Source organism: Corapipo altera, unplaced genomic scaffold (assembly GCF_003945725.1).
Source record: "Corapipo altera isolate COAL_440 unplaced genomic scaffold, ASM394572v1 1, whole genome shotgun sequence".
NCBI lineage: Eukaryota > Metazoa > Chordata > Aves > Passeriformes > Pipridae > Corapipo > Corapipo altera.
The window spans coordinates 21,321,553-21,609,910 of NW_020884873.1; the positions used below are offsets into that span (position 1 = coordinate 21,321,553).

The 288,358-nt window shown below is 36.8% G+C and overlaps 2 protein-coding genes and 1 long non-coding RNA gene across 10 annotated transcripts in view; all 3 read right to left on the reverse strand.

Annotated features, from left to right (window-relative positions):
* Positions 1-10,693: 10,693 nt before the first annotated feature.
* LOC113959642 lies at positions 10,694-148,757 on the reverse strand. 2 transcript variants are annotated; one of them, XR_003531888.1, is made up of 7 exons: positions 148,689-148,757; positions 68,786-68,846; positions 21,349-21,431; positions 14,778-16,764; positions 14,568-14,663; positions 12,380-12,458; positions 10,694-10,798 (listed from the first exon to the last, which is right to left on the reverse strand). It is a non-coding gene; the product is annotated as an uncharacterized LOC113959642 (long non-coding RNA). The 2 variants fall into 2 exon arrangements; XR_003531889.1 differs by having other exon boundaries at positions 14,378-14,663; positions 21,349-21,434.
* A 6,488-nt stretch (positions 148,758-155,245) lies between these two features.
* Positions 155,246-179,218, reverse strand: NEDD1 (neural precursor cell expressed, developmentally down-regulated 1). 3 transcript variants are annotated; one of them, XM_027661339.1, is made up of 15 exons: positions 179,085-179,218; positions 177,945-178,091; positions 175,953-176,047; positions 174,448-174,564; positions 173,151-173,291; positions 168,104-168,333; positions 166,894-167,095; positions 165,784-165,970; positions 162,896-163,027; positions 162,670-162,717; positions 162,036-162,262; positions 161,162-161,306; positions 160,699-160,855; positions 158,317-158,383; positions 155,246-157,623 (listed from the first exon to the last, which is right to left on the reverse strand). In XM_027661339.1, the coding sequence occupies exons 2-15, from the start codon at positions 178,078-178,080 to the stop codon at positions 157,519-157,521; spliced, it is 1,989 nt and encodes a 662-aa protein (XP_027517140.1). In that variant the 5' UTR covers positions 178,081-178,091; positions 179,085-179,218; the 3' UTR covers positions 155,246-157,518. The 3 variants fall into 3 exon arrangements, with proteins under 3 accessions (XP_027517140.1, XP_027517150.1, XP_027517160.1); XM_027661349.1 differs by having other exon boundaries at positions 177,945-178,088; positions 179,085-179,217; XM_027661359.1 differs by lacking the exon at positions 179,085-179,218 and adding an exon at positions 178,917-178,926 and having other exon boundaries at positions 177,945-178,088.
* A 5,350-nt stretch (positions 179,219-184,568) lies between these two features.
* Positions 184,569-288,358, reverse strand: part of CFAP54 (cilia and flagella associated protein 54) — a 107,387-nt gene continuing 3,597 nt past the window's right edge. The window contains exons 2-70 of one of the 5 annotated variants that reach the window (XM_027662890.1): positions 286,536-286,641; positions 282,210-282,356; positions 280,008-280,179; positions 278,037-278,095; positions 276,531-276,674; positions 276,107-276,220; positions 275,909-276,007; positions 275,148-275,376; positions 274,021-274,095; positions 272,621-272,733; positions 272,341-272,509; positions 271,640-271,725; positions 269,839-269,973; positions 268,703-268,850; positions 266,869-266,927; positions 265,770-265,898; positions 264,317-264,464; positions 263,428-263,505; positions 263,223-263,344; positions 261,202-261,375; positions 258,598-258,690; positions 256,080-256,265; positions 254,941-255,083; positions 252,239-252,386; positions 251,094-251,249; positions 249,334-249,456; positions 247,098-247,241; positions 245,503-245,599; positions 242,486-242,575; positions 241,695-241,821; positions 240,797-240,893; positions 239,685-239,800; positions 237,954-238,172; positions 237,409-237,545; positions 235,693-235,758; positions 235,583-235,662; positions 234,681-234,908; positions 234,242-234,465; positions 234,007-234,142; positions 232,227-232,341; positions 231,510-231,662; positions 230,826-231,023; positions 229,909-229,996; positions 229,268-229,474; positions 227,673-227,739; positions 225,793-225,975; positions 223,231-223,317; positions 222,480-222,602; positions 220,934-220,987; positions 219,379-219,595; positions 218,947-219,041; positions 217,196-217,365; positions 210,618-210,720; positions 209,051-209,189; positions 207,971-208,128; positions 207,594-207,779; positions 206,196-206,322; positions 204,765-204,920; positions 203,602-203,710; positions 201,010-201,115; positions 200,173-200,265; positions 199,509-199,647; positions 197,190-197,390; positions 195,767-195,975; positions 192,615-192,797; positions 191,162-191,268; positions 190,170-190,359; positions 188,746-188,823; positions 184,569-186,263 (exon numbers count right to left, since the gene is read on the reverse strand). In XM_027662890.1, coding sequence (XP_027518691.1) covers positions 186,144-186,263; positions 188,746-188,823; positions 190,170-190,359; positions 191,162-191,268; positions 192,615-192,797; positions 195,767-195,975; positions 197,190-197,390; positions 199,509-199,647; positions 200,173-200,265; positions 201,010-201,115; positions 203,602-203,710; positions 204,765-204,920; positions 206,196-206,322; positions 207,594-207,779; positions 207,971-208,128; positions 209,051-209,189; positions 210,618-210,720; positions 217,196-217,365; positions 218,947-219,041; positions 219,379-219,595; positions 220,934-220,987; positions 222,480-222,602; positions 223,231-223,317; positions 225,793-225,975; positions 227,673-227,739; positions 229,268-229,474; positions 229,909-229,996; positions 230,826-231,023; positions 231,510-231,662; positions 232,227-232,341; positions 234,007-234,142; positions 234,242-234,465; positions 234,681-234,908; positions 235,583-235,662; positions 235,693-235,758; positions 237,409-237,545; positions 237,954-238,172; positions 239,685-239,800; positions 240,797-240,893; positions 241,695-241,821; positions 242,486-242,575; positions 245,503-245,599; positions 247,098-247,241; positions 249,334-249,456; positions 251,094-251,249; positions 252,239-252,386; positions 254,941-255,083; positions 256,080-256,265; positions 258,598-258,690; positions 261,202-261,375; positions 263,223-263,344; positions 263,428-263,505; positions 264,317-264,464; positions 265,770-265,898; positions 266,869-266,927; positions 268,703-268,850; positions 269,839-269,973; positions 271,640-271,725; positions 272,341-272,509; positions 272,621-272,733; positions 274,021-274,095; positions 275,148-275,376; positions 275,909-276,007; positions 276,107-276,220; positions 276,531-276,674; positions 278,037-278,095; positions 280,008-280,179; positions 282,210-282,356; positions 286,536-286,641 — 9,277 coding nt within the window. In that variant the 3' untranslated portion in view covers positions 184,569-186,143. Of the gene's footprint in view, positions 186,264-188,745; positions 188,824-190,169; positions 190,360-191,161; positions 191,269-192,614; positions 192,798-195,766; positions 195,976-197,189; positions 197,391-199,505; positions 199,648-200,172; positions 200,266-201,009; positions 201,116-203,601; positions 203,711-204,764; positions 204,921-206,195; positions 206,323-207,593; positions 207,780-207,970; positions 208,129-209,050; positions 209,190-210,617; positions 210,721-217,195; positions 217,366-218,946; positions 219,042-219,378; positions 219,596-220,933; positions 220,988-222,479; positions 222,603-223,230; positions 223,318-225,792; positions 225,976-227,672; positions 227,740-229,267; positions 229,475-229,908; positions 229,997-230,825; positions 231,024-231,509; positions 231,663-232,226; positions 232,342-234,006; positions 234,143-234,241; positions 234,466-234,680; positions 234,909-235,582; positions 235,759-237,408; positions 237,546-237,953; positions 238,173-239,684; positions 239,801-240,796; positions 240,894-241,694; positions 241,822-242,485; positions 242,576-245,502; positions 245,600-247,097; positions 247,242-249,333; positions 249,457-251,093; positions 251,250-252,238; positions 252,387-254,940; positions 255,084-256,079; positions 256,266-258,597; positions 258,691-261,201; positions 261,376-263,222; positions 263,345-263,427; positions 263,506-264,316; positions 264,465-265,769; positions 265,899-266,868; positions 266,928-268,702; positions 268,851-269,838; positions 269,974-271,639; positions 271,726-272,340; positions 272,510-272,620; positions 272,734-274,020; positions 274,096-275,147; positions 275,377-275,908; positions 276,008-276,106; positions 276,221-276,530; positions 276,675-278,036; positions 278,096-280,007; positions 280,180-282,209; positions 282,357-286,535; positions 286,642-288,358 lie in introns of all 5 variants that reach the window. The other 4 variants (XM_027662883.1, XM_027662868.1, XM_027662875.1 and 1 more) reach the window with 4 other exon arrangements.

Genomic DNA, 288,358 nt, shown 5'->3' on the forward strand with positions numbered 1-288,358 from the left:
ATACGCACATTTTTGTCTCCTTGTGACAGACATTGCTTGAGAAAGGAACAACTAGTTTCAACCTCCAGTAAACAGCTGGTATCCTCAGATAAGAAAATCTCTGCACATGGCCGAGCTTCCAATATTGTGAAAAATGATACAGTAGAAAGAAAAAGACAACAGAAGCTCCAAGTGCTTACATGAGACAACATAATTTATAACCAATATTCATAACATAACTTAATTATCGCTTTTTTTTTTTGTATTCTGTCACTAAACCGCAACCACAGCTTCCTTTGGCATCCTTGGGTTTGTTCCTGGGAAAATAAAAGGCATCACAACAGGAAATATCTGACTTTTAGTATGAGAATATCAGAGGAGAATGATTGAAGGATAAACTTATGTAATAATTAAGCTTTGATTTGTGACAGCTCACCCTTCATGACTCAGTCATAAGGTCTGCGTGTTCTGAAAAGTCAGAGCCAAGCTCAATCCCACTAACAATTTAGCAAGTATCTTATGGTAGAACTAGAGTGTCTGATTGTCATTTTAGCATAAATACTGTAAGAATAATTCAAATATGTTTATCTCCTTAGAAATCTTATCACTGTATTTAATGGTTTTATTTAAAGACATGCCTTTTATAAAGCAATGACTCAGATATCAAATTGGGCAAATATCCTAAACAAAGGCAAATAAATAACATAACTTGAATAGAGGTAATTGTTGTTCAAATCATATTCTGGCTGATTCATAGGGATGGCATATAAAAGGCCAAACAACCAGCTTGCAGTGACCACACACACACTGCTTTCAAAATAAATTAATGAGAAAAATATCACTTAGTGATGAAAGAGTAGAAAGATGGGAAATTCTTCATTCTCTCCCATCCCCTTTTGGTATGGGAGAGACAGACACAGGAGATGTAAAGTACTTTCCCTATCTTCTGAAAACGTAAAAGAAAAACTGAAGAACGTTCTACATATACTTAACCTAGACTAGGCCATCACAGTCCTTCCTAAATAAGGGACAGAGTACTATAATCTCCTTATTGGCTCTCTCTTTACTCCAGGATGCTAGTTAAAAAGAAATCACCAAAGAAGCTGTTGTCCCTTCTATGCAGTGCACCATACTCTTGGCAGGCTAGTCAGGAACAAAAAAGCATGCATGGTCCTCCTTCAATTAAGCACTCAGGGCAGACAAAGTGGCCTTCAGCTTCCATAATTAAAGAAGAAAAAGGCAGTTGGCTCACAGGCCATAAACTCTTGCTGAAAGAGCATCTAAGATATGAAAGGAGCAGGAAGAACTAAAGATCCAGATAACAAAGCTTTTAAGTAGAAAGAAAAAGGAACAAAAAAAAGGGGAACAAAGAAAAATCATGCATATAGAGAATTACCAAGAAGGGCATTTTTAAACTCTTTTTTGTTGCTGTTGTTTTTGGTTTTTAACTCCTTGATCCTTTCTATCAAATTCAATTTATTCTGATTTTTAAGCAAGCATAATCACTTCTCAGGGATTGTAAATTATTTTCTGGTTTAAAGCAAAAATTTAAGCTTTTGAATTATTCCCATCAACAATAATAAATTGCACCTCTAATATTTTAAGTCAATGACACCCAGCCATAATTACAAACATATTTTGTTTATACTGTGTCTCATGTCATTCTGTAGGCACTTGTTTATTGTTGTCTATTGAAGCATGATAGATGCCAATTCATACTAGCGGGTTGCAAAACACATTTTCTATACTTTTGAGGAGAAGGTCATTATAGTCAGGGCTTCCTTGTGGAAAGAAAAAAACCCACCAAACCACAATCTCCTTTTTTTTTGGATTACTCATGAAATAAGGTGTTGATTTCACATACTGTAAATCCTCAAAGGACCAGATGTTGTACTGACTGCATGAAAAAACGACAAGAATTCTCTAAACATATTTTAAGGGGCCATGAGGAAATGGAAAGAAGGAGAAAGATATTAAAGTCATATGAATTCATAATTGTCCTTTACCTATGCAGTAAGCAGAGACATTTAAACAGAAGCTGCCTTTACAGACTCCCAACAATGACACACCAGTAGACTTATTTGGTCCAATGCTTCCTCTGGAAAACACCTGAAGCTCACTGATGCTGTCATCCTGCACAAAGATTCAAAAGATTTTATCAGACCAAAAAGCCAGCACAAAGAATTTTATCCTGATCCAACCAGAAGCATCTGCTCACACTGCCTGCCAGTCTGTTCTGCAGACTAGTAAAAATGTACAGATGAAGAGACAGACTTAATTTCAAATGCATTAAATCATAGCCAGACTGCTATTTGGCATAATGAGAAAGACCTTCCCCACTCCTTTTCTGTTTATGTATAAAAATGCATTTGTATTGCCTGTCATTATTTGGTCTGTCTGACCTTGAGTGTTGTGGGTTTTTTGTTTTGTTTTTTTTCCTTTTTAATGTGTATGCTGAATAAAAAAAATACTGCACAGTGTGACACATGCAAAGACTTGGATAGTTCTCTAGTCTGGTAAAACAGTACATCATTGTTGTGCTGTCCATGATGGGGTGAATTGCTGTTTTAGCCTGCTCCTTTTCAATATACATAAAAAGAACTGATTCATTTCTTTCAGTTAGTGACACTTATACATCTTTCTCATAAGCATTTTAACATGTGCTCCCCATAGTATTCCATTCCTTAAAGGTATTATGTGCCTGCTGTGGCACTGCAGCTGGAACTCTGAGCAAAGCTTCTTTCAGAACATTAGCTTTCTGAGAAAGAGAAGCACATCACCTGGGAAGGCCATCTTCTGCCTGATATCTAACACCAGCCAATGCTACAGAAGTCCTTATACTGAGATGAACACAACATATGCACAACAGAGTTGAAACCAAAATGATAATAAATGCCTACAAGGACATTTGGTTAGCATTCCTTGATGTATAATGATATTTACGAACAACCACGGTTCCAGAAACCTCTTGTGCAGGCGAAAAGTTGCACTTCATGAATTAGAAAGATCCCCACAGAGAAGAAGGTGTGTATGCACACACTCGCATACAAGCCATAATCAGGACTCTATACATAGATCTATATTATACAGAGTTATACACACACATACAACCCTAATGTTACAGCTCCTCAGCATACTCACAGTCAACTAAAGTGTCATGCAGCATCAATTTGTGGTGACCTGCCCATGTTTTCAGAGACCTCCTCTTCTGAAACAGAAAAATACTTTAAGAATTCTAAACCAAACCACCCAAAGCAAAAGAAGCAAAGTTGTAGCTAAAGTTTTGTTTACCATGAAACCAAGACAGACAGCTATGAGTAACTCAGTTTACAAGAGAGGTGAAAACAAACAGCAGTTGCCAAAGACATGCAGAACTGATGCAGGGTGAAAAACAAGAATCAGTTCAAGGGAATGCTGTAAATTTCTGTCTGGAGTACTGAGGTCTTCAGAAGTACTGAGGTTTGTTCTTTCACCTTACTCAAGCGTGTGTGTGGTGGTAGATCAGGCAAAGCTGGCTCTGAAAAGAATTTCTAAACTATATTATATTACCTGCAAAATCTGTTGGGCAGAAAGTAGTCTGATTTGCGTTTATAATCCCTGGAGATATGCATTTAAATTCAAGCCAAAGGTTATTCCCTTGGCTTTAAAGTCTTCTGTTGCTATATCTAAAAGGAGAAAGTTTTGACAACTGAAATTTAGATCTTAGAGACAGTGAAAAAATGTCTCTGAATACAACACCACAGGGGTCCTCCTCACAGACTGAAAGATGCCCAAATAACAGTTCTAGACCTGTCCTTTTCTAATATTTTTTTCTGCTTTCTTGCTTTACAAAGAGAAAATCATCACCTTTAACTCATTTTTAGGAAATAAAATGGATCTCCTTATTAATATTGAGAAGAAACAAAACTTACCAGTCCACATAATGAACTACAGTGACAAAAAGAGTCCTGAGGGCACATTTTTTCGCAACTGGATCTTCAATTAGCCAATCTTCATTGAACATCTGGAATTATGTTGTTTTATTATATCCTCTTCTATGACTGATATTAATGATGTTACATCACAGTTTATTTGCTGTTCCTTTTTCCAATGAAAACCAAGGAGAAAACCACTTTTTTCTCTTTTCTTTCTTCCATTGTTTAACAAAAATCAACAGATGCAGGTCTCCTGATCTAGCATTGATTAGCTACTGTTGGCATTCACATCCATGAGCAAAGGAAGCAAGGTTTCTCAATTATTCACTTTTCCTCTGTTAAACAACACAGTTTCCCAACTCCTACAGAAAACAGATGACAAAAGAAAGGTGAAATATTTAGGCTGTTTATTGCAGTTCATTAAGCTTAAGACAGGAAGGGAAAATTTACAATTTCAGGGAGCAGCAAAAGTGTCAAATACTGGATGGAAGGTTATTTTTTGAACTCTATGCAGAATTTCCAGAGTTATAATAAGTATATTACAAGAGTTGAGAATGTTAAAGTATTCTCAAAGTTGACTTTTCTCCAGCTCAGTTTCCTTTCACCTCTGTTTTCTAGCATTCCGCACAAGACATCACCTCCTCCCTTTCCCCTGACAACATTGGTCACTAAGATCAGAATTGTCATCAAATCTGCAATGTTCAGACCCATGTTTGCTCTTCTGATGACAGGAAATCTCACTGTATAGGTTGCAAAAGTGACCAATAAGAGTTAAATGCTATTTGGGAGAATTTTCCACTGGTACCGATTCCATGCGTCCTGGTTCAGTTCTCTCACCATTTCTCAGCAGGGAAGGAAGAGACAGTCATTAAACTCTATTTACATCAATACACTCCTCTGCAGAGATAGATTATGTCAGAGCCCCGAGTGAGGCAGAGAGGCATCCTGCAGCCTTTCCCCCAACTGGTCCTGGGCTTTAGCTACCTGTGCTTAAGGCTAGCTCCAGTAACACCACCGGATTGGCTGCTGGGAAAAGAGCTGCATGAAACCTGCCTCTGCCCTCAGCTCAGGAGCTGTATTTAACCTCCAGCCCTTGGCCTGTTCCCATGCTATGCTTTAGGTATATCTAGGCCTTGCTGATCTTCACCCGCTGGTCCTGGCTTGACCTCATTTCCATCAGCCCGGGTTTTGCAAAGAGGTTCCTGGCCCGAATGAGGAATGCTTCCCATGAGAAGAGGTTACGACAAGCAGAGACGCAGCAGCAGAGGGCAGCACACTCAATGCTGAGGACAAATCTTCAGTCCTCAAAGTGCAGAAAAACACTGAGAGGAACTTTAGAAAGCCCTGCTACGTGATCTCGTTGTCTAGCTTCCACTAGCCAGCACAACTCATGGGCAGAACTACACATAATGTAGTTGAACTCTGTGACAATTTTAATTTATAAACTTCAGTTCTATAATTTCTATTCAGTATGTAGACAAATAATAATTGTAGGTGATTACAAAAGTACTTGCATGGGGGGGGGGGGGGGGGGGGGGTAATGATATGAGAGCTCTGCATGATGAACAGAAGGAAGATAAGGCTGAGATGCAGACCTGAGTGAAGCACAGGATATCAAATAACTTAGCTGCTTATTTCCTTGATTTTTGTTTTTGCATTGGAGGGATACACAGTCTAGCACATTTCACTCATGCTTGATGACATTTTCTGGATGTGTTATTTTATATTTACATTTCAAAAAATATACACAGTTAAAATTAAGATTACATCAATATAATCCACAATTAAGACTCAGGAAATGAAAACCTACTTCTACTAATTGAACTTGGCCAAGCTGTACATCTGATCCTTTAATCATTGCTATTAGTACTGTTTAGCTGTTGACAGTGTACAGAAGGCAATGTATACCTTGCAAAAAGGAAATTTCTTCCATGCAGAGCAAAACAAATGGTAATATAATAAGCATTAGAAATCTACCAGAAAAAAAAACTATTTGTGTAAAGAATCTGAGCTAGTGTTACCCTGAGAACAGTCACTTTTCCATTTCCTGACTTGAGTTTCACAAAAATCTACTTTTATTAGAAAAATTAAACCAAAAGTTATGAGCTCTTCCAAGATACAGACAAGTACCATCACACATGAGATGGCTAATCTCCAACTTCTGGCTCAAACAACATTCAAACCCAGATAGTTCCCCAGTTTTTCTAATTAATTAAGATGGTGATTGCAACCAGAGAGGCAACATCTGCCTCATCATACCTTTATAAAATGAGAGAGTCAAAAGTGTTCTTTCCAAAAGAATTTCAAGGAGAAAAGGAGGAGACTTCTGCTCTTGTTTTAGTTTCAGCTTCTACCGTTTTATTAAAAGAAAGAAATAAGTGTTTTAAAAACACACTATACTATCAATTTCTGAGCCACCAGAATTTTGCTCATTTGTGACTCACTACAGTACAGCCAATCTGGGACTGGACAATGACTTAGTAATAGGCAGCATTGAAAGCCAGCCTATCTACCTATTTATATCACATTTATCATAATGGCATACATTTTCCTTAGAACTATAATTTACTGTGAATGATTCCCACTTCCTATACCACATGGTAAAGAAGCATTAGAGGTTACATTTAATTTTTATTGGTTTTTTTAACCCAATTTTTGAGCTAAACAGGTTAACGCAGTCAATACTATCTGCTCTTTTAGCCTGCTCTCATTAATCACTTTCTGAACTGTTAGTTTTGCAGAAATTTAACTTTGGGGTGGAGAGGTTAAACACACTGTTTCCATAGGTATTGTCAAAAGAGACGTCTGGTGAAAGAGAGAGACCTCAAGCACAAATCCCTAAAGAGGAACAGACTGTGGCATGAATATATGCACCAGAGAAGCCAACATGGGGAAAGAGCTCAGGCACAAAACCTGTGAAAACTTTATGTCTTTCCAAGGCTCCAAAGTAAAATTAACCACAAGAGGAAATCAGTAGAAGCTCATTAGTACCAGTGGAACTGGTACCAGTGGAACTAATGGCTATTATTACTTTACAGGATGTATGAAGAAGAGAAATTGTCTTCTTACACAAGAAATACTGTGTTTATCATGTAGAGAAAAAAGGGAAGTAAATGGTAAAATGGTGGTATTGTAAACAACTTTGTGTTTCTTTTGTAGGTGCTGGAAGAAAATAAATTCTGTCATGCTGGGGACTTTTAACAGCTTTTCATTAAACATCAAGAAAGGATATTGTCGGCCTATTCTCTCTCTCTCTTTCCAATTCCTATTTGCCAAAAAAAAAGGAGAATAAAAAAGCAAAGGCACCACTCATACCCTTAAACTTATGCACTCAAAGAATGGGGATTGCTGCTTGTGTTAGTATACACGACTAAGGAGAATCCATAGCTCAATGAAAATAAAATGTAAAAGAAGTTGTTGCAAAGTATGGAGCTAGAACTATTTTAAAAATATTAGAATCCCATGTTCTGCATAAGAAGATGCATATTTTTTATTATTATTATTTTAGTCCCTTCTCTTTCTTAACAATTTTCTTAATTTTTTTAAAAAGTGCTGTTGCTTCAACACTCATGTGGTAGCATGTGGACCATGCAGATATTTAAGGTTATCACAGAGGCAATGAAACAGTCAAGGTGGGATTTTTCAAGCTGAAGTTTACTATATATCAAGAAATCTCATAGGAAACTAATCAGACTTTCAAATGAAGACCAATATTGCCTGTCAACAAAAATAGACTTGGCAAAATTTATAGATGCACAAAACTGCAGAAAACAGAGGATAGAACTAAACTAGAAAACAACCTTCAAAAAATTATTGTTAATTCCATTTGGTTAAACAGTTTTAAATGGTTCTGTGGAATACTATTTCTCTCCATTTAACAACAAGCATTATTGCTGCTTTAAGTCATTGAAGGAAATTTAGTTAACATATGATCCCAACAGAATACACGCACAGCACTGTTTTGTTCTCAGATAAGAAGAGAATAAATGGAGCAGGCAGGCTACAGAGCAGACACTATGATTCCTTTGAGTTTATTAAACTTCTACAGTGAAGAACAGCTCTAAAGCACACAGCAGAGTAATCTTACCAAGCATCTCTTCTGAGGTGTGCTATTTCTTTGCAAAACTGTGACCATTCTCCTGGAAGCTCCATACCAGGCTGCTCATGTTGCTGATCGCCCATGGCCAGCTCCGGCTCGGGCAGTAGTTCCTCTGTTAAGGTCCATGTGCTGTAAGATGGGGTGTATTTACAAATGTGGTCACTAACACATGGAATGTCTGGACTGTTGCAAGTGAATCAAAATTCAAATACGTGTCATAAGCCCCTGGGAGAGAAACTTTGGGAACTGCTGCTTGGATCATAAAAAATGATAGAAGGGATGAGGGCGCAATGCAGGTGGTGTGTAGTTCCTTGACTACAAAAGGTAAAGACAATGAAGAGGGAAAAAACCCCATGTCTCATTTCCTCAGAAAGTTTGCTTTTTTTTTTCCTTAAAACATGCGTCAAAAAATTAAAATATTTATGTTTGCAGCAATTCTGCCATAATAGGCTTTAAAATATGAGATGAAATGAAGTTTTCTCCTCTCCACTTTCCCCTTCAGGAAGACTTATTTGCCTTACTCATATGGGACTGCCATGGTGCAAACTTTGTCTTCCCTGGGAAGGAACACCAAATGTATCAACAGTGATACAGTTCAAAAGGTGATTTAAAGTATTGAGCAAAAGCACCTCCAAACCACAACCCCTCAAAACCCCACACCATCACTTAGGACATCCTAACACTGGGTTTTTTCATTAGAAAAGAATCCAAAACCTAGCTGTCATAGAGGTCTCCATATCTGTCAACCCCGTCTCCAGGTTGCTGCCTAGAAAAAAAAAAAGGAGGCTGCAGAACCTGTCCCTCGCAGTGCTAGGCACAACCATGCTACAAACAGTCAAGGGCAGCTCTTCAGGTGCCTGGGAACAGTCATAACTTGACTTTAAAGGCTGCTGAGATGACAGCAGCAGCAAAAGAGAAGGAAAGTCCTCCCAAAACTTATCTCGCTGACTTTGGAAGCAAAATTGAAACAATCTTCAGATTGTTTCAAAACTGAGTCACTCAAAACAGAAGGATGGAGTAGGAGTGCAATATGCTAATAGAGCATCCCTTTTATTTGTATGCAGATGCACAGAATTACAGGCATAAAGATGTTGGGAAGTACCTGAAATAATATATTTTCTCTGTATAACATATTATGACTGATCTAATTGTACATTAAATGTTTCTTAATAATGGCAAACATTTGAGGCATTATGATTGGTGAATTGCCAGGAAATCTCATGAACCTAATTGCTTAAAATGTAGAAATTACCTTCAAGTCATCTCATTTGAATGACATTATAAAAAATTATGTTCTATTCATTATTTTATATATGATCTATTATAATAATATGGTTTAGTTTATGTAACAAAAGTATCCAATTAGATCTTTCTTAAATAGATACAAGTTTATCAGTTAACATATCCCGGGTAAACTACTCCAGCTAATGCAGCTATTGCTGCTAATGCCATGTTTTAATTCTTTCCAGTTGCTAGAGAAGTTATTTATACGCACAGCGTGGAAGGTTATACTCATGCTTCTTTGACTGCACATGAAGATAAAGGACATCCAAGTGAAGAGAGAGAGAGTAGAAAATTAACAATTTTAAATCTCAAATCAACCCACATTTTCAATAAAAGAAAAGACAAATAGATGGACATACCATGATAAATAAAATATGTGCTTTGGCAGCTCCTGGATTTAGTAGACAAATTGATTTATATCTTTCAAGTAAGAGACAACAAGGAATACTTAGTTTTTGAAAACTGGCACACTACTTAGAAACCAGAATGTTTTCACTGAATTATGATAATTGTCTATTAACATTCTAATGTACGCTAAAACATTAGAAGCTCTTCCTTGCCTTTCTTCTCCCATTATGACAGAGATAAATTTGTCCAAATTCCCTTCCTTTCAACTCTTTTCTGTCAACACAGCTGAAGTTAAACAAAATCAGTGAGAAAAAGAAGAGGAGGAGAAGCATTTTGTTTTAAAGTGTCATTGCCTATGTTACAAATTCACAAGTATCAAAATAAATGAAGACAACTGACAAATTATAGATGAGATCCACCAGCAATCAATCCTCACTCAAGAAAAATCCTTAGTTCTTTTTGAAAACACTGATCTAAATGCTAAACATATGACTACATTTCCTTCTTAAAAGCACCATATTTTTTTGTCTTATACTAACACTGTGGTCTGATTTCTGAGGAAATTAGGCTTAATGAGATCATGGGGTTTTTTCTAGGTACAGTGATTTTTTTAACTCATTCACCAAATTCAGCCAAATCTGAGAGTGAGATAATTATCTCGTGTCTAAACAGTATTAGAAGCAATTTTTGATTTCAGTAGCTTACTATGGTAAGCACAGAGAGCACACTTTGGAAGACAAACCAACATCTCAAACGCACGTGCCTGCTAAAATCTAACCATAAGCCACATCAAAAAAATCCCACAGAGAAGGGTTTGTCTTCAATTACTTTTATTTCCTCCTTATTCTTTCTTTTAATGAAAAACAGCTCTACTGAATCCGTAACAGTAAATAAAATGGTAAAATAGTAGCTTTCCACCAGAATTTTAAGAACAAAAAGTTACCTGGTTATTCTGGAATCTCCATTCTGGTTTTAGCACATTTTTATCATCACAGTTCATGATGTAAGTATTATTATTTATCAGTTATTCATGATATAAGTATTATTATATACATAAAACTGTGTTTTATATGAATACTTATACATGTATATATATATACACACGCATTTGTACATAAATACATGTAAGTTGAAACTCTTCATCTTTTCCTACGCAAAAGATCTTCTGTTTATGCTGTAATGTAAGAGTTTAGCATTTCTAGAAATAATCAGATTTTTTAAATCATTGTGAAAGAAAGCTAAAATGTAACCAAAAATGCAGCACTTTTTACAAGCAGTCACATGGAAAAGACAAGGGGTAATGCATACAACTTACTCTTGAGGAGATTCTGATTGGGCACAAGAGCAAAATTTTTCATGATGAGAACAATAAACCATTGGAATACCCTTCTCAGGGAAGTGGTGGATTTCCCAGCACTGGACACTGTGACTGGACAGGGTGCTGGGCCATCTTGTCTAGACTGTGCTTTTGGTAAGAAAGTTTGGAGCAGGTGATTCTTGAGATCCCTTCCAACCTGGTATTCTATGACTCAGTGATTAGGAGAAAGTTCTTTACTGAAAAAGTGACTAAGCACTGAAACAAGATCCCCAGTGAAGTCATGGCCCCAAGCATGATGGTGTTCAAGAAGTGTTTGGACAAAACTCTTAGATATATGGTTTAACTTTGAGGTTGCCCCATGTGGAGGCAGGAGTTGGACTCTTATGATCCTTGAGTCCCTTCAAACTCTGAATAGTCTATGATTCTATGATTCACTATCAGGGGTTCTTGGAAAAACAGCAAACAAAAGCACATGCCAAATGGATTTTCCTCGTAAAAATAAACACAACACAGGTTTGATACACACAAAAAGCAGGAACTTGAATAATTCACAACATAAAATACACAAAAAGAAACATAATACACATAAGCCACAGACTCAACTAAGGGGAAAAAAATTAGTCCTATTCCTCATCACACCATCACACTGTGCCTTTAAATTGTCACTCACCAGTTTCAGAAACAAGCGCTTTACTACCAGTTTAAGGACCAGTTACTTTTCTGCATTGCCTTCAGATATAACATAATACTGTTCAGCTCACTCAAGCTATTCATTGGCCACAGGTAGGCAACTCCCTTCTTTGTTCTCTTGACATACTATAATCCTACTCTAATTGCAGTCTATATAAAAGGTGGACTCTCACAGCTATTACATAGGAAAATCTAAGAATATTTTCCACCAATTTGAAGAAAACACAGATGAAAAAATTCTACATGATTTTAAGGACTGAGATTAGCATTATTTTACATATATAAAATATAAATTTCTGTAGAATTAGGCAAACAACGTGACTAACGCTTTGGATTCAGGGTCCATTTACAAGGAAATGTGGTTTGATGCAAATAAAGAATAATAGAGAACATGCTAAAACAGAAGCATTTTCTCAGTGCTTAATCTCTTCTTCAGCTTCCTCCTCCTTATAATTGCACAGTACAACATACTTAAATAATATGAGGTATTATATACTTTTAGTATAAGGAGGTTATAATTTAGCAATACTACTATTCTGTTGAAATTTTATTTTTGCCTAAATAAAAGATCTCTACTTATGAAAACAACACTAAGCAAGCATACTACGTAATTATGAATCATGGGTCGCACATTTTAAACAGATTTACAAGAGTAGCAATGTTGGTTCTCTAAAAAAAAATAAAGCCAGAAAACTATAACATTAATTCTTTTAAAGCAAGATGAATAGACAATATAAGTACATTTACCCTTCCTTGGATAGTCCATCTCTTCATATGGACAAGTCTAAAGCACCTTGATCCCTCTGTCTCTTTTAATCACTTTTTCCTAGACAGAAAAATAGCAGAAGTAATGAACTGCAAAAAAAATTACAGATCTCAAATTAAACAACAGAGACCTATTTAAAATAAAAAAATTATCCATTTATCACTGCAAATATGACACTACTGTGCCAATATGAACCAAATTTCAAACCTTGTGGTCAATGAAGCATATAATAGATTGTCAGAAATACTGTCTGTAATATGAATCCACTGAAAAAAATGCTGAGATAATTCAAAAGTACCAAAATCAGCTGAAGACACCTCTAAAAAGCCTCCACCTTCCTTTCTCAATTCATAAATGGCCTTCTCCTATGTGACAGTTTGATAGAAGTAGTAAAAATAAGCTTCTGATTTCTACATTTGAAAATGTTGTGCATTACTGTACTAAGCTAAATCATTCTCATCTGGAAATTATTTACTCTGTAATAGAAACTAATAGCAAAATAGTAATCTTTCCCTCATACTGAAGCAATCTTCTTGGAAAATTCAGGAGGCTCACTGTTATGAAGCCCATGGTGTACTAACCATGATGTTGTATGAAGTAGAATATTACAACAGAAAATACAAATGAAGAGGCACACTGAAATTGATTTTTTGTGGCTGTAACTCAATCAAAACACAAGTTAAAAAAAAAGACTTTAAAACAAAATCATACTCGTTAAACTCCAGTCAAAAACAGTCATCCCTCAACACAGGTCTGAATTTTGGTCAGCATGAATTCTACTGTTCTGTGTTAAAGCTCATTATGGAAAAGGATGGCTGCATCAAGTTGCAATGATTCTCTTAGCAGCTTGGTTGATTGGGCTAGATTACTTCTGTAGGTCTACTTTCCAGGGCACCTGGACACAAACAGGTTAATGAAGTGTTGTGTCCCCCTCTTAGCTGACATTCTGGCCAAAATGGTTTTGGCTCTTCTGATACTGTTTCCTGGATGGGCTACTATTCTGTTCGTGACCATTCTTTTGTTAGTAAGTGAGGATGCTACACACCTAAAATAATCCAACCTTAAAATTAGAGCAATTATGTCAAGGAGGTAAAGGATAACAAATATCCCTTTATAGATTCCCTAATACCAACAATAATTAAAACCAAAGAGTATTCAGCAAGCTTTGAGTTTTTCCTTATCTTCATAGTTCAGTAAAAAATATCCCAAGGTAATCTGTTGATATACTAAATAAGGAGGAGGGAGGGGGGAAATGTATATTCTAACTATATTTTCCTCCATGAGATAAACAGAATGGAATATAAAAAAAAAAAAAAGAATCCTGTCTGGAATTATTTATAAATAAGCCAAAATTAATAAGGAATTAAAAAGCAGGTGCACTCATTGAAAAAGATCAGAATCATCTAAGAACACACAACTGCGGCTTCTTTCAAAATACTGACAGCCTCCAACACAGAGTTCCTGAATTTGTAAACAATATCTCACCTTTGTTTTGGCCAGTGGAGAAGAGTGGCTGGTGAGGGAAGCATTTGAACACACTGCAAAGAAATTGGACTCGCTGCCTTGGAATGACGGCAACAATTCAGGGTTAAACCAAGCCTGCTTTTTGATGCCAGCACATGGAGGGACGTATTATTTGCAGCTGGAATTCGGGAATGTCTGACTGCTGACAGAAAAAGAGCTGATGGCTGGGTAGAAGAAAGGGGAATAAAATATCTGTGCTTTCATTGTGCAGCTACTAGAAGGCACTCCAACACTTCAGGGGATTTTTTACCTTTTTTTTTAACTTCTTCTCCCTCAGTGCATTTAGCCCCTGTAATCACACAATACACAGAACACTTTGGTCCAAAAAATTTGCCAGATATGTAATCAGGAAAGGAGGAGTCTGGAGTTTTGTTTCCTTACTGATTCCAACTGGCAAAGATTGGAATCTTTTTGCAACATTTACAGTAATTCAGAGGTAGGATTGTATGACTAACCTTGATTTGAAAATCTGAGAGGCAAGCTAGAAATTAGTATCCCAGCACAGCTTTCAGCCCGTATTCAGAGGCAAACACATCCAATAGCTCTCAGCAGTAAGCCCCAGGACTGTAAATATAATGGCAATCTGAAATCTTCGTGAGTTTCCATTTAGTATTCTTACATCGTAAGTAGTAACACGGTATTTACCAGTGATTGATATCCAAGGAACATAATCTGTCTTACAGCAGGTTATTTATTTATACATGAAGAGTCCTGCAGCTGTGCCTAGAGACAGTGGATGCCCTGTGAAACGGAATGGATGCATATAAATGCCCTGTACTTGGTGTCAAGCTGTGACCTTTTATCTAAAATTCCTGAGGTGGTGCATCTTCACTCAATCCTATGGCAATGGCTTACTGATGTTAACAAAAGAGTGTGGTCAGGAACTCCTGTCTCCTCCTCCTAGTTCAGATTCCTTCATGGTTGGGATTCTTGTACATAAAAACAACCGGCAGTATTTTAAATGTATCTTCTCAGTTTGCCATATCTGCAAATAAATCAAGCAGTGAACTCAGGAACATCACACACAAGAGCAGGTTAAAAGTCAACTCTTACTCTTTTGCTTGAGCAAAAGACAAAGGCATATTTGCAATTTAGTGCAATGCTCATTATTTGTACGAAAGGAAAGTGAGGGAAGATAGTACATGGTATCTGTGGACAACAGCATTCAAAATTATCAGCTGCTTATAGGGCAATTGGGTCCATTCTCAATATTAAAAGTTTTTTTATTTAAATTTTATGACTTTCAGATTAAGAGATGATTCCTCAGTAAATTAATAAGCAAATTGCACTAGTGGCAAGGATTCATTATCAGTTTTCCATTTCTTTGATGAAAGCACCTAACATAGAATTCCCACACAACCCTACTCAACATATAAAAGGACAATATTCAAAGTTCAGAAATTTGCAGATCTAAAAGTCAGGCAAGTCTTTTGTTTCTGCATTACAGTTATTCCTGTGAGAATCACAATAATAATTTAAATAAATAAATAAATAGAAGGTTTTGTCTTGAAATACCTGAGACTTCAGAAACGTGCCAGTCTACCTGAACTCACATTAATATATTTGGCATCTGTGAAATTACCATCAAGCTCCTTCAAGGCATGCTGTTGTATGGAGTATCTTTATATGCACATCTTCAGGCAAGGACTTGATCTCTCTGTGATTGATAGAGGCACTTACCACAACGGAATCATAATCAAGACCCAGATCCTCTGGAGAAATAAGAACAAATAATAATGACAGTAATGCTTTAATCTCCTACTAAGCAAGAATCATCTCTGCTTTCTTGAACTGGACATTTTCTCCCCTATCATTTACATAAATAAAATGTTGAGGTTAACTGATATCACTATGACCACACTCTGGTCTTCTGCAGAATACCAGCCAGAACTAAACAACAGTGTGATGAAATAGCATACATATTAACAAGTCTGGGTTTTTTTCATATTTCATTTTTTCAGTTAAAGAACTTATCTGCAGAGCAGAGAGGAAAAGCTTGAAAAAGCAAAGGACAATTTTATCATTCCAAGAAATCAAGTACTCCAGCATTTCAGACCACAGTTGTATGTGCTTCCCGAAAAAGGATGCATCTGTAAATTCCAGGGGGACAAGGGACTATAAAAACCTGAAAAGATTTTTATGTTTGGAGGTATATGAAATATATTGTTTTGGGCCAGTAGGGAATGTCAGATAAAAAGCTAGTGCAAAAAGGCTGGGTAATGGGCTGGATTTAAAATAACAATCCTACCAAACACATGAGATTATTTGTTGCCCCACTCCTCCTCTGAGGTCCATAAAACATCCACATTCCCTGTTAACCCCTGCAAAATGTAGTTAAGACACAATGTTAGATGAAGATAAACTCCAGATCTTTCAAAATAAAAAACATAACAACTAAAATGATAAATACTATATGGCAAGGAATATACTTACGGTAAATAATTCTGTTGATGGAAAGTAATTTGTAATCTTATCTGTTGATTTTGGAAAAACATGTTTATTTAGAGCCTGCAATAAACAACCAAATGTTCTTTCATCAGAAAGTGAAAATCAACCAACTTAGTCAAGAATTATTCTAAGAACACTTAATAGCATCCAGGTTCAGTGACTGATTTTCTATTTTAAGCAGGAAGAGAGGTACAGCACAAACAATCTGGAGGATAAAAGTCTGACAGCAAAATCTCCACACATACCAAAGAAAATAACGTGCGTATGACAGCTACAACAGCAGCAATTTTCAGCTTCTTACTCTACTCATGCAATGCACTTTGCAGTCATCCCTCTTGCATAAATCTGTGCGTTAAAATTTTGTGTTCCAATGGATCGCTGGAATGTTCCATATCTGCAAATGAGCCAGATAATACAGAGTGTGAGAAGTGATTTGTGTTATCACTGACATCAGGAGTTTTGCAGCTGTAGTTATTAACAGATATTTTTTCACCCGCAGCATTGACTAAAATCAATCACTCTGATAACCAGGCATGGCATGAGCTGTCCGCCCTGTCATTTCAGTCTGATTAATCACACATACACAGACCTTTACCTTAAAGAAGCAATTGTTCACATTTAATCACAAAGATACATTCAAGCATACTATCACAGATTACTAAATTTAAGTGCAATTTATGTCTTATAGTTTGGCAAATATGTTTATGATAATATGGCTTTGGCATATAGATGTATTGTTTCATTCATTTTACAAACATTAAAATCTAAGCTAATGTGTTGTACTTTGAATCATTTATCACATCAGATTTGTAGCTTTTGAAGCTTCCATTATACACATATCCTCATCTGCAGATTTATCCTAATAACCCAGGTAGAGATAAGTTATTACGTCTTCTTCAGACTGTGCTTGCTTGATAGTAGACATCATCTTCATCATGGATGAAATGACTTTATTTTACCTAAACATCCTAAATTCTATTAACTGGCCCTTCTTTTGTTTCGGTTTTCCTTTTGACCTCGAAACAAAGCACAGTTCTTCCGTTAGGAGTTGTGCAAGAGTTATTCTTTCTCTTTTGGCTTTTGGGGTGGGTTTTTTGATTTTTGTTTTTCTTTTTCTTTTTAAAAGGAAAGACATCTAAGAGAGTTCTTACACAAACACAATACTCTGCAACTAAAAGCAGATCACTCTGATGAAAGCACACTGCTATGCTAAAAAAATATTGAATTTGAGATCTGTCAAACCAGTAACATATTTGACTCTGTGAGAAACATCCTACATTCCAAACACACTTCTTGATTAGGCCTAAGCACACAAAAATATTCAAGTGTCCTGGGGTCCACCACTCTTCAGCAAATCACATGGGCATATGTTTCAGTTCAGAAGCCAACGACATATAAGAATATGCTGAAAATTGAGCATAAGCCTGAAAGTTGTGCTGATAGAATTGCACAAAACCGCAATTTTTGGCTCCGTTGCTAAAGAGAAGTTGTATGTAGGAGACAGGTTATTATTTGTTATGCATATTAAGTAAGTGACTCCTTAAGCTTTTAGTTGCTTCCAAAGTATTCATTCACAATTGGGTATATTTTCTGAAGGGCCAGACCCATATGCTAAGAATTATTTTTTATTTACTGTTTCTATACTAGATAATACTTATGCTATAAAATACATACTTTTTCAAAGACTGTTGCACCTCGATCTATATATTTATTGCCTGATTAACATTTTTATATTTTACTTTTAAAGAAATGTATTTTTAAATAATTTAAAAAATATTTTATTTAAATATGGGAAAAAACCTATTAGTTAAAAATAGGTTATAAAGTGGATATAAAGTGGACCTTTCTTTCATTTGTAGCCCAGTGTGCAGGAAGCTCCCATCAACAGGTTTCTGCTCTGACTGCTCCCATCTGTGCTCTCAGGAAATGACAGGTTGGATAGGCTGACAAGCAACTAAACTCTTGAAAGAGGGGAGAAAGCATTCTTCTGCCAAAGAATTTTGAAAAGAAAAGCCAAAGTGTTGGAGACATCCAGAGAGTTGTTTATGTTTAAATAAATGGCAGAAACACAGATTCATGATCAGAATGCAAGTAATTACTCAAAACTGCACAGTGCATTTATTTCCTCAGTCCTGAACTGGTATACTGAAAGATATTGCTTTTTCTACCACATCATGTATGTACATTATAAAGCTTCCAGAGGTTCAATAGTCATTCTGTAATGTAATCAACAGGAACCAGTCAGAACGTAACAGGGGTGTAATCACCACTAGAAAATTTAATAAAAGTGCCCCTTAAAATAGACAATGTTGACTTTTCAAAACATTCCTACTCATAATATCCTAGAGTATTTTTCAGAGCAAGAACAACTGTTAATATTATTGTGTCCACCCAGTTTAGCAAAACACTCTTGCCTTTGGTCTTGATTTTGCAATGAACCTTCATCAAATAGAAAACAGGTAACAAAGAACTACACAGCAATCCATACTTTATGGAGAGTGTTTTACAGGGATACGCTACAGTAAGTGATCTTATAATTTTTCTTAGGCTCTGAAAAAATATTAAAGCAAGGATTTTTGTACATATAGTCATATACAAATTGGAAATCTAGAAAAATGCAACAGCAGATCAGAACATTAGTCCATCTCCATAGCTGTTACCATCAAGCAATGCACAAAATACCTGTCATTAATCAATGGGGATAGAATCTCACAAGTCACAGGTTGTGTCCACACAATTGTCTTCGATAGCTATTCATTATCCAGTTCTCTGTTGATTTTCCAGTCTCTTTTTAAATCAGTTTGTACTTCAGACCTTCCAAAAAAAGTAGAGAGATGCATTCTGCAGTTTAAATTCTGTGGTTCAGAGGGAAAAAAAAAAAAAGCTTTCTTTTTTTTTTCCCTTGTCTAAACCTACCAGGTCATAAGTCCCCACTTATCCCCTCTGCAGCAATCATCTTTGTATCCACCTCTACCAGAGCACTTCCCCCATATATACCTCTTCTGTGCTTAAAAGCTCCAGTATGTTCTGTCTGCCCTTTTATAGAAAGTCATCTATGTACACTACACTGTCTTTGTTTTTTTTCTGAAGACTATTTGGTAAAGAACTGGACAAATAAATAGTTCAAAATCCAGAGTAAATTACAACTCTACTTCCTTCTTCAGAAGCTGAAGAACTGTTAACTATGTCCTACTATACCACATTTTATTAATTCAATTTCTTATATCACAGCAGCCTTCTGGAAGAACTCTTTAAAACATTTGGAATTTATCATCTCACCTTCCTGTTTTACTGAATAATGTTTTATTAATAAAAAAGGTTAACAATGACTACTGAAATCATCTATTTGGGGATAAGAAATTTCAGTCTTTTTTGATTTTGCCTTTTAAAAATGCTTTTCATGCTCAGATTTTTCTGTATTTTCTCCAACATTTTTTAATGTTGATACAATATTGCACTGAGCATTTCAAAAGCAATTCCTATCACTGACTTAGAAAGGCATACTAATGCTTTTCATTTCTTTATTCCCATTCCTTACGTCTTCTGCTCTAAGACATTTCAACCTGTAATTAGAAAACTGACCTGCTCTGACTAATGTCAAAAAGAAAACAACACAGAATACAGGACAGGATAGGTTTCCTACTCCTGAAGAGTAAACATGAGTGGCTAATTCTTCTCACCACACACATAAAAAGTAATTTTTGAATGTAGTAATGCATTTTTAGCCCCTTGAAAAGAAGTAGTTGCTTTTACAATACAAATTTAGTTTAAAGACTTGACTATCACAAGATATCACAAAAGCCATGAATTTCACCAATCCTTTTCTCCCCAGATCCTCATGAGTATCCTTCAAGAGAGGAACAAGGTAGTTATCCATTAACTGTGTAGGAAGAATTTCTCTCAACAGACATACTACTTCATTGTCATATACTCTTACAAATGTGCCCAATGTCAAATTTTTACCTTATCTGTAACTGTTATATTTATTTTTAACTCATTTCCTAAATGGAAATACATTTAGGAAACAAGGAAAGCTGAATTTATGAGAACTGAATATGATATATTAATATGGTGTAAGTAATTAATTGAGGAATATTAAATAGAATCTATTGCTACCATCCTACTCCAATCCAATGCAGCTCACAGACAGAACATGCATTTCTTAGAGTGTAAAGTGCTTTTTCCTATTTAGCATATATCAGGAAGTCAACATTGTAGCCATCTTCTAAAAAAAAAATCCTTGGAGTGGGGGGGAGAGGCCTAATTTTTTTTTTTCAAATATACTGATTTTCTCTAGAGTCTGTTAAAGACTTGTCAGAAGAAAAACAATAAAGAAAGATGGTGCTCTGAATTATGTCATCATGCCCTCATGTGCCAAGTCCCCAAGCAGAAAGACATCAGAAAGGAAGGTTCTTACTGATTTAATACAATGACTAGGTGGAGAAAAAAAATAGAACAGAAAAAGATTCTCAGAATCTGTAATCAATACTAATATTAGGGGGGAAAGGGTAAAGGACCACATCCAAATCAGTATTATAAAATAAGGTCACTAAGATACTTTTGGTGTATATTGTATCATTAATTGATGCAAATATACATTAAAAAAATCCTTCTAATAATGTAGTAAAAATTACTCTAAAAACTGCATGGTATGTTCTAACTGCTTTCAACTGTCAAGGAAGGTGTTCATGATGAGATATGTGTGAAAGCATGTATAAACTTTTTATTTTTTCTTTCTTTGTAATATATTTGTAATTATGACATTACCTAAATTCAGCTTCAATAACGTAACCAAAATCAAGGTATTGGCATACAATATATTGCTATATATCAAGAGCTGAGCAGGCCTTTCCTTTTAGTTATATAGCAGTGATATGGTCATAATTGACATTTTTGTCACGTCATTGTGTTAAGTCCCAGTTTGTGCTGCATAAATGCACAGAAATTCAGCTGCATTTCACTGCTCTCTTTACGTTACCTGCCATTTTACTTTCTGCTCTCTTCCTCCCTGTTTCTTCCTTCCAGGCTTTTATCACATGTGAGAATTCAGTGTTTATTCTTCTGCTTGTTGATAGGAGAAAAAAACCAAACTATAGTGTCTGCACACTACATGGTCCTGAACAAAAATCAGCAAAACTGCAATCAACATCCAGATAAGGTCCTCTAATTTCATTCTGAATATAAAGCACAATTTAAATCACAACACTGCTAATGCCGAAGTTAAAAAGAAACAACACACATCCCTCAAAAAAACCCTCAAACCCAAAAAAGCCCAGAACGTTTTATGAAATGACAGAATGAGATATGATTTATGCTGTACGCCTAATTCTAATTTTTCTAGAATAGATTTAAGATAGGACACATCAACTATATTAATATTCAAATCTATCCCTTTAAGTATCACGCAGTCACTAATCAGAGCTGAAGGGGACTGAGCTTTTCTCACAGTATTCATTCTCATTTTAAAATGACTTAATTCTGAGCTATTTTGTATTCAAAACACTTTTCTTTATCTGGCACGTAACACCTACAGTTCAAGTAGTTAAACAAACAGCACCTAATTTGATATTCTACAAAATTAATTTCAATAGAGCAATTGATGAAGAACAAAGGGTTTAGTATTTTATAGGTATTTCTAAAGCTTGTCCCTCCAGAATTAAATCTTCACAGCAGTCACTTCATAAACAAGATTCAGGGTTTTTCGAGGCATTACTTACATATGCGGTAGAATATATTTCACAATACACTCTGTTGTGCTGTGGACATATAAGCATATCTTAAAGGAACTAAACCAAGTTGTTGAAAAGCAAAGATTTCATTAGAGAATTATAGAGCAATTGTGATACACAAAACCAAATGGAGTTCCCATCCCCACAACATTCATACACTAGTTCTATTTAGTGGCAATGTTTGCTTCACAGAGTTATCACCTCTCATCCATCTGAAACTAACAGCTAAGCTTTTGCTTTTATAACAGGTCCATTGAAGCTGTATCTACTGGTTTTTCAAATTACCACCATTTACTGATTTCCTGTATTTCAGTCTTTCTTCTTTTTTTTTTTTTCATTTCTGATAATAAGCTTCAGCTCACCTTGTCACACTTGAATTGCCCAAGATAACCCTTGCTTTCCCAGGACGACATCGGTTACGAACCAGAATTATCAGAATGCAAAGGGAGATTTTTTCCAAGTCCCATTCAAAAATCTGGACTAGTAGGATTTTTGCTTTTGAATGTAGAAATTTAAAGCACCTACAAAGACAGACAGTACTTACTGTAGTAACATGGAAAACCCCAGTATTAATATTCTAGTTATTTCTAGCATTTGAAAAACCATTATTTAGTCTTTTTTGTACACTGGGCCCAGCTTGAAGACACATCTTCCCATCAGCTTCAGACAGCTTTGTACAGAGCTCCCAGGAGTGGTGCAAGGTCCTCCCTCTTTCTCAGCCACAGCAGCACTCTGAAAATGTGGTTGCACATCTGTGGAAGAGAGCTCTTATTCGTCAGCATTTGTGTTAGTCACTCAAGTGACTCAGTAATGCCCTAATGTATTCAAAACAGCATGAGGGCACAGAATAAGAGAAGCCTGGGCTTGGCGCTACCAGAGAACAGAGCCTCTGAGGATGGCCATGACAGCAGTTCAGAACAAACCTTTCCCCACTCCAGCAGTGTCTAAGCAAAATTCTTCTACCCATCCAGTTCAGAAAAAGGAGCATAAACTCACAAACTGAGCTAGGAGACTGAGGGAAGTATGTTTACAGGCAATTTATGCATACAACACTTACACTAAGGTCACTAATAGATCCTTGGAGCAGGTATCAATGCACACAGAAGCAGAAGGGCCAGCTTGTCTCTGAACTACATTTTCAGACACATTAAAATCTAATTGAATATATCAGTCTCACCACTCCATATTTATTTCTGATTCCACTTATACAAAAAGATGAGTCTTTTTGGCAGGAGTTTCTCCCTCTCTGCTTTTCCACATTGTTTATCAAATCACAACAGGCTTCACTACTGCAGAAGGAAATCGGTAGTGAGCTCCTTCCAAATCTGAACAAGACAAACAGACCCTTCTAGAACTTCCTAATTTCTCAGTATGATCTACAGTATTGGCATTTTTATATCAGTCTCTGACATCTTCTCTCTTGAAACCCACACATTTCACCCACTTTCTCTCCCTTTTTGCCACGTGTACTTGGCCGGAGAGCACAGCATTCCGTAAAGCTCTTTACATTGTAGGAGGGCAGCAGCAAGCACAGAACATATGGCAGAAGTTAAATGAAACTTGAATAAATCTTTTGTCTCTGAGCTTTTAGAAGAAGAAAGAATTCAGACGAGAGGAAAACAGCGGTATGAATAAAAGCACTTATTGCTTTTTGAGCACGTCTTCTACCACATTTCCACCTTAGAGTAATCCAGCCATTATACTTCTACTTTTCACTGAAGTTACATAAGCCTCACACTCCTGTTCCCGGATCAAAGATGTGGGCCTGCATGGATACACTGGCTGTACTCACCTTGTCCTATGAATTTGGACACTGGTAACTCTCCCTTCAAAACCCTGCTATCAGCACTATGCAAAGCCTTTCATACAGCAACGGCAATAAATTGGTTTAGGAGCTATAAACCACTTGAAGGAGAAAGAGACTTTCCTAACAGCCCATACTGATACCCATCTTCAGTATATTCCTGTGATTCCACCAACAAAAACAGGCCAAATTTTCCATCAAAACCTTGTTTCTTCCACAGGGAAGTCCTCTCTTTTGTTGAGGAAACCCTGCTTTGTTGAGAAACAGTCTTCAACCTTCAGTTCCTCATGTAAGAAGTGTCTCCCTTTGAGTTCCTTTTCCCATGTTATTTTTTTCCCTTATAGATTGTATATTAAATCGTCAGCTCAGTCACAGAGAAGCAACTTTGTATACAGATGTTAACAGCAAAATCACTCCAATGGCAGTGTCCCTTCCATATGCATACCAGTGCTCATAAAAATTGCTGGAGCTATCTTATATATTTTCCACAAAAACTGGGAAAAGATACACATCATCTAATACAATGATAGAAAAAAAAAAATCCTCCAAAAAACATCTCTTAACCTATTTTATGATTTGACTGCTCTGTTATTGATGCTGCTTTATACTTACCATCAGGGTGGTCAAACCCTGTCTGTGCCACTGGTCTGGTGCCAGGTACCTCTACAAGCCACACACAGAGGCACATAACTGCAACCTCCCCTCAGCTGTGTGCTGCACTGAGTAACAGGGATCAGTGCCCAAACATGGGTTAAGAGGATTGACAAGCATCTGACAGCTGTTAGATTTCTCAAAGTTTAGGTGACAATGCCTCCCACCCACCTTCCTCACCTGTGTGAGACCAGAGCAGAGAAGTGAGGCTGGTTGGTTAGACCACATTGACAAGATAAATGCATGCCCTTGAAAAAGCCCCAATCCTACCGACGTCAAAAACCAATGGATTGGGTCCCCTGTCAGACACAGAGAGCAGACATCTGCTTCACTACAAATGCAAAGAGGAATTCATTAAGTCAAGCATAGTCTTATTCCAAACTAAACACTATTAACATTTGAAGTGCTTAAAATTTTTACTAATGTAAATTCCCTTCAAATTCCCTTGATTTCCTGTGTTAAATAATGATAAATTTCCAAATCATGAATTTTATTATTTCTTGTTCTTTTATTGTTAAATTTTGTTGAGGCTTCTTGATACTTTCCCTGTGCTGCTTCCCCCTCCCCACTCTATGCATTTCTCCCCCCTGCTGTGTGCATCTGCTGTGTCTCTCTCTCACTTGCTCTCTCCCCGCTGTGTACATCAACTATTTCTCCCCACCACTCCTATATGCATGTTTGCAATCTATCTCTCTCCCCCTCCTGCTGAGTGTATTCACTGCCTCTCCCCCTCCCCCAGTACGTGCATCCATCCTGTATCTTCCTCTGCCACTGCAGTGCACACAAGCCTTTTTTCAGCAACTCCTACTGGCATTCATGCACACCTTCCTCTGCCTGCCTTCCCTCATGCCCTCTCCTCTTTTTTCATCCCTCTCTTTGAGCATCCCTTATCCCTGCTCATCTTTATACTTTTCTCCCTTCCATCTCTTTGATATTCTGGTTTCTTCGCTCTCCTTATCTGCATCACCCTTCTCTCGGTCTCCTCTTTGTACCATTTCTCTCCACTTCTCTCTGATCTGTTCTCACAAATTGATTCTACAGGAAAAATGTTCTGCTCTTGCTTGTGTGCAAGCTTGCATTGCAAGCCATTCAGCACTGTGTCAAATCTAATGGTAGTCAGCTTTATTTGCAAAAGAATTCTTGTTTCCTACCATCAGGTACACAGGGTAAAGTCTCCCAAAACACTTTCCTGTCCTTTTTTCCTCATATTACTGCACTACAGGGTTCACTTGCACGTAAAGATTAAGTTAAGATATGCCTGTGCATACCTGCCAGGTTCTTACTGGCAAAAGAAAAGGATCTATTATGACACTGAGCCTAACTGCAGTTAAGGTCATGACAAACTAAACGTGCATTATTTGGTACAAAACAGCTGGACAGAAACAAATTCAGATGCATCATATGATTTTCATTTCTCTTTCCAACTGATGTATAATAGTGCCTTATTTAATGATCAGCTAATTGACTCAACTCTTTTCCTCTTCATCAGCAAATTTCATCAACTTTCTCTTACTTTCAGTGTCCAAGTAAGTCACTTGAGGAAAAACTTAAGACTGATCACAAAACTCATCCTTAAGGAACTCCAGTAGTGACACCTACACAGCTCTGTACTTTCTCACTCAGCACTGTCATTTAGCTAATCACTTATATTACTTACTTATACAGATATATATATTACTTATACAGATCCCCAGTTTTCCAGTTTTGACTATTAATATTCAGATATCCAGTACAGACAGATGATGTCAACCACACCTCCTTGATCTAGAAAGACATTAATTTTAGCAAAGATATCCTTTCCACCTGGCACAATGTACCATTAGAAAACCCCGGTAGCATTTATACCACTTTGCATTATTTTCAAGCCTTTTCTGTAAAATGCCTCCTATTGGCTTGCTAAGGCTTTGTTTAGATTTTTCTTTTTGGAACATACATAATAGACTTGCTATATGCCCAAATAGCCTTATGCCTACTTATTTTATTGGTCTTACAATAACATGCTCTTCAATAACATGTTCTACAATAACTAGTTCTTTTACAAAGTCCAGGATGAAAATTCTGAAGTGTTTGGGGAAAAAAGCAGGTAATTTTCACTTTGGTTCTGCTGACTTCTACTTACATGTCTAGCCTGCTGACTTCTACTTATTTAAATGGAAGCCTAGTCTAGTCACATTTCTTTCATCACTTTTGTTCATCATGGCCACCTCTGCAGTTACCTGGTTTTTTTGTGATTACAGTCCTAGGCAGTTTGCTAACTGTCCTAGACCTCCTCCAGAGCATCTTCTTCTTCCACTCTCTGGGAGCCAGGCACAAGCTCTGAGGAGCACCCAGGCACAAGTAAGGTTACTGGGGCTCCTGAACAGTCTGCCCATTCAATCTCCTGTTGAAGCATTACAGAGTTATTTCACAGGCAAGGTGTTCTTGGTTATGTTACTCCCACATATCTGTAGTATGTCAAACCCAGAAGCACTACCCAAACACTACCAGAGTCTTTAGAGAAGGAGTATATTCATGTTACTGGCACCCACATATATTCCCCCACCTGAGTCTTGCTCAGGTTTTCTAGATCATCAGCTACTTTAAAACAGATTGGAACTACAAAGCTCTCACCTGTCAGTTCTAACCCTGAACTTGGCTAGATAGTTTCTGCTTCGATTTTTGTCAAAGTCTTCTATAATTGTGGTACTTTACCAGACCAATTGGAAGTACTTCCACAGCTCCTGACAAATTACATTGAACTGTATGTGAGTTGGCAAGACAGTAAAATATTCCCTGATATTAAATTCTATTTGCTTTTCTTCCATCACAGAGGGCACGGATAATCTCCTTCTTTTCTTTTAAATGAGGCAGAACTTCATATTCAAATGCATAAACACACCTGCTTAACATTTTGTTGTAAATAAGTAAATTTAGTTTTAAGAATGCATGATCAATGTCATTGTAGCAAGAGAAAATTTTGGCAGTTGCACAGAAAAAAAGGGATGAACAATTCAGTGCTTCATATATGACCTGGGATTGAGAAACAGGCTCAGCTGATGAATACTTCTGTGAACGCGATCAACACAAAAATGAATAACATTGCCACTGACATTTTTATCACACAGTTTGAGTGTTGACACTCCAAAGAAATAATAAGAATGGTCCAAAAGATCAAAGTTCCTGTCTCGGGCTTTCTGCACTTTCAGGGAGATTATGGTACATCAATTCATACCTGGTTCAATATTTGGAAATGTTCTTTTTCTTTCTTTATCCAAAGAACTTTAAGATTCATCTACATGACACTGTGCTAATGAATAGATTCTACAGAGAATGACAAAATAGGCAGGTCCATACCTATAAATAAAAGCTTAAAAGGAAAACTAGGATATTTCTAATGAAAAGCACCTTAAAAAGATGAAAGAAGAGTGAAAAATATTATGTATATTCTTTTCCACATAAAAATACCTGCAATATTTTTGTTGCCTTACTAAAGTTAAAAATTCCATTTGTATTTCAAAGAATAAGTCACCACCATATCCCAACTAGAATAAAAGTAATTTTACATTGGTCATCTAGAAACAGGTCAAACCAGTTTGAATTTCCTGCTTCTTTTGCCAAACAAACGTTCTTCATTTGAGAATAAATTTCCATGCCCTGACGGAATAAGCAGCTCACAGGAGAGTGATCTGACAAAAATGACTGAGGCTCAGGATATGAATGTAAAACTGATTGCTTGACCTGCTCTGTAACACAGCTTGTATCATGCATATGCACCTGAGAAGCTATAATTATTTGCACATCTTCTGCCTGAATGACTGCCATCCTATCTGTAATAACTTTACCAGCTAAACCACCATCTGTTTCACAGGCTTTCTAATGTTTATATCTCCCTTCTCTGTCCTAGAAAAAGAACAAAATTGTTTTCCTGTACTGTATGAGAAGAAGTATACCTTCACTCAGCTGGGAAGCTGAGCTAACATATCTTAACTATCTCTATCAAACGAAGACACAGATTTTAGCATTCAGATGAAACTAAATGAAACCCATCATCTACTTCCCCTAAAGAAACAAGATAGAGCTAGGAACCCGTTACATATTTTTCTTCCTCCTTCCATCCCATCTGGTAAAGTTTCTTAAACAATTATGTAACAGGTGATAATGGATGTACAAAAACCAGAACCCTGACATGTACCAATAGAAACGATACAGCATTTACGAGGACCCCAAGTAGGTCCTAGGTCAATATAAACAGAGGAAATTTGGATGTTCCTAGGTAAGTTATAAGCTTTGGAAACTATAGGATCTTCACAGAATTATTAACTTCCATACTGCTATTCAATTCTTCATTATTAAAAAAAAAATTAAAAAAAAATACAGCAAACCAAACACCCCTCCCAAACCAAATCAAACACCAAACAAAACCAAAACCAAAAAATCTAAAATCCAACAAAGCCACATTGACCAAGCCTTGCCTGCAAAACTCAGTGAAACAGGAAACATGCCCTCACCATCAGGAAAGTCTGTAATCACATTTCTTACATTTTTACTGCACAATTATAAACGCATACAATGCTGGCATCTGCTACAGGTAGCTCAGAGACTTACAGAAGTCTGGCAGGAGGAGGATCTAAGGGAACCTTTGCAAAAGATGTATCAATATGGATTTGCAAGAAGAATTCTGGAACAGTCAGCTCCCAGGACCCTGGATTAAAAAGTCAGAGTAGAGATCATAGCGACTATATATAAAGTCTTTCACACTGGACAAGATTAGGATTAATCAGTTTGTCTCTCTTTATGCCTCTCCTGGGCATAGTCAGAATCTTTTGGGTTTTGTTAATGCTGAAAATAGTGTTACTCAATTAAAATAACAAAAGCTCATTAGAAATAAACGACTTACAAAAGGAGCTTCTGTTATACTTCTGTGTGCTTCTCTGTTATTCAATTTTACTGACACAAAGAAAAATTACTTTTGTTTGTCATAGTTGTTTGTCATAGCCTGCTCCCTTCCCTCTCCATGACAAGCAGTTCAGAGAGCTAGCAGTATGGTGCCATCCATCAGGAAGCACAGAGGCAAAACAATTGTGAAATCATTTTCCCAATGCACATACCCCTCTTTCCCTCCCTCTCACATACAGGCCTCTTTTGTTGGAGAGATTTAGTTTGTTGGGAACTGCACCCATATCCAGGGTGGATAAAATTTTCAAGTAAAGCAACAACTGAGCAATAAGCCTTTCTTATCTGCACCAGAGTTCTACCCTCTTGAAACTGATAAAGAGCCTTCAAGGTATTTAGTTGTCAACCTACTTTAGGCTTGACATTCATTGCTGCAATACTGAACTATGCTGGCAGAAAAGCCAACAGCCCAGGAAAGCCTTCCCTGACCCCAAGCAACACAGGGCAAAATCGCAGAACATCATGGCAATCTCAAGAAGGAGCCCTGGGAGCTCACATGGTCCTTCTCTTGCCCCAATGCATGCTTACCTACACCTGAAGTTGCAAAAGGTACCCGCACTAAAGGGAGGAAATAAGTAGTTCAGAAGAGATTTTGACCAAAATGACTGAGAAAAGAAAATCTACTCAATAAATTAAAAGAAAAATCTAACTGAAAATGAAGAGGGAAATTACTACAGTTCTGAAGTTTCTCGACCTATTGCCATAAGATAACAGGAGTTGTTATGCTACTTAAAAAAAATCACAGAGCATTCTCAGTGGAGAGTCCCCTGGGACTCTGAAACCAAAGCAAGGCTCCCACACTAGTATTCTAGGATCAAAAGCAGGGCTCTGCAACCTTTGAGATGTTAACCTCTCTTTTTATTTTCAACTTCTTTTTTAATTGCAAGACCAGCAGCAGGGATAGTATCTTGTGCATACAGACTTTTATCCTCTCCAAAGAATAGAATTTCCAAACATTCAAGAGGAAGCTGGAAGCTGGCAATGCTTTTCATCTGCCTGGAAAGAATTTACATACAAAGTCAGCATCTTCTTGCTGTTAAAGCAAGCAACAGCTGAAAAACTCAGCTACATGAAGCAACTCTGCTCATCTTCCTTCTAGTCACCTTCAAAAGTCACCTAAGATTTTGAAGAACAGGGCACTGAAAGGAATGTTCAGTGTCTTTTAAAGTGTCCAGGAATGAATGAGCTGCCAGACTCATCAATTTTTAGAAACCAAGGTGACAGAACTATCAAAGACCTAGAGAAGTAACCACTGTGTTTCCTTGCCTGACCCCCTGTGATGATGTGCAGAGGAATGAAGGAGCCACAGGCCTTATTACAGGGAAAGCACACTTTGTTCTTGTAGCTTCCAAAACAAAGTAGAATGATCTTTTCCAATGCCACGGAAGCAATTCTATCACCAGTGTCATTTTTTCTGATGTCTGAGCTGCCTCCTTCAGAAAGATTTCTCTGCCTAAACACAAGTAGCTGGTAAAAAGACAGAATACGGGTAGCTGAGCTTTGATCCACAAATCAAACAGCAATTCTTGTTAAAGGAAAGATGCACAATGAAAATAATAGTGATGGTCTGCATATGCTCATGTTTATTTGCTGTTGGATGCAAGTCCAAATAGGGAGGCAGCTAAGCACACCATCCATCTTGCAATGATAAGAAGCTCACTGCTTGGAAGGAGACGATGTGATGAACAGACACTTTGAAAACCTGACTCTCTGAAATCTGGATACCACATGCCCTGAATGATTATTCCAGCTCGTTTTCACAGTCTCATAGGACAAAGTCTGTCTGAAACCTGCTCTGCCATTCCCACTGCCCTTCCACCCACTCCCTCACGGTAGTCTTGGCCTTCTTTCTCCTCTTTTGTTTCGAGGGTTTTCTCCCCTCCTTCTTTTGTTTCTCAGACATAAAAAGAGGGAAAGAAAGATGATGGTTGACCTGAGGAAAGATCAATCTAGTCACTGAGAGAAAAGAGGCCTGAAGTGGTCATCAGTAGATGACGCAAACAGGATGATCTATAGTGTTAACTGCCCTGACTACCTGTACTGCAACAAAAGAACTGTTTAAAAATAATTATTCCGAAAGAGTGAAATTAAAATATGACATCCAAGCACAAATATGTAGGGAATTATACAAGTACAAGTTATCTGATAGCAAATTCACCAGCTTTACCTATTTAAAAACAATTTGAGCTCCTTAATAAACCTTCTACTTTATATGAAAATTTTAGAAAATGTGGATCAATTCTTATACCAGTCACATCCAGCTACAATACCAAAATAATATAATGATGAATCTATTATCAGAATGGTGGTAAGCTTTTGCTTTAAATGTGTGCTATAGAAAGCCTAATTTAAGCTAGTTTAAATTTGAAACAAGAAACAGGTGGTTGTGGAATTAGTGTTGACACGTTTTGCTTCCTAAGATAGTAAACTAAACATAACAACCAGAAGGAAATTAAAAAAAAAATTTTTTTAATACGAAAAGATTTTATAAAATAGACATGTAATATAAAGACAAGAATAGTTATAGTTACAAGTGCAACATAAAAATCTGATACAGCAAAGAAAATGAAAGCTAAGATTTCAGCTGTCATTTTAATTAAAGTATTTTACCTCTTAACAGACATATCAGTGGCATAAAAGAACTTGAACTGCATTCTGTTCTCAATTGCCTGTCATAACCTGTCAGTTCACAGTGAGATAAAATGAAATGGTATGCATAAATGCTGAAACAATAGACCATTTATTAATCAGTCTGCTTTTTGAACACTTTTCTATTGATGTATTAGGAAATTAATTTTGTTTTACATACAGAAGCATGTATAAAGTCAATAGCAAATACTATAAGAGCAAAAGCATTTAGTGCTTTCATATACGGTATAAACTGCTGCTGCAATTAAGGTAGCAGATCTACAGAGAAACAACAGTAAAACAGTGCCAGGCATTAAAAATACTAGGAAAAAAACTATTACAGATGGCATAAGATCCAAAACATTGAACTCTAATTTTCTCTCTTGTATATACCTCACCATCTTAACCCTATAATGTAAATCACAACTTCCTAAATAATATTACACATATACTATGCCTACTCCTCTTCACCTACACCTAGATTTGTACAGGTACAGCTCTGTCTATATTGACAATTATAGGTCATGTTCATTTGCTAGTGTTTTTTGTATACTTATGTTACTTTGTTTTTGTTCATTAGGAGGTTCATTTTACTTTTTTGAGGAAGTGGCAGAACTTTGAAGAAAGCATTGGAAGCATGAGAGCTGTTATGCAGAGTAAGATGGCATTTCACTGTGCATGTGCCCAGTTGCATCTGTCCCTTACCCCTGTACTGACAGGACAACCACCTACTTCTCCCTTGGGTTTATTTGACTTGCTATAGAAGTTCCCTTCCAGCTACCTGTTGAGACAATCTGTGGAGGTCACACGGTAAAATGGGAGGCAATGAACTGATTTATGTGCTTACTTGCTTAGTTTCTTAAAGATCAGTCACCTTTACAGGATGCTGGGCTATTTTTGGCCTTCCAAACTAGAAGTAAGGCATGACCATAGGCAACATTGAAGCCAAGGATCTCATCGAATTCCGAGTTAGCCAGTAGCCCTCTATAAACCTCTTTCCCAAAATATCAAGACTCCCAGGTCCTGGGTCTGAACTGACCCTGCTGTCAAAACACCCCAGAACACTCCCTTTAACAGCAGTGCTGCAGGGAGTTTCTCCCAGACTGACACACAGCATTTGTGAGGTATCCAGGTAGCAACTTCAATTAAATATCATTTCAGCAGGAAAGACCTCTCAAGTGTAACAAAGAAGATATTACAATACCTAAACTTAATCCTTTTTACCAGATTGCCCTACCTTGCTTTGGGTCCATGACTTAGAGTAAGCATGTAATTTTCTGAGGAAGAAAATGACTGATGACAGCATCTTTACCTTAAGTAAAAGTGAAGGAGACAGTCCACTATCACTTTGTTAAGACAAATAGCAATAATCTTTCCTTAAGAGGAAAGAAACCCCTTTGGTAAGCAGTCCTCTCACTTCAGATGCCCCCAACCCAGTGAGGATCTTTATATCCCTCCCTTCCTTTTGGGATTGAGTTTTCCCTCATGAGCAAACACTTCCTGCCACCACCTTCCTGTCAGATGCTTTTTTGGCTGAGACATGCAGACGGCACCCTCAAAGCTGAGATGCCCCAGGATGCTCTCCTTGTGATTGCCATAGCTCGTTAAAGCAGGCAACAGCAATGCCAGTGCTTAAGGACTGCCTGTGTCCCTGACTTTTTTTTCTTCGGCAGAAGCAAAGACATTTCAAGGGAATAGCCATTAATAGCAGATTCCTTGATTCACCCTGACTGGCTGTTAGGAGCCCTGAAGAATTGATACCAACAGCCATGGAGACAGATCCAGAGACCATCTGTAGTGGTTTGAACCTTGTTTTCCCCCAGAGGCTGAAAAAGTGGTAACCCCCAGGGGTGGAGACCCCTGGAAGTTTTGAAGTTCTGCCCAATGAACGCTCCTGCAGAAATGTAAACATATCACAAGCACTGGAAGAGAAGGGTTGTAGTTTGGTTGGTAGAAGAAGTTGCCATGTTGTGAGACCACGAGGAAAGGGGCCTGGAGCCCCTCGGGGCCTCTGGCCCCCCCCAGCCCCAGCTGGGGGCTACAGAGACAGAGCAGAATCAGCGGCAGTGTCCAGAGACTCTGGATAAGAGCCAGGACAGATAAGAACTGAACCGGAGGAAGCAGCAGAAGAGAGAGAGAGCCCGCAGAAGAACTTCAGAGTTCTGGGGGTAGGAACTGTACCAAACCCCCCAAACTCCTTTAAGACCTCCTAGAAGGAGGAAGATGATGGACTCTTGCTTGAAAGAGCTTTGGAGTGCTACAGCACTTGCAGAGAGGAGCTGAGAAGCTCCAAGGCGTCCTGGGAAGCTGGACCGGGACGGAGAAGGAATGCGGGGGGGTTGACCTTGGCCCCCCTCGCTGCTGCTGCTAAGCTAGCAGCCTTGAGGCAGAGCACAGAGCTCTGCAAAGGGGAATTTGAATCCCCTGAGGAAAGGGACTGCCATGAAGACCCCTGAGCTTCGTGGTATGATGTGGTGATGCGAGCTTGTCCCTGCTACGCAGTCCACGGAAGAGAAAGACCCTCGTTTTAGAGACGACGGGCCGAGAGGCCTGGAGACCCCCTTGTGTGTATTGAACAGAGATCCAGCTACAGCAATCCAGTTACTGCTGCATGCATGAGATGAGGAGAACCTGCTGCCTTAGAAGAAGCTGCTGCCCTGAGAGACTGGAAGGGATCTGTCCTTCTTTCCCTCCTGGACTTTTATTTGGAGGGGAGAAGAGATCTGATCCATTGTAAATACTGTATGTCATGGTAGAGATAGTTGTGATCGTGTGTATAATGTGTTATAGTATTTATTTGTACAGTCATTGTAATATATATTCCCTTTCCCCCATTCTGAGTCTGGTTGTGTTTTGTCTGGAAAAACCCATCTCACATTAGGTTGATTTGTGGGAGGGGGGATGGAGCTAGGGAATTGGATTTTGGGCTATCTCAAACCATGACACCATCACATCCCCAGTCACTGACAGTCAGTGGCCTTTCCAGAAATGTCATTGATCACAACATCTGAGAATCAGGAAAGAAAATGTAGAAATTCCTAACATATAAATAAAGGGAAGACGCTTTCCTTCCCTGCTTTTACACCAGATAAATACTTAAGTGCATAAAATTGAGGTCATGTAGAATACGACACTATTATATCAGACATTTTAAACATTAGTTGATGCATCTTTTAAACAAACAAGTGAAAAACAACAGCAAAATTCATTTGCATATCTTATTTTAAATACAGCTCAGTTTCTGTAGTGTATATACATATGTAACTCAACATAATAAGCATGAAAACAGCAGTATGTTTAAAACTGTATTCACCACATGCCCCTGACTTCATTAGTTATTACTAACATGCTAGTTTATATTGGTTCATACTAGTTCTGTCATGGCAAGCTTCAAAGTTTCAAACATCTGTCTCTAGAGGGGAAAAAGCCCCCCAAAGTAAAAACAAAACTTAAAACATTCAGAAAGAATTTTTCCTTTTATCCTCAAATACTGAAATTACCCTTCAAATTGTACTGCCTCTAGACTTGGATGGTCAATATTGATTCAAAGTTTTATACTGCATCACAGACAAACAAGGGATCTTTCATTCCTTCCCCTGATTTTCCTGCTATTAGATCTAACAGACTACAAAATCCCAGACCTCAAACTCTTCAACATTGCATTCCTGTAGTTTTGCACTGCCTCTTAAGCAAGCCCTTGGTTATACAGCTCTTTTCCTAGTTCCTAACTTCATCAAACAACAGTAAACCTAAATAATTCTATTGACTTCAGAAGTCAATTTGGGGATTCAATGCAATTCTGGATGAGGGTCAGAGAGGGGAGAAGGGCTACAAGGGGACCTGGGAACCACAGTGCTCAATACGGCATACTGCACTAGAAAGCATTCCATGATTAGGAATTATAAAGCTCTGGGGAGCTTTTTTGCACACGTACAAGGTACGTGCTTTAAATAAAAGAAAAGCTGAATGCCAAAATGCCTAGAGGGTCAGACAGGCTCTTTGTGAACTACCAGACAGAACTAAGACACTGGAAGAACAGTCAAGTGCCACTGTGAATGTTGCTGTCAGTTATTAAGCAAAGAAATAACACAACCTGCGCAGCAGAAAAGGCCTTGCTTCAAAATGGATATAGCAGCTCTGAGTATTTACGGGTATCCCTAGACAAACCACCTCTCAGCTTGTTAACGGAGGGTTATATGTCTTGGCAAGTCTCTGGAGACTGTGTTGCACAGACTGAAAACATCTTCATAGCAGTTTCAGCTAATAGGCCTTTCTGGTTCCTAATGGCCCCAAATAGATCTTTTCTGATTCAAACATTTTGCTTTCAGCTATCTGAAGCTTGGCGAGTGACCTATCTCCAAAACATCAGCACAGATTATTTACATGTGCCTAGTTTGGACAAACCGGTCAATACAGGGTTTCTTAAATCAAAATAGGTCTGGCAAGAAATCACATCAAACTACAGAACTTCAATACAAAACTACAGAACAGATAAATGGATGCAGTTATCATCTGAATGGCCCAATTCTCAGTGGCAATTACCAAGGTTGTTTGAGCAGGCTTGGCATCCTTCATACCTCGTTCACAAATGACAAAAGAAGCCAGCATTATTCTAAGAAACATTATTTCACAGTCTCTCTGTAACCAAAAGGATAACCACCATAGTTTAAAAAAATAATTAATCATAATTTAGAAAAAAATAAAGAAAAACCAAAACTGCACCCCAAATCAGCTTATTTATACATAGGTCTCTATGGGAAATGATTGAGGAAAAAAAAATCTGCACTTTAACTAACTTATTCTTTACTTATGGGAGCATAAGTACATCTCTGTTCACAATTAAAAAGTCCCAAGAAATACTTCTCTGCTGGCATTTTGGGTAAAATTTTACCAGAGTCTCCAGTCTGTCTAATTGCTATGATAGCATACACAGCCTGCCTCAAAGCATGGAACATATGGCATCCTCAAAGGATTTGATATCATTTTTTCTTTAGAACGTGCAAGCCAGTTGGTCATTGTTATCCCTCTGTGGAATTACTCAAACAGCTGCTACCTTCCAACTAAGAGGTAAGAAAACCTTTGTCTTTTTTGTTGCTGCTAATTTCACTGACACACTTCTGTCATATAATGAGAGTGGGTAATATGCTTATAATGCATTTTAATGTTGCATATTTGATCCATGGTGTAAACAACACTTTCCTGAAGACTGGCACCTACAAAAGGATGCATTTCATGTTGCTTGCAAAGCAATCTGAATCATAAGACCCAAGTTTAAAATTGCAAGATGCTAGTTTAATATGTAAACCTATATGAATAAAGATACATTGTTGATATTCCCTCCTACAGAATCAAAAATGTGACACTTGAACCCACTTATAATGCATAAAATGTGTTGTCTTCAGAAATATTTTAAACTCTTTATCACCAAATAGATTATTTCTTTTAAGATGGGTCTTTACTTACCAAATAATGATTTGCTAAAATGTATTTTCAGGTTATGATTGGAAAGTAGACATGTCTAGTAATACCTTATTTATTCTACATACAGCAGGGTTACAAATTTCATAGTTTTCTGAGCTCTTATCTTCCACGGTTCACAGATCCCATCTCTCCTTGATCATCAGGGTATCTCCCCAAATTGAACTTTTTTTTTCTTTCTATTCTTTCAAACTGACAAATTTTTCATTCTCTTTCAGAAGACTAATGAAATAATAAGTAAAGTGAGAAACAGAACACACCACCAGAAGATACAATGATAAATGACTAAAAACCCAAATCTCACAAAGTAGAGAAAAAAATGGTAATGAGAAAAGGAGATAATAAAATCATGATTGTGCATCACATGTGAACCATATATGAACATCGCAACCTCACTCATGTGATGGGAGGGAGGAGGGAAAAAAAAAAGTTAAAATCAAAAGAGATGCCAAATTTAAAAATTAAGTCATAGGAATGTTCTTAAAGTAATCATCCTGAATCTAGCAAGACAATTGTCCAAGCTTTGTTTTCCCTACTTTTTCCTTCTTTTGAGTCTTAATTGTAGCTCACTTTCTTCATTACACGTATGACCTTTTCCGGTCATATGGAGGAACACTAATGAAAAAGTGTGGAAGAACATTAATGAAAAACAGTTAACAGTTTAAAGTTTCCAGACTGCATGACAACCGTTATTTTTATAGGCTAAAGACTGCAGCCTTATTACAGTTTACTAATAAATAATTTATACTATTATAGAAGAAGTGCATAAAGTTCCTCCTGATACCTCAAAGGCTCACATTAAATCATATTTTCAAAAATGTTATGAATTCCAACACCCCTATATCAAAGAACAACCTGTTCTGAAAAAAAGAAAATAATTTTACTAGATGTTAAATGCCAACAGTACATCCTTGGCCCTGCAACAGATGCAGCAAGCAGCCAATACATTACTGAAAAACACTAACTACAGTAAATTGTACAAAATTACTCAGTAAGGAAAGAATTCACAAAGCATCCCATCCACAATATACAGCCAGTGAGAATCTTTCCATTAACTTCAAAGACTTTTAGATAGCTGCTAACAGACACAGATCAGCAACAGTGTTGGTTTAATGATTACCTACCACCTCCTGCCCCCTTCCGCTCTCCCATCCCCCTGCCCCGTTTCAGATGTAATGGGAAAGGCAGAGACCATACAAGTTAAACGTATGCTAACCTCAGCAAATATAACTTTCAACTATTTCAGAAGTACTAATAATTCAAAGAATTTATTAGAATTCATAATACTCTGGGATACACCCTTTCATGGTTAGATCCTGTGCAAAATTCACAAACATAAAACACCTTAAAAAAAATAATGAGTGTGATGTGATGCACCATTCTTCCTAGACTTTTATAGTTTCTCCCATTCCTATAATCTTATAGAAAGACATTCATCACAATTTTTATGAAAAATATATTTTTTTTATCAGGGCTCCTTCCCACAAAAAACCCAGAAGCTATTAAGTTTTTCTTTTCCACTTACGAATGTAGAGCATTCTTAAGAACATCAAAATCTTTTCACTGGGATCTAAGTTACCTTGAGAACAGACACACATTATTGGCCAAGACATGAAACAGACATTTTTCAATTATTTCAAATTTCAGAAGTTATAAGAGATAACTGCGTACATACGGATGCACATTTACCTTACACGCATTGTATGGTAAGGATATATTCTTGTCTATAAGCCCGTCATCAGCTTGAAAATAAAATTACTAGTGAGGTGACACTATCATTCTCTTATGGCAGAGCCAAAAAGTTCCAGATAATTATCATCATTTTACAATTTTCACTGATGGAAGTCAAGAGTTTCCATGGTACAGAGGGAGAGATTTTCTTGTCAAATCATTTGTAAGATCTATTTGAAAGAAGCTTTACTACATACTTTTCCAAGCATTATTTGCACTTAAGCCTAGTACTGTAGGGAAACCAAAGACATTTAAACAATAATACTTCAGGCAGTTTGCCTGCTTATTAGGTCGTGTAAGTTTAGTTAACTTTGAAAAATAAGTAACCACAATGCATTTATGCATCTTCTGAAATTAAGAGCTTTATAACAAAATTTATCAATCATTTACTCTAATGCCTTAGTAGGCTATGTGAGCTCTAAACAAAAACCATGTTACACGTAACACATGGTTACACCTCTAAGTCTGTATAAAAAACAAAACAAAGAAATGAGCAGACATGCACAGAGGTGACAGTCCTGTCCCCTAAATGTCCTCCTTCTGCCCTACAAGGACACGTTAGGTTTTGGTCTCCCCTGCCAGAAGCCACGTTTTTCATTTTTCACCTACTTCTAAGCAGAGGAAGGAATCCCTACTCAGAAGTGTGCCTTCTAAGAAATAAAACGAAATCAAACAAGCGTTTTGACAATTCATGAAACAAAAAGTCAAAGCTAAAAAGCCGCAGGCTCCTCCAGTAGTGTCAGCAGGTTGGGATGGGGTGAGAAGAATTTCAAGGCTTCAAAAGACAGTTCAAAAGTCGAATCTCTTGTTCCCCAAGTGAGTGAGTGATGGTCTTTCATTGCTGATGACACTGTAATGGCCCTTTCACACCTTTGTGAACTTTCTTCATTAAGTGCCAGCAACCTGCTAAGCAAATGGATGATCTACTTCAGTGAATCTCAGAGGAGGGGACAAATATTTCTTTCAGCAATGTATGTTTCAGCAGCTTCATCCCCTTCACCATCCTTCTTCAGCTCCCACCTCCCAAACTCATTCCTTCTTCTGTATTGCCATCTCCAAAACTACCCTTGAATGTATGAATAATTTTAAACCACAACATTCAGCAAGCAAGCAAGACAGTAGGATAGGACTGTTAACTACCCATCTAAAGGGCTGTGAGATTGCAGCACAGAACTTCAGCCTGCTCTGATCACATATGGATTGCAGTCGGTACTTCTCTCATGTATGCAAGACATCACCCGTAACTTCCCAGGTTACGCACAGAGAGAAGGAAAAAGCTAACACCTCCCTTTCTTGCATATGGCTCTAGCATATGCTAAACAGACAGCAGAATTGTAGAGTGGCAGACGAGGAAGTAAAAACCTCTGTTTCAATCTATGGAGTGAACAGGATCTATTCCAGCAGTTTAATACCAGCCGTTTGTCAAAATATGGTAGACTGAGTTCCTGTGGTAAAACGAGGTAAAGATTTAAGGAATGATCATCTGGCTGACAGCCTGTAAGTCACACTTAGTGCAGTAACTGGCAGCATTACACAGAGAGGAGTCAGAAGGAACGCTGTTCTCAGTTAAAATAAAAACATAAAATTCTTAAACCTCTATTATTACTCTGCAGTATCAGAAAACAAGGAAGTGTTTCTGATCTGTGTTTCTGAGAAACAAAATGACAAAGTCGAGAGAGAGAGATCTAGGCTAGATCATGTCAATGGTACCTAATATTAAAAGGCAACATACTTCCAATTTTAAATTTTTTTGGCTTAAAAATTTCAACTGTTGGCTTTTTTCCAGAGTTGGAAGAAGTAATCCACTGTTCCCATAGTGAAATGGCAAATGATATTGTACTGATGTTTACTCATGTTACTGAACTCTGGATTTTTACCATGGGGGGTTAAAACCAGTTAAAGACATGCCTAATGAAGTTTAGACTTCTGACAGTTTTTGTTCGCCACAAAGAAAGGGAATGTTTGCAACTAAAGAATTTATTCTCACTTTACAGGCATAACACAGAGTTCTGGTCTCAACCCCCTGTGTGAAGAGATACTGATTTTGTGTTATGAGAAATAAATAATCTGGTTTTATTATAAGCAAACTGAATGTAGTGGAAAAACGGAGGATGGTGGGATATTTTTCTCTTCTTTCATTTAATTCCAAGAGTTTTAGGTGCCTCGTGGAGACTGTAAGGTGAAAGGCCCTGTCTGGGCCCGACGCCAGGAAAACATCGCGATTGGGACAGGGAAGAAAATATATGAAAATGGAAAATATACCCTGGCCACATGGCTGGCCTTTGTGTGCAGACAGACCCCCCTGTTCATGTACAGAGGGGTACGTCATCAATCAGTCAGGAGGGAGGGTGACACCCCCTCCTGAATTCGAAAAAATACCTGTTACCTGTTGAATATTTAACATCTTAAGTGGTCAAGAGGGTAAAAACGGGTGTGTTTTTCAAACTGCATGTGCTTTTCCATGCCATGTGACTTAGGATTGCACCCAGCACTGCAATAAAGGATTTTTTGCTGCAATTTTCCTTGTCCTGCAAGTATTTTTTTGCCGTTTCATAAATTGAAAGCAAGGATTTTTCTTACAGTGTGCTCAAATCACAGCTCTGTGTCTGGTTACCTGCAATCAGAGAAAATCAGGCAGGTAGCAAAGTACTACAAGCACTGTGCCAAACCTAGAGTACCTGATAGACATACTTAGCATCATCCCAGCCCATACTGACATATCACCTGTCTTAAGAATCTGTTGAGGAAGAGTAAGGTTTTTCTACAATGCTGATCAAATAGTCACTGACAGGGATGGTCCATCCTTCGTTGGAGCTCCTCAGATCCCAGAAATGCAGTCAGGATCTCTTCCTGGCTCAATTCTCTCAAATAAACTGATCCAGACTATTAAAATGAGAGAAAGAAATCTACTTCCCCCCCTCCCCCTTTTTTTCCATAGGTTAATTTTCTAACAGTGTAGTGAACTGTAGTGATTCATCAAGCATCAGATTCGAAAAACAGTGCCTAGAAGGACAAAATTCCCAGTAAGAAACCCAGGAGGCATGAAAGCCGTCCCCAGCAGCAGCAAGCCATTAGAACACTCTGGCCCTTTTGTATAATCTCAGCCAATGTCCAAAAGGTCAGCAATTATGTTGTTAGCAGTAAGCAGAGAAGAGAGGAAATGGCAAGGAAGACAACTACTAGAAGGTTTTTATACAGACTTTCACAACAACCAGTGAAGTATTAATTCTGCCCATATTTTGCATAGGCAGGCATAAAAGTGATTTTTATAGCTACAGATTAACAATTAAATTTAAAAGCACTACAGAGACACTTTAGTACAGAGCACTAATTTGACAACTTTAGAAGCAGCAAGTAGGTTCAGACAAGGAGAAAGATTTGAGGTTTTATTACTAACTTGGGTGGGAAGCTAAAAAAAAATTGAAAGCAGTCTGACAGATGCCAGAGAAGCAATTGGACTAAGGTAAACTTGGAAGTCCATAAGAGTTGTACAGAAAGCTAAAAACAATTTTATCCCAATCCACTGCTAGCCTGTTCACCCAGAGGGAAGCAGAAAGTTTTGAAGCCCTGAGTCAGGGAAACCAGGCATCCATCCACAGAGCAACTTAAAAACCAAAAGGCTTAAACAAAATAACTGTACACCTTGCTTCAAAAACCATAAACTGCATATTCCAGGCCTCAGAAATATTATGGTCCTTACATTAGAAGCAGTGCAACTTATGGAAATCACTAGGCTACCTAGCTCAAAGCTTCAAGTAAAATAAATAAATAAATGCCTTAGCTTTTAAAAACAAAGAGAACGATTGCAATGTAAGATCTCACAGAGTTAAGAAACCTGTCTAAGATCAGCTTTCAGGGCTTAAACAACAATTCAGGGAATACACACCACTACAGATCTCTACAGGATACACAGTTTTGTTAGTGGTACCATGTCTTGAAGTGCATTTCCCATATGAATTCTAAAAAATAGCACCAGGTTAGGATTCTGTGTTTACTGCTTCCTAGGGGTCCATAATTTATAAATGAAAATATAGTATTTGTTAAAAATGAAGAACCAGATCCTTCAGCTTGTCTCAGGATCTTAGGCAGAATGACAGTTCCTTCCTTGCATCATTAATTAAAAGGAAACACATCTCCTAAGATGATACTCTGGCTCAGCTATCTAGTAATTTCATCATATTCCAACTGCATTCTCCGTTTCATCAGCACAAAGAGCCTCCAAAGAGTTTGCACAGGGATAACTTGCAGCTGTGTATATAATGTCAATACATGCTATACCAAAAATGGACTAAATCCAGCTTGCTTGTTTTCAGTTACCTCTCATTCTTCTTAGCTTTTGACAGCAAACAGTAGGACAAACTTTGATTTTTGTCTTTGTAGGGCCTTTTTGTTTTCTTTGGTTTTTTTAATAAACTAAACCATCCAGATACAGACATGATATCACAAAATGAACACATTTAAGGGGAATAAAGTATTTTGTAGAATCACCTATCAGCCTAGAATTGCAATTTTAAAATCAAAGTTACGTGATAACCATTTTCTGCAAATATATAAAACTACCTGGAAACCATACTTAATTGAGCAGAAATGTAAAGCAGCTCACTTTACTGTACTCTATTGATGTCATATAATGAAGATTAAAAAACATAAAAAAGTGCATAAAGGGAATACTGGGAACAGTCTGGCAGAAAAGGTGGAGATAACTGATGGGGACAGAGAGAAAAGGAAAATATACTAACTTAATTTTCCCCTTTGACCCAAAATCTATACTAGTATTTATAAAGACAGACACAATTGAGTGTATTTAAACACCTTAAATAATAATATACTAAATAACAAAATAGTAAATAAAACTTATTTGTGATGTCAACATCAGAAACTGAACTGGAACTGTAATAAACTGGAACAGTGATAGATTCAGCCAACACAAAAGTGTGCATATACCTCTTCTTACTGTTTCCATCACTAAACAAATTCATGCCCAGTTTTATGTAGTCACTAGTCCCAGTTGCTGTTAAAAATCCACACATCATCAATCAAGCTCAACTGCTCACACAGAATGTATTATTGGAAGGTCAGTATAACACTGGACAGCCAAGGTAATGTTGATGAGAGAAAGATTATAAAATAAGTTTGACATTTTTATGCTAAATCAATACTGAGTGATGTGTGGATAAAAAATTAATTTATCCCAAAGTGATAAACTACCACTGCTTCAATCATTGCACAGAACAGCCTGGGCAGCTAGCCTCACATTTTCCACAACAAATCTGTGTCCCTCCATAGGCTACACATAACCTATTCTGTGCAGAAAAGAACTTCCCATACACTGCAGTTTGCAAGTGGAATAAATCAATCTCAAATTTAAGCTGATAACTGCTACATAAATTAAGAATGGATTACCATAGCATTCAGACAGTCATTACTAGCTTTCCTTAAAAAAAAAAAAGGCAGTAATCCTACTACAAGACTTTTCAAATACAAACCCACTAAAATCCATAAAAGAAATGTATTACCTCTTTACTAGACAAATTACCAAACAACATAAAAATCTCTCTGTAGGACTACTCGAATACATATTTTACCTAAGCCTTCTCCATGGAAAACTTCAATTGCATCAGTCTTATGTTCACACTTGACTTGCTTTGTGTACCATGGGTCTATACTACCTCTCAGCTGGAAGGTCAACAAACAGTTGAGAAATTATCAAGAGCAGCTTTTTTAATCATCTTCCAGCACAAAGAGTCTAGTGTTTTCAGTCTGATTCAGAATTTTGACAGACTTCCTAAGAGCCCAACTGTGGTTAGGGCTGGTTTCACCTTGTCCTCATACAGACCACAGAAACTTTACTATCAGGTGCTACACCTCAGCTGAGATGCCATAGCTGAGAAATAAGCGCTGGACATTATAACTACATGACACACAGAGTATGTTCAGTCAGGAGATCAGGTCCTTGGTCCATTATGTTCACGTTATTGCTCTGCTCCATATAGGCATATAGTGGATGACCTCCAGGTCAATACAAGGCATGCCAGAGTCCATAATAAAGGCACAGCCAAAGACTGTTCACACTCCTTCTGTGCACTAGATTAGAGAGAAAAAAAAATATTATGTTGAAGAAAATTTTTTTTCATATTGCATACCGATTTTCAAATTATGATCTGTCAAATGTGGTAGTAGTTATCCATGTACAATATGAAATAATGTTTAAAAAAATCCCACAGTGTAGGTAGAGGAATATCACAGAAACTTATAAATTACCTTCTGAGAGAAAAAACATTTATGTTGAACATACATTGTACAGAGAGTAAGGCATGTCAATATCAACTAAAGGAAAGGAAGAACTCTGATGATGACCTGAAAGAACTATAATTCACAGGCTGAAGAAAGTGAGTTACTCAAATACAGTCTTACAGAACATGTCTTAAGACATTCTCCAGGTAAGGTTGCTAAAAGCAAACAAATAAAACAACACAAACAAACAAAAAGCATACTTAAACCAGACAGTTGCTTCAAGTAAAAGCATAAAATCAGGATGATCAAAACATAAGAGCTTCTGTTACTAGACTTCAAATCTTTTCAAAAATATATCTTCTCTAGTCAGCTGAATATAAGAAATATCTGATTGAAGGAAAAAAACACTCTGACTGCCAGACAACCACACTGCCTTGATTCCCATGAATATAACTTGTTCTCCATGATGAGAAAGGGGAATGGCACAGAATTTCTGAAAACCTTCTGATAAAACTGGGATTCATGGGCTTCTCAGGCTGCTTGCTGCATCACAGGGAGATGCAACTTTGGGAGACTGTAATTAAGATCAAGGGCTGATGATCTTTAAGGTCCCTTCCAACCCAGACTATTCTATGATTCTATGACTTTCAGGCACTGAGCAAAGTCAAGGAAGATCATGGTCCTCATGTAGCTCACCATATATTGAGCAAAGCACATGCTCTGGCAAAAGCCTGTGTAAAATTGAAATATTTGTACTTCTCTGACCTAGCATCTTCCAAAAAAAATTGTTTCCTTCAGTCAGTAGAGTTTTAAAACAATTACAAACAATTACAAAGTCACTCAACTATTAAGTGGAAGAGTTAGAAATAATGCTCTGCAGTCTCTGCCATCTGTAGTTGTGGTCTGTTACCACAAAATCCTTCTACTAAAATTTCCACCTGCTGCTTTTTCCAGACTCTCATGATTTCTTAGCTTCCATGAGGACACACAAGACTGGGGAGCTGATCTTGTTGGGTATAAAAAATGGTAAAAAATGGAGAACACTTTGTTTCATTTTACTGGGTTGTTTTTCAGATGGATCAGTCCCTTAATTTGGTCACTGCACTGACCACACCACACTTCTGTCAATAAAGATGAATGGTTGACAGTGGGAAGGGGCATCAGGGAGCAGCAACATCAATCTGATCCTGCCAGAACATTTTACAACAGCAAATCACAGACTTTTCATTAAATTAATTAACCTTGATTTAATTAACAAGTGAATTAAATCAGTTCTCTTTCAGAAATGAAAACCCATGTTGCCAATAAGATCCTAGACTCATGCCAAGCTCACATCCTAAAGTGCTACATCTGCTTTTGAGCAGACACTTTAGGCAAAGGCTAGTAGTATTTAACAAGGTCAGAATCTCTCAGTGTCACGAGGGCTTATAAAATCATACATCTCTGCATCTGAAGCCCTCTGAATTCCTGATGTGAAGAAAAAAAACTCATGTGCTGCATCCTCCTGCTGTACATCCTCCTGTACTGCCTTTTAGGCATAGAACTAAGTGATTACTGCTAGCTCAGGAGAGACCTGCACATGTTCTCTTGTGGAGGGCAAATATGCAGTGACAGAACAAGGAGTAATAGTTTTGAACTGAAAGAGAGCAGGTTTAGATTATATATTAGAAAGAAATTTTTTACTACAAGAGGAGTTAGGCACTGGTACATGTTGCCCAGAAAACTTGTGAATGCCCCATCCCTGGAAGTACTCAAGGCCAGGTTAGATGAGGCTTGGAGCAACCTGGTCTGGTGGAAGGTGTCCCTGCCCACAGCACGGGGGTTGGAACTAGATGGGCTTTAAAGTCCCTTCCAATCCAAACCATTCTATGATTCTATAACATGTCACTGCAGTCCCCAACAGCCTCACATCTGCTTTCCATAGTTATTCAAGAGGTGGAAATATGGTTTTGAAATTTAAGTTGATTATTAATATAATCTTTTCTGAGAACAGAAATAATATGATTACTCAATGTTACACTTAGTAGGTTGCCTCAGGTGAGAGGAAGTGTATATCCATATATCACGTCTGTGGATTCTCTTCACCGTCTTTTACGTTTATCTTTTACATTATGAATCCCTTTTACTTCATAATTCCCTTTTACTTCTTAGCAATGCTTTGCTTGGGGAACATTACAATACATCATTAAGCATCTTTCATGCTTGTGCAAGTGCTCATATCCTTAGTCTTAATTCTTCATTAAGACAACTATCATCTGTTGTTCTGCAGGATGGAGTTTTTAAACCAGAAATAAAAATGCATCAAAATGACCTCATATTTTAAAACTACAAGAATGATGTAACTAAGGTAATCGCTTCTCTAGTATTCTGCATTCAATCCTACACAAAATCAATAGTGAGAAATATCACTAGACAAAATGATACAATGCTGATAGATTATGTGTTGATTTACATGAACGTCAACATATTGGGAAACATTACAAACCATTTAATCTACCACCAGAGTAGAGAACATTTAGGAATGAAAAAAGTACCAACAGTGCTTCATACATACAATTTGGCTTTAGGGACCAGATGTATTATAGCTTCCATATGTCTCAGCCTACTAAATGCCTTTTTAATGGCAAGTTCTTGCAGAGCAAAATCTGCACAGTTGCTTGGGTAGTCTGTCAAAAGGTGAAATTTGCCCTGAACTTTATTTCAACGATGCTTCTCTATGTTCTGGGAGCCCCACAGAGGTCAAAAAAGGGACAGAAGCATCTGAGTGTTATTTCCTAACACAAACCGTAATAAGCCTTTTTGGATATTCCACAAATGTCAAGGGCATTAAACATAGATTATTGTTCTTATGACTCAGTATTTCAGGCCATACTGATTAAGTATGTTGAAACTTCCCCCAGACAGCGGTAGATCATTAGTACTGGAGCACTACCACACTAATTACACATTTGTTTATCAGAACAAAACTGTTGCAAGAAATTGTCCCTCAATCAACAACACTCTGGGTGCTGCAGTTCCTCAGGCCTTTCAAATTCAGAACATTTTTTCTTCTTGTGTACTGGCTCTAAAGGGCCCAAAGACCTCCAGTGAAATGAAACCTAGCAGAGTCCTAAGTTTCACTGTAAACGCAGAAGTTCAGAACAAACAAGGCACAGAATATTCATACATGAAAATTATTTTTTTCCAAGAGGAATAAAGGGCAAAGCAAGTGTTACTTGGGGTAACTCAACATGCCATTTGGTACACACCGCTACTGATATCTCTTCTTTAAGTTCCCTGACATGTATTGTTCATCAAGTCAACATAAAAAAACCCATGTTTTGTAAAATAATTATCATTCCTTCAAGGCCAACGATGCTTCAATGATGTAAAGGTCAAACTTCTATTTTTATAAAAATTATCTGGATGTAAAGGATCTAAACTCTAATTGAAATCTGATAGGATTTAGAGTGGTTCAGCTGTTTGGTGATAACCTATTCAGGTGTTCTCTTTGGCAATGTTTCTTAACTCTAAGTTTTTACAGGTACTTCACTGAATGACAGAATAATTAGGGCTGAAAGGGACCTCTGGAGATCATCTAGTCCAACCCTCCTGCCAAGGCAGGGTCATGTACGGCAGGTTACACAGGAATGTGTCCAGATGGCTTTTGCATGTCTCCAGAGAGGGAGACTCCACAAGCTCCCGGGGCAGCCCGTTCCAGTGCTCTGCCACCCTCAATGTAAAGAAGTTCTTCTTCATCTTGAGGTGGAATTTCTTATGTTTTAGTTTATGGCCATTATTCCTTATCTAGTCTCTGGGCACCATTGAAAAGAGTCTGGCACCATCCTTTGAGATATTTATATGTTTGGATGAGATCCCCTCTCAGTCTTCTCTTCTCTAGATTAAACAGGTTTAGCTCCCTCAGTCTCTCCTCATAAGAAAGAGATGCCAGACCCCTAATCATTTTTGTGGCCTCCAGTGGACCCTCTCCAGTAGCTCCTTGTCTTTCTTTAACTATGGAGACCAGAACTGAACACAGTACTCCAGTTATGGCCTCACTAGGGCCAAGTAGAGGGGGAGGATCACCTCTCTCGACCTGCTGGCCATGCTCTCCCTGATGCACTCCAGAATAACACTGGCCCTCCTGGCTGCAAGGGCACACTGCTGGCTCATGATCAACTTATCATCCATCATCCAGGTCCTTCTCTGCAGAGTTGCTCTCTAGTAGGCCAGACCCCAACCTGTACTGGTACTTGGGGTTATTCCTCCCTAGGTGCAGGACTCTACACTCGCCCTTGTTGAACCTCATTAGGTTTCTCTCTGCCCGATTCTCCAGCCTATCAAGATCCCACTAAATGGCAGCACAACCATCAGGTGTATCAGCCACTCCTCCCAGGTTAGTATCATCAGCAAACTTGCTGAGAGTGCATTCGATCTCTTCGTCCGGATCATTGACAAACAAGTTGAAGAAGACCGGACCCAGTATTGATCCCTGGGGAACACCACTGGCTACAGGCCTCCAACTGAGTTCTACTCCACTGATCACTACCCTCTTGAGTTCTGTCATTCAGCCAGTTCTTGCTCCACCTCATTGTCCATTCATCTAACACACATTTCCTGAGCTTATTTATGAGGATGTTACGGGAGACAGTGTCAAAAGCCTTTCTGAAGCAAGGTAGATACCATCCAGTGCTCTCCTCTCATTGATCCATCCTGCCATGTGATCATAGAAGGCTATCAGATTGGTCAAGCATAATTTCCCCTTGGTGAATCCATGCTGACTACTCCTGAGGAGTAGTCTATACTTAGCCAAGTTTCTAGTGCAAAGGCAATGTGGTCAAAAAAATTACCTCAGATCTGCTGCATGTTATTAAGTGCATGCACAGGGTGTTCACTGTGGTGACTTTAAGCAACTGTAACTTGATTGCATACTTGATACCACAGAGTAATATTTCTACCTGTATAAAAACATGGATTCAAGATGTAAGACCAATTTTAAACATGGAAAAATGTTGAGACAGAAGTTTCATTGAACTGCTTTTCCTACTAGGAAAAAAGATTAAATTAGGATACATGAAGGGGTAGTTCTGTTGTAACTTCTCAAAACAAACAGATCCTTAAACTCATGTGCATGTAATTGCTAATACAGTTAAGTGCATGGACAAATTTCCAAACTTCCAAGGCAAGCTGGAGATTCCTAAAGCGACAGTCTGTAAAGGCAGTTTCAGGTAGGAAACAGATTTTCACTGTAATGCATTGTCATGGCTTATCAAATAGATCAAATACCACTGCAAGTGAAAGAAAACCTTTCTTATTTTTTGAGTGCCAAAGATGGCTTTTCCCTACCTACCACCTGCAACAAAACTCGATCTGAAGTACCTTCGAGAATATTCAGCCTCTAATTGTTATTTTCCAGCTTTCAGAATCCTGAAGTGAGAAATCATATTACTGTCAATGACACTAAGTTTTCAAACAACTACCCTCTAAAAAAACCCTGCATGCATATTTCACACTCAGAAAAATAAATCTCCTTCAAACTCATGAGGAAAACAAAATAGTTCCAGATACAATGTTTAAATTATTCACTAGATTTATAAGATGCCTCACACAGACTTTACCATAGTTGCCAGTTAGTTACCCTGAAATTACAGTTCAATACCCAGACATTCAGTCTAAACAGCATAAGGGACATACATGGAAAGAGAGATCATTTTGAGGGGTTTGGTTGTTGGGGTTTTTTTTCTTGTCGCTGCAACGGAGATATGATCCTCTTCTTATATTGGTTTAAAAAAAAAAAGTTGTTATATACATTTTATTCTGGAGCAAAAGAATAGGAAAAACTCCCATCACATCTGCTTTGCTAGTCGGTGAGGGCCGTTTCTAAACTGAATATTGCAAGTGGAAAGTTTCACGTTAAAGTCTCATTACTCTTAAGTTCTTCTCATATTAACCAAAAACTCCTGTTTCCTGTCATGAGTATGCTTATCAGAAATTAGAAAAAGTACAAATATTATGAACGACAGACTTTGCACCTGGCACACTCTTCTAAAGCATCACATCTGTCTTATTACAGTGTTATTACTTATTACAGTGTTAAACCGCATGTCTTATCACAGTAACTAGTTATTGCCTTTCTCCCCTCTGTCAATCCTTGCACATTAGTTAATTTATTAAAACCTTCACACATACCAGATCTTAAACCTTTAAATATGTCAAAGACCACTCTTCAGCATGTGTTTTGTTTCTCAAGGAAACTAAGAACAGTGAGATAATTTTGCAGTAGCTTGGGCTTGCATCAAGCACTGAAACAGATCAGAGTTGCACTAGCATAATTACAAATCAAACACTCTGTAACAGTATCTTTAAAACTGGATGTAAGGTATTTTCACTTAATACTCTTGAAGTAGTATGACAAGCACAGCACCTCCGTTGATAAGGGCCAAGGCCCTATGCCAATACATGGCGTATGTATTATACTTAATTTTGCTGTCTCTGAAACTAAGTATACAGGTCTGCACCATCTATAGAAAAAAACGCTTATGAAATGAGATATGGCTTCTAGATAAGTAATTAATATTTGCAATCAGCAAAATTTCTTTAGAGTCATGGAAGAAGAATTAAAACAATTAAGAATTAAAACATGCTCAGTAAACAGGCCATATTTCTAGTGGTGTGCATCATCTAAACCATAAGAATATGCCAGGTTTTGTTCTGGAGCAGGCTTTTCTGTTTTACCAAAGAACATGCAAACAACCTCACTCAGAAGTAGGACTCAAACAGGTCAGACTGAATTGAAATATGTCCTCTCATTCAAGAAGTTCTGTGAATTTAAGAGACTGCCAGTACTTAGTTTGAACATTTTGAAAACCTTCTGTGCATTCCCTTCCATCTACTTCAATCTGGATAGGAGACATGAGACTTAGTGACAAGACTTCTCAGCCCTGTCTTTGATTTAAGATGATATATGTGGTGTTATTTTCAGAACTCTAGATTCCTACACACTTCTATATTAAAAACAGGTTATTGTGTTTTAAGTTATAGTGATTAGATTTGCTTGTTTATTCAGAAGGTATGCTCCCTGTGAGTAAATTAACTGGAGTGAAAGAAAATTGTTTTCTTGTTCACTTACCTAGACAACTCTTCAAAATTTTATTGAACGCATAACATTTTGTATTTATATAAATACCATCATTAAATTACTTTACTTTTACAGAAAAGCTTGTACCATTTTGCTTATACAGACTGCAAGTGAACTAGTCTTGCCCTCAGCGTTTACCCTTCAAACTGTTCCGGCCAACTGGAAAAGGAAGTGTGGTGCAGAGAGAAAATACAATACAGAAGATATCCTTTTCATGCACGTAAATTCTGCTTTTTTCTCCCACTTGAAAACAATGTCTCTAAAGATAAATTGTTCAGAGTACACATGCAAAATAGGGAAACTTATCTGAACTTCCTCAATAAACTGATAAAAGGTCTGTTATTAAAGCAGTCAAATAGATTTACACAGTGTAGGAAAACGCTTAAGCAAGAAGGATTAATTACTACTAAAGTGACTCCCAAACCATTAAATTTTATCAAATGCACTTTCTTTGATCAGACAGTTTTTGACAGCTGTCAAAATGTTAAGCTTTAAAAATATCACCAAGCTTAGAACTACCTCCAGAGGATTTTGATTTTCGTATTAACATCCCTGTAAGGTTGGCACTATCAGCTTTGCACCGATAATTTTCTTATTTTCAACAAATTATTAGTGAATAAAGGTCTAAGATATAATGCAATAATGAAAGAAGACTTGAATTAGGGTTTCGGAGTTAACAAAATGATCTGGCAAACATTAAAATGCAATTCATCAGAGTATCACAAGTCTCACACAGTTCCCACAGCTTCTTCCTGCTGAGTAATGACGACTGTCTGAAAGGTAACAAGAGTACGACAGTTTGATAATATTACAGCATGATCACTGTGACAATGCTCATGCGATTGCATTTTGCACAGCTATTCAGTCATTCAGGTGGGGTGCTTAAGTAGACTGCTGACATGTGAAAACAATGCTTCTTTGAACATTTTAGTGAAGCACTTATCCTGCAAATGTCATTGTTGTTTTGATCATGGTATTCATAAAACGGTTAAGGGCTAATGGAAGCTCCAAGTGAACTCTATGCAATCCAAAACAAACAAAAAAAAGTCTCTGAAATATTATCAGCTTTCTACTGCACTATATTATAGTGTTGCAGAACAGCACAATATCCTGTGCCTTACCCAAAGCATCATGCTAAAATAACAAGTTACTCTGACTTCCCTCCAGTTTTATTCAGCACACATTATACTTCTACTAAAATACAGAGCACTACCTCTTTATACAGAATTTTTTAGCAAGAGTCTGTCCCCATTTATGGGAGAAACAATTTTAAATCACCTTCTCAAGAGAGAAATCTAGGAGGAAAATGTTCTATTAAAAATGTTTCTATACAAACTGTTGCATCCAACATGTTCAAGCTTTATTCTGTATAACAGTATTTTTCCTTGATGCACGTACACATTGATAAATCAAGTTTCTCCTAGGTTAAACCCTGTGAGAAACAGATTCATTTGTATTCCCTCATCTTCACAAAATCTATTTGGCCCAAGATGCAGGACCAGTAGTAGCCAGATCTAATAGACCAAAGACCACTCTACAATACAAAGGAAAACTACATACCACTGGAAAAGACAAATATCTGTCAATGGAATTAAGGCCCATTGCTGAACTTACTGAGTGAAACATAAAGACTATTTGAAAATTATATTCTCTGACTATAAACAAAACATAGGATTTTTGAGTTTACTTACAATGAGAAAGAAGTATGAATGCTCACCTAGGACCTAACACTAAAATCAGTAGATCAAGCTGAAAGAGAGGTAATTTTTAGAAAGTCATTGTAAAATGGCTTGGGAAAAAATTCAGAATTGTTCTGCTGAAGACTACTGTCACAGTCATTTACAAGACCTGTGATAGAGTTGCCTTGTGATTCCATGCTGTAGGATCCTAAGCAGGACTCAGTGTCCCCAGCCAAGGTACCACGCAGCCTTCTCATTCCTCCACACCCCACCAGCCCCTCAGGTACAGGCTGGTCAGAGTCCCAGTCCCAGAAGAGTGGGAAGTCTCCAAGTGCTGCCATCCCTGAGCGCTCCTTCCACAACCAGAAGCTCAGTCCTCATCTTGCTTGTTCTGAAGGCTGCAGAACAGCCCACAGGAAGCATTGAAAACAACTAAATAACAACCAGCATTGCTCACATTTAATCCAGCAAGCTGTCAGTGATGGGAATTTCACTGATTAAAAAAACAAACTTGTAACTTTAATTTGGTGAAGTGACCCAAGTAAGTGTTAGAGACCTTTTTGCTTGCTTTGCCTGAAAGTTTTCCACTGAAACCCTGGATGAGGATATTTTTCAGGCAGCTGTAGTGCCTGGGTATATACCTCTACTGTCCTGCAGCTGCTGCCTTGAGAGATGGTGGCAGATTTTGCTGTAAGAGTCCATTGGCCTACTGAAGTTGCATTAGGAGGCTAAAACTTGTGCACAACAAAATCTGGCTCAGTTTCCAATTTCTTTCGAAAGTGCAAAAGAAAGCATTCATCTCAATGAATGTTTGGAATCTGGTTTCTTTTAAAGTACTACACTGACTTTGCAAGATCAACAACCAAACAAATAAGGCAAATGATTACCACATCTCTGATTTAGACAAACTGGAAGCAGTGACTGGATGCTTTCCACAAGAAGACCTCCATGACATGCTAGCTTTCCTCTGGAAAAGTAAGACTTTTCAGTCCTACATTAATAAAGTATTTGTTTTGGGTTATTTTTGAGTTACAACAGACTGCCAACACAAAACTGGTGTTTTGTCAGTGAAGAAATCCATTGCAGTACTGAATAAAAAAACCCACAAAACAAAACAGTACACTTTAGATAGAAATTTAAAAAGAATGAAACTGCCAGTTATGAATTCTTCTTGTAAAACAGAAGAGTGTTTACATCAGTAAAAGAGGGGTGGTGGAGATTAGAATTCAGATTAAGATATGACCAGATGCATGGACGTAACCACGTGAGAAGTAAAAGTAGACCACATAGCAAGAAATAACACAGAAACAAATCATTAAAAGCCAGTTAGCATCCCAAAGAGGAAAGATAGGCAATGCAGGAACAGATTGATAATTATAAACTGTGAAAAGAACATTATGATTACAAGATGATAATGCTGCATAGATGAAAACTGTTAAAAAACAGCAAGTCAACAAAATACAGAGAAAACCAAGATAAGTTAAAAACATCTTCAGTATGTGAAAAATCTTCTGCCTGCAGAAGATTTAGCATTTACTTTCTTCATTTCTAGCTTTACACTTTCTCTGGCTCACAGTATCACATACATAGAATCCTTTGCTCCAGTGAAGAAGACAACCATCACACTTTGTATAACAACCTTTACAGTAGAATTTGGTGTTGATCTTGTACTTAACAACTCTCTTCACTGACAAAAAGGCAGCTATGCAAGCAGCTTCACCATTCAGCCAGGTAAGTCTGACTGCCACGGCTAACTGTGCACTCAGCACAGGCATATTTATCTATTCATGGTATGGCAAATTAAGCAGTTTAAAAAAACCCAAACAAACAAACAAAACCAAAATAATATCTGCATTCCATCCCTCAAAAGTTTAGCTCCCCCAAACAGCAAATTATATCAGACAAGCAAAAACACTAATCTAGAATATGAGGCCAGACAACAGGATAGGAACAGGACTAACACTCTGCCTCAGTGGCAGGTAAGTAAATCATACTAATTTAGCTGAATCATGAAAGCACATTTGAAAATCCTAAGGATTTTCCATGTCAGCTAAAGATCTATCAATGAAACAGTCATAGATAGGAATATAATTAGAAGTTGAGTAGCTTTCTGTAAGAGCTTTGTCAAAATACACCTCTCTGGCATTATCCATTTCTATGTAATACAATGCCACTGGACTAAGCTCTATGTGTATTTTTGATGAGTTTGTCACAAGTTAAGTTAAACTTCAGGCCTTCCCCAGCCTTCCCCATCACCTGCTACATCCTGCAGCAAGCCCAAGGTCACTAACACTCACCTGGAACTCTTGGCAGCTGGCATCTCCAGAAACACTGGACCCTTAAAGGAGCTGAATCGGTACTTCCGGATTTTAACAGTCTTCAAAAACTTAGTGTCCAGTAGGTCACACTTGAAATTTGGCCAACTTCACAGCCTCCACAGGAAGAGGATGAAGTAATTACATTTAAAGTGGCGAATAGACTTTCCCTTAGCTGCTTTCTCCCCTGGCCAGGAGCTGTTAACAACAAAATCTCTTCCAAGTTTTGAAAGCAAGTTTATCCTCAGGCTGCTGAGGATATCAGCATAAAGAGTCACATAAAGAGTCATTGAGGGATCGGGTACTCGACAGCCCCTTGTAACAAGCAGGTGTCGTTTGCTCCTTCTATAGCTTCCTTTACAGCTTTGGGCTATAAGTATTTCCCGAGAACTCGGATAACGCCAGGCACACTGTCTGCAGTGGGTTACAGGTATCCACCTGGGTGACAAACAGGATACGACAAAAATTTGTGTTCTCTTGCATAGTAGCCCATGTAAAATCTCACACAATTCCTATCTGCACAGGCTAGGCAAGCAATGAAAATGAAAGAATCCAGAGTCCTAAAGAGGCTTTTGAGAGACAGTGTATTTCTGGCAAATGAACATCTGAAGAACAGTACAAACATTTTGATACTACTCCAAAATAGCTCAAAGTCTGTCTTGAGAAGTATCAATAACAAAGAGCAAAAGCTTCCAGAACATAAAAGCTGTTGACAAAACTGTCAGTGCTGTACAGCATTTGACAAGAAGTACAAGAGCCAATCTGGAGCTTAGAGGAAAGAAAACAAAATCCACCACCCAACCTGCAGCCACCCAGCGCTCACCCCTTAACCCAGAACCAAGCCTGACCCTCACCACTGCCTTGCCCATGCACAGACAGTAAAAACCAGTAGACACATTACACAGACAAAACTGTCCTCATGACTAGACTTGGATACAAAACCTTAATTAAAAACCTTAATAAAAGATTTTGCATTCACTTTATACTAACATTACTAGATGGGAAAACAAAAGCCTAGTATCCTTTAAAAACAAAGCACATTTTCTTCTTGAATTCGAGACTGAAAGACACATAGAAAGGAACACTATAGAAGAAATAACACACCTCTTTGAAAACCATTTCTGGTTTGAATACACTTTCATTTCAGAAACATAAAGGAAAAGTTCATTTCATCTTTCTGGTCAATGAGAAAAGAGAGAACTGACTAATTGAAACCTTACTTGCGTTACAACTGTTAACAAAAAATTCTTTTTCCCCCTATTGTTAATAAGCAAGGAGTCCCAATTATTTCTTTGTAAGTCATTCTTTTCTTTTCTCTCTTTTTATTAGAAAAGTGAAAAGAAATTGGAGTGGAAAACAGAAATAGGGTAAACAAAAAAGAAAAGGTAGTTTTCTGCTATTATCATAAAATGGTAAAGATTAGTTTGAAGAGAAACTTTGTTGTTAAAGACCATAAGGAAATGAAAAATTGCAACCAATTGTATTATGATATCCACTAATCTCCTAAGATTCATAAATTAATTCAATACATTCATCCTCTCAGTATGAACCTATTCTGTTGCTGCTTCTTAATAACTACTAGAATAAACATAATAAATTTACTTAAAATTTCAGTTACAAATCACACTCTACTATTTCTTCGTTTTACATTTTCACCCTTCTAGAACATTCAAACTATTTCTTAACATTTCTATATACAGTTTTTATAAGGACTTAAAAGTCCTGAATTAAACAGGTATTAAGGGGGGAGGAAACCTTTCACATTCTTCTTTCATAAATTAAAGCTCTCAGTCATTTATGTGGTTTTTTTTTAATCTCCTCCCTTTTTTCTTTCCCCAGGGAGGCCTACAAGAGATAAAGCTTTTATTGCTCTGTATGGAAATGGAATATATTGAAAAGCAGATTGAAAATTATTTCTATGCTATAGGATGTGGTTTATTTTTAGATGGTAATAGAGCTTAGCCCTAGCATTTCATTAACATAGGGTTTTGTCTGCTTTCATTTCTAAAGTTAGATCTTATTTTGGTTTGTCATTAAAATGAAGCACAGTCCTTGCTTCTCTAGCCTAAATAACATACAGATGAGTCACAAAATGAGCTTCTGTTTGACTTGTTAGTCGTAAGAAGCTTTGGGAATCTAACATTAGCCTTTTTTGGAGGTGGAGAGACAGGAGAAGAGGTTGGTTTTGTTTGTCATTCATATGACAGACTACACTCTCAAATAATTTCAATTTTTTGTGTGCCTCCAATATAAAGTTTCAGTATTATAGTTTACAACTTTATCGTGTTCATGGCTCCATATGGAAATCTAATAGAAATAGAGCCTTTCAAAAAACAAAACCTGTGATTTATCAGTGTTCAGCAATGCTGAAGCACAAAGGGACATGAAGATTTTACCCAAACAATAACATTGACTCTATCAAAAAAATAAGAATAATCTTGAACACGAACTAAAATTTCAGCCAAGTTTCTTGTCACAATTCCGAGCAATTGAGAAGAGAGCACCACAGGAAAAACTTGCCACAAACCTTGAAAGATGTATTAACATCCCTAATTTACAGATAAGGAAATTATGCACAGATGTTATACCCAGAGAGGAACATGTACCTAATTGAGAATTAACATTCAGAATTAGCATACTCACCTCTGAATAGATATATTGCAGAGCAGCACTCAACCCACACCTGTATAATTGTATCAAGCGGTAATCTTAGGTAACAGGGTTGTTGCTAGGATTCCTAGGGATCTCTCTCAATCTGCTTCTCACTAATTCAAGCCAATGATTTGACTTTGGATGCTTTCAGAGGGAACTTGCTTGCCCAATTTGAGTGGAGAGGTTTTTAACTCACAGACATGTTTTGAGTGGGCTTTTTTTGCCTACAAAGATTCCTTCTGTCTAGTTGCTTCTGCTGAACCCATATTATGACTCTAGTGCATAAATGTTTGTGTTATTGCAGCTCATGGAAAGATGATGATGGAGGGCAATAGAGATTAAATAGCATTTAATCCAGGCAGATTGTAATTTTCTGGCACTGGCAGCAGTGACATAAACACTGACAAGGCAAAGCGAAACACCTATTACATGATTCAGCTTTTCAAGGCTCTTGGTTCTACCAAAACTTGCAAACCTGGTGCAAGAAGATAGCTAGTGTGCTGGAAGCACACCATTGTTCACAAACAGTAACAGGATCATGTAAGAAAAATTCCTGTTGGAACTATGTGAAGAACTTGCCATGACCCATGTTAACAGAGACGTATAACACATGTCACCTAAGGAGTCCTTCTGCTGTGCCTTTTGCAATTGGACATGTCTATCTCTATTAGCCACCAGCATGCTTGTAAGAAATGTGGATAGAGCCTTTCCCAAATCTTCCTTCACGAAGTCTAGCCATGATGATAACACATGTCCAAGGCTAGCCTGCTAACTCTTAGTAAATCAAGTGAGGAGATCTTTGGTTTATTCTAAAGATATGCCAAAGATACTGCTAGTGTGAATGCAATTATATTGGCTACTAAGTGGCCTGCACCTCTCTGAAGCCATCAGTTCCACAGGAATGTCTGCTCTTCACTAAAGACAAAAAGGTAGTAACACTCTAATATGATACACAAACATGGTGAGAAAGGAAGGGATGCAAACATCAAAATGTGCCACTCAAAGTCGGCAATACCAGTTTACAGAGGAAACCTAGTATTTACCTGCTTTGATATTTTTAGGCAGTGTGTTTGCCCAAACATTACAAGGGACTCTATCTTGACATATAAACATGTACTCCAACATCCAACCACAACTGCTGTTCTCCCTGTCTTTTCTGTATTAATAATACAGCATCTTCCATTCTGTGGAGTGCTGGAGGTCTGGGAAAGGTCCTATGTACACTAAATCCCTGTTTATTACCCTGCTGTCCTATATGCAATTTTCTTTCTACATTAGTAATATCCAGAGACCTCCAAGTTCCATTTTAACAATAATTTATCATGTTTCTAACAATACAGTGAACTTTTCCAGAAGTATCCTGTCAAACATACTGAGGAAACTTCTTAGAAGTCCATATGCATGTGCAAAGGACTTAAAAATTATGATACTCCAATTTATTATTATTTGATTCCAGATTAGTCTTAATCTTTCTTTATGTGAAAGACTTAAAAATGTAGGAAACAAATTTATTAGTCTAGGCTTCCACATTGCTCTGGATTAACAAGAGACTTTCTCAACTCTGCCATTTTTTTCTTTTCTGCTGTAATTTCCTTTATATACCATATTACAGTTCTTTCTTTTTCAGGCTGGATCTTTATGTATTTTTGATTTTAGTGTGCTTTTTATCTGCCATAAGAATGGCTCCAACATTTCTAATCATGCTTTTCTCCTTCTGATCTCTCTGATTTCCTGACTTGACATCCTAACAGTGTTTTGCAAGTGATGTCCTTTTTCCTCCATTAGCTAAGTATGGATAAATTCTATTATTAATCTCCTAATGGTGTACGTAGTAAGTACATAACAGTTGTTTTATCTGTTTAAAATCCAAACTCTATCTGAAAACTACATCAGAAGATGAGAGTAAGGTCAGTAAATAATAACTTTTCCCACTCAGCAGCATATCCTTTCTGCTACCTAGAAACTAATTAGCACAACACAATCACATATTTTCTGTATAATAAACAAGCAAGTTTTATAGGCGAAATAAATTACATCATGAAACATCAGCTACTGCATAATCATATTTTTTATGTAATGAAGTGCTTTAGGATGACCTCTGATCCGCTACTCCTTCTCTGAAGCAGTAAAATCACACTGGTTATAAAAACACCTGAGGCAGTTCAAATTACTAATCTAGGTTGTTGGAGTTTTGGGCTGGTTTTTGTATACACTTGTAAAGTATAACTTTGGTAAATGATCATCTAGAAGAATTTTTTTTCTCAGAAAGATATACAAAAGAATAAAACACAGTTATAAAAATAAACTCATTGGTATTGTCTAGCTACTATGTTAAAAATTCAATGCACAACATGAACTTAATATTTAAGTATTAAATACATATAAAATATTTGTAAAAGGTGCTTTACTTCAGGCAAGTCAACACACTTGGTTTTTTATGCTGACATTTTGCATATGTGTTTTTGAAAACATTATATTTACCAGCAACATGAATTCAGATAGTCCATGAAATATGGTATCCACTTAATCCTAATTAAGTGGTTATCACTGAATGTTGAGACTCTATGCCAAAATGCACTGCAAAAGTTGACAGCAAAGCTCACAGCAAAGTAGCCTGGGAATAAAACCTGATATTCCTCTTCACAGTTCCCTGCTAATAAAGGCATTAACTTAAGAGCACATATAAAGGGAAGTGAGGACCTCCTGCTGCCTCTCTGAAACGGTGTTGGTGGCAAATGGGCAATTTCCATACATGTGGCAATTTACTAGTGTTACAACCCATACCCAAATGCCTGGAGGCACTGAAGTGCCAGTCAGGAGAAAAGGATCAGCATTAACATATAATTACAAAAGAAGCAGAAAAAAAGAAAACTGAAAAAAAAAAAAAAACAAAAACAAAAACAAAAAAAACACCTCTGAATTAATGCTTCAGTGAAAGTTTCTTTGTAGATGTGTTTTTAGAGGCACAATCTGAACTTCCATTTTCTCAGAGGCACAATACTATTCACTCTTTTATGAAATACTAAGCCAAGGCAGTAACCCTTCTTTTCCCTATGACCATTCCTCTGAGTTTGCAAATAGCCAGATTCATCCAGAATTAAGCAAGTTGTGGCAAAAGTAAATAATCTTGTTATGAAAGGAGATGCACATTGTAATAGAAACCAAAAAAGTTTGCAAGACAGTTGGACTCAAATCAATACCATGTAGGGGTTCATGAATAATTAAAAATATCCTGTGCTTGCCTTACTGAGGAAAATACCACAGGAAAGAGAGATCAGTTGTCCCCTCTGTTCATTATTTATCACACTATAATGTCTGGGAACTGTTTACCTTTCTCTTTTTAATGAACATCTTCAGCTGATGTTAATAACACAGCAAATCATCTATCTCACTTAAATACAGACTTGAATTTCAAGAAACACTGTCAAAGTCAAGTTCCTTTTGTTTAGAAGGCTAGATTTTATATATATATGTATGTAGCCAAGTAGCTGTGCTAAAAGCAGCATCTAATATTACTGTAGGTAAGAGGAGGTACACTGTTAAAACTTTCAGAAGATTTTCTAGACTTTTCAGTTTGTTCACTTCATATAATTGGTAACTTGACTATAAATAAGTGGATTTTTTCCATGAAAAACACCTAATCAAGTTCCAAACTGTCCCCCAACTCAGAGAGTAATTGGGGAGGAAAAAAAACCAAACCAAAACTCATCAACCAGAAAAAAATTAAATATAGATTTCAAGTTCATGAAACATTTCTTCTGCTCAGGAGCCAAGCAAACTACAAGCTTGTGACAAAATATTTTTGTCCCTTAAATTTCATACATTAATTTTATTCTGTGGCAGGAAGAAAAAAAGGCACATGCTTAGAGTTAATGAACAAATACATTCTCTTCTAAATTCATTAATTCTAGGCCACATACCTCTTAAACCTACTTTTTCTTTATGGGACATGTTATCTGCAGTTGTGCTGTGCAATAGCCCAAAGCACAGTCCTTGTCACTTCCTGAACGGCTAACACCTTTTACTGGTTAACAACACTCCATCACATTTTCCTAGAACAGATACAACCATATACCCAATGGCTGATGAATGATTCAAAAAGTAAATGTCTTTGCTCTGCACTTTCTTAAGCAAATGTCAGGTGGCTTTCACTGCAGTATGATGCCTACATCATCAGTACACAAATCCAACTGCATGTCACTTCCTACCCCTTCCTAAATACTGAGCCTGTTGGATGAAGCTGTGCTAAACAGAACTGTAACAAGCATGGTCACAGGTACACACCAAACAGCCACCTGTTCACTCAAGTCTTGGTGGATTTTCAAGGGAGACGGATTTTATGTTCAACATACAGAGTATACAGCCCTGTAATGTTCTCCAAAATTTCGCATACATTTTTCATATGCAAGAGGAGTATCTAGTATGTATAGGCTTGCTTCCACCCCCTCTATTTCCTACAGTGCAATTTTTAAGGAATGAGTTCTTATCCATTAAGTATTAGGACACAGAAAAAAACCAAAAATTTTTGCTCTAAGGAATTTGGCAAATGAGCAGTAAATATTTACCAGCTGCTAAGATCAGCTGGCTGTTTTGAATTTAATCTAAGTATAATTAAACAAACAAACAATCAAGATATTGGGATTGGCTTTAACAGTGTGGAATAATACCACCAAACATTTTTCTATTTTAAAGTTATACCAGCATTAATGGCAATCAATGCAAATTCTTTCTTTTACTGCTAGACAAGTAGTAGTTTTTGGTTAACTCACAACACCACAAGAGCTTCATAAATCATTGTGAAATATTTGTAAGTATTGCTATCTGAGAAGCATTTCATTTTTAAAAAGTTCACTCTCATATCATTAAAATGTTTTGCCAAAGCAAGATTCTCTCCAAACAAACCACGGTTTTGTCTAAATGAATATCAATTCTTCATCTAGCAAACATTTCCTAAATGAGAACTGTTGACTTTTGGCTTGCTTGCTTAACATGGACTTTTGCCTAAGGCACTTTCTTTATTTATTTAGGAAAAACTATTAAAGTTTTTCTTATTCCTTTTTTTTTAATTATTTTTTCAAGCATTTGAAATTTCAAGGTCAAATCTCAATATGAAGGTTTTCAAACTGCAAGTCATACATTACTGGAAGGTACAGATGAGGGTTTTGAGCTTTTAACAAAGCACAAGTTCTTTTCAAATTTATATAGGAGTTAAATAGATGCTAGTAAAAGCAAAGCAGCATAAGTGTCTTAATCCTTCCAACCATTAAATTCTAGTAGGATGCCAGGCTTCCTCTAGATATGAACAGCTTGTAGAACAAACAAAAAAACCTCCAATTCTCACCCACTCTAGGTTAGCCTTATAAGAGATATAATCATTATTTTTATGGAAATCTGAGACTATTGAAATAATAAAGATTAAAATATCTTTTCACAGCTGTGGAAGACCTGAACTTTTCTAGCACATTTCTTAAGTAAAACTGGTATATATGTATGCCTAGGATTACAACTATAAAATATTACAGTACAGAACAATAAATGCCACTTAAATTCCACAACAGCTAAATTCCCAGTGCAATAATCCACAACCTCTACAAGCCCACAGCACAGAACTACTAAGGTTTGTCCTCCACAAAGTTCAGGAAAACAGCTTTTTAACGTGGAAAATTCTGAACCAGCATGATTTTCTAGCATTTAGCTTGCACATTGTTTCTTATTTGTTTTCTTAGGACTTTTTTTGGTGACTCGTTGCCTTTACTTACAGATTTCCTGATTAAAAGTAAAAAGACAAAAAAACTCACTAAGTATTTTTAAAATCTTCCTCCCAAAAATATATGCAAATTCATTCTCGCCTTCTAATTCCTGCTGTTATTATTTTTAAGTCAATTAATTCCATATGTAAGATTGGATGAAGGCTAGAAAGGAAAAGAGAAATATGCTCGTCAGTGCCTGTAACCATACTCAGTGGCTTTGTTTTAGTGTTTAATTTTTGTCACTTACTGGGTATTCACTTTGTTAAGTCTTCAAGAAAAAGATAATTCAATGATGAAAGTAAATTAAAAAGCAAGTTTGACAGTGACATAAAGACCCATCTATTCAGTTAAAAAGGTAAATCTAAGATGCCTTCAACCACTCAAATAAAGTATATGGGTTAAGAGACTGATGTGTTGAATGTAAGAGGGGCAGTAAGCAGAAATAAAACAGCACAAAGAACAGACTGCACATGGTCAGAAAAAACATGATACAGATCAAACAGGATCTGTCTTAACAGACAATTAACCAAATATTTATTTTCAGTTTTTAAAGAGCAAAACTGAAAACACTAGAAACATGCAGCTGACTGTGGGGTAGCATAGTGTCCTAATAATTAAGAAGTTGTTAATTCAACGCTCAAGATTAGTCATACTATAAAGTTGACATTTGAAATTTTTCTTGAACACATGAGCTTCTGAGCTCAGCCAAGAAGAAAAGAGATGCACAGATAACTCATCACTGCACATATAACCTCACATTAGTGGTCCCTAACAGAGGATGGGAGATGGAAGAGATTCAGATATTACCTGTTTGAATCCCAACACTAAGAGAGAGAAGAAACAACACAAAAAAAAAATTTGGCTGAGAAAGAGAAAATACAGTGTTGTCTACTGCATATCTTGCTGAGCATTTCCAGCTGTGGTTAGGGGCTGGGGACTATTGCCCCATACTGAATACAGAAAACTACATAGATGCAGCTCTTACAAGCAGTCTGATAGTTAAAAGTGAGCTAATTAGCTCCTGGGTGCAAATGATTTGGGATCCAATACAGCTTTTAATTGCATTTTATCTCCACCCTTAGAGACACTCCAAAACCATCTGTATGTATTCCTGGGCAGCCTGCTCTAGGTAGCCCTGCTTGAGCAGGAGGATTGGACCACATGACCTCCAGGGGTCCTTTCCAACCTCAGCCCATCCATGATTCTGTGATGAAGAAGTCACACTAATGAGAAGGGCCCTGAACATACCTTTCTTCAGAGCTTTAAGCAAAGTCCAGCTGAGTGGCTGAGTCCAAACTCAACTATGCTGCTGAGAAGCGTCTTTGCAAAGTAGAAGGGAGGTTCTAGCCCACCTTTTCCTTGGGAGCTGCTTTTTGGCTGTGGCTGTACCACTGGCTCCCCTCACTGTTTCACTATAGGCTATGATTGTGTCTGCTCTTCCACCACCCTGATTGTCACCCTGGCCCAGATTTGCTGGCTCAAACATGCCCCAACTTACTGTGGGCTTTCTGGGAAATCACTGGTCAGACTCTGCCCCTGACTGCTGTCTCCAGACCTAATCCCAGCCCTGACTCACCGCTCAGGACCCTGTCTCCTTGTTGGCATGATCACCCACCTTGTTACAATGCAGGGTTCCCAACCAACCCCTGCTGGTGGAGTAGTCAGATCTTTCTGCCCCCCAACAGCATAAAGACAAATTCATTCAATCAATAAAAAAAAATGAAGAAAATTCAGTGGTATATTGGCACTAACTGTCAAAAGTCCAGGAATCAAGAGGATAAACAAGCCAGTATTTTTATTTTTTTACGCTAAACCATATCTGCAAATACAGCAGGAATTCCCAGTGCATGGTAATATGTAATAAGCATAATATAAGTTACAATATAATAAAATCTAAACACACAGAAGATAAAAGAACACTAGATTTATCTGGTAATACTACAAGGAATGCAAGATAATAGCAAATGCTATATTTAAATAAATACTATATTTGGAGTCTGAAGGAGTCTAAAATACTCCAAAGACTATAAACACATTATAGCAAGAGTATAAAATTGGCATTTCTTAGCTAGGGATATCAGTAGGCATAGTCAGCCAACATCATAGTAAGTAGCAGGGGAGTAGAAAAAATATCTAGTTAACACATCAGGACAACCTCCTATTTTAACAAAAGGCTCCCTTTGATCCTTAGTGTCTCTGAACAAAAAAAAAAAGCAAGCATTTCTTTCATTAGAGAAAGAAAAAAAAGGGAAGACTTGTTCTGAAGTTCTTCCAGAGTAAACTCCAGTTCTCAGCAAATTTAATTCCTTGGGAAAACATATCAAGTTCACTCTGATGGAACTGGTAGACAGAAAAGGAAAAAGAGATATTTCTACAAGCTTAAAAAAGAAAGTGTTTCTTTTTACCTGCACTATCCTGAGATGTGCTCAAAAGAAGCAACCATGAGGAAAATTATAGTACTATTGAGCTTCAGACAAGCCTTTTTTTTTTAATGCAATGTAAATTAAACTGAAAAGCCAATTAGGAAAAATGGTGAGCTCTTACTTTTATTAGAGATAGCTTTTGTTTCATTTTCTAAGAGCCTGGAAAACTTGTCCATTGGCAAATTTCTAAGGGATAACATGGTTTGTGAGTTTTCTGCCCTCATAACCTGCTGTAGGCATGCACGCTGCTTTATGCCTTCCAGAATCAACACGTAGGAAAGGATTATTCTGGTCCTGTCCCAAATGTTATTTACAACTTTCACATGAACTTGATTTTAGATGTTGTATTTTAAAGGCAGGTGTTTAAAATTGGGTATTTAAACACACGGTTGGGCTTCTGAGCAACAAGATAGGCAAGTTTTAAAGCTGCTTTTAAATGCTCATACAAAGCCAATCTGGAAAGGGAAGGGGTGGGCTCTGTTTAGAAGGAGATCTGACATTTCGGTTGACCAGAAGATGACACACAAAAAGTGACTCCTTCTTGGCCCACACCTGTAACCATGAATTTGCCTGATGACTAGGGCTCTGGGCTGACCCCACTGCCATCCCCTGCTGACCCATAAGTAGCTGTCTTCAAATTCTTCTCATATTAAGAGCATATTTCAGTAAAGGGGGAACGATTATTTTTTGTGGCTTTACATGCCATTTCTGGGTTTTGGCAGAATTTCTCCGAATTCATCAAAACTCCAAACCAAATTTTTCTGAGTCAAGAAAAACAGTGCGAATGAGAACAAAACTACTTCCCCTGTAGCTGTTCCAGGTATTTTTCAGTAGACCTTTAGTAAAAGATCTCCACGACACATTTTCAGTCGCGCATCACCTCCTGACATTTGACTAGACACAGTGTGAGACTCTTTACTGGTGAAGGAAGGACGAATGCATGATGAGGAATGCAGGAACAATTATGATGCCAAGGTACAGAAAACAGGTGCATTTTAAAAAAGACATATAAATATCTTCCAACCTCAAAGATATGTTTGTAATTCACTTTTGAAAACCTGAAGTGTCCTAGAGTTCGTATGCAGTAGACATCTGCAATGCATATGGAAGAGATTCAACACCTTTATTTTTACTAAATAATCAGACTAGTTCTTCCCTTTGTGGGGAAGGCTCCTTTCTAATTCAATTCAAACAGGACTGCATTGGGGAAAACAACACAAGTAGAGCTTCATATGGTCCCACTCACAAGCTAAATACAACCTGCTTAGATCACAAAGTAAGAAGCTACTTACAAGACTTGAGGCTCCAGTGCTTGGGCCATCTCCAGTGGTATCTCAATGAAGAAGCAAAACACTAAAAACAAACAAACAAATATATAAACATCATCAATAGCAGACAGCTAAAATCCACCTCACAGTCTCAGTACTAGTGGGGCTTATGCTAGAAGTAAGAAAGACTGGAAAAGGAAACTCCTGCCACACATGCAGTTTCTCTCACCTCACTTGTAAACAGCCTTGTAGAAAAAGAAACAGCAAACACCCCAGAGAGAGACCAAACAAGAATGCGTAGACGGCCATTTTGAAGTGAAAACAGCTTGATTAGTTTTTGGGGTTTTTGTGGGTGGTTTTGGAGTCCTTTTTGTTTGGTTGGCTGTTTGTTTTTTTTTTGGGGGGGGGGGTTGTTTTGATGTTTGGGAGGTTTTTTTAATCACTAAACATCAGTGTATATGTTGGTCAAAACTACTGATTCAATCTTCTTACGGAATTAAATGGGTATCATTGCATTTCTTGTTCATGGATCCAAATTCATAGATGATTCCGAACTACAAATATCCCAGAGACAAGGAGCCTCCCTAAAAAAAACAAAAACAAACAAACAAAACCAAAACAAAAACCAGGTCTAGTGGCAGTGTGCTACACTGTGGAAACAAAAACATTTGCTTATCTCAGCTTTTCTAAACATGCATGTCCCAGCTGCCACATGCTCTCAAGTCTTCTGATCTGTGTCTGTAAGGGGTATCTTTAATATAACTGAAAAATAAAGATTGCCATTTCCCAGCTAAATGGACTGGAAGACTTTTAAAGTTTCTGGACAGAATAGTGGTAAATTTTAAAAGGTCAAACTATTGTATCCCTTACCAGCCATTTCAATTTGCTGACAAACATGCAAGTAAAACCCATTCCAACACTTGCAATAACATGAATCATTCCCACACAACACCTCTAAGCAATATTACTCCCCAAAATTCATGACAATAGAAAATTTTCAAATGAGAGATAACCTTACATATTCCATAAAATATACATTACATGAAATTCACTCATGTTTAGGTTTGATCACACTGACATTAATGAAGACTAAATATGGCCTTTAGTTTTTAAAATAAAAGTGACTTCCTAAAATGTTACCCATTCAAGAGATTTTTTTTCCTGCACTTCCCTTGGTTAGTCTGCTAAAGAAAAATCACTTCCTCTAGACTTACTGTTTCAATTTACACAGTCATCCCTGATGCCCCAAGGTGATGCTGCTAGATGCTGGAAAAGAAAAACTGCTGAATTAAAAGTTTTGGCAGAGAAAACTTCTCTGACTTTTTGGTAAAATGATACTAAAGAGTACAGAGTTTAATAAAAAGGAATGGCTCTTCTGAAATCTCATTAGAATCTATGTATGATTTATAAATTCAATGTAGAACATGCACTACCTCTAAATAATAGTTAATATGCCTGTATTCAAATTTATTGTTAAATGGTTAATAAAGAAGACTGGCTTTATCTTCAGCTTGGTAAATCTATGATATTTTCCAACTGTCACAATCTAGTAGAAAGCATTTATTCAACTCTAAGCAGTGCTAATAAACAATATCTGCTGCCATTTTCTGACAAGAAGTGATACTAGCTGTTACCTGCATAATGTAAATAGATGCATGCAACTTAGACACACAGGGACAGAAAAGGAAAGGAGTCTACGTTTTTATAATTAATATTGCTGGAGGTTTTAAAATATTTCTTTATTAAATATTTCTTTATTATGTTCCTTGCCTTCTGCTTCACATAGTTAAATATGCCCTCTGGGATAATCTTTCATTTTTAAACACTGACAAAAATCTAAGAATCCTGACAAAAAACATTCAGTTGAAGAACGACTTTTCACTGCCACCTTCTCAGCTCATAGAGCTTCCTGTCTGCAACCTTTTTCCCTTTCCATAATTTCACAAAATCCACTTAACTACAGATTCCTTTATGGGATAATTAGACTTTAAAATCTTAAACCAGATGCATCTTTTATGTTTTATTATTTCACATATATACAGAGAGCAGCAGTGACCTTCAGGGTTGAATCCATGAGGAACGTGCAGCCTCTAAAGTATCTTAAAAGTATACTAGCACTAGTATCTCAGACACACATAACATGCATATGCAGATTGCTACTAAAAGGAAAATCTACCTTTAAGATTGAGTAATGAAAAACTTCAAAGTATTTTGTGTTGTCTGATCTTCTAGCACACAATTTGGCAGTAGAACAACATATTAAAGAATTCCCGTTAGATAAATAGAGCAATAAACCAACAAATTATTTTATATCAAAGCCAGTTCATTATTTTATTACTACTCAGGACTAAAAAGAGAGAAATCTTACATGATCACTTAATACACCTACAGATTTGTATTAGCTTTCCTGGTCCTTGAGCATAACAATACACCTACCTGCAAGAGATTAAAAATTACTGTCAAAACATTTGATATCCCACAGTATCACACAGTGCTTAAATGGGTTTTCCTCCAGAAGTATTTCCTGAGCATATTGCAGTTGCTTGTCATGAACTTTTCCAAAGTTTCCCTCAGAATTTGTCATTACTTTCTCTACCTAAAGTCCCTTAGGTATAAAATAAAATTGCATTTAACTTACATTTTTAAAACCAAAGTTATAGAACACAAGTATCACATTTTTCTTAATCATCAATATTTTTCTATAATTATATGGAAAAATATTCCCAATATTTGTCACCACTTTTAACAAAAAACATGTAAAAACATTAAAATACTGAATATTACTGAATATAAATATGAATATTTATGAAATAAACTAAATATTACCCATGCTGCTGAGGTGTGGTTTGCTAATAATTACTGATTTTTTTAGAGTGTGATCTATAGCAGCATTTTGATTTCCATTTAAAATATAAAAGCATGCATGTTACTGTATTAGAACATAGAAATTAAATAGAGATAACATACGAAAAGCCTCTTGCCTAGAGACTGACCTTTTCAAGCTTATTCCAGTACTTTACTTGCTCCTAGTTATTGTTCAATATTCCTTTCCCAAAAGCACATTAATAATAATAATAAAAGAAGTCTAACAGCTATGATAGCTGATTTAGAGGTTCAAATTCTTTACTGCAGCAATGAGATGGTTTTTAAAAAGGCAAAACGCCAGTCATGAGATTCTACCAGACTATTGGTAAACTACTGACAGCAGCACTACAGCAAATCAATCAACAATGCAAAAAGCTGACAAAGAAAGAAGAAAATAAAGGCTTGAACAACTTTGCAGTTTACACGCTTTTGTTGACAAATTGTGCTGCCTAATGGCATTTTATCTTGTATTACAGGAAAATTCTAGATTTTGGTGCTAGAACAGGTCAACAAAATCCAAATAAACTTCAAATTTCGGACTACATACAAAAAAACAAACTATGAAGAAGGTATAAAGATGACCACGTTCCAAAACAGAAATAACTATTAAAAGGGGCTTTGGAAACAAAAGAACTTTGCTAATATTTTTTTCCATATTTTTTCAGGTTGCTATTTCTAACTAAATTATTTGCATTAAACTCGAAATCTAGCTGGGAGTTAGAATTTTCTCAGTTGACTAATTGACTTTGCCTCACATGCATAAAAACTCACTAGATTAAATTACAAGCAATCAGTGGTATTTTTCATTTGAAACAGTCTTCAGTGAGCCTCATTTATAAACAAACAAGACACAGTATTATTAATTTATTAATGGACTCAGTGTAGTATATAATGGCATCATTAATACCAAAGTCACTTCTGTTCATGTAAATAATCGGAATTCCAGGAGGGGGAAAATTTACATGACAAATGGGAGAAAATGTGGAAACCTTAGAGTGTGTAAAACAATTTTTTAAAATGCCTGCTAAGGCCAGTGGCTGACCAGGTCCTGATGAGAAATGGCTGCATGTAACTGTCAAAAGGAAACAGTGGAATTGGCCTGCCCCTCTGAACTGCCCCTATATCGCACCAGTTTAAATCAACTCTCTAAAACAATAATTAGCTTTAGAAAACATCAGTACTAAGTATGGTTGCTGATTTTTGTCAGGACCCTTGGGACTGTGCTCCATGGGTGAAGGTCATCCTTGGCTCCTCATTTCTTGGGACCCGCCAGCTCTTGCTGCTCCATGATAATTTTAACTGAAACAGACAAGAACATCAAAGCGAAAGACAGATGGTGGAGTACTGAAACAACGGATTTATGTTCACAGAATAAACAGAATTTCCAGCTACATCTGCCTATTCACACATTTAAATACTTTAGCTTAGGATGCAGGGTTTTTTAACTACATTGTTAGATTTTATTCCTTACTTGCAGTACATAATTTTACAAGATTCTACAGAAACTTCACAAACCTTTTGAGCCCACAGTCAACACTGTCTTTAGCGCCTTCATTTTAATTCATGTGCTTTTTTAATATGTATTCACCACTGGCTTTAGGAGAGCACTTGACGGCCCGAGACACACTTCTCTTGGGCAGACATAAACCAAAAACCTAGAGGTTTTTTTAAGACCTTGCAGACTTTTTCTGTGGCAAAAAAGAACAAGTGAAAGAAGCAGAGGTGTGCAAATTAAAAAAATAATTTATAAAAAAAAAAATCTAGTCAACCCAACAGCTTTCTAAGTCATATCTTGTCTCCTGGCTTGACAGGGTCCATGCTACAGGCACCAAGTCACAGACAACCATGAGAGAATGTGCAGGGCAGGGAGAGAGTGAGCAATGTAGGAGCTAAAAGAGGCTGCAATTAGATGGTGAAAGAAAATTTATAAGAGACATGAGAAGGAGGAGAAGCCGAGCACTGAAGGGCTAACAGCACAGGTAAACCAGAGAAGCTGTCCACATTCCAACAACTTGATAAATTAAGCATTTTCAGCTGTTAAAAGTCAATTGACAGCTCAGCCACATCCTCTACCTTTGGTGCATTTAGAAAGGAAAATGATTCCTCTCTGTCTTTCCCAGGCACATTCCCACTTTTACAGTCAATTTCAGACCCCAGAAACTATTAATGTCTCTGTTACAGAACGCACAGCCCCACCAGCCCCACTGACTAAGGTCTGCCCACCCGCCCCCATATTACCCTCACAATTCTACTTCAACTGCCTCAATACCCCTGCCCCATTCAAACATCTACTGGTACTTGTGCCATTGTTGAGGTTGAGGCAGAAGAAACAAAGGCTCATGAGCCCACTTCTCAATTTTTACTAGAAATGCCTCCAAATGCAGCCTTTAAGCTCTTCAAAATAAAATTTCTCATTTTATAGCAAAGATTTCAAACTCCCAGTGATTCTGTACAAAGTAAGGACAAGGTAGAAAAACAGGGATGTGGATAAAGGTAGCAAATGTCTGATGTCACATTTTAGGTTCCTAATTTTTCCAAGAACCGGGAGAATACTGTATGCACTTATCTCCATTACTGAGGGCACACATTAGGTCTTTCCTAATAAGCACAGGTTGCTTTCCTCCATTAAACCAATTCTGCAAACTTTGTAGGAACCCACAGACATCCTCATGTAAGAACCCACAGACCACTATCAGCTTTCCCAGAAGGAAAAAAAAAAAGGAAAATTAAGAAAAATTATTCAAGGCAGCTGGGAATATATTTTTTTTTCACCCTGAAAGAAGGACGGGAGCAGAGAAAGGAGAAATACCACTGTTTATTTTTAAAAAGTCATTCTAAATTGATTTAGCCCAGAAAGTTCAAACCTACTTTCATACACTGGATTACTGTGAGGGTTTGTCTCTCTGATTAGCACTGGGATACTAGAAGAATTGATTAACATTTATTCCTGTATAAATTATAACAGCAATTGATTCTTCTCTACTATCTTCAATTGATCTGAAAGCAGATACAACAGAAACAGTCCAAAGAAGAGGAAAAAGTAGTGTCCCTAAAAAGAAGGGGAAAGTCACTGAACTAAGCTAAAGGTGACTATCGAGGAATCAAGCAATTAATGTTTCCTGTGCATATCCATATATCTTTCATGTTTTGGAAGAAGACAGGTAAGGAAATGCCAAAATGAAGAGCATGAGCTGTACTTGATGAGCCAAAAGAAGGGCTTCCCATAGCAAGAAATAAGATGAATTCACTCCTATGTCACTAAAACTGAAAAGCATCTGGCATACAATATTCTATACATAACTTTTATAGAAATTTTGCAGTTTACAAATTTACCTCTCGATGATAAATATTAAGTCTGAAAATGCTATACATTGAATAAAGGACAAGAAGCACTGAATCACAACCAAAAATATTTTGCTTCTTATTTACTGTAGTGAGAACATGCAGCCTGTCAATACCCCAGCAGCCACTGACAGGAAGGAGCTTGAAATGTATCCAGAATGTGTGACAATGTCTGGGATAGGGAAATGTTTCTTAGTTAATTCCATAAGAACAATCCCTGATGTTGGTGGCCAACAATCCCTGATGTCATTTGGCCCCAAGTCCTCCTTCAAATTTGTTGCTGAATCTGACTTCAAAGTTAAATCACGTCATTAGGGATGAACAATATTCAGTTAAATCTTTGGGCATTTCCACTGATGGATATGCCCTTGATGGGCACTTTTCCTAGTGCTTAATCATTACCATATGTGAAAAATTATTCTCTTCTAATATCTAACCAGATTTGTCTTGTAACTTGTGCTGTTGCTTCTCACTCATTGACTGCACAATCCTAAGAGAGGTCATATCTACAGTCTCCCATTAGATAACTGAAGAGATCACTAAGATCACACACAAACCTTCTTTTCTCCAGATTGAATAACCCAGAGACTTTAGTTCCTCCTCATGTATCATTTCTCCAGCACTCATCTTGGCGACCCCACACTGGACTCTCTACAGACATCTTTCTTGTGCTGGGAGCCCAAAGTTGCACATGGTAATTTAGCTGCAAACTCACAAATGGCAACCAAAGATGTAAAAAGGAAAAAAAAAAAGAAAAAAACCCAAATCAAACCAAAACAAAAAATTACTAATTTCTACCTGTTCTCCACATCCTTCTTATTACGATGCAAAATGTGGCTTATTTTCATGACACAGATGCACTGCTGACTTGTGTCCAGCCTTTCCAACACAATGACCAGGTCTTTTTCTACAGAACTGTGTTCCATACTGCCCTTACACAGCCTATGCTCTTGCACAGAATAACTGCCCAGAACTGTAAAACTACCACAAGCTTACCAATGGCTTTCCCTCTGCCAAAGACCTGAAAGAGAAAGCCATCTGCTTCAGGATAAACTGGCATATGATGGTTAAGAGCTCTGCCACAGAAAGATGGATGGATGCTCTACCCCAGCAGTTGTAGTCTTTTTTTTCTCATGTCTATCTGTCCATAACTAAACAAGCTAAATCCAGAATCTAACCTGAAGTATATCTAATCTGCTCTCTATAATTCTGCAGCGAGTTGTTCCATTTCAATGCAAAATGCCAACAGAAGCAGATTTATCAGCTTTTGTCACTGTCAAATACTCAAAAGGTATTCAGCATTTCAAATTTTAAAACTTTATAAGGACTGAACACAAATTTTTATCTAACATACAGAGTAAGGAAGTGTAAAAGGCCAAAGCAAAATATTTATAATATGTGTATGACACAGAGCAGGGTATCAAGATGGGAATTTGAGGATGCAAAACCCAGCCATACAATTTCTCCCCTGTAAAAATGCAATAGATGTGATAATAAGGCTAAGGATAGGAACTTTACAGGCCTTATTCTCACACCCCTTCGAAGTGCAATACAAAGCAGAAGGTATACATATTCTATATGTATATTCACCAGATTACATTTGTCTCTCTCAAATATCTGATGTATGTAAAAAACTGACCTAACACTTGTTACTTCAGTTCTGATTCAGTGAGGTATTTTATCTAGCAAGCTATTATCATTTCAAAGTCCTCCTAACTTTTTGAGGTTTCGCTATGATCATAATAGACTCTATTTTAAATATTTTCAGATGATACAGCATTGCCCAGATAATACACCAACCCTTTACAATAAACACTAATGAATCCTACTATTTAAGCAGTAGTTTCTTCTTGCACAATACTTAACATCAATTGCATCAGTTTTGTACAGCTTATTATCCTAATAATAATGTCTCACTTTCCCCATGCCAAAAATTAATGAGGTGCCATCATTTTTTGATAATGGATACACTGAACAGTGTAGTTGTACTGTCCTCAAGGATGGCTAAACTACAGACTCTCTGGAAAGGAGTTTAGACCCTGTCAATGTGAATATACTCTTTAGCCAAGCAAATAGTCCAGCCTTATAAATTCTATTGCCAGCTGGCAGATTGAAAACAATTCAGCAAACCCTTTATAGAGAAAAAATACGATCTGTACAAAATGTTAACATGAAAGTTTAGCCATGCTTGTAGCATAACATATAAAATTGACAGCTGAATAGTTAGTTATGACTCCCAAGCTTCCAAAACTTGTAGTTAAAACCCTATATGTATTTTGCTGCTACACTATACTTCTCAATTAATGGCAACTTTTAACTACTCTATATGAAAGAAGCAGTGTTAAGCCCCTCAACAACAAAGCTTTTTGGTATGCACTGAAATTTCTCTTGAATCTGTCTGAAAAGACAGTGTAGAAACATGGGAATCAAGAGAGGAAATGCAACCAAAATATTGTTTGAAATAAAATGAAAATGGTACACAGAATATCTGAAGTTGGAAGGCATGCTGGCAGGTCACCTAGTCCAGTCCCCTGCTCAAAGCAGGGCCTACTACATGTTGACCATGGATCTGTCCAGTTGGGTTTTAAATGTCTCCAAAGATGGAGATGTCATAGGGTTTCTGGGCAGACCAATCTGGAAGTTTTTGACCACTCTCACAGTAGTAAAATTTCTTACATTTAAATTGAATATCCTGTATTTGAATTTGTGCTCATTGCCCCTTGTCCTGTCACTGGGCACCACTGAGAAGAGCCTATCTCAGTCTTTTTTTACCCCTGCCCCAACACATGGGGTAAGGGGAATAAGAGGATCTGGAAATAACACTCACTGGTTGTGAACTGTAACTTAACTATCTGCATTAGACTTACAAAAAGTATGGACAACATCCAGACAAAGGCCCTTCTCCACATACTTGTGTTTAGATACCACTTCTCAACATCCAGGAAAATATATTGTATATGTATGTATAAAAATAATCTATATTATATACACCATAGAATATAAATAGAAAGCTTACGGACTTCCTAGGTAAGAAGAAAGGTGCCATGTGTATGACAGAAATAGGCAGTACTCATTTACAGAATTTCACTCTTTTCAGTAACTAAAAAGGATGTTTCAATAATTAAAAAGATACTCTAAGTAAAACTAACTTTCATATTTTATTGAAAATCTCTTTTGATTCTATTCTAGAAAACATGTCAGCTTCTTTTTGACTCTTATTCTTTGTGTCTATCCAGTAATGTTCATATTTACATTTTCCAGTAAAAACATAAATTATCTTGAGAATATATAATTATTAAAAATTACTATTTTTAACCAATAAAAATACTCCAAATACAGCATTGAACTAAGCATTTTTTCAATGTTTTAGATTTTAGTGAGGTTTTTTGTTTGTTTTTCAGCAGGGTGTTTGTTTGGTTGGAGGGTAAAGGAGAGGGCTGTTTTAGTTTTTAGATAGAAACTCTATTCCTAATGTAATGCTCTTCCTTTATCCTGTCACAGTACCTATATTAATGAAAAAAGCATGGCAAAAGTAGTCCACCACACTTTGTGTTAAGGTTTGATATACTGTACACAATTTCCTGTATTTTAAAATACATTAGGATATTACAGAAAGAAGGGGGTTATATAAAATAAAGGAAAAGACATTTCGGGTTTCCACAAGAGCTCTACACTCCTGATAGATGCAGCTTTCCTTGTGCCATGACATTTGTTCATGAATCTGTAGAGACTGAGGAGCCATGGAACTGTTCTAGTTAATACATATGTCATAACTACATCCAGCTAAGAAAGAGGACTGCACCCATAAATGAAGAGAGAGAGTAGTGTGATAATTCACATTGCATTTAGAACAAAGGGAACCATACTAATACTATCAAATAACACTGCATAGAAACTTAAACTACATTGATTTCTTCAAGAAATTCCTGAAGATTTGCAGGAATGTGGTTAGCAATACAATTAGCTGGCTCTGTTCGATGCAAGATTTTTTTTTTTTCAGTTCAGTTGTTAAAAAAAGTGAAATTCCTTTAACAAAATCCTCCAGAGGTCAGCTTTGCTAAGAAGTGAAACTGTCAGGCTTCTCATCCTTGCTTAGTAATTGCACACTTGATGCAACTGTAAAATGTATCCGTTGCTGCAAGCTGTTCTTTTCAGTGAAGTAAAAGAGAAAATTTTCCAACTATTTGCAACCTACAGATCATTAAAAACAATCCCATACACACAGCCACCAAAGCATCTAGAGTTACACTGTTTTCCTGACTCCTTTCTGCAAGCTTCAATTACTCTTTTTAACTTTCGAGTAAAAAGATGTTCTACGCACAAATTTTAGGTTACATAATAATGCTTTGGAAGAGCCTGCACACATTTCTTTAAAGTTTGCCAAGTCTTTAAAATTTCACTGACACAATTTTAACACCAAAAGTATCAAATATTTCTGTACTCATTACACTTGCCATACATTCATTGCATCCTGTACAGGCTAATGCAGCTTCTAAAAAGAAAAAAAAAAAAAAAAGAAATCTGTGGGGACCACCTAAAGGTATAGGAAATCAATAAAAAGTAACTGTCTGGCTTCAGACAGTTTTCAGATGGGAGAAAATGCAAACCCGTACTTTATAATAAAATATAACTACAAAGCTCTAACACAGAACAAAAAGTCAAAATACCTGTTTCCTCACAGATAAACACTGTGGTTCACAAACTCTGTGGGCCTCAAATATCAGGCAGAGCCATAAGACTTCTTTAAAAGCTGAAACAGGTAAAAAGTGTCCAGCTTCAAAAAGGACTACAAAACATTTTGGACTTGAGCAATGTCGTCAAATCGTAAGGGAAGAATTGGAACAAACTAACTTAGATTCCATTTGCATAAAAATCTTCTAGTCTTCTTGACAAGCCTTTCAGGAAAAAAAGGACAAATAATGAGCAGTTCAGCAGCAGTCTCTGCTCACTGTCACTGCCACTGCTGTATCTCAGCATCATCATCTGTTTTTACACAACAAGTAAGAGACTTCCAGATCCATGTTTTTAAGAAGTGGTCCAAACTCATTTACTTCAACAATCTGAAAGTCTCAAAAGCTGATAAATTTTTTTTGAGAAGTATTCCAGTTTGAAATCTGCTATCTTCTACCAGCCTTTGTTATATCATGCTCCTTGTTTAAAATAAAACTGGATGATGACATTTTACATGCCCAAGGATTTCTCTGCTTTCTTGGCCTCTGCAGGACACACTCTCTCTCTTCTACCCAAAGACCACTGAGTAACCTTCATCCTCTCAGCTGCACATGCCATAGCTTTTCCCTCACCATACTGAGGAGGGTTCAAAATCCCCATCCCCCATTTCCTCCTCCATCTGCTTCATACTAAGTTCATCCAGTCTTCCATCCCATCTGTCATGCCAGAAATCCAGCCCTGTGTGGGCTTATGCACACCTGAATCATCTCCCCACACTGCCAAATCATTCTTTTCTTGCAGACATAGAAACAAATCACTATGTGAGTTAACATTTTAGAACCAAAAAGGGGATGGTGAGGCTTTTAATATGAAAGGTAGCCGTTCATTCAAGGTAGTCACTGACAGGTTTATCTTCTATAGCCACAAAGAAACAATGAAGTTGATGGTGCAACTATTCCTCTGCTCTTCCTGTCATCATCAAAGTGACTCAAATTCCACCCAGAGATGCCTGAAAGAACTCTTAAAATTGCCAGATTGATTAGTGCTTCTAGAGTTACTATACCATAGACTTCCACAGAAATGCCATTCAAAGCAAACGACCATTTCAATCAGCCAAAAAACGAAAAAGACAATCAAATGTCAAAATATTTCTGGCTTACATTGCTGTCAGTTCAAGCTTAAATATAAAATAATGGTAATATGCAAAACTTCCATTCTAACAGTCATCAGTCGTTGTCCAATAATTCTCTACAATTTTAAATCACATGTTTAATAATCATGTGGGAGCATGGGCAGTATCACAGAAAAAGTATCAAATAAATGTGAGTTAAAATTACACAACTGAAAAACCAGCAATAACATCTTATTTAAATTTAAACAGGCAGTTCTGAAAAAGACTGGAGGAGAAAAAGAACTAACTCTTCAATGGGAAAATTAACTAACAAAACATACACATTTAAAGTTTCTTGCTCTCACCTTTATTGTAGTTAGTATATTAAGCAAACTACAACCGCAAAATAAGATTAAATTACGAAAAACTCTGCCTCAAAGAACCGATGACTCAATTATCAGGGTAGCATTTGAGGAAGTTAAATATAAAATATAAAATAGATAAATAAAAGCCTCCACTGCCACCTTCCTTCTTTTCTGAAGAGAATACCATTCTGAAGATATCCATCTGTAAAATATGTGAAACCTATCAAATTGCTGGGGAAAGGAAGAATAAAAAAAATGGAATGCACTGTAAGTTTGTTCTGCTGATTTTTTCTATCTAAGCATCTGCTATTGGCCTCTCCTGGAGATGGGATACAGAATAAACCTCACAGCTATTCTGACCCCCCTAGTACAGACATTCTCATGTCACATCAGGGTGAAAGAGTTTGCTTTCTCTGAGCCAAGTTCCTTGACTAAAAAGAGGAAAGAGAAAGGTAACAGTATACCAAAGAAAATTTGTTTGTAGCTCCTATTCTGTGCAGATCATGGCTTGCACCCAGCTGCCTGTAGAAGCTCCCAGCAAAAGCTGACACCTGCACTACCAGGGCTGTCCTACTGTCTGCTCATACTCCAACTTATGGAAAAAAGGGTGGATGTAGCCACATGGAACCTTGGAACGTAAGTTACCTTGTTGTCCTACAGCAACTTCAGCACCAGCAACACCCAGAGGCCTGACAGAGTTCCATACCATGCTGCCAATCCAAACACAGAGGGTAGGACAGCAACAGGGTAGGACAGCAACCATCCCTGTCTGGTCTAGTTCCCACCTTCTTCCCCAAGACCCCATGTCTCAGTTTAACAAGATTACAACTTTGAAATTAGGCAGATTCAAGCGAAAAGTGTGGAAAAGAACAGCTCTTCATTAACAAAATCTGAATAAACAACAAATGGTGCAATCAAAATTTTCAAAAGAAACAAAACAAAGTCCCAATTCCCCAGGCGGGGGGAGGGAAGGGAAGGGCTGAAGGCAAAAACTGTCCCCGGCAGCTCAAGAGCTGCTCGCAGCCACCTGAGTGGCCGGTGGCTTCGCAGCCAGCAATGAAAGAGTCCTTTTTTCCACAGGCAGTCCCGGGTCAGGCAGCTCTGATAATGCAGCCTCACGCCTCGAGGGCAGAATACCTCGCTCCGAGATGGGTCAGTCGCTCTCTCTCAGTCATCCTCCACGAGGTGTCCGGTGGGGAAAAACTTCCCCTCAGGAAAAAAGAAAAGAAGGCGACCAAAAAAACCAAAAAAAACCCCAAAAAACAAAACAAAACAAACAAACAAAAAACCAACCAAACAAAAAACAAAACCAAACAAACAAAAAAAAAAACCAAAACGAAAAGCAGCTCCCTCTTCTTCCGTCAGTGGAAAACCCAGTCCTCCAGACAAAGGACTCCCGAGGCGTGGTCCCCGCCCGATCATTTTCGGGAACCTCCCCGTTCCCCCCGCTCCCACGTTGCCCAGCGCAAGTGTGCTTTGCCATCCTGTAAATCTATACAGTGACTTAAATAACAAGAAAAGTCCTATTTTTCCTAATTCGTTCTTTGATAATGTTAATATCACCTGTGGTTTTATGGTGAAAAAATAAATATGGTAGACTTTTCCAAGGATTTTACTTTTTAAAAAGTCCCAAGAAAGTCAGGAAAACACATGGGGTTACAAATTTGTATCAGCATTTATTTGGGAGGAAAAAACTCATAATGATGGCTTAATGCTGCCTGTTTAATTGATGAGGCAAATCTATTATGTTAAGTTTTATATAAAAAATCAAGCACTTATTTATAGCAGACATGCACTTCTGTGTATTGCTATATACACATAGCACAAATCTTTCATTTTTAAAACCAGGTAGACCAAAAGATACAAACCAGAAATCCATCATGCACTCAGAACAAAATATTATCTTGGATTTGACAACAGGTGGGAGTAACAGCATACCTGTGTTTGTCTGGCTGTGCATGCACAGCAACACAATACAATACACAGACTAAGGAAAATTCATCCTTGGTTGTAAAAAAAAAAAAAAAAAAAATTATTCATATGACAAGTTAATTTTTATAGAGAAAATAAGATAATTATTTGGGCTTTTTAGAAACATGTGTCTAAGTGGTAAAGTCCATGACAGATTAATGGGCAAAATACAGAAATACAGGCAGGACAGCTGGGAGTTTACAGTAAATGAAGTATATAACACATCTGACAATTTTTCTACTGCACGTAGCACATATATACATATATGCTCATTTACAAAGCCCTAGTGGTTGAATTAAATTAAACCATTTTCTAACTCATAAATTGGACAATTGTAAGAAGCTTGGCTGTCAGGTCTATTTTAAACAAAGATTCATTAAGCAGTAGCCTCCATTTCTTTCTTTGCAAGACAACATGAGATGCAGTTAATGATTTGAAAAAGAATCTGTAGGTTGCAACTAATGATCCATTTGGGTCAAAGTTTCTATTGAACCTGTTTATTTCCACTTACAAGACATTTCCATGTCTTGTACAAAAGACATTTCCGTTTCTTGGTGGATGTCCTTTCAACGAACAGCCCACTGGATCTGCTGAGACTCCATATCATATGAAACTTGCATATCCCAAGAAATATACATATTTTTGAGTGTCCTAATCAAAGACTCAGATAGTAAAATTGTTTTAATTTGATGATATACATGACAGTGCAATCTAGTACTTCACTGCTTGGAAAGCACTTATTTTTCCGAAGTTACTTTCTGTTTTGTATACACATGGGATAATTGTGGGAAACCTGTTAGATACCTAGTGGTTTTGAATATGTTAGCTGCTTCAAGGCAGAATAATACAAAGCTGGCTACCTAATAACCAAGGAAGAGAGTTATGATGAGGAGAAAAGTGTTGATTAAGCTGGCATAAGCAGCCCAACTATTATATGCAGATCCACAACAGAAACACAGTTTCCTACAACTCCAACTAGAGAACAGACATTGAGGTGATCCTGAACTTGCATGGGTGGAGAGGGGAGAGTAAGGAGAGCTGTAACACAGCAAAAGATCAGATGAAGCAGAAGGGTTGCTACTATTTTTACTAAGTAGAATACAGCAGGTAAACATTTTCCCATTCATTTTCAAAGTCATATGTTCATAGACACACCTGCTCTGAGGAAAGGCTTTTGTTTTAAGAAGCCACTAAATTTGCCATATCTAAATGCTATCACATTGTTCATTATGTCTAACATCACATTTTCAACAGACTTCTTTAACTGGAAGCCTGGCTGACAAAGCAGCATTTTATTCTGTCACCTTTTCCAATATTTTTCAAAGCTACTTGATGAAATAACACCAAAATTCCTTAAAAATCAAGTTTTGATACTCCTTCATTCATTGATGTTGCCATCAGATATCACATATGTACACACACAGAGTCTCGATAAATTTCACACCAATTTCAATGTCAACATTTCAGCCCAAAAACCCCACAAACTTTGCTGCAACACTGCTAACCTTTTTACTTTAGTGAAACCAGAAGCAGAAAAAGCAACAATTTTAAAAACAAAAATGAGTCTCGAAGCCACTGGTTAAAAGACAGCATTTGTTTTGATAGGTAGATTTCCTACCAGATTGTTATGAAAAACTTTCTGCAAATAGTTTTGGGGTTTTCTTCAGAGGACATAGCTCTGTTATTTTCCTTTGTTCTCTCTTGCCAAAATATGTCCTTTCAAATTTTCAAAGCCTTCCTCAGCTGATAACTCTTCAACCCAAAACAGCAGCTTGTTCTGCTCTAGAAAAATAGATTGCATGTCCCTGTGAAGCGTAGTTATCAGATCAAATGCATATACGAATCGGTTCCAATCTAAGGAATCTGTTCCGAGTAGGCAGTTTTCTTTCCTGAGGATGAAATAACTGATGCAAAAGAAGCAGTGGCAGTGGTAGAGCCTCTTATTTACTGAATAAACAGTTGAGTTAAAGGATGGCAACTCTGTCAAATCACAATAGGACAGCCTAACTAGAAGGAAAAATTAGATAGAAGTTAAATGTTTACTTTCCATTTTTCTTCATTTTGTTATATGTCAGCTGGAAAAGAAATTCTGGCTGTAACACATGGCCTCATTACCAGTTAGAATTACTATCTTCTTTCCCACATTTTTTCTACATTATCGCCCTTTCAGTTTCTGATAACTACCAAATATACAGTTCTTCTACAAAATAGTCAGGTCAGACCACTCGCAATTTCAATAAATTGAAGGATTATGGCCTGAGCTCCTGACAAAATTGTTGATTGCCCTCCTATTAAGATTCTCATCTGATATAAATGATCCTGAACTTTATATCTCAACTTTCATTGGGTTTGAGCATACTTACAGTCTGCTTCCTCTTATGGGATGCTATTAACAATCATTACAAACAACTTCTCAAAAGGAACATAACATATCCTAATACTCTGGAGCATTGTATCTGCATGTTGCAGGTACCTCTATTCTAAATTATCCTCCCACTCCACTATTACCTCACCTCCCACTCTCTGCAATAAAAACAAGATTTGCTTGATTTATAAAGGAAGTAAACATTTCAGTAGTTTATAATAGCATAAAATGGACTGATTATGGTTCAGTGATACATCTGCACAATTGCTTGATCTATAATTTAACCACATTGTATTATTTCAGCTTTACACTTTAATTGGCTTTGAAAGAAAGGTAGGGAAACTACATTTTTATGCCATTTATGTAAGATGGAGTCCTGATATTTTGTAACACAAAAAACGACATTTGAAATACTGAAAAAAAGTAAGTCTCAGAAGACACCAAATGACTGAAGACTGCCATTATTCAGGCTCAACAGGAATCTCATTCTCTTCTTTAGATTTGTATGAATAAATGAAGATCTCCAAGACTACCATTCACCTTGTATAACTTATTTTATTATACATATAATAAAAAAACCAAAATATTACAAATTTCCCAGACCAGTTTGTTTCCACTATAGCAGAAGGAATTCTACCTGAAAGCCAATGTGGTTTCAGAGCCAACAGGAGTACCACAGACATGGTATTTGTTCTCAGACAACTGCAAGAGAAGTGTAGGGAACAGAACAAAGGTCTCTATGTAATCTTTGTTGACCTCACCAAGGCTTTCGATACTGTGAGCAGGAAAGGTCTATGGCAGATTTTGGAATTCTTAGGTTGTCCCCCCAAGTTCCTTAAAATGATCATCTCACTCCATGAGGATCAGTCAGATATGGCAATGCACTTCCTGAGCCCTTTCTAATAACTAATGGTGTGAAACAAGGCTGCGTTCTTGCACCAACTCTATTCACAATCTTTTTCAGCATGATGCTCCAAAGGGCCACAGCAGACCTCGATGATCAGGACGGTATCTACATTCGATTCCGTACTGATGGAAGTCTATTCAACCTAAGGCGACTGAAGGCCCACACCAAGACCTTAAACCATCTTGTCTGGGAGTTGCTTTATGCTGATGACGCTGCCCTTGTTGCCCACACAGAAGCAGCTCTGCAGCGTTTAACATCCTGCTTTGCAGACGCTGCTGAGCTCTTTGGGCTGGAAGTCAGCTTAAAGAAGACAGAAGTTCTCCATCAACCGGCACCTCAGGAAGTCTTCCATCATCCCCATATCACCACTGGCAAATCAGAGCTCAAATCAGTCCAGCAGTTTAATTACCTAGGTAGCCTCATCTCCTCGGATGGTAAGATTGACGGAGAAATAGACAACAGGTTAGCAAAGGCATATAGTTCCTGAAAGCTTCATAAAAGAGTATGGCGTAACAAACACTTGAAGAAAAGTACAAAGATCAGTGTTTACAGACTCTTAGTGCTGTCTACTCTTTTATACGGATCTGAATCATGGGTCATCTATCGCCACCACCTGCAACTCCTAGAACACTTCCATCAACGCTACCTCAGTCAGATTATGTGACTAATATAGCTGTTCTAGAACAGGTAGCAATCACAAGTATTGAGGCCATGTTGATGAGAACACAGCAGGGCACGTCTCCAGGATGAAGGACCACTGCCTCCCTAAGATCTTGCTTTATGGTGAACTTGCCACCAGCTGCCGCAAGAGAGGAGCCCCGAAGAGAAGATACAAGGACTCCCTGAAACAACATCTCAGCCTTGGCCATATTGATCAACATAACTGGTCTACTCTGGCCTCCAATCGGGAGCTCTGGAGACACACCATCTATAACACTGCTGATGCTTTTGAGAAAGCAAGCAGGATCACTCTCGAGGAGAAAAGACAACGCAGAAAGAATCGTGCCTTGCAGAATATACCACCTAAGGAGTCTTTCTGCTGTGCCTTTTGCAACCGGACATGCCTGTCTTGTATTGGCCTTTTTAGCCACCAGCGCACTTGTAACAAATGTGGGTAGAGCCCTCCCCAAATCTTTGTTCGCAAAGCCCAGCCATGATGATGATTGTTCCCAAGACATCCATGCTCTCACACATTTTTACAAGTTTTCTCACAATTAAAAATAAGAAAATCCAACTAAAACTCAGTCCATTAAAATAGATTTTTCAGCTAGATCAGTCCCTCCTTCTGTTCACAATGAAGCTACACAACAGTGGGTGCATTAACCAAGTAGGGATATGGGCTGTCTGCAGAGAAAAGCAAAAGAGCAGGAGAAAGAAATGAGGAAGGGTGGCAGGGGGAGGAGGAGGGTGTGAGAGAGAGGAGAGAAAAAGGAATAGCACACTGCTGTGCTTTTGGTGGCAGTGCCAGCTTACAGCCATGAGGAGTTCACAGAATCAGTTTCAGGTCAGTGCTTATTTGTGGCCCTGCTTCACACAGCTGTTTAAAGAAAGTTTTGGTGAATAATTATGCTTCCAGTAAAACTATCCTCTGGGACTAGTTGTCCAGGATCTGCTAGTCCTTCCCTAGTAGACTTTGAATCATAGCACGGACCCGTGGAGTTCATCCTGACCAAGTCCTCACTCAAAGCCAGGCCAAATTTTGTGCTGCATCAGGTCACTCAGGGTCATGTTCAGCCAAGTTTTGAATGTCTCTAAAGAATCAAAGAGAGACTGATACTGTGCACCTGTAATTTAAGAGAATACCTGCTGCATGCCAAATGCAGGTTAACCATTTGCACCAATCTTCCGTTTTAATAGTTTTATTTATGCTCACTTATTTAAAGATTCCAGACTCTACTTCATATCACATTGCTAAGAGACAAAAAAATGGAGAAAAATTATGAAATCATCACTTCAGCTCTCAATAATATAAGGATTCAGGGTTTCAGGAGGGAAAAAAAACCACCTGTGAAGAATTGAAGTGCAATCATTTTAAGGGAAACAGAATGTTCTCACAGCCTTTTGCATCACTTCACCTTGGTTAAACAAACAAACAAACAAAGACAGCTCACATTCTGACTATGGAAAATTCTGTAGCTTCACTGGAAAAGCAAGCTACAGGAGAAACAAATTATTATTGCCATGAAACACCACCCACTTCTAAAGCAAGCTAGACAGCTACTTCTCTGAAAAATGACTCGGCTATTTAAGCTGGATGCAGGCACCTCTCACCAGTCTAAATAAATCTTCAGGCAGGGAATTTGAGGAAGCTAATGGGGTAGCTCCAGTGACAGTACAGGAAAGATGAAGAGTAGTGGAACGAGGTTGCCTCTGCCTCATTCACTGCTATTTCCTTCCGGCTCCTGTCTACAAGGGCAAGAAAAAATGGAGCAGTGGTGACAGTGCCAGCACCAGCAGCAAGAAAGAAGAATTTGGCACCTGAGACCAGGAAAGCCTCAGGTGCACCACTGATACTGATTACCTTTCTTCTACTGCAGGCCCTGAGAGACATAAGAAAAAAAGTTTGATTTATTTATAATGCTATGTATACTGAAAACACCTTTGTTGACTTGAGCTCAACATATTTATAGCTTATTAAGTAAATCAGATCATTCTAACAAAGAACAAGCCACTGGGACATATTCCAAGGGAGAAAAATACATAAAAACAGATGCTTACAATCAATTTAGTTTGTTTTCAGAACTATATAGTAACTGCACAGTTATAGCAGTCTCCTTTTATTGATTTATTTCATCTTTAAGAAACATTTCAAGAAGGCTAAAGCATTTCACATACAGTTAATGGGATAAACAGCTATTTCACTTGCTCTTCAAGGCATCCAATACCTAGCCTGTATTGCTAGAGACTAAAAGAGATTCTCATCTGACAGCACTTCAGTGACTTACACAGTAGAGTACAGCAGAGTGTTGTGAGTAAAATTATATTAAAAACTCTTCCAGATACCTCTCCATCCCAAAAGGTATATTTCACTCTCACATCCTAGTCAGAAAAAGGTAGAAAACACAAAATAGTTTGAGATTGACTTGGGTGAAAAACTGAGAAAAACTGATGGAGACTCTACACTACTCACACATGTAAACCTGCATTATTTCCAAACTGAATACCTAAGACTACTTTGTTAAGATGCATTTTATCATTATTTTCAGGAGGCTCATATTACTTTGATCAAAATGTGCTCAGACAATAAATATAGAATCATTAAGGCTGGAAAAAACCTTCAATATTGAGTCCAACCATTTAACTAGGACCACCATGTTTACCACTAAACCATATCCCCAAGTGCCATATCCACATGCCTTTTGAATACCTTCAGGGATTGTACCATCCAGGGATGGTACATATGGCACAGCTCACACATGCAATAAGCTTTCACATTTGCCTCTCCCACAACTCCCTACTGGTATGTCTGGCAATATTGCTTGATCAGCTCTCCACACATATACACTGAGCATGTTTGCATATCCACGATACTTAGCATACATATGTATCCTCCTCTCCACTAACTACTCTGCCTATACCTTTGACTCAAGTTAAAATTGTGAAATGTTAAAATAAAGCAATCTTATGTAGAGTATTAGATCCCAAGACCTTGGATTTGTTGTATCTTTCTGTTGATCATGTCCTACGCTACCACTGCTTTAATGAAAGTAAAGCATACTATAAGACTATTGTAACCACTTAGTTCTTTTTCCATTGGGAAGACTCAAAACTCAGAAGGGTAGTTAAATATTATGAAAACTTAAAAACTCAGCATGACACCAGTCCTTCTAGGCGCCCTACTTTATGACAGACCAAATTCTTTACATAACATACTCAGGAGCAAATTAGCAAATTTGCATAATTTTCTATTTTGGTTATTCATTCTTCACTATTGTTTGCAAATACTTAAACTCTGGACTGACTAAATGGTCTCTGTTGCCTCTCTCCTTCCTCTTCAGCAAACACCTTTAGACAACATAGATTTTTGTCAGCATTTCTATTTCACTTCTCTTCCTATAACACAATATGGGAAAGTAGTTGTCCTCTTCCCTTCTTCCCATTTTAGAAAAGCATAAACAGTTTCTCAATGTAGATACACAAGATATATCTGTAACTACTTCAGAATCCTTGGCAGGGTTTTCCTGCACAGCTTTAAACCAAAATTCCTACCTTTTAGTGAAATCCTAGTAAAGCACTGCTCATTTGTATTGAACCATGAAAGATTTTAATATTCGTATAAGAGAAATTGTATTTTAGAACATAACAAATGTAAGAGTATCTTAAGTACCTGGAAGAAAACTGCAGATTTGACTGTCCCTTTTACATGGGTGTCAGCACAGCAAATACCGGTCAATGCTCAGATGTTCAACAAAAGAAAATGACCTAAAATGGAGTCCAGAAATGTGTTAACTTTAATAATAAATAAACGGCATATTTAAATGACACATTCCTTTATGAAATAGTCTCTGCAAATAGGTCTTAAAACAAATTTTTACTGAGATGAAGAACAAAAAGCCTGCACACTAGGGCAGCTGATATACTTGTGGAATTTATTAAGTTCAGCATAAATACTAAGACTAAATGAGCTTCTTTAATTTCCGTAATGAAATTGTTTTCGTAAAGTTAAAAATACTGTAATGAGGCCAAAACGGTGTGCTTTCAGAGACTCCCATGGTGAAACAAATGAGATTTTAGCTCCTCTAATTGGGCATACTGCAAGCTGGGCCTGATGCTGTCCTCAGCACAGGATGTTTGTTATCCCTAACAAAAAGAGGTCTACAGCTGTCAGCATAATATCATATAGCTTCTCTGAAGCCAAGCCATCAGAAGGAAGGCTGCTGCTCTCTGACTGGGACCACCCAAAGGGAGAGATCAAGTAGAGAACAGTTCTACTCTTCCCTGATTAAGAAGTTATTCTTAAGGTAATTTGTTTACAGCTATCACAGAGAAGCTTTTGAAGCAAAGACTGAGTATTCCCAAAATCCTCCAAGAGAATTTTATTTGATTAAATAATGAATATGGATATTCCTTTACTCTTTCATTCCCACCTACCTCTTTTCCCCTTGCTTATTAGATCTCATTACCTGTCAACACAGGTCTTTGGAGCCTGTCTGTTCCAGAGGAAAAAGAAAACTGTTAGAGGCATTGTGTTGCAGATTTTGGCAATACAGATGCTGGTTTGCTGCCATGTGCAATATTGCAGTGCCAACCTCCAAGCCTTTAAGAATGTAAGGCTCATTTTGAATAAATATTATTTTCATTTTTCCCATACACTAGCTCTCAGATATAAGTAGTAGGAAAAAAATACCCAGCTTAACTCAGCAGCAGTAAAAACCAGCCAGTTAATTCTTTCACAACTAAATCATGATTCCATATTTGAAGTAAGAACAATAATTCTATAGAGGAAGAAAACTGATTATTCAGGGCTGAAACAAAGGGAATGTGACTCTACATACTTTTAGAAACCCCATACAAGGATATTTAATTCCAATTAGTTACATGAAGCAGAGAGAGTTCCCTATAAATGCACACTGATGGAGATTTCTACTCCTTTGCTCTAGACCTAAGCCTTCCTTCTAAGATCAAGCTGTTAAACCCACACCATAACATTTTACTGGACTAAAAATGTCATGCCATAATTTTAAAGTGACTTTCTTGCTATTTTAAATTTTCTATAATGATTCTATTCATTGTTTTGTCACACTTGGAATGTTAACATATTTTTATATCTAGCCTTTCACTCCTTTGCTGATTTTCTGCTCTGCTCTAACTCCTCGAGATTTCAATTGTCAACCTGCTACAAACAAAAAATGGGAATTTTTACAGTAAGGCTTTCAGAAGCTTGATACTTACCACATGTTCTACAATTCACCCCTCTGCTGACTCACAAAAAGATAGGGAATATAGTTTTTATAATGAGAGAGCAAAACACATTGAACTTCTAATTTACTTTTATTTATTGTTCATCAAAAGAAGTTAAAAAAAGTAAAATAAAAAAATGAAGGCACAGGAGAATCAACAGGCAAAATTTTAAATTATCAAAATCAATGCATTTTTCGTAAATGGCTTTTGCCTCTGTGCTTAGGCTTTGGAGAGTGCAAAAGCGTGCAGCAAAACTGCACAGAAGGAAGGAGAAATAAGATTCTCCCACAGCAACCTGAATGTTGCCAGAATTGTATAAGGCATCCATTTTAAAATATAGCATAGTGGGTAAATATTTAGAAACTCTTGAGATGTTATGCTCTATGACTTATTTCCTAGACTCCTGTGTACTGCATTATTGTTTTGTAAGGGAATATGGGGAAATATTAGCAGGAAATAAGAAAATCATTAAGTTTTTTCATTTTAATTCAAACTTTATTCATTAAAGCCACCCAAAAAACCTCTACAGTACATGAATCAGATTCAAGTAATGAGATATTTTAATTAATTTGAACTTAGGACTTCACTTTGGATCTCAGAAATCTTCTTAAAGGATGCTCAGAAGACCAGTATGGGGTAAAAGCAAAATATCATATTACTAGAAGTTCAAAGAAAAAATATCTTGAGAGCCTCCTACAAAGACAAGAATGATTCCAAGGAAAAAAAAATAATGGAAAATTTATTTCAAGCTTTTGCAAAACTGTTTTAAGAGTATTCAAGAGTACTCATCTTTGTGTCTACTATGATACAGTAGGCTAAATAAGAATTCTATACCTAATGCATACAGTTTATTATTATGTGTAGTGATTTACTCAAAGTATACTATTTTAGGTTTTGAAAAAGCATAGAAAGTCTGAGCGCCTTGTGCCTGTATACTTACACTGTGAAACATGTTATTAAGCTGTGTATCTACATTAGCTGGAACAAGGGTCTAGATTATACAGCCTAAGGGACAAATTTAAAGATTAAAAAGCTAACAGCCTCCTGAAATAGGCATAAGACAGATTGTAACTGGCAACTGGCTGTCAGTTTTCAGAAACACCACCACTAGATGACGATGTATTGAAAAAAAATTTAAAACATTAACATATAAAAATATGCATCATCTCAGTGTTAACAATAGCGGCAGAAGGTTTTTTAATAGACCATTTGTGTCTTACTATTTAATTTGGATCTAACAAATCTACTGATTTATTTTGGTTAGCCCTTTAAAAAATAGGATATCTTCTAAAATCTTTCTCTTATGCTTGGATTGTAAAAGGGGAAAATGTTTACTATACAAAATATCTTTGTCTCACTGTTTTCCTTTTACCTACTGTTAAGAGGATGAACAAATTACATTGTCCCATCAGTCGGCACATCTGAGCAAGATCTATTCTGACACAAAGCAAATAATAAATCTCTCCCTGTAATGAGTTCTGCTTTCTAATAAATTTACCCATTATTTTAGTCTACAAGATTAAATGTTATAAAAATCTATAATATGAAGCACACACAAAACGTACATACATATATACACACAAACTTCGGGGTTAAACCACATTTTGGTATTTGCATTATTTCACAAATAACATGTCACCTTTATTTAAGCTGATAGGGCCAGCATTTCTTTTCTATCAACTGAAGCAACTAATTTACTTTCATTGTTCATCCAGTAGTACAATGTACCACCTGCTTATTGTGATTCTCTCTGGCTAGACATTAAAAAACAAACAAAAAACCACAAACAAACAAACAAACAAAAAAACCCCAACACTTTTCCCCCCCCCATTCTGTAATTTAAATTTGTACAAATGTAATCTTAAATTCTTCAATTCTCTTGGGCATTCTGTGAGTGGAAATGTTGGGATTTTTACAGCACCACACCTGTGCATGCACACTGTGATTAATATAAGACAAATCGTTCAGGTATATTGTAACTGATGCAGCAAAGCTGAACTTATTTGAAGCACTGCAAAATTATCTGCTTCTTCAACTGATAATTTATTTCTTCATGACCAGACAGGTACAGAAGATTAAGCACTTCTTTTTTTCATTGTTGTACAAAAGTAGAAGATGACATATGCTGGTAAAAGGGCAGAAATTAGTGTTATAATTGGTTCTAATAACTTGGAAATAATTTGCTTTTCAGTTCAGATTAATATTTTAAACAATTTCATAAGTTTTATAAAGTCTAAGTCATAATGGGATGAGGAATCCTATCTAGTCAAGTTTTCTTTGCTATTTTTGTCACCAAGACAATTTCTATTGCCTGTAAACATTCTCAACCCCACCAAATGCTAGTTCACACTTACTGCTGAAAATCAGAAAAAGGAACCAGAAACATGTTATGTTCAGTCTGCTACTTCATTTTGGGTTAAGAGACTACAGTTTTGACAGTAGGGCCATCTGCTGTTAACTTTCTGTCTCATCATAATACCAGTCCAGTCAAAAGCAATTAAGTGTGTTTTGCCATTATGGTATGCAGATAATTATGATAAATTACAGTTTTTAAATCAGCCTCAAATTATGCATATGGTAGGTATTTTCCTTGCAGTTACTGATGTAAAAATATTCCTGCATTTGTAAAATATTTCAGCTATTTTATTGAAGATGTTAGTTCCGTAATGAGATATCTACAAGAAAATTTCTTGGGCACAGAGCCTGACAGTCATTAGAAATCTATTTATATCTCAGCAAGACATTTTGCCAAGTAGATAGAGTTGTAACATTTTGCACTGACATTACACAAAATGCTCTGAAAATGGTCTATTTCATTGTGTCACAAAAAAATCCAAAACATATGCAAACACATATATAAGTAGCCAGAAGAATATTTTACTTTTGGTTACAATGCAGAATTATTCAGAAGTTTAACATACATTGAAAAACCTAATAAAAATATCATTTTAAGGAACTACATGCCAATGCTTTTTTGTGTCGAGCTCCCTTTGGCATTGCTCAAGTGACACCCAGGATTAGCCAGGCATAAATAAGCAACAATTCAAAGTGAAGCCAATAAAAATCTGTCCTCTACTCTAACATTGGATTTGTCTTGAGGGTATTTTTCTGATATGGATGGGGGCATACTGTCATACTGTCTCCAAAGTTTAACTGAAAAAACATCACTGTTAATATTTTAACTTCTTTTTATAATGTTTCCTCAGTATTTCTTTCATAGTGAGTGGACTTCCTGAGAAATAATCAGGCCGTACAATGCAACCACATATTCTCTGTGGCCACACCAGCATTGAGTGATAATCCAGGACCCTTCATACATCTAGTTCTCACCGGGAATGTGAGACCCGCTATGAAAGATGGCTCATAAATCCTGGACACTAACAGCAACCAGCAGCACCTGAGTCACGGCAAGCCAGAGAGGAATGATGAGGAAGAGGGGAAAGGAAAAAAAAAATTACACAGTAAGGCCAGCAGGAGCAGAATCAAATCTCAGCTCTGTTAAACACACAGTGTCTGTCTGTCAATGGCCTTATCACCTACTTGTCAGCATGGCCATGCAGCGTTCAAATACAAATCAGAGAGTTAGTTACCAAAAACAACTATCAGTTGAATTTCAAGTTCCAAAACTTTTAGTCAAAGACATGAGTGGTATGAACTGATATTAAATCTTTTCCCTCACACAATGCAGCTGAGCAATACTTCCATTTAGCAGCAACACAGAAGGAAATCCAGTGGTTAACATGGTTCTGTTTAAATTTCAGCTAGCTTGCTCTTCAGCTGTGACTGCAATAACAATGTAGACTCAGAAACAGGAGATACCAACAAAACAATAGCAGAATATCCCTATATGTGTCTTCTGATTCTGAGCACTTTGAGACAGGAAAGGATAAGATATTTGGTTAAAACAAATGGAGCCTTTATATAATTCTGCTTGTAGAAGTGATACATGTTTTCTCCATATCCCTCAGGTAGCTGCCTTTAACAGCTGCCAGTGTGTTACCATACTTTTTTCTCCTTGGCAGGACAGGCAAATTGGTCCCCACAGATCAGATGCCAGTAAACATGGCAAAAGGAACTGTGTTGAACATAATTTCTCCTCCTGTAACACTAAGTTGTTTTTAAAATGTTTGGTTGTATCAGACCGCTGCTTGGGGTGAGCTGTTGCTTCTAGATTTGTTTTCTTTTGAGCACAACATTAAGTTGTACTCAATTTCCATAATCAATTAAGAAAATGCAATGGATATTTTTATTTCAGAACTGCAACAAAATTTAACAAACCATTCAACTGAAAAAGGTCTTGTTAAAAAAGCTATTGAAAACTTAATGTTCAGCTAATTTATGTCTTAAAGATTAGTTTTGCACAGTATCGCAACAGCTAAATTTTACTACTTAATATAGTTCTCTACCAAGTTTTTCAGAAGAGGATATTTGCTTTGCAAGGCTTCATGTCTAACACAACAAGATATTGTAATTTTGAATGGGGAGAGTTGCATGTAGCCTATAAACTACAGTGTGTAAATGTACAAACATATAAAATATATCCACATCTTGGTTGTTGCTTCAGAATAATTTTTTTTGCCCTTTGTAAAAAAGTCCACTTTCCAAATAAAAACAAGAACTGCTCTCTCTACTTGACTAATTAGCTTGAATTCATGCACGAGCCAGCGTACTCACAGTATTAATGCAGGTGGCTACTCAGATGAGAAGAACATTCACTGAATCTTTTTGGAAACAGTAATGCTGACTTCTACCTTCTTAAAAACATATGTCAAAATCCAGAACAACTAAACAGAAATGCAAATCCAATTCAGCAAGATAAGTTCTCAGAATAATTTTACTACAAATCTGCTTTCAAAAAACAAATCTTATTACAAAACATAATTAGCACCATAGTTAGAATTAATAATGCATTAAAGGGAAATGAACTTAGTTGGACAACAAATTAACCAGACTTGGGGAGGCCATCTCAATGGAGATGTTTCTGTTTGGTTACAGTATTGTATGTGCATTTTCAGTGTTGCATGAATAATAATTAGCATGTCTGTATTCCAACTAAGAAGCACTACCCCCAAACTAAAGTTTATACAAATCTTACATCTCCAGTTTACAGATAAAAATTTTTCTTGTCTATCGCTTGATATTCCAGTTGTGGGTCAAAAGAATGTCACAATAGGAAGCCCATCCACAAGAAGGAATACAATTTGAGGGGACCATGGCACTTGAGAAATTCTCCAGTACAGTTACAACTACAAACAAATAAAAATCTGGGGAGAAAAAGGGGAGAGAAAAACCAAACCAAAACTCTTTCACTTTTGTCCTCTAAAATACTTCCATTTGAGAAGTGAGAATATTATTAAATCAGGTAAGGTACATAGGACAACATCTACAAAACATTAGCCATCATTAATGACTACATGACCACTTTTGGCAGCTACAATACAGTGAAGATGTGCTCCCTAGAAAGCAATGCCTTGGTGCTCTATATCAGTAGAACAAGAGTCCGGATCTTGGTGGATGCATCAAGCTCCTATTTGGTCTTCAGCAACCAATTTGGGAGTGATTTTTTTTTTTTTTGTAAGATGGAAAGTAGATTGGTCATTTGAGCCCTGTTTCAAATTAATCTCTTCTTAAATCTAAATAGCGAAAGGCAAAGAAAGTGAAACACTTGAATTCTCTGAGACTAAATTTAAGAAACACCAGCCTTCACCGTCCTCACTTGCATCAACTGTATCTTCAAATTTAACTTCCATGGCATTTCAAACATTTTCCGCACAGATCTATTGCAAGTTTTAATGTTTAGTAATGACTGAAAAACCTTGATATTTTTCATTCAAAAATCAACATCCCCATTTCATGCAACACTGAGGACTTCTGTGGTACAACTCTCTATGGGCACTCAGAAGGAACTATTAGCATTTAATAACTATCTTTAGAACTCTCTTCTATAACTGCTCCCTCACTTTTGGTCCATTATCTCTCAAGAGTGGCTTCATCTGCCTGAAAGCACCCTTCTGCCATGAGCCTGGCAGCCAAAACCCCTGCAGTACTTTGAGGGAAGTACAGAGTGGGTTGGAAAAACCTATGGCACAACCTTTCAAAAACATATCACATCAATCTTCCCAGGAATGTCAAAGACACCAATTCACACACGAGAGCAATATCCAAGCACACAGGACAATGGTAGGGAAATGGAAGGTGAAAAAAAAAGTCCCTAAATTCATCTGTTTAGTGTACATAAAAAGGAGATAAACTTTAAACATTTAAATGCCACTGGACTTGCTTTGTTATCATCCATTTTCACCCTCCACTGAACCAGTTATCTCTGTTCCCAGGCAGGCTCAATGACCTTGAAGCACTCAGTAGTATTAACAGTGCAGGCTCCCCTCTTTACCAATGGGCATCTGTGATCACTAGAGCTAAAACACACAAAGTGCACTTATTGAGTTGCATGATTTAGCACAAGACCTGTTGCTTTTGCCCTCAAAGTACTGTGTATGCCTGAAGTGCTTTGAGATAGAGCAGGAATCACTGCACCCCCAGGAAAAATAACTGTAGCTGTGTTATTGTCCCAAATCTATCAACTAACAGGATTTACCAAAAGAAAAAATCTACCTAAAAGCACAACGTGTTCAGTATATCTTAGCATAGGCAACAGTGAAAGTAAAGTCTCTACCTTTTTCAGTTTTCAAACCTGCCCAAGTAACAGATCAAGGAACAAGATAGTCGTCTTTGGACATACAGACATACAATGCAGCATCTCAGATATCTTCAACATGCAGACTCTGCCTGAGTACCCTTTTTCTGAAATAGAATGTCTGCTAGAAGAGGATATCATCATTACTTTTGTTATCCAAAGTCAGAAAATCATAAGTCTTTAAGCAATGCAGGAATGAGCAATAAATTGGCTGACAATGCTGTCCTTTAACTCAGATTCAATACTAGCCCTGGCTGTGCCCACTTCCAGTACATGGTAATATGCTAGCACAAGGGCAATTGAAATCTTCTATATTCTTTTTACTATTTTTATAACATTGATTCAAATCCTTAGCAAAAGAAGCAGAAGCAGTAAAAGTAGAAATATTCACCCAGAGTATCTGAAAAGTATAGATAAATTTCAAGAAACCTCAGTCATAGTTTGAAAGAAAAATCTGCTGATTTCTGGTATGGATCAGCTGGCTGAATTGCTTTGATTACTAATCCACAGCCAAGCTCTTTTTTATTTATTCATTTACTCATTCGTTTCAGGGTTATAAAAATGTGTTTCATAATAAATATGGAGAGTGACAACACTGTGCTGATTAACAAATATGATGTTCCCAATTTCTTTAACAGATTTCATTTTTTGTGTCTGCGAAATTGTCAGTCCTAAATTTTATCCACGCCTTTGCTGTCACAACTTGGGGTTGGCTTTCTTTGGATATGCTAAATTAATAGATGATGACAAAGCTTTAAGAACTACAAGAAGAAAGAGTCTATATAGAGCACTTCAGCACTTGCCAGATCACACCTGGAGTACTGTGTTCAGTTTTGATCCCCACTATACAAAATAGATGTAGACAGGCTGGAGAGGGTCCAGAGAAGGGTTGCAAAGGTTATCAGAGGGCTGGGAAGCCTACCAGGTCTGAAAGGACAGGGTTTGTTCACCTTGAGAAAAGGAGGCATTATCACCATGTTCCAGTAGTTAAAGTGGTTAAAGTGTGAATATAAAGAAGAGGAAGACTCCCTTTTTACAAGGAATCACGTGGAAAAGACAAGGTATTCTGGGTACAAGTCACTCCTGGGGAGATTCTGATTGGGCACACGAATAAAGTTTTTCACAATGAGAACAACCAGCCATTGGAATAACCTCCCCAGGGAAGTGGTGGATTCCCCAATGTTGGACACGTCTAAGATTCAGCTGGACAGGTACTGGGCAACCTTGTTTAGACCTTGATTTTACCATGAAAGTTTGGACCAGATGATCCTTGAGATCCCTTCCTACCATGGTTCTGTGATTCTGTGGAATTGTGTTATAAAGACACATTCTCCTCTAGCATGGGATAACTGTGAGCTGCAAATCACAGAAGGCTAAGAGACTATCCTGGGGAAATAGAAATACAGGTATGTGGATATTCGCTCTGCTCTATGTACCTCCTATAGGCCATTAACAGACTGAGCTTTTCACATCTCTGGTCTGGCCTAATGCAGAATATCTGCATGAACTAATTTCCCAAAAGAAACAGAAAAGACAAAAAAACCCTCAAACCCAAACCCCAAATAACTAGTTCTTTGTTAGAGAAAACTCAGTTGATGAACTGAAAAATTTGGGTTGTAGGGGACTTCATGAAGGTACAACTCCTCACTCTAAAAAGAGACAACTCAGATGCTTGATCAGCTTGTTGACGGACTGAGTTCTTAACAACTCAAGAGTAGAGTTGTTATAACAGCCTTTTCTGATGTTAACCCTCATCATTTTTCATTTTCTTCCTCATCTTCCTGAACTTCTCTTGCAGCAGCTTTTTGTTGCCTTCTCATTTTAGTAAGGACCTCCAAGAAAAGTCTTGCTCCAAATTCTCTATAATCTCCTTTTAGACAACTGAAGACAGCAACTCAAACTTCCCCTTTGGTCTTCTATTCTCTATACTTAGCCAATCCAGCCCTCAACTTTTTATGTTCCCTTTTTATCTTGGTGTTCTTCACAGCTTTCTAGCCAGGCAGCCCTCACCATATAGTGTTGCATACAGTTGTTCCATTCTAACTGCAGCAATTTGCATTTGTCTTTGCTGTAAGCAACGTTTCTACAAGCCCATTTCTGCAGACTGTTGAGAGCACTCTAAAGAGCAGCCCTGTGCTCCTGCAAATCAAACCCTTTCCTCCCAGGCAACCACCAATAGGACAAGGGGACATGGGCTCAAGCTCTGCCAGGGGAGGTTTAGGTTAGATGTTAGGAAGAAATTCTTTACAGAGAGGGTTATCAGGCATTGGAACGGCCTACCCAGAGAGGTGGTGGATTCACCATCCCTAGAGGTTTTTAAAAAGAGATTGGACGTGGCCCTTAGTGCCATGATATAGTAATTGGAGTTGGATCAGGGGTTGGACTTGATGATCTTGGAGGTCTTTTCCAACCCAATCTATTCTGATTCTATGATTCTATGATTCTCCATAAGAGCAACACTGGGCAAAGTTAATGAGATTGCATACAATAGAATCATACAGGTTATTATGAAGAAGCTGAGCAGTACTGGCTCCAGTGTTGAGCCCTGTGAAACTTCTAGGTCACCAGCAACTGGTGACAAGCTGAACTTCAGACCACTGACACTAAGACTTTGAGTCTAGCAGTCAAGGCTGTTTTACAGCTACCTTAGTCTGCCTAATTAGCATCTCATCAGTTTAACCACAAAGATATTACTGAACCCTGAACTCCAGGGTTCTAATCTTGCTATTCACCTTCCTTACTTCCCTCATGATCTTAAACTCCACCACATTTATGGTTGTATAGCTGAAGCTACCACAGACCTTCATACTCTTCACCAGGTCCTTGTTACTCATGAACAGCAGATCACCATCTTTGACTGATGGGGCAGCATTTACATCAAAAAACATCCTCAACACATCCCGAAGATCTCCTTGGTTGCATGCACCGCAAAATGTTACCCATTCAGCAGATGCTGGCAGGTCAAAATTGGTCACAAGAAACAGTGTTTTCAATCAAGCTTCCTCCAGTTCTCTAAAGGTCTCAGACAATTCCTTTTTTTGATCAGGCAGTCTGAAGTAGATGCTCACTGAGAGCCATTCATGTTGGACTCTCCTTTGTTCTTGACCAGCTTGTCACTCCTTCTAAAGCAAATCTGGATCTGCAAATTCAAGTCTTTCTTTCATCTCAACAGCTGGTACTTCCAAAAGAGTCCGTATTCATCCACTGCAGCACACCACTTGTGTGAGCTATCCCACACCACATTTTTGTGACCCTAAAGAGGTATTGTGATGGTACACAGACTTCGTATTCCTCCTTCTTGCTTCATATGTACTATGTGTTTCTGTACAGGTACTTCAGATAGGCCACCAGGAAAAGCGTGAAAGGCTTGCTTATAATTCTGCAATTTAAGTACATCTCTGGCTCTCATTCCTCCACTTCTCTCCTTCATTTCCTGAAAGAAGACTTATTGAAGGTAGAGATTCGTTGAAAGTCGTAATCTCTTAGCCAAGGCTCAAACCCTTCTCCCTAGATTAACAAAAGCAGTTGTGTGTGCTAGAGAGCAACAACCCTATTACTTTCCAGCCAGGCTTCTCACTTTCCCTCACTCCTGCAGTCAGGAAGAACACCTTGGACAATGTGAATCTAACACATGTTGACATAATGCTTACTTGAAACTGTAAATTACCTGAAAGGACAGTTCTAAAAACTACTAGCACCCATGCAGCTTAATCAAAGCTTTTTAGACAGCTGTTCAGATTTAAGATCATATGTGAATCCTTCTTCCCTGAGGATGATCCTCACATTAGAAGGACATTAATTTATGTTTATATTGTTGAAGAACAGATCAGTAGAAACCACAGAACTCCAAAGGTGTACAAGATACATGGCTGCTCTTGTGATGAGCCACTGAAATTACAGGAAGACAACAATTATAGGCAGTTTAGTTATGCAATGAGATAAAGATAGACACTACCCTTTCACCACATGTTCCAGCAATGCTTCTTTTTCTACTACTTCATATCTCTGTGAAGTAGAATTTTCTGGAAAATCTGTTGTTAAAAACAAGTACAGTAACCTGCTGAGTACTGAGAATGAGCTACTTTTATGTCTGAAACTTCCCACTGTTCCTAAACAGATTTGTGGCTCCATGCAGACTCATCTATCTCATTAATAAGAAATACTATCAGGAAAAAGACAGAAACCTTTGAATTTAATTAAAATTCAAGTACATTTTGTCTGAATGCACATTTTTATATATGTTGTTACATACAAAAGGAAGAACATTATAAAATTTTATCTACGCACTTGTTTACAGAGAAAGAATAATCAGCCAATATTTTGAGAGAGTGCTATGAAAACATTCCAACAGCAGGGAAAAAGATACCAACTAATAAAGTTTGTCAACTCCTGCTTATACCTTATCTTTCTACGCTGTGTCCTACTCCAAAAGTTACCCAGAGAAAAAAAGATGCATCTTGCTACCATAATTTCAAAGTAAAATTCAAATGTATTTCAGTGTAAATAAAAACAGTTGAAATGCAAAAGAGCATGGAAATCCACTGACCAATTATTGAATGGTTTGGGTTGGAAGGGACCTTTAAAGGTCATCTGGTCCTGCTATGACCAGGGACATCTTCAACTAGATCAGGTTGCTTAGAACCCCACCTAACCTGACCCTGAATCCCAACTCCCGTTAACATTATAATGTGACTAGGAGGATGCACCAATATAAAAGTCTTGATCATACAAACATATTTTTAAGTAACCTTGTAATTTCAGAGGACTACTTCACAGTTGCTGTAGATAACTGGCAATCTTTGTAGACTGCCTGCATAGTGTGAAACACAAAGCCTAGCCACTGTAGTTTTTTAATTACGTAGTCAGTGAATATCACAAAACCTATAATCCCCTTTCAAAAGCTAAAACTAACAAAAAATATGTATTACCAAGAAAATATCCTGAAGAAGAGAGGAGGCTCACAAAGGTGTTGTGGAGAGAGAGGAGTGGGGGGAAAGCTTAAAGATTCCTTTAGTTACAGAAGACAAAGCAGAAATAAGCATAGAGCTAAACCAGAATAAGTTTCAACTGTTCTTCATCTGAATTCTAAAACCTGATATCACTGAAAGCACACTTATTTTACTTTTTCTCCCCCACAAACTCAGGAAGGAGAAGGATTACCTGAGGAGGTTCACTGGACTTAAGACAGTTAATGAAAAATTCTGCCCTCATGCTCAGTGTCGTACATTCTGTTTTGCACAATAACTGACAAATACAATAAGATTCAAATAAATATCCACTTTGTTATAAATGCTCTGCCCCTAGGAAAAAAAAAAATAAAAGCTGAAGGCCAGTAAAAAAAGCAATCAAACTGAACCCAACAATAACAACTTCAGTGTCATAAAGGACCCTCTGCTTCAGAAGCAAAACACATCTGAGGAAGCCCATGCACATGGTGGGTCTCTCCTGCAGCCTGAATATTACATATTACACTTGAAGATTGGCATTTGGAACCAATTTCCTGAGGTAAAGTCTCACTGACTTTTACTACTCCTTTGATGAAAAGGTATCAAAGGGGAGACATTTGTCTTCCTCCTGTTTCAAATTCAATTTCTTCAGATACGTTCTGTGGTATCCAATCTCCAATACGCGAACTTACTGATAAGATCCTCTGGTCACCCCTGCACACATGAGGTAGAGCAATAGTGAATTCCAAGAGGCACAGCTACTGAGTGCACCCCCAGACAGCTTCTGGAAGCACAGCTTCTGCAACCTGAGCACAGCCACCAGACTGCAATAAAGGCAACCCTACTTGAGGCTCAGAGAACATTTCTCCCTGCCACAGAGCTTCATCCTTAGCAAGTAGAGAAATAACATTAATTTCATTTGAGTAGGTTGCTACTGTGGCAGAATGGGAAAGAAAGGTAGAGCAATATGACAGCCCCATACTTCATGACATGCTGTTGGACTGAGTAATGTGCACACAACAGACCCACCTGGTGTACTTCTGGAAGCATACACTGCCAGTCCAGAGCACTCCATCAGTTTACCTACCCAACACATGTGAGGTGACTTCAGTCTGACAACAAGCTCCCGGACTACAGTCACACTGTAGCTTAAAAGCGGTGATATCCTAAAGTCGGATCAACAAGGTCCCAGTGGTAGCTGAGAAATGAGTGTTACAGAGATCAATATCCAGCTCAGAGGCCATACTCCTGGAGACCGAGATGATAAGGGCTGGAAGCTCAACCTCATAAGAGGTTATAGTCTGACCAGGAAAAGCAGCAGCAATTATGTCCCTGTAATCTATCAGGGTCCTACACCTGTGAGATCCAGCACTCCAGATCAGGTTCTGGCCAAGACAGAAGACCCAGTGTAAGTGATGAACCTCCCAAACATCATCCAGGCAACTTTCTTTTCTGGATCAGATCAAGAGACCATCTAAACCAGCAGAAAACAGCTCATACTTGGATAAAGAACATAAGAAATGGCAAGTATGGAATGGTCATTCTCAAATTTTACCTCCTGGCTTCCAGGAAAGCTGAAAGCTTTTTTTTCTTTTCACTGTAGGCACTCTTTCCATTTAATTCTACCCCAACAGAGTACACTGAAAGCTATAAATATCAAAGCAGATCCACAGTCTCCCACCAGTTCCATGGCTACAAACACCTCACATATATAGGAGTAACAACCTTTTAGTTCTTGAGGTGCAATACTGAGGCTCCCCCGTGATGACAACACCCATTCACTACCACACATTCAGTATCACACTTGTAAGAGCTATTAATTTGACAACTTAGTGGCATTAACATATTTGACAAAGGCTGACATGGACCTGTGATACCTAGTATTCCATACAGAACACCTTCTTTCTGGGAAGCCATGAGACTTTTTTCTAATGAAGAAAATTGGCATGAAAGTTTCTCTCATAAACAAAAATATTGTATGCCAAGGAAAATACTATTCATTTTCAGAAGCAGCAGGTTCCTGAGGAAAGGGGAAAAAAAATCCAAACCAAAGCAAAACAAATCAGACCAAAACCCAACATACAGCACACAAAAACAAACACAACAACAAGAAAACTTGGTCCCTCAAGTCAGGCTCCCAGAAACTTGTTCAACTTTTGCTTGACAAACTTCAGAATTCGGAAACTTTGAAAGTTTTCCACTGCAGTGAAAGACAGAGCTTTAAAAAAAAACCAAGACTTTAATTAGACATTAAGTAAGATAGCCCTTTCCCAGTTCCATCCCCTAGGGTATGTTCAAAGGAAGTTGCATTTGAACAATTTTCAGCACTGGTAAACAGCAGTTTGGGGAAAGAGCATTAACTTTCAAGGCTTTGCTTCTACAGTCTGACAGAATCAGGCAGGTTGGAAAACTCTACCAACCTATCTCTGAAATACACCACAACATTTTAATGAAAACAGTTTTGTGCTTGTATCTTTGATCTAGGATCAAAGATTATCACTCCAGATGAAGCTGAACCAAGTATCCAGGTATTTCAAATACTGAATGACAGGCCAACTGAGGATTAAAGGTCAGGCCAACAGCTTGAAAAGTAGTAAAAACAGACAATACTGAAGAACATTTAGAAATGCATATAACCTTCAGGCTTGCTGTAAGTTTACTCAAAGCAAGACAGTACGATCTATTCAAGTTAGGCTCCAAGCTGGATGCCTTAAGACAGGGTTGTGCTCATGACTGTGATATCAATTTGCTGCACGATCTTTTGGATTCATGATTCTTGCATGATTCTTTTGGATTCACTACTGACAGGGCAGCTTTATTCTGCAGTTTTACACGAGTACCATGGGACTAAAACCCTATGCGATTTATATAATTTTACTTTGGGCTTCTTGCTGTCTGTCCAAAATGCTTTTGCATGCTGGTTTTTCATACAGTTGAAAATGAGGCTGAGGCCTCCTCAACAATTGTGGTTTCTCAGGGACTATATATGAAATTATTACTACTCACAGAATAAATTCCCTGATATAGCATATTGATGAGGGCAAGAATGCTCTTTCCAATGGTTACTTAGCTGTTGACTTTTAAGTTTCACTTCCATGTAATAGCTTTTTGGGTCTTTTCATCAGAGATAAAAAAGTCCCTGAAAAGTTCTTCTAGTTTAATACTGGCTATCAGATAGTCAAAGCGTGACCAATAATTCATTAACGGCCACTCATGATCTTGATGTTTTGATTGAGATTTGCAAAACCACCACAGACTTTATTACAGGTCCATTGGAGCAACTAAATCCAAGCAGTAACTTCGCCAATTGCCCCAGAACTCTCTTTTACAAATGCTTTTTGGATTATCTCCTGCCTGCAATCACCTGTCTGCAGCAAACCTTATTCAGCTATGTGTTGACTGGTATGATATCACAGGAAACAATAATAACTTCTACTCCTTGCATCAGCTTGACACTATAGTACTACTGTAGAGATACTGCACAGATACTACTTAAAAATATGAACATATTAACAAAAATCACACACACACACACACATAAAAAGGCAAAAAAGGTGATTTTTGTAACAATCTCGTCTTGCAAAACAAAGTTTTGCCAGGTTTCCAGAAAAGGTGGATATTCACACCACCGAAGCTTAGCAGGCACTAATATCCTGCGGCTCTTCAATACACAACAGAGAAAAAAGGCTTCTCCAGGAATAAATTCAGAGCAGAGACCCAGTATAAGCACTTTGCAGAAAAAATTTTTTCTAGAAGTAAAGAAAGCATAAAAGGAACACAAGAGAAACTATCTGAGGCTTAGTGGTTCACACTAGAACACAGAGAAAGAGAAAAAATCCTCATTATATCATACTGTTTCTTCAGGCTGGCAGAGTTCAATGAATCAGAATTCTGATATGACTGGATTACTGCCTTCTCATATTCTTTGAGGAGTCTTGCTCTCGGCAATTCTGAATGATGGCCACAGGAAATAGATTTCATGGATATTCTGATAAGAAGATAAACAGAGGTCATATCCTCCCACTATAGAGATGATAATGTTTATCTACTTTTGGCTTCTGTGGCTATACAATTTAATTAACCTCATGGCAATGTCAGCATAATCTGTGGTAGAATAAAAGATGTCTCACTGATTTCAGTTTTAATGTGAAGTTTCAAAGCAGTGTTTAAGAAAGTTGAACAGAAAGATTCCTATCATATCCTACGAGATTCCTGAGCAGAACAAAAAAGTACTGTAAATTACCTTCAATATGCAAACTAATGACCAACTATTTTATTTGGTTTTATGCCAGTGTGATTAGCATCTTTTAATGTTACCAACATATAGAGCTACATGGGGAAAAGTTGGTAATGTGGGTTTATGTCATCCATGACTCAAGGGTTTCAAGGACTCAAAGATTCATGGGTGCTCATCACCTGGATAGTTAATAATCTCATTGATGGTCCCATATTTGTTTAGAGAGCAGATATCTTTAAGATAAAGGACTCAGGTCCTTGAGTCAATTTTATGTAAATCATGAGATCATAAGCACAAATTATGCATTTTGCAGGAGGGATGTATTTTTGACAGTTTGCACTATGAAGAGCAATGGTAACACCATTCACCTTGAGAACACCTGAAAGTTAGTCAGAGCATATGGCAAATAATTCACAGTAAGTGGCAGATGGAACAGAGATCTTCCTGTGGAATGAAGATCAGATCTCCAGTCCTGTAGACTTTCAGAGCTTTCTGAAACAAAATATTTTATGATTTTCCGGTATTATTCAGAGGGTTTAACACTTCCTAGATGAGTTACATTATTCAGGAATTTCTTACAGTAGCATTTTGACCTTAGTCTTACTTCTCGTCTTTTATTCTTAAAGAAAAAAAAAAAAAGGAAAATCTTTTCATTAGAGGAAGCAAAAACATAAACTTTGTCATGGTTAGATTTTTTCAGTTTCAGACTAAGCCAGATGATAATCATTTGGTCAATTCTTGCTCAAAACATTTCTGCACCCAGTTATAATAAACACTTAAGAGTCATAGGAGTTGCAGAGCATGTAAGAATCCATAATCCAGGCTATAGCAGTCACAGCCAGCAGAGTTTCATGAAGGGAAAGTCCTGCTTGTCACATCTGATTTTCTTCTATGACAGGGTAACCCACCTACTTGATCTAGGAAAACAAGCAGGTGTAATCCTTTTAGACTTCAGCAAAGCTTTTGATACCATCTCTCACAGTATCCTTCTGGACAAAATGTCCAGCATACAGCTGGATAACTGTGTTACACAATGGGTGAGCAACTGGTTCATAAGTTGGGCATAAAGAGTTAACAGTGAATGGAGTAACATCAGGCATCCTGTCAGTAGTGGGGTTGCATAGGGCTCCATCCTTGGCCCAGTTCTCTTCAACACCTTCATTAACAACATGGACACAGGACTGGAAGGAATAATAAGTTTGCCAGCTACACTAAATTAGGAGGAGCTGTCAACTCCCTTGAGGGCAGAAAGGCCCTGCAGGGAGACCTCAACAAATTAGAGGACTAGGCAATCACCAACCATATGAAGTTTAACAAGGGCAGGTGCCAGATTCTGCACCTGGAACAGGAGGTTGGAGAGCAGTGCTGTGGAAAAGGACCTGGGGGTCATGGTCAATGGTAAGTTGAATATGAGTCAGCAGAGTGCCTTGGAGGGCCAACTATGTCCTGTGTCCTGTTAAGCACAGCATCACCAGCTGCTCAAAGGAGGTGATTGTCTTGCTCTGTTCTGCACTAGTGCAGCCTCACCTTGAGCACTCTGTGCAGTTTTAGGCTCTGCAAAAGAATAAAGACATAAAGCCACTAGAGAGCATCCAAGGCAGGGCCACAAGGGTGGTGAGGGGTCTGGAGGGGAAGCCATAAAAAGGGCGGTTGAGGTTGCTTGTTTTGTTCAGCCTGGAGAAGAAGAAACTGAGGACAGACCTCATTGTGGTCTACAACTTCCTTGTAAGAGGAACAGGAGGGGCAAGTACCGATCTCTTCACTCTCATGACCAGTGACAGTACTTGAGAAAACAGAATGAAGCTGAGTGAGGGGAGGTTTAGGTTAGAAGTCAGGAAAAGGCTTTTCACCCAAGGAGTGGTTGAGCACTAGAACAGGCTTGCCAGGTAAGTAATCACCAAAGCTTGTAGTACTTTAGTACCCAAGTACTCAGCTGTCTGAGTTCAAGAAGCATTTAGACTATGCTCTCAGGCACACAGTGTTATTCTTGGAGTGTCCTGCACAGAGCCAGGAGCTGGACTTGATCCTGATGGGTCCTTTCCAACACAGCATATTCTGTGATTCTATGATATCTGTTCCTCCATCCGGAATATGGGTAGAATCGTATCAATCTTGGAGAAAGATGAAGAAACCCATGCAATGTTGTTCCCCTATGTCATATACAAAACAAAGAAGTTTGAACACTTCATATACTGATATATGATATCTTAAGTACACTTGTTAGTACTTTTAGAATATCTCGGCTGATACTTCAAACGTAGAAAGGAAAGATCTATGCCAGACATAGATCTCAGATCTCCTCTTTGACCCAAGACCTCTTCCTTCCTCCAGGTAATTTTTGTGAAAATAGTTATTTTCACTCAGAATATTTTAGGAATATAAATTTCTGTAATATAAAGGTTGCTAGCCGGTGAGATCAGATGTGCAATCTGCCTAATACCACGTGTTGGATATAGATAATAACATGTTATGCCTTATTTCTTGTTTTAATTTTGCCTGTGGATTTGCAAGGCTGGACTCTTCTGTGAGTGATGTGATTGCAAACATATGCCTTAACTTTCCATTCCAGCCCCTGCCACCCAGGTGTTCTTCAATGCTTGTTATGGAAGACGGAGTGATTACTCACATTTCTCAAAGGAAAGGATAAAAAAAGTGGTAAATGCAATAAAGAAGTGCCACAGTGGCCTGGAATAATTTCAGGAGGGAAACTGAATGCAGGGCACAAAAATTTTTATACTGTATTATAAAAGTGTCATCAATGAAACCAAAGAATAATTAGAAGCTCATAAACAATCTTTTTGGATTAATTTGCAGTCCGTGTCTGATCATCTGTGACTGAATTTCAGTCAACAGAAGGAAAAGAAGAGCAAGTACAGGACCTTAAACTAACTGTTCTTTGAGCAGCTAAACTAATTTGCCTGGCGTCTCCCATGTCCCTCACAAATCCCAATTTTCCTTCATATTCTTAACACGTGTCATTGTAACAGCCTCTCAACATGCCCAGAGCCACACTAAGTTCATATAGATTTCTTCAGTTTCAGACTAAGCCAGTTGATATGTTTTTGTTAAATTTAAAACACTTCTGCACACAGCACCACATATTCAGGTTGATTCGTAGACTCCTCAACACAGTACTCTTGCTTCCTTTTCTCCCAAACAATGATGCATCTAACAATACATACTGAAAACAAAGGTGATAAGAGCAGAACTCTGCCTTCCTTCTTCACAATGGGGGCATTAACATGGGTGTGGTGGTTTGAGACACCCAAAAATCCAAATTGCAAGTCCAAGCCCCCCTCCCACAACTCAATCCAGTGTGAGAGGGGTTTTCCAGATACAACACAAGACTCAATATGGGGGGAAGGGGATTATATTACAGTCACTACACAAATAAATATTATAATATATTATATATAAAATCTTAACTATCTCTCCTATGGTAAAGCAGTATTTACATTGGATCAAATCTCTTTTCCCTCCAATAAAAGTCCAGAAGGGAAGAAGGAAAGTTCCTTTCCACTTTCAGAGCAGCAGTGTCTCTCTTCTTCCATGCAGCAGTCATAGGTGGATTGTTGTAGCTGGAATCTCTATTACACACAAGGGGGTCTCCTCTCAGCCCTTCAACTCCAAGCAAAGGTTTCTCCCTGTGGACTGCGATGCAGGGACAAGGCTTGCTTCACCACATCATATCACGAAGTGCAGGGCATCTTCGTGAAGGTCCCTTCCTCAGGGGATTCAAGCTCCCCTGAGTCAGAACGTTTAGGGCAGCTTTCAGTTGAAAGTCTTTGCCTCAAGCGTTCTATCAGAGCTCCTGTACTCTGTCTCAGTCTGCCAGCCTGGCAGCAGCGGAGGGGGCAAGGCCACTTCCCCCGCATTCCTTCTGCCCGTCCTGATCCAGCTTCAGAACATCTCTGAGCTTCTTAGCTCCTCTCTCCGGTGCTGCTGCATTTCGGGATTCCCTGAGAGTTTGGAAGTCCACCCCTCCTTTCTAGGAGGTCTCAGAGGGGTTTTGGGGAACTTTGATTCAGTTCTTACCCCAAAACTGTCTCTATAGAGCTTAGTCCTCTCTCTCTCTCTCTTTCCATTAGACATCTCTGTGTCTTCCTGCTTGGCTGCATGCCATCTTTGCTGCTTCTTATCTCTTTCTGGCTCTCTGCCACAGTTCTCCGTTCACTGCTGCTCTGCCGCCGCTTTCTGTATCTCCTGCTGCTGCTCACAGTGGAGAAACTCCTCCAGCCTTTGACCACGGCACCTGATCCAGTTTTAACACTGTTCTGGGTTTCTGCAGCCCCAGCCAGAGGCTGGGGGGGGCCTAGCCCCCAGTGGGACTCCTGGACCCCTCTCTCCTCGTGGTCTAAAACATGGCCACTTCTCTTCCAACTACCTCATCATCCTCCTTTTCCGGTCTGGTGTGATATGTTTTAATTTTGCAGGGGCGCTGATTGGGTCAACCCCAAGAGGCACCACCCCCTCGGGGGTTACCGGGGGCAAAACACTTTTTTTCCCCACCACAGTGGGTTTCTACTCTGTGTCAACACCAATTTCATACAACCTCTAAGACCTCAAAAATTTTAAGATCTTGCTTTAAATTGGCCAGAAGATCCATTTGTTATTAGAGCACAGACAGACATGGAGTAACGGCATATGCCTCATTTCCTTAAGCAGGAAGGTAACAAAATAGGTAAAAGGATGCATTTTAGAGAAAAATATTCATGTCACGCTGAGTGCCATCTAAAATTTTCAAATTTTTAACTTATGTCACCTAGTGCACATCCATTTGAAAATGGCAGAATGTCAAATATAAAAAATAGTCAAAAACATGTCTTAAGCCTAGTGATACACATCCCAACATAATGCAGCTAGTTTAAATAAATAAATAAAATCTGTAATGTTTAGCTAGATAAATACAATAGATAAGTACTAGCAATAAAATTACTAGTGCTTTGCTGCCTTGACAGTAACTCAACATAAAAGATTTTTAAAAATGTTTCCTGTCACGTAAATGACCTAAAATGCTGCTTCCTGAATAATAAATATTTGGACCATGCTGTGCTACAGCAAGTCCTTATAAACAGAATATGCAGTTAACAATAGAGATAATGGAAAAACTGACACCTTAAACATTTTGTTATTTTGCATTTTTTTCTGAAATACAACAGTAAAACACTGTATGACACACTGCAGAGAAGTCCAAGAAAAGGACTCGGCAATTAAATTCCCTGAATTAATGACATTTTTGACATTTCTCTTCCATTAAGAAACTTCATGACATATGGTGGGTTTTTTGTTCTGCTTTTTGCTAGAAAAAACCAATCAGAATAATGATAGTAATTGGTAAACAGATGAGTGAGTGAGAAATCCCAGAAGCAATCTCATATTAAAAGGCCACACTACGTATTACTGAGGAATACTGCTCTATAACATTTTTGGTTGACTCATAGATGATTTATTTTGGTCTGGGTTGCTTGGGTTTTTTTTTTCTTCAAACAAAACTTTCCAGAAAACAAGATAACACTTAAGAAGGTCTCAGCAGGTCACATAATCTAGCTCCTGCCCCTGGTAGGATCAATCACTTCTGCTACAGACATCAACATAACTTCTCCAACTTCTGGTAGCAGAGACCTCCACAACTCTCCCCAGGTGTTAGAGGAGGTTACTTCCCTCATTCACTTTCACAAAAGTAATTTCCTAACATCTAACCTGAATCACTCTCATTGCAAAATAATTCACTGCTTCTCCTGTTCTCAGTAGGCCTTGTAATTGCTCATTCTCATTATTCATACCTCTTTGATTCTGCTGTTTACCTCATTTTTCTTTAATTTTAGTGTCCCAAATGTGATACATCACTTTTGACAATATCCTATTATACACAACAAAATATACTGCTATTTATAAATTATTTTTAAACAGCAGAACAGTGTTGATTCACATTTAGCACAGTATCCAGTACAGCTATCATAACCTTTTCTTTGGTTTTGTCTAAGCAGGTGTTCCTTCACCTTGTATTTGTGCAGCTAATTATTCCAAAGTGTAACACCTTACAAAAGCCCTTACTAAATTTCACCTGTTTATGAACTATTGCTTCAGCATGTTTATCTTAATCCTGTCCTCCAAACTTCCTGCTTCTTCCTCCTCATGAGCACCTGCAAAGTAAATCAGTATGCTGAGTGGACCCAAACTAAACCCTCCAGAAACACATTCATTCCCCTATTCAAAGGCAGATGCTTCACACAATTAGTATGCACAGTTTCTTAACTACTGGTTGATGCAGCTGTTTCTTCTACCACGTATTTCTTTTGCTTGCTTCTAGGTGTAGCATGCAAAAAACCTGTGTCCAAGTGTTTACTGCAAGATGCATTTCTCATCCATAGCCTCTCTGACTCTAAGAGGCCTGCCACTTTTATTATATTAAAATTAAATTAGACTGGTTTGAAAAGCATTGCTCTCAATCAAGACCCCCTGTTTGGTTTTTTTTTCAAAGTATTTGCCAAAGATTGTAAGCTCTAGCACTTTTCTTGAACTTAAGTTAGGTACATTGTTTGCAATTCTCTGAACCTCTTCTTTCACTTCCATTCTCTTTTTCCCATCTTTCTGAAAACTCATTCTCTGCCACTGTTTTCTTGAACATAAATATTTTACCCATTTGTCTAAATGGGATGACATTCATCATGATTAGCCAATACAATAACAATCTTTTTCTTCCGCTTTCTACCCCTATATCATTTAGTTATCATGCTAGCTACATGAGATTACCATTAAATCCCTTTTCTCCCTTTAATGATTACCCATAAACTTTCATGCCCATATTCCACCGCAGTTTGAACCTCAGAAGAAGCATGTACAACCTTGATAAGCCAATGTCACTCCTGTTAATAAGGCAATATAAATATTCAAGTCTCTTCACCAAATTTTTTATAGCATGTAACTTTGACAGTTCTCCCTCTTTATTTCTTGCATATCTTGTATGGCATTTAGAAATTTAAAATGGACAGCAGACTGCTGCTTTTTTTTGTCCTTTCCCCCATATCATGAAGTAGATATCAATGTCCCGAGGTTACCAATTATATATACTTTAACATCACTATGCCATTTTTACACTTCATTGACTCTCATATCAAGTTTTCCAGAAGAGATAAAAGCCACATTCCCATCCCAGCAACCACTAACTCAAAGTGTCATAACCAGTGTCATTCTTGCTCACCTACCAAACCAGATTTTAACAACAGGAACCCCAGAAACAAAAAGCCCAGCTGGACAATGCAAGTGTGAATCTTGGCTATAACAGAAATGTCTCCCCCCTCAAGCTGGACCTGTCTGTGATAAAACAAAGCAGTTTATCATCTCCAAGAAAGGATACACACAAACCATATCTGTGACTCTTTCACCCCATCTCACCTCCCCCACATACAAGAACTCCACTTTTAAGTCTCCCAGACAAACAAACTACATGCAGTGCACTCCCTCAAATAGAGACAAATAAAAAATATTTTTAATTGAAATTGGAACAGATTAGCAGTAGCCATTTTGAAAAGAGTATTGAGACTTCCAAAACTGAAAACATAACTTTAAAGTAAATATCTCTCAAGAATATATTCGATTGCATTTTAATTTTAAGTGCTATGAAAGTAGGTTGGAAAAACTGAACCATCTGTCTTTTATTCTTGCTGTTAGAAAAAGATAAAAGGAAAGAAACTTAGACCTTCGTTGTTTTGATTTTTGCTTAACCTCAACTTTCAGGAAGTGAGATTCCAAGAAGTTTTGCTCAAATTACTTTAAATCTGTCAAAAGAAAAGAAAAGAAAAGACAACAGTCTTAGACTTTACCACCACAATTTGACTTTTAGAAATATGTAGATCTTATTGAGGTTGTAGGTTGTAGTTTATCAGGACTTAGTGGGAATTTCTTCTACACTCCTTCACACTTTCCTAAGGTCAGAAACCAATGACTATACAGACAGTGACAAGAGCCTGTAAGCAGTGAGAGATAGCAAATAAACATTTTTCTAACAGAAAAAACATATATTTTTTTTAAGAGTATCTATAAACCCCACACTAACTACACAGATTAAGAGTGTGCATATGGACATGCACACACAGATCCCCATCTCATTTTATTAGTAATGAACTAAATCATTGGAAATTTGTAATAAATGTCATTCATTGTTCTCTCCTGTGAGTTGCTGGACAGCTTTGGTGTGTGTCCAAGCTCACTAGATCAAGGTCCAGCTCAGAAAGCAGAAAAAAAAGCCTCTGCACTGATTGCAGTCTCTGGTCTCAGGGTATCACAAGTCCATAACTCTGCATATGACCTAAGTTTAGCTATTATCTTTATCTCAATTTCCAGAGGTGCTGTGCTATACAAAAACAACTGGCTTTATTGGAATTTGGGGTGCTGAGTATAACTAGCAGAGTTAAAACATGGATCTTCAGAAGCCATATTAAATTTGAATATCTAGTACTAGCAGGGTTTAGAAGACTTGTTAGCTGACAGACACAGGAAATGCTATACAACCCCAAATTTCTTCTTGTCTTTCCCTTCCTTTCTCTCCTCTCCCAATAGTAGATATTGTATTAAGTTTACATATGAAGATTCTGATTTCAACAGTGCTTTGGGAGAGGAAGAAGGATTCCCCATTGTTTTCATTAAAATTATGATATTGTAATTTAGAAAAAAGGCATCACACCTCACATAATGGATGCCAAAAAAGGAATGGCAATAACTCTCAGGAATTACTTATTGCCAAATTCTTCTTACCAGCAAGAGCAGGGCATATGTGAATTGCTAGTAGTACTACTATCTCAGCCATATTCTTTCCTGTGTTTCTTCACCCACCAAGATGTACCTGTCATCTTAAACATGTGACCAGCCGAACCTTAGCCCCATAGGTGGGAAGCAACCTGAACTGATTAATTTGTTTACCAAGAAGTGAAACGCCATTGCATTGCTTCTAGCCCACTGGTAATAATTAATTATACAAACATAGCCCTATATAAACCTTCCAAGGGGATTCTAACACCCACAGCCCCACAATCCATTCTCAAATGCTGTTTTATGTTAACTCCACAAAATATGCAAAACTTCATCAGGACTGAAAAAGGAAAATGCAATTGCTAGTAAGAAATTATCTCCACTGTTAATACTCTCTTCCTTTTCCTGAATCACAAAGCCAGGTAAAAGATGCATATTTTGCAGATTTCTACTCTTTCGGCTTTTATTCTTTTGTCACTACCTTAGTATTGCCTCAATGTAACTACAGTATTTGGGGTTTTGTTTGGTTGTTTTTTTATAAAAGCTACTTGGTAAAGTCCAATATCACTCACAGTATACCAAAAGCATAAATATTAAAAATAAAAACCAAATTATATTGAAGCAGCTACAATATCAGCAAGCCTCTCTCTTCTTACTACGTAACCTTTTATTAAAATCTAATACTAACACCAGATTAATGTGACAGCCATGAGTATACAAACCAAGTTACAAAGGAAATAAGCTTTTATTACTTTTTCAAAGATACAGCTAGCTTAAAAGTAACAGAGGGATGATGAAAATCGCTAAGGGGAGAAAAAACCCCAGAGTATTTCTGGAAAAAATATTCAAATTGCTAAGCAGTTAATTGGATTGCCAGGCCACATTTAATACAGCAATTCGCCTTACACAAAGTCTTTACTTGTCCTATGAATTTCACCATGTATAAGACAAGAGAATTTAAATAAAACTTTAGCATTTGAGGCATTTCAGTACTTATGATGGAGTCATGCTCTAGTACACAGCACCAATATAGACAATAACCAGGAACAGTAACAAAAAATAGAACTGGATTAGTCAGATGCCAAAAATATGCATAATAAACTACCTCAAAATAGCTTTTGTCCTGCTGGAATTCTCCAGGAGTGATGTGACTTCAAATGCAACAGTTGCAGAGCTCCAGCTGGAAGAGTCCTTCTCAAAAAGTCATCAGACATCAGTGAGTCATTCTTTAGTGAACATTAATGATAGAAAGCTTCAGTGCCATTAGTGAAGTTGAATGTTAAACTTTTTCTAAACCACTGAACAGATGTTTCAGCCTTTATGTTAACATGACTTTTTTTCTAATTGCCTCTATTACATCCTACCAGAAACCTGTTGTTCTTGCAACTCTGCACAGGACTTGAACTTCAGACGAAACTTTTCTCATCTCCTTCCACCTCTGCAGTTCCTTTGCCAATTCCCTTGCAGAGGAAACAGCAGCTAGCACTCATGCTCCTAACAGAGCCAGGTCTTACAAGCAGATGAAGAGACAAGGCTACAGAAGTAACAACAGCAGAGGAAGGAGGAATATTTGTCACAGGTGTGTCTGAGCACCAGAAAAGCACAGTGGCGGGACAGGAAGGAGCACTGAGCAGAAAGGGGCCGGACACCAATCTAACTATCCTGTTTACCTTAGTCCCTCAGCAAAAATTCATTGTCATAGGTTAACGGCCTGTTAATCACAGAACAGGTCTTCAGAATGAGCTGTAATTAAGCCTTTTCTCTTCTTTACTCCTCCTTGCCCTTAAAGGCCATTTACTGCACATCCTTCTGCCCCATAAGAGTCCCAAGAGGCTGGAAATGAAACCAACACAATTTTTTATTTTCAGAGGACATAACTGCAAATGGCTTCCAGCTGAAATACTAGAAATCTTTTCAAGTAAAGCGACTTGCTATGACTCATTGGCTAATGTCATAAGCCTGTGGCACAAAGCATCTTAAAGAAGATAGTTTTGTCTAACTGCTTATTAAATAGAGTCAGTTTTTATATTACTATGTTTTTGTTTTCCTTCTACATCTCAAATAATCTAATTTGTCGACAATTAAGGAGTTTGCTTTAATATACTCCTGCTGATTTAAACAGGAAACAATATAATTAAAAGGATATAACCTTTATTAGGTCAGTGGTAGTTTCAACAGGTTGCAGTAAATTAAAAATTTCATTATATGCAATTAACCAACTTCACCAATATAATTGTCATTTTCTTCACTCTTTTGGCTTAGTATATTTAGTATATGCTAATAATTATATTGAGATATACACTCATACATGTGCATACCTATAATGTCCACCTACTACACCTCTATATTACTTGCAGGTAAAAGTCAGTAATGTGCTTCTGAAAACCAGTTAAGAAACTACACCTAAAAAACAGCTTCCCATCATGGATAGTACTGTAAGAATCACCTTTACAGTGGTGTAAGTAAAACACAGGCAGGTATATCTGTTCCATATTGGCTCATTATTTAATCATTCTCTAATAAAGCAGAGCCTATTTGTTTTCCAATTACAGAGCCATGACAAGAGTCAGAACCTGGACTGAAATCTAAAATGCCATGGCACAATGCAACACTGTTCCACTAGCTGATAGAATATTGGTCTAAAACTTCATGTTTCCAACTTTGCAAAAAAGGTAGTTATGTTATGCAACTAGTATAAAAAAAAAGTCCAAAAATGTTATGATTGTCTATCTTGCAGAAGGGAAGCAATTTTCAGCCGAGTAATTGGTACATTTTCTTAGTGCATTATGTTTCTCAAAACATGTTACTGTAGGTGGAGATTAGCATCCCTTTTCTTCAAGAGGAAAATTACTTGTCTTCTATAGTGACTGGAGCTGTCATTCCAAGAGCTGACAAATGTTAACAATCTCTGGAGGTGTTCTTTACAAACATCTCAAAAATAAATAAATAAATTCAGATAAAGAATCCAATGACCAAAGAAACATTATAAATAGAAGGAAAATACCACAGTTTGAATTTTCAAATGCATTGTCCATTCCAACATAAGGACAACTATTTTAAACTATTTTAAAATAGCTTAATTGTCACCTTAGCAACTAATATGGAACTTTGGCAGGGAAAGAACACAGAAATATTATTTATTAACAAAACAAAAACTTTGCTGTACCTCCCATTTTGCAGATAACATCAAAGAGGAAATGAAAGTAGACAATAGGTCCTTTCCAGCCATCCAATCTAGTCATTGGTGCAGATAAGTTAGCAAAACCCTTACATCTGCATTTAGAAAACTGTACAGATATTTTTCTTTAAATCGTATGTTTGTTGTTCTTCATCATATCCTCACTGCATTTTGTTGAAGCTGTTTCCAGTGCTTTCAACAACAAAACATGAAGCTGTACTGCATTATCTTACATGCTGAAAGCAGGTCCACGAAATCCAAACAAACTAATTAGTTCATATCAAATTATTAAACCACAGTAACTACCATAATTTGTTTAAATTATTATGCCAATGCCCCAAGACATAACACACTTAAATATTTAAAATTTCAACAGTAAAACTCATCTCTGTTTAAAAAATGTATAGCAATACACTAATATACACAAAACAAAAAGACACACAAACACTTTTCCTTCTTTGCAAGCAATTGTCAACCGCACAACAAGGTGCTTTACTGAGATACTTTCTCTTACTCTTTCTGTAATACTTTAAAATAGCAGCTATTAAAATCACAACCAAGTGGTGAAGCCTCTTTACCCAAGGTGAGACTTTTCCTGGGAGCCACCTACCAACATGTCAGAAAACCTCAGCTAAAATTACCACTATGCATGATGTAGGACAACCTTCAGAGAACTATAGTCTGAACAACAATCAAAATAATAGGAAAAAAATTAGCAGTCAATACAGCTCACTAATGTAATATCCAAGAAAAGTAGGAAAGAAAGAACAGACCAGGAGATTCTCATTATACTTTCAACTTTTCATTTCTCAATCTCTCAATGTAAACCAAGGATTTAATTTTAATATAAAATTTGTGCTCTATCAGATGAATAACAAGAAATATAAATAAATCAGCCTAGCAACTAGTTTAGCCCAGGGCTGTAAGTAACTCTTTCAAATGAACCAAGAAGCATGAATTCTCAATGCATTTAAAGAACCTCCTTCTTGGAAGAGATGGACCTTCTTCATCCTGCTCAGAGATAGAATTGAGCACATTACCTTTGAGCACATGATCATCATGAGATGGGTTCTGACCAAGACACAACTCCATGTAAATTCATAGACTCTAAACAATGCAACTTAGAAATTGTGGACAAAAAATTTGCTGTGGGGAGGAGGGGACAGAAAGCTTAAGATATGGATGACTTCAATCTTACTACAGAATTAGATCTCAAGAATAAAGAAGGCAAAGGAATACAGATTGAGGGCATTCAAGCAGGCAATGTTTTTTAGGATCAGACTATACCTGCTTTGTGTAGTAAAACAAGAACTGACAGCTTCAAATCAAGAACTGCAAAATACCCCACTGGATACAAGGCAGAGCTTCGTGTTTTCTTAGCCCTTCACCTTCTCCATTAGGAGATCTGAACTTTGCCAGATGCAGTGCCTGGTTTCAGCATTTTCTTTCAGTTACTGTGGAAACGGATTACATCCCCTCATTCCGCAGGTGGAAGGGACACAAGGCAGCCCACTATGAATGAGCTACACCTGCCCCAGCTAAGAAACATGTTTCATGTATCCTCTCACACTTAGCCAATTATTTACATCCTACAAAGTTTAGGAAACAGAATTATTCAGCAGGATCAGATTTGCAGCAGAAAGGTACACATCAAATTTTTTTTCTGCTGATTAGATGAAAAAGAGAACAACCTAGACCATTTAAGCCTCTGAAAGGCTTAAATGAAAGAGTCATTGTCATTTACTTCATTCAGTTCATTACATGAAAGTTCATAGAGTGGAGAAAGGAAGGAAGTTGTGATACCCTATCAATCAATAAAAGGTCATTATTTTTAAAGTAATTAATACGTATTGTAGAAAATAATTGTGCAATATGCATTATTATATATAGAATACATTCTGCCATTATACAGGTTAAGAGCCTAAGAAAAATATTGACTGTTTCTCCTAAAGACAGAATGTCACATCCATACTTTTTACATCTTTAAGTAGGACTGGGATTATTCCTTAGGTGACTGAAGCCTGCACTACAGTTCATACAATGACTTGGTGCAACACCTGTTATTAGTGACTTATTGGATCATACAGCTTCCTTTTTTGCAAATAGGAACAGCTTTTTTGTCATTAGCCATGGTGACATGCCAGTTTATCTTATACTGGAACAAGGAAGATGTGGGAGTAAGCCAAACTTAAAACTTTCTGATACTAAACAGCAGGTTGCCTGATGTCTTCAGCATTAGCATTGAAGTTCACTGCAGCTCAACTCATTTTGTATCAGCAGAGATTTATATCAAGCAGTGGGAAAGCATGTCAGCTTCTGGTTCTGTCTTACAGAATTACCATCAAGAACACAGATAAAATAAAAGCAAAGTTAGGGGAACATTTCATGTGCTATCAAAACTTGCAAAGGTTACTCTGATGCTAGAAGTATTTTCTAAACATCTTGCCCTTTGAGATACTCTCTAAATGAAAGATTTTCTTTTCTCTTCTAACTGACTTGTATTGTGAAGTGGAATTCTATATACATGCTAGCCAGTATCAAACTACATAATTTTCTTTGTCTTACACCATTCTGAAGTAAAATTTACTATTCATTCATCCTTTTTTTGTATTCTTAGGCTGAATTTCCCAAAGGTGTAAAACAGTGCCAACCAACTGCAAACATTGACAAGGGCCTTTTGATGATCTCACATTTAAGCTGAAACTTGGTATGTACCATGCCCTTACTTACATTTTAGCTTAGATTGGTTTGGGCTGGAGGGGACCTTTAAAGGTCATCTAGTCCAAGCCCCTTGCCATGGGCAGGGACATCTTTGGTATTATGAAGAAGGCACCATTTTTTCTTCATAATCCTTTCCCCTGAAAATAGATACTTTTGCTACACAGAAATTGAAATTTGTGTTTGAAAGACCAAACTTCCTTCCTCCTTTTATAAACCACAAAAATAATTATCCCACCACAAACTCATCAAACAATAAAAATTTACTTTTTTTTAAACACAGGTTAAAAACTGCCTATCTTATTAACATGATAGAAATAAGGATTTCATCATCAAAAATCAGCAAAGTCTTCTACAGAATATCAATTTAACTAACAGTATATCAACCCTGCAGCTCTGACAGCTTACATTAATTTAACAACGAAGAAAATAATTAGGGTTTCTTCACTTAACCAGTTAATAAAAAAATGTAGGACTAGCTACTGAAGTCTGGAACAGTTTGTTGCATGTAAGACCTGCATAAACATTCCTTAGAAACTACTACATGTCCTAGTCTTGCTTTGCAATTTTTGCTTTATGGTATTTACATCCTTTACAATTTTTTCAAAAATTATTCCTGTTATGAGCATTTTCTGGCTTTGAAAATTATAGTATTAGACTATTTAAATTGAGGAAAAAAGCACCTTAAGAGTGATACATGGGTAATTTACATCCTGAAAAAGAATATCACATTTTCTATCTGGGAAACAGCAACAGAAAACCTAAGTAATTGTGATATCTCCTCTCTGATTCGTAAGCAAAAATATTTTCAATAGCAATCTCAAATTTTCTCTTTGTTCAATTATACAGCTGTGAACAGACTTTTTCAAACACAGCACAATTACTTAAAAGCAAGGAAATTTCACTGCCTTAAGATAGAACTTCTTTACTGGAAAATGTTTGACATCACCAAGTCAAAGAGAGCCCACATCCAAAAAATCCCTATTGTTCTACAGCATTCCATTCCTGTTACATCAGCCCAATATTTGTGACAAATTAACTCTACCCTGCAGCCAAGTGAATTTATATCAACGACTTCTTATGGAGGAAAGTAAAACCAGCACAGTCAAGATCTCTGCTCATCAGACAAAGAAAGCTGTCATTCTGCTTAACTTCTACAATGAATGTCCTCAGACCCACGGGAGAGAAAAGAAACACTATTTGGCATTTAAACTTGAGGTGCCAGGATGCATTAAAGCGGAAAACAAGCCTGGATTGATTACTCCGATTTAAAAGGTCACGAATTGCTAAGGTTTTTTTGTTTGTTTTAATGCATATTTAGTTGATTTACAAGGCAATTGTTTTAAATTGTAAATTATAACCCTGTATAATGGGTACTGCCTTAATTAGATTTTAACTATATGCTAATCTGAAAGGGAGGGGGTTGTTTCATGCCTTCTCAAGGTCTGCTGATAAAGACTGCATAGCCCATAAAAATACTGATTCAGAACAATATAACTAACTTTTATAATCGAGTATATTCTTGTGGTTTAAAGTGCAGGGCTTTCCAAATGATAGCCTTTTTAAAACATTAAATTTTATTTGAAAGTACCATTTTTGTTTCCCTCATATGACAGGCGATTTACAACAACCCTTTTCCAAACAGATATGGAGAGGAAAGCAGTGCAGAGTAGAACAGAGTTACAGTAAAATAAGTAGACCAACTCATAAAGGCTTCGTCTGTGCTGTGTGGTTTCAAGATACATCATTAAAATCAAAGTTTAGCTCGGTCTCAAAATCAAACCAAAGACTTTCTAGAATAAGCAGTATAAAAACTTTTTCACCTTCAACATTTCACTCAGGCTTTGCTCATGGACTCACACAAACCCATAGCTATCTTTTTTCTTTTACAGATTGTACTGATCATTTCATTTTTAATCCTAACAAATTTACCACAGGGATGACCAAAGAAAAGATAGAAAGCTTATCAGAACAATCAGCAGTAAAATAGCTGAAGTGCTATTTTCACTCATGACCTCATCTTTGAAAAACAAACTTTTTCAAAAGCATTTCTACTTAAAGAAAATAAACATTCTTCAGGCAGCAATGTCAAATTTAAGTCACTCAAAATAGAGAAGAAATAAGGCCAGGATGCCTGTTGCATCCATTAGACTAGGAAATGAATAACAACCAAACCAGGCTCACCCTTGAATGTCTGGATTTGGGCTTGCAGATCCTAAAACTAGAGAAGCAGTCAGAAGGGAGCAGAGGATGGCTGCACAGCTAACAGGATTTTTCAATCCAGTACAGCCACCACTGAAAAATTGCTTTAATTTGGTGGTTACCACCTATCGCTCTAATATCTTGGTAACAGGAAGAAACATAAATATGTGCTTAAATATGCTGCTGACATCACACAAAAGTTAAAGGCTAATCTTACTTCCTTTACATCAATTACTCCAATGGAAAATTGGTATGGAGGTAGTTCTGTTGAATCTGACCTTTGCAGCTGCATCGCTGTCTGAAACCACTGACCAAAAGACTGGTCCACCCCTTCCCATATCTTAATTTTCCACACACAGCCACCAAATTTCATCTTTAGAGTTTTGATTAATACACGTATTATCACATGGTTTAAAATGTATTTAAGGAAACTAGTTTAGACTTACTTAACTGTTCCAGAAAGGCTCTATGTTAGAGCATGGTTAGCAATTTCTTTACAGGTAAACTGTCCCTACACAGCATATACAAAACCTATGAAAAGTCACTAGTACCTTCTCATGCTTCTGAAATAGCCAAAGACCAAAGATTTAATGAGATGCAAAAATAATGCCCATACACTTTTCTCCATTATGCATCACTTCAAAGTTCTCTTCTGGACTAAAGTGCATCTTAAGTTACTTCTAGAGCTTACACACATAGAAGTCCAGAAATGGATCCATCCAAATGCTCAAATAATGTGCACTAATGTGCACATCCAAATGCTCAAATGTGCACTAAAATCTGAGCAAAGCTGCATGGAAAGTCATACCCAGCAATGCAATGAGATGTGGGAAGCAAATTAATTTTGATCTGTCAAAGCTGCCCATCTGGAGCTGTTAGTCACTTCTACATTTACAATGGAACTTCAGAGCACACCTTAGTGAAAATACACGCTCCTCCTGAAGCTGCAGAGCTAACATCCATCTTAGCACAAACTTAATTTCTGTCCTGAGCAGCATTCCAGACACTATATACCATATCTATGACTTTTGTTATGGCTTTTGTTTTGTCGTTTGGGGGTTTTGTTGTTGTTTTTAACCTGGGGGTACTTTACTAAAGCAAACTGCTTCTTTCCATAGTGCATTGTCAATGACAATCCTGCACACTAAAATGGTATTAAGTTTTCATAATGAGATTTTCTGTTGGTGCCCAGAAACACATCTGCAAGAAAGGGTTTATTCAGAACTAGGTTTTTACACTAAAATATTATTGTTCGTGTTCCCTCTTCCTACAGCTGCTGATGATTATAGGTTCAAGATGAAACACAGGCAGAGGTTGGTTCTGAAATACAGATCTTAAATATTGCCCTTTTATTTCACTGTTTATCTTCTGATCTGACTCTTGGCATCCACAGTTTATAATCAACAAACATTTTTAAAAGTGTTCATATTTTAATTACAGATACAGGTAGAAATAATTCAAAAGAACACAGGAAAAAAGACCTTCACACTCAAAGGGCTGGCTGTCTCCAAAATCCTGCCTGCCTATTTCACCCAGCAGATAGAGTGCTGCTGGAAGGGAATTTAAAATGTCCTCTGGTGATAATAACTAGAATTTCCCAATGTCCGACGCACACCTGTGCCCAAAGTCACCCCATGCAACATTGCCGTGTTTCTGCATGCTGCTGGTGTGCCTATGAAGGAATTCACTTCAGTGTGCTGAACAGCCTGATTTCTGAAGCTCTCACCTAGCAATGAAGCAAGCATGTACTCAGCTTCTAGGAATGAAAGGACCCTAGCATTTAAGTGCACCATCCACACACATTTTGGAAACAGGCATTTGTTTAACGCACGTGTTTGTCTTTAAACATAACCTCTGGACACCAATATTACATTAACAGTGACCACCATTAGTCAGGATGCAAGAGTAAACAGAACTGATACAAACAATTATGAATTTCTTTCTGACTAATTGAACAAAATTATTCACGTTGGAAGGGACCCCTGGAGGTCATCTGGTCGAATTGCCTACTTAAAGCAGGGCCAGCTACAGCAGGTTGCTCAGACCTGCATCCAATCAGGATTTGAATATCTCCAAGGATGGAGATGCCACAAACTCTCTGGGCAGCCTGGTCCATTGTTCAGGTGCCCTGAAAGAATAAATCTTTACTGCATCCAACAGATTTTCCCATATTTCAGCTAGTGCCCACTGCCTCTCATGCTGCCACTACGGACCAGTGAAGAGCCTGACTCCATCTTCTTTACTCTTCCCCCTCAGTCAGGTCATTACACACATGGATAAGATCCCCCCGAGCTTACCTTCTCCAGGCTGAACACTCCCAGCTCTCTCAGGCTCTCTGTGCATGTCAGATGCTCCAAGGCCTTTGATCCTCTCCATGGCACTTTGCTGGACACACTCCAGCATCTTGTAGTGAGATAGACAGCACCAGACACAACCCTGCAGCTGTGTCTCACCAAGGCTGAGTAAAGGGGAGTAGGATAAGTGAGGGTACAATTTGAACTAGATTCAGGGTTCATACACTCTTCCCACATGGTTGAGAAGGAATAACCAATCTAAAAGATAAAGCAATCCTTTCTCATACTTCTGAACTACAGAATTTGAATTTTTACTTTAAAAGTTCGCACTCCTGTGAAAGTAAAACCACTTTCATCCTGATGTGTAAATCTGAGTTAATAAAATCTTTGGGCTTGTTACCACATAACCCATAAAGTAAAATACAATCACAATTGTCCTTCTGCTTGTCCAAGCTTATCATTCTGATACCAAAAGCAGTATGCCTGAACAAGTATATTTCTCCAGTATCAGAGAATTACCAAATAAAAGAAAATCATAATTCATATAAAACCATTATGACCTCTACCCTTCAGAACTTCGTGTAAAATAACACCAAATTAGAGACTTATAGCTAACAATAATAATAGCTAATGCAAAATCTACAGGACTCCATTTTTGTATTTGTGTACGTATATAAATCACAAAAATACCCATACACACAATTCTAAAAAAGGATCCAGATCATCTTAGATCTTAGAAGTTCTGAGCAAACACAGGAGTAAACATAGCTAAAGTTTAAAACTCTTTCTGTGATGATTCATTTGTTTTTGCCATGTGTCTTGTGCAATGGGATCTATATATTAGGACAATGAAACTGCCTTCCTCTGCGTGGGCAGTACCTAGTGTGCTGTCAAGGCTACTGAAACACAAGCAGAAACAATAAGATTAAAACAGCTTTTGAATGTAGGATATTTAAACAAAATTTAGAAAATAGATTTCCTGCCCCCCTTTTTTTTTTTTTGAAGCTGAATTCCACCTTACCAGATCACATAGTTCAGCTCCTTGTACCAGAAATTTAGGTAAGACATTGCATTACAAAAACAACTGATGTGAAGGGCATTTTTAAAAGAGCATCAGTGTAGTTACTAGAACCAGCCACTTGCTCCTTAATGTGAATACACGTTCCAGCTGCTTTTTTAAAAAGGTGGTCTAACTACTCCACACAACTTTTCACTTCCTAATGTTTAATATTTTAGAAAAGAACTGAAAAAAATTAACAAAGGCATGAACACATCCCATTTTTGTACTACTGAGAGAAATCCTTCTAAAGTAATGTGGTCCTGTGATTCAAAATCTTGCACAGGCCCCCCTCTATACCTTCAGGACTGTATATAATACCATACAAGTGGATGCCTAGAATATCCTTGACCTAAGAAATGCTGGAGTGACAAACATTATCATATCCTGAAGACAGTCTCTAAATAAGCGTCTGGTTAACTTCAAGTAATTGCCCTTTTCAAGATTATAACTTTTTCTTTGTCATCTGTGAGTATACATATAGATACATATTTATCAGCAAAGGTTTAAAACTACAGCAGTAGGTAAGTGCAAGTTCACTCTGTCCATGGATTAGGAAGACATTTCTTAGGAGGATACAATCAGACTGTATGTAGCATCATACATACCAAATCCCATAGCTTTTCTGGTTTTTTTCTGGCTGCTGTTGTGTACCAGGCACCTTTGTGCAAAAAAACTGTTTGGGTACCTATTCTCACCTCTTTAGGTATTTTACTGCCTTTCTGCTTTCTTTAGATTTTTCAAGATATAGTTATGAGTACTAGTCAGTCAAAAATCCCATTTTTCTAGTAGGTATTCATAAAATTGGAGTTTAGAGAACAAAAATCCCATACAAGCCATTATGCCTTCTTTACCACCTCTTAAAGTCCCAGTGTTAAACTCTTGCCATTCAGCAGAAGATTGTATTTATAATTCAGGAGAAATTATTTCAAGTTAAGGTAAAACTCTGCCAATGAAGTTCAGCTAAAGCAGAAGGTATTTTCAGGTCCAGTCCTAACAGCATTTTATCTCTCTGCCCCCTTCCCTCCAGTCCCCCTGCCATCAATTCTGGTTCTCAGGTCCATGTACTTGTATCAAACTGACAGTTTAGTTCAGTGACAAACAGGAACTGTTTTGAAAAATGATTAATTCCACAACAGTTATGATGTACTCCAAAACAGTCACTCAACAGACTGTCACTAGCATAACATGGTATTATTTTAATCTACACACTGCAGATATTCTTCCTTTATGTTATAGGATATTTAGGTATGAATTTGAATTTGACTTCTCCCTGCTTTGCAGAAAGAACAAAAATGATGTCAAATCTCTTTTTGTTCGGGTATAAAACTTGCTGCTAGAGACTAAATACTGAAATTTGAAGACACAGCCTTATTAAATATTAATATTCAGCTGGATTTTTATATTCTATTTCAATATATTTGTGACCAATAACCATCCATTTTCCCTCACTTGCAGAAGCTGAGCAGGTGTGCAGGTAACTGGTTACCAAGACAACATACTGGCAAGGGATTAGAGCAGACACTTGTATGTGTATAACTCTGAATAATGCAAACACTGTTAAGTGATACATTTTTCATTATTTGAATATCACATGATGTTTTATGCCATTTAATTTATTTTTTTTTTGCCTGTTGAACATGCTTCTGTTAAGGACCCAATTCAAACCTCACAAGCAAATGTAATTATAGTTTCATTATAAGAATGAAAATACCACTTTATGCATTTCTTCCATGAGCTCAATAAGTACTTACACAAACATCTGTTCCATTTCCTACATCTCACATTTAGAAGGACTAAGCAGCAAGACACAGACATTTATAAAAACAAAAGTAAGATGAAGAAACATATCAGAACTTTATCAAATATACCTGCACTTCACCAAGAAGGCTGGGTACTTTGACAAGGCATATCTTTGCAGTAATTCTCATCTCATTGCTCTATAGACAGATACCAGTCCTTTAACAATATCTTAAATTTTGTTTTGTTAAACTGTGGAAAGCACTGCAGAACATTTGTGTTATATCAACAAACTGTGAATTCAAATGTTAAGCAACAACCTTTAATAAAAGAAATGAGCACACGTAAATAGAAGCCACATATTAAAAAGCCTTTCTGTTCTTAGGGATGACTTGAAATGCTCCTATTCAAAACAAAACCTTTATGGAGATTTGAATATATACCACCACATACTAATTTTAATGGTTCATTTTTATTTTACACGTACTGCCAGACAACAGAAAACCTATGGCCCTCTCCATATGTCTCATAATAATAGCACACTTTAACTACCAAAATATGCCATCTAGGAATGTGCAAAATAATGAGAGGTGGCCCTTTCTTGACACAAGATCAAACAGTTATGTTTTATAATTCAGCAAACCTCAATCTCCACTTTATTCATGATAATGGTCTACAATATGAGAGAGACAAATGCTTAAGTTTCTTCATGTGGACGGAAAATGTGAAGTGCTACTGTCATTCTGCTTTCAGCAACATGAGGGACAGAGGTCCAAGTATACAGTCTTTCAAACATGTATTTCTAGAACCAGAACTAGAAGCAAAACTTTAAGTGCTGCCACTTTAAATCTGTAAATTTCAAAATGAAAAAGGTAAAATCTGATGTATATTAATGGATTCTCCTAGGCTTTTCAAAGGCAAAGAAGGACAGAAAAGACAAGTTCATGTGCTTTTCATCCTCCTGTACTGTAACTGCTTTCTGCTATGAGCAAACCACCTTCCCTTTCCCAAAAGTGCAGCAACACTTGTTCTACCTCAATAAACATTTTCAGATATATTTCAAAATCTTTATCAAAGTTAAATCTCCCCAAAATGCTTAAAGTTACTTGGGTTTAAATCTCACTTCCAACTTTTCACTGAGCTCAGAAGACATAGAGGCATCTAGTAATTGAAACTATCTTTTCAAATATTTGGTGGCTAAATAACTCACCTGTCCCCGTGCCTCTGCAACTCCCACTAAAATCAAAAATACCTTTGAAAAATCTGCACATTCAGGAACTAAGGGTAGACAAAAATTAAGGGTAGAGCCTCACCAGCTGAGTACCTGAAAACAAGCTTAGACTGCTGAAGTTCGTGGGGGTGCAGTAAGTGGTTTTGTATTTCTTAGTACTGTGGCTTTAGGGCCTTCAATATCACAGAAAGCCAGCAGAAATTAGACTCCCTGAGCTTGAAAACCCTTACTCTAAATCTTTACAGATTAAAGATGCAAACCCTGGAAACACTTCAGCACACGTGACTGACCACTGGAGAAATTCCATTCAGTTCAATGAAGCAACTTGCATGGCCAAAATTATGCTTTTAATTAACCAACTCCTGGATTAGCGTTTTTATTTTTGCTTTAGATTGCTCAGAAAAGATAGGAGACTTAACCTGTCAGCTGTCAATTAGACTGGGTTGCAGTTCTCAGACTATCTTCCTCCAAAGAAACAGCCATCTGTTTCACATTGCAAACATCACTAATGTCTCATCCTGCTTTATACTGAATTTAAGAGAAATACCTCTTAAAATCAAAGATCAAATAATGCAAAGAGACACTTGTAGGGTTAATACCTCCATAAGCTCGCTGAAGTCAGTGAAACTTTACAACAGAATTAATTTTTCTAACTTCCATAAGTGTTTTGTCACAAATGTCAACAATGGCTTTGTCAGGATGCCAAGGACACCCCAACTCCACTGTCCCTGCCCAGCCCCCTGGGCCATCAGTCCCTGCCCCCAGCAACTCGGCAGGAGTGCCAGTCTCCAGCTCCCCACAGCCCTGCCCTGCCTGGCCACTGGACTGCATTCTCAACCACCCACAGTAATGAAGGACGATAAGAGATAATACGCATTAATCAAAATTCCAGATAAAACAAGATGTATTGAAATTAAAAATGATACAAGTATATTTCAGACTGCAATTTTTAAATAGTCAACTAGATGTCTGCTTCTATTGCTTTTCATAGAATATTTGTGCCTAACATGCAACAGTGGTATAAAACACAGCTAAAGTTTCTTGCCATTAGAAGGCAGACCAGTATCTGCCTTTAACCTATCACAAGCACAAAGTGCTGGAGAAACCTTGGCAAACACCACATGCCCACCCAGCCACTTGCTCACTCATCTTCAGCAGGACAGGGGAAGAAAACAGGATGACAAAGCTTGTGGGCAGAGATAAAGGCAGAAATCTTGCTTATCAATTACCTTCACATGCAAGACAGATTTGACATGAGGAAAATTCCTACAATTTGTTGCCAAGAGAAACACAGAAACATTAAACCCATTCTCCTTTCCCTCCCAGACTCGACTTCACTCCTTCAGACCTCTCCACTCTCCAACCCCTGAGCAGCACAGGGGGAACAAGGGGACAGAGGCATTACAGTCAGTACACAGTGCTTCCTCTCTGTCACCTCTTCCCTCTCAATCTTTTGCCCTGCTCCAGCAGGCTCTTCCCAAAGGCTGTAGTCCTTAAGGAAAAATTCTGGCTCCAGTAGGGGCTCCTCCTCAGGCTGCAGTATCTTCTCAGGCACTGTGAAGCATCTCCTGCTGATGCTCCTCCTCCTCCTCCTTCTCTGACCTCTGTTTCCCTCTGCTGTTTGCCACACTTTACCCCCTTCTTTCTCTGTCCAGCCTTTTTTGCCCCCTTGTCAGTTGTGGCTGATGGGCTCTACTGTGTCCTGTGGTGGGTCCATCCACTGGAGCTGCCATGTCCAGCACGGGGCAGACCCTGGGCTCTTCTCATAGAGACCACCACTGCAGCTCATCACCTTCAAAACCCTCCAGGGACACCCAGTTCAATGCCCAACAGAATCCAGGTGCAACACCTAAAAGTTCTTGGAAAGAGATAGAGACTGAACAGAATATCTAAGTCTCAAATCTCAGACAGAATCTAAACATCATGGAATCGCCCACAAGGAATTACAGATTAGAATGGGCCAAAAGATGAAAACAACCGTTATGATACAGCATAAAGCTCTGGGGATGTTAAGGAACAGCAGGAAAGAATTCATTCTCTCAAAATAGAACCATAAAGAAAACCATTTCAGCTCTTAGGGATGGGGGGAGATGGTTTACTGAACTTAAAATCTGGTCATCTTCACAATATAAGCAAAATTTCTCAACGGCACTTACAGCAGTAGGACTGCAAAAGCCTAAGCAATGCTGACCTCAGTGGCAGCACAGAACAGTTTGTGTCAGAGACATCACAGGCAGGTGAATAATTATCCACTCTGCTCGAGCCATTTGAGAGCTACTGGGTTTTGAGATTTTGTGATTCTTAATCTTTGTTTTATTGTGCTCATATCATGATCAATTACATAGGGTTTAAGTTGGTGCATTTGCCCAAGTGTTTGTCATTTCAGTTATCTCTGCTGTTGTCAAACTTTGGTCTCTAAGCTTTCTTCATTAAAAAACATATGCTTGTATCCATACACACTACATTTGCTTTACAGCATTTCCCTTGCTGAAGGGGGCTCTCTTACTTGCCTTCAAAGAGGGGTTTTCAAAGATCTAACGTGAACATGACCTGTTCAATTTAATTACAATGGAAAGAGAGAATTCCTGTGGTCTCTGGCACTCCAAACATTACACAACAGAGACTTCAACTAAGTGCTAATCAGATGTTAAAAAACTTGTTTGCAAACACAGGTTTAGTTTAAGCATCCATAAGATTCTAATATGTTATATTTTATTTTCTTGAGGTTATGTATGTTATCTATTTAAGTGAGAATCTAATTCTACATTTTTAATAATAAACCTAAAGCATTTAAACTAATAGCTTTAAAAGATTCAATACCAACAACAGCCACCCTATTAGTCATTATCACACAAACATAGCTGCCTGTACAAACTGTGATGGCCTCCAGTAAACAAAACTGGAATAGAAATTAAATTTTCGCACTAATATAAATACAACTCAGCAACTACTCTTTCATAAGTGATACTGTTTATATATCAAAGTAATATTTTTCAGGCAAAATAAATTATAATATCCAATAGTACTATCTTTCCATATGTTTTGAGTGGGATTTTTTGTTTCGTTTTTTAAAATCAAAGCACTGCTGTAATTTGATCTTCTAATTCGTTACCATAGCCTGAAACTTCTGAATTGCAAAACACCAATTTCTGCATCCTGCTGTTGATTCTTCTTTAATGAAAGAGAGCAAACATTGCTGGTCATCCTCTCCAGCCTTTCAAATACCTTTTACACAATCAACCTTATAGTTCTACTGAATCCTGTAGAGTTAAATGGAAGGATTTCTGATAAGGTTTTCTATCAAATCCAGTGCCACTCCAGAAAATGAGCATTAACAGTGTTTACAAAACTGCTCCACCATTTCCTCCCACTAACAAGGAAAAAAAATAAGCCAACTATACAGATTATAAAATCCTGTTATCTTTCATACTTTCAGTGTCTAAACCTGGCAGAATTGCAGTTGCTTCAAACATCTTTCTTCATAGCAAGAGACAGTTACAGGCACCTGTAAAGGTAACATTTTCAGCTGAGAACTCTTAGAGGAATTGCTTTCCCTGGACATCCACTTCTGTCAATGCACACACCAAGATGATGAGTGCTACAACACCCACAGTGGCAATTTCTCATCATGTTTCTCTAACATGTCTGACCTAATCATCCAGAGGGACAGCTAATTGATTTTATAGTCGTGGCTAAAATTTAGTCCACTTGAATCTGAGGCAATATGGCCAGAAGAAAACAAATGTAAAAATCCAGCAAGGATGTCAACTCATGCTTAAAGGGGTGTGGTACGCCTCCAGTGTGCATTACATGCTGAGACTGTGTTTTGATACTCATACAGAAAACAAGTAATTGCATTCTTTCTGCATACACAGTCATCTATTCTTCATGCTCACATTTAGCACAGATGTAAAACACCCCGACACCCTACAACAACCTCCAGTTGTAGAGCAGAACAATGGAAGACACAAATCTGGTGTGGAACAAAAAGAGTCAGAGGTCAAGGGCACTGTTAATGGGCATGGAAGACCTGCAATAGCAGGGAGCTAGTTAGATCTGCTTTCTCTGATGATCACAATTATAGAAAGAAAGTAGATTGCATCTCAGATGAAAAAAAGGTAAAATCCCTGCTGGTTCCCAATAAGCAAGCAGCAGAATTCTTGAAGCCTACCTAGCATTTTTATATCATCATGGTCCAGACACACACAACCAAACATTTATTCCTTTTCCAAATATTAAGTAAAGAGATAGCTAAAAACGTGTGTCTTAAAGCTCTTGCTATAGGATCACCTCTACCTGTCAGAAAAAGCATGGTCAGGCCATGTCCAGACACAGCAGTATTACTGAGATGAACTTTGTAACAGCACAGTTCAGCATGAATCTCACAGTACTAGAGCTACCAAACCCTGCCAGAACTGAACAGGTTCTTCACGAGGTCAGTTTTCCCATAGTCTTTCATTTCCTGATCACACACTGACAGCTGGAACCCCATTTTCCACCTGGACAAAAGATGTGGACATCTTCCTCCCACCACTCAGCGCTGTCTGCTCCGGTCACAAACAGCTTCAGCTTCCAGAGTGCTACAATTTGTCAGGTGGATGGATCACGGTGGACAAAGCAGCAGACATGGATATTTAAGTAAAGATAACAATGGCAGCAACCACTAATAATTTTTTCTGTGCCCTTTTAAGCCCGGTACCCTTACTTAATTTCTGCGTTTTCACAGAAGCACGAGATGAAAACTAAAAACACCCCTGTGCTGCTTTTCAGTTTCAGTTTGCTTTCAGAAGGTAACAAAGAGTCCATGAGTTGTCCACACAGAATTAGACTGGTACAGTTTAGATTAATTCAGAACTCACTGCATAGTTATGTCCTTATCATAGAGCAATTAGAGGTGGCTAAAATGTTTCAAAAACCAGGTTGCTTTTGCACCACTCGGATCATTCTTTGTTGTGTGAACTTTCTTCAGAAAGAAAAAGCTAGCATCAAAAGTCTGCAAAGCCCCTAATTGCTAGACTTCTAAAAAAACCCAGAAAGATAGATCAATGCATTCAAATTCTTCCACAGAAACACTTTAAAATTCTGTGGCTTATTTTGTGATCTGCTCCACTGGCAACAGAGCTGCTCTGGAGTATTTCAGAAATATTGAGCCTCTCCCTCAGTAGGTCACGGAAGGCCCAATGCTAAAAAGAAGCATCTAGCTTCAGATTAATTTAAAGATTTACCTGCAGCCTGTAGTACTTTTTACCGAACATGCATGCACTGGCTCTCATTGTCTTCTCTTTGTTATTTGAAAGACAACTCATATCATCCTTCTGCTCTCCCACAATAATTTTCTTTATTTCCACAAAATCATTAAAAAAAAAAAAACAAAACAGAGACCTTTCATGACACGTGTGCAGCAAGTTGAATTTCTTAAACTAAGCAGTGACAGAGCTATTAAATCAGCCTCTACCCAAGGGAAGAAAGTCTTCTAAGAGAAGGGTCCAGCCCCAAATAGTTACTAACTTCAAGTGAAGGAGAAACAGTAAAAGGAGATCTTACACATGGAAAAGGGTAACTGCTGAATGTGTTCTGCTATGCTAAAACTCACAAGCACATGTGTCCTCAGAGTTCATGAGATATAAAGATAAAGGCCCTATTGCTGGGAAAGAAAAAAAAAAAACAACAAACCACAATAAAAAGCCCCACATACCCAGCACATGAAAGAAGCGTGAAGTTCTTCATTGAAGTATAGTAGATCTCATGTGAAATGTACACATAGCTTCCAAAAGAAATTACTATCTCCACTCATTAAACAAACAAACAAACAAACAAACAAAAACCAGCAAGACCTGATGCTGAACAGTGGAGTAGACACATGACAGCTAATAAGAATGAGTTTTCAGGGATAGAAATTACTGAGATGGAAGCAAAATCCAAAAAGCTTATTGCTGTCAAGTCTGGGCAGCAGAACAATCTTAATCACAGAACACCAAAAGAACTGGTACATGAAATTGCAAGTCTGATAGCACAGATATTAAATAAATCCATCAAATGAGGGAGTACCACATGACTGAAGAAAGCCAAATATGGTACCTACACTTGGGAGGAAAGATAGAGGGGAAAAAAGTCGTTTTGGTAATACAGACACATCAGTCATCTACAGATAGCACACAAATCTTGAAGAAAGAACAGAAAACAAAAGCATATAAAATGAATTGCAGAAGACCAATCATGGCATACTAGTCCAAAATGTCTCTTTTCTATTTTATTCCCTCAAAAAATGCTGTGAATATAATATATTTGGATTTTAATAAATCAATTGGCAAAGCACTATATAGGCTAAGTTGGGAAAAGTGGGAAAATCCGCAAAAGTATAAGATGTATAAGTCACATAAACTAAACAAGAGCAAGGGAAAAGTACCAGAAAGAAAGCTCATTAGTAAGGAATGACAATGGCCTCCAAAGACATAGAGTTGATCATCAGAAGGGAAAAATCATGACAATGAACAATTTAAGATGCAGCACATGTAACAACTGTGAGTGCAAGTGCAGGATGATTCCAAACCATCAGCACAGTACCATCATGAGACTAGGAACGTGCAGTCAAGAGAACAGGCAAATGCAATTGATGTTGCTTTCACAATTGTTTTGAAGAAGGGCGCTAAGGCTGGCCAGAGGCTTGAGGTGGATCACACTACTGAGATACTGGATCTCAATACTGAGATTTCTAAAGACAAGCACAAGTTTTCTCCAGCAGACTTGAGTCTTCAGTCTCAAAAGCTAGATTCTATTAAAAACCCCCAAACCCAGAATACTCAAATTGAGCTTGAACCTGGTCACCTGGTACTGAACTTTACACTGTGGCAAGTGGGCTGCTATCAGTAAGCTCAAAGGTATTTCAGGTGTGTCTACAGGGGCTCACTTGCAGCAACAACTCTACTGTAAAGCATGCTCATGAGGTAAAAGCCATGTTTCTTCATGTAAAAACCACTGTGATTTATCTAAGCCAAAATGAAGGAAAAAAAAAACAACCAAAAAACCAGTCCTTCACACCAGAGGAATATATAGGCATTTGTAATATGAGCACAAATAAATTTAAACTCAAAATTACACAGGTTTGACTGCTAAAGAGTTTGGTTCTAGAGAAGCTTTTCAGTAAAATGAACAGTGGGGAGTTATTTGACTGATGTGAGGATGAAGCTGAGCTGGTTTTGAGGAGAAGCTTCACCTGCAGAGGACCATATGATGCACCTGACAGTGTTAGCAGAGAATGAACCCCATGACTGGGTAGCACTGCCCACCAATCAACACCAAACCAAGCCACATCTACCCATGCCATCCCATTCTCTCCTTTTCTCTCTGCTTGTGTGTGTCACTCACTTACTATGTCTTTTCTCAATTCAGATGGCAAACCCTCCGGGGCTGTAACTTGTTAGTTATACATAGGGTTCCTGACAGAAGCCCTAGTAAAGCCTCAAGGCTTTAGCAAACATATTTAGAAATTATGCAGGCGTGGATAAAGCAGTGGAGCTTAACAGGTGGGCAGGATCCACGAGCACAGTCAGTGAAACTGATGTCTAATGTGGCAGTGCAGTGGGAATTTAGACTGGTTGAGCTGTTAGATCAGATAATTTTTATTTGCTTCCTCCTGTATGGAACTGGTAAAATTCATACTATAAACTCAATCACAAAATATTGTACACATAAGAAAAAAAAAACCCTCAAGACAAATCCTGTTTTGGATAACTTTCATCCTATTTAAATCATGTCTCAGGTTAGGTTACATCTATAAATAACAATATGTTTTGCCAAAACAATGCGAGAATGATGTAAATATATAGATAAATATATATATAATATTATTTTATATATAAACATATATATATATAATCGAAGCTCAAATAAGGTACACATTAACATTTTACAAAACAAAAAGTATAAATACTCTCTGAATCTCAGTGGCAAAAGACACTTATCTCTGCATGAGAAAACTCAAAGTGCAAATGCAGTGGCAGCACTTTTGTTATACAAACAGACAGAAATTGATGTGCAAAACCTGTTACCCAATCCCAGATCCAAAGACAGAATTTAGGCTCTCACAGGGATCCCTTCCTCAGGCTTGTGTAGCTCTTTACAGAAACAAGGGAGACATGAGGTTTGAGGACCAAAAAAGACATTCAGAGACATCCCCGAGCAGACACAAAATATTCCAGTAGAACTCCTGTCTTCCAAGGCAACCTCCCTCCGTTTCCCACCTTGAGTCACCAGGGCCCGTGTCCAAACCCCTCCTGTCTCATTCCTTCCCTCTTTCCACCTTCTGACACAGCCTGGTTTATATTTCATCTGCATTTAAATAACCTGCTGATCACCTGGTGCTTTGGATACAGAAGCTCTTTTTCTGTTTCAGATTGCAATTTAACCTCAGCCTGAAGCAAGGAGGAACTTCTTAGGAAGATGTGCTTAAACATACAGTAAACCCTGGGCTGCAACATTCTTGCTTGCTCAGCAAGGATGGAACATGCGCTGCTTAATTGCACAGAGGTGACAGGTAAGCTTTCAGAATGTTATTACTGACACATATTTTTCAGAGGCTTCTAAACTTGGCAAGAATTAAATAGAAGCAGCAGAGTATTTTCCTCTAAAAATGCAGACTTCTGCCAAACCTACTCTGCAAAGCCCCTTCAACTGCGGTTGAAGGGGCTTTTGCAAGTGACAAAACATTTCCCCCCCCCCATTCATTCTCAAAAATAACCGTAAACATTTTGATGAGGCAACAAACAAAAAAGACAGACAGCGTGAAAACTTTCAATACCAATATTTAAGTTTATTACAGTTTATCGTGAGGGAGCTAGCAGGCCTGATAGAAAAGAGTATTCCCATCTTACAGTTCAGTAAGATAAATGTTTTTGATGCCTTGAGTTCCATATTAAACTCACTCCAAAGAACAGACTACATGTAGAGCAAAGGGTATTTACTGTAGCAGAAATACCAGAAACCATTTAGAAATAAGAAAAAAAGAAAGTCTTCTCTATGAAGTTTAATTTTGAAAAAGACTCGATAATTTAAGTTGGGTTATCTGGTACAGATGAAATTGGGATGAAATTTTAGGCCAGAAAAAAAACATAACCAGCACCAAGAACTACTTTCAACTTCATGGAAACCACAAACAGGAGGTTTAGAGAACAGAAATATCAACTCAATCTGCTCCAGTGGGAACTGCAGTCAGCAGAAATACTAATTCCATTGTATTAAGCAGGGGAAAAAAAAAAAAAAAAAAAAAGAGGCACATTGACTAACATCTGAAAACACTGTTTACAAAACTGACTAACAGTATATGCCGGTCTGGTAAACAGCAGACTGGTTCTCTCTGTATACTTCAAGTCACCATAGTATGCTGAACAGGCTGCTTTAACCAAACTGCAGCACTGTAAAGCCTATACATTAGAGAAGGACCAAGGTAAGCCATTCCAGATTATGCTAAGGTTCCATTTACGAAGGGACAAATTTCTCTCATTTGACCAGAGTTAGGCAGTTTAACAGTAAATGTAATGATAACCAGCCTATGCAAGTGCTTCCATTTTTGATGGCAAGGCTAGAGGTAAAGAAGCACTAGAGGAAACAGCTTAACAAATCCTAACAATGACAGCAACACCTGCACTGTACAGAGAGGGAACCAGACAAGTCTTTATTGCTGCTGTTGATTGCACAGAAAGAGGAGCTTATCCACAATGTACCAAGTTAGCCAAAACTGTCTTCCTTCCAAACTAATGTAAGATGGCTGAAAAACCTACCATGCAGTCTGACAGTGCTCCTCTAGTAAATTCTGAGCCTAACAGTTTCAACATCTACAGCTCAAAGCTCAAAGAATGCAATGGGGAAGCGCTGGAATACTGCACATTGGTTTCAGGGGTGCATGGGGAGGCTGCAAGTAATGGTGAGCAACCAGATAAAAATGAGAGGTACTGATGGGACATCATCCCCCACTGGGGATTCGGGGATACTGGATATCAACTTGAGTGGATAGGTGAAGAGTGAACAACACTACAGGGAACCAGACTTCATTGATGCAAATATTCACAAATTATTGTTTCTTCATTTGTTGTGGTTATGTCCCATCCAATCCAAACTTGCCATGGTGAAAGGTACAGATAGAGGGAAAGAAGAAGTATAATACAACATTCCCTCTGATCTCGTTCCAAATGCCTCTGCATCCAGCCCCTGTTGCTCATGCATGCATCCTTTCTCACCTTCACTCCTCTGCTTAGTGCAGTTTTATATGAGTGTGAGAAAAACAAGGCTGCTGGAGCACACAGGTGGGATTCTCACATCTAATAACTTCTCAAATATTACTGCAAATCCCTTGCAATTCTCTCCAGAGACATCTTACTCCACTTATTATTTCATTTCCTGTTTGTTCCATTGTAAGTTTCCTTTTATTTAATTTCATGCAGCTTGGCAGAATAACATCAAGCAATTAAAATGAGGCACATATAACACTCACAAAACTACTGCAGAAGTCTCCAGTGTTCTCTATATCGTTTGAATTAATTCACATTTCACAGATACCGGCCTACGATGTCTCTTTTACTCTGCACTTCATTCCCATTAGCAGATATTATAGTTAAATTATATAATTGAATCATTATTCATCAGCAAAACATCTAACTATCCACCTTCAATGTCTCTCATGCTAGAGTCAGCCCAGAGATAATGAGTCCCAAGGCAGGAAAGTTTCAGCAGCAGGAATGCAACCATTGATCTTGGCACACAACCACGCAGTAGGTGTTCACTCACTGTAGAAATTGCTCCTTGAGTGTGGGACCTCAACATACCAAAAACATAAGCTTTAATTTAAGAACAAAACACATTCTCCATTCTCACAGTCATGAAATCATTGACATGGACCAAATGAAATCCAATGCAATATCATCTTCCTTACTCTGGAGACAGCCTGAGCAAATCTAAAAAATTAAAAACAGAGTCGTTCAGCTAATCCAGTTGATTCCAAAACCTAAATAGGGGAGGGGGACAGGAAGGTCTTAATCAGTTTTGTGTCCCTGATGAGCTTCTCAGGAACATCTAGTTAAAACTGTCAATCTAAATTCAAAACTGTTGAAGTGTGCATCATCCTTTACTAAGCTATAAAAAGTCAAAACTCTTTCCAGCTCCTCTTTTAGAACTCTACAATGCAGTGAAGCAGTGTCAATATAAAAGTATAGCATCTTAGCACAGAACATACAGAAAAATTATGTGAAATGTAACTCAATTCATAAGTTTCAGGTACCTGTTTATATGCTGCACTCCTCTAAGTATCCATCTTGCTATTCCATTAGAAGTTGCTAAATTGTTTCTACTTTACTGCAAAATTAGACCAGGATATATGTCCTATCTTCTATCGCATCTTTGCAACTCTGTGCTGGTGTGCCAAAAACTTCAGCTCAGGAGCTGCAAGGAAATCTTCACTGCAAGTCTAATTTGCCCAGCAATCACATAACGCAGAGCAGTCTCTCTGAACACCGTGTTTCAAAATATCATGTATTTATTCACTCAGTCCTTACAGAAGCACAGTTAAAACACGCATGAGAGGTTTAATTTTTAAAACCACTAATAAATAGATCATCCGCAACTTCGAATCACAAGGGGGCACCACATTCACTGCACTATTTCAGGCCAATTAGCACATTTTTTGGGAACGAGTTCTTAAAACAACCAGTGAATTACAACATGAAAATAACAGTTTCCCAGTTGTTCTAATTAAGACAGAACAGGAAACTTAAGCAAATCCTCTGCTGGTATAGATCCATCTAATTCAGCTGAGCTCTGTTACAAATAATTTCAGCTTTATTACTTAGAAAGTACGCAAGTAACAATTAATTTGAAATAAAAAATCTCTGGCACTTTCTGTGGATCACCACATGCTTATTAAGATAAAATTAATCACAGGTTTTCTATCTCAGCTTTGGTGGTTTTCATAGTTTCTCATTGTTGTAGCAGTGAGTCTATACTTCCTCCCTGTAAGTAAACAGTAAAACACTGTCTAGAAGTTAAAGAAGTTTCCTGCGTCTTTCCATTGTCACGTTTATTCCCAGAGTATGAAACTCCTGCGCTCTGTACTCGTTGGTTATGTCTTTCCCCCAGTTTCAGGATAACCACCTCTTCGCATAATGCAGTTTTACAATCTCAGAAAGCAAAGTCACAGAATCACTGAATCAACCAGGTTGGAAAAGACCTCTGAGATCACTAAGTCCAACCCATGACCCAACACCACCCTGTCAACCAGACCATGGCACTAAGTGCCACATCCAGTCTTTTCTTAAATACCTCCGGAGACTGTGACTCCACCACCTCCCTGGGCAGCCCATTCCAATGTCTGATCACACTTTCTGTAAAGAATTTCTTTATAATGTCTAACCTAAACCTCCCCTGGCAGAGCTTAAGACCATGCCCTCTTGTCCTGCTGCTGGTTGCCTGGGAGAAGAGATCAATGCCCACCTGGCTACAACCTCCTGTCAGGGAGTTGTAGAGAGTGAGTAGGTCTCCCCTGAGCCTCCTCTTTTCCAGGTTAAACAGCCCCAGCTCCCTCAGCCTCTCCTCATAGGGCCTGCGCTCCAGTCCCTTCATCAGCCTCGTTGCCCTTCTTTGGACACTCTCCAGCACCTCAGTGTCCTTCCTAAACTGAGGGGCCTAGAGCTGGACACAGTACTCCAGGTGTGGCCTCACCAGTCTGAGTACAGGGGAAGAATCACTGCCCTGGTTCTGCTGGCCACGCTATTCCTGATCCAGGCCAGGATGCCATTGACCTTCTTGGCCACCTGGGCACACTGCTGGCTCATGTTCAGCTTCCTGTCAATCCAAACTCCCAGGTCTCTTTCTGCCTGGCCGCTCTCCAGCCACTCTGTCCCCAGCCTGTAGCACTGCATGGGGTTGTTGTGGCCAAAGTGCAGGACCCGGCACTTGGCCCTGTTAAACATCATACCATTAAATTCAGCCTATTTATCCAGCCTGTCTAGGGTTCTCTGCAGAGCCCTCCTACCCTCCAGCAGATTGACACTCCCCCCCAACTTGCTGTCATTTGCAAATTTGCTGAAGGTGCTCTCAATGCTCTCGTTCAGATCACTAATAAAGATATTAAAATCCAGCCATTCATCTTCAGCCAAGCAATCAAGAAACACAGTGACCATTGTAAGTTTCACTTTTAAAAGCTACCGTTCCTTAAAATGGGATAATAGTTGTTTCAAATTTATTTACAAGTTGTTTATCCAACTCATGCAGCTCAATAAAATTAGATGTTCATTATTCTGCCCTGCCTTAGCCACATTTTAGATGCTTTATTTTCAGCTAAAACCACAAGTTAATCTCTGCTTGCTTTCCCAATACATTTCAAACCAAATAACCATCAACCTTCACATATGGTCTCAAGCAGACATTTGACTTTGTTTTTGTTTTCCTCTGCTTCAACACCTCCTCAGATTACTCAGCTTCATTCTCTCATACCAAACACCCATTAGCATCCAGTCTTGTTTTATTTACTACCTCCTCCTGGGCTTCACCCACTCAAGATCTCCCTTATGGTTCTTCAGATCTGAAGCCGTATAGTGCCAAGCACACGGTGCTTGTTTTCCCTGTACTACAAATTCATGCTACAAGCATCAGTGTGACTCAACTCCAAATGAGCATTAGAACAGTACTTGCATTAATTGTTAGTTATTTCCGACAGCCCTGGAGAGTCTTCACATTAAGAAATAGTCTCTTGAAACCATTTTAAGCTTGTTCCCCCATTACATGGCAACCAAAGACCAAAATGAATAGAAAAAATAAGAGGGTAGACACTAGAAATACCCATTAAGAAAAGCTACATGGAAGGCAAAGAAGGTGCTACTCTACTGTTTTAACATAAAATGTACACAATGAAACTACTATAAACTGAGAAGATCTTGTTTTAAGGAAAAACAAAAACACTGAACTCCAAATTAATTGGCACAAAACATGATGTTCCTACAGACCACAGGAGAAAGTCATGTACATTGAATGTGAAATATTCCCCATTACACTGCATTAAAGTAGAAAAAGAAAAAAAAAAAAAAAGAAGAAAAAAAAAAGCAGATCTTTGTCCAACAGACCCAAGGAAAACCTTCTTTCTGGGCTTGTTATTCAGTAATTACTCACCACACCATGTTGCACACCTTCCTGAGGCAACAGATTCAAGCTAATATCAGAAACAGAGTATCAATTCAAACTACAGTGCTTAAGCAAGGACTTAACCCTAACATTTCAGAAACATGGAGTAAAGTAGAAGTACCTCTTTCCCAACTTGGCAAACTTTGCTTTTATGCAGATTTGTGATGCTGTTCTTTATTGCTTTATTTCAGCCTATTTGTCAGGAATATACTGCTTTTCTCCAAGTAAACAGAATAGCACTCTACTACATTTTCTAATAATAAAAGCAGAAGCACAACATCAGTGCAGTGATAGATGAAGAATAAATAAAAGCCATCATAAAGTAGCTAGAATGAAGAAAAATGTTTTAAAAATAAATATTTAAAATAGCTCATAAAGAACTATGCAGACACTGCTTTAACTAACATTATTAAAGTCTTTGAACCCTGAACCATTGCTTTTGCTTAATGTCATACCCCCAAAATGTGGGTGTTCCCTTGTTTCTGATGTAAATACCAATGGTCATTACCATTAGTAAACAAGTGAAAGATAAAAACAGTCCACAGACTCTAGGGAAAAATAAGAAAAAGGGAGGAAAAGGTGTTTCAGTCATGTGAAAATGACTCCATGACTTCACAAGCACCTTGCTCTTCCTTGTCCTCAGTCCTTTAAGCACACTACAGCAATGTTCAGCACAGGCAGCAAAGCTGAAGTGAACCTGGACATGCCTGCAGACTGATGAAGGGCAGGATGTACACATACTACCCAACGTCGAGCTCTTAAATTATCTACTTGGGCTTCTAGTCATACCTTCAATGGAGGGAAATGTTTCCCCAGGGACTTACACTCCTTTGTGCCCTCACAGAAGTGGTGTCTTCACTGGCTGGAGAGGGGACTCAGCAAGGCTAGCCAGACAAGTTCGGCATCCATCCTGTTCTCCAAATGCCAGGGACATTTTTAAGCCAGACCCACTAGGAAGACAGCCAAATAAAGTCTTAAATGATACATTCAGTGTCCAAGGTCCCCCTCCAGACACAGCATGTGAGAAAGCATGCATCACCAGATCTCCGACCAGTGAACCCTTCTGCAGATGGATGGCATACACCCACACATACTTCTCCTGGCCTCTTCCATAGCAACTAGAAGCACCAACCACCGAAAGTCTCCTTGTTGCGCCTGTGGTGGCATCATAGGTGTAACACATCTCCAAACACCTTCTCCTACCCAGAGTGCTATTATAGGACAGCAACCTGAAGGCTTATTAGTGAAGATGTTACCCAGGGATGTTGCTCTCTGCTCCACCTCTCAGCTCTGCACTGAACATAACATTTAGTTTGAAGTATCTCTCTCAATGAAAAACTGAGGACCAAAGGCATCTGTAGTGCCTATACCACCTACTGAGAACTTTTTTTACCCTAGGACCACAGTTGTATGCTACCAAAACTAACAGATTAGCCCAGGAGAAGGCAGTGTCCTCAATGGCACAACAGGAAAAAACCATTCTCTCAGACAAACTTGATCAGCTTCTTGCTGTAAGTCCATTTAAAACTCTGAGGAAACGTCTTCATCAAACAACTAATAAATAAGACTAAAGCTAAAACAAAGCCATGTAACTCAATCCTAAGAAATGTGATACAAGAATCCACAGAAATTAACAAAAAATTCTTCTCCTTCCTGAACGACAGCCCTTTCACACATAAACACAGTCTCAGAACTCTTGTCAAGTTGAAATGGCTACAAAGGAAGAAAAAGGTGTCTCTGAGGACACGCTCTGCTGTGCACTGAAGCCTAAAAGAGTGGGAACTAGTGAGACAGAGGCTTTAAAACCTCATTGTTGCCTTTAGTTCTTATTTCCTCTCCAACTGACCAGAGTCTGATAGGAAATTTTCTTATTGTTAAAGAGATACAAACACGATAGTCAGAGTAGCTCAGAACCCAATCAACACCTTACAGAGTGGCCACAAATAACAATTCTGATCACAATTTCTCACCCTGCTGAATTAGCTTTAAGGTCATCTGGCCTTATTCTTGGTATTTTTTTTCCTATCACATTGCTAACTCCTTTAATCCATAAAGAATAGCCTGATCTGAATTTCCAAAAAGTGAAAACAAGTGTATGAATCCATGCTAAAATGTCCCTTTAAGCATCTAAGTATAAAAGCCAAATGCTAAAGTTGCCACCTGGCCCCTGTAAGCACCTGGAGGACCCACATTCTCTGCTGCAAGGTACATGAAAAACCACTAAAATCCTCTCCCTCTCTCTCTCTCTCTCTCTCTCTGAGATGGTATCTTCAAATTCCTCCAAAACCCATGTCAAAGGGAACAGGAAGATGAGACCGTGTGCAGCCTAGCCACCCTGGAGTCATGTCTGGCACTTTCTCTTAGTTATCTCACACAGATGAGACATTAGCAAGGATGGCTGTTCTCCAACAGCTGTCAGACCTTGTGTTAAGGTGACTATTTCAAAATTTAAGATAACTTTTCTGGCAAATGAGAGTGAATTTAGTGATTAGTAAAAGCTAACTAAAAGATCATAAGTTCATAGGACACTTACCATGAATGAGGAGAATTTTACCTCTAGTCCCTGCTCTACCTGAATTGAAACAGAAATACTGAGTAATCCTTCTGTTTGGCCGTCTTGAGCTCCACTACATAATCTTTCCTTGCAGCCAAGAGGTGCAGCAGGGCACCCCAAAATGTCAAAAAACACTTGGATCTCGACTATAGGGTCATATGCAGTCTACTATTAGAGGCGCAGAATTACAACAACACTGGATTAAAGAAGGTCTGGTCTTTTATGAAAGAGATTATAAATACTGACTAAAATAGTTTAAACTACTTTTCTCCTTGCTCTTAGCTTTAGGAAGTTCACTTTTTTCACAGTGGAAGGAAATGGGCCAATACAAAAGAGGTCATCTGGTACCATCCTATTTCTTCTTTCACTCTCCCTTCTATCCCTAGAAAGTAATGTAAGTCCTGGTGAATATGTCATACCTTAATTACCAAGAACAATAATCAATTAAGAAAAATCATTAAGGGCATATTGCTTTCATGTAGCTCTAAAATGAAATTTAAATCACTTTGCATCTCTTCAGCGTATATTTAAGAGGCTTCTTCAAACCGGACCTAACCTGCTACACCAAACCACTGCCGTGCCGCGTCCCTCTCAGGAGGATGGGCACGGGCAGAAGGAAGCCCGTTTCGGCCGCGGTGGTCACGGCTCACGCTGATGGGTAACTTACCGGCTGCGGCCGCCCCCGCCACGCCTGCCCCGCCCGGCTCTCAGCTCGGCACAGCCGCTCCCCCGCAGTCGCAGCCCGGTTTGGGGCCGGGATTCACCCACGAGCCCGGCGCGGAGTGGGGAGCGGGCGCCGAGCCCGCATCCAGCGCAGGGCGGCCCTGCCCTCTGCGGGGGCCGGGAGGTACTGCGGGGGCGAACACCGCGGCGGGGCCGGCACACGGATATTGCACCAGGGCGGGTCTAAGAGGAAGGTATAACCGCGGGGTCAAGCGCGGCGCTAGGGACCCACGGGAGTCTTTTCAGCAGTCGCGGGCAGAACCCCTACGGAGCAGGAGCCCACAGGTACCGCACCTGCCGCTCCCGGCCCGCAGGGCACGGCAGCGGGTGAGGCGGGGAGCAGCGGCGCTCCTCCTGGGGCCGCCGCCCTCCCGGCCCCCCATCGCCTGCCCATGGGCGGCCCTGCAGCCGGGACGGCGGCCCCAGGGAAAAGGCTGTGCCCGAGCGGCCTGGGGAGCTGCGCGGCGGGGAAAGGAGATCTCGCCCGTCCGAACACGTGGGCTGCGGGCACAGAGCAGCGGGTCTGCTGCCGCCCCCACGGCGACTGTCTCATGCCCCCTAAGCTGAGCGAGGTCTCACTCATTGCCCCTCTTAGCTCCATCCTTCCCTCCACCTCTTCCATGTGTGTTCATCTCACAACCCCACAAGTACCAATTTATTGTCACGTTTTTAAAAAAGCCCTCAGACGAGCTCTCTAAAGTCTGATCATTTAACATATCCCACCCTCGGGGACGTTAATTTGATCCCTGATGCTGAAATAGCAGAAGGAGTAGCTGTACTGCTTTCTCCTCCAGAGAAGCCAAGGCATTATCAGGAAAACTCAATATGTGGCCAAGATAAGTATATGGATAGAAAAGTTTGTTTACATTCAGCCTTGGTGTGATGGAGTGGATGCTCATTGAAAGAAGCATTTCAAGGACCTGGAGGGTTCCTGTTATTGAATCCTCAGTGCTGTGACTCAGTGTGTGGCAAGGGCTGTAAATCCTTGAGAGTTGTTTTCATTCTTAGATGCTCTTAACACACAGCAACAGTGGCAAGAAACGTCTTCATCTTTTCCTCTGCAGCTGGAGCTGGCTTCTATTAGCTGAGCCTTGTGGTCCCTAGGTTAGGTTACCACCTAGTAATTTACTAGAAAGAGCAGCTTCAGTGTAGAAAAACATGAAACAGCTGATCTGTGTAAGGGAGATATTAGAGGGATTTATTTTTTTAAGCATGTCGATTTTTGAGGAGCAGTTGCACTAGTATTTAGGGTTTTCCCTTCAATTGTAGATCAGCTTTAAGGTCCCCATCTTCAAGGGAGATTAGCAGGTGAACCAGGTTAATTGTTCAGTCATCATTAGGTCTGTCTCTCCTTCTTCCTCCCTCCTAAAGACGCTATTTATGATCAACAAGTAGTAGGCTTTCTCAGGCTCGATGTCAATTCCTGGGAAAGGAGGACAAAATACATCACAGCGATCTGAGAGGTGGACTCTCCCCAGTAGTCATACTCTCTGTGCAAAAAGGACACTGCTAAACTGATTGACAGCATTGTAATCAACTCCCTAAGAAAGACAAATCTCCATGGTCCTTCTCAATACTCTCCCTAATAACTCTGGTACTATGTATGCAGAGACTAAACTGATGGAAGGCAAAAGTGACAAGCAGAGTAAATCATCGGTGAAATCTAAGGACTAGATGTGAAATATTTTGGTTTCTTTACTGTTGAGGAATACATTCAGTGCAGGTAGCTCTGTGTGCAGCTGCAGTGGGAGCTGCAGGTTGAGTTCTGGGTGGCGAGAGCCACAGGCAAGGGGCCGTGACCTGCCGGCCCTTTGCATAACTAGGGGCCCGAGGACCCGTGGCGCCGGCCAGCGGACGGGACACTCAGAGACGCGGCAGGAGCCAAGGACTCCCAGACTTTGCGCGCTTGGACTGTAAGGGGATAAAAGTCCAGGGTTTCCTTTGTTAGCAGTCCCTCCTCAGAGAAACCAGCTCGAGCTGTTATTTTGTTATTTAGTTATTGCACCACAATTAAATTATTTTAAGGATCGGGACGTCTGAGACTCTGCTACGGGAAACCTGGGATCAAGGCGGTGAGAAAACCTGGTCTGACTGTGTGTTGGGTGTGTAGCTGCCAGGGGGCTTTGGTCCCAGCTCAGGTGGTGCGAGTGTGACTGCCAGTGTGGCTCCTGGATGATCGGACAGGGAAGTTTCCTTAACATTTTACCTTACCCTGAGACCTCTTGACAAAGATGATTATTAGGTGGTGACTAGACTTGTCATTTCTGCAAGTGTAAAAGCCTTGGTCATTGTTGAGATTGAAATACTGACAAGCCACCAATTCCCTAGCTCAGTACAAGACTACTCTTCCCATGAAGTTTGCCACATAACTGCCACTTAAATAAGGCAGAAACAAAAGTCAAATGCTTTCAACAGCGAAATAAATACACATGCTCCATGACTTGACACTGAATGTGTGAGAGGTCAGCAGCAATTAAGTACTGTCAATTAACTAAATGAAACCGAAGTGCATTTCAACTTTAAGAAGATAAACATTTTTTAAAAGATAGAGCAATGCTTATCTTGTTCAGTCCCAATGGTACTTCCATGTGGGTTTATACACAAATCCCTGTATTTCTAAAAAGCATGGCATAGCTTTCAAAGCATTCATACCACTGTCTTCCTTACTTTTCTTAGGAGGTGGCAACACCTAGCAGTCACACCGATGCTCCTGTTGTTTACCTAATACCTGGTGTAGAAAGGAACCTTTAAAAAAACCCCAAAACTAAACAAAATAAATAGCAAAATCAACTATGGGATGGGTAAACGCAGAAATTGTAGTATCATTGTTGGAGTATCATCATAGTATCGTCGTCTGTCACAGCTGGGTTTTCTGTCACTTCAGAATAGCACAGGACAACTCAAACACATGACTGAAGTGCTACAAGCTCCCTGCATTTCTCCTGTTGTTCCTGGCTTTTTAGTCTTTTCCATTCTGAAGCATCAAAGTTACCATGGAAACAAGCAATGGCATTTATGTAGATATTCGTGAGCCCTACCCATGTGAAGTCAGTCTTGATTAATGGGTGTGACCTGCATCTGGTGGAGCACATCCCTGTGGAAGGACACCTTGCAGCAGGATACGGGCTCTGGCAGAATGAGACAGTGCCAGACACCTGCCTGGAGATGCGCTCTATGAGCAGGTCCAAATGCCTCCAAGGAGGAGACTTGCAATTCCTTCTGCTGTTGCTGAGAGGCAGGGAGTCAACAGCTTTCTCAAAGCTGGAGGAGCTGACAGGACTCGGGGGACAAATATTTTGGACACCGTGCAGTGACTTTTTTCCCCACACTCTGGGAAAGAGTGGGAGTGTGACCTCCAGCACCACATGCAATTTCTTTAAGGCAAATGTGTCATGGAAAGAATTTTGGGTATTGTGGTATGATGACATAGGGTCTGTTTAATTTAAGCTTGCCTTAATTTGCTGACTTCTCTTGTCAAGAGAATGTATTTCAGTAATAAAATAACCAGAGGACAAATCTGCAGACACTTGTGTAATGTTGGAAATTTAAAACCTGAGCGCAGACCAGAGCGCTCTGACTCTTAAAGCACTAGAGAGATCTAGCACTGTTCTGTTTGTTGAAGTGGACTTGGATAACAAATTGCATCAGTATTTTGACTCATAAGGAAGTTCAGCGATGAGAACTGGAACAGCACAAACCCAGAACTGCTTGAGTTTAGATGCTATGAAACGAGGGGGACAATTCCCTCTACTTAGCCCAAAGCTTTCAAAAAATGATTAATTGGGTTTGTTCCCCTAATTTCTGATTGGCCAATCTAAGACCTTATGAAAATATGAAGAATTGGTATTCAGAAAACACAGCTCACTCTCTGCTACTTGATAATTATAAAAAATATCCCCAGCTGGACACCTCTGGGTATTCAGTCATTCTGGTAAGTAGTGTTATAATAATACAACTGAGCACTAGTATTTATTTATAGCACTAATTTTTTAAAATTAATTCTGAAACACTTCTGTCCTGTGTTAGTTAATATGTATTTTTATAACAAGGAAAGGCACTTGTATGTAAATAACCTGTATAGGAAACTGTGTTCTTTTCTCATGTGTCCTTTTCACTGTGTAATTTCTTTCCTTCTCCGTTACTTAGATGACAACTAGGGACAAAAAGAATAAATCAGAATTACCATTCTTAAAAAATAATAGGCTGAAAAAACATTGTCTCTCAGTGATTTCCATATAGAGACAGAACTTTGTAGTGTAAGAAATTGGAAAGGAACCACAATAACTTTCAATTACGTGCACCTTGCTATTTTTAGCTAGAATGAGAGGACAAATGGTGAATTCAGGAGAGAGAGAGCCCAAGGCACGAGCATTTGTAGTGCAACTCATACATGTTAGAACTAAAGGAGAAAAACATTCTGCTAACAAGAACAACAGAAGTTTCTACTGCTAGAACAGATCTCATATGATCCTTAGAGGTATAATGACCTCCCCAGAGGTCAGTTGCTGCTACAGCTAGGCCAGTGGCTACATAGGAAAGCAGGCAATACAGAGCTGGGCAGTTGTTTCAGAGAACTCCTGTAGTAAATGATGGAGACTGGATGGCTTAGGACATTCATCAGCCAATTTTAGAGCTCCAAGCCAGAGACTCACAAAATTCTAACAGGGTTCAGCATCAAAAAATATGTGCATTACTGTTCATATTGCACCACATTTGGAGACCAGAACTGGTTCAAAATGGGCATAGTCTAAAATAAACATGGCAGTTATTGCTCTACCAAACATCTTCAGTCATGATACAGTTTGTCCAGCAGAGAGAACAATGCTTTCAACTTGAGTTTAGGTCTGAATGTTTTAAGTACCAATGAGGCTAAGGAATAAATATCAGCAGTCTACACTTCTCTTTCCTCCACTTTTAGTCAGACATTGTCTATATCCAGGTGAAAAGAGAGAAACCTGGAACTTTCTAGAGATTTTAGTGGAGGTTTCTAAGCTTGCTCTCAAAGTTTAGGTGCCTTCTGGACCAAGAATATTTTTTCTTGTGTCATCATCGCCATCTCATAAAGATACTCTTAAAAATCCACAGTTTATTATATGAACTGCCCCCACAATTTCCCTGTTTATTTTGAAAACATTAGATATGCATTCTAGCTCTAGAGTAGCTTTCCACACAAAGAAATGAAAACATCTCATATGAGATGTTTTAGTAAAAGTGGCTCTTTAGCAAAAAGTGTTATTGGCAACTTATGCAGTCAGCACACTATATATGGCAGATCATTGTCCACATCAGAAGGACTGTGGGTCTTTATCCCACAAATGTATCACTGCTTGGACTGCCAAAATTAGCTAAAAAGGATGTGGTTCCAATGACTTTTGAAATCATCATTGAGTATAATTCCACTGTTAAGTTTCCTTGTACCACGGCTGGGCCAGAGACAAATATGAAGTGCACAGGTACTGTCTGTACTTCCCTGGCTACAGAGACATTCAGACTCACAGCTAATTTCACAGTTATCCTGAAAACACTTTAGAATTTTTTATTCTTGTTGCTCTAGCCTCATACCTTATCTTTGCCAGTGCCTGGCACAGGAAGCTTAGGGAAGAGTATGAGATTTTTTCTTGTTTGTTCTTTGAGAATTTGTTAGTCAGCGTCTCCCAGATGCACCACAAGTTACATGAAAATGGCTGTACTCAGCCAAACCAGAAGGCGCAGCTCTTGACACGCACCAACAATGACCACACAGACACAAGTGCACTGGTGGGCAAGCACAGACACAGCACCTGTCAGTCTTAAGCATTCAGCAGTATCAGATCTGTTACCACTATATACAAATAATCTGCAACCATTTTGTATTTTCAGTTTAAGTATCTAGGGTATCTCCTAGTAAGGAACTGTACGGTTTGGCAATGCAGTCTGTAAAGCATGTTCTTTCTTTCAGTATGCTGTGTTCCTTGTATAGGAGAAGCAGTGAGCAACTTCCAGATTCATCCTCATGGTGCTTATGAACAGTATGGCGTGCGTATCAGGCACTGGTGGACTTTTGCCACAAAGTAAGGACATGCTGGCATCTTGCATTTTTATAAGAATAAATCAATTAGTCAAAATCAGTTTTCAAACCCTACATGAAACTGCAAATAAACTTCTCATCACAAAGTCTGTATGTGGACAAGAGAAGGGAACTAAAAAATGAAACATCTATAAGTTAAACATTAGGAAGACACAGGATTTCCAACTCACCTGGAGCTTAGGAGACAAGATTATTCTCCCTGCCCAAAACATCTGCTTGAACATTATTTTTGGCTGAGAACTTGATCTCTCTGTTATGACTCTTAACAGTTTTCAAGTTGGAAGGAGGAACTGCTCATCTGTCCTTTACTCCAAAAGCACGAGGTATTGTGAACATTTCTGTGAAAATGATCTGATGGTCTACATGAACCCACAGAGGCAGAAGAGAGATTACTCAAGAATTTTAGACAGACTGCACCTGCTGAGGCATAACAATTACAACACATATTATTCTCTTTAATAAGCAAGTCAACACAGCTTGTTTTTTCTTCAAAAAGGTTAAAACAAGCTTTATTTTAACATACAAATCAGGTCGCGTACAAGGCAAAAACATACCCCTGTAGTGATAGGCATATTGAGTCTCCACACACCATGTGTAGCCACTTGTGCTATAGTAATCCTGAGATATGGAAAAAAGCCCTAAAAATCTTTTTTAAAAGGCAAAAATACCTCCTTTTAGTCACTCTTGCTATAGTCACCTTCATTTGGGAATTAAGAAAAAAGATTATAGAGTTCTGAGTCAAGAAAACAAATAATCTACAAGCAAAATACCCAAGATTTGTCTAATTCCCTGCTGTCATCTGGGTACACGAGCAAGAGCACTTGGGGAACAAATCAAGAGACGCACATATGCAAGGTTACTTCTTTTAACACTGGAAAGCATGTCAAAGAAGGCCAAGATATTTTTGCTACCTTCAACTACTACTGTCTTCACGAACTGTTTGGTCTATGTGTCAAGTTTACACATCCTATTAACTTAATTCTCTACACTGTGTGTTAAGTTAGTAAAAACACCCCAACTATCTTTGCTTCCTTTCACTATGAGGTTATACGTGATATAGAAATATCTTCAAAAGCTTATAAAAGCAGTAGAACTACAGACATTTAAAGTCATGTCTCTAACATTAAAGGCTACTTGAACACCTGCATTTTGCCAGAAGATTGTATTTGTCATTAACTGACATTAAAAAAAGGAAGTCTCTTTTTAGAGTAAAAGTTAAGGGAAAGTTATAGATAGGTTTGGGGTTTTTTTTAGTTTTCCAACATACAAAAATAAGTTACACTATATATTATGGCTTTCATTATCTACTCATTTAGTAGAAGAGTGTTATCATGGATTTAAACACTAGATGTTGTAACTAATTAACTTGCTGTGTTCTTCAGACTTTCCTTACTTTGAGTTTTCAATTTGTGAAAAGAAACAACCAGATATTAGAGGGAAAATTAAGAATCCTCCCAAACAATTTAAATAGCAAGAAGCACTTGTAGGAGAAATCTTTCAGAGAATATTTTAATTTATTTTAAAATTTTGACTTCATTTTTAAAGTAATTTAATATTGAAGTTTTAATTTAATCTTCTTGGCACAAATAAAGGCCAAGCCAAACATCTCACACACTTCAACAGTCAGGACTTCATACTGAGTCTGATTTCAGAAATGTGTACACACCAGTATGATACTATTATGCTACTGAAGTAATCATCTTTCTTTAATGTCTGTTAACCATACAAGATAATAGTTAAATTTGGTATGCAGCTATCTTAAAAAGGCTACAATAATGCTAAGTCAAGAAGATTCAAAACTACAACACAACTGCTCAATATTAAGTGTTGTTCAATACAAATAGGGAGGGGAGGATGGGCACAAGATGCCCGAGTCAAAGACTGGAAAGACCTTGTTTACACATTGCTGTATTATTAATGTCTGTGCATACTTACATTTCGAAGTCTAAAGCTGAATTCGAATTGGACAAGCTATGACAATATTCAAATACATGTAAATAAAAAGAATTCTATTTCATAACTAAAGCAGTAAAAAAAAAAAAAAACTTGTGCAGTTGAAGTAGCATTTGCAACAACAAAGTTTACAGCAGACAAACATAAATTTCAGACTTACAAATTCAATAAGGAAGATTGTGGCACCAAATCTGAGAATATTTTCAAGCTCTCAACTCAGGACAGAAGAGTTGCCAGTTGAATAAATTTAACCGACTACTTTCCAGCTCCTTGTAAACAAGGCTCCATGTGGAGCAAAAGAGGAGCTTTCTCTCCTCTTTTGCATAAAGAGAAGTATCTGAAAGGCAAGCTGCAGTGATTGTTTCTGACAGCAGTAGAATAAAGAAGCAGATAGAAAAGTAAGTATATAAAAATGTTCTTACAGAAAAGAGATCTGTCCTGGTTTGATTTTGTTTATGAAAAGGCACTTCACATATTGCTAAAACTCAGATAACATACTTGTCCTTTCAGTTTTTCTGTTAGAAGGCTGTATTTCAAGGTGGTTAGCATGAGTATGCAAATGTTCTTTATACAGTGTCTATCTGTTAGAAATTTTATAATTACATATAGTATCTTACACCAATTAGTTAGAAGAACAGATTCATGTTCAAAACAATAGCAGGTCTTGAAACAATACTTCAGTGATGATGGACGATCTGTCATAAGCAACACACCACCTGTAGTGAGTTCATGCTAATAAAATTAGCAATATAAATCAGAAGTGAGTCCTCAGTCTTTTGTTTTCCTCTCGTAGTCTCTCAATTTCAGCTACTAAGCTTTCATTTACAGAGTACCTTTCAAGTAAAGCGTGCATTTCATTCTAGAGAAAAGAAAAAAGTCCCAATCAGTAGTAATAAAGTTAACAATTCCAGTTTTATCCTATCCATTTTCATATCTCTTTTGAAAATTAAATAACGTAGATAATTCTGGTTTTAAAAACTTCTGATAAGAAAAGTAAGGGGTTTTTTATGCTGACAGTATTTTGATCATTAATACATTAGTGAATATTTTATCAAAGGATATTTTGCAGACCTTCAGGAAGAGAATCTACTAATTCAGATTCCATTAAAATGCTCAGTACCCAGACAAGGTCTTTTTAATGCAGATCAAAAGAACAAAGATTCATAAAAAGGTGAAGCTAAAGAATACAGAACAGTTCAGTATGTATACAGTATCTACAAGTAAAGCTTTCTATTTGAATTCCATCTATCTCCTCCTTACCTCAGCCCTTGGCCCTTTCCAAAGGACAGCTGAATTTGTTTCCCTTTTGCCTTTTTTATAACTCTTGAAGTACAGAATTCACACTTACCCAATCTATACGTTCCCTTTACTTAGCAAGCATAAAACAAGTTAACAGATTCCCATTCATACTTTCCCCCTCCTTCACATCAAATCCTCACTTTTTTGGTCTCAATAAGCAAAACAGATTTTCAGTTTTGAGAGAAGATGGCATGCCTTTGTATTACCAAAATGGAAAACTGAATATATTTCCCATCATGGTCTTTGTACATACCAACTGCATATGGAATTGTTTGATCATCTCCACTTGCAAATTCACAATATCTCGATGGCATGCTTCTCTGGGGGAAGAATTGCAAAAGGACAATGCACAGATTTATTTAGGAAGCAGTCTTTCTCTCCAATCCTCACCACCAAAAACTCCACAATTCCTCACTTCATAGCATCATGAAACAAGAGTCTAAAAACACTTCAATCATGAAACATAATCCTCTACAGCCTATTTTCTGGAATAATTTTGTTATGACATTGATTTTCACAAGTACCATTTTTTTTCAGCATACAAAAAGATGTGGGATCTTTTCTGTTTAGAAACCAGTATATACATGGTAATATCAAGATTGTTTTTTCACTTGCAAGCTGTAAGCTTCTCTCCTTTTTATGATTCAAAGCTGATTTTCAATCCCTAGATCACAAGCATCACAGAGAAAGATATTTATCTATAATTGAAGATACAGCTTTTCAGTACGTGAGTTTCAACACTTTTGTAAGACTGCCCAAAACATCAACTGTGATACATGATACATACATTATTCTCAAGCCCACAGAATGCTCCAGGTTCACCTACATAAAAAGTAGTGGCAGTGCTGTCTGTGAAGTGACATGAATTTGTTAATTCATGGACAGCCATTCCACATTACAAAAACCAGGCTTGAAAATAGCCTCTACCCACTACATTAATACAAGAGTTCCAGATGCTGAGGAAGAACAAGCCCAGCTCACAGAAAAGCAAGAAAGCTCACAAGCCCTTCCTGAACAGTGTATCACAGTACAATCACCTGAGACTGAATACTGTGCTGTGGATACCAGTGGCCTGAGATAGTAACGCCTTTCTTAAGTAGACACACACAGATCTTTTTTCGTTCTCCTTTCCTCAAACACAGACCAAACCCACTTCCTCTTTCCACAGGTTATTGTGCTACAGAACTCCTACTGGAGGCAATCTTCTTTGAGTGTTTCAAGTACAGATGCCAGCTGGCAGCTCAGAAATTCAAAGATGTAGGTTATCTCCCAAAGACAGGAATATCAACAAACAAACAGCTTTTTGGAACCAAATGAATTATATATTTCGCCTGGTCCTTTTCTAAAAGTCCATGTTTTTGGGGATTTTTTCCCCATTACTGGAAGAGGAATGAATTTCAGGCAAGATAGATAAAAATCCTTTCCTCAGATTCCATGGGCTAAAAGGTAGTTACATCAAGAAGAACCTTGCGATGGCTCCTTCCCTCTTAGTGACCCCATTACAAACAATCTTTTACCTTCAGTTTGAATATATCTACAACTTACAACTGGGAAAAGGGCCAGCAAAGCCTTCCAGGCACTCCAGGATGTATAGGTCAGAAGAGAAACGCAGTATCTAAGGCTCCAGATCTCAGATATTGGAAGTAAAAGACTGGCATCCCTTCCAATTCTGGGATGCCTGAACAGAGACTTTAAAAAAAACACATCTGCAATATATAGACTGCATTTTAAGTCACGTGAAGTTACAGGTTTTAATCAGATGTGTGATTATTGCCAAAAAATCCCGGGAGAGTTCTACTATACTATATTTATGCAAAGACATTTATAACCTTCAGTGTATTTTTTCTGTTGGCAGATACAGAACAGCCATAGCACTTGGACCTACTAGGCTAGTACTGCATTGCTTTTTGTCTTCAAGACAGCAGAATTACCCCTGCCCAGCAACCCTTTTCCTCTCCATCACCTCCATCAACACACTTCATCTTAAACACAGGTTGGGAAGTGATCTTAACTGCTCCACCTTCTTCAAACTCCACTCTCAATAGAACCATGCTAATTTGACTTCTTTCATGACCATTGGAATGATGGTTAGATATCCACAAACTCAGTGATCTGACACCAGCCATCATGTACAGCATGGACATTGTTTTAATGAGGAGCTTCACCAGTAGAAATACACACTCACTATTTTACCTTACATATGCCATGCTAACGACAATCAAAGCCAACACAAATCAACTGTCTAAATCAAACTCTCCACAGTGTCAGTTTGAAGAGCAATTTCTCCTGCTGGAATGGGGAGACGAGCAGGGAGGGAATGAAATCAGCACAAAGCTTCAAGAAAAACAGGAAGAACCTCATTATGCAGATTAAATTTACCACCCGAGAAATGTTCAAGCACTCATTCTGAAAACACGTTATCAAAGTCATTCACTGGCAGCCCTCAGAGACATCAGTGTAATTAGTCATCAGAGCTATTAAAAACTAACTTTCATACCTAGATTTCCAAAAATAGGGCTATAAATGGGCTATAAATTTTGTAATCCAAGTAGAAATTCGTTGAAGGAGATGCTAAAACATCTTACTAAGAAAACGCGTCATTGACAACAACAATATTCTGCCTGAATACCAGTACCTGAAGTCATCCATTGTTTCTTGTATCATATTCTGAATGAAGTTTATTTGCATTGATGTCAGAGGTGCATTTGGTCTGCTACTCCCAATGGTTTCTACTATTTTTTCTGACAACGAACTTGCAACTCCAGCAGTGACAGGTGATGTTATCTTTGGACCTTTACAATTAAAAATAAATTAATTAAACGAATAATTATTTTTTTAAATATCAGTGTAATGGAGTACAAGAGGGTTTTTTACTTGTCTTGAGGCTTGTCAATATTTTACCTCAAATATTACTTAGTTTAAAAAATAGATTTAGAATGAGTCTTTTCAGAGGTAACTAGGGACATTCTAGGAGGGCTAGCTGGATTTAAAGAAGAATCAAGAGCAGATGTTCTTTTTTAATGTTAAGTCCATTTATCTCATTTCATATCAGTTTACAATCAACCACACCTAGAACTAGGCCAAAATTATCAACTTACTTGTTGAGGTAGTACCATTTACTGGTAGATCACATGCAGGATGGGCCTGAATATTCTTCATTAGTCTCTCATTTGTATCAAGCGTGGATGATGGTGGAGAACTTAAAGTTATAGATTCTATGTTTGATGAGCTTGGTTTTGAAACCTGACAATAAAAATAGTATTTTTTTTTTTATAAAAAAAGATGAAATCTATGTACTACAATTGTCTAATTGCACTCGAAGACTAAGTTTACAGGAATGCACTTTCAAACATTTTTGCTTTTTGGAATCTACTCAGAAAGATATGCTTTTCATTTCCTAGCAAGATATTGAAAGATTGCTAAAACATTCAATATTGCCTCAAGTGCACACACAGAACTGAGTGCAAAAGGCAACGGCCTCTTAATTTTCACATCCAACATTTTGTGACGAACTTATAGCATCATTCCTAGCAAACTTAACTTCTGAAAAGCAATACAAAAGCAGCTAAGGTCTCCACGTAGGCATATCAAAGGTATCTCAAGTAGGAAAAAGAGAGAGATGAAAAATAGGGAAAGAAGATGGTGGAATTTATCTAATCAACAACAAACAATTATACTGGTGCAACCATCTAATGATCCTTCTTGATTTTCTAGAAAAATCAAAATACTTCTCAGGCTACCCCCATTTTGTTTCATTTGAACTTATGTAACCAGAGCTTATTTAAGAGAAACATCCATTTCTCTTCCATTGCTGAAGGCCAAGGTACTTAAAGTGTGCAAGGTTTTACAGATTTGTGTCAATAGTGTGAACAGAGTTGCAAAATAAGATTAGATGGGGCATTATTAAGGATTTTTTCTTCAAGTAGTAGTATTCTGCCAAGATTCTAACAAGACCACTCATAACAAGAATACCTGCTTTAGGACTTCTTTAGTTTCTTGTTTTCCAAGACTTATTTTCTTAATGTCAGTCTCTGGATGTTCTTCTTCTTCTTTAATTGGAGACCCCACAAGTGCATTTATTGGGCTAGATTGTACCCCTTGTGCGCTACTGCCCACTGGGTTTCTTTTTACTGGAAAGGCAGCAGCAGGGAGCTGTGGGAGAAAATCCAAACCCGCAAGGTAGGACTGAAAATCCAGACCTAAAACGAAACAGAAAGATGAATAAACAAACACACACCAAATCTATCCCACAATTAAAATGCCTGCACACCCATACAAAGCCAATTAAAAAAAAAGCACCCCACAAAAACTAAAACCTTAAATCTAATTTATGCTGACATCATCCTTATCAAAGTAAAAACATGAAAAGCCTCTATATATCACTATAAATTGCATAAAGGAAAATAAAATAATCACTTCAGGACCATACTCTTGATTTCCTGTTGCCATGTTCTATCTTAGCACTTCAGTGTGTCAGACAATTTCCAGCAAAGTTCATTTGTTTCAGTGTCTGTTTTTTTCATGTGTTTGTTTTCAATGGTATGACAAAATTAGCACGTGAGAACTAGTATAGACCTCCAGAGGCCTGTCACTGGCATATGCTTACCATTTCCTTTTCCTTGAAGATCTTCAGTCCCTTTATTTGTAATAATATCTACAAAATACCAGAACATAGACAAATGAAGTATTTATTTGCGTCTTAAAGTCAAGTTCATAATCAAAGACTAATTAAAATATCAAGTAGGTATCGTGGTCAATAGCACACAAATGACATAATGTCACACTACATGCAGATGAATGATGCTTTACAAATTTCAGTATTAGCAACTTACCATCTCTGACTGGAGAAAACATATCTCCCAAACTACCTCGGCCCAAATGATCAAAACTATTTAATTCGGCACTTTTCCCATGATCTGTTTCTTTAGATGGAATGACATCCAAGCTGCAACTATGGGGTAGACCTTAAAAGGACAAAAACATTCAATTAGTAATTGAAGTTTTCCAAAAATAACATACATTATGCCTAAACAATCTCACAGCAAGCACTGGACTGGTAAGTCCAGTAAGCACTTTGGAACCATCTACAGATGCCGGCTGGAGGGTCAACTGAACTCCCTCATTTGGGCTGTCAGCAAAGGTGGATGTAACTAAAAGCTAAGGGACTTACTAACAAAAATACCATACAGTCAGAACTAGTAACTGCACCTTCTGCTAGGAAGGTAACCACATTCAGATGATCAAAATTGAAATTTGCTTTGCAACAAAAGACATTTGCTCCTCTGGGGTCAGTAAGTATTCTAAGGGAAATTCTGTGTCACATCTCTTTTAAATGTTAACGCTTATTTCTAATATTTGGAAATAAAATTGGAGTTTCAGCTGCAGGCAGAAATAAAATAAAAAAAACAAACAAAAAACCCAAACAAAACAAACAAAACAAACAAACAAAAATAACAAAACCAAAACCCCAAACCAACAACTTGTTCCTAGACCTTTCACCACTCTACCAGGGAAAAAAAAAGTTAGCTTTTGTATGCATGGTACCAAGGACAGTTGTCTGAAGAAGTCCCTGCCAAAAAAAACCCCAGTAAATATTCAAACTACTGTTTTTAGAGATGTGAATTGAACTGCTCAGCCAGCCATCTAAATAACTTTCACAATTTAGTATGTTTGGAAACCACATCAGGACTGCAAGCAAGCCATTATTCTGTCCTTACTGTACTGCTAACTCAAGAAGTGTCTAGATTTTGAATTTAACAACTAGACACAGAGCATTAGTGCTGTGCAATATATAAATAAATCTTTTATAAATAAATCACCTGTACATACAAAACTTTACTTTGAATCTACTTTAATTTAAGAAAACCCCCATCAAACGAACAAGGTAAAAACCCCACCACTGGTTATGAAACCTCTAAGTACTTCTCTATGTGGGATTACTTGAACAAGTAATCCAAACATGACTGTGTGGATACCTGCAATTAATCATGTCCAAGTATCTACATTAACTGGAACCTCAGTCAGGTTTAAGATTTCACTTTTAAATGCATTAATATATCACATTTTCCAGTCCTTCAGACGTGTCAGTTGTGGCACATACATAGGATTGCACTTGCTAGTGAAGTAAATACTTGGCACATGGAGTCCAACTAGAAGTACAGTATCAACCTGTGCCAGAATCTAGAGGATCTATGTAGGAAAAAGCACAATGTAAAATAGGGCACAATGTAAAATAGGGCAAAAAAGTCTTCTCTGCATTTTTACCTGTTCCCAGTAATCTAAATGTAGTAAGTACCTGAACCAGAGAGCAGTTGCTAAATAGAAGTTTATGGGAAGCCAGCTCAAAGTACATCCAAATTTCTCATCATATTCTGACAACTTATACTTCTGGACTTCAAAAATACCTGTGACAGAAAGCCTCAATTTTGTTTAAATAGGCTATCAGACCACTTTACTGAATGCCCCATATTTCTCCAAAGATAAATCCCATAATCAGGGTCTAGAAGAACTTCCAGAGTACAAATGCAGTTTGTGGTCTCTCATCCATTCCCACTTTTAAGTTTAAAGACCTGTCTTCTGGAGTATTCAGAGGTCTTTACTCCCGAAGTGAGCACTCAGTTTAAGGACAACTATTTGTATTACTTGGCAAGCCTTTATTTTCTTAAAACATCTATTTATTACGCATGGTCCTATTTAAGGGGTAACAACCATCTTCAAATAAAGATAACAAATCATATATTTTAACTGCAATAAAATGTTCCACACCCTCAGTAATGTTGATTAGCAACACTTCTTGCATACACAGGAAGTCTTCTACTTCACCTGATACTTCACTGCACACCCAAGGGAGGTCATTAATACACGTCCCTATGGACTGCAGTGGCTTATTGCTTAATTACTGTTACTAAATGTATTTCTCCTTATTTAAAAAGGGAGGGGGAAAGTGCTGTTGCTTTTAAATAGATTGAGGATTTTTTTCAAGAAGCAAACTAACAGTGCTACTGATTTGATCATATTTTCAGAAGTCTTGAATTAAATAAAATTTAAGAGTACATTTCACACAGCGGCAGAATTTTGGAATGCTTAAAATTCTTACAAAGAACTTGTTAATTTCAGAAGCATAAATAGCAAGTACTGTTATACAACTAATCATACTTGTAACTATATTTAACCTCTTTCCTACCATGTGATACTGGAATCATGCCTCTCACAAAAATACAGTTCACTTCTCACTTGGGTTTTTTGACTAGGTATTTTTTCCTGTGTTCTGTTCGGTTGGTTTTTTTAGATAAGGTCTGTTACTCCTATTTATTAACAGAATTACAAACCATTAGCTCTGCTTTTCATGCAGACATTGCATCAGAAACTGCATTACATACATAAGGATATTCTACAGGAAGCCAGAATAAGATTGTCCCGCAGTAGCACCATGACTTTCTCCATCAAAGTGTAAATACATACTCCTATTTCAAGTCCAGAATTTAAGACTTCACATGTTCTAAGCTTACAGTAGGATCCAGTTCACTTCCTACAGTCTTATAGTACGTGTAATGCAGTAGGAGAAAAGAAGGTGCAGATGTGCAAGCACATACACACAGTACTCCACACAAATGCCCTTCCCTCAGAGAAAATTTGTACTGTAACACTCAAAACATGAAATATTCCTTCCATCTTCCACATTATGCCAAATATTATTGCAAGAGTAGGAAGAAGACCCTACCTGTTTTCTCCTGAAGAATCTCTCCTCCCTTATTCTCATTTGGCAACATAAGATGAGAGGAAACTGTTGCTGATGTCTGAGAGGCAATGTTTTTGATGCCAGTATTTTGAATTCCTCCAAGATTACTACCAGTTTTGACTTCTACTCTTTTGGATACAGGTTTATTTGAAGAACCTGTAAGGTTAGACTGAAGAAAAAAAACAGACCATATTAAGAGAAGTTATTATTCCCTCAGCTAAAAATAAAAATATTAGCCAATATACTTTCTGTGTCAAAACACTTAAAAAATTCAGTTCAAGTTGCAAAGGTTGCCTAGGAGATATGCCTTTACAAATATGAAAAAGGTATCTTAATGTAACTTCAAAGAACATGGGAAACATCTGTATTAGTATATAAATGGCAACAGAACTTAAGGTAACAATGGAGTGACCTGGCACAAGCCAATTTTGTTCCTAGGTTTAGACACAAGAAAAAAAAGAGATTACATTATTAGCGACTCCAAATTTTACAGAAATAGTCAACCACTAGCAGGAAGTGTGCTAGAGGAGGAGGAAAGGCTCAGAGTGGTAAAGAATCCACTTCAAAGGTTCCCTCAGCCTCCACTAAATGAAAGCATGGGGTTTCTGGATACAGTAGAGCCTAATTAAGTCTTGGAAGAACCTCTTAAGCCCTCTCTGTTATTTAACTTCTCCACTGCTTTTATACATGCCTGCAAAAGACCATATATAGGACCATACAAAATACCTCAAAATAAGCAGCTCTGTCTTCCCCTTAAGTGGAAGGGCCATTACAGAACTTTCTGCTACTGCCTAAAACTGAACCTGAGGTGCCACAAACTGATCTACAATGGCAGCATATCCATACCAGGAAATTTAAGACTACTCATTTCTACACTGAGGGAGGAGTGAGGGGAATTCCACATTAAAAACCACTAAAACAGCACTTAGGGTTGAGCAGTTTATAATTTCTATGTTGGCATGATCCAATTTTGTTGACATCTGTAATGCTTAGAAAGTGAAAGCTAACTTTTTTTTTTTTTTAGAATTTAAACTTACGCTTTGCTTTCAACAATCTGCATAGTGAACAATAAAAAAGAAAGCTTTTTTTTACCTTGAAAAAAGTGCTACTGAACTGAAGACGTATGCATTTCACACAGCCTTTGTGAGCAATAACTGTTTTCACTGGTGATGTCAGTTGTCTTAAGTCATACTGGCAGATTTTTCCCCGGGAACATCCTATAGCCAAAGTAGTACCATCAGGCATGAAGTCTACTGTTGTCAGAGGAAAATCAGCTACTATTGTTGTCAGTAACCTTCAAATAGGGGAAAGGACAGGATAAAGAAGCTTTTAGAATTCAAAAGTTAGACTTTTATAAACAGAGTATCTAAAATTATATATATATATATGAAAGCTTTCATAATTCAGCTACAGGTCAGTAGTTCCACTTCTCCAGTGCCAAGTAAATTCAGTGACACATCTGAAACAGTGGATTAGGCTTATACTAAGAATTCATGCTTAACAACAAAAAACCTGCATATGACCCAAAAGATTTCAGGAGGACAGGATCACATCACCTTCCTAGCAGCAGTTCTCACACCAACATTTTTTACTGGTATCATCATTTCCAGCAGCAATCATACTAACATACATCCTCTAGCTTTCCAAGTGTATTAACACTAATCTTCCCACAACTCTAGGAAGAACTTCAGGTTCTAGTTTGCATCCTTCTACTACATCCCCCCAAAATACAGACTCCTGCTGTTATTCAGCTAGAGGAAAAGCACAACTCACACTAGAACCAAGGTCCCATGAAACTACTTGCCATCCTACCCTCTTACTACACAGTACCATCACAGTACCCATACTTCCTGCTTTTTCAGCCAATGCTCTCCCATATTTAAGGCTCGCTATCTCAGCAGCTCTGTGCACCACAGTCATGTCTTGTATATTGAACAAGAAAAGCAGGCAAGCTAAGCTCAGGTGGCTGAAGGTCCTCACAGGCTGTACTGCCCCTCAGAGAAGTTAATTGCTCTATATCAACAGGAAAAGCCCATAAGCACTTGCAAGTGGTCACTCAGATGTAGCACCTCAATTAGTTCCCACATACCTTTTTTTTTTTTTACTATTGTTTGCTTGGTTTTTAACTACAAAAGCAAAATGGACTATGGGACAGGTTCCCCAGTAGTGATATGCCAACCACTTCAACCATTCTGAATGTGGGCTGAATTAATTATGTGATGTCATAGCTAAGCATGCTTTTTCAGTTTTTAAAAGAATCCTTATTTGGGTTTTATAATCCAAAGGTCTTTGATATACTCACTTTTTACTTAAAGTGTCATAGAGAATAACTCTTTTATCCAAACCTACAGTTACAAGCAGCAGCTTATTGACTGGAGAAAAGCAGATTTCTGAGGCTGGTGCTTTATGAGTATTTTCAAAATTATGATATGGGTTCTGGCTATTTACATCCCACAGAGTTACATTTCCACTGTCAGAAACGCTGCCCAGCAAGGATTTCTTAAAGGATGAATATTTCAAGTGTCGAACAGGCTGTAAAACAGACATAAAAACCGAATTTTAATACCAATATCAAACACCATATTAAATTATTTTACAAAGGCTTCCACTCTGAAATATAAATAGTAAACCCCAGAAAATTCATTTTGCATTACAATGCCATTTTCGCTATCGGGGGCAGACTTTTTTTTTACCATTACAGGCTATCATATGAGCTGATTAGCAAAATGAAGGATAAGAAAAAAATCTTCTAGAAAAGTTTCTTAATTTTTCAGCAAGTCATACAGGAAAAACCCACGCCACATCTAAAATTGAAGGAGCAAAAAGGTACATTATTTCACCGACTGGTCTCCTGCCAAAAATGTTAAACTTAACTCCCCTTCACTGATTTTAAGCACTTGGATAGAAGCCAATTTGATAAGACACACAGACTCCAGAGTTAAGCAAGTATGTAGGTCCTGCAGAAGAACAGACTTCAACCTGTGGACTAGGACCACAGAAGAGGATAATATACATGGTTTAATCACATGCAGCCTTGCTATCGCAGAATCACGGAACACAGGAACTTAACTACCTTTCAGAAACAGGTATTTTGTTTCCACTACATTGCTTCAGAGATGTTTCAGAACCTACTGCTCTAATACTAAAGCACATTACTCAATTTCCTGATTAATTTTACCTATGACCAATCTGCACCAATTCACTCCTGTGGTCATAGTGCCCTTACACTTAAACTGTTTTCCTAACTCCCCAGTACTGCTTTTCCATTTTAAGGAACAGCAATCTCACCTTCATTCAGGTTTTATTTTGCTATAAACAGTAAGTCAGAGAGTCTCATAAGACTGGTTTTCCACTACTATCACAGTATGTTTGCAACTCTCCCAGTTTGACTCTTCCTTGAATATGGACAACTAAACTCTTATATGATCCTCAAAATATTTTGCAAAGGCAAAATGCACTTCCCTCCATTTTGTACTGTAAATATTCACTATGAAATATCGTAGACTGCATTTTCTTTTTTGCGATCCAGACTGCTTGGATTGCTTATTGCCATTTTATATCAAGAAATCCAAGTCCTTCTTTCCCTTGGGAATTTTCAAATTCTAGTCTAGTAAGAAAAGCCTCAGTTGTAACCTAAGTCTGGTACCTTGATTTCCACTCTGTCGTAGTTGTTCCCACGTCTATTGTTTCAATCATTTTTGGATGCTGACACATCCCCTCTTATTGGCAATACCTTCTGTGTTTCATCACAGCTCTACTTAGAATCACAGAATCGTTAAGGTTGGAAAAGATCTCAAAGATCATAGAGTCTGACCATCAACCCAGCACTGCCACATTCACCACCAAGCTATGCCTCTAAGTGCCCTACCTATACATTTTTGAATGCTTCCAGGGATGACGATTCCACCATCCTGGGCAGCCTGTTCTGATGTCTGACTACCCTTTTAGAGAAGAATTTTTTTCCTAATATTCAATCTAAATCTCTCCTGGTGCAACTTGAGGCCATTTGCTCTTGTCCTATTGCTTGTTACCTGCAAGAAGAGACCAACCCCCACCTTGCTACTACCTTTTTTCAGGTGGTTGTAAAGAGTGATAAGATTCCCCCATTTTTCCAGGCTAAACAACCCCAGCTCCCTCAGCTGCTCCTCATCAGACTTGTACTACAGACTTTTCACCAGCTTTGTTGATCTCACTTCTACTATGATAAGCATTACTGGAAATATTAAACAAGATTAGATGCTCAAAGATAATGTTTGTTTGGTTTATCAGTATAACCAATTTCTTACCCATCCTCTCTAATATTTTCTCACAAGGCAGTGAATCAAGTACTTAATTCAAGCCAATAACAGCTGTTACTATTTTATTTGCCTGAAAATGCTCTCAAAAAGCTATTGTATTATTCTAGCATAGACCACACCACAATACTGCCTTTTATCCTATTACTCTCTTTAACTTCATTTTAATGGAGATATGTGCTGGTTCATATGCCTCCAGCATCATTTCCAGAACTTGTATTGCACGTCTCACTGGAAGCCTAATTGCTTCAAACTGCTTTAAAGAGGTGGCACCTTCAACTGCATATTCAAATAGGATTAAATATGACTGTTCATCATTATTATGGTCCTCTACTGGACACAATGGAGATATCTTTATCATAATTTTTCAGGTTTTTATATTGAAAAAATATTGAGCGATTCAGGAATAACAGCTTCTATTACATACATGATCTACATGGGAAACATTCCTGTCCCTCATAGTTCTCTGCCATTTCCTTTTCTCCTTTAATCCTTTTAATTTCACAGGTCTGGACAAGTTCTCCATTTTCTTTCACATGAATACATTCCCCATATTACCACTGCTCCCCATTTTTAGCTTTAAAAGCCGAAGACAATTTCACTTATACGGAGTGGCCAGAACCCATCACACTTCTTTACAAATGAGCCAGCTGTTCAAACAGCTAAACTAAATCCTGTTGCTAGGAGAATAGCACCAGGCAGCAAAGACTTGGACAAACATTATGTTTTGAAACAAACCTTAATTCATCCTCACAACAGCAAGCAGATAAGAATGTGGTAGTCTAAATGAATGCCAACAGCAAAGACAAATTATGGGATCTGCAAACAACTGTGTGCAAGAACTCAATTCTAATAAAGCACACAGGTGTTTCTAAATTAAAATCAATTAACAGAATATAGGCCAATACTCCTATGAAGAGAAAATTGTTTAAAGTCACAGAAAGCACTGCAACCTTGGGCTATTCTACTACTTGTAGAATCTACACAATACCAGAAATTAACTGGCAAGGAAACTACATTTCATCATGTTGAATCAAACACAGGCAAGCTAAAATTTATAAGGTTAGTTTGTCTTCACATTCCCCAACTCCAAAAAAAGTTACTAGGGAGTGGTGACCCCTCCTAAGCCAGATAGCTAGTGCCAGGATCAAACAGGATAATACACTGTTTATCTATTCAAGCTTACTCTTAAAGAAAATGGGCCCCTAAACTATAAATCAAGTAAAGGCTTTTTAAATTTAACAGAATTATACAAGTCTTCAGATATTTGCTTCACTGCACAATTAATCCTGCAATTCTCTACAAGTACCAATTAAAATCCAAAACAATAATAAAGGTATTTCTGCATATAAAAGTAAAGATCATTTTTAGGGTCGAAGATAAGCTGATAACTTGAGATATCCAACTGGCCAACTCATCACAAAGTTATAGCTCAATTCCATTTTAAATTAAGGCTGTAATCAAATACCTGCCCTCCTTAAGAAAATGTTATAGATCCTTTAGAATGTGAACAGGAGCTCTGTGTTTGCAATTACTTCAACACTTCAAATAGCTTTATCCATCCTAAAGGTCACTCAGCTTTGCAGTAGGCCTTTTGATTTCATCTGACAAAATAGTTATTCATAGCATATCACTCACTCTTAATCACTTTTTGGTGGAAAGAATTGAATACATCAAACAATTTGATGCAAATCGTCCTCACAAGAATTTCCTATTAACTAGCAGCACAGTCCCCACCCTGAATATTCACCTGAGCTGCACAACCCAGCCATGGACTTCCCTGTAGCTCCTGCCTCACATCCACATTCTTCCTAAGATCGTAACAATCAAATCAGAAAAATGAACTGACTACATAGATGGATTTTTAAGCTCAAGCCAAGTATGAAGTACAATTTTGCTTCAATATAAGTACGAGACTGGTGATAGATCAAAGACACTGCAGCACCTAGGAGCAGAGATAGTTTGAATTTAACAGAGATTTTTCAACAGAAAGTATACCATAATTCCCAAGATGCTATGAGGTTGTAAGAGATTTTTCACCAAGTTATATTGTTGGTGCTAGACAGGAGAAAAATTTAACTTGACACCATCTGCAATCTAGGACTGAAAAAGTTGTTGTAGTAACAGAAAAGGAATAAGTCACAACTTCAGTATTCTTTGCAACATTAAAGACCAGGTTTAGGACCAAAGCAATGGTTCTGCATCCCCTAGGCAGCTCCTACCTCTATAAAAATGATTCAGTAAAAAATGAAAGAATGCCTAAAACACAAACACATGGCTGTCTGTAAGACAACACTCACACCAAGAGCACACACTGTAATTTCCAGTGGGACAACACAGCTCATTTACTACTGCAAATGCTCTCATATCAAAGGTATTGGCTTGTGATACCCACCAATTCTTTTAATATCTTTTGAGTCTGCCAAAAGGAACTGCAGTGCCTACCAAGGTCCTCTAAGTAGTACACATGCTTTGTGTCAGTCTTTTGCACAGTCTTCCTTCAAACTAGTTCTCTCAAATATTATCTAAACACCTAAGTAGTTAAGATAAAACCTCATCACTTTTCTCTTTGAGCAGCTGTGCAAGTTTAATCTCCAGATTAGATAAACTTATTATTTCCAAATAACAGGCTTATATTCACCCTTACTGTACAGATGGCTTTCAATAAGTAAGTCAGAACTCAGGCTACATGGTCTTTGTTCTTTGCAGCAATAATTGAGTTGTCCATTGAAATCCTGCTTTGGTGGAGCCAACTGTGTTTTGATCAGCTCTAAGATCTAGAAGTTTGTTCTTGAGGAACCAGTGTCTATCAAGTAAAATTTGCTGTAACCTTTATAGAAGCAAAGGTATTTGAAAAATTTGTATTTCAATGCTACCTATTATTTAAGGCTGGAATGCACACAATAGTCTGCTTTTCCCTTTCCTTAAGGGCACTCTTAAAAATTAAAATGAAACAGAATAACAAAACTTAAAAGCTGTTGATACATACTTTCAATTCCTAAAGACTGTCAATTAAAGCTTGGTACCTGAAAGAACTTAATAAGGACAGCCTACCTGTCGGGTGCCATGACCAAAGGGAGTACTTGATAAATTGGTGGTAACACTGTGTAGGATAATTTCACCACTCAAAGATCCTGAAGCAATGTAGCCATCATTCCAATTATATGCAATGCATGTGACTTCATCTTTATGATCCTGTAGGGAAGGGAGGTTAGAGGGAGAGAGTTAACGATATTCTTCCTAATTTATGCTTTTGCAGGAAAACTTCAGCTTGATGGGGTTTTTTTCTGACCATCTGTAACACTTAAAAATATTATTTAAGAGTTATTAAAGGAATATCACAGAAAACAGCAGCAGAACATGCTGAAGATCAATCATAATACTTTAACCATTTCTGATTTTTGCAGAAGATGGTTTTAATAAATTAGTAAAGATGATGGTGTAATTATATACAATGTTTTAATAAGACAACTAACAGCTATATCTACCACAGGTGTTATTAATGTTATTTTTAAAGTAAAGTCTCCCAGAAACCAGATGTTTGAATAAGCTTTCTGTTAATCTGATGTACTACTGCCAACTTCCCCTTCTGTCACTTTTAGCATTAACACATATATTTAACAACTAGCTTTTCAGTACAGTCATTTGCAATGATATTGTGTATGAACATATAAGGGAAGATAATCGAGTACTTCTAACCCAAAACTTAGGAACAGATATTCAAAGTATTGTACTATCTACTTAGCAGTTTTGTTTCAAACTCTAACTCTGGAAGTCCAAGAAAAAAGAATAAATCAAAGCTTAAGTTTCATAGCCTCTTAAGTCAGTGGTGCTAAACGAAAGCAAATCATCTACTGAAGGGATCTGGAAAAGATATTAGACCATCCTATGTTTTGTGCATCATACAGAGTTTTTAGAGAATTCATACTGGATCAGTTAAAAGACAACTATCTCCCAGTTTTGCATAACACTAGTTCTACTACAGTATTTCACAAATACAAGTCTTTTCTCACGTGACATATCAGAAGGAGCAATTATTTGGAATGCATCCCTTGAAAAAAAGCCCAATCAGAGAATATCAATAAAAATTTGCAAAATTAGAAGTCCATTCTGAAAATTTAAACACGCATTATTATAGAATTGTACTTTGAAGGCATTGAGTTATGCATGCTTGTTAAATTTGCTGTTTACAGCACATAAAGAACACAAACTTGAACAAGACACAGGTGTGAGCTAGCTCCTATCTGTGACCTTGATCCTACAGATACCTGACAAAGAAAGTGTATTTTTTACAGCTGGCAGCAAAACCTGGAAGACTAGAAAACTACAGTTCTTCCTCAGCCAAACTTACCTTAAGGCTGCGATAAATCCTTCTGGATTTCAAATCCCAGATATTGACTGTGCTATCAAGGCCTCCACTCACAAGATATGAAGAACTAGAATTCAAGCTCACACATGTCTGTTTTGCCTGATGGAGAAGGGGGGGGAAAGCATGTTAAAGATAATTAAGGGATTTATTCAAATCTACTTAAAAGCACATTGATGTGTTTTTGTTTTCATCAGCACAAACAGTCCCACTGTCAGACAGAACTATTAGTAATCTACAGTCATTTCCCATAAAAAGGCATTTAAAATCCAATCCAGTTTGGACATATATTTAATATACCTTAAGATCTAAATATATTAATTAATAAACTCTCAAATGTTCACATTTTCCCATTCCCATTTCAAATTTTTTTAGCACCTTTTCCTTCAATATGTGTTTTCCCTTTAAACTATAGCTCTCCAAAGTATAATCACAGTCTTCTACTCAGTACTGAGTTTATAAAAAGAAAAAATCCTAAGTTAAGGCAAAAAAGCTCCTTAGAAGAAAATAAAAAAGTTGTCTAAGTCACATACTTCACATTCCCCAAACATTACAGAGAATATTATAGCGGCAGACCTCATAATTCGGTTAAGTGATTCTTTTTAAAATAATCACTGAAGTACTAGCTTTTGAAAAAAATGTCAATCTTAATGATAGACCTACATAGAGGACAAATTATTATTCAGTTCTATCCTGTTGAAAATTCACTTTTAAGTTCTCAATATTTGAGTGAAGAAAAAACAAGTCCATCTAATTATTGACACGGTAAAATTGGAAGGGATTGCATTAGTTATAGATCAGATTCAGTGAAATCTCCAGGAAAAACACTCTGCCTTTGAAAGTGTTTGCCTCAGCACCCTAAAAGCTAGGTTTGAACAACTTTACAGAAAATTTCCCAGTCCAAATTAGCATTAGAACAGCTATCCAAGCAGAATAATTAGAATGGTTTAGAACACTAACAAGTCATTCAAGTGACCACGTCAAGAGAGTCTTCAAAAACAAAGTCCAGCTTCTTGAAGTTCACGGTACCACATTTCCATTTAACAGGAAAAAGAAGCTTTGACTGTAACAGAAATTCTCCTGTTTCTTACAATTCCAGAAGATGGCATGTGTACCCTCCAGGAACAACCTCTATATAGATTCTTATGTTTTTCAGTGTACAATTCACAGACATGCACAATACTGACAATTCAAGTCGGAAAATGAAGTTTGAACTTGAGCCCTGTTCCATCCCCTACACATCAGATCACATTTGAACCACTGACTGCCTCAGGTTATCATACTACTGCATTTGTATTTTTTTATTGTATTTCTTATTTTTATTCCCCCCCTTTATATGTGTTTAACAATATACAAGCAAATGTTTTTACATACATGTCATAACTCATACTAAAATTAAATTGATCCCAATATGCAGAACAGATTTGAGACACATAGGATACAAGGTGAAGTGGGGGTAAAAACAGGGAAAAGCATTTACTCATACTTACTCCTTCAGCTATTTCAAAGAGTGGAACAGGTTTGCTTTTACAGCTTGAAACAACTATTTTATCACCAGCAGCAGAAGCAGTGGCCAGGTATCTGTCTTTGCAACAAGTTAAAAACAATAACTGTAGGATACTAGTGATTAATAAAAGCAACAGAAAGTTTCCCTTACTGAACAGAAGACAGATTGTCTAAACAGCCTAAAGCACTGTACTTGAAGAGACCTAGAAATAGAAACATAAGGCTATTTTCCAAGCTTTCATTAAGAAGCTCTTGAATTAACTACAGCCCTTACTTTCCAATACAAGGCAGAACAATTTCTTTAAGAGAGAAGATGAGAAATATCTGGCAGATATTATTTAAGAGCTCTTTACCACTAAGGCAGCTTATCCAGTCTACAATTCTGTTTCACCACCACCCCATTGTAAGAGCCCCATTTATCACTACAGTTCAAACAAATGTCTGATGCTGTTAGCAGACTATGGATTTAAAGAATGGTTCTGTTCATGACACATGTTAAACTACTTGACCACACAGTTTCTAGAGCACAATGAGCACTTGCAAATTTGTCCCCCTCTGTACTTAAAAAAGAACACCAAAAGCCCAAAAAGAAACTTTTTGTGAAACCAAGTACCCTAAAGTAATAAGAAAAATATTCCATACAGAGCTACAAGGAAGGAAGACTGCCTCTGCACTCCCACCAAATAAACCAAGTAATCATTTAGATCAGTGTCCTCTTTGTCTTCAGGCCAATGTCCATTGTGATTTTATATTTGCTTATTTAAGAATAATACAGGTTAATTGGCTGGCTTTAACACAAGAGAACCGGTAGGCAGAGTAGTGCTTGCTATTCCTTTCATTATTTTAAGGCACTTTTTTAGCATACAGAACTATGCAGAACCAAAACTAATGCTTTATCCCTAAAAAATTAACAAGTATATAGAGCAGGATACTTCATTGTTTCAGTTTTGGGAGATGAAGAGGAAGCACGACAAGACAAGACCTATAGCTAAAGTTTATTAAGCACATGTAAGTGTGTATACATATACATGAAAATATTTCATCTGTGCTTCAATTTCTCTGCAAGTTCCATAGCTAAAACATTCACTTGTGTTCTGATTGTTTAAACTTTTCATATATTCACTTATTTGCAGACTTAGAGGACAGACATTCAGAACTTGCAGGACAATTGCTATGTACCAGCATACTGTCCTTCTTTCACATCAAGCTGAGGCACCACCACTTTTTCCTGTGACTGCCATACAAGCTGTTCACTTGACAGCACATTAAAACTTCTCATATATTCACCTGGCACCTCATATCATTATCCTAGAACAGGCTTCCAAGTCAGAGGTGAAAGATCTAAATGGGTCAGATCCATTTTGATGCACAAATCACCACCATCCTACAGATGTTTCCTACATAACCAACACATTTGTACTTCCTCTCTACATGCTACCAACAATGCAAAGAAAACCAGTAGCTACAGGGTAAGAGGTAAGTGCTATCAAAGACTATCAGAATCAATGAGAAGCTGTTCCAGGAAAAAAAAAAATCTTTGATTACAACTCTTCTCTACACTATGTATAGAATTCTACTACACCAGAAATTGCTTTGTTCAACCTTGCCAGTAAATTAAGCATTGCTTTGAAAGTGAGTATCAACTGAAGAAACAAATGAGTAAGCTTTACAGTTGGCAGGCAATTCAGGCATATCATAATCATTAAAAAAGTTTTTGCCTCCTAAAGGATGAGAAACTTCCGCAGAATCATTTACCACTGTGACTTAATTCTCTTCAACAGAGAACCACAAAATTTTCTTCACAATACATACAAATCTTTTTATACAAAACTTCAAAAAGGCATCAGGCCTGTGTTCTACAAACACCTTAGTAAAATAAACACAACCAAAAACGTCAGAACCAAAACAACAAAAAACCAAACCAAAACAAAACCAAAAACCTCACCCACAAAACTGGCTGAAACTGTAAAGGATACTATTGCTGGCCCAGCATAGTGAGCTGACTGGATGTGAAGGTGTATGTGGGTTGAACTGCTCCACCACAGTCAGCGATGAGGAATCCCATATTTTAATGTCATCTCCTGCTGATGCAAAACGTATGCTTTCTTGCATGGTTGCACCTGCTTTTGCAGAAATAAATAAGAAAAGTGAAAATACATGTAGTAAAAATATGTAACAGGCAACCTCACAAGTTATAAGTAACTTCATCTGCACCATTAAGATTGTTTTCTTGATAACTGTGACATTTATTTGGAGAGTTACACAATGAGTACTGTTCAGCTGCACATACTAGCGAAAGCAGCAGACGCTCCACATTTTTGTTACTTGAATTCTTGCGGGAAATGTGTGCTTTCCTTTTCACAAAGCCATCCCCTCTATGGCATCAAGAGACTAAAATGAAGCTTTTATCTCCACAGAGTTTACAGCTGCCTGCCACGAAACCGTGAGTACTCCAAGGACCCATTTCCCACCAGTAGATGGGGATATACAAACCAGAATTAAACTGCTGCAGGGCAAGGCTGGAAGTTTAGACCTAAAGGACTCACTTCAGCGTTCATCTCACCACCCAAAAGCAGACATACGAGAATCCTTTAAACTAAACCCCTGACAGTAGAATACGAGTGACAATGAGTTACCTTTCATCGCAGCTTACAAAACATCAGAAAACAAACAGGCCAAGAACAACGCACAGCTACTTGTTCTAACTGACACCGTTTTAAGAGCTAAAGCCAATCTAACTGAATCCTAGTTTGTAAAGTTTATTCTCCGTGTTTTACTCCAGGTAATTGTAAACTGCCAGCAAACAAGGACTCAAAACGTGAGCCTTCCCTTCAGCTGAAAGCACAGCCAAAGTTTCCGGGAGATTTCCGCACAGCTTTAGGCCATTCATTCTCACTGCCGCGAGTAGCAAGGCTGACAAGACCAGTCACGAAACTCAAGGTCCACACCCGCCTTCGCTCGGCATCAGCCCGCGGGGCTGCTCCTCCCGCCGCACAAGGAGCTCCTCTCCCGCTCCTCACTCCAGGCCCGGAGGTCGCAGCAGGAGCCGCTCCGCGCCCCGCGGCCCCGGCCTCGGCCCCAGCCCCCTCCCGCGCTTTCCCCGCAGTGCTGCGCACCTGGCCGGGCGGGCACCGGGCCGAGCCCCCGCTGCTTTCCCCGCCGGCCCGGCCCAGCGCCGCTTCAGGGACCAGGACAAGGGCCGGGACAGGGCCCGGCACCGCCCCGACCGGGCCCGGCTTCCCCCGGGGCCCGCGCGCGCCCGCCGAACGAGCGCCGCCCGCGCGCTCCGGGCCGGCTCCGCGCGCCGCTCCCAGTCAACATATCCCGTCCCGGCAGCCCCCGCGCGCCGCGCGTGCCGTACGGCGGCCCGGAGGGACAGAGCGGGACCCCGCGCCGGGAAGGGCCGGGAGGCGCCTGGAGCTGTGACGGGTCATTGAGCCTGGCGGGGGACACGGGGTCACTGCGGAGGGGCGAGGGGGCGCTGAGCCCCTCCCGGGGAACTGCTAAAGGAAGGTGGCGCCGGCCACGCCTTGGCAGTAAACGCGCCACGGGTGGGTTTGAGGGGCACCACGTCCGGCATCGGCCGCGCTCGGCGCGAGGTCAGCGCTCGCAGCCGGCACGGGCCCTGCACCAGGGATACCGCGACATCGCCGTGTCAGGTCGAAATAAATGACAGCAGTTCATACATTGCCAACAGAGAATTTCCCGATCTGAACCCATTAAGTCAGTTTTTAATTGCAGACTTTGCGTTAAGAACATACCTATTTGTAACAAACCCTGTTACACCCTTTGAGTTAATTCCAATAACATCAAGTAACAGTGGATTGCTACGTCTGTTTCCTGGTTGGAATACAGCTGTTACTCTGGCCGTGCTGAATTTTACAGAAGGAGAGACTTTTTTGTTATTTTCATCTGGTAAAATAAAAGCTAGAACTCTGTTTAAGATAACATGTATTTTAACTACCTCTGCTTTCTAAACCTAAGCACAAATTTATTTACTAAAAAATTGTCTTTAAAGGAATATTAGATGTGGAACCTGTAGAGATGTGATTTCGAGTGAGTCTTTACCCTGTGTACCCTCAGAACCAGTAGATCTGAAATGCCTGATTTACTTTCTTTTCTGATGGAGTCTTGATTTTCCAGGGTCATTTAATTTCTAGTCTGCATAAGTGAACTCAGAATCAGGGGAAAAGAAATCATGCCACTGTTATACAAATGCCATTATTATTATTTCCCTACAGCAATGAGGCTCATGTCTTTATTGCATCTATTAATCCTCATTAACCAATCACATTTTATATCGCCTTTATATCGTCTGCCTTCTCAGATAGCTGAGTGTTAAGGGATCCACAGCATTCCTACAAGTCTTCTACCCTCACTCTGTTGTCCTAATTTGCTTTTAAACCTGTCACGTTTCACTTCTGAGGCCAATATTCCTTATTCTGTTTTAGCTTCAAAACAGAGAATCTAAAGCCTTTTCTTTCCCACCGCCATATCCTCTGGCTTATTTTCTTTATCTCCTCACTGTGGAGCATAACTGTTTATAGACAGGTAGGTGAGTACCTGCTTTCCAAGACTTGAAGGCTTGAAGTTGAACAATTCGAGATTTTGGGGGTTTTAAGTAAACATGATCAGCATTTTTTGCCTCATTCTGTGACAGCCCCTCAATTAAATTAGTTTTTCCTGCTGGTAGGACCTTTGCTGGCATTTTTGTATGCCAGTGACTGTGCTGTGTTTCTTCTTGATATTTGTAAGAAACCACTAGGATATCTTTGGGGAGGGGACCGCAGCAAGAAGCCCAAATCTTGGAGCAGAGTGGTGCTGTCACTGAATGGGCCACCTGTGCAAGTCAGGGCATTCCCAGCAATCGTGCAAGGCTGTAAAAGAGACTCCCTGAGAAAGTTCCCTCACACCTGAGACAGACAGACCTGGTTTGGAGGGACCTTACCTTGCAGGTCGAAGGGAAATCCTCTTCAGGGAGCTTTCCAAATGAGGAGAATTGGCCCATCTCTGGGAATCTCAGCCACATACACAGTCTTTGACTAATGATTTTGTACAGCACTCCAATAGGAAGTAACTTCTAAGTGCAGGTTGCACTCCTTTCATGAAGCTTTTTGCTGCATGCATGTTCAGATTTTAAAACATGTAAAAGGTCCAATCAATTTCCTGCCACAGAGAAGAAAAGAGAGCAGTTGCATCGCAGCTGACATAATGACACAGTGGAGAAGTGCAGTCTGGGCAGGACAGTGCAGGCCTTGAGGAGTGGAGGCTCAGGAGAGAGGAGAGGAGTACAGGCGTGGGTTGAGAAAGGCTGGGGCACATCTCTGGCACTGCAGCCCCCATGGCTACAAATTACTCACTTGCAGACCTCATGCTGGACAAAAACAGTTTTCATGTGTAACAAAAAGAAGAAACCCAAGTACCTAACATGTAAAATACCACGTATATTGAATTTAGGTGTAACATGAAACTACAAACCCATGAAGAAAGAGCAAGGTGCGTGTCAAACACACAACACACATCCAAATTGATCCTAGAGCAACGGAGAAGAAAACATCAACACTGTATTCTTCCTGGCACGACTCCAGATGTGATGGAGTCACTTCCTAACAGCTCCTCACACACACACACATACCATCGTGGAACCACTGACCTCCAGACCCAGGGAAGCAGTGGAAGTGTAAGCAATACACAGGTGAGGAGGAGGAGTAAAAATAGTAACAGTTTATATAATAATTTTAACTGTATTTTTATTGTTAATATTATTATTAAAACTTCTTCTGCACAGAAGTATTATTTCTTTTCCCATAATAATTAGATCTGGATTAAAAATGATTCTTGGATTAGGCTAAGATTTCAGTTATACTAATACATTTTTGGCTGTAAACATACATTGGTTTCCTCGTTGCCCATAAATAAGGTTTTCATTGTAGCAGCAGTGACAAACTGTAGGTTCTGAATGATGAGCTGCAGAGTTCCTTGGCAATAAGACCAGTCAGGACAGTAGAGGAAAAAAAACACTGGATTTCTTTAAAATTACTCTTTTAAGCAGTTTTGAAACAGTTGGTATTACTCCACTTGGTACTGGAATTCTAAGAATGTAACAGAGCTAATTAACACAATGCACATTGTACGATGATAAAATGTATTCAGTAATTTCATAGGATAGACAGACTAATGACTGTTACCAATAGCTCTGCCATATACTAGCTATCTGATGCCAGCATCCATGGGGAATGAAATTTTTTGATGGCTGCTGAAATGTTCTTTTCAATTCTGGATGTCTGGCCAGGAGCTAAAACAGCCCTGTAGGTGCCCTGTATCTTCACAGAACATCACTCTCCACACAGGACTATAGTGCCAGGTCCACCACCATGTGATGATTCCTTTTGTAGCATATTCTGGTTTTTCACTTTGTGATACTGAGATTTTTGGTGTGATTTGCTTCAACACATACTTTTTTTTTTCATTGCCCATTAAGTAGAATCCTAAATCATGCTGACATGGAAGACAAATGAGAATAATTCTAATTATCTCTGGGGTTTCAAAGTAGAAAATTAAATTGCAGTGGTAAATATTTGACTTCAGCACTTGCCTCTGGACCCTTTCACCCACTCTATTTTAAAGATTAACCTATGCTTCATATTTTCACTTTTCTCATTTGATGATGTACTCAGTATCTTTTAACTCAAATCTTTGGCAAGCATAAATGGCTCTCTCTGCTGTCTTAATTAGTTCAGCATATTAGCTTGTAATTCCAACAATTAACTCTAGTTCCATCATTACTCTTTTTAAGAATCTTTCTTCTTGGATTTCAATGAAAATGGATTTGGAAACAAATGACTATGCCTTTTACAGTGCATCTCAACTGAATAATAGCATAAATTCCTTTTCTCTTTCATTCAAGGATCTGCAAATATTTTCCAAATGTTGATGCAGAAAATTTCAAATCCCTCACTGATGAGGGGATTACTGTTATCTTCAAATAAAGAAACTGAGGCATAGTGAGGCTAATTACTATGATTATTTTCTTAGATTGATGTCATCAAAAAATTAGATAAAAACTTTGGCCAACAAATAATGAGTGTGAATTGGAGCTATAGTGAAATTTAAAAACCAGTCACATACAATTGAATAAATCTGTGTGAAATTACTTATTTCCACATCATAAAATTAATTTAGGCAGACATAATTTCAAGTTGCTATATATTTTTAGGCATGAAACAAATCTTGTGAATGTCTTGAATATACAACTCTATTTCAAGGGAGTAATATAACTTAAAACTATATTGAAACAGTATTTGAAAACTGAAATATTTTGAAATCCATTCAGACCTTTCAATGTTAAGCTCCCTGTTCAATTTCAATTTAAGATCTAGCATGTTCTTGATCATGCAATTATTAATTACAGGACCAGAAGCTGTTTTTGTTCACAGAATGCTTCATTCAGTTCACAGAACAGAAAATACCGAATTAATTTAAAAAACCTGAACACCTCTTTTTACTGTTCTTTAGGTCCGTATAGGTCCTTCTTGTCCCTAACCCAGGGGCTGTGCCAAAGATAAAATGGCATTCAATTCAGAATCTTTCAATTTGCCCCCACAGTGCTCTTTACTCTCTCTCTTTCCTTGCCCTGTCCCACAACTTAGCAGATAGGGAAGCACTATCCAGTCCTTTCACAGGTGTAGAATGGAGAAATATTTCAGTTAAAATTTGAAAAGAATTGGTAAAATGCCAGTGGTTCAAAGCTGCCAATGTGGTAAGTAGCCCTTCGGCATTGTTGTACAGGGCAGATCATAGATCAGACCTTCCCACAGCAGGAGGGACATCCCTTACACAGTGAAATCAAAGAAGGTGCCTTTCCTCTCTTCCTTTTTTATTTTGGAGACAGTGACACAGACAAGTATTCTATGGAAATTGAGAATGGTGCTGACACAAATTTATTCTGGTTTCACATATTGAAAGCTTTAGTCTGCATTCATCGCTAAGGAAAAAAAAGCACCCAAAATACTGTAATGCATAAAACAAGAAGCAATTTACTTTGAAATTAACTTTATACTTTTATTCTGTGCAATTACTGGAGATGTTTAGATATGAGCTTCCTCCCTTACAAGCAGATATTAACTAAAGAGTTTAATTATATGCTAAAAGAAAAATGTTTTCTCCAATACTTTCTTCTGAAACCAGCATTGAATACTTTATCCTGTGTTTATGAGAATAAAATCTGCTGCTATGGTTACAGTGAGGTCAATGTTTCAACATTATTATTTTATTGTGCTTTGTTAAAGGAGATGGTAGAAAAATATTTTTCTTTCAACAAAAATATCTTAGAAAGTATAATGTATTTTAAATGAATATGTAAAGCCTTTTATTTAATATTTCTGTTTCAAGCGTAGGAATTATAACAAGGTCCAGGTAGGCAGCATGAAAAAACACCTTGTCTGTAATAGAATTTCACTTCCATTTTCATCTGATGCTACAGTGTGTTTTACAAATATTAATTGAGCTGCACAAAAGTCTTATGATAATCCTCAAGGTGACCCCAAAGAGAAAAAGAAAGATTTATACTTTTTACAAGGAAAGACTGAACAGCTTTTTTTAAAAAAAATAGAAAAATGAGTAATGTCAATTTTATCTTTCTTGCTTTTTGAAGCACTGGAGAACAATAAACTCTTTTAATGAAAGAATAATGCTAAGGAGCATCTCCTCCAAACTGGCTGTTAGGCAGTTGAGTTAAATAATCATACTAACTCAGTTTTAAAATTGTCTTGCAAAAATACCTTCCCTATCAATTACTCAGTTTTTGCTTTCTCTTTATCATTGTATCATAATCCTTCTAACTTTCCTACTACCTACAGCATTCCAGAAGAGACGACACAAAAAATAGCACAACTTTTAAAAGCTACACGTAACACAAATACATCCAGTCTTCTTTCTTTTATAGGAATAGAGAAAAATAGCAGAAAACCTCACCCTATTTTTTCCTGTACTGATCACATTGAAGATACTCATCATGCTGAATCTTACCTCTCTCTCCCCCTCTCTCCCTCAAAGAAACTTCACTCAACCAGGTAACATTTTTCTGAAAAGAACAAGCCAAGGTAAATCTGCAATTTCCAAATAGCTCAAAATAGTTTATTGTTTTATCATTGGGCTACAATACAGGGAGAGCCTGACTGAAGTAAAAGGGACTGGCATTTTTCACAGAAAATGAACCCAGGAATGGTAACTATTAGTCCTGAATTTTCATGGCAGCATTGAAGCATAGCTAGTGATAGAACAAGTCTCACAGGTCTTCTGCCCAAATGTCCTGGTTTTTTTGCTGTTTGTTGCAAGCAAATCAGTGTAACTAGTGAAGGAGTGCCTGGCCTTGAGATTTGAGCACAACCAAAGGGCCATGAGCACTCTCTTGTGTGCAACTAACTCACTTGTTCATGTCAGGTTCTCCATCTCTAACACTGGACAAGCATATTGCCTCAGGTAGCTTTTGTTATGATTCATTTGTGTTTCTTCAGCACTTTAAAATAATATTTACAGCAACATACATAGAGGTTTAATTAGCTTTTTAGAATTATATAAAAAATGTTCTATATTGTACCATTTTATTCTTTGTACTGGCTTGGGGCGGTTAGGTTATTTGTTGTGAGTTTTTTGGTTTGGTTGTTGTGTTTTGTTTTGTTTTCCAAAAAATGCTTTGAAATTATAAAGACATCTGAATGATCACTTGCACCCTCAACAACCTGAAATGCTAGTTTCCAAACAGATATATAAAAGAACAAACTCAGTAATGATTTTAGGTCCCAAAAAAATTCTCAACCTCATAACTAACACCAACTTTTGATAACTGAAAAATCAACTTAAAAATTGCTGATGAGAATAAAACTTCTGGGAAAAAGGAGTATCTGCTAGCAAGCACTAGAAGGCTACAGACCTATTCAGCTTTTCTAAACAATAAGAAATTATTGAAAAGATAAAAAATCCTCTTATTAAGAAACTACTTTTTAAACACCTAATTTTCAAAACTATTTAGGTTTAAATATTTAAAAGTAAGAGAAAAATAAAAATTATAAAACACATCAGGAGCCAAATGTGATTAATAAAGCTGCTTCTCTAACATTAGAAATCAAGCCTACATCTATAGCACTCAGCGAATTATTGTTACTGCAAAAGAGAATTTAGTGAAGCAGAGAAATGATCCAATTGAAAAGATTTTCTTCAGTTATTATACATCCTTTGGCAGGATCAAACATGTCTTCCAAACTTGCTATTGATTGCAAAGTAACATCAAATGGGATCTGGGGAAAAAAAAAGGAAAAACTACCAAATTAATAACTTTATTAAGTTTAGAGGTACCAAAAGATACAAATAGCTCCACATTAAAGCCAGATTTCTGACCCACAATCAATAAATAAGTTAGAAATACTTATTGCCTCAGTATAAATTAATGGTTAATGACATCTCTTGCAGGAAACTAGTAAAAGAGGATTCAAGGGAGAAAATTTCTGTGAACAGTCTTGCTCACAAAGTTTATCCTTATCACCTGTAGGTAAAGTGAAGATATTAGACAAGAGCAGCAAGAATGATTAGTAATTTGGAAAGCTTTTCCTAAAATGAGAAGCTGAAAGAGTTGAGCTAACTGTAAAAGGTGAAACAGAGGGCAATGAAAAACTGGTTTGTGCGTCCATTGAACATGAAGAACTATTTAGCTGTTTTAGATATCAATGGAAAAACAATTAGGGAAGATAACTTGGAGTAGGCTACCTAGGGAGGTTAATTTTTAATGAAATTCTTTTATTTATAAATTTACTTTTAACATTTAAGATTGCAACTTCCAAATACTATACTTTGTCTCCCTCAAGGACATAGCTATTCATTAAATAGCATTGAAAACAAGCAGGCTGATCAATTTTTATTCTTAAAACAGTTTTGTCATTTAAAATGAATAATTCAATAAAAATGCACTTTTTCCATTTATAAATATAATCCAGGGCTGAATCAAAAGCACCATAAGACACAAGAACAGAAATAAGAGAATCAAAGAAGAGAAGGTGAAACATGACAGGAGTTAAAGTGTGACAGCTCAGACAGTAAGAAAACAAATACCACAAATTAGAACTGACTTTGTCCAATTAATTCACCAAAAGATGAACAACAAAAACTATGTGGTGGGAGAATGGTGTAAAACTACATATAAGCAATGTATCTGCTGCCTTCTCCTGCATGCTTGAAAACAAAGGGAATGTACTGATCCATGGTATACATAGTCCCACTCTGAGCTTTCTGTCTCTAGCTGAGGTAATGCCTGCATACAACTTATCTGAAAGTTTGGAAATACTACTTTGAAGTATGCTATACATAATGAAGGGCTGAACAGCCTACAGGTTCCATTGACTTCAGGGAAGAATGAAGATACTCAGCATCTTGAAAGATTAGGCTTCAGCTGCTCAACCAAAACTCCCATATTTAAAAGCATCTTAGTTTGAAGTCTTTATTTGAAACTTTGTGATGAAAAGCCCATTGTTCCACCTATTGAAACATTTTAGCTTGGGGAATTTAGCGAGAATAAAACAGAGCAGTAAACATCACATTCTTGCTGGAAGAACACCACTAAATCTGCTCCCTCATTTCCATCATAGACCCACAAATAGAAGCAGGCAAAGTCAAAGGAACTCACAAGAATTTAAAACAGTTCCAGGAGGTTTCCATGATTCTATGAAAGCTTGGCTGTATCTTTCCCTAGGTATCTGTCAACTCTCTCTACCATGGAAGATATTTCAATGGGACTCTGAAAAGTGCAGCTTTGCAGAATGAATGTGTGTGTATCCTGATGCATTGATAAAGCCAGACTGAGTGATATGAAGGTCTGAGAGTCATTTGAGAGAGAACTTCAGGAGGGGTAACAAGGGGTGGCAAGAATGGTGCAGTATGGGAAATATGGACTCTTAGGTACCGGACTGCAGGACACGCAGCACAGTGTTACAGACTCTCTCTTCTGCAATAGGCTACTAGCCCAACTGTTCTCACATAAAACTCAGGATCTTCTTCTGGTAGGAAGAACTACCTGGCTGGAAGTCTACAGTGGATGCCTTATCATTATCATTCCATTGTGAACAATTAAAGGTAAGATATTTGAGGATTAGTTGAAGGAGTGATATGTTACAGTGAATTCCAAAATCTTCCTTGGAGTCCCTTGAGCCCTGGCAGCTGTGGCGCTTTCCTGATCTCCCTACAGTGGCCGAGTACACTGAACCACACTGCTGCTCGTTATGGGCCAGTTCCCATAATCTCCTCTGGGATACTGACTACAGCTGGGTAACAAAATGAATGCAACAGGCTGGACAAAAAAATGGCATGCTAGCTCTGAGAACATGTCATGGGCAAGGCAGAGAAAGCTAAAGAAAATAGAATGAAAGCCTGAATAACTGCAAAAATGCAAGGATGGAAGGAAAGTGATTTGGCAATTGAATCATGGAAATTCACTGGAGTCTGTGTAAACAATGACCAGAGAATGGTGGACAACCTATGTTAACCATTGTAAGCAAGATTCACTTTTAATACATTTTTGTATGGATGAATAGGTGATTCTAATGAACAGTGAAGATATTCATAGTTTGTAATCTTGCACATTTGTATTTAAAAATAAAACCCAAACAGAAAGCCCAAAAATGTATGAGAAAAAATGGGAGGATACTTAAGGGTATAATTCATGTTCCAGTTTAACTAAACAATTGTTTTATTGTAGAGAACAGATTTTTACTCTTAATAAGAACAGCATACCTCAGTTAATGGTGAGGACAGGGCTGGAACAACAGACAGCAATGCTTTGACTTCAGATAAACACCTTTTAGCCATTTCCTAATGGTATAAAATAAGAAAAAACTAATGCTGTACTATCAGTCTCCTCCAATAAGCTAACAGATGGCTCAGCCTTACAAAATTTTTCAGAACATTCAAGTTTTAGGTTATTCTAATTGAATTCACAGCAAAATAAACTTTAGCTGATGAATATAAATTTTCTGCAACACAAACAGTTGTGTTTGCAGCACAAACACAAGTGCCCAAACTTTGTAGTTTCTACTGAGGCAAAATTGCCCCTGGTTCAGGTTTTAAATCCAGTGACTGAGCATACTTTTTCTACGTGTTTACTGAAGACATTATAAACAAACACCTTGACAAGGTTATATTTATATATGTATAATGCATGACATGTTAATCTTATTAGTATTCTAAATATTGCTTTTCCAATTACTGACATATATTAATGAAAGTTTGAGCAAACCCCTTCAGGTAATCAGAAACACCCACTAAAGGACAGCTCTGTCTACCCTCCCGAGAACTATGATTGGCCAAAATACCATTTGTTCTCCAAGCTGGGCAAAATACAGCCTCATAATAATGGTACAGTGCACAACTGTCACTGTTTCACAGCATCCATCACACAAAGTGACAGCCTCTACATCATTAATCATTTCATATAATAGATATAAAGAGAATCCTGTCACATGATAAATGTCTCCCACTTTGAAAATAAACGTCTATTTTGCCTTGGCATTTATCAAGCAGCAGTTATGCTGTGGCAACATTCTATTCCAATGACATTATCTCAAACAGACCATATGGAAAATTCTGAAATTACCTTTTTTGTATGTGTATGTGGGGAGAGTTATTTGCTTATGGACAATATTCAGCTTTGCTAATAAAAAGAAAAGAAGAAGGTGGCATAGAGAAAATGAAAATAAATTCACTGTCAGTTTTAGTCCTCTCTCAATGACATTATTAGAAGGTTCTTATTTCAGAAACCACCACTGCCACTGCCTGTTTTGCATTGAAGATGTTTAACTGATTTTTAAAAAGCACTTTCAGGTTGATCGCCTTGCTGATTTAACACAGAGCCAAGCCTTTTCTGATGTAGATTACTATAAATTAGGCACCAGTTTCCAAATCTATGTACCTGAAGATGTAGCCTTTATTTTCAAGTGAAAGGTGAGAAAATGCTGGTTTTTTTGTAAAGTGACAAGCAATATATAAGGAAGACAAAAAGTTAAATATTAAATTAAGAGTGTAAGTATTTCAACATTTCTTGAAAGGGGTGAGTGAAACTTAATGTCTGTGTTTATGCCTGCCTTCCAAGTTACCTGTCATTTATTTCCCCAAAACAGACATTTTAAATAAAGCCAGAAATATTTAAGAGCAGGACTTACTTCTGTTTTTTCATCAAGATGCACTTTTGCAACACTCATTTGGGAGTTTTTTGAAGGACTTATCTCCAAAATTTCACTCTGTTCAAGAAAACCTGTAGATTCTAAAGCTGATGACAAACTTTTAGAACTTTGCATCAATATTTTAACTTGCTCCTTCAGATTAGACAGTTTCTTCCGTAAAGAAATAATTCTGAAAGAAAACAAGGTTTTTTCATTATTGCTGTTATAAAACAACAATATTTGTTGTTTCCAGTTTATAATTAAGCTGACCTTGCTTTTATCACATATTGATTAGGTTCTACATTTTCTCACATTTCAGAACCGATCTCATAATTTTACAAAAATAAGTTTTTCATTAAAGAAAGTGGAGATATGGAATGCATTAGCTTTTTTACCATTAAAAATTATAAGAAGTATTATTTTAGGAACACCTGTCTAAGAAGTTTTTTTCATCCAACCAGTACAAGAGCGGCAGAGGCTGCAACTCTTCTTGGCCTGTTATTCCTTCCCTTCCACCTGCTTAGTAGTCCCAAAAATTTTGAGGCTAGATGAATGACAAGGAAGAAGTAATGAAAAATGCCACACGAAGTAAAAATAAGGGCTGCATCTGGGGCTACAACTGAGAAAAATCGTTGCACACTCAGAGTTGTAATATGAGGTGGAGAAACTACTTGATCCAGTGAGAGAGTGAGAATAAGTGCTGGGACTGCTTCTTAGATCTGCTATGTTGCTATGTTAGTGTATATTATTAGCACATGTTTCTCAGTTCTTTAAGATCAAAACTAACATGCTAATGCATTGAAAAAGCATTTGTTTGGATGGGTTTAACACTTTGTACAACATCTTACAGTTTTTATAGTGAAAAGCAAAAATGTATGCTTTTAAAGATTTATAGCTCTTTGATATTTTGTACTTTATTTTCTCTCATCCTAAATGGTTGACTGATCTTTAATACAGCATGAAATAACAGGATAAAGTCAGTGATTATTTACCTAGCCAATGGAATCCACAAGTGGCCTGAAAACACAGACATTGGACTGAAAATCTTGATGTTGCTAATCTTGACAGGCTGTGTATTATAAGCATAAAGTAGCAAAACCTGTAAAAAAGAAGGAATGGCTAAGGTGACATGCAATATGGTATAGAAGACCTGAGCTATTTCAGTGATACAAGATTATAATAAATATCAAATACAGTGTATTGATGAAATTGTAGATAACTGACCTTTAAAAACAAGGGGAGTGTGACCTCATATGAATTTGTGCTATACTCAGTTTTTATAGGCTTAAAGCAATATAATTATTAATATAATTTCTGTGGGTTTGAAAATCAGTGATACCCCATAGACTCATCATCAAAATCCCACTGTTGTCCTGGTCAATCAGTCCCACTGACACTCATATCCAAAGTTCCAACTGAAGTTAGGCTGAACAGAGAGCTTTTACTGAATTTCCAAAGGCCCTATGTAATTAGCTAAATTTCCTATACGGCCTTGTGCATGGCTGTCATCATACCAGGTTTAAGTCCATGAAGTGTGCATAACTCACCAATCTAATAAAGCTGCATCAGTATAAGAAAATTAAACAGAATGTTCTTATCTTTCACTGCAATAGTTTGCTAGTATGATTGAAAATATGCTTCCTAGTGGTAGCTGAATATTTTGACTATATGGAGAATGCCAAGAGTATGGCATTCATGTATTAGGTGTTCTGAAGAGTTGTCTCTTGACCTCTACTAATCTGTATGGCCATGCTAAAGTAACCTGCAAAACTATATTAAGAAGTACATTATTTGCATTAACTCCACAGGGCATCTATAGCTTACTAATAGTGTTAAAAGGGTCTAATAGAAATTCAGACACTGATCTGCTATGCCAAAAAGTTTGCAGATCGTGGATTTCTATTGCAGAAGCAGAAATTTTACCTACACATTGTTCCCTTGTTTAAACATAAAACAAATTCTACGTCCTAGTCTCTTGCTTTCCTGCAGCCCTTCCATCTCTTTTATCTTTCATGTTTAGTCTGATCCTTTAGGAAAATGAGGTTTACAAAATCCCATTTTCCTTGTATATATATATATTTCCTTTTCTAACAGCCTCCCATCAAACTATTATTTGACTGTATCAGTCAGCTCTAACCAAACTTAACAGTGGGGATCTTAAAGACATCACGGATCTGCAACAGGCATGAATACAACATGGCCTGGAAGCTCTGTATGCTAAACAAAGTATTTTTTCTGGCCTGCCAACAAAAAACTGTCAGGGCATTCTGTTTTCCTGCAGAGCAGGCTTGAGGCACAGTAAATATATAGCTCCCTGCTGTCCAGCTTGCCTACCAGGATATGTATAATTCAATTAAAAAGCTGATCAGTCGTAACATAAATATTCATTGGAAATGAGATTTAATTTGTTCCAATACCTAAGGAACTGCTTTGCCCTAGTTATACCTTAGTTTCTGTATCATTTGATGGCTTTGCCATAGAAGAAATGTACCACTGAATGTTAATTTCCTTATTTGAAGCATTTGCTGCCCTACTCTCAATGTGACTGTCTTCTGCGATGACAGAAACTGGAGAAGCTATCCTCACATGTGACACTTCTGATGTCATTTCTGTAACTTCAAGAGAAATCTGAAACACAAAAATTTAAATTATATTTTCTCTAGTGAAACATGCAAAATCTCTTATAGTATCTTCTAGAATTGGTAGGACTTTCACTCCTGCACAAATATATGCTCATTTAGATAAATGGGTGGTTTTCAAAGGTGTCCATTTCACCAAGTTAAGGCTTTTCAAAGCTCACACAATGAGACATTTCTAAAGGTAATGCAAAGCATCTTTGGGCTGGCTTAGAGAACCCACATTAATAATGATTGTTGCCTTTGACTTAGAATCATCATGGCATTATGTTTTTTGCCCAAATCTATTATTTGACATGCTGATCATACAAAATATGCTGCTGCAAAAGTAATGTCAGCTATATATTGGTAATTAAAATAGCATTCTGAATGTTAGAATAATGCTTTATTTATGTTTACCTATCTGTTTTCTCATTATCTGTGCAACTAACAAAGGGTGATACCTGCTGAAAATTCCGTCACTTAATTTTTGAGAATTCATTGTATTAACTAAAATACATAGAGAACATTAGCAGGCCATTCATCAAATAGTTACTGTTGGCTGTATTTACCAGGGAAGTAATGGAGGAAAACTGTCAACCAACATTCATTCGTGAACAAAAGCTTTCTTAAAATTTGTGAAACATTTGATTTAAAAGCTGAACAGCACCACACCATCTCTACTTTTTAGTGTTACGCAGCTATGCAAAGACAAAGAATAGCAGCCAAACAATGGCATTTTGTGGGAATATGGAAGCTATTTGAAAAGGTCCTCAGTGTCTCCATCATTGATTCCAAAATGTGGATACTGAAAACAGCTGCCTGGGGAGTTAGTTGTTTTCAAATTTTGAATGTTGATTGCTGGAAAAAAAGGAAGAATTTTACAAACTTTATTTTCAGAAGATACAGCTCGTGACCAATATAGGGCAGTAAATGCAAGTGAGCAGAACACAGATTTTTCACAATAACTTAATCTTACGTCATAAAGCCACTTAACATCCCACATCAAAATTTAGTAGAAGGGAAGATAAAGCAGAATCCATGCGTGGGAAGTCATGTGTTTGAGTATATGGATATGCCTTCAGTAGGCAGTGATAACTTTGGCCATAACCCATGGTATGCCATGAGATGTGCATGGATGACCCACCTACTACAACCATCATTTTACATAGTTCAGGAATGAAACATCCACTATCCTGCTAGCATGGAGTGTAAACAAAATTAGGAGAAAAAACATATATGGAGGTGGGAACAACCTAATTTATGCTGTGCCCCTGAACTAGACCTCTTAAAATTCCCTTTTATGCTATATATTTCTTTCTAAAATATGTGCTATGTTTCCTTTTTTGCTGAACTGCATCTTTTGGTTTTTACATCATATTGAATCTTTTTGAGAGAGGATATTACAACTGCTCTTGACAAACTGGAGTGTTGCTGAATTACATACATAAATATTTGTCTGTTCAACTTTCTCGAAAGCCTGAAAACAACGAATTATCTTAGTTAAATGTTTCCAGTCCTACAGACTATCATGGAGTGGAATAAAAAACAGGACAGAGAATTTTAATTAGACTTAATGTAATTTGGATTCTTTGTTCAGCGGACCTGAAAAAAACTTCAAGAATAAAAAAGAGAATTACAAAGACACATGTAAGTGAACATAAAAATCATTCTTTCAAAAACTACATCTTTTTGTGCTGTTAAAAATCCCAGTACTAAATTACATTTTTAAAATAACTTATGCAGCCTTCTGAATAGTAAAGGATTCTAAAAATGTTGTGATAAAATCAATGAAGCTTAGCATTAAAAAAAGTAAGAGCTTTATGCTTGTTAGGTGTCTACAATAGCGAAGCTAACACATGATTATGCAGCTTGCACCCGTCACGAACATGACAGTGAGCTCTGAAGCTTATTATTCCATGACACTGTAATACTAATTATGTCAAAAAAAGAACAGACAGAGTAAAATAATTTTTGATATATGATGGCTGTTATAAATGTCACATACCATATATTTACAATTTATTCAGTGGCATAGTCAGCTCTTTGTTGGGAAATGAGTAATGATATGCTGTCCAACACTGCAGAAAGTTCACCAACTCTAGAAGAGCTATCACAAAAGTATTTTTATTCATTTTTATAAGATACCAAGTTCTCCATCCTGAAGGCTTCCCTGTCTCCATCTAATACTGAATATAATAGGTAAAAAATAAGCCACAAACCTTTCAGTTTAATTTTTTAGTGTTAGGATAATTGTTGATGTGAGAAGTGGGATGGAGAAACTTTGAAGACAATTATTTTTACATTGGACAAACTTCATTCAATGTTCAATACCTGTGCCATGGACAGCATAGACTCCAGAATTCCAATTCAGGTTTTATCTGAGTAATATATTCTGAGTTGCCTACATTTTAAAGCTCAAATAGGTTGTTTGCAAGCCAGAGATCTAAAAAGGTTGATTTTCTAACTGGATGATAATAAGTGAAAAAAATTGGTACACAAGGCCTTCAACAAATTTTGAGAAAATATAACATATATTTTTGGAAATCGTGTTTTCATTATAGACCAAATTAACAATATAGAGACTTGTACATATAAATTACAAAACAAACATCAGGACATTTTTGGTTTGAAACATGGAGACCTACAAGATTTAAAGCCTCAGTCCTACTGAGTAGAGGAGCCAACTTAATTAACTAATAAAAAAATATCCTTTTAAATATCATTCTGCCTAATCTTCTAATGTCTAAATACACTGGCTGTGGGATCGAGATCACTTTTGCAGGAATGAATAACACATAGTTATTTGCATTTGTTAACTAAGTACTTCGCTGCTTGCACAGGATTTTGGTTTTATACTGATCCTCTGCATAATGAATTTCATTTTTCTCTAGTGCTCCCAGAAATATCACCATTGGAACTATCAATTCTGAATGAAATAACAGTATTATATTTTTGGAACATCAAAAAGAACAGAAGTACCTCTGAAGAATCAGCTGGCCTACTGAGTGGCAATTCTATGTCATGTAGCTCTTCTGGAAAATTTTCAAGACAACATATTGAATATTCAAACAAATTTTCTTTAAGAAAGGAACGCATTTCTGCTATGCGTAGAACAATTCCTGTGTCAGAAACAAAACTAAGGTGTCCATCTCTTGCAGAAAGTGATCCAGGTCCTGAGTTAGGGGCAGCTTTGAAAAGAGAAGTTTTTCTTACATCATTATTTGCCATTAAAATGTAAAGTTTCTACATCTAATCTATACTCATAACTTTTGAAAATAAACAATGTAAACAGATTCAATATCAAAGAAATGGATTTCCAACAATTATACTGATTGTCCTTAAATATTACTAGCTTATGCTATTTGTATTGTAATTTTTCACCAGTGGTCTGATAATGAAACAAGCTCTGTCTGGATATTACAAAGTAGCATAAAATGGGAGGTGCAATTTTGAAGTTTAGGTACTTAAATTCAGATGTGTAAGCACCAGTATGTTCAGTAGGTATCTAAGTACCCACCAGAATAAAGGCATATTTAGTCAATACAGTCAAAATAAGCTTTAAGGACTTTCAAGACCCCAGTTTAGACAACTAGAGGCTGATCAGCTGAGTTGCTCCCTAGGCAAACTGAGACATATATGCACATTTTGACACTTACTGTCCTTATAGCTCCATGGTGAGCCAGAATACTTTCCCTTCACTTGGTGCTGCAAGTTAAAAACCCATCCCTCTCTGAAATTATTATTTTCACAGTTGCTAGATTTCTCTCTAAACAGCACCTACATGTACACTCTAATTTTGTTCTCACCTATCAGGTCATCATTTGTATATCCAGAAGCTGGCCATCACATGTAGATGCATAGTATTAGGGCCTTGTAATTAATGAATTCTTAGTTTGTTTGAAAGGTCCTATCTATTACCATAGATTATTATAGCAAAATAACCCAAGTACATAGATCACATCTGGGGTTTTAAGTAAAAACACATTCAATCATGCTCAGCCTTCCCAGCTACACTAGACTCAGTTCTCAAGAACAGTACCTCAAACTGAACAGATTTATTTCTGATGGGACTTAAGTTTGATGTATCTAGAACTAAAAACAATATCGATTATAAATTTTTTAAAAATGCTTCAGATATAGTAATAAAAATTAAGTTTTGAGGGGGCTTTTCTGGTTTTGTGAAGGCTTATGAATACCTATGTAGAAAAGTAGTAATATCTTCACTTAAAGCACTTGTAATCTGACATAAATCTTGATTTCAGTGAAGATATTTCTGCAATTAGAGAATTTACAGGAAATCAAAATTAGGCTATTTCAGATAGCCTTTGAATATGACTCTGTTGGCCCTCAAGAACAGTATCTCACCAATGGCAGTTTTCTAGAAGAAAATAAAAATACATACCAAATTGAAGGTTTGTGTTAGAAAGCCTTTTTAAATAACTGTGGTAGCGAATTAGGTGAACCCATGTTATCACATCTTTCTTCTCACTGGCCTTGGTGGCAAGACTTTCTGTTCCTTCACTTTCACTCTGCTTGTCTTCTGTGATTTGGTTGTTTTCAGTAGAAGATGCTTTGGGACTTTCAGAGACAACATTGTATCCATCTGCAAATCCAACAAGAATTCAGGAACACGCATTAAGTGGTTGGAATTCCAAAGCTATTTCTGCATTGTGTTTGAATTGACCAGTCTGTAACTTGTGAACTTGGTTATGTTTTTCATATAAGGAAAATTCTTTCTATTCTGCTTTAATATTAGTGGAAAAATTAAAGAAATTGTTTCTCAGATCATGGTCAGGAACCTGAGTGGACCTTGCAAGCAGTTAAAAGGAGTAGACAACAAGGTCTGAGAAAAGGAGAAAGCAAGGTGCTTTCTCTCCCTCTGAATTTTCATATAAACCCATTCTTTCTACACACAGTTCAATAAAAGACATTTACAAAATGGAAACAATACAAGGAGTCATCACTCACAACAGTTGAACTTCCCGGTTATACTGACCTGAACTCAGTACACTTACGTATTCTGAAATGTTTATTGTTACCTTCAATCCAGTCCCTTTCAGATATTAAGCACATTTTCCATTAAATGTGTTCTTGGTTGTGGAATAAAACAAAAAATAATATTTTCTTTGGGCTACCTTAAAGTCATACTTATGCAAAAAGAGGAAAAAAATACCAGTACAAGTATCACTATATCACTGCTTATATTCAATATTTTTTTCACTGTATTAGTACATGGCTCTCTCAAAAGCATACAAAATTCTTCTGCTGTTTCTCAGTCCAAACTGAACAAACATTATGTTATAGTAATTCCTAATAGTAAACTTCCAGAAAATAATTATGACTGCTTGTATAAAATCTGAATGTCTCTATTATTCCTGACATTTCACTGTCAATTCCAAAAGTTAAAATGGCCACATTGTTTATAAATGAAAACTTAAACAAGTTGTTTCACATAGGGTTTTACAGAAAATATTTAGGGTGCTATGCTGATAATTTCCATTTTAATCTACCTTTTCATATTTTAGCCTACTATTGCTTTTCTACATTTTCTATTCTTCTTTGTATTAGCTAACAGACCTATCAGGAGAAACACCTGCTGCATTTGGTAAAAGAAGAAATTATCTGTAATTATAAGCAAATAGAGCTACTACAAAACAATCAGATTGATGGGAAGTCTTAGCATACAACACTTGTTTTCATAAACCAATCAAAACACATATGTTTAAACACTGTACAGTAAGCAGACATTGCTCAGCTTTGCCAGCAGCTATCAGGCAGAGAAATTCAGTCTTTGTCAGACACTGGGGATGATTGAAATTAAGCCAGTGAACAAAAATTTTATCACTAAATTAACAGTTCCCGGTTTAAAAGTAAATATGGATATTTTGCCTTAGCGTTTATATAACATCTAGCAATCATTATTCCAGTATTCCTAGTTTCACTGTTGGGTTTTTTTTAAAATCAAAAACTTCCATTTCATCATCTCCATTAGCTGAAAAATAAATGCAGAAGTTAGAGATAAACCGGGCAAAGTTCTACCAAGCTAATGGAAGCATCTCTAAATGATAATCCATTGGACTGAAAAGACAGTGAAAATTATACTGACTTTTACTTTTAGAATAGAGTACCCAGGCAGATGACTTTGTAAGAGTTTGGGCTTGTTGGTTTTAGTGGGCTTTGTTCGTTTTGGGTTTGGGTTTTTTTGCGGTGGGATGATGATTCAGGGAGAGACAAGCTATTCAACACCAACATCTCTTTGCAAAATCAAGAGTAAAACTGAGGATCTCCAAGGAAAGCTAATATACCTAGGGAAAAAAAATCAGTTATAAGTCAGTGATTGAAGAGAAAAAGCAGTGATGACTGATGGGGGGGCCCAAGACTTACTTTAGAAGTCTGGGGAAGTCCTGTAACAAAGGAGCACCTGTTTTTACAAAATTATGGTAGTATGTGCATTCTGTCTTTCTGAGCCACAATATGCAAACAACGAATTTTTCTTAACATATTGAACACACGCACAGGCTGATACTTGAAGACCCATTAAGTTTCTACTTAATATTTTGTACTGCTATGCAGGATGAGGATTTTGCTTTTACTTTCCAAAACTGATTCATAATTTTTCAAAAATTAAAATTAGATATTAAATGTATTACTAGATTACATGGCATATATAGCTTATTAGTTATTTAATGTTCTGATATTACTAGGTATAAAGGAATACCACATAAGAAATCTCTGTATGAAGAAAGAAGATCCATAGAAGCAAATTCCGGGATTTTCTGTTGCACTTCATCCTTTATGCTGTGTTCTTTAACGCTCTTCATTCCAATTAATAGCTGAGAAGCAAGCACAGCTTCACTGACCTAAGAATAATATTTATTTTATTCAGAACCAGTTCACTATGATATTTATATAGATTTAAAAATATTAGAGTAGCAAAATGATGAAAAAATTAATTATTAAACACACCATATTTTTAAAAGTCAGGAAATTATTTTTTTTTTTGACATATGGTACACATTATACTTAAATAAATCATTACTGCTGACAGCCTAATTACTACATAAGTGATTTCAAACCAGATATCCTCATCTGGATGCCACTGGTGTCTACCCACATGTCAAACACATGTGCACACGTATCAGGTCGTGTGCTGTTTTATTTGCACTGAACCCACGTTGAATTAAACAGAGTCAGATCTGTCTAAGAGAGATTAAACATGCTATTCAGACTGTTCCATTTTAATTGCCTCAAATATTACCCATGCCAGAAATTTCAGGAAATCTTAATACTTCTCTTGTTTGCACTGTCATGTTTGTTTGTGTAAGTAGTGTAAGATAAAATGTTAAAAAAACCCCAAAAACTACTCTTCAGAATATTGCACCAACCTTTGTAGCAGCTCTTATTGCAATCCAGGCTTGTCCTTTGTAGACTTCTGATTTCAAAGCCTCCTCAGGAGAATAGAGTTCTCCAGAAGAGTTCTAAAATTATACACCAGTTCATAATTAGGATTCTAAATATATTATGGTAAAATACATTTTAAACATAGAAAAAAGTCCTCCTACTTAATAATTCTTTTATTTGCAAGTTGTAAAAACTGGCATTGATTGCAAATCCATGGATTAATTGCTAAAAATGAAAAAAATTATCCAGAGCATACTAACTGGCTGCTCCTGAAAAACTTTCTCAGAGCAGCTCATACTATGGTCACTACTGCATACATTTTTGCTATGATTTTCCATTTTCTGGAATCTTAATTACCTCTTTTCTCTAACGTTAAACATTTTGCTTTCCATCTATGGCTTCAAGGAATTAAAACATGGTTAAAGACAATTATTTTTCTCATGCTGTCATTCATATTTGTATGGAAAAATTGAACTCTAGTGAAGTACAAATATTAGCATTTACAAAACCAAGTTTAAATGTCATGTTTTCTTTGCAAGGTACAAATTAATTCATACATAATTGGAATTGAAAACACTGTTGGTTCTGTGTCTTCCTAATATTTTAAATATTATCAGTCATTGCAATAAACATCAGAAATAACATCAAACAAGATTAAATTCTACTATATGATTTCTTTGTGTGATTTTTCTAGGAGGATTTTCAGCATCAGTATGATTTATAAGTCACTGCAAGTAATAATATGGCAAGGTGCACAATGTTCTAGCAGAAATATATTTCCTGCTTTGAAGAGGCCACTACTCAAAAGATAGAAAACATACACTTGATTTGGAAGGCACCATCTCATCTGTCTGTGATACAGCCTCATTATTTGTGGCAAAATGCAAATATAATAGTGCTATTTCAAGGTATGACCGTCTTATTAACCTGTAAGAAACAATACACAGAACAATCAACATTACTATCAAACTCAGCATTACAATGATAAAATCTGACTTTTGCATAAGACCAGCCAGGTAGCCTCACCAAATAAATAATTCATCCAGCCCTCATCATCTACTTAAAGTGTACCTTCTTTCAGAAAGCCATGGGATCCTGTTTTAAAGTCATGTGAATCTAAAACATCTCTATTGTATGCTTAAAAAATAATACATTGATTTATCAGCATATCAAATATAATTTGCATTATGTGCAACAAATATTCTGTAAATGAATTGCAAATGTTTACTATGAAAACCATAATTCTGCAAGGGAAGTGATCTTTCTGTACTACGTCTCTTCCTTCCTCAAGTTAAGACATATATCCGTTGTCCTGGTTTCCCTGTAACACAGGTGGCTGAATTTGGATACAGGTCCTCAGTCAAACTCTTGCAAGAATCAGCAAAAATACCCACAGTGACCAAAACAGTCTTTTGTTTCCTCATTGGGCTCAGCTGAGGAACCTTCTTAGTTCTGAGTTCTGTACCAGAATACCTTACATCTCCAGATAGCGCTCACTAATTCCTGCTCTCTGCCTGTGCTTCCTCTTTTCAGTGATTTTTACAGTAGTATTGTAAACCAAGCAAAAATCATAGAATCATTGATTGGTTTGAGTTGGAAGAGACCTTTATAGATCATCTAGTCCAACTCCCCTGCAATAAGCTGGGATATCTTCAACTAGATCAGGTTGCTCAGAGCCCCATCCAAACTGGACTTGAATGTTTTGAGGTATGAGGCATCTACCACTTCTCTGGACAACCTGTTTCAGTGTCTCACCACTATCACTGTAAAAAATTTCTTCCTTATATCTAGTCTGAATGTACCCTCTTTTGGTTTAAAACCATTACCCATTGTCCTATCACTACAAGCCCTATTAAAAGGTCTGTCCCCTTTAAGTATTGAAAGGCTGCCATAATGTCTCCCTGGAGCCTTCTTTTCTCCAGGCTGAACAATTCCAACTGTCTCAGCCTTTTTTCATAAGATAAGTGTTCCAGCCCTCTCGTAACTGTTGTGGCTCTTCTCTGGACCCACTCCAACAGGTCCATGTCTTTCTTCTGCTGAGAACTCCAGAGCTAGATTCAGTACTCCAGGTGGGATTTCAACAGATCGGAGTAGAGGTGCAGAATTACTTCTCTCAACCTGCTGAAAATCACTATATCTGGAGAACTTCTCCAAAATTTCTATTCCCAATGGGTTTATAACAGTCTTCTTATGCAGATTCCTCCTGGCTTCGCAGGTTTCTCCAGATCTCTCCTGTGAATTAACTTTTCCAAGCATAGCAACAAACTCCTGCTCATGTAGTTACCATTCTGGACAGAGTCACATTGCACAGAGTTGGTTGTTTACACAGTACAATAAATTCCAGCTTTAGTATGATTTGTGTAAAGCAAAATACAGAAGTCAAAGGGTACTGTTCAGTTCAAGATAGAGCAAACTAAGTGAGAAAATGGCAAATTCTACACTTAGTTGGCAACAATTTAGTTAATTTTCTAGTCTTGCTAACAAAAAAGGATTTGAGACATCAAGAAACAATTTTAATTAAGCAATCCCATAGATATCACAGGGCTTATATAAATGTGATCAGGATGTTTAGTTGTCTAAAACAAGAAAGCTGAGATCCATTGATGTTGCTGCACATTCTTTTAGAAAGATGGTAGCAAATTAAATAAGAGTGTAGCAAATTAAACTTGCAAAACATGACCACAGTCCATTTCTGTACCATCTTCCATCATGCTGACTGCTTGTTGAGGTTTATTACTATGCTACTGCTTCTGTGTTGAGTTCTGGTTCATTAACTTAAGTAACAGAATATCCAAACAAGCAAGGTAAATTGCTGCCTTTACACTGTCTGTAACCAGACATGGCACATTATTCATTTAGAATGGTCAAGAAACTAAAAAAACCCTAAAGTCTAATGTATTAGAGCTACTTGACAGAATTTATTGGCTGTCTTGGCTCAGCTCTTCAGGCATCTTCTACACTGATAACTAATTCCAAAGTCACTGTCCTGATATCAGTTACAAACACATTTCCTATGCTCCTTCTGCCTCTGCTCTTCTGACTATTTTTGGCTGCTAACCTTTTCAAGCTGGATTTCTGTTATCTGGAAGGGGGCAGACTACAGCTCATCTTCTGAAATATGAATAAACCCGCTGTTTAATTGATAGCTCTTTTCCTGGTGTTGACAGAGAGAGTGCAAATTTGGAAACAGAATAGGAAGCTGTAACTTTTGTATGGTGTAAAAAATGCTTTTAAATGTTCTCAGCATTTGTATTAAATAAGAGAATAAATATATTTTTATATTGCAATAGAAGAAAACTCTCTAAAACATAAAAGATGCTCCATAGTAGAAGTCCCAGACCAAATCTCAAAAAACTGTTAAAAATTCATGTATGATTTAAATTATTTTGAAAGTTATATAGCTAGCTTCTTACTCATATTTTTGATCATGTTGCTGGCTGATTTTTATAGCTTCCGACAGGTTTTCAACAGCTTGAGATAACTTGTTATTGCCTGCTTCAGTTATCTGGCGTTCTACCTTACCTAAGAGAGAAATACAGAAAGTAGATTTTCAAGATATTATTAATTTTTTTTCTGTAAGATGTGATCTGTTTTTCCATCCAGGAAAGTTGAACAACATAGTATATTATCTATTCTCCTCCTGATAAGCAAAATCTATTCCAGTTTGTTTAAAAGTTAATGCTTGTATAACAATTCTCTTCATAGAGTAGCTAAAATAATTAAATTTGGGAATCATAATGACCCCTAGCATTTACTGATCCTGACTAGCAGACCAGTGGACGTGGAGGAGTTAATGCACAACCACAGGCCTATGCTGTGCTGTGCTGCACATATAGTGTGGCCTTCAAGTCTATTTTGTGGTGTGCACATCCCATAGCTACAGGATAAATGTAGCCAGCTTGCACCTGTTTGCAGCATCTTCTCAGTACCAGTGATTACACCACCTGCCCTTTCTGTAAAAGTGAAGCAGGAGGTTCTTATGTGAATATGCTTTTTGTTTGACAGAGGAAATGATGAATATAATTGTTTTCTCTTAAGAAAGTCCTCTAACAGCTCAAAAGACCAAAATGAGGCAAGCTTTCCACAGACAGGATCTGCCTGTTGTGCTACCTTCTAACTGGAAGTGTTTCAGTACTGTACAACTGAGGGTTCTCAGCCTCTGCAGGAATATAAGATTATTTACACTATCTCCTTTTTCTTTTATAGTGTTAACTCCAATAAATGGCATTTTAAGATATACATCAGAGAGTCTTGAACGTCTTTCTGGCTGGGATCCTCACAAGCCAACACCCTCTGGTGCAAAATAAAATGTCCTTAATTTCATTGGCTACACCTTTTGATCCCCAACAACATATAGATGAAAGAAGTTCTATTGCAGTTTTGAAATTATTTGTAGCATAATGCACTCTGAACTATGCTGGTGTGATACTAAAAACAGGAGAGAGATCTGCAGCTAGACAGTGATAAATATCCAATTCTGTTCTAGATTTACAGTAAAATGTCTCCATTTTATGAGAGGCCACATGCATAACATTGCCTAGGAAGGCAGTCATGATGAACAAACAGGTTTATTTACCTATCTGAAAAAGGAGTTCAGCTTCCATGTCTAATTTTTTGGTTGCAGATGCTCTGCAAAGTTTCAATGCTGATTCTAATTGTCTGAGAGCATGTAGCCATTGCAACGGATCTCCTCTTGCAGCTGTACAAGCTACTTTTTCAGCTAATGTGTGTCCTAAAGGAAAACAAAACAGTTCTTCGTAAATTATTTAATAGACAACCAATTTATGCAAAAGAAAGCAAATTCCTTAGAATAAATGCTGTTATCTACTTACTGTTACAATTTAATTCCCAAACATTCAAGTGATTGATGGATATAAATACAGAACTATAATGTCATTTCACTACTTTATGATGCCATTGAGGTTTACCTCGTAAAGAAGCCCAAGTTACACAAATCTACCCTTGCGCAAACTAAATGGAAAGACTAGCAGTAAGCCACTTCATAACTTCATTTGACCTGGCAAATGTTGTTATGGTTGTAGCCAAATGTAAACCTCTCTGAGCATTCCAAAATTCCCAAATTCCTTTTGTACTAACAATTTATAAAGGCTTCTTTGATGTATTGCATACCTCTTATAGTGTACTTCCCAATATTCATCTGTATTCCTAGGCTCTTCCTAAAAATGTGGATTCAGAAACATGAACAGGCCAAATACAATCATTACTCTGACAAGCAGTAAAGCAGAATAAAAGAGTGAATCTTCAGAGCAAACCAGGTGGTATCAAAGACCTGAGAGCCACAGCAGTTATATTTTCAGAGTGTTTACTTTGGACTACCTCTAGTCTAATCCTAAGACCTGAATACAAAGTAGTGGTTGGAATGCACCAATGTGGTTTTGGAGCATATCTTTCTGAAAAAGAATCCAGAATACACTGAGGCTGCTCCACAATATGTACTAAAGTGCAGTAAGTGAATTCTAGATTTTGTAATCTATTATAAATCAGATTTACTGCAAACTAAGTTTAGCAGAAGGAACATGGAGACAGTATCCCTTTCCCTATATTTGATGTACAGGAACAAATCTCAGACAGATCTTCAAGGTTATCTTCTGTTAGTATTCAACATATTTTCTAGCTTCTATATAAAGAAAACTTATCAAGAAAAGTTGTTAAATTAAAGAGGGGCAATGATAACAGATAGTATTTATTTTATTAGGATAGAGAAATAGCACTTAAAAAAGTTAAAGTTCCCATTAGTTTCATCAAGCTATAACGTTAACATTTAAGTCTTTGTTGATTATATAGTTTCTGTAATTGTACCTTGCTTATGCACACTGCGTGGACCCAAACAAGCATCTACTGTTGGTTTTCAAAATACTTTATTTGTATAATGAAAACAGTGATTTATTACTTTTACTTCTGATGCATCAGTTTATCTGCTGTTGCATAAAATATGAAAGAAAATTAGCTAAAACTTAAAAATAACAATGACTTGCATTTTTCTTACCAATTTTCATTTTGACTTGGGCTAGCAAGTTAATATGTGGCAGGTAGATATTTTTTGTAGGTAAGACCAGGCAAGTCAATGTACTATCTTCTGTTTGTCGTTCAATGGGTTGGCCACAAGCAAGAATCTATGAAAAGAGTATGCTTAGTAAAATCAAGTTGCAGATAGCAAATTAAATAGCAGTTTGAAAAAGTAAGTTAGGTATTGCAAAACCCTGGAACTCAAATCTGTCTTGTAAAAGAGCATCAGAAAAAGACTCGATATGCCTGAACTCCTTTACTTTAGTTTATACTTGGATTGCAGAGGACTCTGGTGATGCAAATGAACAATTTCAATGAACCCTTGATTGAATTTAATAATGTTAGTCTTTGGTTTTTAAAAGAAAACTCCCTCAAATCAGTCTTTAAGAAATAGATCTCACAATTAACTCGAGCCCTAGAAAGAAACTGTCATTTCTACAAAGAAATCTGACATTCAACAAAAGCCACAAAAGAAAAAGAAAATAGCATGTATGGACCAGTCAAACTTTTCATTCATGCAGATAACACGATGCAGACATGCTGTAAAGTGTCAAGTCTCTTGACAGCTAGCAAGTCTCACAACTGGAAGTTTGAGTCTGAAGTGATTAATATGATTCTTTACTATTTAGGGAAATAAATACTTCAATGGATTACATTTCTGTTTAAGAAAATATAAGGAAAGAGTTGTATAAAAACTTTTCTCTGTTAACTGTATCAAGAACATATATATGTATATGTATGTAGAAGTATATATGTATTTTGAGATTACAAAATAGGTAAATGGTTTAGTACTATACACACCTCTCACAGATTTCATGTCCTTAATTTTTTTTTGTTTCATATTTAAATTTTTACATGGAAATTATTTCTTCATACCAATTGTAACAATCTGTCTATCTAAAACATCGTGCTACTTTACATAGATTGTCCTGATTCAAATTATTCTAAGACACAAAGCTAAATTCTTAAACTTGGACGCTCAAGAGTTAAGAATTTAATGAGATGTACATCCTCCATGAGGTGTTGAGTATGAACATGTGCCTCATTTCAAATGGGAAAACTGAGTGTTCTGCATTTCTTCAAAATTCAAACTACATGTTTCAGTTTTCACATCTGGATGTGCATTTTGGAAGCATTCAATATTTTTAAATTGTGTCAATATACCAGACTACATACGTGAATATGCATCATGAGTATGGATAAATAACTCTGGTCAAATGAATTACCTCTTTACATTATTCTAATCTTGGTAAAACTGAAGTGATCAGTTAATAATAATAGCCCTTTTTAATAAATTGTTAAAATAACTTCCAGAATAGATAATTAAGATTGTTGGAAGGATTTGCAAATGCTGTGTAAATCATCAACATATACTCACTGCTTTAATCGTAAGCTCATGTGCCAAAACAAGTAAGTTTAATGGTTCCACTGAAGAAGAGCAATGTTCTGTATCCTCTACTATTTGCAGTGGTAGTATGTCTGCCAGCAGAAGCATACTTTTCACAAGAGTCAAAGAAGCTGGAGGGGAAATGAATGTATCCTCTTGGAGTAAACCGATGATATTCTGTTTGGACATAGAAAACATAAACCAAAGTAGTTACTACTTTTCTTGTCTATGAGGACAAATCACAGACATTGAAAAAAAATCTATTTTACAGGCAATATTTCAAGCTTATTTAATGCTGCCATCAGCTGTTCTAACTACACGAAAAATGCATCAAAGAAAAGTGAACAGTTTCTCCTTTGTGCTCAAACCTGCAAAAGAAGTTTAATGCCTTCCATGGGACGTTTGTCTTGCAGGTCAAGAATAGCAGCTTGTACCATAATTTCAGCCTGAGTCTCAATATCACCAAAGGCTTCTGCCTCTAGTATTACTTCTTTTATCACACTTCTGCGCTCACCCACATCATTTTCTAAAAGAAAAGAATATATGAATAGTAAAAGTACAATAGAAAAGACTTTATTGTGCCTTCTAGCATTCTTAAGAAGTAACTTCTACACTCAAATGTTACAGAAAAATATGACATTATAGATTCCACACTTATAATTTCATCAATTCTTTGTCAAATTTACTTTTAAAAGAAAGAAAAGCCACTTAGTTTCTAAACTGCACTCTGTTTAAGTTCATCCAAATGCATGCTTTATATGTAAGCCACCAGCATAAATAATAAGATATTGTACCCTACATATTTAAAAATCTGATTTTAGTTAGAATTCCAAAATAGTAACAGCCTTCACAGGAATTATCCAGAAGTGATTAAATAAGAGTTTGACTACAGACTTAGACTGTGACTTTGATACTTGAGGTGAGCATCAGAGTTTAAGTTCATAGAGCTAAGGAATGAAAAATATTTTATTCATAACCAAACTACAATAAATGTATTTTGTAACATCTCACCTAAATTCTTTTTAAAATAATCTATTTAGGAGCTATATAGGAACATGTCATTTATCAGAGATACAAAAAGTGAAAAGAACTTTGAGACTTTTATAACTAGAAGTGCTTAGCAACATCATTCTTTAAAACAAGCATACTTTCTTAATTACACTAGAACATTTGAAACTTTTACACAAAAGTGGTTTATTGAAAGATAATGACCATTAAATGAAAATTAATATAATACTGTTTGTTTCCATTATCTAGGGAGAGACCATGCACAGAAATATATTTTCCTTATTGGACTGGATGAATTTAATATAAATAATTCTTCAGTGATAATACAGCCGCAGAATTAATGTTGTACCATAAATTTTTTATTTATGAATAAGAATTGTGTCTGAATAGTCTCACTTGTTCATTATAATTCAAAAATCTAAACCAAAAAAGAGTAATACCTTTCATATTACCAACACCATGTATCTGTGCTACCAGTGCAGTCACTAACATCATACGACACCTCAGCCACAAGCGCACATTCATATGGTCTCGTGCTATTTCACTACGAGGCAGCCAAACATCTTCAGTTTTGGAGTCCTAATAATTTTCAAAAGCAAGAAAAATGTTACTTTCTGAGTCACATAGTTTACTACAAACAAGGCAGCAGGGCAGCATCAGTCTAAAATAAATCAAATTAATACAAATATATCACAAATAATAACATTCTAAACAAAAGTTGATTTGAAGGTTAACTACATATTTTTAATAACAGGAGAACATTTATTATTTAAATTTTATATATACATGTAAATAATTTTAACAATTGGAAATTAAACAAGTTTTTATGTGAGACTAAATAAATATAACCATATAATATGTTTTTTATGGAGAATAACTTTAACAGTTTGTATTTTATTCTCCTCAAACAGGAACATTACACAAAATTCTAAGGCACATAGAAGTCTAATTGTAGAGCAGGAGCAATATCAATTTCTGGTACCTTACTAGTGACTACAAAGAAATTTTTATTTTTGATTTCTAGTTTTCTGTGTTTCTGGTGCTTAGAAACAAATATTAGTGTAATGTAGTACTAGAAGTGTTTGTGAGAATTCTCAGCTCAACTCACTATGCCATCTTCACACATTATAAACAGTCTTTCTATTACTAAAATTCTACAGTCCATATTCTACAATTTGTTTCAGCAAGCAATCAATGGAAAATGCACCACCTGCATTTTCCGTTTACAAAAAATCATCACCACTGACTTGCATTGATGCAAATGAGGAAAAAATATCGATAGCTCAGTTACTGTCAACAGGAAGGTCCTAAGAAAACCTAGAAGCAAGTGCAAAGAGACAGAAGACCTTGATATGCAACAGAGACAGAAAATAATTACATTGCATGCAAGAAAGTCCAGTCTCATTATGCATTATTCATTACAAAATCTGACCTCACTGCTTAATTGCTCTGTCCACGTGAGTCAGTTTGACTCACTGTGGTGTCTGACCAACAGGCTTTGCACATAGGCTTCCAAAGCACACGTCAGTATCCCTGTGTGTCAGACAACAGAAGTCAGCTGAAATCCTGCTCGAAGCAGAACACAGTAATGGTGTGAACTGGTCAGTCTGTCTGTTCAAAAGGGAATAATCTGAAGTAGGTTTTCAATAGAAAAACTTAAAATACCTTAACTGAATAATGTAAGATTTTCACCTGATAGTTATTTTTTACACTTCCTGGTTGTCTGGGGGCTTTTAAACAAAAAGAGATTTTTCAGTACTGCCATTTGAGAGTATACAAACAAAAACTGTATTTCCTAACCACATACAAATTATAATGATGATTACAGACACATTGAGTACACCTTAGGCAATCAGGTACCTGAAGCATGTCAAAGATCATTTTTTCCCCAGGTTAATGGTAAATGCAAACAACTCCTATGTTCTAGTATTATGAAAATCACTCAACACTTAATACAAGACTTCATATACTAAGAAAGATTATTTTAAAACAAATATCCACACATACCAAACACTCCCGTTCATCCTTTTCTTCTTGAAAATGTGTCACTTCCATCCTAAAAATCTTTGCATCTTGGAGAAGTCGAATTGCAGAGAAAGCCAAAGCAACACTGTGATACAGAGCAATATTATTTAAAAATACTAATTATTTTTGCCACTTTGTGCCTTTTTTAAAATAGATACTTCATTTTTTACTATTTCAGAGATGTAAATCAGCAGTTATAGATTTTTGCTTCAGTAGAACAAAAAATTGCACTCAGACTATTTTCTGAATTTGTAAGTACTGCATTATGAAACTGAGAAAGTAAAAGAAGTAGTTTTGTCTTAACCAAATAATAACAAATAAACTAATACATATCATATTCTGTTGGAGCAATCAAAACAGAACTCTATTATAACTTTCAATCACACACAGAGTCATAGAATCATTTTGTCTGGAAGAGACCTTTAAGATCATCAAATCCAACTGTTAGATCTAGTCCAACCACTAGACCAAGACTGATGATGGCACATCTGTCTTCGGGGATGGGTTCTTAGAAATTAGAATATGTAAAAATACTGAAAACGACAATATATATTAGGAGAGTTCTGTATCTCAACCACAACTGGAAAGGTAAGGTAACACCTTCCTCCTTAAAGCCTTTCCAGGCTATATGTTAATCTCTCTATTAAATGCACATGGCCAAATACCCACAGGATCCCAGTAAACACCAAAAATTGACCTAGGTGCTGTCCTGGCAAAACCTCATCAGTAAGCAATCACATGGTAATCACTGCCCCTCCCTTCCCCCGCCATAGTCCTAAATCCTTTTCTGGAGTTCACTCTGAAAAGCATCTAGAAAGATACAGATACCATTAGGACTGGTGCAGCATTCAACACCACATGTAAAAAAATGGGCTGGGATCTCAAAATATTGTCAGGTTTCTTGAAATGTTGACTACTGGGGTTTTTTTCCTTTTGTGCTGTCTTTTTAAAGCTCTCAGATATACATTTTTATACATGTAATGAAAATGGAACAGTGTAACAGCAAACTTTTAAATACAATTATTTTTGTGCTATGAAGACACCTGCAAAGCCATCATAGTTAGAAGATCTTTTTCATAACAGGATATTGTCCAGAGAACACGCTACCCAAAATATTCTGAGAACTGCCAAAATCAATGCCTATTTGAATTGGTTTTCCATCTCTAATTGCACATTTTCCTCTACATCTGTAAATCTCTACTTTCCTACCTCTTCTCTAAAACATTTTTTAGTTTAGTGTGTTTTGTGGGGGTTTTTTGGTTTTGGTTGGTTGGTTGGTTGGTGGTTTTTTTACAATTCTACTTATTCTCAGCCCATAGAAAGATTTTTTTTTTTTAATAATTGAAAAGTACCAGAGAGTATTCCTACCTCACCACTTAAAAGATATTTCAACAGATTAATTGTTCCAAATGTAATCACAAATGTTCCAAACCATAAGTTCTCACCTATGCTGTTTTTTTACACAGAGAGACTGTTTTTATATAGAGACTGGCTGCTATGAAGCATATGAAAAAAAAAGGAAGTCCTTGTTAGACAGCTGGAACACTGTAAAGAGCTATTAATGCAAGAGAGATTCAAGGTCTGTGTGAATTTACTACTTTTAAGGTGTTCTGGACTAATCTTTGCAAAGGCACAAGATCTTGCACAAAGAAGTCTGAACAAGAGCTGAACTACTAAATTACTCACATTATTCTGACAACATATATCTAACCCCAGGATGGATAACCTCCAGAGATAAGAGGGTAGTTAAAGTCTTCCTGTCATTTCTGATTCTATCCTGCTTGCTGTTTTTGTGACACAGAACTGGATGGATTACACCAATTCAGCACAAATAGACCCCAAAGTAACAATGAGAAAGAAAGCAGTTAATATCTTGCCTTTTACCTCTCAGAATTCAATCCTTATGAATCTCCTTCATCATCCTTTTACCCCAGTTTTATTCAACAAAATGAAAACAGAATAAATCAATGTTGAATTTGATGATAAGTTTCTTTCTAGCAATGGAAAAGGTGAAACAGAATTTGCTTATTAAAGCAAACAGACAGTAAGGATAATTCAATGAAATATTCCAACTGCTTTTCTTTCTTTTTTTTAAGAGTTCTCCCCTGAAACCAGGCGTCAAAGTTAAAATTACAGCAAAACCTGGCTTTTTTCAAAACATTGTGTGAGATGCTACGTTGGAGAAGGTACAGCGCCTAAGAGTATATAGGTTTTTAAGAAATATCAACCTAACTTCCTGAACAACACTGCCTCCAGTTAACTGCTGTTGTCAACATTTAGCAATTCTGAAAATGAGGCTATTTTTACCTACATGCTTACATAAAAATGGCATAAGTAAAAGATAGGCCACAAGCCCAAAGACTCATATATGTATTGGTTTAAACAGTAATTTATTCACATAAACAGACCAAGGCACATTTAGGTAATTAGAAAGCTCACATTCTTAGGACAGACACCATGTAAGTACTCTCCTTCAGATCAATGGAATTAGTCCTATACATAAACTTATTCTGAGGCATACATTTTTTTGCAAGGCAGAAGGTGTAATGTAGAAGCTTCCCTTGATGAAATTTTTGTGACCCTCTTCTGCTGTCAACACGAGTGATGTGTCTATATATTTCTCCTGACAAAATACACATCCTTTTATCAGCTGAATCAGAAAGTGACAAGATGATCAAAATAGGAAAGTACAGCTGACTATAACAATTTCACCGCTAAGTCATTTTGCCAAAGGAAAAAAAAGATGAATTTCTGTAATATCATGCAAAGTTTGATTTCTAGGCTGGCAGACAGAAAACATTCAGCTGTCTGAAGAAATGTTTCACTTGTATCTGAGGCAGATATATCAGCAGTTGCCATGGATGACAGTGCAATAAAATTGTAAAATAGGTTAAAAAACCCCAAACCTTTACTTTGTTTTTTGATGCCTTTTTTTTTTCCTGCTGCTGACCACCACCAATATATAAGGCACATTAAACATCCATCAAAAATTTGAGAGTCACAAAAAGTGATCCATAAAATGCTTGACATCCATTGAAGTCCTTGATATTTGACAAAAAGTTTCTTCAATCTAAGACAATTTATAAACCAACAGAGAAACTAGACTCTAGGATACAACTGCATGGCAAAATAAAGGGTCCTGCACTGAAAATGGGTTGCATGCTGGAACCAGTTCAGCAGGGTGAGAAAGTTTGGGACAGAACTTTACTAATGCAGGTTTTCTCAAGCCTAGTATCAAGCCAAGGTTATGCACAAGATATTTCATAAGTCTGCAAATTTCTCCTTGTTTACTAGTATTGTATTTTATAAAATCCATGACACTCAAAAGCATGATGAGGTCACTGCCCAGTGATTGGTTGATTTTTCTTTAACAATTTATGGTGAATTAATCTAATTCAAAAGACACTGAAATAGACATATTTCATGATGAGAAATGTCCAAAAACAGCCTACAAGTTCTCACTTCACACCTTGACTAATGACATCACTACTCAATCACAGAATCACAGAATATGCTGAGTAGGAAGGGACTCACAAGCATGCTCAAGTCCAACCCTTAGCCCTGCACAGGACCATTCCCAAGTGTCACACCATGTGCCTGAGAGTATCATCCAAATGCTTCTTGAACTCTTTCAGCCTTGGTCATGTGACCACTTCCCTGGGGAGCCTGTTCTAGTGCCCAACCACTCTCTGGGTGAAGAATCTTTTTCTAATATCTAACCTAAACCTCCCCTGACACAACTTCAGGCCATTCCCTCGGGTCCTATCATCAGTCACCACAGAGAAGAGATCGGTGCCTGGCCCTCCTCTTCCCCTCATGAGGAAGTTGTAGACTGCAATGAGGTCTCCCCTCAGTCTCCTCTTCTCCAGACTGAACAGACCAAGTGACCTCAGTCGCTCCTCATACGGCTTTCCCTCAAAGCCCTTCACCATCTTCATTGCCCTCCTTTGGACACTCTCTAACAGCTTAATATCTTTCTTATATTGCAGTGCCCAAAACTGCACACAATGTTCAAGGTGAGGCTGCATCAGTGCAGAGCAGAGCGGGACAATCCCCTCCCTCAACCGGCTGGTGATGCTTTGCCTGATGCCCCCAGGACAGGTTGGCCCTCCTGGCTGCCAGGGCACTGCTGACTCATATTCAACTTCCCATTGACCAGGACCCCCATGTCCCTTTCTGTGGCACTGCTTTCCAGCATCTCATTCCCCAGTCTGTATGTACATCCAGGGCTGCCCCATCCCAGGTGCAGAATCTGGCACTTCCCCTTGTTGAACTTCATATGGTTGGCGATTGCCCAGTCCTTTGATTTGTCAAGGTCTCTTTGCAGGGTTTCTGTGCCTTCAAGGGAGTCAAGAGCTCCTCCCAGTTTTGTATCATCTGCAAACTTGCTTATATCCCTTCCAGTCCTGCATCCAAGTCATTTATGAAGATGTTGAAGAGCACAGGGCCTGAGATGGAGCCCTGTGGAACCCCACTAGTGACAGGTCTCCAGTCTGATGTCACCCCATTCACTATTTACCCTCTGTGCTCCACCCGTGAGCCAATTGCTCACCCATGGCATGATGTGTTTATCCAGTTGTGTGCTGGACATTTTGTCCAGAAGGTTTCTGTGAGAGACAGAATCGAAAGCTTTACTGAAATCCAAAAAGATTACATCAGCTGGCTTCCCCTGATCAACCAGGTGGGTTACCTTGTCATAAAAGGAAATCAGGTTTGATAAGCAGGACATTCCTCTCATGAAGCTGTGCTGGCTGTGACTGATCTATCCTGTCTTTCAGGTCTTTTTCAATACTTTCCAGAATAATCTTCTCCATAACTTTACCAGGCACTGAAGTGAGACTGATAGGCCTGTAGTTTTCAGGGTCCTCTTTCTTGACCATCTTGAAAATCAGGACGTTTGCCAGCTTCCAGTCAGCTGGGACCTCTCCAGATTACCCAGACTGCTCAAAAATAACTGAAAGAGATTCTACGATGACATCAGCCAGCTCTTTGAGGATTCTGGGATGAATCCCATCAGGCCACATAGATTTGTAGGGATCCAGCTGGAGCAGCAGACTTCACACAATTTCAGGGTTGAGTTGGAGTACAGTCCTAATATCTGAACTTGCAGGAAACTGCTGTCTTTTAAAATAACATAAACAAAACCTGAGTGAAAGAGCATGCTGTAGACTGTTACTGTTCTCAGTTCAGTAGTCTATACAGCACTGTGAAGCTCCTGTTAATTTTTACTTTTTTTTGCCATATGATAGCAACACAAAAGAAATTGTGCTATTTTAAAGGTATTGATTTGGAGGTTTGTTTATTCACCTAAGGGAGCTGAGAGAAGAAAGGTGGTTTGTTTTGTCATAGAATAAAACACTTTTTTTTTAGTTGGGTAAAAAGTCATACTGAGACTAATTTATCTATTGGCCTGATACTACTTCATCTGTAGGAGTGTTAAGCAATCTTCATCACTACTGCAACAATAAAAAAAGGTTAATTTTTCTTTTTATTTGATGTTTACTCTGATATAAGATTTATTGTACCAACTCTGGTGTGTTTAGTCAGATTAGACCTAGAAAAAATTACAAATACTGATTACATTGTACCTAATCTCAATATAGTCTGGCAGGTGATAGTGCTGCATCTCTGTATACTGCATCTGTAGTTAGCCATTTGTATCCTCAAAATTTTTCCATCTAATAAAAAATTAGATAAAAAGAGCCTCGCGCTAATAAAAATGATGTATTGTTAAAATACTATCCTTCTGACACAGATTACTATAAAATTACAGGTATACTAAACAGAAGAATCTTCCTAGCTAAAAGATCCAAACAGTGTTTAGAATGCAACATCTACAAAGACTTAATATATTTCTTTATGTCCAATATATCAAAGAAAATCAGTTTTTCTCTCATTAAATTCTCCAAAAGAAATCAGAATCTAAAAAAAAAAATCACAGAATTTGGGAATTGTAATTTGGGGAAAAGATCAGGCAGATCCTGTAAATACAACAGTATTTTACATACTATCACTAACTATATAATTAATGCCTGCTAAAAGCTACTCTAATATGTTAAAGGTTGCATCAATGGTTTTCAATCACGTTATTTAAAAAATATAATTTTGACATTTTAATTTGAAACCAATAAGTACATCAAGAAGAAATGTTCTTCAGAACAGTAGCACAGGGCATTCTAGAACAAAGTAGAATTCAGTAGTTCAGAGATAACATTAGTGCTCTCTTGTACACTTTAAAATTATAAGAAAATGCATGACCTAACACACCCAGACTTTAACAAAAACAGTGAACATTGTAACCTTTTACTTGTTTTTATATAACACTGTGTCACAAAAACAGCTCACAGAGAAATCATATAGATGATCACAGTTTAAAAAGTAAAATAAAACAATAATGAAAAGATTAAATGCCTGTGTATCTTACATTTGTAAATATAATAATGAAGTTTTTACAGATAACTATTAAGATTTAGAATAATAATATAGAAATAAAGAATTTTTTTAAAAAATCTTTAGTAGTCAAGACTGTGCAAGATAAAGTTGTTCATAACATTACTTACCTGAAAGCTGCTTGATGCCTTTGCTGAGAAATATAAGCAAGCTCAAGTTTGGCCTCAATAAGAGCCTCTAAATCTTCTGCAGAATACCGAGATGTGTTCCCATCATATTTTTCCTGTATGTTCTGTACAAGATGGCTAAGACTTTCTTCAGCTTCTGTCAATAAAATCCCCTAGAGAAGAACACGGTGTTGTATGATTTCAAAAAATAAAGAAATAAAAAATTTCTTTGAAAGTTTTTTTTTTTTATAGCCTGCTATCACCGCACCTTAAAATAAATCAACTTAAATGCAATATGCCCTTTCTATAAATGGGGTGGCTGTGTGTGGAATTTTGCTTTTCTTAGGTTTATAGAATTACTGTCTTCAAACAGCAACATCTTAACTGTACCTGTATTATTTATTGCCTGCATATTTTAAGGCTCAGTAATATTAATCACTAATTTCCCATTCTTTATCTAATAGCTATACTTGATAATTTTATACTATACTACTAGCTATGCTTCATAATTTTAAGCAATAAAATACAGTATTAAAAACAACATTAAAGATGCTGCAAGAAGTATTGCATGCTTTACTAGCTATACTTTGACATATCGTTGAGTGCAGTATATATCCTGAAAGCTCAACTATAACTTACAGTCTTTCTTATAAACAAAGATGTAAGAAGCTGTGAAAAACAAATCTAAAAAGAAGTTAATTATGAAGAAAAGCTCAACTGTGGAGCTTTAAGCAGAATTAAAAATTAATTTAAAGGTCTGTATCATCCAATACCTTTTTTTGATCAGTTTCATCAATGAATTCAGAGCTCTACTTCAAAACAACAAAACAAATACAACAACAAAAAACCAACCAAACAAAAAAACAAATCAAAACAAAAAACCAAAACCAAACCAAACAAAAAAAAAACCACAACAAAACCCCCCCAAAAGAATAGAACCATTAAAGAAAAATCAGAAGGGTAAGAAATATCTCTTATATCAGCCCTATAAAAATTAAATTATTATTTCTATTTTAGTTATTTTCAAGATGTTATTTTCAAGTTATACTAAAACTTTCAAGTTTTTAGTTATGACCTATACCAACTGCAATACAAAATCATCTTCCATTCTCCAGATGTATTTTGTGCATTACTTTGCTTGTAACAATGGCCAAAGTAGATACTCCCAAGACCCCTTGGAAATAAGAGTATGTCAGTCCTTAATTTTGGTTTTTTTGTGATGTGAAACTGCCAAACATAAAGTTTACAATTAAACAAAAAAAATACAACCAAACAAAACCCTTTCAAACAAAGAAGCTAATAAGCTGTGGTATATTTTCTTCAAAATAAAGTATCAGAAAGAACAACACGAAAAATTTGAGACATTGCACATATGGTAGAGAATGGTTTTCCATTTATTTGTAGAGCATACTGCACCATCAAAGAGTCTCTGACATTCTACAGGTGGCATCTTCTGAAAGGAGATGATTTTATCTTGAAATCCCATTCAGTCTTTACCCTTTATGCTCTATCATACTATATCAGTCATATTGAGATCTGATTGTAAAAATATTTCCCATCATTTCAAAAAACTGCACCAAACAATCAACATTTCATGCACACCTAGTAAGATTACAGTCAGATTAGAAACAGAAATTTCTAGTCCCCTCATTCATACCATTCTCTCATCATAATTTCTGTTACATTGAAAGCTTAGCATGTTTTTGGCAAAATTTGCAGTTTCTTAATCCTTTTTTCCTAAAAACCAAAATTACCTTCAGCATGGCCATATTTAATTCATCTTTACAGTCAACAAGCTGCACCATGGTGTCTCTTTGTTCCTTTTGTCTTGAATTCTGATCAGCATCAACTGTCAAATACAGATAAAATACAGATAACAGACACAGAACCAAAGCATTCTCAGTAATTTGAAGAATATGGTCCTTTTCTCTCTACCTACAATGGGGACTTGCAATATCAAAATAAGTAAGTAATAATGGAATACAACTCTAATATTAGAGACACTAGCTAAAAAAATCTTGACAAACCTTAATGCTTATTACTTCAATAATGACTGGGTTTTTAGCAATATTTAATATTAATATTGCTCATAATATGACATTGATTCATATGCAGTTAAAAGCAGAAAAAACATGCTTGAAACAAGTTGCAGAATAAATGTGCTTTTCCACCATCCTTATAATTACCTTTTATTTTTGATGCTGCAGTTTTGCTTGGCTCCATCAAGCTGTTGTCGTCACCAGAATATACATGTTTTTCAACTTTTGCAGGTATATTATTTATTGTGGCAGAAAGACAAATAATGAAATGCATTTTGACTAAGGTTAATTTATTCATAATTTGTTGGTTGCACAGTGGCGCCATTGTTAAAGATAGACTCCAATTAAATATGTCTTCCAGTACCTACAACAAAGTTAGCAATTCTGAAATTACATATGTTACATTTTTCTTCAGCAAGACATATTCTGCTTCTATTAATAATTACACTTATCAACAACTAACATGAATAACATTAGTAATATGTTCTGTTCTGAATAAGTTGCTGGTTTTCTTTCCAAACTTCACCCCTTAGTAGCACTTGTTACAGTTTCAGTGATCAGTTTTTCAGCAGAAGGTACATTTATGAAGCTACAGCTCTTACTCTGTGAGAGTTCTAGTTTTCTGCATTGTAGGTAAATTTGTAGTTCAGAAATCTCAACTCTAAGGAATGTGTTATTACAATTCACCCTATCTAGAAAGATTAAGTAAGGAAAAAAGTCTTTTATGAGACCATTCCAGTGTATTTCATGGAACCTTTTTATTATTCGTTATAGCATTCTTGTTTTATCTCAAGTTTAATATCCTCATTTCAGATTAATAAATTTAGAAGTTGAAATTCTACACAGATCTGGGAAATCATAAGGAAACCAGTAAGAGCCCCACATGTACTGTGAAGTGTTCCAATCAAAAGCTCAGGATAATGCACTACTTCAAAATAAATCTGAAACTGGTGAGATCAAAAGCTGTAAAGATAGACTTCTCATTTCTGTGTTCTAATATCAACTGTTGTAGAAGACACACAAGCTTACTATAAACAAAACAGAGAAAAGTGTATGGGAAAAGTGTAGGGGTTTTAATTTATCAATTTAATGGTACAACTTTTTCACATTCTGCTAAAATTTACACCGCTAACTCAACGGATCTGTGACAAGGTTAATAAAAAGAAATTACTAAAAGAGAAAAACACAAAATAAGTTATGGATGAATATGTGATTTTAAATAAAATGACAAAATGACTGTTCATCAACTGGTTTACACCGTTTTAATTTTTTTGTTCCCCCAGAAATAGACTTCAATTCCCATCTGAATTAGGACAAGTCTGTGAAGACAGCTCTGGTTGATAGAAATGATGACATTAAATGACTGATATTCTCGGTATTTTAGCAGCATAAACACCAGACCTTATATATCACAACAAAATCTGAATCATTCTACTAGTGTTTTGCACAGACAAGTCACAGATTTGTACATATTAGGTCTTCCATATGAAAAATGGTGATAATGGTACTTGCCCCTCCCTTGAGAGGGGTGTCATAAAACTAAAATTTAGGAAATGGTAATTCATTTAGAAGAATATGTTTTCTATTAACTGGGTTTCTTGATAACAAGTAGCGTTTCTGAACTAGATAATCTCTGTCTTAAGCCAGAGAAATAAATATTTATTTATAGCATAAAACTTTTAACTCTTTCAGATTTTTTTACCTGCAAATTTGTAACAGTCATGAGAGATTTTGAGGAGTCAAATTTCTGTAATGCCTGTAAAACAGACAAAACCAAAACTAAGTAATGTGTTAAAATATGAGTATAAAATAAACGAGTTGGCAGAGCAGTGGACAAGGGTAAAGGAAGCAAACATGAAGTCATAGAGATGGGTTAGGAATTCCCTTTTCAGCACTAGTCTCTAATTATCACCAGATTAGAAATACCATAGAAATGTCATTAGAAATACCATATATTGCATATATGGAAAGTGGCTGTACAACCAACTTAAATCCATGTTGCTGTCAAAAGGGGTGTCCTCACCTGTCCCACTAGTCTTCTATCAAACAGAGTCTTAGAATCATTCAGAGGTTGAAAAAGACCTTTAAGATCATCATGTCCAACTGTAAACCTAATCCTGCCAAGTCCCACTAAACCACGTTCCTAAGCACATCTACACATCTTTTAAATGCCTTCAGGGATAGCCACTTCCCTGGGCAGCCTGTTCCAATGCCTGACATCCCTTTTGGTGAAGAAATTTCCCCTACCATTCAATCCAAACTTCACTCGTTGTTCAGTCCAGATCTCTAGTGCTGGCACACATACTTTATGATGTTACCTACCCAAAGGCACCACTCAGATAGGGGAGACCTTGATTACATTCATCCAGGATTAAATCATTAGATTATTTTGGTATGGGCTAGGAAAACAAGGAAAGGATACACCACTGTTAAGGGGAAAGCTTGCCCGATAACCCAACCTGCCTGCACAGGTATGCTCACGGGTAAGACAAAAGTCCAGGTCAATTGTTAACAGTTCCCAATCCTTGTAGCACATCAGCAGCTAGATATTGAGAAAATCAAACTGGTCTGAGGTGATGCGACTGTCCAGGCTCTGAGGGCATCAAGAGATTGCACTGCCCAGCATCTCCTGATGCTGCCCCCACCCTGCCCAGGACCCCATATCAGCCCCCTGGGGCCATCAGTGGGCCAGTCTCCAGCTCCCCACAGCCCTGCCCTACCACAGACCCCCTGAGCTGTTCTCAGCAGACCCAGCAGCCCTGTGCAGCCATCGTGGGGCTGTGTCTGAGCCTGGTTCTTCTCCCCATGCTTGACCCTGACCCCCACCTGCAGGCTGATGTCCTGGCACAGCCCCAACCTGTCTCTGGCCCCAGAGAGGTGCCGCTGGGCTGGGGCTGCTCCAGCTGCCCTTCAGCTGCCCTGCTCCTGGTTGGGGCAGTGGGAGTTCGGCCATTAATGGTGCAAGAACTTTATCCATATTTTTCATATGAATACTTATGAAATCACTTTTTTTTTTACAGTATTATCTGCAATACTCAATGTATAAAAAAGCATATATGTTTCAAAATTGATTTTTTTGTTCCTGTTGTTCAGTGAGAGAAATTAATGTCATTCGGTGTCTACTATTTGACCCATCTATTGAAAGAAATGTAGAAATTTCTTGGGAATATGTAATAACTTGCAGATACAGAGTATGTGCAGTTTCATGAAGAAAATGGAGTGTTCAATGTTATACTTCTCTGGTATACCTTCACTTGTTCAGTTGTTCTGTATCCTTCAGGTATTTTCCATGGAATTCTCTCTCCATAGTTAAGCAAAGATAGTTCATGAAAGGCCTCTGTAAAAAATCCTATATCTGTAAGTACTTTAATCTGTGAAAAAATAAAAAAAATAAATTACCTAACCCATATTAGCATTTCCTGAAAATAATCTAAAACCAATAATACTTTGACAATACCAGTTAGATTCCTTAAAAAAAACCCAAAACCCCACAAATCAATAAGAAAAAAAATTTAAAACAAAACAAACAAGTGAACATTAGTGAAATGACAATTCCACCATGACAGTGATAACAAATCCAAAAGCGAACATTTTAAATAAAAAAAATCACTGATGTTTTGCACTTGAGAAAACATTTAAAAGAAAAGTAGAACAAGATAAAAAATACCAATTAAAAAGTTTGGATTGAGGAAGGAAAACCTTCTCTTCATTAAACAGAGAGTGGAAAGAAATGATGGAAGCACTCAACAGCCTCTGTAGAAAATTAACAGTAAAACTGTATAAATAACTCTGCATACTGCTAAAACTGAGAATATAAATAATAATTGCCTTTAGAAAGTAGTCCTACAACCTGTTCTGCTAAGAAACTAAGCAACAGCTGAACTTCAGAGCATTATTTTTTATAGTAGTGATATATGAAGATTAAATTGACTACATTTAACAAAGAAATGAAAAGCTTATTTGAAATACAATGTGTTGTGAGAAAGTTTATTTGATTACCTTGAAGATTCTCCCTTCAATACATTTAGCTGGGTCCTTACAAATCTCAGAAACAATATATTGGTATAATGTGAACAGTGGTAAAATCTGTAGTAAAATAGTATGTCATCTAGTTATAAACATCATACCGGGTACAATTAGGGAAATACACATTGCAATTGCACATCACAAATACAGAGATAATATGGGATTTCTGCTTTGACTGTCACATATCACCGCTACTTCTCTTATGCTCTATGAAAGATGAATGTGTTAAAAAGTTCTTCAACTGGCTAAAGCTAGCCTTTATACCACCTTATATGCAAGTCATAACATAGCAAGTGAATTTTCTCCAAATTATTCTCTGTGTTCAAGGTGGGGTTTTTTACTACATCATTAGTCAGTAAACCTATTGGAAATAAATCGATATAAGGGATTTCTAAAACTCTCTGCATCTTGATGCCATATTTTTTCAATATATGTAACAGAAGAATAGAATTTTGTAAGATTTATAAAATAAATACATTTAAGTCCTGCAACTCTCTAAGTGAAATTACACCAATTATAAACTAAACTAGATAGTGATGAGGCTTATTGACAAATTTATTTGTATTCATTTCAAAATGAACGTTTTTGTAGGGGTAACTAACAAAAAAAACCCCTAACATTTTAAAATTGAGTTCTATTAAAGTATATCCTTCGAATATCTGAAGGGGGCCTCCAGGGAGAGAGACTCTTTGTCAGGAGCCATAGTGATAGGACAAGGAGTAATGGATACAAACTGAAAGAGCAGAAAATTAGGTTAGATATTAGGGAGAAGTCCTTTACTGTGAGAGTGGAGATGCACTGGAACAGGTTACCCAGGGAGGCTGTGGATGCCTCAGCCCTGACAGTAAGCAAGGCCAGGTTGGATAAGGCCTTGAGTAACCTGGTCTGATGGGAGGTGTCCCTCCCCATGGTAGAGGAGGTTGGGACTAGAAGATCCTTAAAGTCCCTTCCAACCCTCAACATTCTATGATTCTATTATTTATTGTTATATAATATTTCAGAAAAAGATGATTCTTTCCTAACAGATTTATTTGTTATTGAAAATGAAAGAACTTCCAAAATTTAATTATTGCTCAGCTTTTACATTAAAGTTCCACTTTAAAATGCCCCCAAGCTTGGAAAATGCTAAGAGCATTGTTAGATTTTTGGCAAATTCACTTGAAGTTTTCATAATGTAGCTTAACACTTCTGAATTTGGATTACAAATGCTTGAGGCAAATGTTTTAATTGTACCCATACAGTTTCCTACTGATATTTTGAAGTAGTTCAACAAAATTAGTCTTTGAAGTTTCATTTTTAATAAAACTTGAATCTTGATGTATTTTGATTTAAGTGTCAAATCAACTTAGTGCCCACCATCCAAAACATTCCCACACAATAAGCATTCATTGGAAATGAAGCCCTAATCCTGCTAAAACTGCAATTGCTTTGACCATGATCTATGACCTGGATCTATACTCTGCTGGTACAAGTGCAGAAAGAATCAAAAGTGTGCATGGTCACATGAAGCAAGCAGTCAAATTAAGTGTCCCTGCCTCCAGGTAACTGTCTGCTCCTTGATTTTACTTGATCTCCCACAGCAAGAACAATTAGATAAATAAGCTAAATAAGTAAGCTAACTAACGAAGTGAACTTCAGTAAAGCAGGATGGGAAGAAGCAACAATGGGAGGTAAGATAGACAGTTAACCTGAAGTTCCAAAAGAAATCAATCCAACAAATGGCTTGCTGACAAAAAAAGGTGTAACATCTTTCTGCCTCCTCCTATCTCCTCTTCCATCTCTACCACTTAACCTTTTCTTACTCCTCTGCTGCCGGCCATGCGATCTTTCCCCCTTCCCTGGCGTTGGCTCTGCTAGTTGCAGGATCTTGCCACAAGTGCATTCAACTCATTAAAGTGGGAGGAAATCCTTTTTCTGAAGGAGAGTTTTCTGTCATGCTTAGAGTTATTTATAGAGTCACATAATAACGCCTGACATGAAATTCTGTTAGAGCATACAGGATTAAACTAAAACAGAATTGCACCTTTTTCAGTCCTAGTAAGCAATTCAATCTGTTTATTCTAATGCACCTTTGAAAGAAGTTGGATTAAAGTCAAAATGGTCAGACATTGAATGGAGGAAATAAGCACATGATCAGCGTAAGAGGGAAACCATAAAAACGCTGCATACAGAAGAATAACAGAACATGAGAAGGAGAAAGGCAGAAGGGACTTTTATTTACTGAATGTAAAATTAACGAAAGCATTCTGGACATAATGCATTTAAGGTAATCCTCAGTACGGTGTATTTTAAATTGTATATAATAGATTTCCTTTAAAATGCCTAAGCTAAGTGAACCATGTTTTGTCATCTTCCAGAATAAACAAGTTCCCTGGACATCTAAAACTTGTATACCTTGCTCTATCTCAGTGCCACAGAACTAACTATTACAGGTATTTTGCTAGAGGTTCTGAGGAATCTCTTAGGTACACCCACAGAGAAAAGTAAGACTTGTTGTCTTACAAGTAATTTCCAGAGTATGAAAATAATACTTACTATTAAATTTTGTTTTGCACAATGTAGTTCAAACATAAGGAAATCCAGACTTGCAACTACAGTAGAGATATCAGCTCTGTAGCGATCAGAGAACAGGTCAATACCAGGAATAAGAATATTTGTTTCATATTGTACAAAGTCACAATCAGATGTTGGATGTGGAAGAGAAGTTCTAAACAGGGTCTGAAAGTAATAATAAACTATTTGTGAAAAGATGTACAGGTATTAGTGAAATAAACTCCAACTCATAAATGACTTCATAAATGAAACTCCATCAATGCCTTAAGCATCCAGCTGCTTCCAGAAAAATACATGAAAAACCTTTTTAGAAGAAATGCTTTACGTGTGAACTTAATAGAGGAAAAAAAGGCTGTAAATACTCTAAGGACAGTATCTCTCCCATCATTTCTGAGAGAATTGCTGACTGTAAGGCCAGTTAAAATCTAGTTTGACCCTAGTTGCACCTTTAACTAGGTCACTTAGTGCAGCTTATCAGCTAGTGCAGCTTAAATCATACAACTAAAAACAACATGAAATTTAAGGAAATCATTTAAATGTTTCTCCTTTAAAAATGGAGGAGTGCTAGCATTTTATCTGATGCTGGATATTCCTTCCCAATTGTGTTTATTTCGTTGTGATTGGCAATAATATGCTAGAGAAATTTGCATTTACATACTCGGATTTGAGATATTAACAAGCCTAAAGCCTATACCAGAGGTGGAATTTAAATAAGGTTATAAAAGATTTCCAATTCAAAGAACAAATTATGGGCTTGAACTTTGCAAGGTACAGTGACAGTAATTGATTATATTTTTCAAGACAATCACCCTGCAAGCTGCTCCTTCCCAATTAATATCAGACCCACTTCAGTCAAGTTACAATTATTTCAACTGGAACAAATGCTTACTACTATTTCTGTCAAAAGGAGGAATCACCATTATTCAGCTTTGTAATTGTTCAGGATTGCAGTGCTAGAAGTTAGTAAAAATTATCCTTTATCTTTGTTTCCTCAATTTGTGCTCCCTTTGGTGAACTTAAATAGATTTTTAGTGTAGCCTAGCACAGGTCACACAGTTACAATCACAGCACAAGATAGTAGAAAACAGCATTGCTTGGTTTTGGAAGAAGACAGATAACTTCCTGAAGCTGCACTGGGATGAGTCATCATTGATCCAGTACAACTGGCAGAATACATGCTGGTTTTTTTCCTATAGTACTTTAGTTACCAGGATCCTAAAACTTCCATTTAAAAGTAAACCGTAATGCTTTTCTTCTTCTATATTTTTTTCTGGAAGTTTGCAAACTTAATTTTAATGAACATACTTTCTTTGTAGGCAAAACTGGATCATTTTTACTATCCTCTACTTTTAGTGCTAACTTCTTATAGAGCTGAGATTTTAGTATTACAAACTAATATCTTTCAGTGCTAAAAAAGATTCAAAAATTTCTTTTTCTAAAGAGTCTGTGCCCTTGGTTGAAAATTTAAAACAATCTGTGAAGACTCTACAGATCTAAAAGAGAACACTGTGCTGCTGTTGATGTCATTCAGCTCTTCCTGAGCAGAACACTTCAAGAGAAGAAAAATATATTTGACTGTCAAATATTTTAGTCATCTTCACTTTTCAGTATTTCATTATTTCTCTGAGACACTAGCCTCCTATTGAAGTGATAATTTTTAAGCTGTAATACAGGAATACTGTTAAAAAACAAAGAATAAAAACATCGTATCTAATGTGCATAAATCCTCAACTACCTCTGATCTACATTTTTCCTTTACAATCAAAATAAAAAGAAAAATATTTTAACAGAGGGTCATTGAGATTTAAGTTTTAGAAGCAATTTGACAACCTCATGAATTTGAACTGAAATTACATTCTTACCTTAAAAAGTATAGCAGAAAAATAGCAGTATTTTGTTCTTAATCTCATCTGTGCTGTTGTTATATATCTAAAAGTACAACAAATAATAAGAAATATGAATGTGCCCCTCCATATAAATTATTGAAATTCTTTTTTTTAGTCTAATGTAATAATGATACTAACACAATCTAGATGTTTTCCCTACTGGAAAACAGCTACTTGTTCTGTAGATAGGTTCTCAGTAATGCCATGCAAAGAAAGAACCACTTGACCAAAGACATACCTAGACAAAAGTGAGTTGTGAAGATTCTCTTTAAAGAAGAGAACCAGGCAATCTCAATGAAAAATTAATCTCATTCAGGACTAAAAAGATAAAGCAGATTAGGCAACTCACACCTTAAAGTGTATTTCTTTCCATAAAGGAAGCCTAAGATAACTAGCACATGTGACTTTTTCACATGGTAAGTGTCTAGCTAAATTTAATGATTCCCACACAGTACCTTATCAGAGCTTTAAACCATACAGGTAGCAGGGTACTCTCTCATCTACAGGAATCTTTAATTCAATATTAGAATCCTTTAATCTGCATTTTACAGCCTGTGACTAAGTTGTTGTAGAAAGACCAACTCAAAGGAAAGATGTTTAACAGTCCAAGTCAGGCCTGAACACAAAAGAACAGCCTGAGGGAGAAGCCAGAATTTGGAATGCACATATTGGCAGCAAAGGAATAGTATAAAGTGCAGCAAAGAGGTGCCACAAACACTTGTAAAAGCAGGATTGGGTCTTGCCTGCTTGGACCGGAGACTGAACCACAGCTCAGAATTAGAAGAGCTGTGGTTTACAATCCACTTAAACTCACTCCTTTTCCTTTTGTGTGCTAATTCTAAGTGTGGCAATGACAGTTAATCCTGAAATACCCATGTTAATACTTTCAAAGCTGCCTTGGTTTACAGGTATTTTACAGTGCTGTTAATACGATCTGCTCCACTGATAAGGCAGTTTACTGGGATGAAGCTCTGCCTTTTCATGGTTATAATGTTTCTAAGGTCATTTAAAGCTGCCTTGGATACTTCTAGATTTTATGTTTTGTCAATACATTGAAGAACAGCTCAGAATTACATCCATAGTGTTTTACCAGCAGTCAAGGAGTATTGGATGGAAATATTTATTGATGGTAGACTTTAATACAGTAATTCAAATTTCTTTTAGTTTTAATTCACTAGAACACTAGTACTTTAGGCAGTAAATCTGCTCTCAAAATACATTAATATTTAATATGTGCAATGACTTGGGAGATGTGATATTTTGATTGAAAATCAATATGACTGTAAAAGCCTATATAAAATGTCTTTTTATCATTTTGTTTTATTTCAGTGATCTCTCCATATAATATACAGCTACAATTATGATCAAAGATGAGCACTCAAGAAAAGGGAACAAACAATATTCACCAAAAGAGCAGCTTTCTTCCTGGAAGGAAAAATTCCTCTGCTTTTGACGAGTCCTTTTTATACCAACTCTTTATTGTTCTTTAATTAATTTCAAATTGCATAATATCCTGAATGGCCAATTTGTTTAAAATATGAAAGAAATACATATATAGATAAGATACTTACTGAGCTATCTTAGCCACTAAGACTGCTGCATGTAAACAACCCCAAACTCCAGCCTGAGAAAGAAATTTCTGACTCATATCAGTCCATCTTCCAACTGCAAAGCAGTCTGTAGCATCTTTTGGTAAACCTAACTCTTGCCAGTTGTTAAGAGCATCAGCAATGTTGAGTGTTTCATCAAGGGCTTGACTCCAATATTTAAAAGCAGCTCTGTGACATAAAAAACATGGTGTTGCTGACATTTTCCAAAGTAAGATAAGACTTGCTTCATTTGTCCGTTATTGCCTGAGATATAACTAATTCTGATTGGGTCAAAAACTTAAACACAGTTTTTACAAAACAGAAATGATACCATTCCTGGCCAAAAAATTTATTGGAACTCAAATTAAATCATCAAGCAATAGATATTGCTTCTTAAAAACAAAGAGATACAAAATTAATTTGCTTAATGGCAATTAGGTAACTAAGAAAAATAAACAATGTCTAGGAAAAAAGCCTGTCAAAATATACACAATAGTGAGTTAGAAGAAAGAAGTTATAAGGACTTGAGGACAGCACAAGAACTTACACGACAGTTGAGGGGTATAGGACTGCCAACCAAAAAAAATGAAACTATTCACTTTTTTAACACAGTAAATATGTACCTTTTGTTTCCAGCATAAAAGTGAAGATTTCCAAGTTCATGTACAGCCTGTACCTTGAGGTCTCTCTGCTTATTCGTTTCAAGGATTCCTGTTATTTATTTTTAATCAATTAAAAAAAATAGTCACATCACTAAACCAATTCTTGAATTGTGAACAAATTTTGCTTGAGTAGACATGAAATCACATGTAATTCAATGCACGAATTTTTTTTTTTAAATTTAGTGGACTTGTATATCTTACCTTAAAACATACTATTTCTTATTTCTACTAACTTTGAAAACAAGAATAGGACCTAAGTTTTTCTAGTTTTGTGTTTTCAGATCTCTCAAATTTTTTCCTCTGGGAGATAAAATGCGAAGCAGGTCATTGGCCCTGCTAAACAACACTGCCTGCATACAGCTTCTATTTTAATCCCTTACTTCAAATAAAATCACTGAGAGCATGTGTTGACCTAGTACACTTGATCTGTTTTGCCATACAGCAAAAAGTAGTAGTAGTGAGGAGCTGTAACTGTATGAGTAAAGCCATAATAGAATGTAAGATGGAAGCTAAGTAACTCTATCTCATTCAAATGCATAAAATCTGAAAAGTCTGTTTGCTAGAAGAAAAAAAACAGAATGGAATTAATCTGCTAAACATATCAAATTCTGAATTGTGGATTCATCAGTATAACACCACTGAAGTAATGCTTTTTCATAAGATAACTGGAGAGATTATTGATCTAAGTAGTGTCTTATTTAGCATCTAATGCAGATTTTCTCAGTCAACAGGAAGAAGTGTTGTGTATTCCTGGAAACCAGCTTTCAGACAGTTACAGCTGTCTGACAGAGCGAAATAATACTGGAATAAACATATATAAACACAGGCAGAATGTTACTATTCTTAGCTGTAAGCAGAAATTTATGAAAAAAAATTACCTATTGTTTGTTCATAGGAAGAGATAATTACTGAAAACTGTGACTGTGGTATTGGTTTACTCTCAACCATACTGGAGAAATTAAATTTTTCTTGAGAAAGATCACATGGTGTTGGTAGAAATATCAGTTCAGCTCCCACGTTAAATTTCAGCTTTTTCTTTGAAGAGATATGACTGCTGATTGCTTTTCCATCATTTTCTGGATCAAAAAAGTGATTTATATGATCAGCTTGGAAAAGTATTATACTATTTCTAGCACCACAAATATTTCCACACCACGTTAGTCAAGCAAATATACAATTCCCGAGCAGCTTATTTTCATTTGGTTTCTTATGCTATAATTCTGAGTGTCTCCTAATTAAAATTATTGGACATAATTCATTGGTCAGTGTAACCAAATAAAAATATGTGCTCTGCTGGGGAAATCAAATTTGGGAAAATCTGCCAGTCAGTCCTCTGCCAGAGGTATGGCTGCAGAGAGACAAGTGACACAGTTGCATAAAAATAAAAGTCAGGCTTAGAGCTTGTGCTTATAGAACTTCATATATAACTTCATATTCTATCTTTTTTTTAGTTGTCAATAACAATAAAACTTAAATTTAGAAAAATCTGTTCCTTTCATTCTTTATTATTTTAAATGCATATACATTTCATTAAATGAGAAACACCTCAATAAATAACTCACCTTGTGTGTGTGCAAGAAATAATGAAAGTAGTTTTCTGCTGTGTCTTAGTGCTCTGCTGTGATATTTAGATTTTTGTAGAGTTTCTCTAAAACATCTCAGTGTATCATTCACATCAAGAGGCACACAAACTAGGGCTTTTGCCTGGCTGTGATCTAAAAAGAATTAATAATATGGAGAACAATTCTGTAATACATATAGAAATATTTTTAGTAAATCACCCTGTAAAACATATTTGAACAATTTCAGAACTTTAAAACTAAAGTATATTAAAATTTTCACTTCTGTTTCCTGTTGGTTTATGAATTACATGAGATTGTTAATCACCAGGAACATCGATTCTATCGATAACAGTGCTGGTTCACACTAACTTCTGGGTACATTGCTGGGTATCCAACAACACTGACCGTAAACTGGACCAAGACTACCAAGCTCACTCACATACTGTAGTTCATCTGACATCTGGATGACAACTGCTTTTCTCTGCTTTCAGATACAGTCTGAATATATTTTGAAAGATCTTGACAACATTAATACCCACCCAAAATATTAAGAACAATACATTTGAAGACAAAGCTGAGTTTATATTAAAAGAAACAGTATAGGAGTAGTGAAGGAACTACAATAAGAAGGAGGGGAAAAAAATTAAAAATCCAGTAGGAAACAAAGAAAAGAGTTTGGCAGAAAAGAGAACACATAACACTGAAATGTGCTCTGACCTGTAGAATCATTTTTCATCTCAGGATAGAAAAAGGATCCAGGAAAAATGTCTTCACTAGCTGAACGGGCAACAGGTAGCTGTAATTTGTGTCCTATATAGTTTCTGCAACTCATCTAAAAAGTAAGTTTTGTTTCATTATAATTGGATAATATTCAGAAAAATCAGTGTTTGGTGCTTTTAGTTGAGTATCAAAACAGTCATATGACAAAATAAAAAGGACTAATTAACAAAGACACCAACGATCTGTAACTAGTGTTCTTGTTAGTAAGAGGTGAAACATTCACACCACCTAAAAATTGGATATAAGTGTTTCAAAGTTATTGAACTAAATTCGTATTGTATTTGGTATTTGCCATAATCATGAGAAACTCCTCAATGTTCATCAAATATTCCACATTTCTTTCTTCAGATGAATGCATGATTGCACAGGACCTGTCACTGTAAATGTGCCTAAAGGGCATGTTGTCTGTAAAACACAATGCAATGCTGCATAGGGATATACAAAATACCTCTAAGCAAGTAACAAAAGCAGTCTAATCCTGTCAAAGAAGCAAACCTCCACACTTCCATAAAGGACTAATCTAGAAGAGACCTTTTATTTTGCTAATGTAGTTACATCACTTCAGAAGCAGAAGAACCAATTCAGGACTATTTCTAGACTCTCTGAATGGCCCTGCATTATAAAATGTAGCCATAACCTCCAAATCTCCAACTCAATAATGTCTTTTTTGAACAATACTTATTACTGTTAACCAAAACCAGTCTTTATTCTGTAAGCTGTCTTTCAACGCTATGATTACTTTTCCAAAATGCTCAGTTATCAGCAGTATGTGGTGGTTTGCCATGGTGTCCTTTTTTAGACACAGGACTATGCTCTGAATAGCAGGGCCTGAAAGAAGTCAGCAGGAAACAGCTGCAGAAAGATAAGACAGAGCACACCCCAGCTGCCTTTCATGAGCCAGGAGTGACTTCAGAGTCCCTACAAGCCCTGGGCACCAGTGTTCTGGCTCTGCAAAAGACAGTGGCTCCTGAACCCCATGGTCATTTTCAGAACAAACCTCTTTGGTATTCCAAATGCCACTTTCCCCACCTCTCCTTCAAGTCCTGTCTTTATATTAGTAATAGAAACATATTAAAAATATCCGCAGTGTGACTGACTTTAGCAAAACTTCTTAGAAATAAACCTTACATTAACAAAATAAAAAGGAAAATCCTAATTTCTAATAGGTAATTTGATGAAAAATTTCCAAGTGTCACTGTTAAATATATAGAGCCATGGTTTTAAATGAAAGGTACTTGCTGAGCATCCTAGGGGATTTTTTGTTGGTGATCAAGTTTTTTCAAGTTTTTTATTGGCATTGTCAGTGTTTGGGCTAACTCAGTTTTACTAGCTTTGATCTTTAGGAGCAGTGTTTCAATGCAGAAATACAGCAATCTTTGTATTTAATTTTAATTAATCACAAAGATTGCACAATAGCCACATAAATGTTTTCAGGTTAAAAGAGTGGCATTATGAACTAACATGAAATTAGATTTAGGCTCATAATATGGAATGTGTATGTATTGCATGGAAAAAATATTCCTTGGGTCATCTGCTTCTCTTGCAATCATGTAATACAAGCCTTTTCATGCACTGCAATCAATTATGTTCATTAATTTATTATAATTGACTATTTGGGAACATTATGACAAAACATATTAATCTAACTAGTGAAAGTGCTTCTCCATATTTAGTTCACATTATGAGTCAGTGCCCCCAAAAGAAATCTATGTTTCACCTTATGTGCAGTATCAGATAGGTATTGTATCAAATGAGATTCATGGCTGTCTGGGCCACTGATTTGCTGTATTCTTTCCAGCAGCTGCCTCTGAGCATACACCAGCAGTGGACTCACTTGCTCTGTATATCTCTCACTGGAAAAAAAAGCAAATTATAGTAATTAAGCAAAATAATCATATATTGAACTACACAGTGTTAGTTTTTTAGTTTTTATTGGAGCTGGTGTAACTTACTGTGTAAATATATTAAATTGAACAGTTATGTGTACAAGTGCTTCCCACTTCTTCATTTGATATAACAATTCTATCGTTTTAAGAATCAGATTACATATCCATTTCAAGTCAACCACATTCACGTCATCCAGAGGAGGCTGTGGATTAAGATTCGAACCACCATTCTCATCCATAATACCTCCTAAACAACTGGGAATGCAGAAGTCTCCCTCGGGTTCCACAATCTACAGGGAAAAAACATTATTCTACCTGTTATTTTCAAATGTGTTTTTAGGACAAATCAATTACAAAGATTAGAAAAAACTGTAATCAGCTAAAAAACTTGTTACAGAGAATAACTTGGATATATATTGCAGAATATAATGGAAGAAAGAGAAAACTACTTCTAGTAAAGATGTAACAATAAAGAGTATATTTGCTTAATGAAACCAATTTCTACCTTAAGAGAACTGCTTGCTTGTAGTTCAGTTATCATATCAATCATCATGTCTGATGCCAAATAAAATGGCAACCAGATGGTGTTCCTAAGAAAAGTCCAGGTAATGGGAAATGTATCCCTCTGGGAATGTGACTGGTTAGCAATCAATTGTAATTCTTGCGTATAGTTCCAAAGTTCTCGACAAGCATTTTGAAGCAATGTCCAGTGGCCACCACGGTGAGCAAGAATCTATGTAATTAAAATATAATAAACAAAATATAATTATACTTTTGAAATGCAGAAATTAAAAGCTTCATTCTTTTATTGCAAAACTTAGGCATAAGTGATCTTTCAGAATTACAGTCTAAGCGTTATAGAACCTTAATTTTTAAATGTTCATAGGAGGACTAATTTATAATGGAATTTAATTGTTGGGTTTGGTGTGAGAATAAGAAATAAAAATTAATTCACACCACCTATACGTGTATTTTTATTTGGGTTTAGAAGAGTAGTTAGTCTGCATTTCCTTTCAATCACTGGTTCTTCTGTTTATAGTGTGACATTCCCTAGGACCTGTAAAAGGAAAGGTAAGTCCGCAAGTATTTTCAGAAAATTTAACAAACATGAGAAGGAAAGTTATGAAGATGAAATGAAAAATAGAACAATTACATTAAATTATTTTACGTTTTATAGAAATATACATTATGACTGATGATATCTCTGAGATTTTGTACATTGTACTCAGACATTTTTCAGAAGATGTGAAATCATTGCCTCTACCCAGTGAAATTTTTCTTGAACTTTCCGAAGTTTGTTTTTTTTAATGTAGAAAGTAGTGAGTATTGTAATGCAATGTTACAATAAATAAATAAATAAATAAATAAATAAATAAATAATAATTTTAATAAGAAATCGTATCTTACCATTGCTCTTCTTAAATGCAAGAAGATTTCTGTAAAATGCTTCAATAAAGTGGTATTTGACTGAAACTGGTTCTGCTCTTCTGGGAAATGAGAGATTGATATTTTTGTATCTTTTGTTGTTTGAGTTTGAGGAGTTCGACTCTGTTTAATTCTGCGCTTAGAAGATTTATCTGTATCTGAAAAATAAAAGTTCACTGGTTAAAAATTAGTTAAAGTTCTCAAAAAACCCATAAAAAATAATTTAAAAAAAATCAATCAGCTAGGATTTTCCTGTGGCAGCTAAATACTTAAATGGTACGAAATGCCAATGTTAAGGTTATCATATTTGTAAGGTTATGATATTTAAAATATAAGATGCTTTTACTTAAGCATTGGGAGAAGCAGGGAGGAAATAAGTTCAAACAAAATAGTAACAGGTACCAAATAGTTTTCAGCCTCAAAGCCAAAACACAACCCTCACAGAAGTTAAGTTTTAGGCAAGAAATCACTTGGCAAGCTCCCAAGAACCTCTCTGAAACAGAGGTCTCTTAAAAGAAGACATTAGGAAAAAAGGAAGATTTCTGACAAATTCTCAGGTATGTGTATAATTGCTTCATTATTTTACTCATACCAAATATACCCCAAGGAGGAACACAAAAGTTCATGGTTCTGGAATACAATAATACTTGAACTATAGGTTTTGGGTAGAAGCTAATTTCAAGCTATATAGTATTTGAACTATATGGGAAACTACACACTTTATGTAATTCTTTTTATTCAGAATTGTTGCAAAGGCTAGGAGATAGCAAACAGGACTTTTATCAGGTTTCAGCAACTTTTAGTGACTTGTAAGCATCAAGACAAAACTGTTTAACTAAAAGTAAGCTGTTGCAAAGAGAACCAGTGAATTCAAGTCCTAGGTTTCGCCACACCTCCTTGGAAAAGGCAAAGAGGACAGTTGATTCTACTTAAGGAAGTCCTACATGGAATGACAGGAGAATTTTGATCTGTACAGCTCTGGCACAATGTGTCCCTGAAGCGCTATTGAAAAGACGAGGCTTGTGATTTCTTTTTGAACTTATGGAGCCTAGGCAGAATACTTTGTGTTGACTTGCATGTTATCACTAACATCTGAGGAAATCAAGGTCCTGCATTTCACAGTTACCCACAAACAGGAACTTTTTGCCTTCTGTTGAAATCTCAGAGGATATAATTGAAAATAGCTGGAATAATAAAACAGTAGAATGTGAAAGACAGAGAATTGAAGTGAAAGTGGTAGAAAATAAAAAATTGATCCTGAGGTAGCTTCTTGACACAGAAAATACTGGAGAGTACATAGTAGAGAAGGAAAACTAAATTCTACTTAAAACTTGAAACATAATAATAAGCTTCAGTCTATAATTTTAAGAATAACTTACAGAACGAACCAGGAAATTACTGACCTGCTAGGAAATGTAAAGGAAACTACAGATCAATTAGGAACCTCAGAAACAGAAACAAATTGTCAATGCATCTGGAATATTATCAATGTAATAGCTCTAGGTAGTTATAAACTTTTTACTAAAGTATAGGATAAAGAATAAGTACTTGATAAAATGTAACATATTTATCAAATACAGTAAAAAATGCTCACAATTATTAGATATGCCTCATATACTTGTTATACTAGGTATGCCAAAAAAGTACAGAGGACAACTGAAATCTAGAAATGTCTTCTCTTAACTTGGCATAACTGTTTTTCCAAAGGTGATGTGGAGAACTAATGATGGAGGTCAAGACAGAATTTAAGAGAGAGAAAAAGTTAAGTTGAAATGGATTTCAGTTGTGCGCCCAATAAAAGTTCTTACCAGTTTGATTTTCGGTCGTTTCCAACTTTTCAAGGAGAGGAGGAGTTGGTTTTCTCATGTTACTCTCTGTGGCTTCTCTCACCATCACAGTGCCAGAATGGTTTAGTGAGAATATCTCTGGATCCAAAATATTGTAACTGTAGAATGGGAGAAAGAGAAGAAAGCGCAAAAAAAAAACCCCAGACACAATAACAAAAAGAATTCAGAATACATAAATTCAGTTTCTTAAAAGTGATTACTTTCCTACAGCTTCAGGAATCAGAAATAATGAATGACAGCCAAAAGTTATAAGGAACCAAAAAACAACACAGATAACATATTTCAAAGCTGTCATCTGACCAAACAAGTGAGTAACCAAAAATATGCATGATGTCTACATGATGGAAAGCAAAACTTGTTACATAGCAAATCAATTTGTATTTGGAAGCGAAACTGTTCATATGACAAACTGACTGATGACATTGTCATTCAGATCTGCCTGCATTAACAGCAATAACACAATAATCTATATTAGTAGCAACCACTGATATTGCAGTAAGATATACCTCTCCAAATGCTGTGAACCACAAATTCCAATATTGTATTGCTCTTCCAGGTTCTTTTTAAATAAGTGGTAGTGCGCAACTGCTAGATAGATATTCATCTGGGACTTCCAGGGCATCTCTTCAAGACACATGTGACGAAACCTTCTTCGCTTTAAGTAATCACCCAGCAGTACCACTAAGGTCTGTTGAGCTGCTTTTTGCAACTTTTCCTTGCCTTTCCTAACCAAAACATATGAAGTAGCAAAAAATGAAACTGTGTTTTCCTGAAGTTCTAGAAAAGAAAATTATGGTAAAGATACACAAAAGTATACCATTGCATATCCACAGACTTATATTAACTCCGCAGCATGTGACATTCTAACGAAAAGATTTTTGCTTTAGTCAAGAAAAGCAATTATGTTTTCCCTCTCTAAGTGCACTTAATACACATTAAATCCCATTTTATATTTTACCAACTTCCATGTTTAGTTCTGTGTTTGAAGTTATTTGTGCCTGAATCATTCAAACAGTATTATAGCAACAAAATGTGCTTCACACAGTCTGTTCAGGAGATGGAGGGTCTACTATTATACTATGAATTTGGATAATTTTTTTATTGCTTTGCTTCGGTAGCTAATCATCCTCACTGTGAAGAAAACAAACTATTTCAGACTTAGATGCCCTGCTTTAATTTCCAGCCATAGTTTTTTGTAAGTTTCTCTGCCAGATCAAAAAATTCTGTATCACCTCACATGCGTACATTGCTATATGCAAACCAAATGTCATTTTTTCTTTTTTTTTTAATAAACTATTTTTTTCTCCCTGTTTTCCATCTTTAAAATGTAGGCAGAATAGTATACTGTATAGAATTATGATCATATTATACAGTACTACTATTATATAAGATACAAAAGAGTGGCTGAAAAAGCAAAAAACCCAGGATAAGTTTAACATCTCCACTTCTGCTGAAAGCCATGAGAATCATTTTAAGCAAGGTGGAGTTTTTTCTGTCAAGGAGGAAAAAATGGATGGTTTGGGTGAATATTTAGAAGATTATATGTAAGACTTTTTTAGGTTATTTAAAACACTTCCAGAATAAATTACATTATTGCTTATGTGCAAATATTTACAGTTTTCTACTTGCTAATTGCTGGAAGCATAAGTGACCAAAACACCAGGAAATGAATACTACATATTCTTTTAGGTCAGAAGGTAGTGTTATTATTAACATATACAAGTACCTGCCAAAAAAAGAGGTGAGCGAATATTTATTTGTTTTTATCAAGAAAAAGTTTTCTGAGAGCTACAGAACAGATAGTCCAAAAAGACTAGTACAAGGATGACAGAAATCATTCTGAAACTACCCGAACATCAGGAAATAATAAATATTTTTTATTAAATTTGTGTCAGGTAAGCTCCCCAACACAGTTTGAAAAGCATTACAATACGTAGATTAACATAACTTTTCCACCTTGATGAATCAATATGCTAATGCAAATGAAATACAATCTTTAATTATTAATACAAAGACTTAAAAATATTCAACAATTATTTTCTGAAACAGAAATGACAGATTCTGTTTTCTTGAGAGGAAGCCAATTTTATACTAAACTAAAGCAGAAAAGTTAGAAGACTGTGCAGAAATTCATCCCTTTGATATAAAAAAAAATTAAATACACACTTAATTGTAAACTAAATTTCAGTCGAAATAATTTTTTTCTGTATATGAACCTGACAACTCTGTTCATTTACCTTTGTGCTTCTGGAGAACTCATTATATCTGGTTGTTTCTTCAAAAACTCTCTAAGAGTCTGTTCTTTTCTGGCAGTTGATTTCTTCGAAGGTGATGCCTTTGATGCCTTTGGTTTCTTTAAAGAAAGAAGGCATTCTCTTTAAAAAAAAATCTTCCACGAAAATCTTAAATGTATTTTAAATACTTATTTATACCTACATTATCAATTATTTGAGGCATACAGCAGTTTGGCTTACACAGGAACAGAAAAGAACATTAAAAAAAAAAATCTGGAACTGGTTGTCAAAATAAGACTGCAAAATGAATACTTAAAAATTCCAGAGAGCTTCACAATTTTTCTGGAAAGTACATGTCAAACACCTGACACTAAGAAGCCAGCCAGGTCCTCAAATATTTACTTTCATATACCAGTATTTTCATCGCAAAAATAATGATATTTCTTTTCCTAATCTTACAAATTATTATTATTTATTATTATAAATATTGAAACTTTGCAGTGCAAAAACTAAGACAGAAAAATCCTTTCCCTAATATATCTCAGATGCTACCAGCATTACAACATTACTAGGTGGGAAGAAAACTCTTCCTCCAGAACAATACAAATCCATTAAGATTATTCTCACCTTCCAATAAAAACTATAATTTATTTTAAAATAATTCTGAACAAAAAGTCTTTACAGTGCAACTATAATATCTGCACAAGGAGTTAACCACGAACAACTATTCATGAAAAAGTGTATGCACAATATATTGTACAAAAAGGCCTGAGCTGATCTCCTTTTCTTCATGTGAGTGTACCCAAGGCATTTCCTATTAATATTATGGTTTTTTAAAGGGAGGTGAGGAAAGGAAAGTTTCCACTGATTTTTTAATGCATTACTCTGACTCATCTCAAATTCTCACAATTGGTCTTTCAGATAAATCTCATGCCAACGTTTCTTCCTGGTTTTAGGAATCCAGAGGTGAGTTGAGGACTAGAGTTTGTACCCCAAATTTTAGCAATTCTGCATGTCTCTTGTTGAGGTTTTTACGAGACAATTTTTAGAAATTTATTTTTGTGCTTATTGCTGCCCAGGAAAAACACACATGACTCCTTAAAAATAAAACTCACTTTCTCAACTCCTGTAGTGCGTTTGCCTTCCTGCAGAGGGAGAGAACTTGCTTCTTGTGTTGAAATTCCATTACTACCTAGAATGATGTCATTCCTCCTGACAAAAAAATATTGTTAAAATCATCATCATCATCATTATAATCATCATGTTAAACTCCTTTCATCATGTTAAACTCCTATCTTTCAGAACATAAAGGGCACATGCAATTCCTATTTCATTGGCAGTTTTAAAATCAGTAGACTTTCTTTCCTTCCTTCCCTTCAGAAAATAGCAAGTGCTCACCTTCAAGGTTTATTACAGAAATCTGAATTTGTAAGTAACAACTCTCTCACCTTCCTAACTCCTAGTAAAACAAAACAGTTTCCTTTACTACCCAAATTAGACTACAGAATTCTGCAAAGAACTTCTTCTTGTCCAATTTTTTTTGCAGCAAAAGTTGCTCTTTTAACAGCAATTCCTGTTCCCTAAAATATATATCTCCTTTTTGTTGATTATTTTCCATTCAGATTTTAGAAATACCAGGGTGCACTTCTAAAAAAGTTGAAGTTCTTTGGGATCCTTTCAAGTGAATACGTACAATTTGGTTCCACTTTTCTGTATAGAATTTTTTTTGTGACCCTATAGGTGGGCCCTGATCAATTTGTTTTTGATTTAACTCAGCATACTCTTCTAATGGCAAATTCCCATAATATTATGTCTTTATGTATAGTCAGGTCACAACACAGTATTTACTGTAGCTATATAATCCTCTGTGTTCATGGAACTTCTGCAGACTAGAAGTCATGGAAATTACTACAGATGGGTCTTTGACCAGGTATAACTTACAGTTGCTGCTGTAACTGTGACTCTGGTGAACCTAAGTTGTAGTTTTTTGCTACTACTATAATAGAGATCTACCTTTTCAAGTAATCTTGCACATTGTCTGTCCATTCCAGAACGCATTGAAACTTCTCTTCATTCAGAACTTTTTGCAAAAGTTGAACAAAGAACTCAAGAAAACGCGATTGGTTTCTGAATTTAATCACTGCAATAAAGTGACAGATAACACAGGTTTTGTATTTATGCTGTAAAAGGATTCTGAATTCAGCCACAAGTACAGCTATGTAAGTCTTAAAGCACATATTTATATCATGTTGCACGCTTATGAAGAAAAGTCATACTGATACTGAAATCAGAGATACACAATAGCAATTGCTAAATACTTCCTCTTGTTGGGAATCCAGACTCACAAGGTTAGTCTATTTACACTCTTAGAATGACAAACTTTCTAGGGACAGAGACTTCTGTGAATTCCTCTTCCAGTAAAATAATTAAATGTGGAAATGCGGTACCCCAATTTAAAAAGAACGTTTCATACAAACAGAATCTTTAAAAAATTTGGCGCTATTTTATTTTTTTTTAAATTAGCTCATTTCTAAGGTTACTAGAAAATAAACATCATTCAATTTAAAATATTAGTATTTTATATACTTAGCCTCAACATCCAAAATGATTTGTTGCATGCACTTCTATATGTGACTATATTAAGAACTTCTTATAGGTTATGTTTCGCTTCATTTTGTTTATTTGATAACCAAATGAAGATAACATTTCCAAGAGCTTATTTCAAGCAAAAACAAGACAGCTTTACTGACAACTTTCTAAAGTAAAGAAGCCTTTACAATTAAAATAAACACCAATTATCCTACCTTCTCGATAAGCACGATCTGATTTCCAACATGAAATTACAGGGTAGAGGAACAAAGGATATTCCTTTCCTGTAAGCTCTGATCCACGAGCTAGATCAATAACCAAATCAAATCCGTTATGATAAGCAGTGATACTGTGCAATAGAAACTCTACCAGGAACCATAACTGAAGACTAGAAAAATTCTTCTTTAGCACAGAGTTTGCTTTTAAATCTCTCACTGTCATCCAGTGAGAAATTCAAATGCTTGTTTTTTTCTTCTAACAGAAGTGGCTATGCAACTTAAATAATGAAGAGCTTACAGATAAGACTGATGAACTTCCAGCTACTAGACTAATAAGGAGAATGTCTGGAGTTCACCAGAGGTCTAACAAAGATCCATTCAAATCATATGTAGAGGATAATGTGCAGAAAGGACAGGTCAAAAAATGTATTTAAGGCTATACAGCATGAACTGATCACAAGATGCTACTAGTGAGCAGTACTTACATACATGCTCCTCATATGGATAGCATATGTAGGGAAAGGATTTTTTTTTCTTAATCTAAATATTTACATAAATATATGTCTACAAAAGTGTTTATATAATATATTTTATATCTATAAATGTAAATAATATATACTATATATATATACAGATATAATTAGTATATATAATACATAGGACATTAACTTGGATTCAAGCTTCTGAGAGTTAAATGCAACTGCATTATCAGCTGATGAGCACCAGAACAATGTTACATGTGCTAGTTGTTATTTTGCCTTGATAAAGAAACATGACCTTCATATTTTGTGCTTAGGCAAGTCCTGTGGTTGAAAAAGATCAATGGAGCAAGTCCCTGAAAAAAGCGAGGTTAAAAGTACTCTCTGGAACAAGTTGTAATAATGGATCAATAGCTACACCTTCCAGTGATAGCAGTCAGTTCAAGTCTGTTGAATGCAAATAATGTCCAGTCAAATAGGACAGCCAGCAGGAAAGCAGACTTTTAAAAATTTTCTTCTTAGGACAATCCACACCGTTTGTTAGTACTCTCTCTTATTCGATAAGTTCAAAAATATATGGCTTCAAATAAGCATTTTCACAAAGAACAATACCTTCCAAAAATGTTTAAATGGAAAAAGATTTGAAATTCCAGAATTTGAATTGTACTGTGTATGAAACATTTTGTTTTTCACTTCTTTTGAAAGAGGCAGATGCAACTCTTTTCCATTTTTCTTGTAGATTGTGTTGGTTCCACTTTTAACGATTTCCCATGACAAGTTTTTTTCCAAAATATTTTTAGCAGCATGCCCTACAGGTGTCCACATTGTCCTAAAACATATTTGTAAGGACAGCTGTAAGCTTTGCATGGCCTCAGCAAAAGGCTTCTTCTCAATTTGTATCCTAAAACTTATTGACAAATACGCTATTGCAGCAACAGAGCAGACTTCAGAGATCAAGTATTTGCCAACTACTGAAAATGTGTTCTTTTCTAACTAATCAGTCCATTAATTTAACTTTCTATTAAGTAACAATGGAACAACTTTTTTTAAGTAATCAATGTAATTTTCAATTAACTAAGAGAATTCTTTCATTCTGTAACTTGTTCTGCAGGAATGCAGGCATCAATGTCAGCAGCAAAAATGAAGGATCACTACACTGATGAATAGAATTTTTGCATTGTCCCTTATGCTTTCTCTTCCGAGATGAATGCATATACAGAGATGATGGACCATAACTAGAATATGAGCCATCAGCGTGGTCTTGCAGTAAAGGCCAGTTCCATACTGGGCTATGCTAGAAACAGAACAGCCAGCAAGTCAAGGGAAATGACTATTCCCCTCTGTTCAGCACTTGTGATACCACATCCAGATTACTGTGTTTGGTTTTGGACACTGTAGTACGAGAACCGACATACGAGTGAAGGACAACCAAGATGATAAGGAGCTACAGTGCACAACAAAGCAAGAAGAGGCTGAGGAAATTCAATTTATTCAGTAAGAAGGGAAGGCTTAGAGCAGTCTACACCTACCTAATGGGAAAAATATAGAATGTGGAAACAGACTATCCTCACTGGTAGCAAAACAAACAATAGAAACAAGCTGGAAATCAGACAGATCCAAACAGATATAAAGAAAAACCTTTCAACCCATAAGGGTGGTCAACTGTAGAAACAGGTTGCCCATAAAGGTTGCAAAATATCTTTCTTCAGAGAGATTCAAAACTTGACAAGTCTGAAAGCAACCTGACCTAATTGTACCTCTTTTTGACAAGGGGATTGGAATAAATACCTTCCAGAAATCCCTTCCCAGCTAAATTATTCTCCAATTCTATCCAGGCTCCAAGGAGTACAAGATGTCATGCAAATATAATGGAAAAAAAATCAGTAGTGGCTCTGAGTGGCTCTTAAGTTCTAAACAAATTTTCTTTATAATTCCTATTTATTAATTCATCTAACTTTGGTAGAATTATTAGCGTGAAAATTCTTATGCTTAATCCAGATTCTAAGATATTTCAAAGTTGATATACTCATTCCAGGGTTAAAAGGTATATGCTAGTATACATGCAATTCCTTCACAAAAAGGACAATTTCTGGGAACTTTCATCAGGAAAGTTCATAAAATTTCCTGCAGTGGTCATTGCTACTAGCACTGGTAGAGTACTAAGACATGCTATAAATGTACAGTGGTCTTTGCCACTGCATTTTCTGATTTAGGAAGATAGAGCAAGCCTAAATAACACGGAACCTGATTTACACAGACTGGGAGAACATACATATTTGCAGAATAACCACAAATGAATATTCCTTTGAAAGCAGAAATTAGTGTTCCGGTTAAAATCATGAAAAATATGATTAAAGGTCATTACACACATCGCTACCAGGTATAAATAAGATCACTGCCATTATTTTATTATTTTGGTTGATTTATCATGGATGAGATAAGAAATAAAAGTATTTCTTAGGTAAATATTTTTTACAAATAAAGCATAGAAAACTCCATAAAAAAAGGTAAGAAGTGTGTCAATACTACACCCACCTGGCTCTGTCAGTCTGAGGAGATCTGATTCAAGAGTGCTTAGATTTTCTGTTGCTTTTGCCATTGCAGCTAAATGGGACGCCTTTGAAGAACTGGCCTGAAATATCCAATACTTTGTTATAAAAGTTTAGCTTTAACTTAACTAAAACCAGCATGTCAATAGTGGAATTTAGGTTAGATCTGAAGTCTTCTGAATCTGTATCTGATAATTTCATCAATATTCTCTCATTTTTCTTTTGAAGTGAAATAAAAACGGTGTTCATGATTTTTTTTAGTGCAGCATATTTTGTTAAGCAGTCTGTTCAAATATGTTGTTGTCATAGCACCTTAAAAATCTATTTGGTAGTAGAGCAACTCCACTTACTCCCTCAGAGATTAATCAAGAATGAATCATTGCCAGGTTTTTGGTTTGGCAAAACATGCCATTTTCCAGAAAACATAATCTTTTTTAGTTTACTTACTGCCTACAGAAATAAAATCTTCCTTTGGAAAGAAAGTTCTTCTTTTTTTTTAAATTTGGTGAAAATATACTTTTCAGTCAGCCCTACTTGGAAGATATATTGTTTGTTCCTATGATCTTAGACACTTTTCTCTTTTTTTATATGAACCTGGGAGCAGCTAACACAAACTCAGCAATAAACAATAGACAAAATTTTGACCAGTGTTCTACAGAAACTCTTCCCTGTAAGCCAATTGACTTTTTGTCTCTCTTTAATATATCTCCATTTCATGCCCCCACTACTTCCTTTCTTCCTCTCTCATTTATTCTACTTTCTTACCTCTTTTTCAAATCTCCTCTTCAGTAAAATCTCTTTTAAGATTCTTTTAGAAAAACCAGAACAGTATGGAGAATCAATATTTTACTCTGATTCTCAGTTGCAGGAAATCCTCACAACCTGCTGCATCTCTTCGTAATTGAAGTACTACGGTCTTTGAGGTTGGAAGTTCTTCCTCCCTTGAGATATATTTTTCAGTCCACACAGTTCCTAAGATACTCCTATAGACTCAGTTTCAAGCATCTTCTACACAAAGTGAAATGCTAAATTTCTACACTATTTGGGGTATTTTTACTCTTCTTTCCTTAAACAATTATTTAATTGTTCTTTTTCTGTCTAATATAGCATTCTTGGAAACTATATGTGAAGATTATTTAGTGATACTTGTATAAGTATCTGCAGAAGCCTCTTGGCTCTGAACAGTAATATTGCTAATCCCTTTCCAGTTCAACAAGATGAGAACCTGTACACACTGAAATTTTATACTGATCTTAACAAAGATGGTTACAATTAAATAGAAGCCTTTCAGCTGTACTTTGGGAACTTTTATTCTGCAAGGAAACTCTTCTTCCATACAATCATTTCTGAAGTGCCCGGAGAGGTTGTAGGCTCTCCATCCCTGGAGGTGTTCAAGACCTGGTTGGATGGGGCCCTGAGCAATCTGCTCGTGGCAGGGGCATTGGAACTATATGATCTTTAAGGTCCCTTCCAACCCAAACCATTCTATGATTCTAAAACAAAAAAATTAATAAATCTAGTCTTCAAAATAATACAATACAGCATTTGGAGAAAATAAAAAGTAAAAAAGAGAGCAACTACTTTTACTTCTTTGCTAGTGTGTGTTTCTTCAGTTTTCATAGCTCCAGAGAGGCAGAGTGAGACTGTTGGTGAGGAATCCAACAATTTTTTCCCATAGTTAATGATAATTACTGCAAGTTCATATTCTTTCCATGAACGTAGTACCTATTAAAGAATCATCTGTTATATATTTTTTGTTTACATAACATGTAATTTTTCATTATTGTCTACTTACAATTGTCAAAATGCACGAATATTATAAATAGAAATTAATTACTCAATACTCAAGTTTCTTTTAATTAAAAAATGAAGACCTGTAAAATAATTGGAATTGCAGATATATTATCTATGGGTTCTACTTCTGCTTAGCCTATACCTCAGAGAATGAAAGCATCTATTTCTGTGATTGACACTCTCCCTGTTCTCAGGCAGAGCTGCTATCAAAGAACATAAAGAGTAACTAAATGATCCTCATTTACCTCTCTGGTATCAAGGGCACATTTTAAAATCCCAACTGTATTAGTGAAAGGAGTGGTGACATTTATTTTTAAGTTACAAAATTTATAAATTAATGGTATAGGGAATGTTTTTAGATGGCTTTATCTTATTGAGATAGAGCTCTAAAGGCCCAAGTGCTTTCTGCTATATGCAAGCTAGCTTCAAGTAAGGATGTTTGCCTTTGCAATACTAAATAAGTGTATAGATTACCTTAGCATAAGTACAGTACATGAGCTGACTGTAACTCAAAAGAAAATCATATACCATGATTTAATCAGAAGCATTTGTAATTCACTCATTCTGTTTACTATTCTGTATACTATTCTGTTGAAACACTATCTCTAAGGAAAAAAAATCAGCAACATAAGTGATAGTCACTTAGCTGAGGAATCCAACAACAAACAAACACTTTATCAAGGTTTCAAGGTTCCTAACAGGCTTTATTTGCCTTTATAGCATTCACCTGGGCGCCCCCACCCCCCTCCCCCCTGTGGGACCAGGAGCTCCCTCTCAGCTCAAGCCTAAATCTACAGTCCCTGCCAGTTCCTGTGTATCAGGAATGCTGACCTCCAGCTTGGTCCAAGCCATGCCTGGGCCTGGCAATGGATCCACTGGACTGGGCACCCGACCCATGGACCAACTTCTCAGCTTGGTCTCAGACTGCTCCTATTGTGATGCATCCTGGGCTATTTTTGATCCTATCTAAACGTACCACACCTTAGCCTGACCTGTGGACTGACTTTCCAGCTTCAGTTCTGACCTGCCTCATCATCACAAACTCACCTGATAATCTGAGCTCCTTGCTGAACCTGACTACTAGGTGCTGCCCTGCCAGCCATAGCATTGCCCTTGGCTCCCAGCCTCACAGCCATGAAATATTTGATTCATACAATGAAAATAACAACACTAAGGCCTAAGATATTCATCTTTAAAGAAAGAGTGAAAACTGGGTCTTCTTGCAGAGAATTTTTAGGGTCATTTGATATTGATCTGGTCTCGTGAGGTGAGCACAGAGATTTAGCTCCTATAAGACCAGGGTAAAGAATTACCAACGCAGGAATCCCTCAAACCATTAGCCACAGCTCAGCTTTAGTATGAGCTCTTAGTTGAGGCATACTCAAAGCTAGAGGAAAGCTGACTTTTTCAGTATCATACATTTATGATGGTGAGTAATTTAACTGTAGCATGTCTCTGTACTTGAGGAAAAAATTCCAGTACCATTTTTCTCCTTATCTCACTAAATAGATTGAGTATCTGAATCATAAATGTCATCTACAGATATATATTATGGCTAAAATTCAAGGTGTTTATATTTCTGCCAGCACGTGAGACAAATAATTCAAACTCTCTCGTATCTAATTAGCAAATAAACCAGAAATGTTAATCTGATTAAAACTACAAATATGGCTTATTTGCAGTAAGTAGACTTTTAAACTCATATATTACATATAGGCTTTATTGAAAATAGCACTACCTTTAATGTAAAAATATACACAATGACATAAAATAAAGATTTGATGTCATGGAGTAATAGCTTCAGTCTATTTTTTGAACAAATGAATATTAAAAAGTCAAAATGTTATTATTATATAAAATGCACTGATACAAACATACTAATAAATATTTGTATACCTCTTCTATTTAAGAGTGCTGGTTCTCTAAGATATCATTCTGAAGGCCAGCTTACTAAATCTCGTTTTTTTCTCTAAATGACAAGAGCTGTATCTCAAATTAAGCTCTAAGCACAATAATGCCATACCTTTGCTGTATAAAATGAAGTACAAGCTATCATATGCTGAATACTCTCATAACATCCTTCTTGTCTCCTCTGCAAAATATCACTTGGAATTTCTTGGAGGACAGCCAAGCACTTAATGAGAATCTGTAAATACGAGGGTTAAAACAAAGTTTGGAGTCTGCCACACACTCACAAGCCTGTACCTCTGTACAGCTTATTGTATTTGATGATGAACTTTAAAAATACTTCGAAATCTAATGGATAGAAACAATGTTAGCTCTACAAGTGCCAATAATAAAATTTCCATTTAATTTAACAGTGTCAATATTTCAACCATAGCCCTTTGGAATAAATGACATGATCACATAAAATCACAGATGTTAAATTTACAGACACATGATAGATATTTTTGCTGATTTAATTAACATAAAATCCAAGAATGCTTAATTCAGTGAGATGACATACTCCTCCTACTGGAGGACTGCTTAAAAAGATATCGAAATAGTCAGAATTTCAAATGAAATTAAAATACTTCCTGTATGCTGTAAAAATAAAATACTTCTTTGCACCATTTTTGTCTATCAGATATGAAAAGAACATGTGACTAAATTATTTTCACTTAAATTAGGAAATCTGAAACAGGAGCCATTTCCAGTGGCTAGCTGTTCCTTTAGCAGGTCATGACAGCCAGTAACTTCTTAAGAAAGAGGCTACACCTAATTAAATAGATTATATTTTTTTTCTAAACATTCTTCTAAAAACTTCTCAGAGCCCTCAGTCCTCCAGTAGCTCTCCCCTGAGCACCCTCTCTTGAGACATCCCTTCATATCTTCTGCTCAAGGGCCCAAGAGTCCCAGTTAAACTCAAACACAAGCCTTCAGTCCCTGCTTGACCAGTGGTATTGGTGTGCTGGTCTTCAGTTCTTTCTCCTGGATTGACCTCAGACTTGTGTTGTAGCCTTGTCTCCAGTCTCTGGCTCCAACTCCTGCAGCTCCTGACTTTTTCACATGGATGGAGCCCAGGCCAGTCCAATAACTTCACCTTCTCTGGACTGTCAGTGGATCCTCTTACCCATGCCCTGCTCTGTCTGCCATGTTCAGATGCTGCTAGTCTGTGCCTTGTCTGCAGTGCAGTTACCTCATCCTTTCTCACAGAGCAAATATGCTCTTACTGCTGCCCCCTAACAAAGCCACCTAATTACAGGAGGAAAAAATTGCACCTTTCTACTGTATCCTCGCTGAATCTAAAAAACACATCTGCTGCTTCAGAAATGGCAGAAAAGGATTCAGGCACTCTGTTTTCAAAGAAAAGGTGCTTGCCTCTGGAAAGGAGCACATGCCTGAAAACTAAACACTGCATTAACAAAATATTGAATAGATTTCTTTTTTTAAGAAGAAACTTGTATATGAAGCAAACATTCAAAAAAAATCAAAAAAAAAAAACAAACCCCATACACAAATTCCTCAAAATTGCTATCTGCAAATAACATTCAAGTAGAAGTTACATCATAGATTCTGCTATAGTTTAAAATACCAACAAATAATCATGAAGAAAGAATCAATATTCTGCAGTTCCCTTGTCATACCTGAGACCAGAATGTGTGCAGCCTTCACTGAACATACATGCATTGGGGACACATAAAACTATAAAAGACTTTTCTTTCATCAGCTATTGAGAACTCGAAGCGTAGATATTTAGCTTTCCCACTGTACTCTCTAAGTTTAATTTGAATCACTGTAACTGCACGGCTTGAGAGTTGCTTTGTCTTAAAATGCTCTCACCTGAACTATTGACACTGAAGAAATCTTGTGATAAATAAGTGGAGCAAGGAGACCATAACATTGTACAACAGACTGCAGGGTGTAACTTGCATCATTCAACCAGCTGCTAAGTTCAATTGCCACAGTCATTGTTTCACATTCTGCTAATCTAGCAACCTGTAAAAGAAAAACACTTTTTGATTTAAACATGAATTCTGTTTCTTTAAATCATTTGAGAGTGGAAGAAGACAAATGTTACTGCAGTTTCAAAAGCAGCATAAGCAGCAAGTAAGATGAAAGTTTAAAAATTAATTTACATTGACACCTGTTAGAAGTGTATTAAAATGTGATATTATTCATGATTCTAAAGGAAACAATTTCTCTTGATCTAATTGTGCACTCTGAGTTTGCTCATATAATTTACAAAATCTGATTAACAAACTCAGCCTGTGTGGAGTGGAAATTTCACGTGCTAACCTCTCAGAGTAGGTAAGGGAAGGATAACAATTCCTTCCTATCCATTCAAGTCATCTGCTGAAGTCCTTGCAAGCATGAGTAGATCCAGTAAAATCACCAAGTAATCAACTACTTGCATTTTTTACAAGATAAGTACTTTAGTAAAGAAAAGAATAGAACAGGAATGTAATAATACAGAAGGCAAAGCTTGATCAAAATAAAAAGGGTTTTTTTGGTCATTAATATGCCATTATACCATAAAGAAGTCTGAAATAAGGTAGAAGACAATTAGTATATTAAAACCATGAAATCCTGTTAGAAGTTAAATCTTAATTAAAATATATGTATTAAATAGCAGAAATGTTTAAAATTAAAAATTCAAGGTACATCTTAGTAGGACTAAAGTAACAATTATTATATTTCTTTCTTAAATTATAATCTGCCACCACTGAAGTCAAGGAAAATTCTTTCTCAGTAGGAACCAGTGGGCTTTGGATCGGGCAATAACTGATTCAGAAACCATCATTCCAGCAGGATACAAATAACCAACAGCTTCTAAAGTAGTTCAGAAAGAAAGACCATATAACCCACAGTAAGTGGAGTATTCTGAATATAGGATTAGTAGATTGCAACATCTATCTTGCACTGACAAAATAAAGCTAATCAAAAAGTAAAATCAAATCCAGTATATTATTTTAAACCACACATACTTGTTCCTTATAAAATATCTCATTGGAAGAGATGGAATCACAGAAGAGTGCTCCTTCCATGACACTAATGTCAGAGACAGCAAATATATTCCTCAGAAAGAGGTACAAGGTAATAGGAGAAGTCTGAGATACAGCTTCAAAACGTAACCTATGAAATACAAGAGCAAAAGAACAGTAAAAGCATGTTAATTATGATTCAGATCCTTGCATGCCTGAAACCGCATTATACTAAAATGGAGTCTTTAGTTTTAAAATTATGGACCAAAAGGTTTACTACAGCTTCTTCAGGAAATAAGATTTATACATTAAACTGAAAAAATAGCTTAACATTTCTAAAAAACTAAATAAAAATAATATGACTCCTTTTCAAATTGCTGTCCGCTTTCTACTATTCTAAGACAACTTTTCCTTACTTCTCTCATCTAATCCAGTGAAACCTATTTTCAACTTTCTTTGAAAACTTGGGATTCTACAGCTTATTTATTTTCGCTGTCTCCTTTTACACGTTAATCTTCTGTATTCTGTCAATGATACATGCAGTTGTGAAGCCCATTACTAAGTATCACTAACAGACTCCTTTACATGAGCAATGTCTTGTATTATAAGTCTGAAAAGAATTTCTTTTCTTCTGCCTGCTTTTCTGTCCCATTATTTTAAGTTGGTTTTTTTCTTTCCTGAGGCTAGGGAGGTGTTTGTCCTTGATATATTTTTTTAATATTTTTGTTACAGTAAAAATCCTATGATTTTGAAGCACAAGAAATAAATTCCTTCTTCTCTCCAATTTTATTTCTTGAAAAAGGCTGAAATTCGAGAAGGAAGATCAAATAGACACATTCACATACTTGACATTACCAAGATATCACCAACAGGGCTACTGGTTGGAAACAAGAGGTTTTCTTTCCTTCCAGCTCCCTCTGCTGTTTCTTTAGTTCGTGTGTACTTTCAGGCTAGTCCAATTTCTTAGCTACTAATCAGTAAAACTGAAACCATCTGATATTGCATGTTAATTGTAAAGAAAAAAAATAATTGGCTTGGATATAACTGCCAGAAAAGCAAAACCCCTGAAACTGCTTTGCACGTCTATTTAAAATTTTCTGTCTTCACTTGATTTATCTGAAAGTAGACTCATTCAAATGTTATCTCTAGAGCTGCGTGTGTTCAAAGAAAAAATAATTGCTTATGGAAAAAATATTAATGAAAAACAAATGCAAAAAACAGCACAATAATCAGACTTGCATTCCTGCTTTGTTGCCTAGGCCAGGGATAGATTTTAAAAAACTACATAATCATGAAATAGGATGTCTAGTGATTATCTGCCTGCATCAATGCAGTCTGCAGGCTGCCTGTAAATCCCAAAAGCTGCCATGGCATGTAACACCAAGACCCTCGGTCAGTTTGTATGCTAGGATCAGACACATGGTGGCACTTGAAGGACAGACAGGATATACACCAGTGGTCTGGCTGAGCCTGGAATAACAAGAATACGCTTAGACACACTACTTTCTCCCATAACAGAAATCAAAACACACAAAGTCTATGCTATCTGGTTGCAACCAAACAGCATTACCATGAGAAAACCAGGGGCTCTGATGCAAGTATATAAAAGCAATACAGAGACAAAACTCGCTACATCTCAGAATAGCTGATTACTGGTTATTTTGTGTGCAAAGCGGAAATGGAAGTATTCTGACAAAGCTTAGAAGAAATCCCTCTGATACCTATTTCTTGAAACAAAGATCTTTATTTCTTCTTTAATTCTTGAAACATTCAAGAACTATTAATACACATGCAATAAAGTTGCTTCTTGTCATTACAATTTCAAGACTAAGCCAGCCTGTCAAACTGAAACAGAGATGCTGTGAAACTTTTCTGTACCTCCTCCACAACTTCGCCAAAACTTTTCTAATGAAAGAATTAGTTTTAAAAGAATTACATACAAGTGAAGATGATTATTTGTGTTCAATTCTACTAGACGTTAATTAATTTTCAAAATAATAAATAGTTGACTTACAACTAAAATTATTTTATTACAATATTTCATGTTTATTACTTAGCAAAAATATCTTTTATCTATGAGTAAATTAAGTTTTGATGTATTTTGATTCTGGATCTCTTGAATTTCAGTAAATGCAACCACAAAACTTCTAGCTGGGCTTTGTCATCATGAAAAACCTGTAATATTATGGTTGAACATTTGAAATTTATTTATAAAAGAATTAATTTTAAATATCTCTTCTAAAGCCCTTTTATTATATGCAAAGGTTATTGGCAAATTATATAGCCACTCCAAAACAAAATTAGCAAGCATTTACCTATTTTGAGTGGTGTTCTTGGCAAAATTTTCACAATTTCTGAACTCTACTGCTCTCTTAATCGAAAAGTTAATAACCCAGTGCATATTATACATTTTGCATATGAAAATGCATCACACAAAACTAGCACCCACTTTATATGTTTCCCAATTATCTTAAGAAAGCAGTCATTATAAAGAATTAGGTGTGTAAATCTTAGCAGTTCCATAAATAGCAAAAATCCTCTGCTAATTATAAACCACTATATTTTTATAACACATTTCACGCTTCTTTTTTCAGAATGTTTTTCATTTCATAAGCCTTAGCAAAATTGAACAACCTGGAACTCTTTAAAATAAAATGTGCATATCTATAATTAACTATTATTTTAATTTTGTTTTCGCCAGTTACCTTTTTTCAGATATAGTCAAATTACTACTTGCAGAAATAACGGCTGCATTGGCAGGCAGTGGAGAAGAATTTAAAACAAAATAATCCCACACTGGTGAAAATGCTTCTCTGGCTAACCTAAAGTTTCCAGTCTGATAGGCTACCTACAAAACAAACAAACAAAACTTAGCAAGTTGACATGTTCATCAAATAACCGTGCCAGATATGATTATAGTATAACGAAGGTTTTAAAACTCCCCCCCAGCATGAAAAAATACAATTTCTCTAAGAATATTCTGGCATATTTGAATAAAATGCATGTAGTAATAATCTGATTCTATTAATATTAGTTTGGTTCAGATTTAGCATCAGAGAAACCAAAAGAGCTTCTTGACTGTGGACCAAGGATCTAACTTCACTTTGTGGAATACTTCACAGGTCTCGCGTTGCAGTTTTTGAAAGCATATTATTTCATCTAAGTTTATTTTACTTTCGCTAATAGTGCAGAATGCCCTGCTTCTCTGGATAATGGGATGTAAACGAAGCCAAACAAGTAGGCATAAATTCTTACTCTGGAATATTTTAGGAAATCCTCTAATCATTCCCCACAATCTATCTATAGGGCTAGACAATTTAATTTTTCTCCATGTTAAATTCTGTTTTAAATATCCTTTATTAAGAACACAGAAAATTATGATGAAGGTCTGAAAGAGTCTTTGTGATCTTCCACAAGACATTACAAAACTAATTTCAATACGAAAATGGTTAGCTTTGATACCTGGTAAGTCCAATCACATTTTTCATGCCATACCTTAATGACTAATGATTACTAGTATGTGGTCTCAATCACAAAAATGAAAAAATAAACTATGAAAAAGAAGAAAGAAGTTAAATGCAGACTGAAAAACAGGGACAGAGGTAAGAAAAATGTCTGAGAGAGTCCTTTATCCTTAACATGGAATTTTCAATAATTATGAATTGAGAACTGAGTTACTCAGATACACTATTTGTTATGCTAAAATTGTGATTTTTGCCTATCAAGCTTTTGGCAAGAAGGTCTTGAGTTTTTACCAGAGGCAGTTCAGTTTTAGAGCTACCAGTAACAACAAGTAATTACAACCAAATTAAATTATGTGTTTATTATCAGACTCAAACCCTACCTGAGTTAGATAAGATCGAGCAGTAGTAGCAGAAAGGGGTGGATAAGCAAGGATTGGCTTAGTCATTTCCCCGATGGCATCACCAATAAGTTTTCCATCAGAAGAATATGCTGCAACTGCAAATACATATTTCTCATTGGCATCTAAGCCCTTTATTTCCAAGAGGCTCTTCCCATCAGCTGGTATCTACCAATAAAAATATTTTCTAGTTACACCTACTGTACATAGCAAAAACAAATCTCACGTTCTAAACTTTTATTGTTAAAGAAATTATTCAATGATCTTTGATCCATTGTACAATCTAGATTGTAATGTTCCCATGTAATACTAGGTTCTTGAAAACAATGAGAAAACAGTGAAATGATATGTGAAAAAAGTATCAGTTTTCTCTGGAATGCTGTTTCATACACAGAGCACATAACCTAAGAGAACAGTTAAGTATCAGGAGCTGGACTTTTTCTAAGATACTTTTGTCCATTTGAACATTCACACTGTGATTGTGCATGCTTGCAGTCATTGAGCTGGAAACATTCTGGCCCTGAGCTGTGCTTCCAGAGAAAGAGCATATTGCTCTCCTCCATACACGCCACCTTCTTGTATCAGATACACACAGAGGATATCCCAGGTCCTTTCAGCACCATTAACAGCACTTTGGAGTTTGTGAAGAAAACACTATACTTTCAAGATCTTAATTTTTCCTTCAAATAATTTTGCACCTGCACTTTAACACCACAGCTAACTCCTAACACGCTTTTCTACCTTGCCCCCCATAACAAGGACAACTTATACAAGGAAAGTTTGAAGGTTTAAAGACTTTTGAGATCATCATAATGCAGCATCAATACAGTGCTCTTCATCAAACACAGTCTGGACTTCATAAGGAGACCTCTGAACAACAGAAATCCCTTCAAATGCTGAGGCTGAATGCTGAACCAGCAGACCACAAATCAGAGTACAACAGTCTGTTGCATCCCTTTAGAGCAAGATTTTCCAATACTGATAAGTTGATAAGCTGGAGAACGTTTGACCCCCAAGAATTTTTCTTGGAGCAGGCAGATACTGACTTTGTCTGCACGTTAACACTTTGCAAAACCACATTCTAAAGCAAACGAAACTCCATTGCTGAAGCATTTGGTTAACCTCAGGTCTGTGCATCTCCAGTGCCTGCCACAGCTGACAGTCAGTGGTTTGGATGGATTGCAGCAAATTCACAGAAAGAACAGCTGGCAGTGGGGTAACAGTCACCAATGAAACACAATTCACCAGGAGAAACTAACTCACTGAACATCAGAGAAAACTTGATTCTCTGGATTTGATGATCAGAGAATCAGGAAAAACATCAAAGCCTGTATTGCCAGTACCTCCACACACCTGTTCTTTTCATACACCTTCCTTTAAGGGAAGGAGCTAGGAGAACAGGTGTAATGGGAAAGATTTCTTCTCCATCACCAAAGACAAGTCCATCAGCACTAGCATAGAGCTTGCTTATAAAGCCAGGAAAGCTTGAAACATCAGGCAAAAGCAGTTGAGGTCACTCTTCTGTTGCAGAACCAAAGAAAGACCTGTTCTGCAAAGAACAGAACTCTCCACGAAGATTTCCAGATATAAAAATGATCACTCGGGTCTGAGACTGCAGAAAAATCTGCGAAAAGGATATGTTGAAGCTTTTTTGCCCCTTTCTTAAATCACAGTATTTGGATGGATCACAGTCATCATTCAGGAGGACAATCTAATAGCATGCATAAGTGAATGAAAACCAGAACTCTCTCTTGTCTGTGCAGAAACAGCAGAATGTGATCCAAAGAAAAAAGAACAAAACTACACTAATGAAAAACAAAAACAAAACAAAAAACCCCAAACAACAACAACAAAACAAACATTTTTTAAAAATTTTCAAAACATTAAGCATCAAATTATAATGAAAAAATAACATAAGACTACCAACACAGTCAACATGATCAATCATAAGTAATCAAAGATGTGTGGGATGATTATCCATACCACATGCTCACAGTATGAAAAGGAAAAAGCATGAACCTACAAGTCAATCATGTCTGAACCTGTAGGTTATTGAAGGACTTACATTATCATGCTGTCAGAATTAAGTAAGGCAATATCTGCTTAAGAAGAAATGGCTGCTAGAAGTTATGCAATTAAGAAAAATAATTACTTTTTTATCCATTTATAATTTCTTTTTTTTTGAATTCCTGGAGAGAGTAGTGTCTGAAGCACAGTATAAAAATACACAATATACTTTCTTGTACTTTTGCATTTTTTAGTTATCACTCAAAAGAACATAGTTATAACAGAAGGGACAGAGACTTGCTTAACTTTAAGTTTTTGAATAATTTATTATTTAAAAAAGATTCTTAGAAGTTTTTTGGTGTAAAGATCAAAAAGTTTGTCAAATGCTTGGCCAGTTACATGATTAAAATATATGTCAGATATACAGATTTAGAAATTTGATGTTTTTTAGAGGGAGAGAGTATGACCTAAACAAGTTTTACCTCTGTCTTACCTGTTCTCCTGAATTCGGAAGTTTATTGTTATTTAACCTTACTTTCATATTCCTTCCTCCTGCTACAGAGCCAAAAATACTGTACCATGAAACCTTTGAAGAAAATGAGAACAAAATTCCTTGATACACCATAGTATTTCCAACTTCTGCATAGTGTAGAATGTACAGATTTTGTGAAAAGAGTTTCTGCAAAAAAACCCCACCTTAGTTATAAAAAAGTATAGTCTAACTGCACTAGAAACATCAATTAATTTATTTAGCTGGAGAACTAGTTATACTAATATGGTGGGTTTCTGTGGCTGGGTTTTGGTAGGGGGGGGGGCTACAGGGGGGGCTTCTGTTAGAAGCTGCTGGAAGCTTCCCCTGTCCAGTGGATCCAATGCCAGCCAGCTCCAGGACGGGCTTTCTGTCACTGGCCAAGGCCAAGCCAATCAGGAGTAACAGTAATGCCTCTGTGATAGCATATTTAAGAACAGAAGGTTGTTGCACAGAAGAAATTCCAGCCAGGGAAGAGCAGAATGAGAACATGGGAACAACAATGTAGACACCAAGGTCAGTGCAGAAGGAGGGGCAGGAGGTGCTCCAGGCACTGGAGCTGTGGCCCCTGCAGCCCGTGGTGCAGACCATGGTGGAGCAGGTTTGCCCCTGCAGCCCATGAAGGACCATCGGGGTGCAGAGACCCACACGTAGACCATGGAGGAGCCCATGCTGGAGCAGGTGGATATCCAAAGGAGGCTGTGACCCCGTGGGAGCCTCAAGATGGAGCACGGTCCTGCTGGAGACCTGCAGCCCATGGAGAGGGAAGCCCACACTGGAGCAGGTTTTTCCTAAGTAGGACTTGTGGCCCCTATGGGGGACCCACGTTGGTACAGCTCATTCATGAAGGACTGCATCCCATGGAGGAGTGACCCACGGGACAGCAGTTTGGGAAAAACTGCTGCCGGAGGGATGGACTCACGCTGGAGAGATCCATCAAGGACTGTCTCCCATGGGAGGGACTCCATGGGAGCAGGGGAAGGACTCCTCTCTCTGAGCAGCAACAGAAACAACAACCGACTGTAACCTCCATTCCTCGTCCCCCTGCACCACTGGAGAGGAGGAGGGAGAACATGGAAGGAAGGAGGGAAGGTGTTTTTAAGCTTATTTTACTTCTCACTCTTTCGCTCTGACCCTATTAGTAATAAATTCAATTAATATCCCAAATTTGAGTCTGTTTTGCCTGTGATGGTGATCAGTAAGTGACCTCTCAGCTCCTATCTCAACTTTTTGACTCCTAGTACAAGAACTATATAGGTCCAATTAAATCCTGGGTATACATTTATGCTAAGAAACTAGTAATCCTAAGTGTCCAGTTAATCATTTCTTCATTAAAAATACCTTTCATGTTTGCTCAACATAACTTCAGAAAAAAAATTCTTCTGGATATAAGAATTACAATAATAATAAGAATAATATATTACAAGAATAGTAATCATATTCTGCCATCTAGTGGCCCAATATGTTGCATTCATTCTCCTGTATCAAACAAAATGAAGTTTGAAAACTTACTAAAACAAATGAACTACTGAATTTTAAAGATTTTTTTTTTAATTTCATTTTATACTCCTTAAGGATAAAAAGGATTAACTTTTCCCTAAGTCATTAATTTGAAATTTACTAATAAAACTGCAATAAAACTGCAAGTTATAAAACAACTGTTCACAGAAGCATTCTTACCATTATTAATAAGATTTGAGTGTAGCTAGTGTATTCAGCCTTTTTGAACCCTTTCTGGACATGGAACAGTCAGCATGGATTTACCAAGGGCAAATCACATCTGATCACCAGGACGGGCCTCTGTGACAAAACTACTTGATTAGCAGAGGAAGGGAGATAAGTAGATGCCATTTACTTTTCACAGTAGTGCATTCTAGGAGGATGAAAATCAATAGACTTAAACTGAAGCAAGGGAGATTCCAGCTGTACCTACGATAAAGAGTTTTCCCTATGAACATGTTGCCCTGTTGGAACACATTGCCTAGAGAAGCTGTTCAATCTCTTGTTTTCAGAAGTGACTGCATAAAGCCCTGAGCAGCCCAGTCTAATCTTACAGCCAACCCTACCTTGAGCAGAAGGTTGGACTAGAGACCTCTCCTGAAATCCCTTATGATCTGCATAGTTCTGTGACTCTACATGTGCAACAGAAAGTAAACTTTTCCACCTGAACTATGTCACTTCAACACTTCATAAACAGAGACTTCAGCGTGGTACTTTCTTGCATCATATGATGCAACAGTCTTGCATCTCTTCAGAAGGTAACTAAGAGTATATCAGCCCCCAAGCAAGTAAATGAGCTTTTGGTAAGTGGAATAAATAAGTGTTAGACAACAGAAGCACCAAGAAACATGATGCACTACATTAAGAAAGTTTCATATAAATCTGAAGATCAAAACAGTGAGTCACAATTGACTCAAAGAGGGGGAAAAAAAGGATACTTAATTAAGTCAGAATAACATAATCTTCTTAAGAACAGAGAAAAATGTGATGCTACAGCACTGCTGAAACAACTTTTCCTCTTGTGTATTTTTTAATTATTTCTCATGCAGTCATCATGAAAAACATTACCTGAATATCTGAAGAGAACGGAGCTGGTTTAAATGTCATGGAACAATGTGATCTAGAAAGTAAAAGAGGAGGAGGAGGAGTTCTGCCTTTTTTCTTGCTGCTCATAACTTCTTTGAGACTGTGATACAAGGCACTTTGTTCAGCTTCAACTTGCTCAATTAAAGTTAGTGCTGCCTATGATTTAAATTAAAACAAAAGGGAGAAACTATTAAAATATAACAATCAGAGAGATTTAGCACTCATAAATACTTTTCAGATTATCATACAAAATTTCACTGCTATGTAGAAAACTTTTACAGATTTTTGTATCGTCTTACATTCTAAATCAGGATAAACAGTACTTTGTGTAAGCTTTCATATGTAGATTAATTTCACAATTAGGGAATGCAGGGTTGCGTATGAAAGAGATAGGGTTGAGGCATATCCAATTTTGGAAGAATCTATAGGAAAAAAGAGAATGATTACAAATAATATTGAAGCAATTAGTGCCAAGCTGTGATTAGCTCCAACAAGAAACAAAAAAGATATCAACTCTTATTTGAGAGAAAGCTGAAAACCTAATCTGTGGAATTTCTGCAGGAGCTGTGGCTGTGGTTAGACTGATTTTCTGTACTTCAAAAATAGAGGAAAGAAATAAAGTCTAGAAATGAAGAAAAAGGAGGAGAATGTGAGAAGCATCCATACCTGTACAGTGGTTTACTGCATGAGAAATGGTTATTTGTATGCTCCTCAAAATAAAATAAAATGCTACCTATTTTGCTATATAATAATAACAGACTTATATGATATGTGCTGAGTACAGTAGAAAAGACCAAAATATAAGAGTAATTCTATATAGAGCTCTAATAAAAAAGGCAAAGGCATGAAAAGAAAGGTTTTGTTGTTTTCAGGGGTTTTGCTGTTTATTAAATGAGCACTGTCTACCTCAAGGAAGAAAATTAATTGAACATGTAATATCAAAGGAGATCATACTAAGTTTGTCCAGACAAAGTGAATTCTTACATTTTCTGGCAAATAGCTGCAGATATATTATATTCTTTTATCTACATCTTTCTTGGTGAAAAGTGAACAGAAGCAAGATGTAGTGAAGGTCAGTGTAAGGCCTTGGCAAATATTTGTTTGGGATAATCACACATTTCTTGGAAATTGCTTCTACATCTTCATTGGTGACTACAGTTACAACTTTCATACCATATCACTACATCTGGTATTCATGAATAACATATTCTACAAATATGTGAGAGATTTTTAATGTATATCTTTTCTAATCCAGTTTTTGAATTCTTCCGACATAAAAGATATATGTACTATCATGCTTCCAAATTTGTGGCAATTAAAAGAAAAACACTTTCCAGTATCCTCTTGTTTAAAATACTCTTTCATCTATTACATACTGAAAACTGTAGATTCTGTTATCTGTTGTACAGGCTGTAAAGAAATTTAAAGCCCTGCTGATGAGGAGGCAATTTTCATGGACAGATGCTGGTACAAAGCTCGGTAGAAAGACTCTCATTGATTTCAAGAGACTTTGAAACGAGACTATGAAGAACTTCTAGCCCAGATAAATTCCAAAATTCCAGTTTCAAAACTTTTATTTAATAAGTCACCAGCCAAAGTATATTCTAAGACAACTTAAAGATCTTGGAAAACTAACAATGTTGAAGGTTACAATAAGGAAAACTGCATGACATTTTGGCAAGGCACACATTCATAATGGCAAAGTCTGGGTGATTAGGTGTAGAAAGAAAGACCATATCTTCTTTCAGGTTTCCTGAAATCTCCATCTATGCACAAATTTTGGGGATGTCCTCTTTCCTTGTTTTAAGGTCACTTTATTCTTTTATTATAATGAAACTTCTCACAAAAAAAATTGACAATAGAAGTTAAAAACACACACTGTTCCTCAAGTTCCTTCCATTTTTCTTTTTTTTTAAGAAGGAGTAATCCCTGACTTAATTACACAGAACATGAAAAACCGTGATAATGATAAAGAATTTCTGTCATAAGATATTTCTTATTACCTCCAGTAGCTGCCTTTGGGAAGTACTAGTTAACTCTTCAGGGAACTTCTGCGCAGCCTTTTGCATCAAAAAGATTGCTCTGGATATCTTATTCCTTTTTATTTTTTTCATTATAAGTGCCTCTATAAAACAGATATTTTAAGACATCTATAAAACAGCAGCAATAATTTATTATAGTTCTAAAATTTTAATTAATAGGTCTTACCTGTTAAATAGTGGAAATCTTTATTATTCTTCACATCAGACTTACTAGACTTAAGACTTCTGTCATCCACTTCACCACCTGTGTGGGAAGGAAATACCAAGTTATTTATTTTGATAGTGCTATTGTGAAAAATGCAGTGAGAGGGGTTAATATGTAGTTTGTAGTAAAGCTCTGCTCCATCTCATGTTCTTCTCTTTGGTTCAAGTAGAATTTCTTGAACAGATCATGCCACTAAAAATATTCCACCCTCCTGCTCTAACATCTCTAGTAGTTATACTAACATCACAGAAAAAAAGAGCTCTGGTTTCATCATAGGGAGCATGGCACAGGGGAGCTCTACAGTGTCAAACTAATGCTAGTTTTCAATTTTAAAAAACCAAAACAACACTAAGAATGAGAGAACAAGTAGAGTTTTTTCAGAAGGCATCTGGCAAGAGTGGGATATCCGCTGACTGAAAAGATATAAAGACAACTTTATAGGAGTAGAAATTCAAATTACCAAGAGCATTGAATAAAATATTCAAGGCATTCTCTAGAGAGAAAAACAGGATTACAGAAAAAAAATCTGCAGAACATCCCCCCATTTTTCTTTACTGGCACTGCAACAGTTAATAACTAAAATACAAAACCAAACTGTCTAGGAATGAAATCCACTACTTGTAGCAAAGTTTAACTCCCATTGGTTGAGTAGAGGCTAGAGACTATTGTCATGTAAATCTAAATTCTGCAAATTCAGTACAGTATTTCTGTCTATATGAGGCATACAAACTGCCCAACATCAGCTCCTCTTCGAAAAGCAGGTACTCCTTTATTTCTTAGTATTACAAAATATATTAACAAAAGGACTCTAATCAAGCTGTGAAGATTATTTAACTTTACAGAAACCTACCTTGGGTAATTTTAAGAAGTTTCACAGCTACTCGATGTTGGGCTTGAATGAGCTCCAGGTGTAAATCTGCTACAAAACCATTATCTGTTCCTGTTTTATCATTACCACATCCCAAAACAGAATTCAAATTCTGATCATTTGAGTCCACCTAATAAATAGGAAGTGGCAATTAAGCAAATACAAACTTTTTTTACTTAGCTTACTGCATTTTTCTTAACACTGATATTATTTCAGTACATTGACAAACACTGAAATTTGTCATATCTGTCTAATATGCAATCAATCAAGAAAGCATGGTAGGAAGGAAAATGACTAGGCAGAGAAAGCATAGGTAATGGAGAGTAAACTAGACAAAATCTGAGCATGAATAGGAAACTGGATCAATAATAAAGATGAAACTGCAGAAAAATACATTTTACTGTGTTACCAATCCACACAAATAAATTCATATTAGTGTAGAATGGATATTTAGAAAATCTGAACTCCCATCAACAGCAAAAATTAATTTTAATAATAAAGTTGCAAGTAATAAATATTAAAAGTATTTCTGTTTTTAATTTATAGAAGAAATCTATATATTATAACTATTTCAAAAGAAAATTATAAAGAAAACTTAAAAGAGTTCATAATTTATTAATGAAAGAGAAAAATGCTATTTCAACTTGTGCTGGTTTTGGCTGAGGTAGAGTTAATAATCTTCATAGTAGCTGGCATGGGGCTGTGTTTTGGACTTGTGCTGGGAACAGTATCAATAATGTCAGGGATGTTTTCATTATTGTTGAGCAGTGCTTACACAGCATCAGGGCCTTTTCTGCTCCTCATACCACTCCACCTGCAAGCAGGCTGAGGATGCACAAGTAGATGGGAGGGGACACAACCAGGACAGCTGACCCTAGCTGGTTGTATGGTATGGGATATCCCATATGGGGTATGGGATGTGGGATATCCCATACTATACAACCTCATGATCAGTATATAAATCTCGGCAAAGATGAAAGGAGGGGGTTGTTTGGAGTGATGGTGTTCGTATTCCCAAGTAACTGTTTTGAGTGACGGAGTTCTGCTTTCCTGGAGATGGCTGAACACCTGCCTGCCCATGGGAAGCAGTGAATAAATTCCTTGTTTCACTTTGCTTGTGTGCACAGCTTTTGCTTTACCTATTAAACTGTCTTTATCTCAGCCTATGAGTTGTCTTAGTTTTACCCTTCCCCCACGTCCCTGCGAGGGATTGAATAAGCTGCTGTGTGGGGCTCAGTTACCAGCTGGGGTCAAATCACAACACTAATAAACAGAGATTTATTTTTTCTGTTCTCTTCCTACATGGGGCAGGAAGGCGAGGTACATTTGCTAGTACTAAAATTCCTAAGTATAAAGAAAATATGACATTTGTGTCATCAAAAGATAATATATTATTCATGGATTCTTTTGCAGTGTAGCTTTTCATAAACTTTACCTTTGTGCAGTAGTTGTCAAATATTGACTTTCCATCTGGTAGAAGGGTCATTAACCGAGATGCATTCATTCCATTAATTGCCTTTTCAAGACTTTCGTAAGCAATTTGTAATTGTTCCATAGGAGTTTTCTGAAATGAAAACACATATAAACACATTTTATTAGATAACAGCATTAAAAACTGTAACATGGACTATCAAAAGTAAATTGCTATAGTTTTTAGCTGTTGAAGTTTAAAATTTGTCAAATAATCTTTACATAGGCACTGCTCCCCATGCTTTCATATACTCATATCAATGTTTTAAATTTCAAGTAGGACTGATTTTCCTTCAGCTCTAAAAAAAAAAAAAATACCAGGAGTTAGCTTATAGCAGATGAAACTGAACTTAAGGAATTAAGTTGAAAACACAGTATTTTTCACAAGCAGTTTTTCAATGTTCCATTAGATGTTGTTAAGAAAACACTGTTTTTTCAGAAAATACCACCTTTAAGTAGACTGTTGCTGAATTAAGCCTTCTCCGTGTGTAAGCATTGGATATATCATTGACAAAAGTCCTGAATCCTCAGACTAATGCATATCTTTCCTTCTTAATGTGTTTTAGTAAGTCATTTGATTGGACAATTCTCCAAAGTGCTGAGCTCTTAACACACTGAACAAAGCAAGGACACTCAAGACATTTCATCTATTCCATACATCCCTTACAAAAACAAAGAAGCAAAAGTACAACCTAAAATATTTTCCTAAATGAAGCAAGGACTAAAATTTCCACCATCTTTAAAAGAATATGCTATTAAACCATTTAAAGCTCGTACTACACATTGGCATAAAAAAAAGGTGTATAGCAGAAAACAGCATGACCATGCTGTAAAAGTTTCAAATAAAACTTCTGCCACATAAAGGATTGATAAAAAAAACTCAGGGAAAATGTTCAAATTTTATTTCATTTGAAAAAATATCTTTGTTTTTTTCCTCTGCACTAGCAAGATTGTGTGAAACAATCTTTGTAAAACTAAATATAAAATTGTATTAAAAGCTTCAAGCAGAAATATTCTTACACTATTTAAAATCATCGTATTAATGAAGATAAATTAGACGTTACCATTAGTATTTCAGGGATATCACAGGTTTCATCTTGTGACAGAGAGGCACTTCTTTCTCCTTTTTTTATAGGAAGAAAATCAGAAGTGAAAATTAAATAAATTCAGAAAATTTTAGTTCCATTTGATTAGCTCTACTACTAATTTAAGAGTGTGGCAATAATTCAGTTCTTCAGTGTTTGACTATGAGAGGTAGTTATATTGATACTTGAAAAGCTTTCTGGGGTTTAGACACATAGCTACAATATGTACAGTTATACTCATACAGGAGATGATTATCCAATGATTTTGCATTTTTAAATTTACCCTATATTTCACACCAACATTATATCTAAGCCAGCAAAACTTGGACTCATTTTGTAGTTCCTCACATTGTTGTAGTATTCATATCAATTCTCCATTTTGAAATCAATTCAAATCTATTATTATCTAATTCACGGTGGGTTTAATGCTAATTTTACTTACAGGAGCCTTTTTAAGCATAGGTGGTCATATTTTTATGACATATACTATTTCAATTTAATATTTCTCTAAGTGGTATTATCACCTTTTAATGTTCACTTTGACTGTTTAAATTATTTTCACCTATAAAGAATGCATTCAGACTTGTGTTTTCTTTTTCAAAACAAGAGGAAGCAATTTATCAGTTCTGGGTTGCAGCCCTCTAATTTCATTTCTTTGGTGAAGTAAATCAATTTTTTACCCTTTCAGAGGGACAACCTTCTAGTCACTCCACTTTTGCCTGCTTATTTCTGCTAGTTCACCATCTCTTTCTCATAAATATGAAAATCTATATTTGCTCCATTTAATAAATAGACTTAGCATAAAAATGTGTTTGACTGGCTATTTGTCAGCCTGTTTTGACCAATGGCTCCTATCTCTTCAGGTTTTTTTTCCTCCAAAAAGACATATTTAAACTGAATGAAAAAGAAGAGAAGTGGTTCTAAAAGGAGGATTCCTCCAGTCTCCCTGAGAACAGTATCATTTACATAACACCACCAAAAACAATATCTACTCTACCTTTATAATGAACAGTAGTTTTCCAAGATTTTTTTACTTTCAAAAGAGCAAAACTATTGTCATTGCTTTCTGTTTCTAGATATGGTCTAAAAGGATCCTTAACACTTACTCTCTAGTTACCATAAAGCATTTATGAGAACTATGATACATATTCCAAAATACACAATAACAGAGAACTTCTAAAAGTGTGTCTAAATATTCATATTTTACAGCATTAGTTAGGTTTTGGAAGGAAAGGTTTTTAATGTAGTTGTGATTGCATTATATCCCAATAGTGTCAGACAAGTTCAGTTTCAAAGACAGTTGAATTCCTATACAAAAATCAAGGCTGAAAAAATCAAGAAAACCAAACTGATGACCCAGTAAAAGCAAAGCTTCAGTATGACCTTAATATTTTCCTCTTTTGTTTGACCTGCCACTAGTTAACCAGCATTTGAATGCTCCAAATGAGCTGTAGCACGTACTGCCTTATGCCCAGCCAATATTCAGGGAACGTATCAGTGATCTGAGGCTACTCTGAAGGGGCTAAGACAATATAGACCCATGGGGAGGGCAAGTAATAAGAGGTGTAATTCAAAATGGGGTTACTCTGGTATAACCAGAAATGTAAGGGAAAAAGGTATAGATCTTATGAAAATCAGGTTTCATTAGTTCCAATTACAGATGAAATTCTGTGCAAAAAATTATCATTCCACTCTCAACAATCTCTTTACAACATTTTTTGAATACCTATGTTGTCAAAGTTCTCAACTCAGAAAAGTTCTTCTCTTGAAAGTCATTCTTGAAAGAAAACCAAATGTTTGTTGAAAGCTTTACCTTCTTTTTTCTTAGATTCACTCATAGAATTAGCTATGTTTTCCAATACTTCAGTTAGACATAAGGTTATCTCTGCAAACATTACATTCGTGTCTGCTATGCCGCTCTTCTCAATTACTTCATTTATTATCCAGAGTATATGAACCCACTAAAAATGGGGGGAGGGGAAAGAAAAAGAATCAAGGCAGAGTTAAAACAAATTTTTGGAAGATATTTTTGTATTATAGAGGTAGGTACGGTTTTGCACTCAAAATTGTTTAAAAATATTCATGAGCACGCACACAACTCCTTTCTTGGATTGGTCTTCTTTTTCTGAATGCCATCAGATTAAGATGGTGAATTTATGCTGTTCCATAGCCCCTGTTTCTTCAGAGAGCAGACTTTTTTTATTTTAGAATATTATCATCCCTGCCATTCCTTTGAGAAAGGTTTATGAATGTTCTACAGCCACAACTTTTATACCTTGGTATAGTGTAGTAATTCTTCCAGTAGATTTGATCATATGCCTCTCATTTATCCCAATATCTTCCCACTTAAACAGTATAAGAGACCTGAATGCTACTGTTGTACATACAGAGGAAAGTAACCATACACTACCTCTTGGTGAATCTCTGAACAATTTTACTACAGGGACCAAGTCACAAAATTAACTCCTCCAGGAACTGTTTGGTTAGCATCAACTGGTAGCCCAGAGAAACCAGTATGAATTATCTTCAGAAGACTGCACTTCACAAGAGTCTCTCAGTCTCAGGAAAAGTTCAGAGTAAGGTTGTGACTCTGTCCAGTGGGACAAATACTATTGACCCCCCTCTGCCTTGTCTTTTTCTGCCACAATATATCAAATGCTTCTTCTTTTATTATGCCCAAATGCTTTCACTATTTTAGCTTCTTAATACCATGGCCCACTGGTAGAGAATGGGTTACTTTACTGCAAAAAGACTAAGAGATATTTTGATGCTGACATATGGGAGCACAGTTTGTTCAAAGCATATATACAATTCCTATTTTCAGTGAAGAAGACTACCTGCATTTCACCACAAGAAAATGTACTTAGGCTGGATACCAGTATTTTATCTTGGCTTAACTATAATAGACTGCATTCATATTAAGAGAAATACATTATAATGAAGGAGTACTTGGTAAGCTTTGTATTTGTGGATATATTCTAAGTAGTCACTTCCACTTGTTTGGATTTGCTGAAGTTCCATTTTACACTTCTGCCACAAACACATTATTACATCAAAAAGTATTTCTTTGTCAGGATGGACATTCTGGAAAGAAAAAAACAATATAATTGTGGAAACAGGTAAGCATACAAACACACAAATAACCCAGTATATCAAGAGTCTCAACATTTTTCAACATAAGTAAATAAACCATTATCATATGTAATTTTCTTCCAAGGAATGACAACATTTTGACAACGTCTTGAAAGCTTAAGAAATATTTTTAAAAAGTAATTCTGGTAGACCACACAAGCTTTTCTTCTCACAACAATACAAGTGGATTTAGAGGTTTGGGGGCTTTATTTCTCTTTTTTATGACAAGCACTTAAAAGTAACACAGACAAGGAAAGAAGTGAAATGAAAATTACACAAGAAAGCAAATTATCTGTGAAATGTTATAATAATCAACACATTCTGGAGAAACTTTCCTTTTTTTTTAATTACAGTATTTAAATATTTGCAGAAGAAAATCTAAATTAATAGTTTTATTTTGCATTGAGAGAGTACTTCCATGGGTTGTTGGTGCATCTCAGATGATGGAGCAGTGAAGAACAACTTAAAGAACTAGAAAAAAAGCTTGGAGTGAAATATCTAACAACTGAAAGAAATGTTAAACAACACCTGCATCCTGTGAAGAGAATAATTAAGAAATTCAAATCTATTCAATTACCCTAGTAATTAACACATTTTAAAAGGCAATAGAGGCCATCTACACCATGTAAAACACATTCTGATCAGAGAGTAAGGACAGATTAGGTATCAAAGAGATTTGTGGGAAAGTGTAGAAGAACCAGAAGAGTTTAAATCTAGGTAACTGCCTCCATGATACAGAAGTCGTGTTAGAAAACTGACAAATCATGCTATCTAAAGGTACAGCTACCTCACAGGCAACACATTTTGACTGAATATACTACCCTAATGCTAAAAATGTGTGTGCCCTAATTGTATTCACATTATGTAAATATTCAACTTATATCTAATATAAATTTTGCAGTTAAGACATATGCCATGTTAGCAGAACAGGTTTTTTCTAAGGAAAATTTTTCATTAGACTTTTGGATCACAAACTATTTCAATGGAGACATTATATATACATGTATATATACAACACTAGGTTTTTCCCTCCCAGTAGCACATTAAGGGGAAATCTCAGTTTCAGAATGTAATATATAAGTGGGAATAAACAATCAGAGGTATAATGGGATTAATTCCTCAGCACAGAGAGTCCCACTCTCACTGGTTTTGTTGTTGTTGCTGCTTCTTTTGCATTTTTTGCAGTGAGAATTAACCTTAAATTGCAGACATACTGCTGCTATAAAGACGTAATTCCTTAGGGTAACTGCTCCCATTTCTACAAATATTGCAGAAATGTTTTCTATAGCTGAGTGTATTTGCCTACCTAAATCTAACATACGTCAAGAAATTTGATCTCTGCTTGATAAGCGGAAACATGCAATCAGCTCTACAGTCTTCCAAATAGATTTAATATGTATTAAACATTTTTAAGTACCCTGATTACCTAGCACCAATTTTAGAAAATTAAACCATTTTTTAATAACAAATTGATTAAATTTTGTATGTACATTTTTTCATTTTTTTATATTCTTACAGATTGTTAATCATGCAACTGATTCCTTTGGTCCTCAATTATATGCACTAATCACAAATTAAGTGATACACTTAAAAGAAACATCTCTAATTCTGTTATTACCTGCTGAGATGTGGAAACACAGGAAAACACTGTTGTTGCCAAAATGGTAAGATCGTTATAAGGCTCTCCATGCTTTAAGGAACCCTCTACATTCAATGTTTATAAAAAAGAAAGAAAAGGACAGGCAAGACATTATATCTAATTACAAACCTATGTTTGAAAACATCTGAGTGAACTGACTTACTAAAATATGCCAGCAGATAATGTGGTCTAAGAAACAGTAAATACAGCAGGGACAGATATTCCCAAGTTTACTCACTTCTGTGAAAAGTGAGCATTTCTATTTTTAGGTAATAGAAAGTTTTCAAGAAATTTGCAGGGTTTTTTGATTGTCATAGAATTAAACTGCAGTTACTCTAACAAGTTTTTCTTGCTTCTATGGAGAGAAATTTTGCATAAATCAAGTATAAGAACAGGAAAAAACCCTTTTTTTCTGAAAACATCTATTTGTTTTATATCTTTGCTTATAACTTGATGCATGTTTAACATCCATCATGCATTTCACACTGGAGGAGACTTGTATAGTCATATTTTGACAAGTGAAAAATGGACAAAATTTGATCGGTGGCAGTTTCTCAATTGCTAGTTTTCATCATAGAATACTGCATGCACCATATTACATAGTTTTTAAATAATTAACAAAATCTCTTGCTGCAAAAATATTTTAAATTCAAACACAACTATAACTGAGTAACACTCACCTCTAAATGTTTGTGTCTTTTCAGAACCCTGGGGTGTGCTAGCTTCTTTGCTATTATCTTCACTAACAGAAGAAACACATTCAGATTTTCCTGGAAATAGTAAAGGTTGCATCAACGTAAGAAGTTTGAGCTCCATTTCAGCTTTCTTCCATGTTGGGTCATCTTGAGCCTAATTGAGAGGAAAAAAACCACAGAAACTGGTCTTTAAAATATGTACTTTGAATACTTACCCTCATAAAAAGAGACTAAATAAAGAATGTCTAAAAAGCATCCAGATTACCTGAAGAAAATTAACAACAAGTTGAATAGCAGAATCAAACACTTCCCATTCTTCATAGCTGAAAGCTAATTTTATGAATTTCACAGCAGCATCTCCAGACACCCCCTTTTCTCCTGCAGTGATGACAAAAATATTTTCTCTCTTTTATATATATATTCAGAAGTTTATTTAAAGTTTAATTTAATTTAATTTAATAATTTGGGTATTGATAAATACAAAGATAAAATTCCACGTTTTGAACAATCAGCATATTCTTGAAGGACGCTTTCATAGCTCTACAAGAAATGACAGCTTTATTATTTCATGATAATGTCTACGCTTACATGCTACTTTAATGATGTATCTGCAATCAGAATCATAAAGGTTTGAAGAGACCTCCAAGACCATCAAGTCCAACTTTTAACCAAATACCACCATGCCCACTTAACCATATCACAATGTCCTGTTACATTCCAAAGAGGCTGTACTATTATTGGTACTAATGTAACTCTACAGAATTCCAAGGAACTCCTCCTTTCTGTTGCAGGAAGAGTTTAAATCTGGGACCACCCCATAATGACCCTTATTGCCAGAAATTTAGATTAAAATTTACACAGAAACACATAAAATTTCTTTCAAGATAGTTAAACATTTCTCATTATGCGTCAGAAAATGTTCATATATATATAGGGAGCCTATTTTCTCAATCTTCAAGTTTATCCAAACCCCAGCAAGGCAGAAAAGGGACTTCATGGTCCTTAGAGCTCCAAGCAAATATCTCAGCTAATATATTTATTCAGCAGTGTTCTGCAGTCCTAGCAATATGCCACAGTCACTATCATATCCCCTGGGCACATGGTCACTCAGCTAAAGATGTTAGCAGTATTAACTTAGTAATGTAACTTAGTTGTGATTTCCAAAGCAGCACAACGATTGGTCCAAGGATCTCAACAATCTTTGTGTTACTGCATCCCACTTCTCTTCAGTAAGAAGGTACCAGGAAATCATTGCAGAATTTGGCCTTTCAACTATTGTTGAGGGGCATTAACCTACCTAGAGGAACTTATATGCTGAACAGTATGTGATTACGATGTCCATATATTACTGCATGTTATTTAAATAATTCTTGTGTTAAGAAAACTGTAATGATATATGTACATAATCCCTTCTGAATATCTTAATATTACGTGTGTAAACAAACATATCTCATAGAATCACAGAATATCCTGAGTTGGAAGGGAAGGGAACCACAAGGGATCATCAAAGTCCAGCTCCTGGCCCTGCACAGAACCACTCCAATGGTGGACACCATTTTGCAGTCCCTTTATGCATACAACTACTTCTAACATGAAAATTAATTCTGCTTACTGAACATTTGCATCACTGGGTACAGAATATTTTGAAATTCAAAGCTAGCTTACCTGTTACTATCAACTGCAGAAGGGTTGATGATGGATTAATGTTACCAAAATGACTGGTGCCACTCCTTGCTACACCTTCAATACAGACAACTCATTAAATCAATTTATAATGTCTTTGATTTGTTACATTCTAATTAGCTAGTAATCATATAAAGAAAATATCATTCTGAAGGGTATTTAGTCTCTATAAATTCTTGACAAAATGACAAAAATATTCTATACCTACGGCTATATGCAGCCCAGAGCCCAGCAAGAAAGGTGTGGTCAGAACCATCTAGTCCAGAGTTTTTCTCAAGTTTTTAAATCTATAAGTTATTTTTTGGAAAAAAAAACCACAAACAATAACAACACCAAACAAAACCAAAACCATCAAACACCATACTATTTGACCTTATCTGGCTCCTAGACCCCCACCCAGCTGCTCTCTCACTCCCACTCCACAACAGGATGGGGAAAAAATAAGATGGAAAGCTCATGGGTTGAGATAAAATACAGTTTAATGAGAAAACAAAGGTATGACTGCAAGTGAAGTGAAAAAGGGGATTTATTCACTATTTCCCATAGATGGGCAGATATTCAGTCACCTTCTGTAAAGCAGGGTTTTAGGATGTGTAGCAGTTGGTTGGGAAGTGCCCCCATCCTCTCCCTTAGCCACAGGTGTTACTGCTGAACACGATGTTTTATGGAACTGACACTTGGTGAGTACAGGTCAGCTGTGCCAGCTATGTCCTCTGCCAGCCTCCTGCCTACCCCCAACCTGCTGGCCTTAGGGCAAAGGAGGGTTGGATAGACAGCCTTGATGCTGTGCAACCACTGCTCAGCAATAGTAAAAACACTGGTGTACTAAGAACACTGCTTTAGCCATAAATGCAAGGTGCAGCACTGTAAAGGCTGCTACAAAGAAAGTGAACCCCAGTTTACTTAGAAAATATATGCATAAACTACTGCAGATTTTTACTGATATAACAGACCACAGAATCAACCCCAATTTTTATCTCACACATCATGAAGATAAGAAAGATTACCTGTGTTTACAGGTGCTATTGTTATAAACGAAATATATGCCTTCAGGCAAGATATTTTTTAATAGAAAAAAATAAAATAAAACAGAGGTCCAGGCTCCTCACCTCCTCCTTTTTGCTTCTTTAAGCTGTTACCCGAGAGGATTTCTAGGCCTGCAAAAAACAGCTCTGAAATGACATCACGAATTTCAATTTCATCGGGAACAGGTGGATGAGGGTGCAAGACATTCCTGCTACTATCAGAGAGTGCTTCCAGGATGGCAAGGAACTGAGCTGCAGCACCATCAAACATTTCCACCAGCAGCCGTTCAGTAATAGTGCGAGGCCATGGCAACTAAGTAAGAAAAGATAATTTAAGCCTGGTGACATCTAAACTGACTTACAACAGAGCAAAATTTCTTTCAAAACAGTTCTCCATCAGAAAGTAAGTACACGTTTAAAACAGAAAATAACATACTGTAAAATATATTGTTGTTAATTTCATGCTTCAAAGGCACAGCAAAGCCTTATGCTAAGAGGATACACTACTTAAGAAGGGTAATAATTTCATAGCAACGAGATGCCCCACTGCATGGCATTTTACTTCAAAAATAATACAATAGAAATTTTGAGTGAGAGTATTAAGGCCATGTAGTTTAAAGCTAAGCAGATCTCTCCTCGTAATTTTCTAAAGTAGTAATTACTACATCTTCCCCTCTTTTGAGTTTGTTCTGAGTTTTATTAATAAATTCTGCTAACTATGAAGCTGAAAAAGTAAAACTTTCTGCTTGTGTATAGCACCATGTGTATTTAGAAGAATTATATCACATATTCATCACATGCAAACAGTAAATAAAGAGAAGGATTATACAAAATGTTAGACTTACATGCAGTGCTTCTTTTGGGCTAACTCTTGAGTCACGTTGAGAGCTTTTCGACTTTCTTCTGGATTCATATACTGCTCTTTTGAAAATCATTACTGACATCTGACACAAAGAAAAAAGTAAGTAAATAACTATGTTATGTGTTCTGTTCATAGAGACTGTAACTACTCTACCTGTTTATAATAAATTGTAGGATGATACCTTTAGAGTGGCCTCTTTAAAAATCTTTCTCCTCTCTGACTTTTCTGGGGAAGAACTGATATTTTCTAATTGCTTCAGTTCATCAATTTTAACCAGACCACGGCGAGCAAATACCTGTCCAAAGAATTAAAAAACAAAAATTGGTACTCTGTGTTCATATTCTGAATGTTGGTATTTAATTTTAGAGCTGGCCACTGCTTAATGCTAGAAGTCTGTGACTGTGAGTATATTACAAAGTACTATTGCATTTAACTTTGAGTTGATATACTCATTTACATGTGGAAACACAACTCCACTTTGCAGTTAAAATTTGGAATATTGGCAGAACTCTAAATGCATACAATCTGATAATAAGCAGGAATATTGAAATAAATATTTCTCATTTGATTGCATCTGAAATGCTACATAAGGTAAATTGGGGTACCTCTCCATGAATGCTGGCTTGACAATCAAAATAACACTGAGAAACTGCAGTATATAAGGTGGCTCTCCATGTCAAATAATGTACAGATAAGAGTGGAATGGATGATTCCATGCATATACTGGCCCACAGTAAGTACTCCAGAACCTGTGTTGAAGAAATTCATTTTCAAAATGAATGCATTTTAACCTACATAAATATACTTCCTACTACTAAAGGACAGATACAAGGACTTATCCTCACCTGGTAGGACAAATTAAGGGGGGGGGGGGGGGGCAGGGGGAATCACAGAAACTGTATTATTTTTAACATTTTTATTAACTTCAAGCATACTTCCTACATAGTGTTGCTTTTTTCCATCTGAAACTGTGGTCAAGCGTTATATTTTAGCCTCCAAACTACCTTAACCACTCCAGTTCACGATAGCCTTGCCACCAGTCAGAGGTCCCACCCTTTTCTCTCCTCTGCTCTTCCCTTGACAGTTATCCCTCTCCCTTCTGGCAGCTCTAGTGATCACTTTTCAACAAGATCAGCAAGCTTATTTGGGCTGCAATGGAGTCTGTCTTTGGTGACAGCCTGGGCTTAGATTAATTTATAACCATGGAACTTAGACTTTCGGCTCTTAACTGGTGGAGCAACATAGTCTCAGTCTCATTTTAAGATCAACAGTCTTATTTTAAGAATTAATCCTACTAAATTGATTGAACAATATCTTCTCTTTATTATTTTCTTTGTATCAGCTGTTCCCTGAGGTATATAAAATGTGCACAACCATAGTCCTAAATTAAGTCAATATACAGATTTTCTTTTAGTCTAAATTTAAAGAATCTGAAATATCTGCGATCAACTCATTTGCTTCCTGTATAGTAGGAACCTGAATATAAAGGAGGTTAAAGGAGGTGCTTAATCACTTCTCATTTCAATAAAAGATGTTCAAAGAGAAAAAATCTTTCCTGCTCAGTGAGAGATTAATATAATCAACATATAAGGAAATATACTGTGTTAAGGCTGAATCATATTCTGTTCAAGATCTAGGTGAAAAGAGTAAAGCTAAGACAAACAAAAATTACATTCAGTCAAAAAGAAAAAGGCAGGAGGGAAAGCCCAGGTAGTTTTTATCAACTATTTTCAACTAAAAAACCCAGCCACCAGGTGTCAGTACATTTCCGCATTTTAGGAAACAAAAGACCAGTTCCTGGGGCACGGCACAGTTATCCAAAACAAAGCACCTAGAATCCTCTCAAATAGCTTAACACATGCCATCTAAGTGTCCAGCAAGACATTACTCCGAGCTCCATTCGACAGCTGAGGAAGGAGCAGACTCCTGAAGGCATGAGGGCTTAGAAATCGGCCACTTTGCAATCTAGACATTTTATTTCCTTGTGACCAAGCAGTACTCTTGGCAATGATGATGAAACAGAGACATCAGGGCACAGTGTTATGCAAAATACAGGTGCATTTTCCAAACTTCTGTAAATTTTTCAAGGCTTTTAATTTATTTTGCCATACCTTAGCAGACTGACCTATCGTCATCAAATGTCTGCATATGGTGTAAATATAAACAGTACCTGCAAAAATAAATTAAAATAAATTAAAAAAACTGATAAATTCTATCATCCTACATGAAATTTTGTTATGTTAACCAACTGAAACCTTTTCTTATTGTCCAGGTTGTTATTTCCAGAGAAAAAGAAACTATTGATTTTTCATTAAAAAAAAAACCAACCAAAAATAAACTAATGATTTTTCTATAAAAACTTTTCAATTAGAGAAGATGAAGCCATTAAATTCTCTGGTGACATTAGCATCAAAAATACCTACATAATGAAGTAGTACAATAAAAGAATGAAATGTTAAAAATGTATTGTATCAAATTTTTATTAAGTAACTGACGGAGAGAAAAATCTTTTCATCCCCAAATGCCAGGGTCTTTAAAACAAAATACTACCTCTCCTCACAGACCTTACCTTACATGATTCTTTTAGTCTGTCATGGCAGTGGCCTGGCAGACAACACCACTATTACATGATATTAAGTATGATAAGTGACATGAAGAAAATTGATAGCAAGTTGAGTTTTCAAGAGCATCAAAGTGACTTACAAATAAAAACCTGTCAAAAATTTACTTAACTTAAGCTATGTCATAAAATTGCTTTTCAAAAATCAGTCTAAGAAGTATAAAAGACACTGCAGTTCTGGGGGGGAAAAAAGCCTATTCTTCTGTCTGTATGAATGTTCAGAAAGGGACACCTGTGGCAGCAGGAGGCATCACAGTGTCAACTGTCATAGCTAGAAGGGTGTTATTATGCCAATAAGCTGGAATGGAGCAAGCACTATGAAGATTTCTTTTTGTCAGTCAAATGTGTAATGAGGCACAAAATCTATTGTTTGAAATTGCAGAAAAATGCTCAGGAACTCAGGAAAATCTGAGTTCCTGCCTAGTTCTAATTAGAGCAGATTATTGGCTAGGATAGGTACATAGGCCTGTCTTGCATACAGGTAGTAGGATGTAAAAATGGCAAGTGAATATACTTTAATTCTTCTCCCATAGAAACAGACAATAAAACACACATCTCAAAAGTAGGGATGGCGAAGGCAGTCTCAGCAAAACAGAAGGATAAGAATTTTGACAAATTATAGCTCAGAGAAAGTAAATTTTTTAAAATGAAATTAAATCATATTATCTCCTCAATTTATATTGCAACAATTGACCATAGTCAATTCATAACACATCCATAACAGCATTTTGACTTTGGACTAAATAACATTGCACTTCAAAGCAAAAATATACTGTTGTTGTTCCTGAAATGAAAATCTTGATACATCATTCTCTTTCTATCTAGTCTGCAGAAGTTCCATTCTTTCCTCACCTTTTTCCTAATTCAAGCATTTACAAGTAGCACATTAAAGGCTTATATAGAGATTAAAATTCTTAAATTTCATATGGTATTTTTAAAATAGTTTTATTACTAACTGTAGCCTTCAAGGTACTTTAGAAAATACAAATACATAACGGCAGGCAATCACTTTCTACTCTTAGACCTATAATCCACTTTAAAAAAACCAAAACAAACCCAAAACCAAAAAAACTCATAAACACAAACATTTATTGATAAAAAAATCTTGAGGGTGTTTTTGTTAATCAGGATTCACTCAAAAAATGCCCTTACTGTGCTGTTAGATTTCTTTTTATTAGTACACTGTAAACAGTTATGATAAAAAAGCTGTTGCTTTTACAACAGTTCACCTGAAAAGGCACACTATGTAGAAACTTCAATCTTAAAGTCCCTTCTTTTAGAAAAACAAACAAACAAACAAAACACAAAAATAACTCCCACAACAACACCAAAAAAAAAAACCCTAATGTGAGTGAAGACTAACTAGAAGGCTAACTAGAGATTTATTCATGACCATTTGGTTGACCTTAAAGAACATGTACAGAAGTTTCCCTCCACAGCTTTGCTTAGCAAAATGATGTACCATTGTAGATAAGCCAACACAAATTCTCCCAAGGTAGAGCCACTTGCATAGTGAGCCGTAACGAGGTCAAGACATCTAAACAAGTCTGCAGGGACTCTTGATTCTGGAGATTTCTGTCTCTGCTGCAAACCATCTGATAAATGCAAACATTTCTTGCTTGCAAAGCATGGAACTAAAACAAACAGAAACATATATAAAATTAATTAAAATACAAGCATATGTCAGTTCACATCATCAAAGTACAATGAAATGGTGAGTTGGAAAAGATCAAGCATATCAGAAAAAAAATCAGCATGACATTGAAATGAGCATTAGAATACAGAGAAAGTGCTAAAGCTTTAGGGTTGCTGTACCATTAGCCTGAATCAGTTTCCACTGTGTCACAGGATGAAAATGCACATAGTGCACTAGGGCTGCTGAAAGGAGTGTAGGGAGAATGAGGTACTAAACTGCTATTCAAACAATCTGGCTTTAACTCTTGGCTTCTCCGTAGATGTATCCATAAACTAAGGCAAGTCTTAACTTTTCTGGACTTCTCCATCTGTATCACCAATATCTTATTTCTCACTCTCATCTGTTATTTTTCTCTTCTACATATGGATTGGTCCCTCTCTTCCTTGTAATACCTAACCTAACATGATCACAGTATTGTCTGGAGTACAGCGTCATCTGAACAAACCAACATGTGAGAAAATGAGCTAAGTGAGACACGGCCAGTCAGTACCCATCAACCTCTCAGAAGATTACTAACCTAATAATATTTTTTTTGCAGTTAATTAACTGAAGCTGAAAGTTTCGAGCCCTGAAACTCCATTTCAATGATTTTCTTAGTGTTATACTAAAAACCAAAAGCTAGCTGCAGAAACCTGGCCAAAAAAAAATTACCTCTAAAGCCTTTAGATGTAATCATTTGACACATTATCATTTTCCATTTCCAATTTTAAGGATCATTGTCAAATTAGATTCCATATCTGAAAATTTATGGATATCTCAGTCTCTAAACTTATAGAACAGGCATTTAGTATAGACTCATGATAACATTTGGCACTAAAGTTGGTTCAAGGTCTAGGCAGACATACAGGAAACAGAAGAAAGCATCTCTGGAACTTCAAATGTGTTTACAAAACATTTTTTAAAAATGGATTAACATAGTCTTTCATCATATTCTTTCTAGGAAGCTGAACCGAAAAACAAAAAAATTATACAAACAGAGTATCTCTTCTATCATGACATCTGCTCCTAGCTTTTAAGCAAACTGTCTACTTTTTTCTCTTCTCTAAACACCTCTTTGCATTCTGACTAGAGGAATATGAATTTGATTACCTCAATACACAGGAGATGCTTACTGTTTCTGTTCATTGCTCTTGATCACAGAGTAACTTGCATTAGCTAATTTGAAATATCCACTATGTATGAACATAGACCTTCTCAGCAAAAAACTGCTTATGGTAAAATCTAACATGTTTTTAGCATTCCCCCTATATCTGCTGAAACACTTTCCTCCACAGATAACAGAAGATATACTGCAAGTCCCTACCTCAACAAGCAATTAACAAAAAGGGGTTCCAACACACTCTTGAGGTCACTCAGCTTCCTAGAGCTTAAAGCAGTTACAGAACTATCCAGCATTCTGTATTTTTTGTTCATAGCAAGCAAATAAGCTACATGGAGTAATGCAATGCTGCTTTGCTTACTATCATGAGCTTTTTTACCTGTAGCATTTTTGTGCGTTAATGGTACAAATTACAGGACAGTGTTTTAATTGTCTTGCACTCTGCCTAGTTCTTAGATCATACAGTACAGAAATGTCTACAGCTGCAGTACATTTATCAAATTTTGCCCATATCCTAATTCTGACAGTGGATAATAGCAACTATTTCAGAGCAAAAACTGCTGTAAAGAGTTAGAGAATAACCAGTTCAGAGAAAACTGCCTTTTTTAACATTAAGTTGATAGTGGTTGGCTTATGCCACAAAAGCATTAAGCACTTATAGCCTCTTAAAAATATACCTCAACTCCAGACGTTCATATCATGCACATGACCATTAAATCTCAATACAATTTATAGCAACAGATTAATAAAAATTAGTTAATGTTAATATATAATTAATATGAAACACACTAGGGGAGGATAAAAAAAGCTACTTACTTTGAATATGTTAATGTCTTTGACCAAAAAAATGAAAAAACCCCACAACCTACCGTAAGTGCAGCCTTTTTGTCTCTGAAACCATATGGAAAAAAGGTGGATTTAAATTGATGCACATCATCCATGATATCATCAAGGTTTACAGAAACAAATTGCTGAAGGTATCTTTCATAGCAGTGGAGAAGTGCCAACTTATATTCCTGGAAAATGAATAATATGTTCTTTTTATAGTTTGTATATTATGTTTCTATTTCTATAAAACATATTATTTTTTATTATCCCTACGTAAAAAAGTATCAATGTGAAAGAGCAACTGAGAGTAAAACACTACAGTTTTACATAAATATCGAACAATGTAGTGTGAACACTCAGCATATGAAAGGCTGAAATACTTAAAAGAATGGCTTACAAGTTTTTGTGAGTTTCTGTTTATTTTATTCATAAATATGAGCCATCACAGAACAACTGTAAAGTAGGATCCCGGTATAACGTAATAAACTCAAAGGGTTCCTGGAATGTTCTGCAGCTTTGCAACAATGACAATGACACTACAATTCTGAGAAAAGTATTCAATAATGTAGAACTTTATAAACCATACAGACATCTTCACTTCTCTCCTTCTTGTTTCTCTGTTGTCAAAGCCCTTTTTTTTTCTATAAAAGCAGAAAGGAAGATTAAGATGCACTAAAAAGAATGAAACAAGTGACAACTGGAACTTACATACAGCCAAGAAATCAGCCACTGGGTCTTTAAGAACTGTTAACAAACAGATATTGAGCTCTATATCTCATTCAAAATAGAGCTCCCCAGCAACTTGTTGAACCACTAACATCATGCTGAGACTATGGTTCAGATCTGACTCAGATGTGGAAGTGCCATTTACCGAGTCACCACCACCTCTTCCACAGCGAAGATTATAAAGAGGTTTCTCCACCAATTTCACTAATTCTAGCACACACACTAAATAAATGCTCAAGTAAAAAGTAACTAATTCCTATCTGTAAAAATGATCCTTTCATGTTTAATCACAAAAAGTTTTTATGTATTTCCTTGTACTCACTTTTTTTTCCAATATAAATTCCTACCACCATAGTAACACTTACCTTGGATTTTTAATCATCTGAGGAGTCTAACTCACATGACCCTATTATCCTCTTTGCTGTGTGACAGCAGCAGCCATATACAGAGACTTTGACTTCCCATGGACATTTACAGGCAGTCGGCCACTTGCATGACTTAACACATAGATTCAGGCTGTGATAACACTTAGAATCCAAAGCCGTGGATCAGAGTACCATTAAGGTAGTTACTGATACATAACAAAAAGGTAATTTCTCTCCTAAACAGTTTAAAATATGGGTGTATGACCAGAGATAACAGGCAGATACAGGCAGAGAGGGAGGCAGGGAAAAAAACGAGTCAGTACTGATCAGCCTGATGACTAATGGAGTAAGTAATTTCCAGATACATGACTTCATGAATGTAGGTGTGTCCTAAAAAATACATAGCAGATGTATAATAGGAAGTAATCTAAAGTGAGAAGGCATTAAAAAAATAGCAGCATAACAGACAGCTAAGTTGGTGATTATCCACTGACAATCATATGCAATAATTATTATTTAAAGACTACACATCATTAATTATTATATAATGTAAAAACAGATTAAAAAATAATAAACAGTAGTTTTCAACTAGGAGTCAAGAGAGGTACTTATGAAAGGGGCTTTACCCTACCTATCACAGAACTTGGTGTTACATCACATTCATCTTTCCTGTAATACATTTAAAATTTGCAATGTCCATCTCATGTTGTTTCTATCATTTTTGCCCTCCAGGAAAAAAACAGATAGAATGAAAGCTTGGTTTTAATTCTAAAATTAAGTAAAAGAAATGCACCTAAAAATGGGAGTTCCAAAAAAAGCTCATCTCAAAGTTTTAGGCTGGCCAGCAAAACAACTTTTTCAACACCATTGATAACTTTAGTTCTACTGTAGAAAAACACATTACACTAGAGGACTGAAGTTGCATGCAGAAGTCTTCACCCAGAACTCTAGATTATTTTTAGGCAGCAAGCAGAAATCATTAGTGAGAACTCTAGATTACTTTTAGGCAATATAGGGCCCAGTCATCAAAGACCTTGAATATCAAGGACCAAATATCTGAGTGGTGCTATGGGAAGCCAATGTAAAGTACAGAGAGCAGGGTTTGATGTGTTTGAAATAACCCTACTGTGCACATTGGAAGAGCAGCAGTTCCCAAGTACTAAAAGCTTCACGTAAAGTTTCAAGCAATTCCTAGGGCCCAGAAGCTAAGAAAACTTCAGGAAAATATGAAGAAAACACGAATGGACTTGTCTAGGCAATAAGGGGACTATTAACAACTGTTATCCAAGCTTCCTTAAGCATTTCTATATTTCTGTATTTCCATTTTTCTAAACCTACACCATGACCTTCAATTAGAATGGTTCCACAAATGCAATGAATGATATATAAGACTTCATAACATCTCCATGATACGCATACCTTTCCTGTGGTCTGTGGAAAAGCTCACCTAGTAGCCACACGTATATACTTTCCACAAATAGCACAGATAGCATTTATCATTGCTGTTTTCCATAATTGAAGCACATAATAGTGAAAGAACAGCTTCCCTAGATATGTTCCTCAAAAAGATGGCCCCTCAAACTATCTTGATACATTTCCAATTATTCCCTCTTCTTTTCTAGGGCAAAAAAAGGAATCTAAAGTGACATGCTGCAGAGAATGAAAAAGAGTGAATACAGGTGACAATTGGCATTTAACCGCTTTTCAAACACAGAAGTCAAGTTCCTAAAAGTTATTTCAATTTAAACACAATGTCAGCTATCTGTTTTTCTTTCCAGGGTGGGGGAGGGGGAGGAGAGAATTAAAATTTAATATTCTTGTTGTGAAAAAAATACAAACTTTCTTTAACATAATTTTTTATTCTCATTATGTTAAAAAATAGGTAGAAGTTACAGAAACCATTCCAAAAGTATGGAAGAATTCCACTAATAAATTATAGACTTCCACAAACTTTTATCCTATAAATATAATTTTCCTAGGAAAATCAATTATTTAGAAGACTAATACCAAAAATCTGTGTCTGAAATAGATCTGGAAGACTGAAGGACAAAGTCAAAATACATACTTCACTGTCCCATAATACAGACAAACTAAAAAGCCAGAGCTTTAAGCCAGCGAAGTATACTGACCAAATAAATATCTTCTAATATGTTCATGGAAAAAAAGTTTAAAAATCCACTGATGGATTATTACAAACACAAAATCACAGTAAACAGACAGCATCTATTTAGGAGCTGTTCCTTACTCTAAATGATACTAATTCTCTACACCTTTAATCGTATTCTCTCAAGCAGCTCTTCAAGTACTGAACCTTTATAATAAATTAACCTATAATTCTGTAATTCTTCAGTATTTTCACTTCATAACTGTATCTCTCATGACCACGCACCCTTCTTCAAACCTAAAAGAAATTACTTGCAACTAGCTTTCCAACTCTACATCTCCGAGCTGCTTCTGAGTGTTGTTTACTAACTACCCTTGAATGCCCCAGATTTTATGAGATGATCTTCTGACACAAATACCACTGAGGCAGTAAGTGGCTTGGTCTTGATGGATTTTTTTCCCAGAAAACACAAAGGACAAATAGTTTATAAGAATACATTTGCCTTACTGAGTCAGTTTAACAGTTACAAGCCTAGTACCACATCTCCAACAGTAGCTGGTAACAGATGACTAAGTAAGAGTATAAAAATACAGTTATCACATAGTGAAACATCTGCCAAATACTCTCAATCTTCAACAATCTAGCTCCTTGTTTCAGTTGTGATCTAAATGTTTTGACGAGATCAGAATTGCACACATAATTCAAGATGCAGGAGCGTCACCAGTACATATAGCTGTAATTGCACTCTGGTTCTTGTTCTCTGTTCCTCTCCTGTCTTTTTGTTCACATTTGGTTAACTGAGCACTGAGTCGAGTCAGTAGAACTGCTCTATCATTGCCAATTTGTACTTAAACAGTATCTAAAAGCGCAGTCAGATATTATACTCTACTGTGCTGAAACATCAAACAAATATTAAAGAAAAATTTTGGGGTGTTTAAAAAGGCAATGGCTGCATAGAAAATATAGATACAGAAAACATACCAAAAAATCAGGGCAATTTTACAAAAATAAGCGAGAGACACAAATCACCAACTCTCACTGGAATTATTTTGTAAAAGTTTTAGCTACTTTCTAAATAGCTGCCAGTAAAATACAATTAAAAATTATAGTAGCACAGAAACATAATGAAACAAACACTGTGACTGAACCTTTTTCAGTTTCATATGACTTACTTTGATCTGGGCAAGGGAATCACCAACTTGCACAAGTCTTTCATTGTAATACCACTCTGGTATTTTTGACTTATAGTTGATCCAAATGTTAAACAAAGCATTTGCTCTAAAAAAGATACAGGAGAAAAGGTTTCAGATTGAACTGGCAGCAGATCTGTCATAACAAGTAAACAAATCAGGAAAACTTGAAACGGAGAAAACTCCTTTCTTCAAATCTGTTTGAACTTCTACATATTTCAAAACAAGTGATCGTTAAAGCTGGATTTAACAAGTAGACAAGGACATTTCTGGGTTTCATTTCTGTCACCAGTTTCTATCACACCTTTTAAATAGGATGAATTTTCTCCCATGTAAATTCTTATTAAAATGTCTTAGTATTAATCCCCTTGCATTGTTCAAACATGGTCACAAGTGGAAAATCTGTCCCACCTTTCAGCTAGTTCTGTTTGAAGAAACAATTTTATATTTTAAACTCAATGAACTACAACTCACAGCAATTATTGGACTGGAAACTACAGATGTTAGGAGCAGGAAAAAAGATCCCAAAATAACAATGTATGTCAGATAGCTGCAACCTTGGGAAGTAGTAGCCATGGAATAAACCGAGCTATAGATTGTGTGTATATATATATATATATATACACACAATCTATAGATTATATAGAACTATGGTATTTTGAGCTCACGGTATTTTGAGTTACACCATGAATCATGAAAGAAGAAATGCTCAGGAATTTTAAACTGTAAGGGGTAGGATTCAGAGAGAACCAAATGACACACTTGTTAAAATAAACAGGATTTTATGGCAATAGTTGTGATGCTCTTCTGTTGCCTCTATCTTATTCTAGCCACAGCTGCCATCAAGGATGTCTTTGGGTAACAAATTACTCATTTTGCTGAACCAGCAAGCCTTCCCTCAATGGTAACTAAGCACTTAGCCTCTGCTGCAGAGGCACTGACTACATCATGCCAGTACTACAGTCCCTACTGACTGTGGTTCGATGGCCCAGTGCCCTCATGTGTACAACTTCCCCACACTACACTTTTTAAAGAAAGCTACAGTCAAACAGGAAAACAATAACCGGTCAGACAGACTGACAATAAGCACTAGGACTTTTTCAGAAAAGAACCATTACCAAATCATTAACAGTATTGACAGTGTTCACAATGCCAGGTATCTCGTACATTTGCTCTCTTAACAAATCACTTGTACAGAAACCTCAGCAAAGACTGCCTAGTGAAACCACAACTGCTAAATTATTCGTATATAGCAATTTATGAGGGAAAAAAAAACCCGAATAAACAGAAATTAACATTTGAAGAAATTAACATTTGAAAACACCCGTCTAGCTAAATTGTCATGTCTAAAACTTATGCTTATTGCTGTGAGGTTGCTGGAACTTTTCAATCTCTTAAAACAGGTACGGTAGACTAGAATGCAAGACGCTTTCTTAAACTGTTTTCTGACACTCAGGAGCTTGGAATCCATTCTCACAGTGTCTCATACAGCTCTTCATTTCAGCTTGTAAGAACACTCCCAATAAGAAAAGGCACAATAAGGAACATCTTTTCCACACAGAAAGCTGCAAACCACCTTCACATTTCAAGGTGAAACAGATGGCTTTATAAGAAACTTGTCAAAATGATCTTTACAACAAAGAATTGCAACAATCATAATCTTTTTTTTTCCCTAAAAGTATCATCTCAGCACAATTCTCAGTTCTTGAAAGTAAGCAGCAGAGAAATAAGTAGGACATTCTAGAGGTGTATCGTAAAGGAAAAATGCAGTAACAGCACAAACTAGGCCAAAAGCAACAATCTGA

Excerpts from the sequence above, each read along its gene's own strand:
- NEDD1 (XM_027661339.1), bottom strand. The coding sequence starts at position 178,080 with ATGCAAGAAAGCATACGTTTTGCATCAGCAGGAGATGACATTAAAATA. Across the intron at positions 162,718-162,895 it reads GTTTTCTCCAGTCAGAGATG|ATATTATTACAAATAAAGGG; the intron begins GTAAGTTGCTAA and ends GGTATTTTGTAG. Across the intron at positions 161,307-162,035 it reads CTAAAGAAGTCCTAAAGCAG|GTTTCAAAACCAAGCTCATC; the intron begins GTATTCTTGTTA and ends TTTTATTGTCAG.